This window comes from Chanodichthys erythropterus, chromosome 3 (assembly GCF_024489055.1).
Source record: "Chanodichthys erythropterus isolate Z2021 chromosome 3, ASM2448905v1, whole genome shotgun sequence".
Lineage (NCBI taxonomy): Eukaryota > Metazoa > Chordata > Actinopteri > Cypriniformes > Xenocyprididae > Chanodichthys > Chanodichthys erythropterus.
In genome coordinates this window covers 52,204,140-52,481,854 of record NC_090223.1, presented here as the reverse complement: position 1 = coordinate 52,481,854, position 277,715 = coordinate 52,204,140, and the positions used below count along the sequence as shown (strand labels likewise).

Here is a 277,715-nt window from a genome sequence, read left to right as displayed (position 1 = left end):
GTTAGTCAGTGTAGCCTCGCACGTCAAGTTCTGAGAGAGCTATTCAGTCCATTATAAATTCTGATTTTGGCCGCTTCTGGAATGGATCAAACCATAGATATTAGCCTACCTGATAAGTTCAAGTAAATACGCTGGAAATTTGCATGGACTTCCTCTTCCTCCTCCTGTTCATCTCTATCTCCCTGTGCTTTCCCACTTCCAACCTGCATCCTCACTCTGCACCAGAGCCTCAGTTGCTTCCGAAAACTGATCTCTTTGCTGATGCTGGCCATGTTCTTGTATGGCCTCCTCTGACTCCTCTTCGCCTACCTGCCCTCCTTCCTCCGGTTCTTCCTGCGTGGTGCTGCTGGCTGGTTTTGCAGGGACCACAACCTTAAAATGAACCAAGGGTACTGTTAGGCCTGAACCCTCACCAACCCACAGCTGTCATAGTTCATGTTCTTGATGGGACTGATCCACTCTTTCCGCTGATTTTGATTTTGATAGGTTTTAGTGCTTGTTTCAAGTACAGGGATAGCCCAAATGCATTAGAAGTAAGACTCCCTTCATTAACTCTTTCGCACACAAGTTTAAAATATTCTGGCTGACCCCCGCAGGATGAGTTTTTTAAGGCGACCGTTATTTAGAACGTATCACTTTATGGTTTCCTTAGTGACGCGTCATTGCTTGTTACGTGACACACCGCAGCACTGTATGAATGATGATCTGCTTTCATTTAATTTTTCCTTTTTTATTCAAAATATTAAAAAAAAATGTTGACTATAGCATGAAATATCTCATATTCCGATTGCCAAAAATGTGCAAGTGGATGCATTTTGCTGTTTAAACACCTTAATAACAATCATGTTAGATGAGCCATATGCGCGATGGGCGCCGCCATGTTAGTTTGCGCCGCACAGAGAATTGGTCTGTTGGATTTACAACACGTTAACTTATCCACTTCTCACGAAATACATGAAAGTAAGTGAGTCGGTGAACTGGGGAAGAATAGAGTAAGCTTTAAAATTACTTTCATAAAGTGTATCTGATATGAATAAAACCTCTCCTGTTTTTCTGGTCCAATGGACACAGCCAAGAGCAGCAAACCAGCTTAAAGTGGGTACGGAAAGTATTCAGACCCCCTTAAAGTTTTCACTCTTTGTTATATTGCAGCCATTTGCTAAAATCATTTAAGTTCATTTTTTTTTCCTCATTAATGTACACACAGCACCCCATATTGACAGAAAAACACAGAATTGTTGACATTTTTGCAGATTTATTAAAAAAGAAAAACTGAAATATCACATGGTCCTAAGTGTTCAGACCCTTTGCTCAGAATTTAGTAGAAGCACCCTTTTGATCTAATACAGCCATGATTCTTCTTGGGAAAGATGCAACAAGTTTTTCACACCTGGATTTGGGGATCCTCTGCCATTCCTCCTTGCAGATCCTCTCCAGTTCTGTCAGGTTGGATGGTAAACGTTGGTGGACAGCCATTTTAGTTCTCTCCAAAGATGCTCAATTGGGTTTAAGTCAGGGCTCTGGCTGGGCCATTCAAGAACAGTCACAGAGTTGTTGTGAAGCCCTTTGTTATTTTAGCGGTGTGCTTAGTGTCATTGTCTTGTTGGAAGGTAAACCTTCGGCCCAGTCTGAGGTCCTGAGCACTCTGGAGAAGGTTTTTGTCCAGGATATCCCTGTACTTGGCCGCATTCATCTTTCCCTCGATTGCAACCAGTCGTCCTGTCCCTGCAGCTGAAAAACACCCCCACAGCATGATGCTGCCACCACCATGCTTCACTGTTGGGACTGTATTGGACAGGTGATGAGCAGTGCCTGGTTTTGTATTTATTGTCTTGAAAAGTGTTTTTCTGTATGTTAAAGCAATCTCTGGCCTCTGTTAGTTCCTGGAGAGTCACAGGGTTGTTCTTCTTTAGATGAATTTGTGGACTAAAGATGTACAGAGCGCCCTCCGGATGCAAGTATGAATTGAAAACACAGTATCCAGCACTCATAGTGATGACAATAAATATTGAATAAATTCCTAATGTTTTTGAAGGAATAACGTTTATGTGTGGTTATTGAAAAAACTAAAATCTTAAGTCACTGAAATAAAGCAAATATATATATATATATATATTAAATCTATGTTCACAAGACTTATTGGAGGTTGTAGATTAGAGTTTTTGCTTCAGAATGATGTAAACAATTATGCTGCCTGCTCCTTCATATAAAACAATAGAGAGATTTAAAAACCCTGGTTGTATGTACACATTTAGTATGATTTATAAACTGTTTTCCTCATGGGACCAAAAAAATGTCCTCATAAGGTCAAAAATGACTGGTATTACTATTCTTATGAGGACATTTTTACCCCACAATGTAGGCTTTATCGGGACCACACAGACACACACACTTTATATAAAGAGCACAGTAGTATTAGTATGGTTTGTCACCCTGAATAGTTGAAATGACTTACAATATAAAAGTCTGTCCACTATAGTGCACACCATGTGTCAGTAGTTCAAGGCACCCATGGGAATGAAAAGTAATTAGACATCGAGTGAACTTTATAGGGATTTGATGAGACATTTGCATGGTTGTGATGTGAAGCTACTGATAAATGTCTTGCCTTTGACAGGTGATTAATTACAGAGCCATTGTTTGGTGAGGAGCGCTGACATTTGGCTCTGGTTATGGAACATTGGTCAGTGACGGTGTGTGAGAAGCTCGTGGAGCATCTGCAAAAATAATTAGACTGAACAAAATGGAAAGGACCAGGCCGGGGCTCTGCTAATGTCTGTAATAGAAAATTTCCCCATCTGTGCATTTTAAGTAAATGTTGTGGCGCATTAATTTGTATGATTCACCTGCTTCAGCACTAAAAAACATAATTTGTCATTGTATAGTATCATTTATACAACATAAAGCAGTCAGTCACTGTCAAAACATCTAATATAATATAATGAAATATTTGTTTTTGCAACAGATAAATAAATCATTACAATATATGGCTACTTTTGAATCATCATGAACTGAGAAAGTTGTTTCTTTTTTTTTGGAGCCAGATCGTGTAGATATAGTCTCGCTTAGCCAGACCTTCAGACTGACAGCAAAAGGTCTGCACTTTAATTGCAGCTTTCATTGGCCAAGGATCACCTAAGTGGATGTTTGACTGACATGTAACACAACCAATCACAGTTTGTTTTGATCCACGTCATGTTTAGGGGCGTGAAAATGTAAAGTCAATGTCCCTACAATAATAGACCAGTGTGCACCTAATAAAATATTAATTCAAGAACGTAGTGCAAGTTTACTGCAACAATGGAGCCACAAACTTCATATACTTTTGAAAATCCAGCATTTAGTTGATCCTGGTAAGCGTTCGTTGTCACAATTGTAAACACGACACTGTTCTTCTTCCTCGAGGGGATTTGGCATCACAGCATTTGTTTCCAGGCAGATCGTTAAAGAACGTGACACACATGTCTCCTGAACATCATAATTCAACCAGATGACGACTTCTAAACTCCTGAAGTGTTTCCAGTTAAGTGTGCCATACTCATAAGACATTCAGCCAACGGTCTGTGGGCATAGCGTCTAAGGGTGAGACTAGTGTAGAACCAGTTTTGTCCAGCAAGGGCAAACCTTGATTCCTTGTATGACACAAAAAATCTTGCAGTGATCTTCAACAGAAACATTGTGCTTTACAAAAATCCAGATCTTAGGATCTTTTTTAAGAGTTCAAGTTATTAAAATTTGTATGCTGTACTGCTGCAGTGGGTGGCAGAAGTCAAATGTATGCCATTCCCATTATCAGGAAGTGCTGCCCTTGTCCTTTTTATGCAGATGAAAGACAGTGATGTGCATCGAGGCAGGTTGACAGCCCCTCACAAACACTAACCCGCATGACAGTGCTGATTGTGGAGCTGTAAGGAGCAGTGGAGTGTGTGATGGAGTCATCCGCTGTCTGTCTCACAGCCTGCATACTGATGACCACAAATTATAAAGATTTATCCTGAAAGATTCATTCATTTCTTTTCTTTTCCTCCCTTGTCCATCTCAGTGGTGTTTTCCCCTCTTCCCTTATCACTAAAGCACTAGAACATTTTCACTAGCTGGGTTATCTTTAAGAAGGAAGGAATCAATCAATCAATCAATCAATCAATCAATCAATAAAAATAATAATAAACTCTAGCAAATGTGCATTGTTTTTAAAATAAGACTGAGTGGATGCTTCCCAACCTCACTTCATATGTGTTAGCCTACTTATCTTACTTTTTTGCATTCGGATGCTGGTGTTTGGGAAAGCAATTGTGTGAGACACTTCTGGGAGGAAATTAAACAAAATCATTGTGATGACAGACTTTGGCTCAAGCATTTCAGAATGATAAAACCAACATTTGAGATGCTTTGCAATGTGATTGGTCAGCTAGCTAGTCCAGATATCCAATCACATACAATGTTGAGGCAAAATCATGTAAGTTTTTAGTAGGGCATCAAAGGATTTTTCTAAATGTGTTTTCATCGTAGTTTATGTGTATGTCCTCTTATTGGATAAAAAAAAAATATATGATCCACCTCAATTGAGCACATATACATTTTTTTTTAGAATTTATGCACATCTTGGGTTTCTATCCAGCATTTTTTTTATGCAATATCCCAAAATGCACATAAAATGGGTGGATAGAAACATGCATTTGTGTTCAAATCTAGTGTAAATCAAGCACATTCACATGCCCTTCACTCAGTTTTGAACCATGACATTACCTTCATTAGTGCCATGACATTTGACAAATCTAAAGTTTGACATTTATAAAGCCTAAAACAGCCTAACTATTTTTTGAAGTTCTAAGTTTGAGTATTTTTTTCAATAGTTTTTCAGTCCTAGTTCAAAATTTCATGTTTAATGTGTTACTTGCCATTCTTTTTGTAACCCGGTTGAAATATATTCTTTAGTATAAGATATACAAGTTTGAATAAATAATTTCATAGTTTAATAAATAGAATTTAAGGTTAAAAAAGGTTATGATTCATTGACCAGCAAAGAAGTTATGATTTTGCTCAATGAGAGAAATGTCTTTTGAGTAATGTTCATGGTTTACTGTATACAGCATTTAAAATGTTAAATATTTGTTGGGTAATAATATATGTGAAAACGCTTTAAAGATGCCTGTAAGAATAGGAAGGAAGAGTTACACAAATGTTTTGTGAATTATTTTATTTCTGAAAGTTTTGTGTATGAGCCAATCACAGTCGGGGTCAAAGTACAAGGAAGTGAGAGACGAACGCGGGTGGTTCGCGGAGAGAAAAATACGGTTGCTGTTAATGTAATGCACCAGATAAGAAAAGTGTTAAACAAGGACTCTTATACAAGACTTTAATGGTGATAATTCTTTCTGTGTGAGTGGTAAACTCATAACAGTTAGGAAACGTAAGACCAACGATAATCAAAGACCCTGACGGAGCCGGATAGCGTTATCGAGTGGTGGACTTTGCTGGAGATCGTCAAACATGGGAATCTTCTCTTCAACCGTCTTCTCTTCGGCGCAAATAATCTCGTCTTGTCTTCTGCTGCTGACGCCTTTGATCCTGTGCGTGTGAGGTTACATTCACATTGAGTAAAGGTACCATTTTTTGTTTGGCCTGTGTGGTGAAGCAGCCATTTAGTAAGGCTACAACTAGTGATGTCCAAATGAAGCAACGAATCGGTATTGAACCACTTCATCAATTGTTTTGAAAATGGGTTCATTCATTCAAAGCTTCGTTTCAGTGACATCTAGTGGCGAAATTGTAGATAGCAATATAATGTCTGTATAAGTATAACTAGGGTTTGTGTGAATGATGTAAATAAACCAGCCACAAAATAAATAAGCGAGGTGCAGTAGGATAACCAAGGTATAATAAAGCACCTTATTAGGACTGATCAGATAAAAATGTTCCCACATTGGGGAACAGGTTCTCTTCCTAGCTGGCTCCATGATGATGATCACACAATGCCATGATAATAACAACTATGCAAACTCCTTATATAACAAACCCACATCTTGTGCATCATTTTGGGTGTCTATATAGTCCTATTATGCACCTAAAAAGCTGCTGAAGCGTGCGCACAGCAAAGTCTCGCGTCATGAAGCCTCTCGCGATGCGAAGCAGTATCAACTGGTCTGAACCACTCACGTGATTCACTTAGAGAACTGAAGCAGTTGCTGCTTCGGACGTCATCGGTCACGTGTGTTTTTCCACACCAAAGCAAGCTCCGAAGCAGTAGTTCAAGAAAAATGCTGCTCCGAGTTCGAAGCTTGTGTCGGAGCATCGGTGTCAGACGGTCATCACTAGCTACAATGTAACGTTTCCCGAGCTACATTCAGGCCTGCATCATTTGAACATTTGAAGGGTATTTCACATTAAGCTAGGGTTTTGCCGGCTATTTTATTTTCTTGGGCCCTTTTGTGTCAAAGGTGAATTGGAATGCATTTGTGATCTGAAACATGAGTTTGACAGACATATTTAATTTCTGACCTTCCTTTTCTAAGTAAATTACGTTAATTAAGGAAAAGAGTAACGTGTTTTAAATGTAAAAGTGTTTATAGGATAAAAGTAATTCCAAGACACTTCATTACCTGTTAAAAGGCAAATATTAGTGCTTAAATAGTGATTTAAAGGGGAAAAGTATTTAATTTAATATGTTTTAAATTACACTCACCCATACAAGTTAAACACTGATAAGTTTATTAGTGAAACACTCACTTATTTGATAGATATTTAAAGAACTCAGGATAGCCACCTCTCATTATAGTCAAGCACGCTAGAGAGGCGCTACATAAAATGGAGGCACCGCTGGGATAATTAGTGTGGGTTTTTTTTTTTTTTTCCACTTTAAATTGAAAATCTGCATTTTGACTATCCGCATATAGTATTAATTGATAAGCTAATATGGAACGTATGAAAGAGCTAGTAGCAGAATTAAAAGGATGGTGCCGTGGCGAGGCATTAGACGAGGCTCATGCAGTCCTGGTGCTCATTCAAGAAGATGTAGACACAAGTACAATAGAAGAGACAATGCAAACTGTGAAGTGTTTGGGACGTGTGCGATTTAGAGGCCGAACTTTCAACAGTCAGCTAAACCGATACTTGGTTTTGTGTGAATTTAAGGAAGTAGTAAAAGGGGAACTTGTTCCAGCTGAAGTGTTTCCTATTGATGGTGGAGGGCCGTGGCTTGTTATCATAGCAGATGCAGCTACCCGAGCCAGTACCAAGTTAATACGTCCCTGAAGATGAAGCTGCTGCCAAGTCAACAGAGGCCATCCTGCGAGCTGTGAGTGATTTACTTGACAAGACGTCCAAGTCCTCCAGTGAGCATGGAAGTTATCGCCGCCTACGAACTTTCTTTGGGTTGTTGCCCACCCCAGCTGGAGAAGAGCAGTTCGACCATTGGTTGGGTCAAGCACGGCTCATGGTGGAAGAGTGTGACTGCTCTCACAGAGAAAAGAGGCGGAGACTGATGGAAAGTCTTAGAGGCCCAGCGCTTGACATTGTGAAAGCAGCATGAGCCAGTGATCCTGATGTGGGCCCCGAAGACTGCTTAGAGGCCCTGGAGCATGCTTTTGGGACAGCAGAGTCAGGAGAGGAGTTGTATTTTGCATTTCGTTTACTGCAGCAACAACCAGGTGAGAAGCTGTCTGACTTTCTCCGACGTCTAGAACAGTCGTTGAATAGGGTGGTGCAGAGAGATGGACTCCCCCCTGGATGTACAGATAGAGCAAGACTCGATCAATTGTTGCGTGGTGCGATAGCCTCTGATCTGATGTTAGTTAACCTTCGTTTGAGAGAGAGAAGAGCAAAGCCCCCAACCTTTCTCCAGCTGTTGAAGGAAATACGCACAGAAGAGGAATATGAGGCCTCACAAAAGAAGATTACTCCTGTCATGCAAGGTGGAAATGTACGGCAGAATGCTGATGTGAAACAGACGGAAATTAAAAACTTGAAGTCTGAGATTAAAGAACTTAAGGCCTTGGTTGCTGCTATTGTGTTTAAGCCAGCCCACGACATTTCAGTTAGCAGTGAGAAAAGTCCCCCAAATGTAGTGTACAATGAGTGTAGTTCAGACAGTGAGATAACAGCATTGAAAAAACAAATGAAGCGCTTGCAACAGAAAGTGACAAATAAAGTAGCTGAACCGCAAGCTACCGTTTCAGCTGTGAATACCGCAAAACCAGTAGCCAGCTCCCCACAACGATCATTTAAAGTATCAGAGAAACACTTCTGTTATCGATGTGGTGAGAATGGGCATTTCGCAAGGAAGTGCCAAAACTTTAGCCTGGTTTTCTGGGTTATCAAGAGATTTATCCAAGCTCTGAAGCTGTCCAAGAACAACCAGCCGTCAAGTGATGCCACCGCTAATGCAGTTAGTTGTTCGGTTGAGAAAAGTACAGCTGACATGCCTGAGGGTGTGCCTATTCCTGATGGGTTAGTTGGGCCACCTAGCCTGGTGCCACTGAAGGTTAATGGGCAACCTTGCACTGCTCTGTTAGATAGTGGCTCTCAGGTGACAATCATTTTTGAACCCTGGTACCTGAAACACTTGTCTGATATCCCCATTCAGCCAGTATCTGGTCTTTCCCTGTGGGGTTTAAGTGAGTCTGGAGCTAGATACCCTTACCGTGGCTACGTGGTAGTTGATGTGGAGTATCCAGCTGAGTATCAGACTGTAACTGTTCTAGCTCTCATATGTCCTAACCCTAGGACTGAAGATAAGACGTCTGTCATTGTGGGCACCAATGCAAGCCATGTTAGACGTTTGGTGAATCAATGCAAGGATAATGGCATTGATGTCTCCAGAACACTAGGCCTTTGTGTTCATGTTGAGGAAGATCAACCTGCTTTAAAGGGTGTTGTGCTCCCAGTCCCAGAGGAGGAGGCTGGCCGTGTCCGATGAATGGGTCCAGGCCCTTTGGTCTTACCCCCAGCTGGTGACATTCAGGTTGTGTGCAAAGTCGAGCTGAAAAAACCCATTGCTCAAGAAATCCTGATGATAGACTCCTCACCAGCAGCTTCTTTACCTGCTGATGTGATTTTTTCATCCCATGGTTGTGCTCAGTGGGGCATTGGATGTCAACAGTTTGAGAATACTGTTAAAAAATGACTCTTCAAGAGAAACTTCCATACCTGTGAGAACAGTGATTGGATGTGTGTACCACATTGATTCAGTTGCGACCATTCCCCCTAAGGAGACTGCTTCCTCTGACTTTGATGAGAGCATGAACAACTTTGGGGACTCTCCTATCTCAGAACAATGGAAGAACAGATTACGTAAGAAACTGGCTCAGAAGTCTCATGTATTCTCAATGCACGAGTGGGACGTGGGATTAGCAAGAGGAGTAGAGCACAGAATCCGTCTTTGATTCCCGGCCTTTCCGTCAACGATCACGCCGGCTAGCCCCTGCAGATATTGAAGATGTGAGAGAGCATTTACAAGAACTGCTGCAGGCAGGGATCATAACAGAGTCACGAAGCCCCTATGCATCCCCAATAGTTGTAGTTAGAAAGAAGACTGGGGCTATTAGGATGTGTATAGATTACCGACTGTTGAATAGCCGCACCATACCTGACCAGTACACAACACCATGCATCGAAGATGCACTGAATGCACTTACAGGGATTCAGTGGTTCTCTGTTCTGGATTTGCGCTCAGGCTACTACCAGATAGCTATGTCCGAAGAGGACAAAGAGAAGACGGCATTCATTTGCCCGTTTTTTCAGTTTGAGCGAATGCCTTAAGGCATTACTGGGGCACCAGCAACCTTTCAAAGGTTAATGGAAAAGGCTGTCTGTGACATGAACCTCTTACAAGTGCTGGTGTACCTGGACAATGTGATAGTGTTTGGAAAAACTCTCGAGGAACACGAAGAGAGACTGCTCAAGGTCTTAGATCGTCTCGGGGAAGTTGGTCTAAAACTCACAGTGGATAAGTGTCAGATCTGTCTGCCAAGGGTCAAGTTCCTGGGGCACATCGTGTCTGCAGATGGAGTTGCTCCAGATCCTAGCAAGATTGAGGCCGTCGCTACATGGCCCATGCCAACAAACCTGAAGACGTTACAATCTTTCCTAGGATTTTGCGGTTATTATCGCCGATTCATTCAGAATTATTCTGAAATTGTTAGACCGCTGACTGAACTCACAAAGGGATATGCTCCAACTCAGAAGAAAAAGAAGTATGCCCAAGATGTGAACAAAGTCTACTTGAAAGAATCGGAGCCATTCAGGGAAAGATGGGACCAATCCTGTACAGATGCGTTTCACCACATAATTCACTGTCAGACACATGCGCCTGTATTGGCATTTGCCAATGCACAACATCCATACATCCTGCATGTGGATGCCAGCTTGAAGGGGCTTGGTGTTGTTCTTTACCAAGAACATTCTGAAGGCCTGAGACCAGTTGCCTTTGCAAGCAGAAAAAATCAGCTCTGCAGAGGGAAACTACCCCATACATCAGCTGGAATTCTTGTCACTCAAGTGGGCAGTAGTCGACAAATTCCACGACTATTTGTATGGGGCGAGATTCACCGTACGTACTGACAACAACCCACTTACGTACGTGCTGTCCACAGCCAAGCTCAATGCGGTGGGGCATCGTTGGCTAGCTGCCCTATCAACGTACGAGTTTGATGTGCAGTATCGCCCAGGCCGACAGAACATTGATGCCGACCTGTTGTCAAGGAACATGCCAGAGGAGGATGACAATGGCTGGGTGACTATACCTCAGTCCGGAGTGAAAACTATCTGCCAGCGAATCTGCCTCTCAGAGTCTGCGCACAGTACGCTAATCTGTGCTGCTCAGCTTGGAGCATCTCCCCACTGTGTTCCTGACCTGTATGCATGTCCCACACATATGGAGTTAAAGTCTCTGGAACTCATGTCCAAACTGAGTCTCAGGAAGGCTCAGGAAGAGGATGAAGCCATTGGACCGGCCATCCAAGCCATCAAGCATGGGCGCTGGCAAGAGGAAGGGACTATGAGTCCTGAGTTGAGGGGAGGGTGTAACCCGGTTGAAATATATTGTTTAGTATAAGATATACAAGTTTGAATAAATAATTTCATAGTTTTATAAATGGAATTTAAGGTTAAAAAAGGTTATGATTCATTGACCAGCAAAGAAGTTATGATTTTGCTCAATGAGAGAAATGTCTGAGTAATGTTCATGGTTTACTGTATACAGCATTTAAAATGTTAAATATTTGTTGGGTAATAATAGGGCTGGACAATAATTCAATATCAATATATATCGCGATATAATTTTTTTCGATAACAGTGATATGATTTTTATGATATATACATTACAGCATTTCTCACTGACTTGAGGTGCAGCGGTTAGAAAGAGCAGAACGCGATTGGCTATTTGCGTGATGACGTACACCACAGAGACACGCTGCCATCAGCATATCTATTGGTTAATATGGTTTGTTTCGCAAAACGTTACAACAACGATAATCAGAAAACGTGGACAAAAGTCACTCTTTGTAAACTGTTAACAGCTAGTGCCTTATGCTGTAATGCCCAGTCATTTACGCCGTCATCACCTGGGTGTTGATAGCGCGCGAGCGCAGGTGAGACCTGAACAGCACACGTTGCTATCTGTGTTTAAACTAACTCATTTAAGCTTTAAACCTTCAAGAACAAGACGCGAAAGAGAACTCGCACGCGCTGTGAGAAGATTTGTGTGCGCTCATCTGAAGCGCGCACACGCTTATTTCAGTCAGCGCGCAAATACTGAGTTCTCTTTCAAGTCTTGCACTTCGGCGGCCACATTCATACAAAAATTATGTCAACATGCCCGTCTTAGCGAGTATCCTAGCAAACATAGTCGGTTATGTCTTAAGTGAATGTATATTAGTAGAGAAAGACAGCGCATGTGTAATATGTAGGCCTACTGGATTGTGCATGTCTTAAAGGGACTTTAATGCTAAATCAAACAACAAATAACAAAGAAATCACTCACTGCTCTTGACTAAATAGTTTTTGTAACTTCAATAATGATTCATCTTTATTTATTTTATACAGTAAAGATAATATGCAGTGTTATTTTATATTTGATTACTTTATCCATTTTCTGTACGTGAAAACTACTGTTAGATACCTGGAAAACCTGAAAAGCACTTTATTTTATTTTAATATTTGCTTTATTGTACTTATTTGTGATGTTGCTTGTAGTTTGATTGTTTGTTCTTATTTTCTTTATTTTTATTTGACAGCAGTCCTATTTTTATGGTCACGGTTCGGTATGTGCTAATATCACGTACTGAAACCGTGACCCTAAAACCGTGATACGAACCGAACCGTGAGCATCAACACTCAACAACGTCCCTGCCCCAGCAATGTGTTTTTGTTGTTTCTCACTGTTTTTTTCTGTTTTTACTGTTCACAATCTTTATCTTGGCTGAAGCACTTTTGTTTTAATCTATATTAAGGATAATAATTTCAGCCTACATTATAGTTTAATGTTAAATATATTATTATAAAAGTGAGTGAGTCTTATGTTTATTTTTTATGTTTGTATGAAGGCTAAATACAAATAAAAGCTGAACATAAATTTATTTGTACTGTTTTTATTTCTAAAATATCATATAGTTTTATAGGAAGGGATTTCATAGATTTGGCAAATTAATTTTTCAGACGTTTGTGGGTACAGACATCCATTGTGGCCATTCTTGGCAGTTTTTCTGAGGGTATTATATAGTTCATATCAATATCGGAATTATATCGTATCGACCGAAATTAAGAATTATATCGTGATATAAATTTTGGCCATATCGTCCAGCCCTAGGTAATAATATATGTGAAAATGCTTTAAAGATGCCTGTAAGAATAGGAAGAAAGAGTTACACTAATGTTTTGTGAATTATTTAATTTCTGAAAGTTTTGTGTATGAGCCAATCACAGTCGGGGTCAAAGTACAAGGAAGTGAGAGACGAACGCGGGTGGTTCGCGGAGAGAAAAATACGGTCGGATAGCGTTATCGAGTGGTGGACTTTGCTGGAGATCGTCAAACATGGGAATCTTCTCTTCAACCGTCTTCTCTTCGGCACAAATCCTCTCGTCTTGTCTTCTGCTGCTGACGCCTTTGATCCTGTGCGTGTGAGGTTACATTCACATTGAGTAAAGGTACCATTTTTTGTTTGGCCTGTGTGGTGAAGCAGCCAATTGGTTTAAGGCTACAACGTACCCGAGCTACATTCAGGCCTGCATCATTTGAACATTTGAAGGGTATTTCACATTAAGCTAGGGTTTTGCCGGCTATTTTATTTTCTTGGGCCCTTTTGTGTTAAAGGTGAATTGGAATGCATTTGTGATCTGAAAAGTGAGTTTGACAGACATATTTAATTTCTGACCTTCCTTTTCTAAGTAAATCTGGTATATTTTTTATATAAAACTATTGTGGTTACCGAACAGTATTTATATAATTTTTTACCTCTAATACACCACTATGTCCAACTTCGTTCAGCTTCCGGCTAGTGAGGTCTGATCGCGCATTGACAGCGGAAGTGATGTCTCGCGCTCATTGAAGTATATGGGCGAGACATCACTTCCGTCATCACAACGCGTTTTTTGACTTCACTAACAGGAAGCTGAACGAAGTTGGACATAGTGGTGTATTAGAGGTAAAAATGATATAAATAATGTTCGGTTTCTCGCACAAACCGATCGTTTCGTGTCTTAAGACATCAATGTGTCGTCACGAGCCGCAGGGTTTAATTTGGACTTGTCTATGGAAGTTTTTTCGACTCTTATTGTCCAAGTTCCCATCTACTGCTATTATTTGACTGACAGACGGCAGCGGTTGCAGTTAAAAATCATAATTTGCATTCGACTGAAGAAAAAAAAGTCACCTACATCTTGGATGCACTGGGGGTAAGCGGATAAACATCAAATTTTCATTTTTGGGTGAACTATCCCTTTAAATGTAAAAGTGTTTATAGGATAAAAGTAATTCCAAGACAATTCATTACCTGTTAAAAGGCAAATATTAGTGCTTAAATAGTGATTTAAAGGGGAAAAGTATTTAATTTAATGTTTTAAATTACACTCACCCATACAAGTTAAACACTGATACGTTTATTAGTGAAATATTCACTTATTTGATAGATATTTAAAGAACTCAGGATAGCCACGTCTCATTATAGTCAAGCACGCTAGAGAGGCGCTACATTTTAAACAATTATAACTAGAAATTTCACAAAGTAAATCTTACACCATAGCGTATATAGGGAAGGGAAGAAATAGTGTACACAACATTCCATTTTCTCTTGTCTTTATCCACCTTTTTTGACTTTGACATTTTTCATAAGTCCTGCTGTTTAACAAGAAGCTGCATCCATCCATCCGTATTCCAAACCATTTGTCCAATGAAGGGTTGCGGGGAGAAATTAGCAACATGCTGTGTTAAATTGTTCAAACTGGAGTACAGTGCGTCACACAAAAGGTCAACATTATTTACTGATTTAGAATATCAAACAGATATTATATCAGCACAGCTGAATGCAACACTGACTCCTTCACCAACCTAGAAACAATTGCAGTACACGTCATCCTCAATGAAAAACATTAAACCAAAATTAAACTTCACTAATTACTCTGAAAGCAAATCTCTTTGACAGAAACCTATAAAATGAGCAATCTAAGGACTATCTACCAAAATGGCTGGTCATGAGTTTAAAATTCAGCTTTAGTCTTGTGGAGAGACTCACAAAATCTAATTTGGAAATCTCTTTCTTAAAAATGTTGCTCATCAGGACCCCACCAGGAAGTAAATAAGATTTTCTAGCATGCAAGTTTTTGGAGGGTTTACCTCCTACTATTAATTAAGTTTATAATGTTCATGTGGAACTACATTGGTGTTCATTAATTCAGTCCCACAGTAGGACTCCTCCATAATAGAAAGAGATTAACAATCATAAAGTAGGTTAAAGCTTTACTTATTTGTGTGGATGTGAGTCTTGCCTGCTGAAATGCACAGCCTAAACTAGCCAGAGGTGATTTTCTTGTCTTATCTGTTCTAGTCCAAACCCCTTCTAAAGCCAGTAAACCAGACCAGCCAAAACCACTTTGGCCAGGGAGGCCATCTAAGTAATCTAGGCTGGTTTAAGCCTGCGTACAGAAATTTAGACAAGTAACTGCATCATTGCACTATACATTTTATCCAAATGTGTACATTTTAACCAAAATCTTAGAGTGTAAGTAAAATGTCATTGTGTCAGCTAATCATTTACAAAGTGCAATACCAACTCCTCATCACAACAGTGATCAAAACTCTTGTATGATTGACCAAAATGTGTTTCAAGTGTACTGATAGTTAGAATTACAGTACTAGGACATTTCACTGTTTGTATCACTCTTGTCTGTGTTCACAATATTCCAGACCAGAGTATGTGAACAGTGCCTTTTTTTTTTTTTTTTTTTTTAAGTTCTCATCAGGAAAGGAAATTGTTATTTTCACTAGAACATTATAAGTAAATCTTATTCTTCATGTGCCACCACAAGGTGGACATCGACATTATTGATTTTTTTCAAGACTTAGGAAGCATATCACAAAACTTACTTTCCCCCCAACAGTGATTGGAACCTCTGGGATAATTTGAACACTAAATAAATTTACTACTGTCATCCAGTCAACCAACTCAGAGGCCAACTGTTCCAAACAAGAATTTGTTTTGCCAGAGTGAAATGAAGCGAAGCTCCGACTAGGGCTTTAGGCTAGTAGTCCCAGGCTTTCTGAAAATGGAAAAGGCCTGTCAATGCTGCTTCTTTGCATAAGTGTATGCATACTGCACAGACTTGCTGAGTTAAAGTGTTACTACATTACTGGAGGCCACTTTTCTTTTTCCCTGAGCTGTCAGAAGTCATGAGAGCCAGATGAGATGCTGAAGAGATGTGACAGAGGTTGTCTGCTCTAATAGATTTTACCCCATGAGAGCAGCTCTATTTAAATTAGACTCTGTGTAAATGTGTTAATGAATCTACCGGTAGAGCTCCAGGGGGAGAGGGTAATGTGGACGGGTAAAGTTTTCATCAGGCTAACTGCTAACAGGGGCAGGAGACACATTCTTAGTGTCTGCAGTGGTCAGCACAGGATGTGTTATTTAGTGGGTTTTTTTTTTTTTTTTTTTTTTAGCTTGTAGCACCAACCCCATCTATGTCACTGAAGCTACTTTTGTAAACTAGTCCTAGGTTTTTCACCCGATCGGAACCAAACCAGTGCAGAAAGATTCTCTGGAGTCTGTTTTTCAGTAATTATCAAATTAAATTCCTGCCAATGATGGGATGCTAAAACATGCCATGGCCACTTTTACTAAAATGGCTATTACGCTTGAACGGAATGAGATAATTTCACCAAACTTGGTACACCTATGTAAGGGCACAGTCTGTGCTTACATGAAAAAGGCTGCAGCGACTGGCCACTTGGTGGTGCTATAAAATGGGAAAAAAAAAAAAAAAAAAAAAAAAAAAACATGAAAACGACTATAGCTATACAACAGTCTGTCCGATTGACTTGAAAACTGGCATGCAATGTCTTTGTCCATGGTGCCATGATTTTATATCAGGACACTTGCGTCTCTCGAAAAACATGGCCGCTGTCAGCCAATGACATTTGAGCACCTATCGGACAAAGTTAACAGATGAAGACTGAAACGAAACTCACTGGGCCTGTTTGACTCATGGCCTTAGAGGCCTGTGAGAACTTCAAAAGAAATCAGCCTCCAGGGGGCACCATCGCATTTTTCAGGTGGGTAAAGCCGGATTTACAATGCACACGTCTGCGGTGCGTTGCGGCTCTGATGGAGTCGTTCACGGCCACTCTAGTCGATCAAGGCCACTCTAGTCAATGCTAAATATAGGTGACAAGTCTATTTTTGACGGATGCCGTGTCCAAGCCGCACAGCTGAATTAGAAAACAAAGTCAAAATAATCACCTGACTCCGGATCATATTTCACATCACCAGGAGGCCAGAGATTGATGATCCTGGTTTGAGTTCAAGGATTACAAGGATTACATATCACTTAATTTTTCATGCATGCACAGGATATTCATAACCTATGTTACCCTATTCCTACCCGGTCAGTCGGATCATTTGTTAAATATTGTAGATTATTTGAAAAACATTATACCTTTTTACACGTTTAAAGATCTTAAAGCACTTGAACCCCCATAATTGCAGCTTGCAGCTATATAGATAGAGATCAGTAGAAGAGACAATCAAAATTTTAATATAGGCTAATTGGAAAAACGTGCTTCTACCAACATTTTTGCTCCCGAAACTTAAAAAATGAACCTATACATACAATTCACTGCAGTTTCAAGCCGAAATGAACACTAGTGGCAGTAAAACACCAACAATGTTTATTCCTTTTTCACACAAATTTTTGATTGCAGGGGAAGACTATCAATTAATAAATAATTATTTTCATGTGATTATTTGCATAATACATCAAATACCTCGTATGACCTCAAAACACTTTTACCATAGTGCAAATTTGGAAACTAATGTATTTTGACATTTGCATCACATAACCAGCTCTAAATGAGTGATAAAATTGAATGTGCTTTTAGTGCCACTCATAAGACATTTCACTTTGAAAGTGTCGTACATGTAGAAATGTAATATCATTTTGCAGAAATGACGCCACAGGCACGTTTTTTTCAAATGAGCCTGGGTTGGAAAATTTAAATGTTTTCCTTCATTGCTAGTCATTTTTAATTAATCTCATACTGTTTCTGACATATTTTTTCTAGACGTGGATAAAAGAAATCAGCTTGATTTAATTTAAAAAGACTTGGAGAACTCATTAAGTTAGCTGTGTGAAACTGAAAATTCCCAAGATGCATTGAAATTGTTGCTCACACATGTCAGAAAGATGCATCATTGCTTTTTACTAATTGTGTTGTACTTAGTGTAAATAGGTGGATTAGATTTGAAAGCCAAGGAGGGGAAATAATGACTTAAGTATTTAACTTCACATCACACAAAGCTGTGAAAACAAACATTCTGCAAAATATCTTAAATGTTCCACCGAAGTTAAGCAGGCAACAAAGTTAACAAGTTTAATGCAAGTTTGGAACAACATGAAGGTGAATAAAAACAATATAAATTCAAAGAGATTGTATATCTGTACATCAAAAGACACTCACAGAATTAAGCAGACAGTGTTTGTTTCTTTCAGCGGTTTTGTTCAGAAGCCTTTAAGCTCTCAAGCATATTAATATGTCAAACCACAGCTATTGATCACAGTTGTAACGTCCTCCATTAATGCTCGAGAGCTCACAGTCAGCAGCAAATCTTTCCCTATCAGCATACACTGAGTCATGCTGCCTGCAGAGGATGTGAGGGAATAAGTCTTTGTAGAAGTGTGCTGAAGGATAAGGCACAAACAGTTTTGAAGGTGGAAGTTACTCTGATGAATGTTTATTAAAAGTACAAGTTAAAGGAAGGACATGTGGGTCCAAGGTGCCATAACAAATCTAGAGTTTGTGTCTTTCATTGCAGGCAGGATTTGGAATGCATTCAAGGATCTGCTTCTGAGGTGCATAATGCCAGCTCCCAAGTTCAGTAGTCAGGGCACTGATCAGGGAGTCGGACATTTTAAGGGCTGTCTCAATCGCAAAATCCTACCAGTGCACTGAAACATTTGCTCCCTAAGAAGTCTCACAATGCACCATGAAAACCAGGGAGCATTGATGCTCATATTCTCTTAATGGAAGTTCTGAAGCATGAAACATAAATCACATGAGCCAATTCACTACACATAATAACAGATGTTGTGTGTATATATATATATATATATATATATATATATATATATATATATATATATATATATATATATATATATATATATATATATATATATATATATATATATATATATATATATATATATATATATATATATATATATATATATACAAACCATTATTTAATTGTATTTCAGCATACATCACTAGACAGGTAATGAATATAATCTAGCTAAAATGTATAAATTATTTACGGCTAAAATGTTGCACATATACATAACAAGCAAAGTATTTATCATAATGTACTTTGAATAACACTAACCAAAATAAGATCAGAAAGATATCAGTTTTACTGTTGTTCATAAATACCAGTAGTGATGTAGTACAATGAGGATGTCAGTTTGCCAGAGATAAAATCATTATGCCACAATGTGTGATTTTTATAAAATAATTTTTAAAAATAACAATTGTAACGTTTGTATATACGGGAAGAAGGAGGCGGGAACCGGCGAACATTAAACACTTTAGTACAAAATAAACAAATACAAAACAAAAGTAAAATGCTGCCAGTTCCTCGCGGACAACTGCCGACCACACAGACATAACAAAACATAAAATAAAGTCCAGGCCCTCTCTCGTCCTTCACTGTCCTCGCTCCTCCTTTTATGCTTCCGGAGCTCCTCCATGCGAGCTTCGAGGCCGGTGCGACTCACAGCTGATGCTCATTATCACTCGCGTCACCGGCCTCGTGCCGTTCCCTCACGGCTCTCGCCCATCCTACTCGTCACAAAAATAAATAATTTTAAGAAAATAAACCTTGGACTTGTTTGGTGTGCAGATTCCTTTTTCTTTTTTTCCAATGTGTAGTGAGCCAGGGTCCTTACTCTCCTTGCCAGTTCCCAAATTTGTGTACACAATATTTGGATTCACGACCTAGGAGGCTAGGGAGCTGATTGAGCTGTACTCGTGGTCTGGTGTTGTTTGTTTTTCATGCACACTGTTACATTGCCTTTGCTTGTTTGGATAATCTTTGTGTTGGATTATTACTTTTTTTTTTTTTTTTTTTGGTTTAATACTCTCACCTTATCTTCATTGTGTAGTAATATTTAGCTCTATTTAGTCACTACCTACTATCTGCCTATATCAAGCTCACCCCATTGAGTTACCACTTTTGTCCTCTCCTATTTATCCCTAAAGCTGAACAAATGTTTGCCCACATGAGCGCCCTATGATCTTTATGTACTAATGGCTCCTGGTTGATGCACAGACACTGTACAATATGTCAACAGAGGTTCCACAGTAGTCATTTTAGTTGGCACCCGAGCATATGCACATGCTGATATTATAGGCATGCCAATCCGAGACACCATATAGACATTCATGCAGTGTCCATGATGTGTGATCTAACAAAACCTTTTGCACATTTTTTGTTTGTGTAATGACAGTTGGTTGACTAACGATTATGAATTTAACACCAAATGTTGACCTTTCTACAACCCAAATGTTGACCTTTCTACAACCCAAATTCTGGAAAAGCTGAATAAAATGAAAACTAAAAGACTTTCAAATCACATGAGCCAATATTTTATTCACAGTAGAACATAGATAACATAAATGTTTAAACAGAGAAATTTTACACTTTTATCCACTAAATGAGCTCATTTAAAATTTGATGCCTGCTACAGGTCTCAAAAAAGTTGGCACGGGGGCAACAAATGACTGAAAAAAAAAAATCAAGAAATTTTGAAAATATTCAACTGAGAGAACATCTAGCAACTAATTAAGTTAACTTATATCAGGTCTGTAACATGATTAGCTATGAAAGGGATGTCTTAGAGAGGCAGAGTCTCTCAGAAGTAAAGACGGGCAGAGCTGTGAAAGAGTGCGTAAAAAGATTGTGGAATACTTGAAAAACAATGTTCCTCAACGTCAAATTACAAAGGCTTTGCTAATCTCATCATCTACAGTACATAACATCATCAAAAGATTCAGAGAAACTGGAGAAATCTCTGTGCGTAAGGGACAAAGCCAAAGACCTTTATTGCATGCCTGTGGTCTTCGGGCCCTCAGACGACACTGCATCACTCATCGGCATGTTTGAGTCAATGATATTACTAAATGGGAATGGGAATACTTCAACTGTTTGAAACCACTGTCGGTAAACACAATCCGGCGTGCCATCTGCAGATGCCAACTAAAGCTCTATCATGCAAAAAAGAAGCCATATGTGAACATGGTCCAAAAGCCTTGTTGTGTCCCGTGGGCCAAGGCTCATTTAAAATGGACTGTTTCAAGGTGGAAAAGTGTTCTATGGTCAGACGAGTCCAAATTTGACATTCTTGCTGGAAATCACAGACGCCATGTCCTCCGGGCTAAAGAGGAGGGAGACCTTCCAGCGTGTTATCAGCGTTCAGTTCAAAAGCAAGCATTTCTGATGGTATGGGGGAGCATAAGTGCATGTTGCAAGGGCAGCTTGCATGTTTTGAAAGGCACTATGAATGCTGAAAGGTATATAAAGGTTTTAGAGCAACATATGCTCCCCTCCAGACGACGTCTATTTCAGGGAAGGCCTTGTGTATTTCAGCTGGACAATGCAAAACCATATACTGCAGCTATTAAAACAGCATGGCTTCGTTGTAGAAGAGTCCGGGTGCTGAATTGGCCTGCCTGCAGTCCAGATTTTTCACCTATAGAGAACATTTGGTGCATCATTAAACAAAAAATATGTCAAAGACGACCACAAACTCTTCAGCAGGCAAGAATGGGACCAAATTCCAACACCAAAACTCCAGAAACTCATGACCTCGCTGCCAAGACATCTACAAACTGTTTTGAAAAGAAGAGGAGATGCTACACCATGGTAAATATGCCATAACTTTGAAATGTTATCTATGCTCTATTGTGAATAAAATATTGGCTCATGTGATTTGAAAATCTTTTAGTTTTCAATTTATTAAAATTAAAAAAACGTCCCAACTTTTCCGGAATTCAGGTTGTAAGATGGAGGTGCTGATGATCAACCAAATGAAGAACCAGGTATTTCATATCACTAACAGATGCTTGAACAAATGACAGAAAGTTGAACAAATGATAACTCTGGCTTACTGCCTACAAAATTAATAATGATATTAAAAATTAAGTTAGTCGGCATTTAACATGTTGTGATAGTATTTTCTTCCTTATTGTGACATATCCAAGTGAAACTGCTTCTGGAATGAGAAAAAATGACTGGATCACAGGAAGTTTTGTTAAATGGGTCTAGCCTATGGAGGACTGCTCTTGTTGCTTAGCATTTATGTACTAATAAGTATAAAACATCCATAAAATCACTCGTGGCAAGATATGTCAACATTTTTTTTTTTTTTTTTTTTTTCTGTATCATTTGTATTGTTAGGTATTTGGAGGAAGGAATGATCCACTTATTCTATCTCTCTTGGACCAGAGAAACAAGTATGCATTTGTGTACATTTGCATGAATTCAAGGTGTGATGAATAGGTTATTAATATTTTATTACTTTTTACTTGATGGTTACACAAAATGGAATTTATTGAAGCTTCTGTAATTTTTAAAAACCACATGAAACCAACATCAGTGCATATTAACAGTTTCCTTATACATGTTTATGGTTTTTATGGTAGCGTGACACCGTGTTAATATCTGTGTTGAATGATTTGGACAGTGCTGGGTTTCATCAACAGGGTGTGACTAATTTGCTTGAGTGGTGTGAGAACAATGATCTTGTCATTAACACAAGTAAAACAGAAGAGATTATATTTGGGTTTACATCGGATACTCATATAATGCCTGTTTTTAAAGTAAAATCAGGCAAGTTAAAACTTTTAAGTATTTAGGTGTAATGATCGATGATATGTTAACATGGAAAGATCACATTGATGCTCTCTGTAAAAGAACAAAGCAGATAATCTATTTTCTTCATCATCTTAGGTCTTTCGGAGTAAGCAAACAGATTCTTCTTTTGTTCTTTATGTTTGTAATAATGAGTGTACTGCAATATTGCAACTCTATTTGGTATAAAAGTCTGTTAAGTTAAAAACACAGTTGTTTAATCAATTAAAAATCTGCTCAAGGATTGTTGGCCAGCCTTTAGAGAAGTTAGATGATACAACTTATTATAACAGTTTGTTAAGACTGGCTAATAATATAATTTCTGATCCTAATCATGTCCTGCATAATGAGTGTGAATTATTACTATCAAATAGGAGGTACATAATTCCAAGATTCAAAAAACTGAAACTGAAACACTCATTTGTGCATCAGCACTCCTTGAGCTAAATAAAACTCTTAATCGTAAATCAAGAGTATTGTAAATGTGCTGTGTTGTGTAGTGGGATGTAGTAAGGTTTTTTTTTTTTTTTCATATATCATATATCATATCATATCATATCAATCATATATCAATCATATATCATATCATCATATCATATCATATATCATATCATATCATATCATCACATTTTAATTACATCTACATCCAAGTTCAAATTTAGACAACCAAACCTTTTTATCAATCAGCAATCATTTGGTGTACCATGACCAGGATCCTGTTTGTGGGCACAGCTGCAAGTTGGCATAATAAATCTACTTTTGCAGCATACAGTAAACACTTATAGCTTAACACATGGAGGATGTTCGGCAAGCTAATAAATACTACATGAGGCTGAGACACACAGCTCAACAGGGTGTTTGATTTGCTCTAGTAGGTGTATGGGTTGAGAGTAGGGTCAATTTAGGAATTTAACACAGACATCCATTGTGATTCAGAATGTTTTGATGTGACTCAGACAAGCTTTGGTTATGGCTCAGTGAGCACAGTCTTATTAGTGCAGAGAGAATAGGCCAGTATTCCCTGAGGGGGCATGAAAAAGCTTCTCGTTGTGCTTTAAAATAGCAAAGCTGTCATTCAGTACTGATCTCAAGCATCAGTCTTGGTGCATGAATAAGGGGATCTGGCATTTCACTCACTTAGCACATACATATTTAAAGTGTGTTGAGCTCAGTGTCCTTAATACAGTACATGATGCTGGAGAAGATTCATACATTGATGCAGATGAATGACTGAAGTGGGACAGAATGAGCTGATGGTCTCTATGATCAGTGTCTAAAAGCTTTCCATCAGCACATGAATGAATCCTGAGATGGCACATTTACAGACCACCCACACTGACTTAGGTCACACTGAGACCATGTTAATTGTTCTGTGTGATATGAACTATCTTCTTCTGCTCATCTGTACATTAGCAGAAAAACATACCGAGAGCATACTGAGCTGCCAGGATCTCCCCACTGATCACACAGAAGTATAACATTTCATGTAATTAGCTTCATTGTTTTGTGACTAGTAAGGGGAGGAGGCAAAATAGCTTGCCACAGCTGCAGTTTTCTGTTAATTTGAATAGAGTTTGCATAATTTATTTAAAAGTCCCTTAAATTGCGACTGAGATGAAATTAAGGATGGTGAAGCCCCACTAAATAGGGTTTAGCACAGGGGTGGGCAGCTCTGGCCCTTGAGATCCACCTTCCTGCAGAGTTTTTCTCCAACCCTAATCAAACACACCTGAACATGCTAATCAAGGTCTTCAAGATTGCACAGGCTACAGGCAGGTGAGTTTGATTAGGGTTGGAGCTATTTTTATGATTTAATAGTTTTATTTTTATTTAATATTTTTATATATTTATTTTTTAAAATCCAACTTTCATCTGTATCAGCCAACAATCTGTATCAGCTGACAATAGAAACTTGTAAAATAGATATGTTTGCTCATTTTGGCAATGTCCATGACTAAAGAGTATATTTACAACATGCATGGAAGTGTCAGTGGTAAGCAATGAGGAAAATACTTGAATTAGTCTTTAATATATCACTCATGAATTGGGATCACTAGAGATACAAAACTCAGGAACACAGGATATAAATACACCACACAGTACATAAAGATGTGAAACTGACAACTGAAATTAGGACTCAAGGGACAAAGAAAGGCAACTAAACTAGACGTGTGAAACTAATTATTAACTAGGGCAGCAAACAAGGGTCAATCAGGACCTAGACAGAAAGGAAACACAAGAAACAGAAACACAAAAATGAAATGAGAACTAAACTAAAACTAATTCTTACATTAAGTACTGCCTAGGCATTCAAATGAATATACTTATAGATGAATAATAATATTGGAATATTATTTGTACCTTAATACTGTCATGGTTGGGGTTGCAGGATGCAAATGCATGACGAAGGAGATATATTCAAGAACTTTTAATGGCGAAATCTTAACAAGGAACAGGGAAATCCCCTTTCCTTGGTAACCTCTTTACACAAAGTAGCTGTGCTTATAACAACGCAGTCTAATAGCTCAAAATATTTTTTACTTCCGTTATGGAAAATTAATCATGGTTTTACTACAAATATAACAAAAAAAAAAAAAAACATGCTTATTTTACTTAACCATGGCAACCACAAATTAACCATGGTTTTGCTACACTACAGTTTATGGTATTTGTACTAAAACTATTGTTATAAAATTGTATCAGTGTGACAAAAAAATCATAGTTACCACACTTTTTCTATAATAAAAATTTTCTATAAAATAAAATTTTCATAAGTGTTCACAAAAGTTTGCAATGCAAGCTAGTTGCAATGCGTTATTAAGCTAACTTTTTATAAATGCACATATAACTCACGAATAATACAAATTTACAAAACAATTCAATAGGTTTTATACAATTTAGTATAACATTTAACAGGTAGAAAAGTGTGTGCATGTGACGTCACATTATGGCGGGGCAATTCACTTCCTTCTAAATCTGTTTCATCTGATGCCTTTTTGTCCGAGTCCATTTTGTCTGATGCCTTTTTATCCGAGTCTGTATTGTCCGATGCATAATTGTAGTTTTTCCTGAGACCTTTTTCCTGAAGACTTTCAGTGTGAGGCGCGATGCCGTTTTGTCCAATGACTGAAGCCTTTAAGTCTGACGCATGAATGCTAAGTCAAGACAACTCATGAGGCAAAGGGCTATATATTCACAAGTAAACAAGAACCTAAACTAGTGCAAATTCCAGTCGAGAATGCGATATGCCCTACTCACTGTGAAAAAAACAAAAAAAACAAACAAAAAAACAACTTGAATTCTGTTTATACGATAACTCATTGAAGTGACCATTGCATGTACCCTTCGCTAATGGAAGGTCCTTTCTTGAGGGAATTCAGTTGTTTACTATCATTTTGCCCCTACAAATGGTGTGCCCTTCCCAAAGTGCCTTTCTAGTTTGGAGTTTGCCCTTAGACATAAGACATAAGAATCCTTGGGGATTATATTATTATATTATCAATTATTTAAATAAGTGAATCAGCATTTAATTAACAGTAAAGCAAAAAAAAAAAAAAAAAAAAAAAGAACTGAAAAACAGGGCATGTGTCAGTTCTTTTTGCATGGTGTGGTGATAGAGCTGTCTAGTAAGCTAAATGTTAGTGATTTGTAGGAATAATGCATAAAATGAAAAGTCTGATATCCCTTATCACTCTGGTGTCCTTGAGAAAGTCACTTTACCCAAGTTGCTCTAAGAAGATACCCCTGTGTAAATGTCCTATAAGTTATAAATATTTTTAAGAAAGCATCTGCTAAAAGATTATAACTATCTGTCAGATCTCTGCAGACTGTGTATGTTAATGTGCAAGATGTGTAATCGAGGACAACTAAACATCTTTAGATTATTTATCTGTATGATTCATACCTGCAGTTTTGTCCTCCTCTACAGAGGAAATTCATCACATTAAATCAGTTTAAGGGCATAATGTATTACATAAGTGACTCTCAGTACGTTTACATGCACAACAATATTCCGATATTAGCCTGATTAAGACAATACTCCGATTAAGAAACCACCATATAAACAGCAATTTATGATTACCTTAATCGGGCTAAAGTTATGCTCAAAGTAAACACAAATCGTATTAAGAAGTGGAGTATTTTAGTGCATTATTGTACACACCTCAATCACACTGTGTGAGAGTGTAGTAGGAACAAAGTTCGTTTGGAAGGAAGAGGACAGAGTCTGCGTTTAACTGCTGACTGAGCTTTATTCAATAATTCAAAACAGAAAGTCTGTGCAACGCACAACAATATAAATAAATATTCCACAAAATTCCACTCCAGTCTTGGTATACACGATCCACAAAGGGCTTGACTTCATTATTGCTTTCGTGACCAGCGTCTCAGTCAGCAGGTTCCCTCTCTCTCCCACACTCCTGCTTCTCACGGCATTTTATCCTGTCTCCGCGCCAATTACTGGAATGAGAAACAGGTGTTTGTGATTTAAATTTAACCCGCCCACTCCCCAAGCATCTCCTGATGCTCTCTCCCGTTGCAAACCTCACAGAACCACGCCCCCCCCCCCTAGCCACAGAGAGTTTTTGACGCAATTTGCAACAGAACAAATACACACATGGCAGTGGTCAACCATTTGACAGCAAACAATAGTTAGTTACATAGATAATTAGATAGTTAGATACTTTATTTATCTCAGTGGGAAATTCACAATTTCCAGCAGTATACACAACTGATACAACATACAGTAATACTAGAATATATATATATATATATATATATATATATATATATATATATATATATATATATATATATATAAACATCAGTGAGGCCGCTGAAAAAGCCTCAAGGTGGTGGAGAGGTATGGAGTAGCGCGCTGCTTGGACACAAACCGGGGCCTGATCAACCCCAGTTGGGTCGCCCAGGTGAGGGTGTCTGAAGATCAAAGACCCGAAATACCCTATGACCCTGGGTCCTTCACTGAAGATATGTCCAAGCTGCACCTTTAAGGTGTTTCAAAATCTATTATTAAAGTCCTGTGCAAATCAAATTTTATGCTACTTCATGTAAAATGTATAATTCAGTTCAGTTCAGATCAGTGACAAATGTCCGCCTTGAGTAGAGTTAAAAAGCCGCATGGCCTGATGAAGAAACGACCTTCTCAGTCTGTCTGTGGAGCAGGATAATGACAGCAACTTGTCACTAAAGCTGCTCCTCTGCCTTGAGATGATACTGTGCAAGTGGATGCAATGGATTGTCCATGATTGACAGCAATTTACTCAACGCCCTTCACTCTGTCCAGCTCTGTGCCCATGACAGAGCCCGCCTTCCTCACCAGCGTGTCCAAACGTAATGCGTCCTTTTTCTTGATGTTGCCTCCCCAGCACACCACCAAATAGAAAAGGACACTCGCCACCACAGACTGATAGAACATCTGCAACAGCTTTTTACCGATGTTAAAGGACGCCAGACTTCTGAGGAAGTACAAGCAGCTCTGTCCTTTCCAGCACAGAGCATCTGTGTTAGCAGTCCAGTCCAGTTTCTCATCTAACTGCACCACCAAGTATTTGTACATTTTTATCAGCTCCACACAGTCGCCGTTGATGATCACAGGCTCCAGTTGAAGCCTGTGCCTTCTGAAATCCATCACCATCTCCCTGGTCTTGGTGGTGTTAAGGTGCAGGTGATTGAGGTCACACCACATAACAAAATCCTGGATCAGTCTCCTGTACTCCTCCTGTGGCAGGACTCAGAGTTATATTGAAAGTCTGATGTGTACAGGGTGAAGAGGACCGGAGATAGCACAGTCCCTTGTCGCGCTCCAGTTCTGCTCACCACCGTATCAGACCTGTAGTCCCCTAGTCATACTTACTGAGGTTTGCCTGTCAGGTAGTCCGTAATCCACGCCACCAGCTATAAGCCTACTCCCATCGCTGTCAGTTTATCTCTGAAGAGCAGCAGTTGAATGGTGTTGAAGGCACTGGAGAAATCCAAGAAAGTAATTCTCACAGCCCTGCTGCCCCTGTCCAGATGGGTGAGGGATCGGTGTAACATGTAGACAATAGCGTCTTCCACTCCCACCTTCTCCTGATATGCAAACTGCAGAGGGTCGAGGGCGTGGCAGACCTGTGGCCTCATGTGGTGTAACAGTACCCGGTCCATAGTCCTCATTACATGTGACGTCAGGGCGACTGGCCTGAAATCATTCAGTACTCCAGGGTGTGGTTTCTTTGGGACTGGGTCAATACAACATGTTTTCCATAGCTGAAGGACCCTCTCCTGTTCCAGGCTCATGTTGAAGATGCGATGTAGAGGGTCTCCCAGCTCCAATGCGCAGGCCTTCAGCAGTCTTGGAGATACTCCATCTGGACCCGCTGCTTTACAGTGACAAAGCCTCCTTAGCTCTCTGCACATCTGAGCTGCCGTGATCATGGGAAGGTGATTATTCTCCTCTATGCTAAGGTTGGTGCCTGGGGGGACAGAAAGAGCAGAAAGGGGTGGGGTATGGGTGCAGCGTTATGAGGTGTGAATGAGTTGGGATGGTCAAACCTATTGAAGAAGCTGTTCAGCTGGTTCGCTCTCTCCACATCTCCTTCAATGGTACCACCCCTCTTTGAGCTGCATCCGGTGATTATTTTCATACCGTCCCATACCTCCTTCATGCTGTTGTTCTTCAGTTTCTGCTCCAGATTCCTTCTGTACTGCTTCTTTGCTTCCCTGATCTGGACTCTGAGTTCCTTCTGCACATGTTTGCGCCCCTGCTGATCAATGTCTCTGAAGGCCCTCTTCTTCTGGTTCAGAAGACCCTTGATGTGACTCATAATCCAGGGCTTGTTGTTAGCATAGCAGCGTACAGTTCTAACTGGAGCAACAGCATCCATACAGAAGTTGATGTCATCAGTAGTGCAGTCAACAACCTCCTCAATGTCCCCACTGTACGACCCCTGCAGTACATCCCAGTCTGTAGTTTTGAAGCAGTCTCTCAGAGCTTGCTCTGCCTCTGGAGACCATTTCCTAAAAGAGCATGTGGTTGTGGGTAACCTCCTCACTCTTGGTTTGTAGTGAGGCTGAAGCAGAATAAGGTTGTGATCTGCTTTCCTCAGTGCAGGCAAAGGAGTGGCACTGTATGCATCCTTCACGTTTGCATACAGTAGGTCAATAATCCTTTTCCCCCTTGTGTAACAGTCCACATACTGTATGAAAGCAGGTAATATTGCGTCCATAGTCACGTGAAAAATCCCCAGAGATTAACACAAGCGCTCTGGGGTGCTGTGTCTGTAACTTAGCAACAGCGGAATGGATGACGTCACACTCTACCTCCGCGTCAGCGCGCGGGGGGATGTAAACAATGACCACAATTACGAGTCCAAACTCTCTGGGCAAGTAATAGGGACGCAAACTTACAGCCAAAAGTTCAATGTCCCTGTAGCAACTGGAGATTTTAATGCTCACATGCCCAGGATTACACCATCTTGTGTTCACGTATAAGGCGATTCCACCTCCTTTCCATTTCCCACTGGCTTTAGTGTCTCTATCCGCCCTGACTGTTCTGAAACCAGGTAGCTCCACGTTAGCATTTGGGATGTTAATCGTGAGCCACGTTTCACAGAAGCACAACAAACTGCACTCTCTATAGATCTTAATATTTTTCAGCCAGTTTGTCAATCTTTTTCGGTAGTGAGTTCACATTTCCCATGATCACAGAAGGTACCGACGGCTTATATCTCCACTTCTTCGCTATCCGCTTAGCGCCGACTCTGCAGCTGTGATACGGCCTCCTCATCTCGTCAGGTAAATGGGGAATCATACCGGCGTGGGATTTTGTTTTCAGAGCAAGTAATTCATTTCCAAATAAACGAGTTTGCAAATCCATATCCATAGGATAGATAGTCCTTATAAAAACCTTATAAAACAAACACTAAAACACGAAAAAGGTAAAGACAACACGGAGCTGCTGGAAAGGCTGCCACTCCGGCGGCGCACGCTTACACTGTCAAGAGAGCATAGCTTTAAGCTAGAAGGCACAAATCAAATTCCTCTCACCTCATCTCATTTCTCATCCAGTACCTCAGAGTTTGTCGTGGTGGCATGAATGAAATGTTGGCGAATGAAAGTAGAGAGGAGGCCTGTTGCTGAAGAATTTGTATTCGCTTTTGTCTATTTACGCATATAGCATGACAAATAATTAACTGCAATGTAAGCTTTCGTAAAATTAAAATAAATCACACAAAACTGTATATGGTACTATAACAAAGATTAACTGTTTGTTGTTACATACAATTCTGGAGGGAATATTGGACAGCGTGGCATGGGGATGTAATGACGTGCAATTAATCTAACTATAGAACATATCAAGTGGGAACATGAAAGGAATATTATAAAAGAAACTCATGTAAACACCTTAATCAAAATACTGTCTTATTCAGAATAAGGTCAATAATTATTAGATTACTTATTGCTGTCCATGTAAATGTAGTCAGTGTAGAAAGTCTTTACACAACCAATGTAAAGATTTTGCTGTGGTTCAAGTTGACCTATGGAACTTTCCCTCTCTATCACCATCTGTGGTACAAGCACAACAATACATGTCACTTGCAGAGTAGTTTTTTGCCTGGTCCCAAATGGCAGCCTCACGGTCTTCCTCTGAGTCCGCACTTGCATGACGTAATGCCACTTTGACTGCTGGGTAAAGTCCTCAGCATAGCTCAGAGACTTGTGGGCTCAGCTGAAGTGTACATCAAGGGCACTCGCGGGCACTCAATGGCGGGGAAGCATTGTCTCATAAATGGCGGGGAAAGAGTTAAAATATTCTTTACACTAAAGTTTAATAGTTCTTTTAAGAAATGTTCACTGAAAGGTTCTTTGGGGAATCAGAATGGTTCTTTTATTGCATTGCTACAAAACCCTCCTTTTGGAACCTTTATATTTAAGAGTTTATATTTAAGAGTTAAAAAATATATAATCTGAGCAAGTATCATATCTGCCGCTGTGGGTCTAATTTTGTTCTTGCACGGACTTTGTTTATCATTTTCTTTGGTTAATGAGGGTTGTTGTTAATAACTTAATTTTAAATGCTAGATAAATGCTAGCTAGTTGAAGTTTGAATTCTACATAACAAAATAAAATCAGTTCAGTCTTCTAAAGTGGTAGTGTTGTATATGAAACAAACTGAAATGTATGTTATCAACAGAAAAAAAAAAAATATATAGCTGCAAGCAGCAATTCGGGGCCAAGCCCCAGAAGGGGCAGTAGCGCAATACGGAGCAGGAAGAGCAAAAACAGCAGAAATTGAGTGTACATGCAAAACAGCTGGTTCAGAAGGACAGGTGGAAATGAAATGAAAATCAATAGAAGTTCAGAGAATGAACAGGGAATGAACTAAAAACACTTGTATCTCATTCAAGAGGAATAAAGATTAGTACAATGCTTATTTGGATAAAAAAGGTATCAAAATGACTCATTACACACAATTGTATAAAGGAACCCCACACGAGATTCGAACTCACGACCTCCGAGTCCAGTGTCCATTTCTCATCTCATTGCACCACTGTGCAGGTGAATGTTGGCACACCTGCCGAAGTTCATTAGTTCATGTGAAAATGAACTCAAAATGAAGAATTTTTATAAAACTGCACTGAATGTTATATTTAATAACTACTTTAGATCATTCTGCAGCTCATCATGCTGTAGCGCAATACAGAGCAGGAAGAGGAAAAACAGCAGAAAATGAACAAACATGAAACAGCTGGTTCAGAATTACGGGCGAAAATGAACTCAGAATGTACATAAGCTTAGATGAAAATGAACACAGCATGAAACAAACAGCATTTATTTCTAATCCAAGAGGCAGTAAAGGAATCAAAACACACTATTTCATAAAACCGCTCCACCTGGGATTCGAACCCACTATCTTGGGGTGCAGAGCTCATCAGGCAACTGGCTTTACACATTGAGCTACTTGAGGATGCACATTCAACAATCTGTGGAAGAGAACTTTTAGTGTAAGAAAGAATTTACAAAAAAGCATTACTTAGCATGCTAACCATATTAGCATGCTAAGCTAACTTAATGCTAATGAAGCTCATAAATGCTAAGCAATTAGCATGCTAAGCTAACTAGCATAAGACAACAAACACACGCAAGGTCACATTCAGAGATGAATATCTTGGGAATGGTAGCAAATATCAAAAATCCATTCAGTCATTTCTGTGCGGCTCGGTCCAAAGATCACCTGAGCTGATTTTGGACAAAATTGGACAAAAATTGTAGGAGGAGTAGTGAAAAAATGGAATACTGTACTTTTCAAAATGGCCACTACTGTACTGGGTGGAGTCTTAATGTAAGATATTGAATGTGATCAGTATGAAGAGAGGAATCAGTTGTATTGACATTAATTTTTCTGGAACAAAGGGTTCAAAAGTTATAACCTTTACAAAAGTGAATATTTGAACTGGTGGTGGCGCTATAGACTTAGTCCTAGATACTCCAAAGTTGGTCAAATTACTTTTAATTACTATCACTACAAGCATGCCAAATTTGATAATTTTCCTTCTTATGGTTCATTGATTACCATACAGGGGGAAGAAGAATAACTACGAATTTGGACATAAAGGAATTGCATGTGATAGCTTCAGATTAGACCAGTTTTAGGCAGAATGCCTAGAACAGACACAAGTTCTGCATCTTTTCCTGCCACAGTACCTCATGCGGTCTGGGCATGTGTCACACTGAGTTTCGAACCCACGATGCAGAGCATTCGGGATCCGTGGCGTAACACATTGAGCTAATCAGCCATGCAAGTTCATCGGTATGCTAAGCAGAGGTTTCAGTGTGAGAAAGAGTTCACAAAAAAAAAGCTTCATAGCATGTTAACCTTATTAGTATGCAAAGTTATTTAATGCCAACTAAGTTTTGGTTAACCTGTTGACTGAAGACCACATTAGAAAGAATAGCAATAGTTTAGCATGCTAAGCAATTACTGTGCTAAGCTAACTAGTATAAGACAACAAACACAAGCAAGGTCACATTCAGAGATGAATATCTTGGGAATGGTAGCGAATATCAAAAATCCGTTCAGTCATTTCTGTGCGGCTCGGTCCAAAGATCATCTGAGCTGATTTTGGACAAAATTGACCAAAATTTGTGGGAGGAGTAGCGAAAAAACTGTTTTTGATTTAATTCAATATGGCAGACAGGTACATTTAAGGAAAATGACAAATGACACATTGTCGGAATCGGCATAAGCCAGGGATTAAAATGACATAAAGCAGACAAATTTTGGAAAGTGTTTTCAAAAGTTATAAGCGTTTTTGAAATAATCATTACATCTGTGGAACAGTAGGTGGCGCTGTGCTGAAACTTCTCAGGTACCTTCACGACCTTCTAAAGGTCATACATACCAATTTTTGTGAAGATATGTCATATTGTTTAAAATATATAGCAATTTATGACAAAATTCAAAATGGCGGACACGTGATTCATCCAATATTGACAGAATCGGTATCGTCGGATTCGGCATGATCCAAGGAATCCATAGACACCAAGACACCTTGATTTTCTGACAAACTGTTCAAAAGTTATTGGCCAAAATAGCCATTTTTCATATCTCATGACCTGTAGGTGGCGCTGTTCCCAAATTCGGCATGGAACCTTAGATCATGGTCTTGATCAAGGGTACCAATTTTTGTTTCGATTGCCCAAAGTTTGGCCGAGATACAGCCTCTATAGCAATTTCGGGTCAACCTCGTTAACTTCGTGACATCATAACTTATGAACAAAGATGAATAAAAAAAATCTGTTCAGTCATTTCTGTGCGGCTCAGACCAAAGATCACCTGATCAAAGTCTGGACAAAATTGGACAAATTTTGAAGGAGGAGAAGCGAAAAAAACAAATACTGTACTTTTCAAAATGGCCGTTACTGTAATGGGTGGAGACTTAATGTAAGAAGTTGAATAGCATCAGCATGAAGAGACGAATCAGATGAACTAAATTTAATTTTTCTATGACAAAGAGTTCAAATGTTAAAACCGTTAGAATGTTGAAATTTTGAACTGGTGGTGGCGCTATAGAGTTGGTTCTAGAGACTGCAAATTTGGTCCAATCACTATTCATGAGCATCTCTACAACTGTGCCAAATTTCATCATTTTCTCATGTTCCGTTGATAGGGCTGCCATAGACTCCCATTCGGGAGGAAGAATAATAATAATAAAAGGGAAAACGTACAATTACAATAGGGGCTACAGCCCCTTCGGGGCTTGGCCCCTAAAAAAAAAAAAAAAAATCCCCTCCACCACAGTTCTCGAGTGTCATTTTCCATTTGGCATATTCATGTTTGCTTACGTGAAATACATCCATGACAGCAAACCTGATGCAAAACAAAGGCTTTTTAAGGTGAATGTGAGCATACAGGATGTTTCAATAGGAAAAAGGGAAAATTACAGCAAAGGCATGGCAGGAGAGCTGTGCCCCTAATGATGTGTTTGGCCTTGAGCTCAGTGGAGATGAGGAACAAGAGAAACATCCAATTAGTCTCAATCAGTGCATTAGCGCTAATCAAGGGGAAGAACATGACTGTGAATACTGTGGAGAAAAAGGTCAGGATGAAAATGTTCTATGAATTAAGCATGTCTATATCTGACATTTAAATGAGACTCTCTATATATTATTTTATCTTGACAAAGTTAACATACTGTTATTGAATAAACTTGATGGAAACACATTTCACTAAAGACTTCCAGTTGGTCCATTGTTTTAAAAGTGGCATTGATTGTTAAAAGACAATGAGACAATGAATTGAAGACAGTGAGACAATGTAAACACTGAGATGTGATGACAGTATCTATTTGCATCTACCACTTAGAAAATAATAACCACCCAGAGTGTCCTAGTGTAACTGGCCCTACTCATTCTAACTAGCCTCACTGGCATGGGAGGCAGCCATGCTAACAATGATGCTAAAGACTGCAACCTTCTAACGTCAGTTGCCATTGCACCTTTTGAGACCAGGGGAGTGAGGTTTACCTGTATAGTTCTTTACTAGCGGGCCTCCATTAGACTCATGCTCCTAAACTTTGAACCAGCTTCACGGCCATGGGAGGCAGGTGCACTAACAAGGACGCTAAAGACTGCAGCCTCTAGCATCAGTCGCTAATGCACCTCTTGAGGCCAGGGGAGTGAGCACAGCTCTGACTAGCTGACCTCCATTACACTCACCTCCCTAAACTTCACTCCCATCCGGGTCATGGCACCAATGTGACTGGTCCTACTCACACCGCTCCAAGCGGGATTTGAACCAGCATCACCAGCATAGGAGGGAAGTGTTCTAAAAAGGATGCAGCCTCTACGCCAGTTCCTAGTCTATCTCTTGAGGCCAGGGGAGTGAGGTTTACCTACACAGCTCTTTATCAGCTAGCCTCCATTACACTAGCAACTGCCTATTCTAAACCTGTTCAAATCTCATGCCAATTTGAAACCATTTTCCTTTTTGGTGACTAATTCATATGAATCTATAAAGCCTCATTCATACGTTTTTGTATGATCTGCTTACGCCCAAGTGGCAATTGTTTAGGAATATACCTTCATGCTAAATTTATTTTCTAAAAGTCATGCATTTTCATATGATTCACATCGTACTAGTTTATAAGAAATTGCCACCTGGAAAAATACCTACATTCCCATGAGATCAGTTTTTTTCAAACTTTAATCTCTCTTTAACTTAAATATCTTAATGACATACAAGTCAAATAACCTTTAGACTTCATACTAAAACATCCAAAGTTTATCTTGACAGACTTTCTTGTTCTAGTTTATAAGTGAAAACCTTAAATGAACTATGCTCTTTAAGTCTGAAGTAAAGGTTTGAGCCAACCTTCACAGTCTGAAAAGAGCTACTTCTAACAGTGATGAAAATATTTAAGATTTTTATATTTTTTAGAATCTTTCAGAAAATACTTTACACAAAGTGTTGTACAAATGATGTTATGGAACTAGTTGTGTAAACTTTGTGACCCATGTACAGGAGGCCAGATGGTGCTGCATTTCCAACACCAGCTGTTCCTTCGATAGCCATAGAAACTGCTTCTTCTAATGAGAGGATATCCACACATACTGATGCTCTGCTGCTAGTACATTGAGAAACCTTTGCTTTCATTAACACTTGCACAGTATGAATATAAAAATTACAACCACCACTAAGCAGGTTTATGCTTCTCAAGGCCAGTGACAGTATCTAGTCCAATTCATTTGAACTCAGCCTTGGTCTTAAAAGATTCCTGCCTTAGGCAATACGTCCACTGCCTTGTTGCTATATTTAGTGGCTAAGCCCCATATTGAATTATTTATTTTTTTTTTTTTGAATAATAGAGTTGGGAACAAAGACCTTTTCCATTTTACAATACTAGAATCAAATTATGTTTGTGTGGATTTTCATTGGATTTTTAGACTGATGGAGAATTTCCTGCAATCTTTTCCTGGTGAGAGTACTAATGAGCATTTAAATGACTGAAAGACTGCAAGGAAAGTTCAGTGTCACTGTTACTCTCTGCATATGGTTAAACTGCTAGTGTTGGCCCCAGTAGAACACTACTGTCTCTCCATATCAATCCAGTTAGTGGCTCGCTGGGTTTGTTGTCACGCTCAGTGGATGCTGGTTGGCTGCTGCAATGGCTCCTTTCATCTCTAGGTTATCACCAATACACATTGCATTCAGCACGATGAGCTTGAAAGCACATTTTCTAGGAATATGCAGCTCTCTGTGGCATCTATGCAACATGCCATAAGCCTCACAGACCCAGATCAGTTCTTAAATGAATTTCAATAAAGAGCTTCTAAAGGAAAGTGAATAACTGAAGTCTTTTCAGAGACATATAATTGGATTATTGGACACTGGTAAAGGTTCAGAACAGTGTGTCTCAAGGATGATAACTTGGATGTTAATTTGTTTCAGCGAACCCAAAATGGTTCTTCTTTGGCATCACTGTGAAAACCCCATTTTAGATCCTTCATTTTTAAGACTTTATGTATAAATTTACAAGTAATAAGTTGATGAGATGATGATTGAGTTACCACTCATGCTATTTTTTCCTGTTCTGAGTGGTTTCACACATTTATATTATTGCTCTCTTGGTTTTGTGCAGGAGTTGATTTTTTGGATGTATTTTATGGATTGTATTTTATGATTGCTGTAATACCAGATTACAAATTTTCTCTATGGAATCACTGTCCATGGATTCCAGCACACATTTCGGTCTGCCTCATTACAAGCTTTTATTCAGATGAAATCCAATTAGTTACAACATGGTCCATGCTATTTCACTTTCACAAGAGGGACAAAAAGCAAATGGCTTGAACATTTCTGGCCTTCCTGAATAGTATTATTCCAAAATGCTATATACTGAATGAAACTGGAATTTTTTTTTCAACAATGAAAATTGACTTTAAAAAAAAAAAAAAACCTTCAATATGTCCCAACCCTAATTGTATTTATTTTTTCAACAGGAAATTAAAATGTCTTTTACATGTGCTGATTTTGGACCCTTCACATGAACTGAAGCAGAGTGATCTGTCACAGCCCTATCAACATCATTTTAAATAACATTTTCTCTTATTGCTCTGAGAGCAATCCTGATGAATTCAATTATACATTGCACTTTTATTAGAGCCTCTGAAGGATGCCCGATGGTTCAGCTTTATTTGTCTGTTTTAAAGAGTCGTTGTTTAGCATTGCTTTCTCTCTGAGAGGAGGAACACACACAGTTCAGACAACAATCTAATAAATCTTACATAAACCTTGACGGTGCCTATTGCCACTATCTTTGCACTCAGCGACAGATCCATTTGCTTTATTGATGTTTTAGCACTAACATGTAGACAGATCTTTATTCTGAGAGGGCTGAAAACATTAGCCCCACTTTCAGAATTATGAGAGTGTAGGAGGACAGAAAGACAGAATTGTTGAGTTAATGTGATTATGCATTCATAGTGGAACAAATGAAAGGAATAGTTCTGTCATCATTTACTCACCCTAATGTCGTTCCAAAACCGTATGGCTTTCTTTCTTCTGTGGAACACAAAAGGAGAATATCTGAAGACTGTGCCGGTTGCTCTATTGGACACGAAAATAATGAACAGGGACTGAAGCTTTCAAGCTTCAAAAAAGGACCATGAAAGTACTGCACTATAATCCAAGTCTTCTGAGGCCATACTATAGCTTTTTGTAAAAAAAAAAAAAAAAAAAAAAAAAAACCTATATATTTCAGAGAAACAAGTATTCCAGTTCATTAATTAATCATTCTGACCAGATCAAGCGATTCAAACAAAGCAAATGACTAATTTGTTCACTAAATGTACTTCTGTATTTTCAGATATATATTTTTTAAAATGCATTGCAAAATATACAAGGGAAAAAATAAAAATAAAATAAAAATCTTGGTCCCGAGTGCAAGAATTTAAATAGTAAAGGCTTAGTGGCAGGGAGTTACTTTCTGTTTCCAGTGAAGAATCTAGCGCATTGTAGGCAAGTTGATAAAGGCTGCAAATAGAGAAAATGGTGCAACGTAAAATTAGAAAAACTTCAGTGTTTGTAGTCAACATTTCAATCTGGATGACCATGAACACAGTGTTTTATGGCCAAACTAAGCTGTTCTGTCTGTTTCGCCTGAAGCATACGCTGTTGCATACAGATAAGAAAGCTGTTGCCATTGTGTTCTGTTTTTACCATAATTCTGATTAAAGAGTAGACAATGTGCGATACAATTTTCAGTGATAAACCCACTCTTACAATAACTGTTCTGTTAATAACCCTCTGTCTATTCAGCTGTCATGTGGGCGGGATACAGAAATGCGGAAGTATCTGTAGTATTCACAAAAGCCCTAGCTGACAAAAGTCAGTCTTTTGCTGACAAATAAACATGAATTTCTCTGTCCAAGTAACACAGACAATGAGTAAACATTGTTCATTTACATGCACTACTGACATTGTAACAATATGAAAATGGGTTGAACACTTTAAAATATATTTATACTTCTATTTGTACTTCCATTTGTATATATATATATATATATATATATATATATATATATCAGAGTTTCCGCTAGAAAAAAATGGTGCCGGTCAAAGTGACCGGCAGAGGTTTCGTTTTCCGGACATTTTGATGATATGCCGGTCAAATATCGCCTCTTAATTAGTCAAGTTGAGGAAAACTGAAAGCAGTTTATGTAACTTAAAAAATGACATAATCAGGCCGTATATGCAACATGTTTATTAGCCTAACTTTCAAATAGACGGAAAAAACATAAACATCCGATTGGCGTCAATCAACCAATTGTTTTTTACTATGGTTTCACATTTCATAGTTTAACAAACCAACCCCCCTTCTCCCCACATAAAATATCCGAATATAGCATTGTTTTTACTCAATCTATGTTTAATGAGAGCAGACATTCTCAAATTATTCAACCCTCTTGTGAATCCGTTGCGTCGTCCTGCCTTTTCGCAGCGCGAACAGAACATTTTTTCGTTACCATCAACTACCTCACATCTTAGCCATGGGAACTTGTCACTCCATTCCGACCGATACGCCCTACACTTCGGCTTTTTCTCCGGTGGTGGCGGAGCTGTCTGGCTCTGGACATCTGAGGCTTCAGGCGTTCCTGATTCAGTATCCTCCTTCGCGTCTGGCCTCTGAAAAAAACTTTTAAGGCTAGTCTGCCTGGGCCTGGCCATATTTGAAATGTCTCTCAATAGTTCGTGGTTTAGGTCTATATTATAGCCGTTAGGCGTGCGCTTTATTTGAAATGCAACATGCGATGTTGTTTAAAAACTTTCAAACGGTCGATTCTGATTGTGTTGGGGGGCGGGGCCGGGATTAGGCAGTTTTAATCTGACAATTTGACCGGAGAGATTTAATTTTGTCGGACATTTAATTTTTTTCCCGGCCAATGTCCGGTAATTACCGGACAACGGAAACCCTGATATATATATATATATATATATGTCCAAACTATGTTTTAAAAGCTACACACTCTAAAACATGACTGTAAATGACTGTGACTAATGATATTACCCAGAATGCATTGTTTTATGGTATATTACTGTTTCAATGGAAAATGGTATTTTACTGTGTACATTTTTTTTTTTTTTTTTTTAGAGTGCATTTTGCAGTTACCTAAAATGTATTTTAAGATTTCTAATTACTTTTCTTGACTCTTAAAGTACATTTTCAAATATATTTTGGCATTTGAAAGTATATAAAAAAATATATATTTATGCATGAAAAATATATTTTTACTGCAAGCTACAGTTTTTTTTAATTGGTTTCAGTAGGACAAACTTAAATTAAACAAATTAGTTCAGTCAAATTAACTTCTACAAGTATTTATAACTTTGTTTTTCTTTCAAGTTCACAGAACTGATATATATTTTATGTAAACTGAACTGTTTCATTGTTTTATGAACTTATTTCTTTTCATTTAGACTTTGACTTAAGTTTAATTATTTCTATTTCTATTTTTTTTGTGCAAGATTAATGTTAAGTGGTAGATTATTAATCGTGATTAATATTTGGTTAGGCTCATTTAGAACAGCAAGTGCTATACAGGGGTGGATCTACCGGGGTGGCAACTGCCACCCTAAGAAAAAACTTTGCCACCCCATCTGCCACCCCAAAATATAAATATAAAATATAAATGTTAGCAGTGTTTCAAGAAGCCTACTACTGCTTTTCAGCAGCGGCGCTTCAATGTGATGACATAAAAAAATACAGCGTATTGCAAAATAATGGCAAGAAAACACGTCTTTCAATAAGCTCCATGATGGTTGCACGTGAACGCAGCGCACCTAATGTAGTCAGCTTCATTAACAAATGACTCTTATGAACCGATTCTTTGGGAGTCAAAAACACAGCGCAGCCAAGTTCACTTACAAATTGTTTTCCATTTGTTTGTGAATCGGAAAATTACTGCTCAGAACTCAGAAGTCCTTGAATTTTCGTAATTTTTTGCGAGCTGATTCACTGACTGCCCGCTCCACTTTTATCATGGATAAAGGTCTTTTTGCCATCCGACGAAATGGTAACATGAAATCAATACGAAGATCTGTATTTGTTATTTGTTTTTTTATTATTATTATTTCCTGGTTGTACTACATTTATTTTGAAGCCTGATAGACACCGGAGTAGAGCTTATTTATATCATGAGGTGGGGAATTATGAGTACTTAGTGTCGAGTGTATTATATAGATGGATTGATTCACAGTTGCACAGTTGCAGTGATTATCTGACTTCTGGGGTGTTTTGTAACTTTTTTTTTGTGTGTTTGTTTGTTTGTGTGTGGGTGGGTTTGAGTACTTTATTTCCTACTCCAGAAGCTTTTGTCCAGGCTGATGGCTAAATGTAGTCAAGGTATTGGGGGGAAATAGTTTTTTTTTTTTTTTTTTTGCTGCATAAATCATAAAGTGTATAAATCTTTCTTTTAGGATTTTTTTATTAATATTTTTCTTTTGCTTTAGACCAACTCTTAAGAAATATCTTTGATCAATTTTTAATTTTGTCTTTTATAATTCATTGTGAAATAAAGAGAATTGTGATTAAGTGTGGCTCGGTGGCATGATTGAAGAAATTGGTTTGCTCCCCAGAGTAAAAAAAGAACGCAAGATTGTATGTATATTATTAATATTGACCTGTGACACCTTTTGACGTAGTCGACGGGATATTTTGATTTTTTTTTGGGTTGAGCAACCAAGACTTCAATTATGCCGGGGGATGACCCACAAGCCCCAAGGGCTCTGGTTATGATGATGCCATTTTTTATGGGAGGACCATGGGTTCAGACGTTTAGTGGGGCTGACTCAGAAGTGACTTTTGGTGCTTGGAAAAAACAAATATAGAATATGTTGACTCTCCAAGGACTAAGTGTTGGACAACAATTACATTTTATTTTGGGAGTTTTGGAGGGAGAGGCAAAAAGGGAGGTTTTAGCTGTTACTGCAGAAGAACGGGACACTCCTGAGAAAGTGTTTACATTACTGATGGACTTGTATGGGGACAATACTCCAGTTGCTGCATTGAGGGCACAATTTTTTAATTATAGACAGGAAGTTAGGAAGTCTATTATTGCTTTTTCTCTCTGATTGCGTGAGTTGTTTTCCAGGTTGGAGCAACGTGAGAACACCGGCTTGGAGGGCGGAGATATGTTGCTGAGAGACCAGTTCGTGATGGGGTAACGAGAAAGTCCTATTCAGCAAGAGTTGTGGGCCCAGGTTTGGAGGAATCGGCAGTTGACATTCGAGGAGTTGAGGAAAGAGGCACTGGCACTGGAGAGTGAGAGGCAAGACCTGTGGGCTCCTGCGACGCCAGTGTTCACTCAGAATGTTGCAGTGGAGCCTACAACTGATTGGAAACAGACATTTCGTCATGAGCTGATGCAAGACGTAAAAGAACAGTTTAATGAAATGTCAAAGACTTTTTTTGAAGAGCTACGTCAAAATCTATCATCATTAACTAATTATACTCATGATGATTATAATATTATTATTATTATATTATAATTATAATCATATGAGTATAATATCCAGCTCAAGTGAATAGAAATCAGAGGCTCCCTGGTCGCCCTTCGAGTGATAGATTTAAGTGGGATGCACAAGGTAGACCAGTGTGTAATGGATGTGGAGAAGTGGGTCATATTTGCGACAATGTCCTGCCCGTCAAAATTCTCAGAGGGATTTTTAATTGAGCCTGCTACTGTGGGCCAAGTAGCTGGACTTCCTTTTTGTGGCCCTAGTAAACCCCTTAGAGAGACTATCGCAGGAGCATGCCCCTTATTAGAGATAAAAGTCTATGGCATACCTATTCAGTGTCTGGTAGACACTGGTTCACAAGTCACGATTTTTACTGAGAGCCTTTGTCGAGAATTATTTCAGAGTAAGCAAGTTGGGTATGTAGGAGATGTTCCCTGGCTAACCTTGCAGGCCGTAAATGGATTGGACATTCCATATGTAGGATATATTTTAGCAGATTTTGAAGTCGAGGGAGCATCAGTGCCAGCACGAGGGATTGTCATCGTTAGGGATGGGTGCCTGGGGACTAACCAAGCTTTATTGGGCATGAACGTGATCTCTGCCTGCTGGGAAGAAGTGTGTCAAAGCCATCAACGAACTGTGTCACAAGCTAAGTGTCAACAGCAAGACTGGGGGAATGTGTTTGCATATTGTCATGTGCGAGAAATGTGCGAGTAGCTTGTCGTTATGCAGTGACTGTTCCAGCCCAGAGTGAAGCACTGGTATGGGCTAAAATCTCAAATCAACCCATGTATCAAAAGGAAGAAGTGTTAGTTGAACCACACACTGAACTTTTGGGTATAAAAGTTGCTCGATCTCTTTCAGTAGTTCAACATGGGCGACTCCCAGTGTGAGTACGAAACTTGAAATCCACCCCAGTAACTTTATACCGGAATCAAAAGCTGGCTGAAGTGCTTATTATAGACTCACAGCAGGTTAGAGGGCAACGGGATCTTACTTTGGTAGAGACAGGGGGTGGGGTGGTAGAGTTGAGACTCGTACAGACTGCACATAGCCTAAATGAGTTAACGGAAGGGTTTCCAGAGCACTTGAAGGCCCCATCGTTAGAAGGGGAAGGGTTAGATGGAGTGCAGCGAGATAAGTTGGGGCACTTTTTGTGTAGATGGCAGCATGTGTTAGCTACCCATGATGAAGACTATGGGAGTACGTCTGTGGTAAAACATCAGATTGCCACAGCAGATTCAGCACCCATTCGTGAGCGGTGTAGGTTGGTCCCCCCCGTCCCTGTAAAAAGAGATTCGGGGGTTATTGCAGGGTATGTTGGAAGGAGGGATTGTTAGGGAGAGTTGTAGCCCTTGGGCTGCACTTAGAGTGTTAGTGCAAAAGAAGAAAGGGGCTTGGCGATTCTGTGTAGATTATCGTAAATTGAATAGTGTGACTAAGAAGGATGCATTCCCCCTCCCAAGAATAGAAGATTCTTTCACCAGCTTGACTTGGGCAGAGTGGTATTCCACTCTAGATCTTGCTAGTGGGTATTGGCAAGTACAGGTAGATGAACGGGATAGGGAGAAGACTGCATTGTCTACACCTTTTGGGCTATTTGAATGGGAGCGTATGCCTATGGGGCTCTGCAATGGGCCGGCGACTTTCCAAAGGTTAATGCAGCGGTGTTTAAGTGGCCCAATTGCAGAGTCCACTTTGGTGTATTTGGATGATGTTATTGTGTTTTTGAAGGATTTTGGAACCCATCTGGAACACCTAGGTGCAGTATTTCAGGCTTTGGAGCAGTACGGGCTGAAACTGCGACCCGAGAAGTGCCAGTTATTCCATAGGCAGGTTAAATTCTTGGGACATTGTGTCAGTGGAGAGGGTGTTGCCCCCGACCCAGATAAGATAGCAGTCGTAATAGAATGGCCCACCCCGGAGACTGTTAAGCAGGTACAATCTTTTTTGGGGTTTGCAGGCTATTATAGACGGTTCATTAAGTGCTTTTCTCAGATTGCTAAGCCATTGAATGGACTGTTGGTAGGCAGATGTCGAGGAAAGCATCGTAATTTGCAGAGTATTGAATGGACATCTAAGTGTGAAGCTGCTTTTGAGCAGTTAAAAAAAGAACTTGTACAAGCACCTACTTTAGCATATGCTGATTTTGCACTGCCATTTTTTGTTTACACTGATGCTAGTAATCAAGGTTTGGGAGCCGTATTGGCACAACAGCAAGGAGGGTTAGAGCATGTGGTTGCTTATGTGAGTAGAAGCCTTCATCCAGCTGAAAGGAACGATGCAAATTATAGATCCTTCAAATTAGAACTTTTAGCAATGACTTGGGCTGTCACTGAAAAATTTAAAGATTACCTGTGGGGCACTAAAGTGATAGTAATAATGGACAATAATCCCTTAGTACATCTTCACACTGTGAAACTGGGGGTGGTAGAGCAGAGATGGGTGGCCCAATTGGCGAATTATGATTATGAGATCAGATATCGGTCTGGGAAGGTTCATACTAATGCTGATGTCTTGTCAAGGCTACCTGTTTTACAGACTTCCCAGAAACCAGTCCCCCAGGTTGCTGTTGGACAGCTGAATGTGGCAATGGTGGAAGCCCCGGGTGGACACATTAGTGAGGCCCCCTCTGGATGGGGGTGGAATCCAACCTATTGGCGAGGTTTGCAAGGACAAGATGCAGCGTTAAGGAGAGTTTTGACTTGTATCAAGGTGGGGAGTTTGCCACTGAGAGTGGAGCGACAGGCTAAGTCTAAGGATGTGCAGAAGCTGTTAAACTGGTGGGATCGTCTGTGTTTGAAGGATGGTGTCCTTTGCTGTTCCAGACAAGACACAGTAACCCAAGAGATTAGACAACAGATAATAGTTCCTCAGACTCAGATTCCGAGCTTGTTAGAGGCCTACCATAGTCAGATGGGCCATCAAGGAGTGGAAAAGACACTTTCCTTATTACAAAGACATTTTTGCTGGCCCCCGAATGGAAGCAGCCGTTCGTGATTACCTGGCAAGTTGCCCACATTGTGTTCTGCGAAAGGCCAAACCAGATAGTAAAGCTCCATTGACTGTGTTTGTTCCCCAGGCACCCCTGCAAATTGTGGCAATAGACTTTTTATCATTGAGTCGACCTTTGGACCAGTATCAGAACATTCTGGTCATGACGGATTTATTTACCAAGTTTGTATGGGCTGTACCTACGGCGGATCAGACAGCAGTAACGACAGCCCGAGTACTGTGGAACTGTGTAATTCAGCCTTTTGGTTGCCCTGAAAGATTTCATTCAGACCAAGGCCCAGGGTTTGAGTCCAAATTAATACAAGAACTGTGTGAGATGTATGGATGCCAAAAAAACCACACTTCGGCCTATCACCCTCAAGGGAATGGGACTTGTGAAAGTTTTAACCAGACTCTTTTGAATTTGTTGGGTACATTAGACGCTGAAGGACAGGACCAGTGGGTGAGTCGACTTGGTTTTCTGACCCATGCATATAATAACTCTGTTCACAGTTCGACTGGGTATGCCCCTTCTTATCCGATGTTTGGCCGACATGTTCGTCTGCCAATAGACTTGGCATTGGGGACTTTCAATCACAATGGGCTGGAGAGCGCCCAAGAGTGGGTGCACGAGCATCATAAATCCCTAACCCAAGCTTATAAGAAGGTTAGGCAAAATTTACAAAGAGTTGGAGAGAAGAACAAACGATTGTATGATCGGACTGCACGTGATTGCCCCCTGTTGCCAGGAGAACGAGTACTGGTGAGAGATCAACTGGGGTGTCACGGGGTGACTAAATTAGTAAGTAATGATTAGTAGATTGAATGGGGAATGTAGAATATTAAGAAAGCAAATGCCATTGGCTCTGGGAAGTTGGGGGCGGGGATGGGTTGTTTGTTTCTGTCTTTTTAAGGTGGAGGTTTGAGAAGGAAGAGGGACCCCCCGGCTATCAGACAGTGAGATGCGAATCGAGTGACGAATTGAGACGGTGGATAGTGAGCGGAAGTGTGAGAAGGGAACTACTTCCTTGGACCTGTGAGGCGGCGGGACGGAAGACGGAGAGACACCGCGGAAGTGGGCGTGAGAGACGAGGGCCTCGTGTGGTGAACGTCGCGGCTAGATCGGATATAGAGAAACCGTGAACGCCATTACTGTTACACGGAGGGGTGAGTTACTCGCTCCCCGGCCAGTTAAGTGATCTCTCTCTTTCTCTTTTGTCGAAGTCACGAGTGGTGATAAGGAATTGACTGCGTTGTTTGTTGTAATTAGAGTGAAAGAGCCGGCTGTCTCTAGAGGAATCCCCGAAGGCAAAGAGAGTAAAGGACTGACACTTATTCGTCTCAACTGCGGAAGTCAAGGATGGCATTTTGAACTGAGCCAAATGTTTTAAATCCCTCTGAAGTGAGTTTTTACATAATCAAAGGAGTTAGTTAGGCTGTGGTCATTGTATTTTTGTTATTTATTTTTTTTTTTTTATTATTATTTCCTGATTGTTCTACATTTATTTTGAAGCCTGATAGACACCAGTGTAGAGCTTATTTATATCATGAGGTGGGGAATTATGAGTACTTAGTTTCGAGTGTATGATATAGATGGATTGATTCACAGTTACACTTGCAGTGATTATCTGACTTTTGGGGTGTTTTGTAACTTTTTTTGTTTGTTTGTTTTTTTTTTTGTTTGTGTGTGGGTTTGAGTACTTTATTTCCTACTCCAGAAGCATTTGTCGAAGCTGATGGCTAAATGTAGTCAAGGTATTGGGGGGAAATAGTTTTTTTTTTTTTTTTTTTTGCTGCATAAATCATAAAGTGTATAAATCTTTCTTTTAGGATTTTTTTTTATTATTTTTCTTTTGCTTTAGACCAACTCTTAAGAAATATCTTTGATCAATTTTTAACTTTGTCTTTTATAATTCATTGTGAAATAAAGAGAATTGTGATTAAGTGTGGCTCGGTGGCATGATTGAAGAAATTGGTTTGCTCCCCAGAGTAAAATATTTAACACAAGATTGTATGTATATTATTAATATTGACCTGTGACACTAACACATAAGTGATTCAGTTGGCCCAGTTTCCCAAACCATTCGCTCAGTTCTCAAAACAAAGACACATTTCTCAAAACGTTTAACAATGACTACATTAGGTAGCAAAACCGATGACACACACCAGTCAAAATCTGTGAGAGCTGAATGAATAATTATAGGGGTTTTAAACTTACACATTACCAGTACTTTAGATGAGGGAAATTTCACTATGCACAGTAAACTGTAGCATGCTGTACACCCTCAAACTTGTGATTGTCAACTTTAGCAATACTGTATTTTGCAGAACTGAGAAATGACTGTCTTGTGTCAGAAGACCAATACCAGGCATGAAAATCCCTCACCTTTCGGCGAAATTCGCCGTTTTGACACCAAAATAGGTGACCTACGTGAATCGTGTAGATTCGATGAGAAAATTTTTTGGGGGGAGGGAGGGAGAGGGGGGGGGGTATTCATATTCAGTGAACTGCGAACAGGTGCGCGTGCCAGAAGGGAGCGCGAGATTCGGTGAACTGCGAACAGGTGCGCGTGCCAGAAGGGAGCGCGAGTGTCGAGTGTCATGGAAATATTAACGCGAAGGGCCTTGCATCACCAGTGCAGACCACCATCAGAAGCTGAAAGCACGCTTGGCCTTGGCGATTTACCTGACTGAATTTGGTGAGTGATGGCAGGGCTCGACAATAAGGACTGCCCGATGGCAGTAGAGTAGGCAGCTAGAGTAGTGTGTGCGCATATTAAAGTGTACGCTTTCACTGCGTGATTTAGTCTATTAAAATGCCCCCAAAATTCAAGATAGGCAAAAATGCCCCTGTATATATTTCATATATAATTTAATAAAGTTAATCAATATTACACAAAGAACGCCGTTTTTCTCCAAATATTAGCATGATTACAAATGTGATATTGATTTTATTCAGCGTACAGTTTAATGAACAAGAACTTAATATCAAGTGACTTACATTTTAGACATCAAATCGTCTGTTTCGCTGTATTTCGCCAACGAAAATAGTTCCAAAGTCCACAGAATTGTTTTGCGTCTTTGAGCAACACTTCCTGAGTGAATCAGCCGCTTGAATGAATCGGTTGAATCTCAATGATTCGCTCATTAACAGTGATTCTCTGCCACCTACTGGCGGGTTTGATTTCACATTTAAAGTGTCTTCATTTTTTTTCAAATTTCAAATAACAGTATTTAACGTTTTATATTTTGAACATTAAACACATTTTTATGCATCTGTAACAGCTCTTGATTAACTTTAAAAAAGTTATCTATTCTATAGTTATACATTAGATTACAATTTCTGTACCTCTACCAAATCTTATGTTTAAACCTACATGAAAAACTTGAAAATCACCATTTATTTAATTTATATGTTTGTTCTGTTGTATTTATTTGTGCTATTACTTGTACTTTAATTATTTGTCACTGTTTTACTACTTACTATTTATTTGTCTAACAATATTTAAAATATTTAATCTAGTAGCTTTTGGTGTCATAACCTTATTTATTGAGGTTAAATGTCTTTTACCTTTATTATTTTTTTTGTCTTTTACTTTTATTATTTTTTTTTATTGTGGGGCCTGGAAAATTTCGGCGGGGCAAATAAAAATTTGAACCACTGGCCCAACTGGGCCAGCAGAAAAAATCCTTAGCATTGCGCCCTGGATGATTCAATCATTTTAATATTTTCTGATTATTAGCTAACGCTACCGTTTTTGAGGAGGTAGATTTGAGGTGAGGGGACTGACAAGGCAGAAGGTAAAGTGGTCAACTGTTCTATCAATAAGTAGACCTGCCAACCTGTAGCGGATACGCATTTTGACTTCAAAGTACGCTGGTACGATTCGTCACTCTAAACTACGCAAAAACCTGGTGACGCCTCTGTGCACGCGCAGTCCTCAAAACAAGCAACAGCAAAAGAAAAAGAGTTCGACCAATCATAGTGCTAGGTTCTTCCCCCAAATATACTGTAAATGTTAGACCCAGTGACTGGCTGGCATGAAATGGCTTGCATAATACTTAGTAAGGAGGCCATAATAATTTTTGACTCATGGCTGAAGTTGGCAAAAAAAAGCATCTCAAAATGCATCAGATTGATGCTTTAAAATATGGAATATTTAAATTTTCCCCCCTAGAGGCACAATATCCTTCTCACCTTTTTCACCCCTCACCCGTTTTCATGCCTGCAATGCGCTGCTATAGTACCTTATATACTGTAATAAAATTTGGCCAAATGTGCAGAGGATGCTGCATTTAGTTTTATTGTAATTGACAGTATACTGTATTGTGGTGCATACCAAGTTCATACATATCTCTGCCAGATCAATTTACAATAGTAAAATGTATTTTACTGTATCTGTAAATTTATTTTTGTGTAGTGTAGTAGACAGTAAGCTGCAAAATAATTCCTGAATCCCAGTAAGCTGCATTTTTGTTACAGTGTTTTGAATTGATCTCACTAGTGTTCACTGGGCAGTGCAGTAGTGTGTATTTGTTAAGTTTTGTGTGTCATCTGAGGACAAAGATTGATTTTGTCAGACAAGAATAAGTTTTTGACTAAAACATTTTATTTTGACCTGGAAGTTTGAGGTTTGTACAAGTTGATGCATAGTTTTGAGATTGTGTTTATAGCTGTGAGAAAATGTTGAATTGTTTCATTTCAACAAGATTAAAATTTTTGAAAGACAAATTTATGTTGGCTTGTCATAAAGCCAACTTAAAGTCATTTAAAAAACATAAATAGTTTGGTCAGTTAGGCCAGAATATAGAATGATTGCTAAAGTGTTGCTAGGTGGTTGTTAGGAGATTCTGGGTGGTTTCTAGGCTCTTGCTGCATTTGCTGGGGTGTTGATAGAGTATGTAGTTAATAGGGTGTTCTGGGTGAACACACACAGACATTCCAACCTCTGTTAATAACAGAAACTCAAAAATTGTTTGCAAAAAAACATGTTTTTGATGTTCTTTAACTTGCACTAAAACATGTGATTTAAGCCACTGAAGTAACCTGTGTAATATTAATAAAACTGCTCATCTCCTTTAGTGATACAAGTTCAGACTCATATTAAATCTGTTGATGTTTTTCATATAGTGCCTTTAATGGTGCCATGATAGGTATTTAAATCTTGTTAATTATTTTGGTAATGCAATGTTTGTGAACACAATTGTGTATGGCAGGCCATAAATCTCCAAAAACAATGCATGGGCGCTTGCTTTGGTGTTGCTACCCCTCATAGACCTCATGCCACCCCTTTGCCACCCTATAAATAATTTTCTAGATCCGCCCCTGGTGCTATACCATGCTATTGTTAACATAAATTAGCAAGTTAGCTTTTTTTTTTTTTTTTTAAATTAGCTTGTAATAGCTAGTTCATTTTACACTAATATGTTTACACTGGGGTTACATGATAATTTTAAGTTAAATGTATGAGTGTACTCAAACATTTAAAGTTAAGAACAATACAAATCTGCCAGTTCTGCTTACTTAATCTTTGAATTTCTTGTTCATTTGTCCTCAATTTTTGAGTTTTTTATTTAGGTTTAGTGTGTATATTTTGGCCAGAAAAAAAACAATTTTGCTGTATGAGATAGACTCAAAAGTTTTATAAATTACTTTTATAACACTTTTATGATGCTTTTGCACCCTTTTTAAAGTTTGAAAGCTTCAGTCCGCATGAAAAAGAGCGGCCAGCACAATCCTAAGAATTTCTCATTTTGTTTGTCAGCAGTGATAACAATTTTATTTTAGGGTGAACTATCTCTTTAAAATGATTTAAACAAAATATTACAAGAAAACTAATGGCTCCATACTCACACTAAACACACAACACTGGCACATATAAGCTTAATTATATCTGGGAACATATGAACGCTACTGATTCAAGAAAACAGATGTAAATGTCAGCTCATAGTGTCATTTAGTCATTATTTTAAGGCCTGGTCCTGTGTGTGAGGCATACTGATGGAGATTACTTAGCAGTAATAAGAAAGAAAAAAGTAGCAAATTCCCTCCTGCCATATTGAACACATCAATCATCATGATGAATATGTTACTGATTAGAAATTCTAATGAAACAGAGATGGGGCTTGCATTGACCCATAGTGTGAATCTACCAGTGTAAAAATGAACACCAGACGGAAGCCAGGTTTCATTATGACATAATAACTGAGAATGAATGATCACAGGGTGCTGGGAAAATAAATTAGCTTTGACCTTTTGCGTGGTCTAGAGGTTTGAATCGGTAGTTTTCCTCATCTACAGTCAAACCAAGAATGCTCATTCCCAAAAGGCCTGAGGCAGATTGCAAAAGGAATTATAATATCTCTGTAAAATACAATTATTTTTGTTTTTTTGTTTTTCCATAGGTTGGACTAGTCTTATTAGCCCTGTTGGTTGATGCTGAAACAATAACATTCAAAAGTCCTGTGAAATTTAGCTCCAACACTAATCAAACTCACCCGCCTGTAATCCTGAAGACCTTAAATAACTTGTTCTGATGTGTTTGATTAGGGTTAGAGCAAAACTCTGCAGGAACTCAAAGGCCAGGTTTGAGAAACTCCGTCCTAATCAAACACCCAATTCAACTCATAAGCTCTTGGGGAGCCACTGTCCTGTAGAGTTTAGGTCTAACCCCAATTAAGCAACCTGAAACAGCTAATCAAGGCTGTTCTTTTAACAACTGTAATTTTTATTTAAGGCCTGGGACACACTAGACGATTTTCAAATCTTAACCAATTTTAAAACTGTTGGAGACGACAGACATAATGACAGTTTCAACTGATTTTTTGCATTATAATTCTCTGAATGCACACACTAGATGAATCGACCAAACTGCGAGACCACACACCTGTTGATTGCAGGAACAATATGACAGTGAGACAAGCTCTCATGGAGACTCACAAGATCAAACGTGACTTGAGAAGAAAAACAAATGGAGGACAATCGAGTTTGTCAGCTGGCTCTCCTGCCACTCATTCTGCTTTACAATGAAAAACAAAATGGGTGATCTTTTTTCTCTATACTTTTGTGGCATGATTGTGGCTGCCAAGTTTCAGCTAAAGAAGCTTGCAATATCCGGTAGGTGACGCTTGCTTGCTTTTATTTGGCTATTGCACAACAGAGGCAGCCCGATCAAGAGTTGTAAATATCAAACATGTTTGATATTTATAATTTGAGATCGGGGACACTCTCAAATAATGTTAAATAAATGTAATGACAGCACACAATAGAAGATTTTTTGGACAAAAAAAATCTTCTATTGTGGATTAACAATAGATACCTACTGCTGTATATGCTGTTAATTTGAACCAAACAACAAAAGAAAAAATAGAAAATCACTCACTGCTTTTGAATGAATAACTTTAGTAGCTTTAATAAGAATAAACATGGCGGACTGTGTACAGCTCATCAGGGAAGGAGCTAAGCTAACAGGGCAGAGTCAAGAGTCGTGGGCGGGGCCTGTTCCAAGACGTCACATTGTAGTACATTCCTGAACAGTTCATTTTGAGACACTGTTTCAGATTTATAGGGAAAATAAATGGATTGGATACATTTTTACTACAATAGGTGGTTACACACACTGTGAACACCTATATTGTTTTTGAACATAATTATAAGTCAATTGTGCAAAATAGGTCCAATTTAAGCCCTTTGCTGAGGGTCCCATCAAGCATGGGTGAAATTTGACTCTCGGCAATATATATATATATATATATATATATATATATATATATAGATAGATAGATAGATATATAGATAGATAGATAGATAGATAGATAGATAGATAGATAGATAGATAGATAGATAGATAGATAGATAGATAGATAGATAGAGAGAGATATATATAGAATTTTTTTTTTTTTTTTTTGCAGGTACAAAAGGTTTTTTGTATCTGCATCATTTGCTTGTTGTTTATTTACTCATTTATTTAATAATTCCCTTAATTTTATTATCACAGGAAATGACTTGGACGATGAATCAGTGTCCATCATTTTGCGAGCAACTGGCGATAAAGAAAAATGCCACGTTGCAATATTGAAAATATTTCCATTTTAAACCATGAATGCAACCAGTTGATATTACACAAACAATGTGCAAACTTTGCGCGAGTTATGCGGGTGAAGAAATAGTGGACTGGAGCTGACAGATCACATCGGGAAAAATATGGGGCGGCATTACACCACTGTATCCAACACTTTGCATTGCACTTGATGTAAGGCTTGGATGCAGCTGCTCGGCCATGGAAACCCATTCCATGAAGCTCTCTGCACACTGTTCTTGAGCTAATCTGAAGGCCACACGAAGTTTGGAGGTCTGTAGCTATTGACTCTGCAGAAAGTTGATGACTTCTGTGCACTGTGCACCTCAGCATGAGCTGACCCCATCTGTGATTTTACGTGGCCTACCACTTTGTGGCGGAGTTGCTGTTGTTCCCAATTGCTTCCACTTTGCTATGATACCACTAACAATTGACCGTGGAATATTTAGTAGTGATGAAATTTCATTAATGGACTTATTGCACAGGTGGAAACCTATCACAGTACCATGCTTGAATTCACTGAGCTCCTGAGGGCAACCCATTCTTTTACATATGTTTGTAGATGTAGTCTGCATGCCTAGTGCTTGATTTTATACACCTGTGGCCATGGAAGTGATTGGAACACCTGAATTCAATGATTTGGAGGGGTGTCCCAATACTTTTGGCAATATAGTGTACATTGCATAGTTGTAACACTTGAAACAGCATTATTTTTGCACTTCTGTTTGGAGAACTTCTGAGAAAATTACCTTTTTTTTTTAAAAAAAAAATAGTTGTTTGTTTATTTATTGAATGAGTAAACCTACAAACATTTACAGCTAAACAATAGTCAGCAAGAAATTAAATCTATCAAATAACATGAGTAGGTTAGTATTATAAGGCAATCAGCAGTAAGTCACAGAGACACATAAGGCCCTATTTTCTGATGTCTCTTCACTGTATTGTCTTCTTTTCTCAGATGTGCCAAAGTAAGATATATCTCTAGGGGGTTTTACTGCAGTGGTGGCTTTTATGAGAAAGACTTTCTCAGAATGAAGATCAATAAATAAATGACCTTCAATGTCTTCAGAGCCACCCTAAAAATAGCACATGCTCTATTTGAACTTGTGTGACAAATGGTAGTGTCTGTTTGCTTGAAACTATTAAACCAGAGGAAAACCAGCAATGGGGATTCAGAGAGACAGAATCAATAATTATAATCCACTCTCAAACTTTAAATCTATCCTGCAGTAAATTAATCCTGTCACTCTGATTTCTCAGCCTCATCTTGGATGGAGGGGTAGAACAAACAGAGTGACACCAGAGAAACAGCAATGTGTCTTATCAGTATGAACAAGCAAAACACACACCCTCTTTGAGAAAAGGTCTGAATGACAGATGAGAAGAGCCCATCGTGATGCAGAGCTGCTGATGGATAATTTTCTTCTCATTCTGATTTAAGATCTGTTAAGTCTTTTCAATTGCTTTGAATGGCCATTAAACTATTTTATTTTAAACTAAAGAGAACAAAGAAGGCTTGTTGACCTAAATTCTGTTCTTATTCATTAATTTCGACACCATCACTCAACCATTGGAGAAAAGTGCCTGTGCCGACATTTCTGCAAAATTTCTGCAAATGCATGTTTCGCAACACTTTCAAAAACGTAAAATGTCCAGTGAGTTGTGATGAAAGTGCATTCATTTTTATCTAAAACAGATGAACAATATAATAAAGATTTGTTATGTTGATTGCAGTATCGTGACGGTTTGGAAATGAAATGCGAGTGGTGCTAAAAGGTTAAAAGCCCTGATGACTGCGAACAAAATCAAAGAACGAACTAGTGTGTTCAAAACCAGATCAAAACAATGTTCATTTAGGGAGTTGAGCACAAAATCCAGCTCCAGCTAATAAACAACTCTGAACAACCACTGGTCTGTGGCGATTACATAATTGGTAGGTTCCGCCTTCTTTGACATGAAAATCTCAGTCTTTTCCTTTGCCTTTTTCATTCTTTTCCTTTTCTTCTGTACAGTCCGTTAAGGTCAGACATTTGCCAGTAAAAACATGAACACACTGGAGAGCTGCTTTATAGTAGAAAGTGAAACTGAAATTCTAATTCTAATTGAAAGACCCTGACACTGTTTTTTCATGTTTAATACTGTAAAGATTCTTGCTTTGAAACAATCTATTGAATAAAGTGTTATATAAATAAACATGACACCCCCTAAAACTAACCGACAATGTTAACAAAAGCAAATGTGAGATAAAAAAATTATTTTATCGTTACTCACGGGACTCGTACCCGAACACTTCACATTCCAAATAAAGTGCTATACCAGGTGTGCTACTGAGTAAGTATACTACATCAGAAAAGCCATATACAGCCCGAATTCCGGAAATGTTGGGATGTTTTTTAAATTTTAATAAAATGAAAATTAAAAGACTGTCAAATCACATGAGCCAATATTTTATTCATAATAGAACATAAATAACATAACAAATGTTTAAACAGAGAAATTTTAAACTTTTATTCACTAAATGAGCTTGTTTCAAATTTGATGCCTGCTACAGGTCTCAAAAAAGTTGGCACGGGGCAACAAATGGCTGAAAAAGCAAGACATTTTTAAAAGATTCAGCTGGGAGAACATTAGCAACTAATTAAGTTAACTGATATCAGGTCTGTAACATGATTAGCTAAAGGCATGTCTTAGAGAGTCTCTCAGAAGTAAAGACGGGCAGAGCTGTGAAAGAGTGCGTAAAAAGATTGTGGAACACTTTAAAAACAATGTTCCTCAAGTCAAATTGCAAAGGCTTTGCAAATCGTATCATCTACATTGCATAACATCATCTAAAGATTAAGAGAATCTGGAGAAATCTCTGTGCTTAAGGGACAAGGCCAAAGACCTGTATTGGATGCCGTGGTCTTTGGGCCCTCAGATGACACTACATCACTCATCGGCATGATTGTGTCAATGACATTACTAAATGGGCCCAGGAATACTTCCAGAAACCACTGTCAGTAAACACAATCTGCTGTGCCATCTGCAGATGCCAACTAAAGCTCTATAATGCAAAAAAAGAAGGTATATGTGAACATGGTCCAGAAGCGCTGTCGTGTCCTGTGGGCCAAGGCTCATTTAAAATGGACTGGTGCAAAGTGGAAAAGTGTATATGGTCAGATGTCCAAAATTGACATTCTTGTTAGAAATCGCTGTGTCCTCTGGGCTAAAGACCTTCCAGCATGTTATCAGCATTCAGTTCAAAAGCCAGCATTTCTGATGGTATGGTGGTGCATAAGTGCATACGGTATGGGCAACTTGCATGTTTTGGAAGGCACTATCAATGCTGAAAGGTATATAAAGGTATTGGAGCAACATATGCTCCCCTCCAGACGACATCTATTTCACGGAGGGCCTTGTGTATTTCAGCAGGACAATGCAAAACCACATACTGCAGCTATTACAACAACATGGCCTCATCGTAGAAGAGTCTGGGTGCTGAATTGGCCTGCAGTCCAGATCTTTCACCTATAGAGAAAAATACGTCAAAGATGACCACAAACTCTTCAGGAAACCTATCAGGCAAGAATGATACCAAATTTCAACACCAAAACTTTGTTTTGAAAAGAAGAGGAGATGCCCCCGTCCCAACTATTTTGAGACCTGTAGCAGGCATCAAATTTGATATGAGCTCATTTTGTGCATAAAATTGTAACACTTCTTAGTTGAAACATTTATTATCTATTTTCTATTGTGAATAAAATATTGGCTCATGTGATTTGAAAGTCTTTTAGTTTTCATTTTATTCAAATTTAAAAACGTCCCAACATTTCCGGAATTTAGGTTGTATGTGGAGCTGGTTATATGGTGCATTGTGCATTAGTTTACAAATCCCACTCCACAGTAACAGTGTCACATAACATAGTAATGTGTAAAGAATCATGTGAAAATAAGTCATTATTAATAGTTATTATAGTTACTAAACTAAATATAGCTGCAAACAGTGATTAAAAGGCCAAGCATAAAGAAGGTTTGCATTCGCTGCCCTGAAGATTTTGGACTACCACCAGGGCATGGTGCCGAAGATACATACCGAGTTTCATAACTATATGCCAATGTGTTTGTAAAATATAGCATTTGACAACAAAATTCAAAATGACTTATATGGGAAAATTGGATATCGTTTGACTTGGAATGCTGCACCAAATCTAAAGAGAACAGTTTTGTGATTTTTGGCTAACACGTTCAGAGCCATTTTTCATAACTTCTGACCACTAGGTGACGTGTATGCCTAAGCATTGTGTAGATATAGCCCCATGTCCACTTTGGCTTGCTTTTCGTCAAATTTGTTCATGCTTTATTCGAGAACGGTTTGACGAATCAACTTGAATTCCAGAAGTTTTTGTCAGCACAGTCTGAAGATTATCTAGTTGAATTTTCACGAAAATTGGAGCAATGACCTATGATGAGTTTGAAAAAGTAATTTTTTTGGGGAAAAAAAAAAAATCAATATGGCAGGTGCCTATTGAATCATCTTAAGCCAATCAGAGGAAAAAAGAGTTTTGTTTCTAAAGTTATTCAAAAGTTATTAATATAAACGTGAGTCCAACTTTGGACAGTTGGTGGCACTAGAGCAATTAAGTTAGAGACTCCAAATTTGCTATTGTGACAGTTCAGACTGTCGTCGATTTGTATGCCAAATTTTATAACTTTCCCGCAAGCAGTTCAATGGGCTGCCATAGACTCACAAGCAGAATAAGAAGAAGAAGAAGAATGACACCTAAAACAATAATTGCCTACGTACCTTCGGTCTGCTCCTGTAATCATAATTTATGTGAAAAGGAATAAAAGTTAACGTTATTTTTATTTATTTATTGACATTTTACTTCCACTACTTGTTCGTTTAAGCTGGAAACTGCAGTAAATTGTATGTATTGGTGCAATTTTGATGTTTTGAAAAAAAGAAAAGAAAAAAAAAAGAGCCATAGCTACCATTGTATCATTTGCAAAAACACTTTAAAAACTGGAGGGCTGTATTACATGTAGAGCTAGTGCTCAGATTTGATGAACAAACAAACGTGAAGGTTGAGTACTGCTCGAACATAAACAGCTGTAATGAAAAAACACATTGGTTACAGAATCATCATGGATGACAATTGGCGTCTGTAGCATCTGTAATAAGTGCCTTTGCAGAGTTTGGTCCAGGTCACATTTGTTGGGTTGTGGACAATACTACTTGTAAATATGGCTGATCTCTGCCAAGCTGTGCATGAAAATTGTGGAAATTGTACAAGTGGAAAAATTGAAAGTGGCACAGTAGCTTTAGCATGCAGCACAGAGCACACACACCAGCTGACCTTTGCTATAGCCCTTTATTCCTCACAAATGGGTTTGAGGTTGTGATGAATATTTGCTCCCTTGAGTAGAAGTATAGTACTAAACTTGGTGAGAATGTTGAAATTAGGTCATGTTGTTGTGACTTTGAGCCGTGCAGGAGCATTTAGGCAGCTGCGGTTTGGAAGGCACCCAACTTTACTGATGTTTGTGCCAAAAAGAAGCATCATGAAGCATCATCCAGAGCATGTTCATTATAACTGGTGGAGAATACTTCACATACACACAGTCTCATTGTGCCAGTTGCGCTGGCTCTTTGCCTTTATCCGGCTGGGAGTGTATCTGAGCAATCATAATTGGTACATGGAGAATTCAGTCACACTCTAAGCAGTGATAAGAAACACTGTTAGTGCCAAATACAGAAAACATAAACAGGCTTTCTTTAGAAATTTGGGGTTTGTCTCTGTGGAAAACATCAGACTGTGGTGGAAATGCAACATCAGCTCTGTTTTTCCTCATCTAGATTGTTTCTCATTGATTGACTGAGTGCATGCTTACACTAATAAAAAGTATCAAGGATTGACCCTCATGTTCTATTTGGGGTACTTCAATTGATTGAAGGTCCTTTTAATAGATTGGACACATGGAATCATGTTTAACATTGACCTTACTAACAGGCAACATTCTCAGAACTTTAGCTAATATTCTGTAAAGGTTCTATACACTAATGTCAGTTGTTTGTAATTTTTACAGTGTGTTTTTGCTGAAATACTAGATCAGTTTTTTGAAAAGTGGATGCCAACTTTGTGATAGAACAGGTGGTTAAAGCTTCAGTAATATCTGGCAGCTGTAATTTGTTTATATCAGATAAACATTTTAAAACAATTTGAAGGGAAAATAGCTACTGTTATTTTTACACAAAATCATTGAGTTCTCTGAAAACCCCCAAATAAAGTAACATCAATCTCATCATAACATGAGCGTTAAGATGTAACCATGCAAAAGCAATTCTCATAAATTATATGGTTAACAGTCTGCATACTGCAGATAAAGTATTGTACATGCGCACATGTTTTTATGCAGTCACCAAAAGGAATCATAAAATATGGATTTTAATGGTACTTGGCATTACACTAAAACCCCTTTAAAGAGAGCAAGAGGAAAGTCACTCATCACTCATTGATGCAAATTAATGCTAATCAGACTTCTGTAAAGCTACAACCTTTGCTGACCCATTTAACAATTTCACTAGGGAAGGATCTCTAGTGCACATGTATGTATGTATGTACGTATGTATGCATGTATAGTCATTTTATGGATGTGTGAAGAATGATCCCCGCAGGGAGTGTCATTATGACCTTAAAGGAATGTGTTCAATTCAGGTTGAGCTCTATTGACAACATATGTGGTGTATTGTTAATGATTAGTCAATTGTCCCTCAGTTTGTAAAACTGCACATAGTTTTTCCCCCCTCATTAGTTAAGTATTTAGCTTTTCCCAGTGTCCAGTACATGTTTTCAGAAGTCTTCAGACAGTCAGCTTTTTAATTGCTATAATACAAAATGTACTTAATGACCAAAGTCTACAACATTTAGGAAATTTTTTTTTTTTTTTTTTTACACATTCAACCATTGGCAAAACATATCTACAGCCATTTCACACACATCTATATATTGTTTTATGCTTAAATTTAACTTAATGTTCAAAACAGAATGAGAAAGAGCTTTATTGTCAGGTATGTTGTTTACACATACTAGGAATTTGTTTTAGTGACAGAAGCTCCACAGTGCAACAGAGTGACAGCGACAAGACAAGACACATAATAGAAAGAATAAAATAATAATATACAAATTTACAAGATAGACAAAGTGCAAAAAAAGCAAAAAACAATATTTAATGTAGACAATTGTATGTACAGTTATGTGTGCAAATTGAGATATAAATAAGTGTTTTAAGTAAATAATGTATAATAGTGTTGTGTGTTCCGTGTTTGTCAAGTGTTCATGAGATGGATTGCTTGAGGGAAGAAACTGTTCCTGTGTCTGGTCGTTCTGGTGCTCAGGGCTCTGTAGCGTCGACCGGATGGCAACAGTTCAAAGAGGGAGTGTGCTGGATGTGAGGGGTCCAGAGTGATCTTCTTTGCCCTTTTTCTCACTCTGAATAAGTACAGTTCTTGGAGTGTGGGGAGGGTTGTGCCAATGATTCGCTCAGCAGACCGGACTACCCTCTGTAGTCTTCTGAGGTCAGATTTGGTAACTGAGCTGAACCAGATGGTAATTGAAGTGCAGAGGATGGATTTGATGATGGCAGAGTAGAACTGTTTCAGCAGCTCCTGTGGTAGGTTGAACTTCCTCAGCTGACGAAGGAAGTACAACCTCTGCTGGGCCTTTTTCACAATGGACTCGATGTGGTTGTACCACTTCAGGTCCTGGGAGATGGTGGTGCCCAGGAACCTGAATGACTCCACTGCTGCCACAGTGCTGTTCATGATGGTGAGTGGGGGGAGAGCAGGGGAGTTTCTCCTGAAGTCCACGATCATCTCCACTGTCTTGAGCGTGTTGAGCTCCAGGTTGTTAAGACTGCACCAGACAGCCAGCTGTTCAACCCCCAGTCTGTAAGCAGACTTGTCACCGTCCCGGATGAGGCCGATCAGTGTGGTGTCATCCGCAAACTTCAGGAGCTTGACAGAGGGGTCTTTTGAGGTGCAGTCGTTGGTGTGCAGTGGGGAGAGAACGCAGCCCTGAGGGGCACCGGTGCTGATGGTGAGGGTGCTGGATGAGAATTTTCTCAGCCTCACTAGCTGCTGCCTGTCTGTCAGGAAGCTGGTGATCCACTAACAGACAGAGGTGGGCATGGAGAGCTGAGTTAATTTGGGCTGGAGGAGTGATGGGATGATGGTGTTTAAAGCAGAGCTGAAGTCCACAAACAGGATCCTCACATAAGTCCCTGGTCTGTCCAGATGCTGGAGAACATAATGCAGTCCCATATTGACTTCATCATCCACAGACCTGTTTGCTTGGTAAGCAAACTGCAGGGGGTCCGGTAAGGGTCCAGTGATGTCCTTCAGATAAGCCAGAACCAGTCTTTCAAATGACTTCATGGCCACAGATGTTAGGGCCACAGGTCTGTAGTCATTTAGTCCAGTAATTTTGGGTTTCTTTAGGACGGGGATGATGGTGGAGCGTTTGAAGCATGAGGGGACTTCGCACAGCTCCAGTGATCTGTTGAAGATCTGTGTGAAGATGGGGGCCAGCTGGTCAGCGCAGGTTTTCAGACAGGCTGGTGAAACGCTGTCTGGGCATGGTGCTTTTCTTCTCTTGTTCTTTCTGAAGACCTGGCGCACGTCATCATCACTGAACTGAATTGCAAGTGTGGGGGAGAGGGGGGTTGTTGGAGGTGTGAATGGTGATTTTTCAAACCTGCAATAAAACTTCAGATCGTCTGCCAGTCGTTGATTCTCCACACAGCTGGGGGATGGTGTCTTGTAGTTGGTGATGTCTTTCAGACCTTTCCACACTGAAGCTGTGTCATTAGAAGAGAACTGATTCCGAAGTTTATCAGAAAAATTCCTCTTTGCCACTCTGATCTCCTTTTCCAGTGTGTATTTGGCCTGTTTGTACAAGACTCTGTCCCCTTTTCTGCGAGCATCTTCTTTGGCCTGACGCAGCTGGCTGAGTTTTGCAGTGAACCAGGGTTTGTCATTGTTGTAAGATAAATGAGTCTTTGTAGGAATGCACAGATCCTTACAGAAACTGATATATGAAGTTACAGTCTCTGTGAGCTCGTCCAGATCGCTGGCAGCAGCTTCAAAAACACTCCAATCAGTCCATTCGAAACAGGCTTGTAAAGCACGCTCTGTTTCGGTGGTCCATCTCTTTACATCATCAATGTCTATAGGACTGTGTACAGGACACTGAAAATATGTCATCGTGAAAAATTTATGTTTACCTAGTTGTCCAGACAAAAAAGTCTTCAAATATGAAGCAAAAAAAAAAAAGATGTCAACCATATTTTTATAGGTGTTAAACATTGTGTGGGGTCACATAGACCCCAAAGATAATACGAGGGCTAGGCAGCGACGTTCTTAATCCGCGCTGTCTGAGCTTCACGAGGGCGCCGGCACGCTTCCCCCGTCTGCGCGTCCTGAAGCGTCTAAACAGTGCTGCCGCTCCACCAACTACAACGTTCAACTAAACGTCTGAATAATCGAAATCTGGTAAAAGATTTTGTGGTGTGTACTGCCGAATGTTCAGCATTTCATCCCTGGTTTGAAAAACAGAAAACAGGAAAAACTAACAAAAACAGAACAAACACTGAAGAGCTAAGCACTGTGGCTGCCATGCGCCATCTTGATCGTAAATCGTTGATTTACACAATCGTCGATTAAATGCAATCTTTTCATTTTGAAGGATATCTGGATTTTTAGATTTACAACAATTTAAGGATGATAAAGGTTAGTCAGGTCTTTTTTATTTTATCTTTGTTTTCTACTGGATTTGCTGGTGTATAAATTAAAATGTCTAAAATACAAAGCACTTAAAAGTTATCTTCACAGGTTTTTGTCACGATTTTCTAGTGTAATCTAATGCTATAATTTGTCTAGGTAGAACCTAAATTGATGTGTGTGTGTAATGGCGTGTGACATTTTATGACATTAAAATTCATTTATTTTTTACAACACTGACAATGAAGTCATATGACAGTGAGCTAAAATTAAAATGACTGAATCACAAAAGCATCTGAGCACTTAATTCAGTCAAGCAGGGACTATCTTTCTTATACACATACTGCAGCCTACACTGTATAACTCAATAAGTTCAGAATACTCAAAACATTTGAGGAAACTTATTACCTCAAAACATTTAAGTTAACTAACTTATTTTTTTTTAAGTTAGTAGAACTTAATTTTTTTGTGACAAGTGGGGCGGGGCCGGGAGCCATGGAAGTGGAGCAATGCTAGTGTGGTGCACAGGTGTCTCTCATTAACAATCACATCACTGGCATTCCTTCGCTCCCACAGTAACTTATGTCTCCCTATGTTAATCTTATGCAAAAAAACACAAAATAACACTTTATTTCAACATTTAGACAGTCTGATGCAAAGCATGCTGGGAATTAGAAATCTGCTGCAACTAAAACAGTTTAGTTTACTTGAAATATGTCAGTGCTGTGAAAGTTTTAAATACTCATAACTGTTAATTTAACTGAACTAATTTGTTTAATTTAAGTTTGTCCTACTCAAACGAATTAAGTATTTTGAGCATTAGGGTTTACAGTGATATAGAATTTTAGTTTTATATGTGGTAAGTTGTCACCTACTAATAATTCATTTATATCTCGGATGACATACAGTATGTGGACTGACAAAATGGATGCTCCCTTAATTTTCTAGAAAGAAACAGAATTTTTCTATGTGCTGAAGTCAGTAATGTCTCAACATTTTCCACCAAAATGTGTTTTTCCTCAGACATGCTCAGTAAATCATAAGAACGAGTGGGCAGACAGAAAGAACTCTACAGCATACTTTGATTCTCACCAAAACGTTCCCCCAAAGGAATCATGTCACAGATTGTGTAGTATACATTTTGGTGTGTTTTGCTCTAGGCCATCTGGCACTGTTTAACACTGAACTTTGCTCTTTTGTTCAAGCTAAAGTGAAAAGCTTCTAGTGTTTTTGAAGGCATTGGGCTATGGGGAGCCATGTCACATTACAAAAGACATCAAAGCTCGGCATGGATCTGAAAAGACAGTGGCTGAAATCTCTACACTAGATACAAGAATATCTACCTACAGATATTGCTGTGAGCAGACTTCAGAATGAACTGTTTCTTAAACCTAATGGTGTGAAATGGCATTTTGCATTATTTCTTTTATTTAAATTATGATAACACTTTACAATAAAGTCCCCTTAGTTAACATTTATTGGGTAGTAACTGATTATAAATAATCTGGATTACATAGTTGTCATGGCATGTGGCTGAGGATGAAGCAAACGATAAAGGAAATCTTTTAATTTAATAAACAACACAAACAAGTGAATAACCAGGAGAAAATAGCAACCAAAAACACCATAATAAAACATCAATGCAAGACAAAGAACAGACTGAAACTATGAGCTTATATACACACATGCAAATAGAGGAGCAAATGAGACTAATTAACCAGACTGAACTGAGGACACTAATTAATCAGTAACCAAGGAGACAGGCAAATGAGGAGAACTTAACTCATTAACCTAGAAAAACAGACATAACCATCAGAAGATAAACTCAAAATGTGACTGTACACCCCCTCCTAAAAAGTTGCGTCCTTGTGGTGTAAGGAAACAGTCCAACAGAGGAGGGAGGGTGGGGACTCTGGAGGAGGGCGTGGAGTAAACAAAATCCCAATGGGTGGGAAAGTGTGCGTTGTGAAAGTGGGCGGGTGGGCACCCTGGAGGCTGAACAGAGGCAGCTTCAGGCGAATAGGAAGCCTCCAGGGCGGAGCCGGCAGCTCGTGTGACCAGGGCGGAGCTGGCAGGTCGGGACACCAGGAAATTCTCTCTTGGGGACAGGCTAAAGCATGGCAGCCATGATGGGATGAGACTCTGGAAGGGCGGCCATGACGAGATGAAACTCTGGAAGGGCGGCCATGACAGGACAAGACTCTGGAATGGCCTCGGAGACCCACCCACCAAAATGGACTCATCCGCTATGCAAACCATGAAACGAGATCCACAGCTGGCCAGCACCCACTCAATATAGTCTGCAAAGGTCCCCCGAGGATCATAATTGGGCAGGCATGTCCTCGTCTGCTCATTAAGGCTGGTATGGAAAAATACCTTCAGTGAGCAATCAGAAAACGATGGCAGGCACGCCAGTTGGTCCTGGAGGTTTCTGCCTTGTAGGTCTAAGCAGAGGAGTTGAACAGCTGGCAAATCCATTATTTTCTGTTTTCACCTTAGCTGTTCTGAATTTTGCTTGGTCTTGCATTCTGTCACGGTGTGTGGCTGAGGACGAAGTGCAGGATGAAGGAAATCTTCTAAGAGATCTTTTAACCATAATACAACATCAATGCAAGACAAAGAACAGACTGAAATTAAGGGCTTATACACATGTAAACAGATGAGCAAATGAGACTAATTAACCAGACATACCTGAACTGAGGACACTAATTAATCAGTAACCAAGGAGACAGACAGACGGGCAAAAGAGGAGAACTTAACTAATGAACACCCTAGAAAAACAGACATGAACAGATCAGAAGACAAACTCAAAACATGACAGTAGTAAGATTCCAAATATTAAGGACTTGTAAAAAGATTTTATGTTTTAAAATGTCCATAATCCGATTAATTACTCTCTTTTATTATTATTATTATTATTATTATTATTATTATTATTATTATTGGTTACATATTAATTACACAGTAGCAGTTTATTTATTTTAATTTGACATTTTTATGATTTCATTAATTACAATTTCTGTCATGTATTTTGAAATCAGTAACTGACTACAGTTTGTACTACTGCTAGTTACTTCATGTCAAAGGATGAAGAACATTTCATTTTAATGATCTAATTGTTACAGATCCCTTGTTTCCCTGGACTCCATTTCCCATGATCCTCCTGTTTCGTCACCTGCACTCACTTCCCTCGTCAGCTCCTCATCATCACAGATCACCTGCACCTGGACTCTATCATCTGCACTCCCCTTATAATGCACTCACTCCCTGCACTCCTTGTCCGTTCTCTGTTTTGTTAAGATGTATGTTTGGTGTTCCCTGCTTTCTGTTGAATAAACATATCATTCGTATTGTGGAAATCCGTATCAGCCTCATCTCTACCAGCATCCGTAACAGAAGAACGGACCTTAAACGACCGGATTTTCCACAAAAAAAAATGGAGACTTCCACCAGCTCCCTGGCTCCTGCTCCTCCAACGCCTCTCACTCTTCTGACAACCGGCGATCGCCTCATCGGGCTCCTACAGGTGGGTCGTTCGCTGGAGAGGTATGTGGAGGAGTTCGTGGAGCTTGCTTTCTTGTCTGACTGGCCTGATGCTCAGTTGATCTCCTTGTTTTTGGATGGATTGGATGACGACACTATCCGTTTTGATGAACCTGTTTTTTGTTTCTCCTTAAGCGATACTATCAATTTAATTTTGTGGTTGAATGGCTCCAAATTCTTAGTAGAAGAGGTTCAGGATCAGTGTTGTCGTCCGGTCCATCCAGAAACACGGTTGGCCGGGCCAGTCAGTCAACCTCCGGCTTCCTCCGCACACCTTTCCAGCGAACTCCCTGCCTGCCCCACACGGGACCCACAATCCTCAACTGGGTCCCGTAAGCGGAGGAGGAGGAAGCAAGCCGCTTCAGTGTCTCCAGAGCCCGTTCCAGTATCTCCAGAGCCCGCTCCAGTATCTCCAGAGCCCGCTCCAGTATCTCCAGAGCCCGCTCCAGTATCTCCAGAGCCCGCTCCAGTGTCTCCAGAGCCCGCTCCAGTGTCTCCAGAGCCCGCTCCAGTGTCTCCAGAGCCCGCTCCAGTATCTCCAGAGCCCGCTCCAGTATCTCCAGAGCCAGCTCCAGTATCTCCAGAGCCAGCTCCAGTCCCCACAGAGCCAGCTCCAGTGCCTGTGGGGATTTTAATTGTATTTGAGGGGATGAAATGGCCCTCAACCCCAGTCTCCTCCGAGCCAAGTTCTCCAGTCTCCTCCGAGCCAAGTTCTCCAGTCTCCTCCGAGCCAAGTTCTCCAGTCTCCGCCGAGCAAGCAGCGCCAGTCTCCGCCGAGCAAGCAGCGCCAGTCTCCGCCGAGCAAGCAGCGCCAGTCTCCGCCGAGCAAGCAGCGCCAGTCTCCGCCGAGCAAGCAGCGCCAGTCTCCGCCGAGCAAGCAGCGCCAGTCTCCGCCGCCGAGCAAAGTTCTCCAGTCTCCGCCGCCGAGCAAAGTTCTCCAGCCTCCGCCGCCGAGCAAAGTTCTCCAGCCTCCGCCGCCGAGCAAAGTTCTCCAGCCTCCGCCGCCGAGCAAAGTTCTCCAGTCGCCGCCGCCGCCGAGCCCTCAGCTCCAGCCGCCGCCGCCGCCGAGCCAGCCGCTCCAGCCGCCGCCGCCGAGCCAGCCGCTCCAGCCGCCGCCGCCGAGCCAGCCGCTCCAGCCGCCGCCGCCGAGCCAGCCGCTCCAGCCGCCGCCGCCGAGCCAGCCGCTCCAGCCGCCGCCGCCGCCGAACCAACTGCTCCTATGAACTGTGTTTTTGAAACCTCCAGCCCAAAGACTGTTTCCCCTCCCTGCCTCCCTCTCCCGCCTCCGTCCATATGTCTCAGCACTGAACCTTCACCTCAAGCCCCCTCGCCCAGATCTCCACCTCGGACCTCTGGGCGATTACCTTCACCCCGGCTCCAACCTCCCTCTGCTCCACCGTTGTCCATCAGTCCACCAGCTTCACCAGTATCCATCCTGCCTCCACTCACACCTTGTTCACTCGTCGGCCTGCCCTCCCCTCTGGACTACACTCCTCCGTCTCCGCTCCGTCACTCCGTCCCTCAGTTCCAGTTGGCCTCCTCACTCCCCCCGGTGTTCGTTTTGTTGGCTGTCCTCCTGCTTCCACTGCGGCCTTCTGGAGCCCCGGCTGCGCTTCGGTCGGCGGAGCCTTCGGTTCCGCCATCACCCGCCAGTCCTTCAGCGACGCCTGGGCTCAACGCCTCGAAGGCTTCGGCTCCTGACCCGCCATGGCTGCCCGCTGCACCTGACCCGCCATGGCTGCCCGCTGCACCTGACCCGCCATGTATGCCCGCTGCATGTCTGCCCACTGCACCTGACCCGCCATGGCTGCCCGCTGCACCTGACCCGCCATGGCTGCCTTCGGCTCCTGACCCGCCATGGCTGCCTTCGGCTCCTGACCCGCCATGGCTGCCTTCGGCTCCTGACCCGCCATGGCTTTGAGCCCGCCCTGGAGACCTCCACTCCAGTCTACTCATCCCCCTGCTCCGGTTTGAGGTCTCCAGGGCGCCCGCCCCTCCCGGTTGTTACACCCTACGGCGCGAGGACGCGCCTACCGGGAGGGGGAGGTACTGTTACAGATCCCTTGTTTCCCTGGACTCCATTTCCCATGATCCTCCTGTTTCGTCACCTGCACTCACTTCCCTCGTCAGCTCCTCATCATCACAGATCACCTGCACCTGGACTCTATCATCTGCACTCCCCTTATAATGCACTCACTCCCTGCACTCCTTGTCCGTTCTCTGTTTTGTTAAGATGTATGTTTGGTGTTCCCTGCTTTCTGTTGAATAAACATATCATTCGTATTGTGGAAATCCGTATCAGCCTCATCTCTACCAGCATCCGTAACACTAATAATGCATTGGTAAATATTGTAATGAATATTAAGATTAATGAATGCTTTAGAAGTATTTTTATTGTTAGTTCACATTAACTATTGCAGTTCTACTGTTAACAAATGGAGTATTGGAAGTATTATCAAATGGAAGTATTATCAAAAATATATATATTTGTCCTTATGACAAAGGAATCATTGGTAACTTTCTATGAAGCCTGTAAAGGGTATTCTTAATGTGTTATAATACATACATAATGCGTTATAAACAACATTACAAGATGTTGTATCATCTTATGATTTTTTTCATAGAAAGTGCTACCGAATCATTTGGCTGAATGATTCCACTAAATTTTGGTGATAAATGGTCATTGAGTTGTGCACAGTTAGTCATTGGCACCTGTCACAAAAATGAATCATGATCTTGTTCTCCTTATTTTGTTTTTGCTGACTTTATGTGAGGAATATTCCAACATTTGTGCTACGAGTTTTAGGCTTTACTTCTGTACATTTTCTGTTCAAGGTTATTTACTGTCCAAAGCCATTTTTTTTTTACTCACAATTGGCATGAAATGAAAGTAATTTCAGACCCTGTTTGTGAGACATATAGATCTTAGTATAACTAATCTCATCCATCTGCCTTCATAAAATGTATTCTGTCAATCCAGGCAGTTACTTTAAACCCGTCCATCTCCTTTTTCACTTTCCTGCTCTTTTGTTACTCTGAAAGTTGTCAGAATGAATAGCCATCAGCTAGACTGCAGTGTCAGGCCGAGTGACAGTCTGTGGATAATAATGTTTCATCTCTGCATGCCTTTCTTGCTTTGTTTTATTCACAGACACACAGTTATCTCCACCATCTCCAACAACTAGGGAAGTCAAAATGCTCATCTTTGTGAGATATCCATCTAAATACTTTATGCCTTAAGAGAATGTAAACACACAAGACCAAATTCAGCAGTCAAACAAAGTTAGGCATAAAGTAAAATAAAAGAAACTTTTTAGAGGATATGGCTGCTTCTCAGTCTAATTTAACAACTAAGTTTTGTGTTTAATTTCCAGTTTCTGAATGTTTAACTGAATATTTGTTCTTCATTTTATTTGCTAACTAGTCATGAATAATTTACTTGGAAAATCTTGAGAAATTTTAGTGTTTTTATAATTGTTTCAATAAAAAAATGTTAATATTGATTTTGATATTTACCTTTTTTTTAATTAAGGCTTGCATTAATAGGTTTTGCTGTGGTAATGATAAATCAGAATTGTGAAATTTCACTTGTATGGCCCTTCTGAAAAAAAAAAAAAAAAAAAAAAAAAAGTAATGTTTTCAGCAACTTAATTGCATATTATTTACAATAAAAATATATATTATAGTTTAAATTTATATTAAATGCAGTTATCTGAACTTTATAGTGATTTTATTACATAAACATCTTTATAATTTCATAATTACTTCTACTGTCTTAAAATATAGTTAAAGAATATATTGACAAGCATATGTCATAATTATATAATACAATATAATTTCTATTCAAACTTGTATTTCATGTTTTTAAAAATATGTGTAATTGCATATGTGTATTAACTTTAAATGTAATATTGAAAATACACTAAATTATAATCAAGTACTTTACGTGTTTTTGCATGTTAGTCAACACACAAAAAAAGTGTAGGCCTACTTAATGATTTATAATGAATGTATACTGATTTTAAATATACATTAAGAAACTTTTAATTTTACATTATTACAAAGGACACTTTTTAATAAGTGCACTTAAGTGTGTTATGAACCATAGTAATGGAAGTGTGCTCTCTTTAAGTGCACTTAAGTGGCTTTTTATTTCATTATATTATATTATCTGCAAGTACAGTTTTTTTTTATTTATTTTTTTGCACATACAATACAATTAAGCACACTTTTCCACAAGGTAGTGTTGACTGTAATTGTGGTATTGTGACAGTCGTACTTACATCAAAATCACAAGTACTGTACACAATGTCAAAGAATTTAAAAGAAAAATGTTTTGTCACTGATAAAATTTAAAATAACAATAATATGACCCAGAAATTACTTATAAAACACAAGCCATGACCTTCATGGCTCTGAATCAAATCCAGACTATCATTAATGTTGTTTAATGGTAGTTTGACACCCATCAGAGCGGCAGTTGAGAGCCATTCACAACCCATTAAATTTCCAGCAGCTGCAAGGTCAAGGTCCTTGGCCACGATCCTGAACACAGTCAAGCATGGTGGAAAGTGTAGTGGAGAAATTAATTAGCTCATATAAAATGAAAAAAGAATCCATTCCCCTCATTTTGTGATGATGGGTTGAATGACAGAGAGTCATGATGTGGATACGCTGGATGAATAAATACAACGAAGAAGATCCATGCAGAGTTTATTGATAGCAAAGAACCGTCTGATAACAAATACATCATAATTCAATCCTGGATGACCTTGACCAAGGTCCTATTCTTGAAATGTGGCTTACTCTCATTAGTAGGATTAGTAGTGTAGTGTAGTATAGTATAGTATTAGTATACATGGACTTATACTTGAAAAGTTACTTATAGTCAGTATAATGTCTGTTGTCAGATATATATGTGCAACATTAATTACAGACAACAGAATGTCTAAAGTGGACCATCAAATAAAGTGTTACTGCAATTTCTGAGTGATAATTGTTTCTAAACCATTTTTTTTATGTGAGTAATCACAACATACACTTTCTCGCTACTGAGGTTTAAACCAAACTATTCTGAAATGTACCTCCCAAAGTTATTTGACATGTAGGTACACCATTAATTATAGTCAACAGAATGTCTAAAAGGGGCCATCAAAATAAAGTTTAACTAAAATTGAAAATAGAAAATTTGCGATGAAAGTTAAATTTTTAATGTTATGTGCCTATGTAGTGTTTTTAATAGGCTTAATAAGACAAACCATTTGCAAATTTATCAGTCAACACCATTCCTGACTCCTGAGTATTTTCTCCTTAAAACGTCTAGTGTACCAAAGACGGTGTCAAAAACACATTTTGAAATCACCCCTTATTTCTACAATTACAAATATGTAGCCAATGCCGTCAACTTGCAGGGTGGGGATTTTCCTCTCATTATTTCTAAGGATGGTGATTTTTATATGGCAAATGGGAACAGGGTTTGTGTAACATTAGCATCACATTATTAGCTGTTTGATAGTGTAGTCAAGTCAAAGGCTAATCTTATCAATTACTGTTATGTCAACTTTTATTCAAATTCTGAATGGATTATACAGTATCTAGCCTAGAAAGCGCACAAAGAGCTCCCTTTATAATCACTAAAAAGCTGTCAATCATCTTTGCGATCATTGCGATCTCACAAAGTTCTGTTTTAATCAATGAAGTCATCTACATTGCACAATGAATCTTTTATTTACATCATGTCAGCACTTTGGATTGAGGGGATTCACGAGCTTGCAGAACACAGCACTGCACAAAATTCACTCTTCCTCTTCTTCTTCTGAATCAGTTTCTGGTTCAAACAGGCATAACTGAATTATATCAATATTTCCACTTGCCATTGTGTGGCTTTTACTACAGTTGACCGAGTGGATCAGGTGGTCCGAGCTGGTGTGATTGAATGGTTGACTAATTTGCATATTCATGGATCTGTGTAGACTAAATGAAGCAAGGGTGTAGAGTTATATTCAAGCTATTTTAAGGCATGAAGAAATTACTTTCAGAGTTTTAAGGGATACAATTATTGACTGCAGGGGGACTTTAAAGGTGCCCTAGAACCCTTTTTCACAAGATGTAATATGTCTAAGGTGTCCCCTGAATGTGTCTGTGAAGTTTCAGCTCAAAATACCCAATAGATTTTTTATCATTTATTTTTTTAACTGCTTATTTTGGGGCATCATTAAATATGCGCCGATTCAGAACGCGTCCCCTTTAAATCCTTGCGCTCCCCGCCCCCGGAGCTTGCAACTCTATAATACATTGCATAAACAAAGTTCACACAGCTAATATAACCCTAAAAATTGATCTTTACAAAGTGTTCGTCATGCAGCATATCAGCTCATGTAAGTATGGTAATTATTTGGATGTTTACATTTGATTCTGAATGAGTTTGATAGTAACCTATGCTCGGGCTAACAGAGCTAATGCTAACATAACACACTGTTGAGAGATTTATAAAGAATGAAGTTGTGTTTATGAATTATACAGAGTGCAACTGTTTAATAATGAAAATAAAGAAAGCTCTGTGAATACAATAAGAAACAATGGTAACTTTAACCACATTTAACAGTACATTAGTAACATGCTAAGGAAACATTTAGAAAGACAATTTACCGAGGTAAATTCAATTTTCAATTCTAGGGCACCTTTAACAATGAAATGGCAAGTAACATATTGAATTAAACATAACATTTTGATGTAGAAACACTGAAATAGGATTTTCTTGTAAAACAAAATCAAATAATCTGTTTTATTTACAACATTGAAAGTGTCAAATGGATTCCCTTTTGCCCAGCCGATCAACGACCGACCAAATCTCAAAACCTTTGATGGGCATAAATGGTCCACAACTAAGCCAGAATATTTTTTTTCAACTTGCACACCATCTGTTCTTTAGTCATATTCAAGTATGAATATTCATATTCATTGAACATATGGAAAGGTAACGCCCACAGTCTGTTCACTGGCCATCTGATCCACATTGGCTTCGCCAGTTCTAATCTTATTGGCTGGTGGCGTTGCAAACTGATTTTCTGATAGTCAAAACTATGTGACAATCACTTCTAATCAATAAAATGTATTGTAATTGGCTATTACACCCATTAGCTGTATAAAGTCATATATGGAGTGTAACATTCAGTGTGGTACTGTCATATGTTGCTACCACTTGAATGGTAAACAGAGTTTGGTGTGGAAAAGCAGGACTGTGTTGGAAAAAATGCCAAGTATTGGCATGTAAGTTTGACTACATGGTGTACTTTACCAATGAATCCCTCACCTAAATCTTGCTGTTACAACTAAATGCGTAGGGTGGCGCTGTGTATACTGACACTGAGGTGAAGAGAGATTATTCTGTGTTTTCAGCTGCATCCAAGAGTAGAAACATTTTGTTTCTATTTATTATATGTGGTTCTTATTAGAGTCATGCATCCCACTAGATAAGGATGTGCTTTTATGTAGGAAAGAGCAAGCAAAATTTTAAATTCTGCTGTTTATCAGACCTGTATCTGTGTGTCCCTGCAACCTCTGTGATGATTTTCTAAACAGCAGGACATGTTTTGTTTTTCTGAATACGAAATTATGTGATAGCCTTTATAGTGTGTGTGTGTGTGTGTGTGTGTGTGTGTGTGTGTGTGTGTGTGTGTGTGTGTGTGTGTGTGCTTTTGTTTATATTACATTGTGGGGACCAAATGTCCCCATGATGTAATATAAACCTGAGTTCACCTACATCGTGGGGACCAGCCAGCGGTCCCCACAATGTAAATGGGTTTATAAATCATATAGAATGAGTTTTTGTGAAAAAGTAAAAGTTTGCACAGTTTCCTGTGAGGGTTAGGTTTAGGGGTAGGGGCAGGGTAGGGGGATAGAATGTACAGTTTGTTCAGTGTAAAATGCATTGAAGTCTATGGAAAGTCCCCACAATTCACAAAAACAAACATGTGTGTGTGTGTGTGTGTGTGTGTGTGTGTGTGTGTGTGTGTGTGTGTGTGTACTTAATCATATTTTGTGGATAAATTTGTACCCAGAAGTGAGGGAAACCTGACAAAATCTAGCAAGCACTTCTTTTGGGGACATCCTTGTTTGTAAAAACAGCATAAAAATAAAGTAAATGCAGAAATTCCTCTGCTGTTACAGTTAGGTTGCAACATTTAAAACTTATAGATATAACCGAGTAAACATGTATGTCTGTGTGTTACTCAAATGGTTTACTTTGCAAATTGGTCTCCATGTAAGCTGAGAACAAATGTTTTGATGAGTCTAAGTGGTCATAAAAAGTCACATCTTGGCTTTTCATAACCGTGGAAATGAATGTGGAAGACCCTAATATGGTATTTTTTTTTTTAATGCAACTAACAGTGATTGGTCGTTTTTCCTGTCTTTAGACAGCAGGTGGTTCTTGGCCAGAATAAGATAAAAATTGGTGCAGACTTCAGGCCGATACTCAACATTCAGTCTTTGTCTGACTAGTGTAAACACATCGACTGCTACCAATTTTTTCACCCAGCTAGAAAGTATGATCTTTTTTTGCAGACCAGTCCAGCTATTGAAAGTAAATTCTACACAACACACTCCTGAATGGTGGCTGAAATAATTCAGTGTGACGTCTCAGTGTGATGGAAAAGAATCATTTATCCTGCAATGTTTGTACACAGTGTGAGTGTCGGAGTCGTATGCTATTATAGAAAGCTCCAGCCCTAACAGCCCAATTACACTCCCTCCATGCACAATTTACTCTGCAGAGAGTCGCCCAGTCAGCCTCCACTGAGAGAGGACTGTGAACGAGCCAATTTCACTCCAGACCTTTAACCAATTAGGGGTGAAAACACACATTCACTGTCACACAGGGGAGGGAACGCGAGAGAGAGAACTAGATAAATGGAAAATATAGAGAGTCAAAAGAGAGCATGGTTTGTGCATGCAGGCTGTTTTGCCAACACCACGTCTTTTGTAAGATGAGGTAAAATGAAGATATTTCAGGAAAAATAAACAGACACACCACTGACATCTGAAAATATTTCTCCAGGTTTCTGAATATTGTATAACATTGTCACCTTAAATTATCTTACTGCAGATAAAATATTATGTAGCTCAACATGCTTTATTGCATCAATAGACATTTGTCAGCTTGTTCAATAGGCATATTAAATGAGGCAGAGAGAATATTTAGCCATTTAAAATTACAAATCATATTACAATATTAGTGATTTTTTTTTTTTTTTTCACTCGCCTTCTGTACTTCTCCTGCCTCATGAATTTAGCATTCATCTTATGCTACCAATGACAGGAGGACCTTCATCTTTTGCCTTATGCTGAAATTTGTGCAGGACCTGAGCATAATGTTAGCTTGAGGTCATCTGGCTTGAGCAGATTTACCGTCACCCAGCTGAGATAGTGGCACAAGATGAAAGCAAATCACAGACTTGACTGGCGGATTTTTTTCTGGTCATCCTAGTTTCTCTGTGCCTTGGCATTTCTCTGAGTAAAATGGAAATTTCAAACCAAAGTGATTTTCTTTTGATAGATGCCACTTGTTGTGTAGGGGAGAGTTGGGAAACCTGTGGCACATTTACTTTATGTCCTCAAGAAAAGGTGAAAAGAGATAAATGAGGTAAAAAAAAAAAAAATGTTTTTGCCTAGTTCTGTGTAATTATATGCTGTCAGCAGAAATAAGAAAGCATTTCATTATTTCAGTGTGTGAGTTTGTAACAGACTTAATTCATACTGGCTTCTACTCCTACAGTATAAATAATTTTAAATGTCATCACGACACATCACCCTGCATAAGACAAGCGGTTTGGAAAATAGATGGATTGATCACAAAATATCAAGTCAAATAGTAAAAGAAGCAAGTCAATGGAGCAATCAATGGCATATCTCCACTGGCGGTGCACATAGGGTATATGACTTTCTTCTTTCTGATGAACACAATCTGAGAAATATTAATAAATATCCTGACGCATCCGAGCTTTATAATGGCAGTGAGCGAGGATCAACAAGTATGAGCTGAAGAAAGTGCTTCTATCCACATCCATCCATCATAAACATATTACATACAGATTAGGGGGGTTGAGTGTAATGGAGACCAGTTTGAAAAGAGCTGTGTAGGTAAACCTCACTCCCCTGCCCTAAAAAGACACACCAACAACTTATGCTGGAGGCTGCGGTCTTTAACGTCCTTGTTAGTGCCCTGCCTCCCATTCTGGCGACGCTGATTCCAATCCTGCTCAGAGCGGTGCGAGTAGTCACATTAGTGCTGTAACTCGGATGGGAGAGAGGTTTAGAGGGGTGAGTGTAATGGAGGCCAGCTAGTAAAGAGCTATGCAAGTAAACCTCACTGCTCTAGACTCGCAATAGCAACTGATGTAAGAGGATGAGGTCCTACAGTCTTTAGCATCCTTGTTAGCATACCGGCCTCCCAAGCCAGTGACATTGGTTTGAATCCCACTCAGAGCAGTGTGTATGGGAGTGAGGTGAAGTTTAGGGGGTGAGTGTAATGAAGACCAGCTAGTAAAAAGTTGTGCAGGTAAACCCCACTCCCCTGATCTTAAGAGGCACAATAGCAACTGACGTTAGAGGTTGCGGTCTTTAGCATTCTTGTTAGCGCATGCCTCACATGCAGGTGATGCTGGTTTGAATACCACTCAGGGTAGTGCTAGTAGGACCTGTCACATTGATGCTGTAATCCGGATGGGAGTGTGGTTTAAGGGGGTGAGTGTAATGGAGGTTAGCTAGTAAAGAGCTCTAAACCTCACACCCCTGGCCTCAAGAGGCGCAATAGTGACTGATGTTAAAGGCTGCGGTCTTTAGTGTCTTTGTTAGCGCCATGCTGGTGAAGCTGGCTCAAATCCTGCTCGGTGCAAGTTGGACCAGTCATATTCAATGTATAATTGCAATACAAAATATTTTTTAAAATGTGTTGAATAGTAGATTTTTATTTAAAATTAAAAACTGTTACACTTAAAAAAGTAGACTTTAAAATATACGTATTAAAGCTTAAAATGGTCAATGTAGTTCCAAGAGTGTTCAAATAGTACACTTACAAGTATACCAATAGACCGTAGATTTTATTATATTACTTACTGTACTTACTGTTAGTGTATTTTGTTGATTCTTTAATTCTAATTTCCACCAAATAAATCAATCACCTTTAAGAACAGATTGGATTCAAATTTCTTACAGTACTTCCGTTTCAAGTGGTGTTCTGTGCAGGTTTTGCTGATAGAACCAAAGAGATAAATATTTGTGTGAAACCCGTATAATTATCTAGCTACAGTGATAAACATCTGCAGCCTAGTACACAAGTTAAGTTTGCTAGATGAAAAAGATTGCATTCAGTTCAAAGTCAAAATTGAAATTCTTCTGGCCATAAAGTCTTTCCATTGCCTGATGCTCAGATGCATAAGGACACAAAATGGCAATGCTATCATTTGGCATTTGTCAACATGGATGTCTTCCAGTAAATGAATTTGGTTAAATTGAAATGGTTTTGTGCACTGCTAGCGTTTGTTCTGCAGGTGTACGATTGTCAGCAGAGGGATCATTTGCTAAACAGGTTTAATTATCATTGAATGTAGGAACACTGATTTAGTGATGCATTTTATTTGCTTTAATTGAATTTTCATGTGGCATCACACATCTTGGCACAATCAGAGTTGTCCCATTTCAAGTGGGATTTTATGGCATTTTATTCTATTAGAAGAAACTTTAACTCTTCCAAGTTGAAACTGAATGGAACCTAGAATTAATGATGCAGTTATCACAACTGTAGTAAAAAAGCTGTTTAAAGGGTTAGTTCACCCAAAAATGAAAATAATCGGTCTTACAGGTGTGGAACGGCATGAGGGTGAGTAGTAAATTACATTGTTTCCATTTTTGGGTGAACTAACCCTTTAAGGCCCCAGTAAATACTATATACAAGTATGTGAACACAAATGCGTCAGCTAGCTACAAAAGCTTAATTTCATGAGTGGTGCAATAGCAGTCTTTATCATAAACTATCTTCTTATACAGCAAGTTTTGCCTTTCAGGTCGACTGTCATGATTGAGCAAAATTTTGAAGAGAATATTGCTTAAGAAATTCAATAGTCAAAATGTTTATAGCTTGTGACCTGAATAATAACACATCCTGTTTAATGATATAGGAACTCTATCACCCTCCTTGAGTTCTGATTTTTGTTACCACAAAGCAAGAACAGGTTTAGTCTGTTTGAGATTGAATATTTCAAACATATAAGCCATAAATTCACATCAGTACTTGTGTATTTGTAGTCTCAGCCTCAGATGCCACGCCCATGGACGGATGCATGTGACACACTTATCTGGAAACCCCTCAGGAATTTCAAAGTCGTTATCTGGTTGGTTGAATTTTACAGGATGTCCGGGAAATGTGCGTGTTGCATTCTTTAACGGTCCTCCTGGAAACAAATACCATAACGCCAATCCGCCTTGAGGAAGACAAATGCAGTGACGATGAGCACTTTCCAGAATAAACTAAACTCTGGATTTTCATAAGTATGCGAAGTTTGCGGCTTCACTGTTGCAGTAAACTTGTTAAATGATTTTAATTTATTAGATGCATGCTGGTCTGTTATTGTAGGGACATTGACTTTACATTTTCACAGCCCTAAACATGATGTGGGACTAAACGAACTGTGATTGGTTGTGTTACATGTCAGTCAAACATCCTCTTGGGCGGTCCTTGGCCAATGAAAACTGCGATAGAGTCCAGACCTTCTGCCGTCAGTCTGAAGGTCTGACTATGTGAGACTGGTGTATATGTGTCAGTTATGTTTCTGGTCTAATGCATTACACACTCAACCACTTATGCTGATTTGAGATTGTTGTGCAAGGAAAGTTGGATTTGACCCAATTTGGGCTGATAACAACTCTGCTCTGGGTTCATCCATTTTTCACCCAATGCTGGGTTGCAAAAATAACCCAAATTGGCATATTTTAGAGTGTATAGTTCCACAACAATCATGTTACTTTCCATCTAAGTGATTTATTATGACTATACATGACAGTGTACTTTAAAATGTAGCTCAGTCTACTGACAACCATTGATTTATTCACCACTTTAACTCCTCCTTATACCAGCGGACTGCTAAAACGTGAAGATGGGACCATGTGTCACTCTCAGTCAGTGGCCTTTCAAGGTATCTTTTAAGGTTATGTCAGACCATATTAGGACCCAGTGTCACATCACAACATCAAAGCCTTCAAATTATTGAGAGGCACAGCCCATTTCCTTCAGATGGGACCCTATGCCTCTATTGAGACTGCTGTGAGTTTATATTCTGAGATGACCTGTGTGCGGACACTCAATCTTGAGCACAGTATATTTGATTTGGGATTTAGTGAATGCCTTTCTTTTGATTTGTGTTTCATTTACTAAATGAATTTCCTGCTCTTGGAATGATGCCAGCTGGAGTTTGATTCAATTGTAAGAAAATGGAGGGAACAATATATAACTCAACAGTAATTTGTGTGCTTAAAAGTAAACATTGTATTTCAGTTTTGAATTTTAAATTAATGCATATTCAACATAGACATGTAATATTCATAATCTTGAAATTATAAAAAAAAAAAATAAATAAATAAAAAAATAGCGACTGGGATTGTTGAGCTTTGATGCTCTGCCTCTGATAACACTATATTAAAAATTTAAAACTTAACCTTCTTTTCTTAAGTCTGTGAAATGTGTGTTTTTAATAGGCATTATTACTATCTGGCAGAGCTGTATGTTTTTTTAATGGTCTTCAGAGTATTTGTCTGTCTAAAAGCGCTCTGCAAAGTGCTTTGAAATCTACAGTTGTCTGTGAGGATGAAGATCATAAAGTGTGCAGTAATAATCATTTTGAAGTTGGTTCTATATATACAATGCTTCTTTGTCTTTCAGGTTTTAAAGGGATCATATCGGAGAAAAAAATGCTCTTGATCTTTTGAGATAAAAGAGCTTCATGTACAATGAAAACATACCGTAACATTCAAAACTCAAAACTTTTCCACTTCTGCTACTCTGATTAATGCATCATTATGACCACCACATTTGCTATAGCATGACGTTACAGACCTATTTTCTGTGGAAAATCCCTGTTTTAGTGGCTTGTCTTTGGTTGGAACTGTCCCCAGAAATGTTTACTGTACTTTCAAAGTGAAAAATTATGTAATGTGGCAACTGGCAAGAAAGACCAAGCAACAGCCTACATCCGCTTAATCACATGGTGTTTGCTTTGAGCAACAGAGAGCACTGCTCATTTTAGCAGATTCAAACTGTTTTATCATTGGTTATCCTCTACTGCAGTACTACTGCATTACTTTGCTCATGTTAGTTTTAACATCCATGAGAGCATTATCAGCTTTTGAAGTTGTTTTTTGTATTTGGCCCAGGTGTTCAAGTGGGCACAAAGAACACAAGTGTGCATAGAACTTTTGATTTCCTGGTGTGATACTTTTACAACATTGTAAAAATGCAAGAAAGTTTTTTTTTTTTTTTTTTTTTTTTTTTTACACAGAGCTTTATTTTGTACACCTTTTGATTTTCAATACATTAACTTCCAACCCCTGGTTTCACAGACAAGGCTTAAGCCTAGTTTCAGACTAAATTGCATGTTTGAGCTGTTTTAAATTAAAGCAACTTGCACTGACATCTTAAAATATTTCAGTGCTATTGTTTGTCTCAAGATGCACACTAGTAACACCTTTTTTCTAAGGCATTAAAAGCTACTTAAATGTCAAAATTGAACTGAAGCTTAATCCTGGCTTAATCTGTGGTGATAAAAAGCAGATGCAAAACTTTAACAAAAAATACCTACTCATCCTTCCCAATAAAATGTAAAACACTTCGGCCTGGTTTCATGGACAGGGCTTAGACTAAGCCAGGATTAGGCCTTAGATCAATTAGGACATATAATATTATATATATATATATATATATATATATATATATATACACACTCACCTAAAGGATTATTAGGAACACCATACTAATACTGTGTTTGACCCCTTTTCGCCTTCAGAACTGCCTTAATTCTACGTAGCATTGATTCAACAAGGTGCTGAAAGCATTCTTTAGAAATGTTGGCCCATATTGATAGGATAGCATCTTGCAGTTGATGGAGATTTGTGGGATGCACATCCAGGACACGAAGCTCCCGTTCCACCAAGTCCCAAAGATGCTCTATTGGGTTGAGATCTGGTGACTGTAGGGGCCATTTTAGTACAATGAACTCATTGTCATGTTCAAGAAACTAATTTGAAATGATTCGAGCTTTGTGACATGGTGCATTATCCTGCAGGAAGTAGCTATCAGAGGATGGGTACATGGTGGTCATAAAGGGATGGACATGGTCAGAAACAATGCTCAGGTAGGCCGTAGCATTTAAACGATGCCCAATTGGCACTAAGGGGCCTAAAGTGTGCCAAGAAAACATCGCCCAAACCATTACACCACCAGCCTGCACAGTGGTAACAAGGCATGATGGATCCATGTTCTCATTCTGTTTACGCCAAATTCTGACTCCACCATCTGAATGTCTCAACAGAAATCGACACTCATCAGACCAGGCAACATTTTTCCAGTCTTCAACTGTCCAATTTTGGTGAGCTTGTGCAAATTGTAGCCTCTTTTTCCTATTTGCAGTGGAGATGAGTGGTACCCGGTGGGGTCTTCTGCTGTTGTAGCCCATCCGCCTCAAGGTTGTGCGTGTTGTGGCTTCACAAATGCTTTGCTGCATACCTCGGTTGTAACGAGTGGTTATTTCAGTCAAAGTTGCTCTTCTATCATCTTGAATCAGTCGGCCCATTCTCCTCTAACCTCTAGCATCAACAAGGCATTTTCGCCCACAGGTCTGCCGCATACTGGATGTTTTTCCCTTTTCACACCATTCTTTGTAAACCCTAGAAATGGTTGTGCGTGAAAATCCCAGTAACTGAGCAGATTGTGAAATACTCAGACCGGCCCGTCTGGCACTAACAACCATGCCACGCTCAAAATTGCTTAAATCACCTTTCTTTCCCATTCTGACATTCAGTTTGGAGTTCAGGAGAATGTCTTGACCAGGACCACACCCCTACATGCATTGAAGCAACTGCCATGTGATTGGTTGATTAGATAATTGCATTAATTGAACAGGTGTTCCTAATAATCCTTTAGGTGAGTGTATATATATATATTAGGGCTGGGCAAGTTAAAGCGTTTTTATCGTGTTAACGCATTAATTAATTAACGCCGACAATTAGTTTATCGCACATTAATGTACTTTTTATTTTGAAAGTCCTTTGCTCACTGCGTTTGAATACACATAGATAGACTACAACCGAATACAACATAAACCATGGGTCACAGGAGGGGCGGGATGTTTATCAGTAGGCTACTGGCTGCTTGGGATGAGCGTCATCACGCGTCTCAACCAATGAAAGCATTTGTTGTGTGCCTAAGAGAGCTACAGCGCGAAAAAGAAAATATCTGGTGCGGACAGAAAAATGGAAAAAGGTACCCACTGCTTATCACTCAATAAAAGAATCACATTGCTAAGTGTTTTTGAACGTTTTGATTTCGTTTGGTTTAATAATTAACATTACCTTTGCGAGTCTGACTCTCACTGCGCTCGTGAATAAGCAGAACTTGACGGGGACATTCAAATGCTTAACAAAACGCTTCATGTGACCAACAATTCTGTACATGTTTATTAAAGCATACTGTGTGGAGATACGCAAATGAGCCCAAAATATGAATGCAACACATTTATATCTTAAACGGTTTCCTCTCATGTCATCTCAAGAAAACGCTTAATGCACTTAGACTGATATTAAAGAGACCAAATTCTATTTACAAATAAAGCACATGCAGAAAAACGTATGACACAAAAATATAAACTTTCAGCATCACTTAAAATGTAACCATTTTATAAATTTTCTTCATAAGGGTTTTATAAAGGTAGGAAATTGCTAAGTATGGTTGTCATTTGTTAAAATAAATATAAAAATACAGTGTGTTCGTGTCCGTCTGTCCGCTGAATTTGACCCATAATCTCTGATTCTCCTCATCTGTGATCATGGAAAAGGGGAATTACAATGACAAGTAGGCCTACTCAATATGCTCGGTTAAGCATCATTTAAACGTTTCCAACAAATAAATGAATTGACTTTTCTCAGTGTGTTAATTACATAGATTTATTTGCATATTCATTCGATAATATTCATACGATGATATTCATACGATGGCTGAAGCAGCAGTGAGCTGCACTGTAAACGAAATTCTACAAAACTTCAGTGAAAAAAATAAAAATGAATAAAATGATCATGCGATGCGATAAAATAGCTTCTATTCCCTGCAAACGATACCATTAAAAATGTTAACGTTCCACTTAATGGCAGAAACAAAACAAAAGGTAAGCAAGAATCCGTATTAATTTCAGTACGAGTAATAGAGGTCGATCCTGTCAAAATGGCGGCGCCGCCCCGGCATGCAACGAGGTGTGACGTCGGTTCATATTTTCTATTGCGCTTTTGTTCGTACAGCAGTACTTTGAAAGAATAAAATTACGCAATACATTACTCTTGATTTCATTATTGAATTTTGCGCATACTGCGATTAATCGCGATTAAAATATTTAATCGTTGCCCAGCACTCATATATATATATATATATAATTTTTATTATACTGGAATGTGTGATTTTGTAAGTTCCTGAACATGATGAATTATGGGATACACTTGTTAAGGGCACTGAACTTTGGCATTTTTCAGACCTGGGAAAGACTTGAACTCATGTCAGATGTACATGCCCTTAAAGTGAATGTTTCTTAAAGTTTCACTTAAAGACTAAGCAGTGACTTTTTCGGCTGTCGAATTTGCTCTTTTATTTAGATAGTTCTTTACTAGAGCTGCCATATTGGATGTTCCAGTTCTGCCATATATTGTAATACCAGTGGTCCATCTCAGCTATTTACAGTTGTAGATTCCCCCAGCCCACCCTATTAACAATTAAGCTATATTGTTTGGGAAATGGTCATCTGGTTCAAAACTAATAAATTAATTTAATTTGATTTCAGGATGAAAATGCATGATTGTACTTTTTTTTTTTTTTTTTTTTTTTTTTTTTTTTTCCACCAGTAGTAATAAAATCACAAAGTAAGCCGGCCTCACAGTTTGCCCTGATTAAAAATCCTGCATTGCTGGTCACCAGCATGGGAAGCAGGAGTGCTGCTGGTCCTGCTACACCAGCTTAGTTTTGCTAGAGAACAGCATCACTATCCTGTTCACCAGCTAGATCAGCACAACCAAACCAGCCCAGACCAATATAAAATTCGTTTTATGCTGGAATTTTCAGCAGGGTTGTCATTATGCTGTGGACTGAACCACCTCTTTTTCAACACAGTGTTTAATAAGGTAACTGTTCAATACTATTAATGGTTTGGGTCTTTGAGTGTTTCAGCAGCCTGGACAGTTTTACACGTCACATGCTGAGGGAGCAGGACACAGCATTATTCAGTGTGCCTACACGTGTCTGTCTGAGAGATCGCTCATATTGATCAAGACAACAGTCAGCAGCTCACCAGCACATGAGCAGAAACCAATGAGCTGTTTTAAAGTGGGCTGTCTAAAGAAATTTTAAAGCACAATGCATGGTGGTATTTCTTATACTGCCTGTGTTGTGCTACAATCATATTGGTAATATTTCATCACATTTGTATGTGTATATTGTAGTGGAGAGCTGTTTAAATATTGTGTGAGGACTTTTAAAATATATATTTTTTTTTAAAGAAAAAAAAGATTGTCAATGTCAAATGATCAGAAATTGTCCTTTTAGCAGAACCTGATTTCACCAAGTATAACATCTTCGTTGATCCTAGAACAACATTGCATTTAACCAAACAGATCTGAAGGACCAGTTTACAGTTTATGTCAAGTTTAGGCTACATCAGTTTAATTAACCAATAATTTCCCTCTGATTTTAGGGATAACTTATGGGTAGGGTTAGATTTAGGATTAAAACTTCGTACAGGAATGTTGTCTCAGGATCAAAAAAAAAAAAAATGTTGACCAGGAACGTGTCTAACTCAGCGAAATCAGGACATTTGCCATTTTACATCCAGCTATAAAAGCAAAAAATAAAAAGTCCATTTGTTTAAGCAGGCCAGAAACTGCAGCGTTCATTAGCTGACTTGGCTTCACTGGTGGTGTTTGCTGATTACGGCACTAGATGCAGGCTGATCTGACAATAGCAACAAACAGAAGTATTAGAGAAGCACTAAAGCTGCCCCCACTGGTGATTCAGGAAAGGATGTCCTCTAAATGTCTTTTAGTTCAGAGATTTGCTACCCAGACTCACCAGTCTGCTAACTGTAGCTTTCCATTCAATCCAACATCGAGAAGCAAGAGTGGTTCTAGAGTCTTTGAATTTTCAGGGCTTAGACTATGGGGTCATCTTTTGATGAAAACAGTGGAATATGATACACTTTAAAATAAATCATACACCAGATCATATCATACACCCTGTGCAATGCGACACCAGGCGTGACGCAAGTGTTTTTTGCTAGTTTCAGCCTGACACAGTTATCATTTTCAAGTCCTGCACCACGTTTCAGAAGTACATTTATTCCTTCAAGTGAACTACATTAGTGGACTAATATAGATAATAGTGAATGGGGTATAGGGGGTAATTTCAAACACAGCTCTGATTTCAGGAAGCAAATGCATTTGTGCCCATGGGCGTGCTGGTCTGAAAACGAGATGTGTTCAGACTCATTGTTGGTGAGTTGCTATTTTGAGGAAACTGAAATAGACTGCCATTGACCAACTGAAACCTGGTGTAAAGTTATTTAAAGAGCATGTTAAACACCCATTACTCATTAAGAGAATAGGGATAACCCTATTAGACCATGCACAGGGTGCGCTGACCATTTTTCCCATCTTTAAACTAGCAAAAGTGGATTCGTACATGCCCTAAGTGCACTTGCACCGTGCACTTAGATCGTTAAAATAGGGCCCTGAGTGTGCCGGAAGGGCTGCCACTTTTGCATAGTTTGTGCTTTAATAATCCTTTGAAACTTTGCAAACTGCAAGTTCCAGTAGTAATGAAAAGATTTATCTTGAACTCTGTCATGGAAACTAGTATTTATAAACCTTAATAAAACTTAAAAATCTATTTATACCTGTATGATATTATGCTGCAGCCACATTGGACCAGCGGTTTGAAAAACGGATGGATGGGTCACCTGCAGGCTCCATCTTCTGGTCAGACGTGGGAGCTGACCCAGACTTCTGCGTAGAATGAATCACCCGGCTGCTCTCTAATCCCACTTGTCACATGGCAATGGTGCCGTCTCATGCTGTGTTCATGTCATGCCGTAATTACTGTAATTTTGAGATGACAACATGTGACATTTTACTCTGAGCTGTTTACGTCCCCAGACTGGGAATTATTAATAATACAATGACTAAATGAATCTGCAGTGGTCAGTAGATACAGAGGTCATGTGGTACAAGTAGGACCTCTCTGAACATTCCCCGCTTGCAAGTTGTAATTATGAGCTCTACAAGGACGTGAACTCGTAAGTTGAAATCTCGTAATTACGACATGGTGAGAACGCACCTCCAAGGTGGACTACATCAAACATGCCCCAAAAGTCTTGTTTTTTCATTTCCGTATGTAGGGGTGGGTGATATGACCAACATACCACGATATGAGTAATTTTATTTCACAATGGCAATATATTTTATGATATGAAGACTTCAGATGCAAAAGCCTCTGAGTGCCATTTGAAATTTTCTTCTAAAATTATAATTTTTATCAAGCTTGTATGTTTATTTTCAGTTATGAAAATATTGAAAAGAACATATTAATTGCCATTAAAGTGAAATTACTGAACCTAAACATACAAGCTTGATAAAAATGCTCTTTTTAGAAGAAATGTTTTGATGGCACTTAAGAGGCTTTTGCATCTTAAGTCTTCATATAGTTATTTTTGCCAAAAAGTTTTTAAATCAAAATTTGATACCATTGAAATAATTTTTCTTGTCACAATTTCAATATCACAAAAACTATAAGCCTAAGAAAATAACCCTAACTTAATCTTACTGAAGACAAGTAAACAGTCAGTGATAAATTAAGAACACAGAAACTGATTACAAGCAAAAGGACAAAAAAACTACAATAGAACAGGCAAATACATGAATTGTATAAACTAATCAAATGTACAAAAAAAAAAACTACACTACGCCTTCACTGTGTAAATGAAATCTACATTTGAAGACTTCAGATGCAAAAGCCTCTAAGTGCCGTTTGAAATTTTCTTCTAAAATTAGCATTTTTAACAAGCTCATATGTTTAGGTTCAGTAACTTCACTTTAATGTTAATTAATAGGTCCTTTTCATTGCCATTAAAGTGAAACAATTGAACATAAACATACAAGCTTGATAAAAATGCTAATTTTAGAAGAAAATTTCAGATGGCACTTAGAGGCTTTTGCATCTGAACTCTTCATTTAATCTTATAAAGTTCCAAAAGTGATTCATTCAAGAGCAGTTTTTCTCAGAATTTCTCTCTTTTGTTGTTTGATTAACATTATTGACACAGACAGCAGCAGGTTTATTAGGCTGTTGTCACTTTAAGATTAAATGCACAGGTACAATATACTGTTACACATGCATTTTCTTCCTCAATCATTTACGTTTACTTAAGACATAAATGACTATGTTTAAAAAGATAATTGCTAACTATGATAGAGGATAGGGACGATAGTCCAAAATCTCTACCAGTTGACAAATTTAAATTGGTTAATCGTTTCTATCAGTATATCTCCCACCCCTGGCTGTATGTATTTTAAAACGCTCAAATATAAGCCTATATAACCCACAAAATTACCCAGAAGCCCAACCCTGCACCATGCTGGGAAGCTTTTGCATTAAAAATGACCTATGCTGGTGGGCAGTCTCCAGAAATTCTCAACAAATCTTGCAAAATTTTGGGTAATAAACCAGCATGCAGCTGAGCTTTTACCATACGCAACTGATTCAACCTTACGACCCTGCATCCAGAGTCAAAACACTGCTGCGCTTCAGCTCACTGCTTGATTTGCATCTTTTATCTTGTGCAGGGTAATTATGCACATTATGCATATTCTTGCCTGGTGCTCTGATAAGAAAACCATTTATCTAGAAAATAAATATAAATGTAAATGTGGGGGCACCTCCTAAAGCAATAACTGGTGTGGACCTGTTTAGTGTAAATCTCTCCATTTCAATAAATACAACCATTTGGTAGTATCCCTCAAAAATGTTCATGGAAATACTTGTATATATTAAACTATTTCTGTAAAATATATATATATATATATATATATATATATATATATATATATATATATATATATATATATATATATATATATATATATATATATATATATATATATATATATATATATATATAACAACTAAACAAAAATTAAAAAATATTATTATTCAGCAGCATGGCAAACATCTTGATTAGAGAATTGCATTAAACATTATGAATGTACTTGGAATAGAAAAACACCTTTTTAGAGCAAAAATTAACATATATATTAAATGTCATTGAAAGTCTGAAAAATATTAAGATATTTCTTTAGCTATATTGCCCAGATCTAATATCTTGTAGTAGATGAAGCATCACTATAAAAGCAAAATAATGTATTCATAAGAATTAAATAGTTCCAGAGAGTTTAGATTGTTTGGTAAATGGACTGTGCAAACGATTTTAAACACTGACATGATTTAAATGGTTTTCATCACAAAATATGCTGATCATTTGAAAAAAAATCATAGCCTAAAAGATAGCTTTGTTTCAGTTATTTTGGTAACTTTGATGAAAGGCCACTGCTTAAAACTCACAGGTCAGTAGTAAAGGCCTTAGTGGGCCCATCAGACAACGGCTTGGATTAATGTATTGTAATATGACAGTGATATTAGTGAAATTACTAAGGTTGAAAAGTACTGACAGTGGAAGAGTAGAGCAAATGCTTATTTTTTTATGACAAACCAGAGAACTTTAAAGTAGAAGTTTACTGCGACTGCCTGTAAAACTATAATTGCAAAAGGGCATTTACTTCTAAACGCAGTCCAGCATAAGACATTTGAACCTTCTGCAGGGGTTTGTTTGTGACTCTGAAGGCTCTCAAAGCTTTCCTGGAATCTTTTGAAGTTTTGAGACCATGTCTGGAATTGCTCTCTGTTTTCTGCAGCCATGTGCTTCTCATTCTCCTTTACATATGCCTGTTTTCTGAGCACAAAACTGTACCTGCTGAGAATTCCTAAATTGTCGACAAAAACCTTTCTGAAAAATAATGGCAAGAAATATGATCAAAAGTACAGAGCCCTGCATATTCTTACAAAAGGTATTTGATTGGCATCCCAATGCAATGCAGACAGGGTTAAAGACACTGCTTAAATTTAAATTTACTGCTTAAAATAAGCAGCTACAATTCCAGGGTTTAACTACTCTTTTGAAAAATAGCATTTCTCTCAAAGGTTTCTTACATTCATAAAGACTTTATTTCGCTCACTGGGGTTTTGGCCTGACGCCCTGTTAAGAAGCCTTGTTAAGAACATTATTTAAAGCTGAACTGAACAGAAATTGACATGTGGACTCAAGAACGAGAGATGGATAGAGACAGAAGTGTTGAGGGGGAGGCTGATGAATTTATGTGCTTAATTTAGTCTGTATCTCATCGATAAACTGTGAGTTGCAGAGGATCCTATGAATCATGGTGAAGCATTTTTTTAAGCTTAAGCAAGCTGAACTTTTCAATATTAGCTTTTTAGTATCATGCTACTTTTAGCAATATAGTTTTACAATTACTGAAAAAAATCTATATGGTAAAAACATGGCTTTTAAATAAAACACTATGGTTTCAACTCAGTTTTGTAAATTAGTGTGTTTCCAACTATTTTACCTTTATTTAGTGTAATCTTTTAAAATTTATTGCTGATCATCATTGTTTTTGTAATGTAGTAGTGTCTTAGAAAGTGTGCAATGAAGAAAATGGTGATAAACATACAGTTTTAATGAATGATGGACACAGAAGAGCATGATACATCCATAACAACAATAACGAAAATGAGCAGGAAACAGGTAGGGACTACAGAGATGATGACTAAAGACAAACAGATGTGATGTTTAGTTTCCATGGTGACTGATCAGTGGCAGGAACAAAGACAAAGAGACATACGTGATGAAGATAAACAAACTGAAAGTCCATGAAAACTTGACTAAGAAAGTTCAGGATGAGGAAAGAGGGTGACAGACAGAAGCCTGGAGGAGTTGGCCACAGGCGCCATGGTAGCGCTGAACATGGGAGGATCCAGGGTGCAGTCCTGAGAGGGTGGATGGAACCCTGGGACCGATCGGCAGAGGCGGAACCATGGTGCGTGTAGGGACCGGCGGAACATCGCAGGTCTGGAAGCCTGACGATGAGCTTCTGGCTAGTGGGACTGAGGCGGAGACGAGGACTGGGGAGGCAATGGAGTGAGCAAGGATGATGGGGAGGTTGGAGGAAGGAAGGAACTCGATGACGCCATAGGGGTGCAAGGTGTAGGTGCAGCCAGAAGGCCGGAAGTCTATGGCAAAAGCTGGGTGTCGACTGCCGGAAACCGACCTGGAGTTATGAGGGAGCCCAGCTGAGTCTCTGGGCAAATGGGCTGAGGTGGTGATGAAGGAGCGGTGAGCCAAGGCCATGGTAATGGGCTGGTAGGCAGAGGTGAAGCCGGGGATTCGGTGAATCCCAAGGAGAGAAAGATGAGCCACAAAAAGAGAGCGACGGGGACAGAGCCGAGGAGCTCGACGACAAATAACCAAATAACCGGACGGGACCGGCAAAGAAGATGAAGATTTGAGGCTGGGGACTTGGGTGGGGATTGGGTCTGTGGACCATAGATCTATCAGCTATAGATCCGCTCCTGGCTCTGAGGGGGACTGACCCGCTTGGGTCAACTCCAGGGCTATTTCCATTATTCAATACGTCTATTTAAAGGGGTGGTTCATTGCGATTTCACTTTTTTAACTTTAGTTAGTGTGTAATGTTGCTGCTTAAGCATAAACAGTATCTGCAAAGTTACAGCGCTGAGAGTTCAATGCAAACGGAGATATTGTCTTTTAAAATTATGGCAGTTTAATGCCTACAAAAACAACCGGTTTGGACTACAACAAGCTTCTTCCCGGGTTGGTGACATCATAAACCCTGCAATTAACATAAACACTGCATACAAAGTGGGTGAGGCCATGTCATGTGCATACAAGTCTTCTTCCTAGGGATGCTGGACTTTGGGAACAATGTTTAAAATTAGTTTAATTCTGTTCCTGACAATTATAATGCTAATTTAGCGGTCTGTGATGCACATTTTACAGAAGACACCTTTCAGAATCTACACAAGTTCAATGCTGGATTTACACCAAGGCTATTACTGAAAGATGAAGCAGTTCCCATTTTAAAAGCAGAAGCTGCTGTTTATGGGCCTCGGGGAGGTAAACAAAGACCAACGCGGTTTTTCATACTTCTCCTACAAACGCCTACAAACACCAACAAACTTCTATGTAATCACAGCAGCGAACTTCTGTTGATGTTTGTTGGCGTTTCTGTTATCACTGTACAGCATTGTTTCATCACGGCTTTTATGTTGTGTTTACCCACATGCTCATTCATGCTATAAATTAAACAATACATTTACAAAAATGCTAGTACTCGGTCATGTATTCAGCTACAGTAAAGCTTTAATAAGGATAAAACCGTATATTGAAAGCTAACAAACAGCAGTAACATTTACAAGTGACAGCATATCTAAACACTTTGGCACAAATACAAACAAAAATACTTAACATTCATAAACTAAACGTCCATTAAAATGAAAATCCGTGCTTACAGAGGTTCAGCTTGACCCTCTTCATCATTACTGCTATTTGGGTCTGATTCGGGCTCCAATTTATACTGCAATATTGACGCCATTATTTACATTTCCACCGAAGCAAAGACTGGACTTTGACCGGAGCACATGCGATGTTTGCCCGTAATGGTAAGGGCCGTGGCGTTTCCGGACAGCGAAGGGAGGGCTTCATAGAACCAGAAACCCAACAGAGTGTTTTTAGGAGAAGGCAAACAGCGGTGTAGAATAAAGGTAAAATATATATTAAAAAACTGCATTTTTTTTAAAAAACGAAGCAGCATGACTAGTTAAACTGCGCCCCATAAACACATTCAAGCCTAGAAAAAAACAGTGAACCACACCTTTAAATATTTTAAACCTTGTACGATATGCTACATGAATGAATGTAAACTTTCTGAATGAAATAAGTACATCGGGTTCGCAAATTAAATTGAAAATTTAATTAAATGTGCATCTCAGAAATCAGAGCTTTGACAAGAGTGATATCAACTAACTGCTACATTTCACACATTTTCTACTACTTGATATTCCTTGCCCTAGTCTTTTCCTAGTCTCATGTGTAATGTTCTGATTGGTTCCCTCATTTTGTGTGTCATGTTCTCATTGGTTGTTTTTGTCATGTGATCCCTATAGTCCTGTATTTAAGCCCTTTTGTTTGCCATGCTACTTTGTTGTGTATTGAAGTGAGGTTGACATAACCTGACATAACTGGGGGGTATTCCAGAAAGCAGGGTTAACTTACTGTCACATATACCCTGAACTCTTGGTTGATTAACCCAAACCTTGCTTACTCGAGGTATGCTGGTTCCAAAAATGCGTCCGAGAGTAAGTTCAGCCAACCCAGAGTATGTTCCCGGTTAACACACAAGACATTCTCAACAGAGCGACGAATCGATGATTCACCATGGAAACAGACGCTAAGAAAATGCGCGCCATTCTACTTTATTCTTCTTCTTTTGTTTAATGGCGATTTACATAACCTACTTGGTGCACATCATTTTTATCTTAATATTGTTTGTTTGATGCTAATTATTTAATATATATCACATATATGATATGTATTTTATTATAGAAATTATAGCATAGAAAATGTCCTGTTATAAAGGATAAAAAGCAGATCCATGTGTGAGATGACAATAAAATAAATTAATATATTAGAATTGAATAAACATTTATATATTGTATAATATAACATTGTGTATATAACTGTAACTATATAACACATTTAGATACATTAATATAACCATATTGATCATATAACATGCATCTGATATCCTCTTAAGCTAACTAACCCTTGAACATAACCTGCTCCGGAGCAGGTTATGTTCAGAGAGCAAGTTGCTATGGCTACTTATATACCCTAAAAGTTACCTCCGTTTTTGGAACCGAAAGTTGAGGTTATCCGCTTACTTACTCTTAAACATACCCAGGTATGTCACATAACCTGCTTTCTGGAATACCCCCCTGGACAATCATCCAAATAAATGTATATTTATTTAGTATTATTGTTGTAATTAGAAGATATTTCCATACATTTTATAATTATAATAATACATTATTTAATGAGTTATACAAGGCATTGTTTAGTTAAAACTATGAAGGGAACAGAATTACATTTTAAAACAGACTTCTCATGTAATTTCATGAACTTCTAGTTAAAGCCCCACATATTTTTGGATTTATCTGACTACAGTTAGAAATAATTTTGAGATTGTTAGAGATATTAGCTCCACTGCACACCCAAAAAAGTGAAACATCTACACAGAGGACCTGAGTTACACTCCAAGGATCTACTGCACTGCCAGTATTATTTATTTATTTATTTTTTTAAAGAAAAGCTTTGAAGAAGAAAGTGTCTCAAAGCTGCATGAGTTTCTATTCTCAGCAGGTTTCTCAGATGATGCCGCTGATGGCAAAGCTGCATCATCACTGTCAGATTTCCCAGAATTCCTCCTGCTTTGAGACCGTCAGCTCTGCATGATACAGGACGAACAATGAATATCACACATGTATGAGTCAACAGCTTTACAAAGACACACATACACACGCACACAAACACACACACACAAACGCCCACACACACTTGTGTATCTCTACAGTCAATAATCCCAATGCTTTTTGAAGTTGTACACTTATGAAACATCCCACATTAATTTTCATCCCAGCTACAGCTGCTAAAAATGTAAATACGCCCATTTTAAAAGTATATTTTATTTTGTACAAACAATAGTGCATATGAAATATGTAAAATGCACATATTTACACAATGACTTTGAGTAACTCCATAAATAATTCACATCTGTTCTTTGCAAGCAGTGTTTCCTCCCCCACCCCCACAGTAGGAATTTAATTTGATATGAACTTAGAAGTCAACATGAAACCAAAACTGTCCCTAATTATGTAATATGTATTGCTGGTCTTAGAAAATGTCCAATGAAAGTCTTTGCAATCTTTTATCAACACACAATAACTTTCTCCGCCTCTGAAATAACTTTTCAGTCAATGTCACAGAGGCTGTGAAGGCTACTGGTTAACCTTTCAGCGTCAGACACACAAATTCTTGAGCCTTCAATTTTATTGTCAAGAACAAAGCCAATGCGGTGTCAGATTTTGTATGTGTGGGGTCAAAAGTGTCTTAGGTGATTTCTGCAGCACATTATGGCCTATAGATTTTTATTTATTTATTAGCTGTGTTTGAAAGCATTCAAGGATAAGAATGGTCACTGGATCTGGTAACACTTCCACATCTTACATGTATTTACTATAGTAAGTACATGTACTACAGTATATTACAAGCAACTAACCCTAAACCAAATCCTGACCTTTTATTAATATTACTCAGTATTTGTGCAGTTACAATGTAACAATGCTACCTTAAAATAAAGTGTAACCCTGGATCTTTATTCCACTGCCATATGTTTTACTTCAAATCCAACTGTATTTTTTTCTATGTGACTATCTATTTTGCATGTATGCATAGTAGTTATTGTGCAAAATGACCATATTTCACCTTAAACAATATACAGTAGATATATATACACACACTCACAACTGGTTCTCGAATCTGAAGGCTGGGAACCGTGTGATATTCTAGTGATAACAGCACTCCTCCTTTTCACCATTTGTATCACTCTGCTTGAAGTGACTGTCATGGCGGCCGAACAAATGCATTGTATTTTTTTACAAATACTACACTTGTTGTACCACAAACTGCAGTTTTAAGAGTTTTTAGGTGAGAATTTGGTAGTTTAGACCTGAAATATGTGACTCATATGTAATCATAGCCTATTTTACAATTTGTTTAGACGTTTTTGGAGATGCGAGCTCCAGGGCATCAGCGGCCATTCAGTACTCGTGTACCCGCCGAGAACAGCTTCATCTCGGCCAGTACTTCAGGGATTTGCTGCTGGCTCTTATAGTGGTAAAACTTGAGATATTATTAATTTTGGGTACATGAAACAGGCAATCTTTGGTCTTATTAAACTTTTACTTGTTTCTGAGCAAATCAAATTGGAATATGTTAAATTTACTAATTTAATATTAAGGCTATACTTAGCTTACATTCTGTAGAGCGCTGCTTTTGTACGTTAGACTAAATTGTACAATTGGGTTTATTTCCTATTGTCATTTACAATGGTTATTGTTAATTGTAATATTGTTCAATAAATATTATTTTATGTAAATAATATGTTATATTTGCTATTGAGAAAGGGTCTATTAGTGAAGTTACATTAAAACACCATTAGATGGTGGCAAACTTTATGAGTGAATGAGTCCATTGTCTGTTGAAATGGAATTTGTAAACAAAGGATTTTGTTTTAGTGCTGTTATGGAAAATTCCCTTAACTGTACAAAGGACAAATGAGATTGCTTTCCTCAGAGGACATTCAAACTGATTTTTATAATAGATATAATATTATCGACCTAAAGAATGAATGTTATATCAGACAGGTAATGCTCTCTCTCTCTCTCTCTCTCTCTCTCTCTCTCTCTCTCTCTCTCTCTTTTTCTTTCTCTCTCTCAATAATACTGTACAAAATACAATGAGTTTCAATGGAGGGACTCAACATTCCTTCATTCTAATGTGATGTTTTAGAATCAGCTTGAATTTGAATCCATGGCGGAATATAGTAGAAGTGTCTTTCAAAAAAGAGGGTTTTAAAGACACTTTGTCTTATTTCTTATTTATTTATTTAAACTGTTGTATAAATGCAATATCACACTCGTAGCCATGCGATATGGCTGTATATCAGTATGCTGTGATTACCTACGATCAGCTGTGCTGATATTCAGCCATATTGCATGGCTACGAATGTGATATTGCTCATATATACATGCATATGCTCATATATTTTATATGTATATATGTGTATATATATGATAATGAAACTAAAACTGCCAGTATGTGGCTGTAAATGTCTAAATGAGTAAGTCGCTGATTCATTCAGGAATGAAGTAAATGCCTCTCTTTATGTATGAGCCATTATATCATTGGTTCACGCAATTGATTTTCTCAAAACGCTGATTCATTCAGAAACGAAACATTGCTGTGTGTTGCTTGGAGACACACAACAGTTCTGCTCTTTCTTTACAGGTAATATTCAGCAAAATTGAGCAAAAGCAGACAATATTTTGTCTAAAATATAACAGTATTAACTTCTTATTGAACTGTTGTATAAAATCAGTATCACATTCGCACATGCTATTCGGGACAAAACAGCACTCGTGTGATATTGCTTAACTATATCATGATATAATTATAAGGGGAAAAAAAAAAAAAAAAAAAAACTCATACAGGGATATTTTTTCCCTGATATCTTGAGTTTAAGGGGTATATAACTGCATTCTAAAGGCTCCATCACACAGTGAGCTGTTGCCCTGCTTCAAATTTGTCACCATCAACTGTATGAAATGGTGGGTACATTAAATGTGTTAATAATTTTAACACCTTATTTCTATATCTTATATTATAGAAAAAAAAAAAAATGTCTACAAAAATGTGTAAAAAACAAACAAAAAAAAAACAAGATTGAGGTGTAAGCCAGCAGCAACCATGTGGATCCAAGGAAACTACAGCAAATTGGAAAGGTTCTAACTTGAATCTCTTATGCACCATACCAATGTGCCTAAAAGGTTTAATGTAAACCAACAGCCAAATAGATATTAAGCATGGCTTCAGGCTATACTGTTGTTGGTAATGCAAGGTGAACTGGTCTAAAAGTCTCCTAAAAAGAGGATGATGGAAGTGTTTCAGTAGGAGAGTTGTTCTCCAAAAAACACTGTGAAATCACATTCAGCTCTGACTCCATTGCATAATTTTTTCCCCATCCAAACCAGTTTAGTGCAAACCCGCCCCAAAGTTGATTCTAAAGATTTCACTGGTCATGTCAATCATAGTGCTGACTGCATACACAACATGGTAACAAATACTAACCCAAATATAAATCTAAACCCTGTTGGTATAGCAGTAGTAACACATACTGTTTGGATCCATCCATCCATCCATCCATCCATCCATCCATCCATCCATCCATCCATCCATCCATCCATCCATCCATCCATCCATCCATCCATCCATCCATCCATCCATCCATCCATCCATCCATCCATCCATCCATCCATCCATCCATCCATCCATCCATCCATCCATCCATCCACTTTTCACAATCAGATCCAGACTGAAGGAACTACGTCTTACCCTACACTTTGAATGTACTATTTGAGTCCAAAATATAACATTAAAATGGGTTGTGTGCTGCAGTGATGATATATATTTTTGTAGGCCGACCAGTAAGTTAAGCGTCACGCTGGTTCCCTAGACAAAAACCCAATAGGATTTTTCTAGTGAGTAGATGAGTTTTTCTGTTCGGCTGATGATGTTTAATGTCCTTGACAACCTCTACAGTCACATTAGACACTAGCAGCCGCCTTTTTCAAGATAAGAAATCCTTGAAAAAGGGGGTATTAATGATGTATTTCATGTTGTAGAATAAAACATGAACATATTTTGAGTTCATGTTAATCACAGACCTTATTTCAGACATTTAACCAAACACCGATTCAAGAGTTTAGGACGAACAAGCCAGAAGTGGTAAAATACTAACTAATTTCCCAGTTTTGGCCTTCAAAAATATGCCATCCCCTGAAACACTCTATAATGTTTCATGTTGACTTTAAAATTCATGTTTATTCTGGCACTTTCAGCATTCATAAAACTTCAGCTACTCGAGTCTGACCTGCATCACAAAGGAGCTCCAAACTCAAAACTGTATTTTGCATTTATTTTCGCATCCAACCTTGTAACCACCATTTTTTTTTTCTTTTTTTTTTTTTTCAGATACAGTAGACTCTAAAGATGGTGAACATCAGGGCTCCATCTCGCTTACCATCAGTAGCTCATCTGGAGGCAAAGTTTTGCTTTGGATCAAAGTAACCAAGAGTGAGGACACTTCTTCGGATGCATCTTCAAGCTTGACGTCAATGACCTCAGTCCAGCAATTCCCATGAAGCTGTAGATACCAGCATTCTGGGGATTCTGACATGTTTGACTGCCCAGGGCTGGCCTCAGTTTACCACAGACATCTTTAAAGGTCTATGGGGAAAGCTCAAAGGCAGTCCCTACACAGCGCCACCTGGCCATGGAGGTAGTCTCTGCATGGGCAAAGCCGCTGGTGTTTGGCACTAACTCCAGCGCAACTGAACAGCAGAGGCTCCTTTTGCTGAAAACACTCTCTCCTCTCCACTTGTACAGCTGGAAACACATGGTTCTTCTCCGCTTCCAAAGACTCACACTGAGCATTAAGCCTGAAATGCACACATTCACACACAATATACTTGTTACAAAGAACCTCAGACAAGAACGGGGGGAAATGCAGTGAATAGAGAACAATGACTGCTCATGTCTTGGTTGCATAAATACATTTCTCATACATTTTCTTCAGAGGGATTTAAGATCTGTCAGCTTTAAACCAAACCATCCAGCTGCGAGATGAATAAAACATTACAAATTTTTATTGAAACAAAATATTACATGAAAATGAGGGGGAAAATCAAAGTTAAAAGATTATACACAACATTTTTTATTTATTTATTTTTTAAATACAACTGCTTATCCCATGAAGCTACACCACAGTAGCATTTAGATTTAGTAGATTTCATTGATTATAAGTATAGAAAATATACATTTCATGTTTTTATTCAAGACTAAAAAATGTATATGTTATTGCTAAAAAAGCTATTTTTATTTGAAGAAAGTAACTGGGACATTTGCTTCAGGAAAGTTCCACTTTATCATGTTTCAATGGAAACATGCTATGTAATTTTGAAACAAATGATAATACATTCTATGAAGCATATAACGCATTATACTCTTTAAAGTGAAAATATGAATGCATAATTATATTATACAGTAGTTAAAATGAATATCATAACTTCGTATTAACTGCAATAATGGCTGTCAATGAACAAATAAAAAAATAAACAAAATGCATTTAAGCAAAAATGCAAAGAATCCAGAAATGATGTGCATCTCTCACCCATTGAAGGCCTCCATATTGTTGATGAAAGGAAAGAAAGCTGGCTCACAGATTAGACCGGCATCCTGGCAGGTTTTCACACAGGACGAGGCTTCTGGAGACAGGAAGAGCCGGAGGGCACTGAGAGGGGGCCAGCAGGCCGGAGCAGTGATGTTGGGAGCCCAGATCAAAGCTGTGGAGTTGGGCAGATGAAGGAAAGGACTGGGTGGATTCCCAGGCCATGATCTGGATTCATTGGCTTTAGGGAATGGACCGATGCGATGACAAAAATCCTAAAAAAAAAAACAAAAAAAAAAACAAGAATTTGACTGAAAAGATCCTTGGAAGAGTAGCCTGACGTGGTCATACTCAATTCTAGTCAGAATATGAGTCTGATACTGCTCCATTGGGCTTTGATTATGGGGGCGTATTTCAACCGATCCAGGAAAGACCTCAACTGGATAGACCTACAACCAATCAGAGCTACAGAGTAAGTGACGTATGTTGAGCGACGCATAGTTGTCAACAGAACTCTTCTTAGCGACCATCAGGGCCAGCTGATAAATCAAACTTTTGCCGAATCCCGTAGGAACGAAGGCAAAGACATCTTTCCCATCGACAAATGCCTTGATCGCGGTCCTCTGTTCCTCTTTTAAAATTAATGCGCTGTCGATATCTTCTATAACGGACGCGATGGCGGAATCTACACATCTCAGTTCTTCAACAGCCATCATTGTTGTAAACTAATTGACCTTTTGCAAAGACTCGTCCCCCTTAGTTAATGTTGCTTTGTCCGACAAGCCGTGGCGCTGTCACGCCACACAGAGTGGAAAATACATCACGGAGCAAAGAAGAAACTGACAACACATCGACAGACGAGACAGAGCAGGTTACTTATGATATTAAACAAAGTCCCAGCTTTCAAACTGTGTAGTTATTAAAAAATTCAAACAATAAAAAACATTTTGTGGCTCTTTAATGGGTTGTGACCATGATCGTGACAGATTGCTGTAGCGCCTCAGCTCAAGAGGCTCGTGAACCGATCATCTCTTCCTACTAGTCCATTTATAGCATCAAATAAACATGAATGAACATGAGAATGAATGTTGTTTCAAACGCGGAAAGACGTCAATATGCACAATTTTTCAAGTTTAACTCCACCGATGTTAATCTTCTAACTCCTGACTGCTTTGTTGGACAAAATGGCGGATGCGGCATTCTGATTGGTTAGATCGCTTGTCAATCAAACTCCCCAAGCGCTCTTTGATGACGTGGGTAGTTACGTAACCGCAGATAGCCTGCCCATCATCGATTAAAGCCCACCCTGGCAATTTGATTGGCTCGGCCTTCTGGGAGCCGAGCATAATTACTCCACAATGGATCGAGTCCAGACCGAACTTCCCGTCCAAAAAATGTTGTGGGCGGGGTTCGGGCTGGCACCCAGGCTATTGGAAGAGAGCCTTATGATACATTCTGATACAACAAAAAATAGCAGTTTCAACAGTTTTCAACTAAAAACGGAAACTTTTTTTATGTGTTTTGGCTGCTATTTACATGACAGCGGCATTTTGAAAGCACTTTTGAAAACAATATCATTATCATCTCCAAACGCAAATATGCTGTTGAACGTCTCGGTTACGTATGTAACCCTCGTTCCCTGAAGGAGGGAACGGAGACGTACGTCAGTAGTGACCGACGAATTGGGATATCGCTTAGAGAGCCCTATCATCTTCGTGTAAACTAAAACAAGCCAATGGAATTGGCGTGCGATATTTGCATAATGCGCACCGCCCCCGACAGGTGTATATAAATAGGAAGCAGATGCAATCGCACTCTGTTTTTCGCTGAGGAGACAACTGGTGTCCGCACTACAGCGAGGGTACAGAAACTGTGGCGACGGGACGTACGTCTCCGTTCCCTCCTTCAGGGAACGAGGGTTACATACGTAACCGAGACGTTCCCTTTCAGTCGGTCACGTTCGACGTACGTCAGTAGTGACCGACGAATTGGGATCCCAACTAAAGCGCCACAGTTACGAAACCCCTTCCAGTGCCCAGCACAAGCTCAGCCGCCCATAGCACCGGCTGGCGGTTAAGGGGGCGAGCTTACACCGAGAGAGTCTACTGCTGTCTAACCACTACCCACTAAGTAAACTAGACACACTGGGGAAGCAAACCCGTAAGGGACGCTGCGGAGACCACTACCTACCCAATGGGGGAGGAGTTTACGTGGGAAATACACACATGGACTGGCCCGGGGGGCAGTGCGCATATGGAGTCCCTGGGATGGCTCCACCTGGTAGGGGGAGACTCATCTGACAGGTGACAGCAGAGCTGGCTCTGCTAAGGGAAAGACACGGACTCGGCCCGTAGGGAGTTTTAAACCGTGGAAAATACACATATGGGACCGCTCACGTAGAGGGGTCACGACATATGGGCCCCAGCCAACAGACAGCGTCAGCGACGGATGTAGGCCTGGCATCAGACACTCCACAATGTCCGAGCCGAAGGGGGAGGCGGAGGAACTCAACAGGGTTCGCCAAGCGGGGAACACGACTGGAGTGAAAGTATGCACGTATCCGGCCAGTGGCGGGAATGGCATTGCAAGCCGACACTTAGAGTGGGTACAACACATCTACCGACTAGTGGATGCGAGTACACGTGAGGATACCGGCTCTACACGTAGGCTATAAAACCTAGCGAACATGTTTGGTGTCGCCCAGCCCGCAGCTCTACAGATATCTGTCAGCGAGGCGCCATGAGCCAGCGCCCAGGAAGAGGCCACCCCTCTGGTGGAGTGGGCTCTCAACCCGAGCGGGCAAGGCACGCCCTGGGATTCGTACGCCAAGGCGATGGCATCCACTATCCAGTGGGCCATCCTCTGCTTGGAGACAGCCTTTCCCTTCTGCTGGCCTCCGTAACAGATGAAGAGCTGATCTGAGGTCCTGAAGCTTCGCGTTCTATCCACGTAAACGCGCAGAGCGCGGACGGGACAGAGCAAAGCTAGGGCTGGGTCTGCCTCCTCCGAGGGCAGCGCTTGCAGGTTCACTACCTGATCTCTGAAGGGAGTGGTAGGAACCTTGGGCACGTATCCAGGCCGGGGTCTCAGGATGACGTGAGAATCACCGGGCCAGAATTCTAGGCACGTTTCGTCGACCGAAAATGCATGCAGATCCCCTACCCTCTTCAGGGAAGCCAATGCAACCAGAAGAACCGTCTTAAGAGACATTAGTTTCAGGTCGACTGATTGCAAAGGTTCAAAGGGATGACCCCGGAGAGCTGTGAGAACCAGGGTCAGATCCCAAGAGGGTACGGAGGAAGGGCGAGGAGGATTCAGTCTTCTGGCCCCCCTCAGGAATCTGACGATCAGATCGTGTTTCCCCAGGGACTTACCCTCAACTGCATGGTGATGTGCGGCAATAGCGGCAACATACACCTTGAGGGTGGAGGGAGACAGCCTTCGCTCCAACCCATCTTGCAGAAAGGAAAGCACGGATCCGACCGAACATGATCGGGGGTCCTCTCGGCGAGAGGCGCACCATTCGACGAACAGGTTCCACTTCAACGCATAGAGATTCCTAGTGGAAGGAGCTCTAGCGGAATTGATGGTGTCTATGACCGCTTGCGGGAGATCACTCAGAACCTCCGCATCCCGTCCAGGGACCACACGTGGAGGTTCCTCAGATCGGGACGCGGGTGCCACAGGGTGCCCCAACTCTGAGTCAGGGGGTCCTTCCTCAGAGGAATCGGCCAGGGGGGTGCTGTCGCGAGGAGAATGAGGTCTGAGAACCAGGTCCGAGTGGGCCAGTACGGAGCCACTAACAGAACCTGCTCCCCGTCCTCCCTGACCTTGCACATGAGTTGTGCGAGAAGGCTCACTGGGGGAAACGCATATTTGCGCAGACCCGGGGGCCAGCTGTGTGCCAGGGCATCCGTGCCGAGCGTGCCGCCGGTCAGGGAATAAAACCACTGGCAGAGGGCAGTTTCCGGGGAGGCAAACAGGACTACCTGGGCCTCGCCGAAATGCTGCCAAATCAGCTGGACCGCCTGGGGGTGGAGCTGCCACTCGCCCGCAAGTAGAATGGGGAGGGAGCTGTCGAATGGGGAGGGAGCTGTCAGCGGCGAGGCGGAGCCTGGCACACTGGCAGACACCCCTTGTTGTGACCTGGAGTTTGAGGAAACTGCTCTTTTTGTGGCAAAGTGGGTACCGCTGGACTCCGGAGAGCCAGTGGCGGTAGATGGACAGCCGCCACAAAATCCCCCCCGGCCCGGGGTGGGAGAGCAGATGGAATACTCTCCCAAAGGGCAGGAACCTTCCGCTCCAGGTCGCCCGTCTCACGTCCGCGACCGGCACCCTGCTGTTTGGCTGGTGTAGGCTGCTGCTTTGCCGACTTAGCAGGGGCGGAGGAAGACGCAGGCGGGCGCCCTCGGCGACGAGCGGGCTGAGGCTGAGCCACGGGCGGCTGGGTGGAGGCAGCAGCGGACCGCCGTGGCATGACATGTCTGATAGCCTCAGCCTGCTTCTGTGCAGCGGAGAACTGTTGGGCACAGCTCTCCACCGCGTCGCCGAAAAGGCCGACCGGAGACACGGGGGAATCCAGGAACCGATGTTTGTCAGTCTCCCTCATGTCTGCCAAGGTCAGCCAGAGGTGGCGTTGCTGGACTACCAGAGTAGACATCGCCTGGCCAACAGAACGCGCTGTCACCTTCGTTGCCCGGAGGGCAAGGTCAGTGGCAGCGCACAGCTCCCCAAGCAGCTGTTGGTCAGGACCTTCCTGGGGCATCTGCGACAGCGCTTTTGCCTGATAGACCTGCAAAAGGGCCATCGCGTGCAGGGCAGAGGCAGCCTGCCCACAGGCACTGTAAGCTTTCTCAGTCAGACCGGCTGAGAATTCACAGGCCTGGGACGGGAGACGCGGCTCACCGCGTCAGCCAGCGGCCGTTGTACACAACTGCGTCGCAACAGACCGCTCGACTGGCGGGATCCTCGCGTACCCCCTGGCTAGCCCGCCGTCCAGGGAGGTGAAGGCGGACGAGGGACCAGGCCCTGTACGAGCCCCATGCGGAGCTTGCCAAGACCTGGTCACCTCATCGTGTACCTCCGGGAAGAAAGGCATTGGGGCGGGACGCTGGATTTGACCAGTGCGACCCCCCCCCCCCAAGTACCAATCGTCCAACCGAGATGGGCCGGGACAGGGTGGAGGGTTCCACTCAAGCCCGACGCACAAGGCGGCCCGGGAGAGCACAGCCGTGAGCTCGGGATCCGACTCGGGCAACGCTACCGTCCCGGGCGGCAGCGCGTCTGAATCTTCCCCCGAGGACTCAGGCTCACCTTCCGATGCAGCGATCGACATCCGATCCGCCGCCGGCACACCAAAGGTAACGGCTGGACAGTCCGTAGAGGGCCCAGCGGAAACCAACGGTGGCACGATGGGTTGCGGTGCTGATGAGGCGGCAGGGGCCCGAGGAGCGTTTCCGCTCGGCGGGGGAGCCCTGACCGTTATCCCCAGGTCGCCCTCCCTATACAGCGCCGTACCGTCATTCCGGTTGCCGGGGCCGGAAAAAACGGTCGTACGCGGCATAGGAGAGGGGACTCCCGCTTCCTGAGACTTCAGGAAGGAGAGCCTCGACCTCAGCACTGCGATGGTCATGTTCCCGCAATGGGAACATGAACCATCCACAAAAGCTGCTTCAGCGTGCAGAATGCCCAAACACGAGATGCAGCGATTGTGCCCATCAGCAGGGACCAGGGAACGACCGCACCCAGTAACGCACAGACGAAATGACATACTGTCAGGGTTCGTCTGTAAAGCTCTTTTAGAAGGGGAAGTCAACTCACTCGTGCTGAAGCACCCAGGGAGCGACGCGATGTGTCAGGTACACCACTCCCTGACACACCGAGGAACCGGCCCAAATCGCTGTAAATCCTCTTCTGAGGCAATGTTTTAGAATAAAACAAACGAAGAAAGGAGTCTTCTAAAACAGGACACCAGTGAATGGCTCCGAAGCGAAAGACAGAGTGCGATTGCATCTGCTTCCTATTTATATACACCTGTCGGGGGCGGTGCGCATTATGCAAATATCGCACGCCAATTCCATTGGCTTGTTTTAGTTTACACGAAGATGATAGGGCTCTCTAAGCGATATCCCAATTCGTCGGTCACTACTGACGTACGTCGAACGTGACCGACTGAAAGGGAACCATTATGCGTATGTGTATTACGTGTTAGATTATAGACACATAGTGCTTCTTTACAAACTGACATCGCTGTCTACTCGAGTTTTCTCAGATCCATGTGAATGGGGATCATTTTGACAACATTATCGTCTATACATGAAAAACGCAAAGGAAAAACCTCTCCGTTTTAGTCGTGTAGACTTACTCAGAATTGATCCGATTTTAACAAACTTAAGCATTTAAAGCTACAAATGACAGAACTGCAGCACAAGCTTATAATAAACAGAGTTACCGACTATATTCAAGTCCTTTTTCACATGTACATACTATATACTTACTGTAATAATACAATAAATAGGTATTAGTCCTGAACCAACCCTAAGCCTAACCTTAACCTATGTAGTTACCTTATATTATTTAGTACTTTCTTGGTAAGTATACTGTAAGAACATTGAAAGTGCATTTACTGTAAAATAAAGTTCAATTATGCATTATAGTTATCATTCTTGGTGTGAATGGGCCAATAGTCTGTTTATTAGAAAAAAAAAAAAAAAATGTATTGTGTACTTTTGTAGTGTCATATGCCAATACACATCACATTTTTACAATATTATTGCTTTTTAACTACTATTTTACTTTTTTTTTATTTTTATTAATTACCTATTTGTAATGATTTTTCTTTTAAAGAAATTAATACTCCTAGGAGTTTTATAAATAAGAGACCACAATTATGCCTGCAGTACAAAGGAGTCATTTTATTTTGTGTGTGTTATTTTCAGGTTTGAGCTGAAAAAAAAAAAAAAAGGCACTGAGTATTGAAGGCGCTGAACAAAGCATTCAGAGTAGTTCAGGTTTTCAAAAGCGTGTGTTTCAGTGTATGTGCTCACATCAAATCCCAAAGGCGAATGACTAGCAAGCTCAGCATATACGTAGTTCACATCATAGGCAAAAATATGCTTACACTTATTCTCTTACATTTTTGTCTACGTGGGCATGTGTAAGCGCAACACAGACCGTAGACTTGCACTGCTCCCAATTGTTACACAGGCTGTCCCAAACATTATGCAACATAAACAGAAGTGTGTCCCAAATCATAATATTAAAAGTTACTGGATAATAAACTTTTTCTAGAGGATTTTAAAAGTGGCTTGTGTGATTGACTAATATTTCAGATCTGGGAATCTACAAGCAAAGGTGACTCAAATTGTGTATTTGAATTCAAAGTCTGTATTTTCGAGGGTTCTTAAAAAAAATGGTGTACATACAGAAATGGGAACACTAATGTATCATTTTCTCAATTTTTTTTAGAATAATAATGAAATATCTATATTTGATTTCAATAGTTTTAACCTTGAAATGCCTAAGTACCTGATGTTGAATGTAAGCATTCACTCTCTCCAGCATGCCTTCACAAGTATACTCATATGGTATAAAAGGTTCCACCTGTGCAAAGAGACAAATGCAAAAAGTCACAGACAGAAACATAAGTATATGCAAGAATAATACCTGTCCATGCATGTCATTATTGTGAAGCCTGAACAAACTGTTTTTCTTCATTCATATTTAAAAGTACTGGGTCTCATTCATGAAACACGAGCAGAACGATTTTTTGTGTAAATCGTGTGTAAAGTGGTTCTGGCGTAAATTTTCGGATTCATTAAAATGTTCGTATTTTCCAAATGTTAGTTGGTACGAAAGAAATCTACACCTGCTCCCAGCCATGCGTAAATAGTGCGTTTAACATCCGAACGTTTTGGTCATTAATAAGGCTGCATTTTAATTCACCTTAATAAGGTACATATTTACACAGCATTTTGAAAAAATATTATATATAGTAATAACATACGTTTTTTTCTTTTTACTTTTATTGTGAGAGCCAGTAATAGCATCTGCAATCGGAGCACTTTAATCAAATAATGGATAGATTTCAATATGGTTGGGCAAACTAATGGCCCCTTATTTGTTATGGAAATTGTTTCCTATAAAATGGCCAAAATCCTTCGTTTGGTGTCTTAATATGATGCCCATATATAGTTGTCAGTTGGATTTAATGGGTGGGATTTATGGTAATTGAGAATGAACGTGCACGCGCGTCCCATTTACGAATGATTGGAATTCATTATCACACACACACATTTCACTATCACTTCTGACGTTTACGAAGTATTTGTGAATCAGGAGAAGAGTTTTCAGGAAAGTCTCTTTACGCGCAAATCACTCGCATATTTACTCGTATATTTACGAATGTTTCATGAATGAGACCCAATGTGTGCAATCTTTTCCATGTTATATTCTCAAACCAATCATAGCTGAACCATTCATAGGTTTGTGGTACTATTGAAACAATCTTTGTTGTGGTCTGATTTGTCAATCTCTGCTTCGGCTAATGAGTTGGGCGGGGCCTCTATGTGTCTGACAAATGGCAGATAGTCATTCATTTTCATTCGCTACTGGCTAGACAAGCACCAAACCAGCATTAAGTCTTTTCAGCAGGGAAAGGCAAACATTGCTAAAAACGCTAATATTACACTGTGTTGAAACAAAGTTCAAATAATTGACCTTTTTAGAAGCGCCGACAAAGATTGCAATTTGGATGTCGTATCATTATGTGGGCGATGGTAAAACTCAAACCAGTTGTGGAAGGATTGTTCTTGTGTGCATCTATAGAATTGCAAACATTTGTTCTCTATGCTCAGAAACATGCTATTTCTTTTGTTTGCTTTCCCTATTTTTTGCACTGTGGATGAAAAAAACAACAACTTCATAGTGCTTTCAAACTTTTGAAAGACACTGTGTGTGTTTCCATAACAACAGGAAGTTTGTGCTTTGCGAAAGCAACTGAGTCAGAACTAAAGTCTTAGATGACTGAAAAAGACTGCATGGCACTCCAGTGTTTAATTGGTTCCATGAAAGACTTATATAAAAAAAAGGATGACAGCATCTCCAAATATTCCTCTTCCAACTAACTAGACTTGCATAAGAGTATATAAATTGTATGGCAAAAAATGTGGACATCCCTTTTCTATATTTCTATATAAAGTCATGCAGAAACCAATGTTACACTAAACTAAATTTACCTTGTCTCTGAGTATGTCTTGAACAGCTGTCTCAAATTCTTGAGAGTTGTTGAAGTCTACTGTTATGACATGAGGTTTGCCGATGTACTGTTCAGTGTACGGATGCTGAGATGACACCTGATGGGGAGATAAACAAATGAGTGTTATCTTTGATGTCACGTTGTGTGGTTGCAGCAAGGGATGAGTTGAGGTAGGATCTAAATGCAGTAGTCAAATTAACAAATACCCAGGAGAACAAGATAACGCCCGGGAGAAAAACAAACACTAAACAAAGACATACACTACGCTCTCTCTACTCTAAGGAAGTGCCGCAGATGATCTGTAAATACTTACAAACAAGTAAGCTGAAGTTCAGCGATTTACATTTAGAGATTCTGATGTTGATTCAACATCATAATTCAACATCATTTAGAGATTCTGCTTAATTAAAAATATCATTCAGCCAGTCTGTGTTCCTTCACAAGCCGCATGCACTGTTTGCTGCAACTAAATCTACCCTTCTCAGTGATGAACTGTAATAAATCCAAACATGGATCTCAACTATATTGTTTGCGATTGTGGTTGCTGATTAAATGCACTTACGCAACCTTTATGTGGCTATACAAAGGAATTACTTATTGGAATTACTATTTGGAATTTCACCATTTCAATTTTTGAGAGACAGTGAGAGTGTTAATTAAGGCTACATGATAATAGCTTATAATAAATAAAAAAAAAAAATCTAGATGAGGTAAAATAAAGCAGGCGTATGAGTTAACATTCTCTTGATTTCTGCTTATCAATGAAAGTGGAATAATTCAGATGAAATGTAAAAAAATAATTTTCTCAAATGACAACAACCATTGTGTTCCCTTTCGAGGGAACTCGCGCTCTGTCTGATAGGATCACTTTTGTTCCCCCCAAAGCGATCCTATCAGATGCAGCGTCTTGTTACCTTTCTCAGGGAACTATAGTTACATACATAACCTGAGACTATTTTAATTTTGAGCAAAATAATTGTGTTTATCGATTAAACCATTATGAAAATTTGACTAGTTTCTAAAACTAGACTAAAATGCCCAGATATTTAGTTGACTAAAACTTGACTAAACAAAAGCATGACAAGGTTGACTAAATATGATAAAAACTAAAAAGTGCATTTGACACAGGACTAAGACTTAATTTAAAAATAGCTGACAAAATTAACACTACTAACAGGCACATACTAGGAAACTAGGTCAACTAAGGCAGGCAGGAAATAAACACAGGAACTGGGAACACATAAATCAACACCAAAACAGAACATAAACCTGACACATGAGTGCACTACAAAGATTATGTGAACAGCAGAACTGTGTGCCATTCACAGAAAAATAAATAAATAAATAAAAATAAACAAATAAACAAACAAATAAATAAATAAATGAGAATTAATCCACAGAATATGGTTACTGGCATATAGTGCACAGACTGCACTTACCTCTCTGGAAGTTGGCTTGCCTCTGAAGAACTCATGGTTGAGGGAGCTACGAGGGGGGTTGAACTTTGGCTGCAGGAATATACAGCCATTGGCTATGGCCTCTAAAGGGGCAGGGCCTTCGTAGGGAAAGCCAAATCCCATGAAGAGCTAGGAGAAAATGTAATGGTATAAATTGGTATAAACTTACAAGTTAGGGTTGTCAACAAATTAAAAGTTTAATAAAATTTTAACACATGATCATTAATCAAAACACAATTAATAAGGTCAGTCAGGTGGGAAAAAGTAATGCAAAAGCAATGTAACATTATTTTACATAAAAAGTAACCACAAGTTACTAATAGTAAACGCTAATAGTTACTTTTTATGTAGTAACACAATATTGTAACAAATTACTTTTAAAAGTAACTTTCTCCAACACTTGTACATCATGCTAACAGTACCTTAGCCTTTCTCAGAAGCTGCTGTAACTCCTGTTGGGGCAGTAAGCCGTGGTTCCTGACGAATGCTGGCACCTCTGGGGGGCGCTGTGTCTCATAGTACACTGTCCCATGGATGTCCATGTAACGGTGTAAGATGGTCAGCAACTTCTCCTTACCCTGCATAAGCATAGGACATGAGAAGATGAGAATAAACTGTACACTGTACATTTCAATTTGTTAACTTTGCTTAAATAAATCTTGTAAACTTATTGTCTCAGAAAATATTTGTAATCTATATATTCAAGTTTTAATAACGTTGCTTTTTGACTAATTATTTTCTCAAGTCAGTATTAGCCCAATAAGAATAGCAAATAAAATTGTTTTGTGATGGCCAGAGTCTTAATAAAAAAACAAACAAAAAAAAAAAAACAAAAAAACAAAAAACAAAAACAAAACATTGTTTTATTATGCATGCAAAATGTTGATGTCTATGTGTGACTAAAGCAAGGTCGACTGCAAGATAGAGGGATCAACCCCCTTAAATGTTTGATGTTTGACAATAGTAGTTTCAAGTTCCCAACCAAATGCAACACTAATCACCATAATGGTGACAACACCATTTTAGGAAATCAATTTATGAAGACAACCTATATTATGTTCTTTCAAAATGTTCAGTTGTATTGACAATTCAACATTCAAGATGACTTTGGAAAATGAGCGAAGGCAACTAAGGAGAAAGATAACTGCAGAAGTTGAGGAAATTAGTGAAAAGTATATTAAGAATTGACCCACCTCAAAAACTCTTTTGCTTGACAAATGATACTCAAACCAATCAAGTAATCTTAACTTGGGTTTTCTGAGTAACAAAGGCATAGTATGTGAATAGTGCTGATTTTACTTACTTTTTACAGTAGTAGTTTTTTACAGTTGGACGCAAATTGTTGGACATTAAGTAAAGATAACTGAAATGGGTTAGTTAGAACAACTGGTAGGTTTTACAGTGATAGAAAAACTATCGTGTCTCTTGATGACATCAAGCCCTCCTAGAAAGTCCATACTTATGAGTTCTGAAAGTGTAATTACTATGTCATAAATACAGTTCAAGTGATTTTGGAATAAATTATACATCTGACAATTTCTGAAAAACGCATAATGAAGTGCATATTATGTGCACTGCATTTAATTGTTGCTTTGTTTCTATTTTTTAATTGTATTTCCACGGAAAACAATGGGAAATAAAGTGCAATCATTACCTTTTCTCTGTTTTCTGGCATGCTTTATAACTGTTCTTCATCAACAGTACACAAAATACATACAAATTGTACATTTAAAAAGCGGACAGCTTCACAACCGACTTGAGATCAGCACCATGGACAGCGCACAAACAGAAGCACATGGGTACAGAGTGGAGCAGCTGCTTACAGTTACAACATCACAGCAGAACCACAACATCTCAAGAAAACTGTGTAACACATTTGCCTCTGACAAAAACAAAGAGCCTGATCTGATGTAGCCAGCATTTCAACAGAAATAAATTACTCTCCTGTTGTTGTTCCACAAGGGGCTCAGCAGGGCAAATCACTTCCTTCTGTTTGTATATGCACTTTTTTCATTTGTGTTTGTGCATATTTGACCTCAATCACTGCACAATTTATGATTACAAAAACTAAATGGTATTTACACACGCACAGGACGATTGAAGAAAAATATTTAAATAAATAATGCCAAAACACATCAGCATCCATTTATTATGCTAGCAAGATATATTGAAAATTTTACATCTTATAAATCACATCTTTAATTACTTATGACTAAAGTCAATTTCACCATCAGCTCCACTGGGAGATTATTGGATTCATACATCAATACAGATTTGATGCTGTCAGAGTTTGACTTAGAATCATGCAATTAAAATGAGACACAGGCTCAGTTTTTTTAAAAAGTTTATTTTATTTTATTTATATATTTCAGGTGGCTTATTATCAAGTTATATATCAAAGACTAGTGATTGGATTTCTCTTTTCTTCATGTTGTTTAGTTTATACTGCCTAACTATCAGTTCCTTATGTACAGGTATATGCAATCTAAAGGTCAGATTTAATTTGATTTTACTCAATATTGGATATTAAAGCAGCATAAAATTGATTCTGGGCATTGTATTCAGTCTGCATGAATGCAACATTTATATATATATATATATATATATATATATATATATATATATATATATATATATATATATATATATATATATATATATATATATATATATATATATATATATATATATATATATATATATATATATTTTTTTTTTTTTTTTTTTTTTTTTTTTAAGCCAATCCGCCCCTTGACCAGAGGTTTGACATCCCTACTTTTGATGTTGCTATTTTAACTTCAGAACAAAGAAAATGACTATGTTCTCTGGACAATAATGTTCTCTTAGATGCACAGTTAAAGAGGAGAATGAATTATTTACTTATTTAAATCATTACTGCATTAATAATTCATACATCTCCTCAGGCAAGTGTTACACCTAATTTCTTATATCAAACCATTAAGAGTTTTGGAGGCAAACACCTTCTCTTGAGAATTAAAACACATTTGGCCCTTTTCCTTGTGCAGCAAAAGAGCCTTGACTCTGCTTTTACAGCATAGTTCTTAAACAAAGTGTCTACAAGAGTTCAAAGTTTAGCTTCTGGACATTTATGACCAAATCATTCTTGTGTGATCCAAAATTGCTTTTCCTCTAAGCAGTGCGATTGGACAATAAGCATAACAGATGATGTGCTATTTCAAACAACGGTGTGACATTCAGAAAGTCAATGTAGGGCCTCGTTAAGGTTCACATTAAAGATTTCTGTCTGTCTTTGGAAAAGTGTTGGTACGTTAATGACATCTCTGTATTGATCTCTGTATGAAAACGTTAGTTAAACAGCACTGAGGATAAATCATTGTTATATAAATCTTTAACAATCAATCAATTTAAATTAAACAAATGAAAGCTTATTTGTGAGTTAGCAAGTTGACTTACAAGATTCATTCCAATGGCATTTTCAGAATCTAAACTGAATCTTCTCTTTTATAAAACATTTTAATGCATTTGATTATGCAGGCAAACTATGTGGTGCTTGGTAGGGCCACCATTTGGATCATGGGTCCCTTCACTGATGAACCAAACTGGAACATCAAAGGAAAAGGAACAACCTCAGGGCTCTGTGGAGTCTGAAGGATGGTCCGTAACCTCAGGGTTGGACTCCCCTGCTGATATTAACCAGGAAACTGGTGACATCTTAAAGGGATGCCATGGGGGAAGGGTGGCAACATGACAAATAACACATGCCACAGTAAAGAGATAGAGCACATAAAACTTACTTTTCTCCCTTTAAACAATGTACAACCCCCTAGCATAACAATACACATTTACAGGGCACTTTTTTTCTTCTATTATCACTGTTTCGTTTGTTGTATTTTATCTTGTATAATGTTATATGTATGCCGCATAAGCCACCACTGTTTAATGTAACCCAGTATGCATTGTGTCTCGTATTAAAGGAGGCCTTTTTGCAATATGTAATATAAGTCACTGGTGTTTCCAGAATGTGTCTGTGAAGTTTCAGCTCAAAATACCTCACAGATCATTTATAATAGCTTGTCAAATTTGCCCCTATTTGGGCATGAACAAAAACATGCCATTTTTGTGTGTGTGTGTGTCTTTAAATGCAAATGAGCTGCTGCTCCCGACCCACTTTCAAGAAGAGGGCGGAGCTTTAACAGCTCATGCTTCGGTTGCTCAACAACAACAAAGCTGGAGAATCTCACACAGCCAAAATGAGGATTGTCAGTAACTGTGTTTAGCCTTACATTGATCAAACTGGAGAATCGGACACTGAAGGAGAGACTCAGGAAGAAGTCACGACTTTTAGAATGCAATTTCTGAATGGTTAGTGGATAAATGTATGTAGTTGTTGTGGAGTTGATTCAACTCATCGACTAGCATGTGCCATCATGTTAATCTTTTGTGCAAATCCAGTGTTGAATTGACCCTTGTTTGTGAATCAGTTTGGGGTAAAATGAGGGTATTGTAACAACACTCTACTACAACAACTCTTCCTCTTCTCTAAAGCAGCCCAACATGAGCTCACTCCCTTTGTTGTCTGTACTTGGGGGCATGGTTTATCTAAATTTTAAGGTTAGTGATGTCACTAGAAGCTTATTGTAGTTCCTACCAGCCATTTGTTGTAGTCATAAACAGTGAAAATATCTCCCTTTGCATTGAAAAAAAAAAAAAAAATAATAAATATATAAATAAATATATAAATATATATATATATATATATATATATATATATATATATATATATATGAAATCATAATAAACCTCTTTAAAATTATCCTCTTTTAATTTTCCTGGGCATTAGTGTAGACCAGGGATGGGCAACTTTGGTCCTGGAGGGCAACTGTCCCTCAGAGATTAGCTCCATCCTTGATAAAAAATCACTTGCCTGTAGCTTTCTAGTAATCCTGAAGACCATGATTAGCTTGTTCAGTTGTGTTTGATTAGGCTTGGAGAAAAATTCAAATCTTCATAACTTGCGATTTTATTCCGGTTACAATAATCAAAATTTAATAGCACTCAAATCCACTCTGATTATGTAAATAAGCTATAGCTCAAGACAAAAAATGATTCATGCTCAAATTTACACCCGGTCCACCTTCAGAAGGTATGACCTCTGTGGAATTTAAAGGCCACTATCTCAGTCAGTCCTGAAGAAGATAAGAAAGTCAGCCTCAACACCGCAGGACTTTGTCCAAGAGACCACACCCATTTTTTAGAGTCAAAATAACACTGCTGAAGTTTGTATTTCTTCGTTTCACCCTGGGAGAATCTGACGTAACATTCAACTCTACCTTCTTCAATCAAGCATCATTGAACATTGAAAGACTTATCTAGGACTGCATCCAGACATTTGTTACAAGACACAGGGCAGTGCGAGCATCCACTGAGGTCTTAAGATAAGCTGTCAACCCCTTTAAATTAAAAAGTGATGCTTTTGCCCAGGAAGTGACTCTTTCACTTTTATACTTCCATACTTCAGTTTCCATTGTTTCCTTTCTAAGTTCATTCATAAATTTCCACTCTGTTTACCTGTATTAGTGTGTTTGTGTTTCAATTAGCTTTTAACTTTATTAGCTTTGTTCCATACAATAGTTAAGTAAATTTTGTGTACATTCACCTGAGTTTACTGCTTACAGACAAAGTCACTAAACAATCTGATCTCGCTACATTCTCTAATACATTAGTACTGTAAGAAAGCTATTTTCCATGGCCGGAAAAATAACATTACCTAAGAGTAGATGATTACATGATTCACTTTTAGCTAACTGTTGCAACTACAAAGTTCGCATTGTAAAACTACCACCCCAATCTATCAATTTATTGAACATGAGCTGTAAAACAGCTTATTAGTGGTGTTTCTAGTCATACTTATTAAAATTCAGTGTGTAACACTGTTGATTCCTCAAATCCTGCAACTTCAGTGATCAGATTTAGGATTTTCACCTGGTGTACAATAAACTTGGTGAACAAAATCCCATAGATTTGTGCTGAAGATCCCAGCCCAGAATATAATGAAGTCAAACATTCTGACTCTTTTTTTTTTTTTTTTTTCAGAATCAGGATTGCCAACTTCAGCAGAAGAAAACATGAGACACTCACTTTCTTTTTAGGAAAATAAAGGACGCAAATGTAATTTGGGATTAAAGTAAACCAGTAAACAAAACCTCAAGTGCTATAATTAAATATTGTCATATAACTTCACTGTTGTAATGTCACATTTCGTAAAAAAAAAAAAAAAAAATTAAAAAATGAATTTTAATGTCATACTAAAGTGTCACACGTGACTTCTAACTCGATAAATTATACCACTGGCGAACCACAATTTAAAAGTTTAGGGCCAATATATATATATATATATATATATATATATATATATATATATATATATATATATATATATATATATATATATATATATATATATATATAATGTCTTTTTTGGTCAATTTAATGTGTCTAAAAGTATTAATTTCTTAAAATTAGGGCCTAATATATATATATATATATATATATATATATATATATATATATATATATATATATATATATATATATATATATATATATATATATATATATATATATATAATTTTAAGAAATTAATACTTTTAGACACATTAAATTGACCAAAAATGACAGTAAAGGCATTTGTAATGTTAAAAAAAGATTTCAGTTTCAAATAAATGCTGTTATTTGTAAATCTATAGTCGTTAATCTTGAAAAATTCAGAAGTAGCACAACATTTTGTTTTCAACGTTGATAATCAGAAATGTTTGTTGAGCATCAAATCATCATATAATTTCTGAAGGATCATGTGACACTGAAGACTGGAGCTGAAAATTCAGCTTTGATCACAGGAATAAATTACATTTTAAAATATATTCAAATAGAAAACAGTTCTATTAAACTGTAATAACATATTAATTAACATATATAACATTTTTATAACAATATTTTTACTGTATTTTTGATCAAATAAATTCAGCTGGCAGAGGAGACTTCTTTCAAAAACATTAATGAATTTTACTGACCCCAAACTTTTCAAGTTCCTGGCCAGAAACTAACAACAACTCCACGACCGTGGGAACCTTTTTCATCCATAAATTGATGAGACGATTGTCACACTCTGAGTTAGAGCTGTAAGTGATCCAAGACGGTCGTCAAGAGACCGAAAAATAAATTAGAAGGGGGGGGCGGAGCACAAGAGGAGATGATTGTCTTTCCATTCTCTAAGCATACAGTTGTGGTTCTGGGCTGAGTGACACATGCACAATGAGAGCGAGTGGTCTGCCATTTGGCCTGGAGGGAACTGTCAGTGTTTAGGGACTCCACAGTGCAGATAGCTTTTAAATGGCAACCTGTCAAACAAACAGAAATGACAATGCACACCTCAAGCAGCACAGAGGCAGAGAAACACAATAACATGGCGCTGAAGAACGCAGCATTAAAAACGGCAGGAAAAACGTTCAGGTTAAATGTGGAGACTTCATTTCTCAAAGACTCTGAGCTTTTCACGGCTCCTGGGGTGCATTTTGCTCTCATCAAAACCAATCTCTGCTCCCAAACGCCCAGCGGTTCGAACACGCTTTCTGATTAAAGTCTGCTACTTGTCAAGTTTTTATTTATTTATTTATTTATTTATTTTATTGGTGGATGGGTGGGCGCTGTTACCTCTGGCAATGTTCACAGCCTGTCTCTCTTGATGCTGCAGAATGTTTGCTTTCATCCTGCTTTGAAGCGTGTTAAAGCAGCCTGATGTTATTTGCTGTCAGCACATCCAAACACCACTTTAGCGCAATCACTGTGCCCAACAAGCCATGATAGGAGCCAAGCAATCAATCTCTGTATGTTCTGACAGTTACACAGACTGAAAGCAAGTCTACAGTAGTGTTTTCAAATGCTGAGCAAGGCTGGCGGTCTGATGCTATACTGTGTGATGGTAGAAATGTGACAGAATTCCTGCTAATTCTGAGGTTTCTGTTGACCATCTGCAAAACCTTTGCTTTGATTTGCTATTGTTGGATGCACACATTCTTACCTTCCACATATTGGCTTCTTTGCCGTAAACCACAGCCATGTTGTTGACTTTGTCTCTTTGTATGTTGAATCTTTCAGTCTGGTTTAGTTCCTCAGTCACAAAACCCATGAAGGAGTTATCAGGAGTGTGTGCTGGGGGAGAAAACCAGAAACAGTAGTTATAATTTCATAAATACAATTGTGTGCAATGCAATTTTTCCAGACTAGTACATTCTTTTTGACTCAAAACTTAAGAGAAGCAGCAAACATAATTGTTTAGAGAGTGCCCATAAATTTTCAGTTGTTTTCCTAAATGTGAGGTCGTAAGCAGAATAGAGTGCAACAGTCGGGTTCTGGAAGTAAAACTCCATTTATTTTTTCTCTATAGGAAAATTATTATTTTTTTTTAAATAATAACTTTTAAACCTTTAAAGACAACCTTACTATGAGCTACGAGGTTGTTAATCGATGGTATTCAGCCTGCATTATTTTAAATAATCGTGTTTAACAGTGGAATTTGTGGTGAAAAAACTACATTACCCATAATTCTGTACAGAAAATTACACCAATCAGAAAGTCGAAACAAGCAAAATACACTAAAAGATCTATTTAGCTCCGCCCAGTCTCTTACGTCACTGCGAATGACGTAATCGAGTTGATCTCTCTACGCTTATGCATATTTTGCAATAAACTTTTTTTTTTTTTTTTTTTTTTTTTTTAATATAATCAACATTTGTAAATGAGTAGCTTTATATTTCTCCATCTTTTAAATTTGATTTTGCTGCTTGTAATGCTTTATGGGATTGTAGTTCTTTCTATCACTAAAGCTGTTAATTACAGTCATGTACCTTTATATTTTTGTCTGATTTTCAAATACTTTTTTTGCACTAAATAAAAGTTGCATTGTAGCTAGCGGACTTTTTTTTTTTTTTTTCCTATGGGAGAAATAAATGGAAAAAAATAAATAAAAAATACTTCTGGAACCAATGCCACTGAAAAAGTGGGTGGGCACTAATGCATGCATATAGTAGTTAAAGACACTTAATATAAAGTGGTACACTACCAAAATTTTTTTTATTTTATTTTTATTTATTTTTCTTTTTTTCTTTTTGAATTTAATTGCTCATGCACATATGGACTATTTATAGAAACATTAGATTATATTAATAATAAAATGTTTTAAATGACACTGTTTAGTTTACTTATATTTTTTATTACATTTAATACATGTAATTTTATGGACCATTTTCTCACAATAATTATTTTTGTTTTTGTATATACATAACCAAAGTGGAGAAAATGTTGTTTTTCATGACATAATTAAAATCAGCATGATGACTGCAAATTGTTTTGACTGCACTGAACTTTCAGTTCAGGAAAAAAACTGCCACATCAGAAAGAGAAAAAAAAAAAAAAAAAAAAAAAATCCCTCTACAGTAAAGATATATTTACAGAAAATTCATCTTTGTTATGTGAAATTCTGTCATTCCCATACAAATTCCAATTTATCATCCTGTGGGGAATCTGGCCAATTCAATTCAAATTCACACTCACGAACTGAAAGGGAACAAATAGTTAAATTCGGAATTTCTGACAATCCTGTGTTCTGTTAATATATTTAAATGAGGAGCAGTGACTCAGACTGACTAGATGCAGATTTGTGCATATGCTGCACAGACACAAACCCTCTCCAGCTCTGAGAACATCTGCTGCTCTTCTCCTGCATACAGATGCTCTGTGCCTATAGCATCTGTTGCCCAAGACACAAAACACTCATCCAAACATCACTGTTCACTGTTCTTATTTTATCACTTATCACTGTTCTTATTTTCTGCACTGTAATTACTAAACGTCTTTTATAATACAGCTTGATAAATATATTAGAGAAGCTACTCACCATTTTGATGAACAAGTACATAAAATATAACACAAAAACTTAATGTACATAACTGATAACAATAAATAAACAGTTATTTAAAGGAAAAATAATCAAATGTGAAGTGACACAGGGAATTCTGGGTATGTCAATTTGCAGTTTTTCAATGTAAATTATAAGATGACATTCTTTTTCACTTCAAAAATTGTAAATGTAACAGTATATTACTGTAAAATTACATGAAACAAAAAAAAAAGTTCCATTAGATTAAAAGCCCATTAAAAGTCCCAACACTGTGTATAGTAAAGAAACTTACTGTTAACCAAATTAACAGGTTTTTACCATGGCATATTTACAGTCTTTTACCATTAAAATTATGATAATTTTTAGTAACACTTTATTTTATAAGTCTGTAACCCATATTTACGGAAGAGGATTAGGGCCCAAATAAAATCATCTGGAAATTAAAGTTGTTAAATTTCGAGAAAAAACTTGTTAAATTTCGAGAAAAAAGTCGAGATAAAATGTTCTGAATAAACTCGTTAAATGTCTCGTAATTTAATGAGTTTATTCTCAACATTTTATTTCGACTTTTTTCTCGAAATTTAACAACATTTTTTCTCATAATTTAACGAATTTGTTCTCGTAATTTAACGACTTTTTTCTCGTAATTTAATGACTTTATTCTCAACATTTTATCTCGACTTTTTTCTTGAAATTCAACGACTTTTTTCTCAATTTAACGAATTTGTTCTCGTAATTTAACGACTTTTTTCTCGTAATTTAATTACTTTATTCTCAACATTTTATCTCGACTTTTTTCTTGAAATTTAACAAGTTTTTTCTTGTAATTTAATGAGTTTATTCTCAACATTTTATTTCGACTTTTTTCTCAAAATTTAACGAATTTTTTCTCATAATTTAATGAATTTGTTTTCGTAATTTAACATCTTTTTTTCTCATAATTTAATGACTTTATTCTCAACATTTTATCTCAACTTTTTTCTTGAAATTTAGCGAGTTTTTTTCTCGAAATTTAACTTTAATCTTGAGATGGTTTTATTTTTTTTATTATTGCCTGGCCCTAATCCTCTTCCGTTCATATTACATGTAGTTAATAACTATAAATTATGCATAATTACATACAACTAACCCTAAACCAAACCCTAATCTTAATTCTAATCCTATAGTAAGTACATGTAGTTACTTGTTATTACTCAGCACTTAAATATATGATTACACTGTAACATGGACACCTTAAAATAAAGTGTAACCTCAAAATAGACTTTCAACACTGAACTGCAAAATGACATTATTGTCTTTTTTAGAGCTGCCTTACAGCAGAATTGAATTTGTTTGCATCATTGATCATTATTTTCTTGTTTATCACGTCAAAACTGCTTTGAAACCATCTGCATTGTATAAAGCGCTTTTAAAATAAAAGTCACTTGACTTGACTTGACTGCTTTATCCATTGGGAATTAATAGTACAGCAAGTAGCTAGTATGTTCTAGGCTGTTTTTATTTATATATATATATATATATATATATATATATATATATATATATATATATATATATATATATATATATATATATATGTTTTGTCTAAGTCCATCTTTGGATACACCTGCACTCTGAATAATAAGCAGTCATAGACTCACGGAACATGGTCATGTACTGCTTGCAATTGAGGTTCCAGTAGCCCCAGTTGGTCCTGTAGCCATGTAATGTGGCGTACTCCTCATTATTATACGCTGGCTCTGTGCCGAAGGTGTCGATCACACGGATGTGGCACCTAGACAGAAAAGGAAAAGTGTATTTTCACTTCAACCTCAACCTGTTATTTTTGCCATCTGGTGATGCACAAACCAGCTAATATGCTCACACATCCCATTCCATCAAACAAAACACTGTGCATCTTGTAAATGTGATTAAACACATTAGCAGAAAGGTTTCCACATTACCATATTTGTTTCCCCCTAAAAGAAAATTGCCTCATTCCCAAACCAGAGAAAGTTTTTTTTTTCCTTGCAACACAATAAAAAGTAACCAAGGGCAGACAAGCTCCAAAATTAAAAGCACCACAGCAGTAGATCATTTGACTGTAATGCGCAAATCAAATGGACTAGCGCTGTAAAGCTTTTAATTTCCAAGTCTTCTGAGGCCATAGCTTTGTGAGGAGCACAGTGAAATTGAAGCCATTAAATCTTTCCATCCATTCTAGCTATCAAATATCATTAATGGGATTTAAATAATCAATGATATATGACTGAATATATACATATATTAGATATCAGATGTAATCAGACTAAATGACTCCTAAAATCTGAACAGATTTTAAAATACTAGCCATTACACATTTCTGTAATTTGTTACAGAAAAAAAAAAAAAAAAAAAAAAAAAAATGGGCAAAGTTGTTGCGAACACAGCAAAATAATTTTTTAAAGAAAAAAGTACATGTTAAAGAGCTAGTTCACCTAAAAATGAAGATTCTGTCATCATGTTGCAAACCTGTATGAGTTTTGTTCATCTTCAGAAACAAACAAACAAAAACAAAACAAAAGAAAAAACTATGAAATTCTGATAACACTTTACAATAAAGTTCATTAGTTAACATTAGTTAACATTACCTAATAATGAACTGCACTTCTACAGCATTTATTAATCTTTGTTCATGTTAATTTCAACAATTACTAATACATTATTAAAATCAACAGCTGTATTAGTTAACATTAGTTAATGCACTGTGAACTAACATGAACAAACTAACGTTAACAAAAAATAAACAATTAAAGCTGCAAGCAGCGATGAAAGGGCCCTCGAACCCGTGACACCACAATCTGGAGGCTTTAGGAAAACAAGGCACGGTGGGTAATATGCATTTAAGTATATAAATATAGGAGGATTACGTCTCTTCCTGCTACCAACTGGTGGCGATATGACTAGAATTAAATTTTGCCATGTATATGTTTTCAGGCCAGGTCACTTATCAAACGTGAAGTTTGAGGAAGATTGGACATTGTTTGCTTGAGTTACAACAACTTCCTGTTTCATGACAATAATAGCATGCTTTAGCACTCAGCTAAGTGTTGCTAGCATGTGTTAGAATTTTTGTAGCATGTTTAGTACTCAATTGCAAATTTTAGTATTAAAAACACGTCACTTCCTGTTGCTATTACTATAACTGAATATTGTCATATTGATGTCTTCAGGCTAAGACTATCAAACATGTGAAGTTTAAAGCAGATCGGACATTGTATGAGTTACAACAACTTTCTCTTTCATGGTGTTAATCGCATACATTAGCACTTAGCTAAGTGTTGCATGATTTAATGTGTTTCTATTATGTTTGGTACTTCATGGCATATTTGAATCTGTTTCAGGGAGTGAATTACAGTGTAAAACATGCCATTTTCAATTTAACATCGCTAAGGCCTTAAGATTAGACTGACCAAATATGATGTTGTTCTGGTTAAATCTCAATGAGGAGTTAATCACAGTGTAAAACGTCATTTCCTGTAACTGAATATTGGCATGTAGATGTCTTCAGGCCAGCACTCTAATAAAACACGTGAAGTTTGGGGCAGATCAGACATTGTTTTCCATAGTTACAACAACTTCCTGTTTCATGGCGAAACATCTGATTTTGTCAGACCACCACGGACACGCCCTTCAGTGAAAACTCTAGATCTTCACAATTTAACATCACAAAGGCCTTTAGATTAGACTGACCAAATATGATGTTAATTTGATAAAATCTCTAGGAAGAGTCTGTTAATGTGATGATACACGGGGCAACTTTTTGAGCAACGTTGCTTGGGCACTTTCCCACTGAGAATGAGAAACAAATATATATCTGGATACGTTAGATCGGTCGTGGGCAATTTTTTGAGATCCTCCAATCAGAATGTTAGCAGCCGATCACGTGACCGGTTCGGAGATTTCAGAAAAAATTCAAACAAGATGGCGGCCTCTCAGCGGCAGTGGAGTGGAGAAAAGGAGTGTGAACTTATATATTTTTACGCTAGTAAGTTGTCATGCGTCAACCCAAAACAGGGAATTTACCTCATTGCTTAAAATACCAACAACTGTCCGAATGTAATGTGTTTATGCTGTAATGAAGCTATTGAATGATTTCAGTTAAATACTAAAAAGACGGAATTTTTTTTCAACATCTGTAGTAGCGTAGGCTGTAGGGCGTTTGACATTTAAATAGCTTTTGATGCGATCGACGCGGGTTCGAATCCGCCTTTTGCCGAACTCGCTCTTCTCCCTTTTCCTGTCACAAATCAGATCGGAAAGGCATTTATTTTTAATAAAAATGAAGAAAATATTTCAAAAGTTGAAATAAAGTGCCTAACAAGTGTTTATAATAAAGTATTTATTGAGTTGGCAAAAGATTTGCTCCTCTCTGATTGGTTGCTGCCAACTGTCTGTTGCCCTAATTAGTTGCCCTGTGTCTCATCAGGTTGCCCGTTGACGGCAACATTGCCCAGCAACATTGCTCAAAAAGTTGCCCCGTGTATCATCACCTTTAGAGTACAATGTCTGGAAATGGCAAGAACTGCAAAAATGGGTTTTCGAAGTTTGCTCCAAGGCAGTTTTTTTGTACGTATTGGGCTGTCACATGTGTCTACTGAACTTCATACTTGTACGTGAAACATAGCGCGAAGGGCACTTAATTGAAATTTTGTAGGGAGCGCTATCGATCCAATTCTGAAACCCATATCAGAAGTAACTTCTGACATGTATACAACGTTCCTGAGATTTCAAGCATGTTTAGGCCCTCAAAAATGCGATTCATTTCGGAGAAGAAGAAGAATTGACAAAGCAATTACAATACGGTCCTCACACCATCTGTGTTTATATTGCTCATGGTTAGTTTTTGTTAGATAAAACTAATGTTAATAAATGAAACCTTATTTTAAAGTGTTACCAACATTTCTGTTCCTCCATTGTTAATTTCCCAAAAACTTCAAAAAGTTCATAAAGAACTTGTAAAAGTAATCCATATGAATCATGCAGTTTAATCTATGTCTTTTGAAGAGACACAATCACTTTATATGATGAACAGATTTCAATTCTAATGTGTTTGGTGAATGTTGTGAGGGTTAGTAATTGATGACAGAACATTATCTGTTTAAATGTTTTTCACATGTTTTAGAATGTCCTCCCAAGGGATGCCGAGAAAATGGATCTTTCTAATGCAATAATCTAATGTGTTGAGCTACAGAAGATCATACACTACAAAATGTGCTTTATAAATTCAGCTCAAAATATCAAACATGTCTGATTATCCTTTGACTACATGTAATCATAATGTGAGGAGGAAAAAACAGTCTGTATCAATACTACACTAAGAGATCTTCTGTAACATCTATCTAGTGTTGAGTCGCCCCAATTGCAGTTGGAGATAAATTGATGTGGTGTATTCCTTTAAAAATCAGTCTGTTCCTCAAACAAAGTTACTGTATGACAAGCAGACTTTAGTCATTTATGATAAATTCATAGTTCTTTTTGGAATCTTTAAAGCTTGAAAGTCCCAAGTCATCATTTACTCTCATTGTATGGAAAGTGCAGCTTAAACATTCGCTAAACACTTCTTTTTCCATTCCAATGAAGAAAGAAAACTGGTTTGAAACTGTGAACGATTGCTTTAAGGGTGGAATTATATGGGTTGTAGCTACCTGATTGTACATGCTTTCAGGCAGCAGTTATAAAAGTGCTGCAGTGGGAATACACAGCCCTGTAAAGGGATTCTGCTGCATCCCAACAAAGTGTCACTCTGATTTTTGTGAGGTAAACAAGTTTAGGGCTTAAGATCACAACAAAATCACTTCACAAAAGGCAGCATGAGGGAGCCTGGTGCAACAGTGACCACACACTTTTTCAGTGGCCTTTGTTCCCATTCATGCTGTCCATGAATTTCAAAGACTTATTCAATAAAGAAGCCAACCAGCTCCAAGATGAATCACAATACAATCTCATAGAAAAAAACTAGACCGTGTAAATTGTGTTATGAGCTCATCATATGAGAATGAACTTCTCATACAATGAAGCATCACAAATACCATAATAAAATCAGTAATGGTAGTGATGGTAACCATTGTACAGGGGGAAAAAAATGAATTTGAGGTTTATTGCAACATATTATGATGTAGAAAAATATATACGACAGTGTATTGAATTGATTATGTCATGTGTTTACCATAAATGTTTGTCAGTATTTTCTTAAACCATAACCAAATTCAATAGAAGCAATTATGAAATTACGTATAAGTTGGTCAAAAAAATCACTTTAAGATGAAGCTAACTGCATTTAATATAAATTTTAACTATAATACATTTTCATTTAATTTCAATTAACATGCATTTAAGTGTCTGACAGAATTACATTCAGTTTGCACAAGTATATTCTTTTAAAATATAAAAGTATCCTAAAAGTATGCTAAAGTGTAATCCTTTTTCAAATGAGTTTACACTATTTTTATGAAGAATTTATGGGGTTTTGTCACTTCTGGAGTTGCAGGTACATGCAATTGTACAAAATGAGCTGTGTGACGTATACTAAATTATTTCTCTTTTTGTGACATTTGGGAAGAAAACCAGCATTCAGGTTTGGACCGACTTTAAACTCTGCATTGCAATAAACAATCCTACAGGCTACATTGATTTATTACACAAAAACAAATCAGTCTCTTTCTCTCTCAGAGTGAAATATAGAGACATACTTATTTTACAGCTGACAAATGAGAAATAGCCTCTAATTGATCTTCCAATAATTGTAATACATTATTCATGTGGCGGTCTTGGTGTGAGCGATGAGAGACAAATATTATACATAATTTATGAGGTAACTTTCTAAAGAATTATGCTGTAATCATGAGTGTTTTATATACCTGAGTGCATCTCTATTCATTATTAACCCACCAACTGACAGACAACTCTTCATGCAACAGTACATAGAGTGAGATTGTTGTCCTGACCAAGTCAATAAAGAGTAAATAAAATTATAAGCCAAAAAGAAATTTACACTGACTAAGGAGAGACAACAATATGCAATTCATTTTAAAGATTTAAAGTTTGATGAGCTTGAGACAATCTTGCAATGAATGACAGGAGGATGAGAACATAAAGACCCCATGAAGTCAAAATTGATCCTTAAATAACTCTTACGTCTTTATCGACCTGGGACATCATTCACTACTCTCCACCTTTTTCATTTTTTTTTTTTTTTTTTTAAGTTAGACATCAACCTTCTTAGTATTTCTCAATTTATTCATTATAAACAATATAACAGGAAAATACAATTATAAAATAATGTCTGTTTTCTATTTGTATTTGTTTTTATTTATTTATTTTTTGTAAAAACTAATAGGGTCGCTAGCGACCCATGGTATGTAATTGTGTAAGTAACTTTTTTTTTTTTTCTGTGCAACAATGATTGCATCTCTGATGACTGAATAAGTGCAATTCACCTTTATTCCTCAATGTGGCAATGTCTGATACACAATTATAAAGTTACATTTCACTCACACATAGTTAATGCAGGCAGAAAACAAAAGAAAAGAATGAATCGTCAGCAAAACTTGAAATGTATCAGCAATTTATTGCAGAGCTAGTACTGAACATAATCAATGTCACTTGATGGATCTGGTGTATTGATTTTGAAGACGTTGAAAACGTTAGTATGTAGAGAATATGGTTGAGATGGCGAATATGAGCCCGATCCGGAATGTACTGGGAAATGAGCTCTGACGAGGACAGTGATAATGGTAAAAAGCATCTGCTCAATCTGAACCCTTCCAAGTTCTTAAAGGCAACAAAACATGCTTTATTTTATTCTTTTGTAGTTGCTATTAAAATATCAGGAGAGTTTTATACTACTGCAGCAGCTAGAGAGCCATCTGTGTTAGATATAGACCCAAATATGTAATAATGATTGGCAAAACATTTATGCATTTAAAGGTTCAAAGTTTGAGGCTTGTATTGCCTGTAGCTTTTGTAAAATGTGTTTCTCCTTCTAGAAAAGACAAAAAAGATAAAAGATAATAAAAGCTGTTTGCAGACACAGGAGTTTAAAACATTGTAAATGTGCTTTTCTGTTGATAGTTTTATACCTGCAAAACAAATGCTACCACAGTGCAGCATCATTAATCTCTGCTCAGCCAGAGGTTCAGAAGACAGAAAGGCAGCTCAGTTTTTGAAACAATGCCTCAAACTGACCTGTGCTGTCTAAAGGAAAGACCCATGTGCTGTTTCATCTGCTGCAGGCCGTGGTAGTCTGTATAAATAAGGTCAAAGGGCAACGGGCCAATCAGAGGACAGCTTCCTCTTCCTGGAGGCACGCCAAGTGACCTAAAAGTGAAGAAAGAACAAGTTTTGACACACTGAAGCAGTGGTGTAAGTTTTAATTTGAAAGTTTGAGGGCAGTCATCAACACTGATAGAACTTTCAGTCTTCTGCATTTCATGCGTAACAAGGCAACTCATATTTCTTGCTGTGATACAATATAGATATTTGAGTGACACTTTCATTTACATTCTCTGCATTAATGTCAGGATTTCTTGCACATGTCCAATACAGTAATAGCCTTTGCTATATGTTTCACCTGCTTCACTTGATATGGGCCTTGCGACAGAAGAGGCCTCGGCCTCCAGCCATCATGCCACTCACGCTAGGGTGAGAAATGAATGGGGGCGTGGGGCAAAAATGACACCAAAATTAATAAAAATGCCAGCAAAATCCAAGATATGGTGCAAAAATGTCTCTGTATAAGTTCTTGTTTTTATTATTCATAAGCCATACCACATAAGCAAGAGTTAACTGCATGATTCAATGGCTTACTTGTTAAGACTTGTTCATGAGAGATTCAAACGCATACGGAGCCATCAACTCTCGTGGAACTTTGATGGCATACACCGATTGGTCTGTGCAGCTCTGCATAAAGTCGAACAAGCCTATAAATTTGCCGCTACCTACTGACGGTTTTACTATCATTTAATTTTAGCTGAGGGGCTGAGAAAGTGAAAAATAAAATAAAATTAAATTAAATTTAAGTAAAGAAAACCTTCTGGGTTTTTACTTTTTCAAAAAAAAACATCACTTAGTATGATTTATAAGCTGTTTTTGTCATGGGGACCAACAAATGTCCCCACAAGGAAAAGGATTTCGGATAAAGCCATCTTTGTAACCATAACCTAGGGTATTCCTGAAACCCATACATGCGTGCAGGAGGTAAGCGTGAGGATTTCACCTCCTCCTTTCTGATACCATTTGTCAGTTGGGAGAGTTTCCCTGGGATGGTCCTCCAGGGATACTGGAGCTGCCAAATCCAAAGCCTCTGGTGTTTCTCAGCAGATGCTTCAGCAGAGAATGTGTAAAATGCCACAGACCTGCTGCTAAACTGGCTTCTGATATTTCATTATGAATTCTGGAATGGTCTCACCCACCCACATCTTTCATCTACAGAAAATGGGAAAAGAGCAATAAACGCATGACAATCTTATGCAGGTTGGGCTCCGTTAAAATTAATTTTCCGAATACCAAAGGTTTTTGATCTTATTTTGATCTGAAATGTCAAAATGTGAGCGCCTTTAACCATAACACCCGGGGTCTAATAGACAATACTGGAAATACCTTTTTCCTTAACCAATGCTCAGTTCATTTATGCAAATCCTCAGGCATAGGTAAAGCTTTTTAGATCCTGGTCTGCAAATGTTTGTTCTATAAATGTCACCTCTGTAAGTGAGGTGGTCGATTGCATAAACTAGGTACCTGGGTCCAAAGCAACTCGATTAACCTTTTGTTTAACTCATATGCTCATAGATGAACATCAAAACATACTGAGGATGTTTCCTGAACTAATGTGCTTGTATATGTTTGGGATTTTCCAGTATTTTCATTCAAATGGCTATTTTCTTTTAAAGTCTGCGTGAACCGGAAGTTGCAAACGACTTTTCTCCAGTATGTGATGTACAGAGGGCAGAGTTTTACAGAGTTTTAGCTTTTATTTATTTATTTATTTTTTTTATTTTAGGGCAGAGTTTTACTTTTTACTCCATCTCTCGCGCTCCTCCTCTCCATCTCTCGCTCACAGCAGACTAACAGTTTCAGAGGAGAGGCTTACGCGATTTCAACCCAAGCCTTCAAACTGACGTCATCAGAGAAGGGGCACCATTGCAGAGGAGCATTTTCAGATTTGAATTAAATATTATGAAGCCAAACAATTTTTGTGTGTGGATTGACTTGCACGGATGAATTGTTCACCACAAAACTAGCAATTTTAGCTAAAAAAATAAATAAGGTCAATTTTGATTTCATGTGTACTTTAAAGCTATCACATAATACAAGTTTGTTTTAGCACAGAGATTAATACACAGGTGGGCTGCCAGACTTTCACTGTTGTCTAGCTCTTGTAAAAAAAAAAAAAAAAAAAAAAAATGCTTATAATTTAGCATGCTTTTAAAAGATACAGAAATAACGTACTTTAAAAGTGTGAACCAAACAAAGTTTTCATACACTTAACTGCATGTTATTTACAATTAATTGAAAATGCGTTGCAGTTTAAATTAATTTTAAATGCAATTAGTTCATCAAACTTTTAACCCACTTAAGTAGGATTTAAGCACATTTATATGTAATTTCATAATTCTATTGTCTATGAAATATGGTCTATGATTGTACTGACAAGCATTTATGATATACTTGTATAATGTAATTCTACTGTAATTTCCATTGAAACTTGTATGCCAAAATGCCAAAACCACATTCGTTATATTGGAGTGGCAATTTAGTATATATACACAATATATTACTTTATATGTAATATCAAATGACACACAATCTACTTTACTATAAAAAATAAAAAGATTACTTTATAGTGAATATTTTCATTTGACATTATTTCAAAGTGCAGTTTTAAGAACAGTACACTACAATAGCACATTCAACACAACAAGCACACTTATTTTTCACAAGGGTGAGGCACACAGTATCAGGACACAGTACACTGCAAATATAATGTGATCACATGTGATTTCTGACCTTTAATTGCGGTTTAGGTGATCACAAACCCTTTTTACATATGTATTTAGCACTGACATGTTAATCCAAGGCATAACCAAAGCCCGTGTTTGCACAAAATGTCTGCTTCCCTCATGAATCAGTGATGGATGCAGTATAGAAAAGAACAAAGAGCAGTGCAGACAGCAGGGGCAAACACACAGGCATACTGCAGAAACGGAGAACACAACAGCTATACAGAGCACAACAGTGACCACCCACTTTCTCAGCAGCCTTGGTTCTGGCAGTATTTTTGACATTCATTTTCTCTGTAGGTATTAAAAAAGAATAAATAAATCAATAGTTCTGAGCCATGAACCAAACAATCTTCCAGATGAATCACATTAAACATTACAAACGTTGTTTTAAAGTAAAAAAGTATGAGCATTTCAGGGGAAGATTAACTGAAACAGAAGAACAGGTGTTAACTAATTAAGAACCATGGGAACTAAATGTGGAAACTAAAATGTTGTTTTTATCAATTTTATTCTTTATTAAAAAATATAATTACATTATTCTCCCTTTCTATAAAAACACTGTGAAGACGGGAAGAAACACAAAAGAAATGTTGGTTGGGACTTGAAGTTAATGAAGTTATTTTGGTTTGGTTTTAATTTCCCTGTATGAGTAGCTTTTTATCTTGTCAAGACACAGTTTGAAAATAGTTTCCCACAAACTTTGAACACTTTGTCAAGTAAATATAAAAGAGTTACCACCAATGCCTGCCAACCAGTATTGGGAGTAACACATTGTAATTCAAGTCACGTAATCAGATTACTCTTTCAAGTAACTTTTAAAGTAACACATTACTTTTACATTTACAACAAAATATCTGAGTTACTTTTTCAAATAAGTAATACAAGTTACTTTGTTTTTCCCATTTAATGACTGATAGATCTCCTGTCCCCATGCTAAGAGAAATCGGGAGTAAGTGCAGAGGTGTTATGTGCACTGTGTGTGAACGTGATGGTTAATGTAGTTGTAGACTAAATAGGGTTTTTCACACTGCGCTTAACCCCAGGTTATCCTTTTTCAAAACACCGCTTTTAACCCCAGGTAAAGGAATGTTAGCACTGCTTTTACCCGGGGTTATGAAACCCTGCTCCAGAGCAGGGTTAGCACCGCTTATGCTGGGTTAACCCTGCATTGCAGTGCCAAACATGCACAGTGTGAAACAATGTTACCATGTTGCAGCTAGACGCTAGCAATAGACAACCAATTACATACTCATATTTCAGTCACAGAAATGCTGCGCATTGTACCTATATAAACAGTAAATTCAGTGTTTGAGAGAAATAATGTGAAATGCTGACAGAAAACGTAACAATTTGAGTGAAGAAGAGAGTTTCATTCTTACCTTTATAGTTCGACATTCAGTAAACTTGATAGTACAGTCGGCAATATGAGGATGCTCATTATAGACCTAGCCTATGTAAACAGGTCGCGTGCTGCGTTTATCCAATCAATGACACTGATGCCGCAAATAAGAACGTTAACCCAGGGTTTAGGAATTTACAATGTCAGTTTATGAATTACCCAGGATTAATATTTAACCCCGGGTAAATTATGAGCAGTGTGAAACGTGAAACATGCTAACACAAGATTCTGTTTATCTTGGGTTTAGAATGACCCAGGGTTAACTATTTCTGATTCAGTATTCCTCAAAATGAATTAAAACAGTGAAATGCAAAACCAGAATATTATGCAAACCTGCAATAATTAAATGTGTTAAATTACACAAATATACTTCACGTAAATATACTTCATGTAATTTTATCAACCCAGTCTCATTAGAAAAACGTACATTTTCACGAGTCACAAAATATGTACCAATACATATATATATCACTGCAGTTTCGATGTGAAATATCCACTGAGTGGCGCTAAAAGCCTGTTCATTTTATTTATTTATTTATTTTTTGCCAGAACAGATAAACATGAATATGGTATGTTTTTATGACACTGGTTTTTATACGAATTCCTGTAGTTCTGATTTGAAATTTGCACTCCATTGCATTGTAAAATAATGTACCACCAACATTACACCTAAATCTACCCGATAGTGTTAACAAAAGCAAATGTGACATAAAAAGCATCCGTGATCGTGCCGTTTTAGCTTGTTTATATTTCACTTTGAGCTCTTTTACCGTGACGCCTTTTACTGGATTCGTACCCTCGAAAATATCCCAAATAAGTCCAAAATATATTTGTTTACAAATCGTGCACTCTGGTAAAAAAAAAAAAAAGCGTTTTGAAGTCATAACATAATATTGTGCAAGGAGACATGAAAACAAGTCTTTATTAATCTATAATCTGACCCTGTAATCGTAATGGTGTATGAAAACGATTAAAATCGCTTGCTGTTTTACTGCCTCTAGTGTTCATTTCTGTTAGAAACTGCAGTGATATGTACACAGTGGTATGTATTTTTGCGTCTTGTGAAAATGTTTTCAGGTATGAGACCAATAAACCAATAAGGAACTTGTTGTTTGTCAGTAACATGAAAGGGAAAAAACAACAACAACAACAAAAAAAACAGGCCACAAATAAACAATAAAGTAAAAAATAAATTGCATTAATAAATACATATGGTTTGAAAGTTCTCAATTTTCTTCCAGTTTCCTCACACAGCTGGTCAGAGCACACTCGAGCAGTCTGAGCGGAGAACCAGAGCTCTGAGCTATAGAATTTTATAAATGTAGATGGTCCTTAAGGAGTCTTACGATTATTCATCCAAAGCAATATCGGTTTTCTTGGTCGTAAGAGAGCAGCTATGGCTGAATCATTCATCAGATCTGCTTTAACATTATTCAGCACCTGCAATCATTACATCTCTTTAATATCTCTCGCTTGCAGACTGTCAAACAGAAAGCAGATGGATCATAGAATGCACAGGTGAATGTATACAGGATACAACTAGCTGCATATTCTTCTTTATATCATTAGTTTTTTAGACAATGAAAATAATGATTTAGATGTGTATGCATGTGTGTAGAAGTTTTATGCCTTTCTATAATGTTTTAATTAAAAATGCCAAAACGTTTTTGTGTGGATTATGTTCAGGGACTATAAAATATCATTAGCTCAGTAGAATAACAATGTGTGTGTGTTTGTTTACAGGTTTAACCCACATGATGTAGCATCTTCTAAAAGATAGCTGGCTGTTTATTTTCTAATTACATATAAATCTGAGGATGAACATGATATTTAACATATTCAATGCATATGGAAACTATATGGGAATTCCATTTTGACATAAAATACAGAAAACTAAATGTGGAATTGGTTTGCAAGATCAAACAACCTTAACTAAGAAATGTGTGCATAGCCAGATTAAAATGTATCTTCATATGGAAAATACCATATGATGCCTATATATAAAGGTATTTATAGATACAAGAAGTGCTGAATGTGTCTGCAAATGGGAGTGGATTTTATTGATATAATTGTGGGTTGAGATCTATAGTAGTTATTTCCACCATTATTTGATGAAAAGAATAATATTTGTAAAATGTACCAGCTGAAGTGTTAAAAAACTTAATTCACAGCTGAGGCTAAAAAATGATATTTTCCCCACTTAAAGCTGTCATGGGTTTCCACATTGTCTTTGTGAACTGAGTGAACTAATGTCCCCTCTCTCTCTAAAAAGAGAAATGACTGTGAGCCAAGTGTGAGCTGTGTTTCTACAGGTCACTGGAGCTCAACAATTGTGACGACTGACAGACGCACAAGCTGTCACAGTGAGCGGCACACAGAAATACAACACAAAACATCACATCAATGCAGCATTTACAACAAATGTGCAAATGTGACATCTACACCACAGTGGAAAACACCACATTCAACACTAACTCACACAAACCCACAGGAATGAAAAATCATCTAAAAAACAGCAATGAAATGGAGAGTATATGAAGTCAACATGAAACTTCATTCATAACTAATTTTACTTTCCTCATCCAACATTTTTTCAAGTCAATCAGGATATTAAAGGTGTAGCTGTAGATCGTGTTTTCAAACAATGTAATATAAGTCTAAGGTGTCCCCTGAATGTGTCTGTGAAGTTTCAGCTCAAAATACCCCTATATTTTTTTTTATTCATTTTTTTTAACTGCCTATTTTGGGGCATCATTAAATATGCGCCGATTCAGGCTGCGACCCCTTTAAATCTGGTGCTCCCCGCCCCCGGAGCTCACGCTTGCCTTAACCAGCATAAACAAAGTTCACACAGCTAATATAACCATCAAAATGGATCTTTACAAAGTGTTCGTCATGCAACATGTCTAATCGTGTAAGTATTGTATTTATTTGGATGTTTACATTTGATTCTGAATGAGTTTGATGGTGCTCTGTGGCTAAAGCTAACGTTACACACTGTTGGAGAGATTTATAAAGAATGAAGTTGTGTTTATGATTATACAGACTGCAAGTGTTTAAAAATGAAAATAGCGACGGCTCTCGTCTCCGTGAATACAGTAAGAAACGATGGTAACTTTAACCACATTTAACAGTACATTAGCAACATGCTAACGAAACATTTAGAAAGACAGTTTACAAATATCAGTAAAAATATCATGATATCATGGATCATGTCAGTTATTATCGCTCCATCTGCCATTTTTCGCTGTTGTTCTTGCTTGCTTACCTTGTCTGATTATTCAGCTGTGCACAGATCCAGACGTTCTGCTATTGTCTAATGCCTTGAACATGAGCTGGCATATGCAAATATTGGGGCGTACATATTAATGATCCCAACTGTTACTTAACAGTCGGTGTAATGTTGAGATTCGCCTGTTCTTCAGAGGTCTTTTAAACAAATGAGATTTATATAAGAAGGAGAAAACAACGGAGTTTGAGACTCACTGTCTGTCTTTTCCATGTACTGAACTCTTGTTATTCAACTATGCCAAGGTAAATTACATTTTTAATTCTAGGGCAACTTTAAACAGTTTCTCAAACTGAGGTCAGATTTGTCAAAATATCATAAGTCTGAAATTTTTTTCTTCATTTTTTAGGTAACCAAATGATCTGAATTAGTGATGTCTGGTTCATGAAAAAATATTTTTTTGAACCGGTTCTTTTTGGTAAATTGGATGAATATCTGGGGTTACGTATAACCCGATGCTGTGTCATGGTATTGGCGCTATGGGAATGTCTTTAGCGTGCACCGGTGTTTGAAGCATGTGTGAAATCATGCCAATTCTATTTGCCAGCTGAAGTCATGTGACAAAGCATAGCATGTCAGCAAGAGCATAAAAGAGCACTTACATCACAGAATTCTAATTGTCTGAAGAAGCCATGCAAATATGCGTGAAGAATGGCAAAAAGACGCTGCACTTCATCACTATCTTCATCATATATATATATTATATATATATATATATATATATGTATATATGTATATATATATATATATATATATATATATATATATATATATATATATATATATATATATATGAAGAGTTTGGTTCCAAAACGCAATAACTCCATTTTGATTAATTTGAGTAAAAAGGTGTTTTCTTTATCAAGAAAGTGGCAAGATGAAAACCACTATTTTCTGTTTCAAGCTTTCACATAGCATCTTTTGGTTATAAAAAAACATTAAAAATTCAAATCTACATTTTCATTTTAAAAGGTTTTTTTTTTTTTTTTTTTTTTTTTAATTTGCAATAAATACAAGACACGTTTTTTTTTTTTTTTTTTCAAAATGCAATTAATCCATCAATATAAAAGTTATTTTTCAAATTGAAAATACACAACAAAGTTAGTTGATTCACATATATGACAGTGTCTGAACTTTGCCAATACTAATCTTATATACAGGCATTTTACTAAAAATACATTCAGTCGTCGCTCCCAAAATGAATTTAATGGGTCATCTTGTTAATGATATAAATGAGTTATTTGTCATTACCAATTAAAGACTATCTGGCGCCACTGCACTGCAATGTTCTGAGTACATTGGTATTAAAAATGTTTTTTGAAAACTGTCCATGATTCAGTTTTGTGGACCGTGACAGAAGTTTGACGCTGTTGTGGAACAAGCAACAGCTTGACCGAATGCCTCATCTTCTTAATCTCCTCACGTAAATGACGTACATTTCGATGACTTGCGTTTCTTCCCCACGGCAGAAACCACCGCAGGTTCATCAATGTTGTCAAAAGTATTCATTTTTCTGTTTTTGTTGATCACAAAGTACAAAGCAGATAAGGAAAACTAGGATGCTGGCTGCATTCAACCCGCCACCATTACTGTTTAGTGCGTGAAATGGTGCGCTGTGATTGGCTAAGTGGATATTTCGTGTTCTGCAGAAAAAGGAGACTGGTGTTTGTTGTGTGTATTTATATATATATATATATATATATATATATATATATATATATATATATATATATATATATATATATATATATATATATTCAGTTGAAAATAAATATTTCAGAATTATAATATTTCAAAATATTACATTTCAGTAAAAATAAAAATGCATTGTTTATCCTTTTGATCTTTAATTCATAAAAAGTAGCAAAATATAACCTTTCATTGAAGGGTGGGGGGTGGGGGGGGGGGTCACATTATGAAATAAACGTTTTTCTCCAAAAGCTGAATAAATGACTCCAATAAATGAGTCACCTGATATGGAAGAACATCATCTGCGTATGTGTTTCTTCCACACACACACAAAAACAAAACAATAAAAAAAGTCTTTACAAAGCAAATGTCCTCACGCAGTTAAACTCAGATACACCCTGCTGTTCCAGATTTATCCTTCAGATTTATTTCAGGGAAGAACAATGTCTCCTTGCTAAACAGCACCTAAATAATGAAATCTGTAATACAGCTTGTTCAACAGACTACTAACTAAGCCATAACAAAAGCTCTAGTTATAAAACACACAGTTCCTGCTCTAAAAACTGATAGGATGAGCTACATTTGAAAATGTTCTAAAATACTCCTCTTCCTCTGCTGGGACAACTATATGAACGTGAAGGAGAACAAAAGCATATTGATGCAATTCAATCAGCTATTTTAATCCAACCAAAATATTTAGTTTAGTCACGTTTTAATTAAGTTTAATGGTGCAAGGCCAAAATATTTAGTAGTGCATAAGTTGTAACTTAGTGCCTCTAAGTTGTGTCAAAACTAGGGAAAGTTTTAACTTAATCACAGCCGGTGCAACCGGTCCCTGCTGATTAAAGGCACTGAGCAAAAATGATGAAATAAGTTAGTGAAGAGAAAAGATCCTGCAGCATTTGAGAGCAGACGACTCTTGCACTGCAGTGACATTCAGACATTTTTAATTGTGAGTTAATTGTCCAAAAAATTAAATCAGAGAATTTGTTTTTATGGAAATGGAAATCGTATCAAAACAGCTGAGCAGTGACTGTCCACTCCCATGAAACATTGCACATAAATCAAATTGGTCTCCCTACACACTCAGAGTATTATGGTGTTTGTTTATATTTGGATACTTGGCAATACACTTGGGAGATTCTTCTTCAAAAAGGGCTGTTGTACCTACCTGGTATATTGTAAGCACGACTTTGTTTCCCAGTGGACTGCTGCTTTTCCCCAACTCCCAGAAGTTACATATATTCTACCAGTCAGTCTGGAACTACACATTTCAACCAGCTCTTCCATGCAGCCAGTTTTTGTGTACAATATGCATCAGGTGATCAGTGAATGGACCGTGAACATCCTGTCTGAAACTGAAACCATTGCATTAATAAATTCTTTTCTTTCTCCATTGTCTGTTACATACCATGAAGCAGAAACACTTTTGATGCCCCCTAAATTAGCCACATCTGAGCATCTCTGCCAGTTGCCACACAGTTTATGTTCAGCTGTCACAGAAGTGGACCCATTAAAAATTAAAATACCCACATTTCTGTCCATTCATTTCAAGCTTCACTGCTTCAAAAGGGTTTTTCTGCTGCCAGCTTAGCCCAATTATAAATAAACTCTACTCAAAGCTGTTGCAACTCTAAACTCTTAAAACAATGTGAAAAACCCACAATCTCTTTCATTCAGGATTTTTCTTCTTTCCAAAAAGACAAAGGTAAACACCCCTGGTGCTGGTCACACTTTCTCAAAAACTCTAAGTGCGTACGACTCATTTCCTATACCGCAGTATAGGATTTTCTAGCACAATCACAGCAGGACAGGTCTTTAATACATCTCAAATGTGTTTTTGTAACAAATGCAACAGATTACACAGATTAGAAGGCGGAGCATTTATGAATAGGCGAACAATTGTGACGGGCTGAAAATCAAGAGAAGTGGTAGTGTATCACACAGCGAGAATGAATATGCTGTAATGGAAGAGCACAAGGCTGTAATAAGCAGACTGCCGTTTCATTAACTCAGCACTGCTAGAGGCTTTAATTAGATGTATGCAAATTCCAATATGAGCTCATCAGCAAGCTATCTATGCAGTTATGTAGCATAAAGTGTGATCAGTGGTAAAAATGAATACTACATACACATAAACACGTCAGGAATTTAATGATTCTGGTTCCGATCATGATTCCTCGAAGCCATTTCAGTTCCTTAACGAATTCTTTAATTATTCCTTTAGTAATTCTGAGGAAGAAATGGAATGGAATATTGCATTTTAGACTTTTACAGAACAACAATAAAAAGAAAAATTATTGAGGCTGATTAGAGAACAAGGTTGTACTGCAGTTGTTGCAATTGCTCTGGTTTTGACATAATTCTCTATTATTTAACTTACAAACAGGTTAGGATAACAGATGAATTGCATTATTTTTTATCACATTATTCCTTGCATAATTATTATTTTATCTCATAATTAATTGCACAGAATTATCATGTTAAGTTTCCTTTTTACATTTAGGCACACTGTTGGAAACTCTGATCATCATTGCTCAGATATACTTTTAGTATAAATAGCATTTTACTTTTATACTGTACACATTTTGTATGAATTGGATCTGAATGTGCATTTTAGTAAGTGCAAAGTGTGTGTTAAATATATTCACCCCCCTTATGAGACTTGTGTCTCCAGGAACAAATTCAATATCAGTTTCTAGGGAGTGCTGCAAGGTTCGATGTTAGGCCCCTTAATCTTTTTCAGATGCATGTGGTGGAATCAGACTCACTCTGGGAGAAAGACTGACCAAACTGGATGCGGACACACATTTACAGGGAGCAGTTCATGTTTTCTGAATACACACTTCTAAATACACAGCCCTTGCACACGGTTCCAATTCAATAGAGCCACACTAATCTCTCTCCTGATATCAAAGAAAGCCTGAGGAGAGATGCTATAGTGAATTTACCACTTCATTTTGACCCTGGGTCTACAAATATAGCCAAAGACTTCCATTCTAGTTAGATCTTAGGGCTTCACATGAGGCCACTGGGGTTCAGATTGAAAAACTGCAGGAAAGTAATGAAGCATTCTGTGTGACCAGCGATTTATGTCATATGGAAGAGATTTGTCTGTTAGAGTTGCCTCACTGCACTCAAATGAATCAGACACCTAGAGACGTGAGACGGACGCAGACAGAAATCCCAATCACCACTCACTTTCTTTCTTCAATAAAATCTCAAAGCAAATGAATGCTGCTTTAGAAATAAGCCCCCAAGGACACACAGGAAATATTTGTAATCTTATAACAGTATAAATCCTTTTCCAAGATACAATATTTGTTTTGCTTAAAAAGGTATTCAGAAGTTTCCTACAGCACTGATGTGGAGCAAGTCTGGATCACTACAGATCTAAAGCTTCAGGATTCAGAGTAGCAGAAAAATTAACAGGTGGACACATTGTTGAAAAGAGACCATAATTTTATCTCAAGAGGCTGACCAAGCCTCCTATCTCCAGTAGAACAACAAAAATGTGTAAGCACCTAATGGTGGTGAATGAACATTAGCAAAATAAAAGAATTAGTTCACTTTCAAATGAAAGCTTTACTCACCTTCAAGCCATCCTAAGTGTATATAACTTTGTTCTTTCTGATGAACACAATCGGAGAAACATTAATAAATATCCTGAGCTTTGTAATGGCAGTGAGCGGGATCAATGAGTATGAGCTGAACAAAGAGCCTGCATCCACATCCAATAGGGGTGTAACGGTACATGTATTTGTCTCGAACCGTCACAGTACGGACGTCACGGTTCGGTTCATGAAGTTAGACGAATACAGTCAGTCACATGCGATCCACACTCCAATCCAGAAAGGGGCGCATAACCACTTTAAACCAGCATTAACCACCAACAATCTTACTTTCGATAAGAAACAAAGTGCCATCTTTCAGAATATTTTCAAATTTTCAAAGTTATGTGTTTGTGTAAGAAATAATATCCATATTTAACAAGTTACGAAGTAAAATATCTAGCTTCTGCCAGACCACCTTCCATTCAACTTACAAAAAACAAACAAACAAAAAAAAAACGAACTGGTGTTGTGTCAGTTAAGCTTGAATACTCACCCATAAGTTGAATAGGGAAGGCGTAGAATGTAGCATAAGCTTTTTGAACAACAAGAGTTTTATACTTTCTTCTTAAAGGTGCTAAAGAAGATCTTTTCGTCGACTGAGAAACCAAAGACTGTTAGTGAGTTTTTTAAATGAGCGCATGTGTAAGAACAACCCCCCTCCTTCACAGCTCATTTTGAGGGAACGCCTCCCAAAACTAGCACCTTTAAGTTGAATACAGAAGGCGGTTTTGGCGGAAGCTAGATATTTTAATTCATAACTTGTTAAATATGGATATTTTTTTTAAACAAACGCATCACTTCGCTATATATGTATGTATGTAAGTATATATATATATATATATATATATATATATATATATATATATATGGTTGTGTAATACATATAAGATGGTTGTGATTATATTCTTGTTTAAGAATATAATTAATTATTTAAAAATAAGTAGTTATAAAGAAATCAGAAACTTTTTACAGTTAATTTCCACCATTTATGTCACTAATAATGTCACTGGGGCAAATGAAAAAGTGATTGGAATCCATTGTTTTGTTTTTTTTTTGTTTGTTTGTTTTTTTTAACCTTATTGTTGACCCCTGAACATTAACACAAGTTTCAGAAGTTGTCAAGTGGTTAAAATGATTCCCCTAGTGATGTATAGGATTCATATCCAATGCTGCTTGAATTTTACATGACTTGCTTCCTTTACAGTTGAAGAATGAATCTGCTATTATGTACTTTGGTATTAATGCATTAATGGTCCTTGAAATGTGATCTGATCTTATATGAAGACTTATAAAGGAAATTCAATCTCTTTTCTAAGCTAAGGTCACATAGCACTGGAATAGGTATTTTTAACAAGCATGGCAGACCAAACCCTCACCTGAATGGATGGCACTCTAATTATCTTCCTTTCAATAACTCAATATCCTTGTTTACTTTGATTAGTCCATTGAACAGTAATCTCTTGTATGTGATTAAATACGACTGATTTGATTCATTTTAATTTGTTGAAGATCAGAGCACATATCTGGAGCTATTGACCAAAATAATTAGAAATATGTCCACAAAACCTTTTCTTTTTATTTTAAATTAGTGAATAAAATACTTTAAAACTGAAAACTGCCTACAATGTTTGAAGGACCACTAAAGGGGTCACAACATGAGAAATCAAATTTTACTTCTTTTGAGAAGAGATAATAATAATAACACACACTGATGTCACTAGCTATATTTACATGCAACAAAATAGTTGGTTTATAACCACATTGATGGCATTCAGATTGAAAAAGCCTTGTTAACACCCAGGAACAGGTCCTGTACATGTACATGTCAAACCCTGTTTCTGACTTAATGTGTAGCACCTTCAACTCTAACTTTAATTTGTTTAAAAAAAAAAAAAAAAAAAAAACTCTTAAGATGGTTGCAAAAATAAAACTGCAACCATCCTAACCCCTTTAAAGCCTAACATTGTAAATTGAACCAGGCCTGTAAGCAATAAGACTGTTATTGTTTCAGTAATAACTGACATCTTCAGAGCAGTATACATAAACTGTTCATTTGCTGAACATTTCTCTACCGAGCAGCTTCAGTAATGGAAATCCATTCTTTGTACCACAGGGCACAAATTTGTCTTCCAAGTCCCATAATATATTATATTATAATTCACAGAATATATAATTCTGTGATAGGACAGCGTTCATACCCTTACAGGCAGTTGATAATATAACAACATGCTTTGTGCCCATAAAAGGTCTCATGTGTCTTAGTGAATTTGTGCAGTGTATCATATCACTGTTATCTTGATTAGGCACCTAACGCTGCTTTCAACCGGAGCGCTGCTGCTCTAGATAGAGCTTCAAAGCATCGGAACAAAAGTGCAGTGATGGAGGGAAGCAGAAAGAGAGTAAGTTCCCTGTGGCACTAAAAATACAGCTAATGCAAGAAAAAAAAATCCTCTTTAGCGTTTCAAGGGCGCATTCAAAGAAAATCTGTGCAACATAGGCTAGCACCTTTACTACTGACTGTAGGGTACAATAATAAGAGCCCTGAACGTTACGAAGGACAAACTCCACAGGTCTGATCTGAGACCTGTGGAGAAACTCTGAAGGCCTTGTGTTCACTGCAGATCACTATTAAAGTCAGCAACATATAAATGAGAAATGATGCTTATGGGCTTCTTTGATATAGTACATACAGTACTGCAGATGGAATAAGGTAAATCCTAATCTTAAAAGGGACAGTGCGCCTAGAAATCAAAATTCTTTCATCATTTTACACCCACATGGCTTTCTGCATGATCACAAGGGAGACTTTCTTGGCAGCTCTTTTTCATATAATGAAAGTGAATGAAGAGTGGGGATATCAAGCTCTGGAAAAAATAATAATAATAATAATAATAATAGTCAAACTTGTGCTATATGCTATAACAAAACAACATGATGTCACATTAAAGGGTTAGTTCACTTTCAAATAAAATGTTCCTGATAATTTACTCACCCCCATGTCATCCAAGATGTTCATGTCTTTCTTTCTTCAGTCGAAAAGAAATTAAGGTTTTTGATGAAAACATTCCAGGATTATTCACCTTATAGTGGACTTCAATGGCCTCCAAACGTTGAAGGTCAAAATTATAGTTTCATTGCAGCTTCAAAGGGCTTTAAACGATACCAGATGAGGAATAAGGGTCTTATCGAGTGAAATGATCAGTCATTTTCGAAAAAAAAAAAAAAAAATATATATATATATTATATATATATATATATATATATATATATATATATATATATATATATATATATATATATATATATATATATATATATATATATATATATATGCTTTATGTAAACAAATGATCGCCTTCAAAGTGCTTCCGCCAAAACCGCACTTTCGTATTCTTCAAAAAGCTTACGCTGTATGTCCTACGCCTTCCCTATTCTACTTACAGAATGAACGCAGCACCAGTTCCATTTTTTCTGTAAGTAGAAATGGGAAGGCGTAACATGAAGTCACTGAAAAGGTTCACCCTAAAATGAAAATTCTGTCATTAATTACTCACCCTCCTGTTGTTCCAAACCCATATGACTTTTGTTCATCTTCGGAACATAATATCAAAACTATTGTGTTCTGCTGTGTTCTGAAGATGAACAAAGGTCTTGCAGGTGTGGAACGACGTGCGGGTGAGCAATTGATGACAGAATTTTCATTTCTTGGGTGAACTAACCCTTTAACTAACAATTGAAGAAAATTTGCCATTACAGGAAATTACATTTTAACATATATTAAAATACAATAATTTTTTAATTGAAATATATAACAATATTACTCTTTTTAATGTAATTTTGATAAAATAAATGTAGCTTTGGTGAGTATAAGAGATTTCTTTAAAAAACATGGGGAAAAAAAGATGTTAAAGTGCCCCATTATGGATTTTTGAAAATTAACTTTCATGTAGTGTGTAACATAGCTCTAAGCAAATGAAAACATCCTGAAAAGTTTTAAAGGTCCCCTAGAATCAAAAATTGAATTTACCTTGGCATAATTGAATAACAAGAGTTCAGTACATGGAAAAGACATGGAAAAGAGTTTCATATTCCATTGCTTCCTCCTTCTTATGTAAATCTCATTTGTTTAAGGGTGCGTTCACACTTGTAGTTCGGTTTGTTTGGTTCATTTGGTCCGGACCAAAGAAGAAAAAAAAAACATTTAGTCCTGGTCCGGTTAGCGTTCAGATTCAGCAATTTTATCACCGAACCAAACGATACCGAACCTTCAGGCATAAGGATACATTCACAACATGATTGGTCGGATTTTATGACGTATAGCCTATTTTGAGACGGAACTTACCGAACATCCAAAACAATGCTGTTTGCTGAGGTAAATGCGCTCATTGTGTGTGCGTAGCGGTGTGTAGCCTGCATGTGATGGTGTTTTGGCCAGCTGGAAACTCGTGAAGAGCTTATAAAATGTGTAAAGTAGTCAAAACACCGGCGAGAATCCATCCGTCACACACACAAATTATCTGCTGCATGGAGACGCGTGTCTGATGTCTGTGATGGGCAAACTCGCGTCTATGACGAGAAAAACCAACATGCGTGATGATTCTGTCCTTTTTAGGGTCTCGTCTTCCTGTTTTTGGTTCAGTTACATGTCTTTGGTCCGTGTTGCGTTCAAATATCATTCGAACCGCACCAGAGTTCGTTTGGAAGCGGACCGAGACCCATCTTTTCAGCGGTCTCGGTCCGCTTGTTTAGTGCGCACCAGGGTTCGAATGGCAGCGTTCACATATGTTCAAATGAACCGCACTAACTGAGCAATCGCACCAGGGTTCGTTTTAATCAAACCAAACATGACAAGTGTGAACGCACTCTAAAAGACCTCCGAAAAACAGGCGAATCTCAACATAACACTGACTGTTACGTAACAGTCAGGATCCTTAATATGTACGCCCCCAATATTTGCATATGCCAGCCCATGTTCAAGGCATTAGACGAGGGCAGTCAGTAATAACGTCTGGATCTGTGCACAGCTGAATCATCACACTAGGTAAGCAAGCAAGAACATTATTAAAATGGCAGATGGAGCAATAATAACTGACGTGATCCATGATATCATGATATTTTTACTGATATTTGTAAATTGTCTTTCTCAATATTTTGTTAGCATGTTGCTAATGTACTGTTAAATGTGGTTAAAGTTACCATCGTTTCTTACTGTATTCACGGAGACAAGAGAGCTGTTGCTATTTTCATTTTTAAACACGTGCAGTCTGTATAATTCATAAACACAACTTCAGTCTTTATAAATCTCTCCAACAGTGTGTAATGTTAGCTTTAGCCACAAAGCACCATCAAACTCATTCAGAATCAAATGTAAACATCCAAATAAATACTATACTTACATGATCCGACGCATACATGCAGCATGCATGACGAACATCTTGTAAAGATCCATTTGAGGGTTATATTAGCTGTGTAAACTTTGTAAACACACTGTATTGTTGTCGAGAGCTCAGGGGGAGCATGATTTAAAGGGGCCATGCACTGAATCGGTGCATAGTTAATGATGCCCCAAAATAGGCAGTTAAAAAAATAATTTAAAAAAAAATCTATGGGGTATTTTGAGCTGAAACTTCACAGACACATTCAGGGTACACCTTAGACTTATATTACATCTTATAAAAACTGGTTCTAGGGCACCTTTAAATCTGAAAGTGCACCATATATAAAGTTATTGTCTCTCAAAAGTAAGAGTCGACTCTGAGTCAATTAAACGAGTCGTTTGTAAAATGAATCTCAATCCGTTTCGTTGTGACATCAAAACAAAATATTAGCATATTGCCCACCCAATTATTGTGCGCACAGATTCCAGGGAAAACTTGAAACCCCTCAAACACTGCCAATACGTGAAGAATCAATGGAATCAGTACGCTTCGTGCAGCTTGTAGGTCTCCATTTAATCAGCTATAGGCAATATGTGTTTACTCACAATTGTCTAGAAATGTGTCAAATGTTTTTCATTGTTATTACTTGGAGTTATGATAAAGAATAGAGCAATACGTTGGTGTACAACTGCGGTGCTTTATCAATATGTTTCTGTGTTGGGCTAACACATACCGAGCTGTGGGCTAGGTTCGCTAACATAAACACAAAACTACTTATTTCCTCTCTGAGTCTTTATTTTTAGAACAGAGGAGCACCATCATTATTATAATACAATGTAAATGATGCAAGCACTGTATACTGTACTCCGTGTTAACCAGCAGAAGTGACCAATCACCGCAGATTAGAGTCACGCAAACGAGGGGTTTGGAAAAATTAATCATTAAGCAAATCGTTTGGGAGTCGTTGAGCAAATAAGATAAAAATAAATGCATATTATAAGACAATGAAAGTGTTTTTTGACCATGCTTTTAAACATGTTGTTGGGGACTCCCAAAACAAAAAATAGAATGCCATAATAGGGGCACTTTAAACCTTTGAATGGTATATCTGCATTTTTTTTTTTTTTTTCTGCCTTTTAGGTTCCACAGAAAAAAGAAAGTAATGCCGGCTCAGAGCGGCATGAGGGTGAGTAAATGATGACAGAATTTTTATTTCTCGCTGAACTATTACTTTAAATTATGTACATCATTAACATTCCTCACAGTGAAAGACAGTGGTGATTTGAAATGCACAACTGATGATGCCGCAGTGCTGCGGTGCAGACATATGCTCCTCTAATTCAAAGTGCAGTGCATGACAGTTTTTAAACTGCTGTCCCCTCACGGTAGGAGAGACCCCATTTATGCCTGCCACCGGCTCATTTTCCCTTGAGTATGACAGGAGAAAGGGTGCTAACAGGAATAAAAATCAGATAGACACTGGTGTGAGTCTGCTTCACTTTCTAAGGCAAAATGAAATGTAATAGATGACATTACCACTGCGTTAATCTTAATTTCATTTCTCTCTAGCTAATACTGATGCTGAATAATTACCAGTCTGTTGTACAAGAGATCCCCGATGGGACGTGACAGCTGTCTTTGTCTCTTTTCTCACCTCTGGCATCTTGTAAGACACGGCATTATGGCTTGGTGACAAACTGTGTCTGCAAGCTGTGCTCTGCCCTCCCTCTAACTGAACCTGATATCTGCAGATGCCTGGGAATCCATGTCATTCACATAATGATGTCTATAATACAGTCCCTTACTGCCATTAAACCTCTCATGGGGTGTTCACATATATAGCCACTGTATCGTTGGAGGTTAGCAAGTGGCTGTATTGTTGATGCCATGGTGTTATACTTATGGATATGGCCTAATGTTATTAGTTAAACTACGTAACTAGCCAGTGATTTTGATCAACTGGGGTGCATTTCAGGGGTTTCTGGTCTTCTGTGTTTGAAATGAGCACTGAATCAACATCACAGAATGTATACAGTATGTGCTTGTCTATGTCATTGGTGTCTCATAATTATTCATGAGGCTGCACTGCCTTGTCCTGTGCAAAGGCACTGTCTTATAATTATTCATGATGTCACATGACCTTTTCATTCGACAGGTACTTCAAATACTTTATAACACACATAGGTCACATGTGTTTGCATGCATGGTGGAAAAAAATATGGTGCTCTCCCTCGATGCTGACAGAGCTACAAGCTTTCAGTCAATCTCTGACACCTTTGAAATGTTTGTGTGCAACGGTCATTTATTACGGGAGGATTTCTAGATTTATGGAGAGGTGGACTGATGCTCATGTGAAACACAACACAGTCTGACGCTGATAAACTCAACATCACAAACACAATCCATCCTTACTGTCAGTGTGTTAACAGATTAGGATGATTATATCTGTGAATCATGTAATTAAAGGAACATGCTCATTTTCCAACTCCCAGTTGAGTTTTACCGTTTTCAAATCCATTCAGCTCATCTCCGGGTCTGGCGGTACCACTTTTAGCAAAGCTTAGCATAGTCCATTGAATCTGATTAGACCATTAGCATCTCGCTTAAAAAAATGACCAAAGAGTTTCGATATTTTTTCCTATTTAAAATTTGACTCTTCTGTAGTTACATCGTGTACTAAGACTGACAGAAAATGAAAAGTTGTGATTTTCCAGGCCGATACGGCTAGGAAGTATTCTCTCATTCCGGCATTTTAAAACTAATCTAATTTAAAACTAATTAAACTAATCTCCTTCCTCATTCCACAGGTTTCCATGCATGCCTTTTTTTTTTTTTTACAATGTTATAACTGCGGTGAGAACTGACCTGTGCTGAAACGGGGAGTTTCATGACATTTTAAAACATAAAAGGGTGACAAGCTTCTGCCTTGTAGCGTGTGCTGGGCTTTTGACAGGAAGCTTTAGAGTTTCATGTATTTGCTGTGAATCTGTGCTCTGCTTTGACACTGACAGCACACAGCCAGCAGGAATAAAGATGAGAATAGAGGGACAGCAGCTGCTGTGGAGGAGAGAGTATCATAAACCTCTGCAACAGCTGGAGAACAGACATCTGTCTATTCCCTACAGAGAAGAGACATGAAGTAAGCAGTCAAGAGGGGAAGCCAATCAGAGCATGTTGCCTTAGTGAGATTCATCAGAGAGGTTGAGTGTGTGTCTGATAATTTCAGAGAGTCAAGACATGGAGCTAGAATCAAGACACACCAGACTTTTCTGAAATATTCCACTGAGAGAAATAGAGAAGTGATGTTAGCGTGTCATGGATGGTTGCTATGTCGTTACTATGCAGTTGCTAAGGTGTTCTGGATGGTTGCTATGTGGTTTCTAGGGCACTCTGGATGGTTGTTATGTAGTTTCTTACTGGCCCAAGTCAAATGAGGCTGTCCCAATGTGGCTGTGTTCATAAACCTACTGAGCTGCCTACATAGACTGCCTTGTAAAGCATTATAGACACATTTCCAGTGTAAATTAGAATGTCTTCTACCATGTACCATCTTCTATTCAGAATTTCGCCAGAAATAGATAAACACTTTACTATCCCATGAAGATTTGTCAGTGGCAGATTTGTGAATGGCAGTGAAGTGACGCGACTGATGCTGGTAGGTAACATGATACTGACAACATGGCAAATATACATTCACATTACATTCATACTACCCACATTCATACTATATAGAACATACTTTTTTAGTGCTGAAGTAATTACTTATTCAAAATAAGTACCTACTAAAGAGAGTATGCAATGCAGCCTAAATATATCGAAATGGTTCACTTATACTACAACGAAGGGGATGCAATATGTAGGGCTTCCCGCCCTCTAAATAAAAGAGTCAACTGCCTATTGATAAAGTCATCAACTGTGGATAGAAGCTCATAGAAACAATCAGTGTCCTGAGATGCATGCGTGTGACTGCACGTACATTGGCAAGATTAACTTTTTTATTGTTTTTTGAGCATAAGAAATATTATAATAAAAATATGATAATTATATATTTAAATATTAGTTTTGCAACAAGTTTTGCATATTGTGCCATTAAAGTAGATAGGAATATTTTTGCATGTCCAAAATAGTCATCGCAAATATGGCTGTCGAGTGAACTGACATTCGCTGAAACGGTATTTAGCATTACATAGTTCGCTTAGCAACATGGCAATATCAAACTCTTTTGAAATCACTTGTGTTGAGACTTATGAAGTTCTATTTTAGTTTGGATGCTGCTTTAGAAGGCTTACTGGGTTTTGGAACACAGCCTGAGATATTTTGGTCCCTAGATATGGCTCTGGTCCCTGCTAAGCTTAGGGGTTTTTCTGTTGGCAAATGCAAGAGATGAGGAACCATTTATTTGAAAAAATAAATAAATAAATCACTCAAGTGATTCTGAGCAGTGTCTTGAGCAAAAGAGAAATACAGATGATTTCCAATGACTCTACTAGAACACAAAGACTTTGTAAAGTGTTAGTGTTTTGGCTCTCACATAGACGTTTCGTTATTTCACTGCCCAAATTATCAGATCATAATAAAAGCATTCATTTTTCCTCCTTATGAAAAGACTATAGAAACTGCATTTCATCTAACTTCAAAGCAGCATTTTGAAGTCTGACAGAGATATGGATCAGCAAGAGCATTAATTCCAGCCGCCTCACATGTTCTGACAAAACAGATTAAAGAAGAATGTCTTCAAGTTAAACACAAAAACTGTAACTGAAGGCAATTTTCACACATTTCAGGTTTGACAGATAACGAGATTGGCAAAAGTCAAAAGCTGAACTTTAGAGAGTGAGAATGGCATAATCTTTCAGTGTATTGAAGCATTAATCAGAGAAGGGCTGATGGAACTGTCCTGGTTTAGAGACTGGCTGACACTTGTGTAAAGGCCTTTCACATGACTCGCATCTAGATGGCTCAGTGCATTAAACTGTTGAGCAAACCATCAATTACAACATTACCTCCAGTGCCATGTTGTCAGTCAAGCATTGTAATGTGGCATTCAGACAATTCCAACTTTGACTCCATCTGCTGCCCTTCGAAGCACAGCCAATGATTACTAGAAAATGTGCATGTCTTTCTAATGACAATTTTACACTTTGTGATTGGAATGTTTTTTTTTGTGTATGTGTGTACAACAAGAAAGAAAATGAATAATAATATTAACATTGAGGTAGTAATTTGAATAGAAAACTTCCTAAACTGTAAAATTGAAACAAGCATTTTCTGTAAAGCTACTTCAAAACGAAATGTATTGTGAAAACAGTGGTGGACAGTAACAAAGTATTTCTACTTTTCTACTGTACTCAAGTACATTTTTCAAGTATCTATACTTTATCTGAGTAGTTTCATTTTGGGAAAAAGTTACTTTACTACATTCCAAAGAATAATCTAGTACATTTTATTCCTCTACATCCCATAAAAACATGTCGTTCCTCATTATTCTGAGCTGAAGAAATTGCCACCCTATTCTTAGATAGAATAGAGATGCACTGTAAAAAGTAATACAATATATATATATATATAAATTTTGGCAAAAGATTACAAGCAATATTATTAATTAAATTAAACAACTGAGTTAGAATTAATCATATTAATTCCTTAAATGTCAACCATTTAAAACGAGTAAAATTTAAGTAAAATTTAAACAAAAATATTTGTCATTTAGTTGGTCAGTTTGACTCTTTGCTTTTTATGTCAGTTTGTGGTTGTTGTTGACTGACAAATTGTTGACTTTTAAGGACTTAATTTGCTTAATTCTAACTCAATTCTTATATGTTGAATTTAATTAATAATATTGCTTGTAATCTGTTGCCACAATTTTATTGAGTAGATATTACTAGTTACAGTGTGTCCAGTGTGTGAACCTGCTGATTTGGTTCACATATAACACTGAATGATTCATTTACAAATTGGACTGATACAATTGCAACTGTTCTTGACTCACCAAGTAACTGATTCAGTGATAAAAAGAACAGGAATATCCACAGAGCTTGAATGTGCATGCAACTGATTAAGTTAATATTGAGTTTTTGTACTGGTTATTGTCATTGAATTCATATTTAGCTCAGTTATTTGTGAAGTAAATGTGCTGTAAAATGTGGAAAACATCTGCATTTGTGTCACCATCTGTATGGCGATCTTGGGTAACAACACAAATCAATGTCCATGCATCTTCCCGCTGTTCAAATGACATCGCTAGTATGTTTGCATAGCATTTCTCTTAAAATGTTAATGCATTTTGCCCCATGTGATATCTGTACATTGTATTTTTATACTATTTGTCACCACATATTTACACAAATTTGGTTGTGTATATGCTATATTGACACTTGAATTATCAGTAACTTAAAGGGATAGTTCACCTAAAAATGAAAATTTTATGTTTATCTGCTTACTCCCAGGGCATCCAAGATGTAGGTGACTTTGTTTCTTCAGTAGAAAACAAATGATGATTTTTAGCTCCAACCGTTGCCGTCTTATAATGCGAGTCAATGGTAACACAATTTATGAGTCAAAAAATATGCATAGACAAATCCAAATTAAACCCTGCGGCTCGTGACGACACATTGATGTCCTAAGACACGAAACGATCGGTTTGTGCAAGAAACCGAACATTATTTATATCATTTTTTACCTCTAATACACCACTATGTCAAACTGTGTTCAGCATTCGCTTAGTGAGGTCTGATCGCGCTCTGACAACGGAAGTGATGTCTAGCACTCATTGAAGTATATGCGCGAGACATCACTTCCGTTGTCAGAGCGCGATCAGACCTCACTAACCGAATACTGAACGCAGTTGGACATTGTGGTGTATTAGAGGTAAAAAATTATATAAATATTGTTTGTTTTCTTGCACAAACCGATCGTTTCGTGTCTTAGGACATCAATGCGCCGCCATGAGCCATAGGGTTTAATTTGGATTTGTCTATGCATATTTTTTGACTCTTATAAATTGTGTTACCATTCACTCGCATTATAAGACTGACAGACGGCAACGGTTGGAGTTAAAAATCATCATTTGTGTTCTACTGAAGAAACAAAGGCACCTACATCTTGGATGCCCTGGGGGTAAGCAGATCAACATCCAATTTTCATTTTTGGGTGAACTATCCCTTTAAACTGATATTTTAAAGTTTAATATTTTGATAGTGGATAATAAGTGTTGGTAATAAAATAAAAAGCTAAGGGGTATGCATTCTATTTAAAGTTTCACATCTGTATGTTACATCAGAATAAGAAGACAAAGAAAAATGTACAGCTTTGCACAGGAGAAGGTAAAACTAGTTGTTATCCAGCCTGAAGCTACATAGAAACCTGTTGTCATGGTGCTTCAGTTTTTCAACCAATTTAAATTCACTAGGAGCATCCAGAGACAGTAAAGTTCAATGTTCGACATTGCCTCTTTTTTCTCCCTGCAATTTATCAAAGCAATCACCAGCGCATATATATATATATATATATATATATATATATATATATATATATATATATATATATATATATATATATATATTTATTTATTTATTTATTTTTATTATTTATTTATTTTTTTTCTATTGTGAGCTCATCTACATGTTTACACGGTTTACACGGTTTACACGGTCTGACTGATTGCATGCACGCATTCAAATTCTGGCTCACTTGATACCTAAGATGAGGTATTTATTAAAATACAATTAAAAAAAGTAGTATTATAAAATTTGGCAACAGTTTTTATTTGTAATCAAATAAATGCAGCCTTGCTGAGCATAAGAGCCTTTCCAAAACATTAAAAAATAAAAATAAAATAATTATTCCAAACTTTTGTCCCTCTGAATCCGTAGGGTTCACTCATGAAACTCTTCCGAGCATCTCATTGGTTCTTTTAAAGCTAACAGCTTTGGCCAATTGATCTGTTTGTTCTATCTACTTAACTTATTTATTTCTGCCTGAACCAGCTCAACTCAGTGCAATGCACTATGGGAATTTTCCTAGTCCTCTACCTTCCCCAGCACCACCAGCCTAGATCTGCAAGGGGGTTTTCCCATACTTCCTTGCAGCAGCTCACATTCTATTCACAGTATTTATATACATTTTTTGGCAGTTTGGCAGCCTTTACTCATTCAGCAGCAGTGTAGCAGATCTAGTCCACCAAAACTGAGCAGATCTCAATGTCACCATCAAAACATTGCAGCTGAAGTGCATCTGCACAGGTCATCAAATAATAAATAGTACCAAGGGAGTTGGCCTATGGATATTAATTATGGTAACATGACTGGAGACTGAGCAGCATTATCACAAGACTCACCCCTGCAGTTCTTTTACTGAGAGTGAAATCTTGAGGTTATGTCCCAGCACATGAAGGGTGGTAAGGATGTCTGCCCATTGGACCATCTCTCCAAGTGGCCCACCTTTCAGCACTTTTGGACTGAACACATCACCAGATTCCTCTGTCAGAAAGCCAACATGCACCAGGATCTGAAAAAGGGAAAAGAGGCTATGTTCAGAACTTGCATTACCATAACATATTACCATATTACTCACATACATACCAATATTTCTGCAGAATAGTATGTCTACTGTGCACATCATGCAAATTGTCTGTAAGCAGAGGATACCAGGATAACCTACTAGAATTGCCAATACAAGCAATTTGTTTCCAGTGGAATAAATGAATCGTAATATAATGAATGTCAATTTTACTGCCAAAAAAGCTATATATCAAGATTAAGTCAATATGTCTGAAATAAAAGGGATGAAAATCTGAACTTCCATAAAGCTGAAGTTAACAACAGAAATTGCATGCAGCGGTTCTGACAATCCACAGCTTTAATGTAACTACCAACTAGATAAGGATAGATACTGTAACTAAACTAGCTAATTCCACCAAGCTGAGTAATAGTTTACATCTCTCACACTTCAGCTTGTAATTCGGTCAGATTGGTTTGGTATGTCACTATTAAGGACACATATCTATGTATTATAAAATAAAAAAAACTAAAAAAAAAAACATTTGTACATTAACATTAACACAATTACATTAACATTAACACAATTCATACTACATAATGCATACACATTTCATATATAAATATTTCAGGAATTTCATTACACTCGAGATATGTACCAAACTGTGGTTTCATTTATCTTATCTGCTTGTTTGTTATTTTTTAAGGGATCAATTTCACTCACAGACTCTGAAGAAAAATCTGATATAGGAGATACAAGGTGGTCTGAAGGCAAACACATCAGGGCTTTTAAACTAAAAGCAAGCTTCCAGCAAGCTCATTGCTCAGTGTCTAAACAAATCAGTTGCTGCACTAGGAGGCTTGCCCCTCCGAGGCGGGTTATAGAGCCATGTCTTCAGTTGTTCCCTGCCAGCCATCCGCTTCAGGGCTTCGGGCATACTACTCAGGATGCACCAGACGTCAGTCTCAAAACACTGATTCGCTTAGTAGACTTTTTGTTCTTTTTGAAACTTCAAACGTCTCGATGGGTCTTGCAGAATATTGAAAGGGGGTACAGAATTCAGTTTGACTCTTGTCCAGGTAGTCAGCCCTAAGCAGGCTCAGGTGCTGTAACAGGAGGTTCAGTTTCTCTTGGTGAAAGTTCCTTTTCCTCGTCCTGTAAGAGACTCTGGGTTTTATAGCCAGTACATCATAGTTACCAAGAAGGATGGGGGGTTGCATCCCATCTTGGATCTTCAGCAGTTAGACTGTACTCAAGGATGTACAGGTTCAAGATATTAATCATGAGTCTTGTCTTGACTCAAGTCAGATCAAAGGACTGTTTTTTCACAATAGGACACATACTTCCATATACATCTTTTCTTAACACAGGAAGTTTCTCAGGTTCACTTTTGGGGGTGAAGCATATCAGGTTCTTGCTTCAGGCTCTGTTGTGACTCCAGGATGTCCGTGTTCTCAATTACATCGATGACTGGTTGATTCTAGCACAGTCAGAGGAGATGGTGATTTGGCATCAAGATGTCATCCTCGCCCACATAAAGTGCTTGGGATTAGGATTTAACTCTAAACATAAATCACCAGGGGCGTCTGTGGTTGTGCCCTCTTTGCAAACTGGCACTCCAGATCCTTCTGTGGGCTCAGGGCAAGCTGCTCTCCCTGAGAACAGTCTAGATCACTAGGTACCTGAATCAGGGAGCGGACATCCTGACGATGCAAGGGCTGAGGCCTGAGGAATGGAGACTCCACCCTGAGATGGTGAAGCTGATTTGGAAGTTTGGCAAGGCAGAAGTGGACCTTTTTGCATTAGAGGAGATGATCTCTATCACTATCTCTACGGCCTATGAGGTGTGTGACCTTCCTTCATCTCTGGCTGCGAGGGCCCACTCTACTAGAAGTATGGTGGTATGTAAGACTTTACTGTGAGGAGTTTCCTTCCAAGAGGTGTGTGATGCAGTGGGCTGGGCCTCTCCAAACACATTCATCAGAATTTACAGCCTAGATTTGGACTCTACACCAGGGTCTCAAGTGCTTTCGACCTAAGCTGTGCTCAGGTGATTCACACTAGGACAGGCATTTCATCAGTATGGCAAAGTGGGTATTCCGATCCCATAGCATCATCAATTTAGAAGCAGAGTAGAGTTCTCTCAAAAGGAAATGGTTTGGTTATGATTGTAACCATGTTTCCCTGAATGAGATGCTGGGTCATCTTGCCATACTTCTGGAATGCATGTGAGCAACTTATTTCAGCCAATCAGAAGCTGACCCTGTTGGTATCCTTTATTGCTTCCATGGTACACTGACACACATCATGGGGTGACATTGCACCAATGACATTCTAATTTGTTGAACATGTGCTTCAGACACAATCACACAAAGGCGTTCCCAAAGCGTCATCAATTCATATGCAGCATTGTGTTCCCTTCCCTTCTCAGCAAACTACGGTTACAGTCACAATTAAGATGTTTTTTTTTGTTTGTTTGTTTGTTTGTTTTTGTTTTTTAAACAGTTCAACAATTTGCTTCAGTACAATGACAATATAATTTTTTTTTTTTTTTAATTTTGGAAACATGTAACATTATAATGTTATGTTTTATATACATTTTTGGTAACACTTTAGGATCAAATACTAATAATTAATAACTAGCTGATTATTAGCATGCATATTTCTAGGATATTGACTATTTATTAGTACTTATAAAGCACATATTAATGCCTTGTTCTGCATGCCTTTACTCTACATCACTTAATCCTATCCAATTCCTACCCAATACCTAAACTTAACAACTAATTAGGAGTTTAGAAGTTATAACCACACACACACACACACACACACACACACACACAAACACATCTTCTACAATCATTTGTGAAAGAATGGGTCGCTCACAGGAGCTCAGTGAATTTAAGTGTGGTACCAGGTTGCCACCTGTGCAATAAGTCCATATGTGAAATTTCCTCACTATTAAATATTCCACGGTCAACTGTTAGTGGTATAATAACAAAGTGGAAGCAATTGGGAACAACAGCAACTTAGCCACAAAGTGGTAAGCCACGTAAAATAACAGAGCGGGGTCAGGCGCACAGTGAGGCGCACAGTGCACAGAAGTCACCAACTTTCTGCAGAGTCAATAGCTACAGACCTCCAAACTTCATGTGGCCTTCAGATTAGCTCAAGAACAGTGTGTAGAGAGCTTCATGAAATGTTCCATGGTCGAGCAGCTGCATCCAAGCTTTACATCACCAAGTGCAATACAAAGTGTCGGATGCAGTGGTGTAAAGTACGTTGCCACTGGACTCTAGAGCAGTGGAGACATGTTCTCTGGAGTGACAAACCATGCTTCTCTGTCTGACAATCCAATGGTCGAGTCTGGGTTTGGTGGTTGCCAGGAGAGCGGTACTTGCCTGACTGCACTGCGCCAAGTGTATGGTGTGGGGTTGTTTTTCAGGGGTTGGGCTTGGCCCCTTAGTTCCAATGAAAGGAACTCTTAATGCTTCAGCATATCAAAACATTTTGAACGATTTCATGCTCCCAACTTTGTGGGAACAGTTTGGGGATGGCCCCTTCCTTGTCCAAAATGACTGCGTTCCAGAGCACAAAGCAAGGTCCATAAAGACATTGATGAGTGAGTTTGGTGTGGAGGAACCTGACTGGCCTGCACAGAGTCCTGACCTCAACCTGATAGAACACATTTGAGATGAATTAGAGCGGAGACTGTGAGCCAGGCCTTCTTGTCAACATCACTGCCTGACCTCACAAATGTGCTTCTAGAAGAATGGTCAAAAATTCCCCTAAACACACTCATAAACCTTGTAGAAAGCCTTCCCAGAAGAGTTGAAGCTGTGCAAAGGGTGAGCCAACTCCATATCCCTACAGATTAAGAACGGGATGTCATTAAAGTTCATGTGCATGTAAAGGCAGGTGCCCCAAAACTTTAGGCAATATATATATATATATATATATATATATATATATATATATATATATATATATATATATATATATATATATATATATATATATATATATATATATATATACATAATTCAAGTGCACTATTGGCATGTCCAGTCAAAACATTAATATTTATTCATTTATCAAACACATCATGTCAAAATTACTTACTTACTTGCTAAAAAAACAAGAAAAGAAAAGTATAACATCAGATCTGTAGAAGCCACATTAAACCTACTATATCATATTTTATACATATATTTCTGAGGCTTATAATTATCAACATATTCAAAACTTGTCATCAAAACTACTGAAAGTTTTCTGTCATCTGATTGATAGTTTATACCCATTTAGCGAGTAAAAGGTCTTTAAGTATAGCAAGGTACATGTCATGGTTCACAAGTCTTTTTGCAGTGAAATCTTTACTGATTTTTTTTTTTTTTTTTTTAATCAAGCAAACATAAGAAAAAATTATATTGTTATATTTCAAGATGAACACTTGCTGGATTGGAACAATGTAGGTTTACTTAATTATCCATTATTTGTGAGTATGATCAAATCCATAGGATTTTGAGGAATATTTATTTAATAATCTCTCAATCATCATTGTATTGCATTGCATTTTAGGTCCCCCCGATTGTAAGCCTAAACTTGACATAAACTGTGAAATTTTCCCTCAAATCTGATTGAATGGAATGTTGTTCCAGGATCAACAAAGATGTTGATCCTGGAACATGTTACATTATAGTACATCAGACTTCACTTATGACATGAAGAGAGATAACTGACAAGATAATGTCGGATCCTGAGCGTCACTGACAAACATATTATCTTGTGAAACGATAGGTCAGTACCATCGTTCAGAGTACACATGATCGTAAATTGGAAAGTGAAAGTAAAAAGGTGAGCTTGCATTCAAAAGCAATTTTAATAGCTTCCATATTAATAGCATCTCCTTGATGCCCGCAATTTATATACAACATAATAATCCAATTATATAATTTCAAGAGAATACAAAAGCATTGTATTTTTCCTCCCATCTCATATTTTTTAAATCATCAAGTCCCTTTAAGTGCTTCATAGATTGCATCATTTTCTTTCTGAACTATTGGGTTTTGGGCACATCCCTAATATGAGGCATAAAAGCTCAATTTGATACAGCCAAATATGATGTATCAAATATTATCCTCAACACAAAAATTATTTTATATTTTATCTAAACATTTAAAATTATAACGTGTATGTTATGTTTTAGTTTTATTTACACTCTGTTTGCTCTGTTCCCGTTCTCCTTATCACCTAGTTAGCTTCCCTGTTTGTTAATTAGTTTCCATAGTTCCTAATTCCACGCACCTGTTCTGTTTCTCTCTTGATTACTTTCTCAAAGTATATAAGCCCTGAGTTTCCTTAGTTCATTTGCCCGATATTATTTGTGTTCAAGCCTGGTTGTATTCTGCTCCGTGTTATTCCTGAGTTCTCTGTGTACCTGTTGGATTTTGAATACTATTAAAGACTGTTTCATTTGATCCCTCGATTTTGCGTACATCATTAAAGTCTGTGCTTACTATTTGTACTATTGTTGACAAGTCATTTTTGTTTGGCCACATCAGCAGGTATGAATATTCCCAACACACAAGACATCTCACTGAATGTGAATAAATGCAAAAGTTTTTTCCCTTAATGTTTAATTGAGGGGAAGTAACATACAGGTTTAATGGATCAGCACTAATTGGCAGCAGCCTGTAGCTACATTTTGCTGTTTGTTTTCTTTCTCTTGAATTATTCTTATTTCTACCTGTCATCCACCCGTCTATATGCTAGTCTTGGTATAAGTAAACATGTGCTATGTCAGAGACTATGCTGAAGGATTCAGATGCCTGTATTAATCAGGACATCCTTTCCCTGTGGTTAGTTAGTATTCAGTCACATGGTATGTCTTTACTGCTCAGATGATTGATAATTTAGTGTCTATAAACAAAGATGACAAAGTCATTTTCTTTTTTTCTTTTTTCTTTTATTCCATGTTCCAGCTTATTAGCTGCTATTGAGATGAATGGAAATGCTAAAAGACAGCTCTTTCCAGCATTTTATACTCCCCACAGATGCTCATATGTTCCCGTTTTGTATGTAGAAAGACATTGATAGTTTTGTTGTTGTGTTTTTTTTTTTTTTTTTTTTTTTGGAAACAGTTAATTTAAGGATATTAAGGATGGACTACCATCTTCGTCTGGATGGCTTATTGAACGAATGTCACTGGATGTACTGTAGATGAGTAATGCAGCGCTCAAATATTTCAAGGTATTTCAGAATGATTAATGAAGCTTTTATCCTAGACTTTTTTTTTTTTTTTTTTGTCCATTTCAGAAGCATGGAGCAAAAGTATGAAACAGTTGCATGGCTTCTTTTAAGATGATGACAGACTGACACCTCTGAAATATTTGCATGTACTGCATTTGTTAGAATGGTGAAATACTACAAATTATACTTTTTGAAACAAGAAATTGCCTGATACTGTCTCAGCATCACAAACTCAAAAGTCTATAATTTTCTACTATTGCTTCAGAATATGTATTTAACATTTACTTGTGCATCAAATTACAGACACAAAAGACCTGTGAATAGTTGGCTTGACAAAGCATACTGATTTACCACTTAAGTTTCTTATGAAGTACAGGACAAGTTCCTAACAGTATATCATTCTAGCGCTTGAGTCAGAGCTTCAGGATGACTCATTTTGCTATTTTTCATAAACTAGATGATCAAAACAAAAATAGATTACCCAAGATTTTTATCACTAGCAAAGCATAACAGCGTTGGACATAGGACAAGCTAACAACATGTTAAAATATGCTAGAGAGCATGCTAAATCATGTTAGCCAAATGCTAAAACATGTCAGCCATGTGTTAAACCATGCTAGCAATATGCTAAACATTATATATACTTAAAAATGGTAGTTAACATCTTAAAACATAGTAGCAACCTGTTAAAACATGCTAGCAACAAGCTAAAACATGCTAACAAATTAAAATTAAACCTGTTAACATGCTAAATCACGTTAACAACATGTTAAAACATGCTGAATAATGCTAGCAATATGCTACATCGTGCTAGAAATATGTTAAAATATTTTAGTGTCATTTTAAACACAAAAATTAACCATGGTTTTATTGGTTTTATTATAATAAAAGTGTAGTAGTGTTTTTTTTTTCTTTTTTTTTTTCGTTTGTTTTTTTCCGACAGATTTATTACTATGTGTAACCACAGTTTTTTTGGTTGCAATACCTTGGTTAAAGGTTAGTGTAGTAAAACCATGGTTAATTTTTGTGAGGGCACACAGCTTTGTCAAGCCAACATCAAAGATTGTCATCAAACTTTACTTATCTATTTGAAGATTAAGAGCTCACAGAACAGCATACCTTTTTGTTTTTTTTTTCTCTCTAAATACTGAAACCAAATATTGGAATAAGCTACAATGCTCTACCCGCTCACAGACATGCACTCCATTTCTCTGTTTGTCATTTTCCAATGAGACCACTCTCAATGAAAAGGAATTGCTGATAATGTGATAGATGACCAAGGAGTCGAGATCAAGCGCACAATCGATTCACGTTTAGATGTGCGGCACAGCTACTTCAGCTGCTTTATTTTCACTGTCTTTCTGAAATAAAATGTTTTCATCCATAAATTCCATGTATCAATTTTTTACATTAATTTTATTTCTTAAGTTGCTTGTGAATGTGATTTATCTAGTTCCTCACATTCTAATCCAAATAATCTTTAAATCTCTAACCATTTAACTATTATATAATATATATATATATATATATATATATATATATATATATATATATATATATATATATATATATATATATATATATATATATATATTTTTTTTTTTTATTATTTATTTATTTATTTATTTATTTATTTATTTATTTATTTATTTTATTTTATTTTATTTTATTTTATTTTATTTTATTTTATTTTTATTATTATTTTTTTTATTTATGTCATTAACACTAAATTATACATAACTACAAGCAACTAACCCAAAACCAAACCCTAACCTTATAGAAAGGATGTGTACTTAAATATAACTGTAATTACACTGTAACTACATCAGAAATATAATTGTATGTTATCTAGTTTACAGTTATTACTTGGGCTTTCTTAAAGTACTCTCTCTCTCTCTCTCTCTCTCTCTCTCTCTCTATATATATATATATATATATATATATATATATATATATATATATATATATATATATATATATATATATGTTAATGGAGTCGTTAACGAACCAAGATCATTAATTGAAATCAATTCTGAGCCAAAATAATTAAACTTCCTACACACATGGTAAACACAGGCAGCTGGCAATCCATAACAATTAATAGCAGTAGGCAGATTCAGCCAAGACTGTTGAAAGGATGTTAAATAACTCAATAGGGCACATCAAAAGTGCACCAATCAAAAGGAAACGGAATGTTGAGAAAGCACACGTGAAGACAAATAGACAAAGAGGCCATAATTAAAAACGAGCTCATGGGAAATGTGTGCAACCAGCCATCACAAACAATTCACAAGCACCTGCAATTATCATTTACTTACCAGACAAACTCATAGCAGCATTCTTCACCTACAGCAAAAAGCTTTGTCATGGTCACAGTCAATCTCTTTACAGAAAACCACTTTTCTGTGACAGAATTGAAAGTGTGTATCAAGACTGTATCTCTCAGTGAGATTGATTTAATTTAATCTACAATTTGTTTTTGTTTTTTTATTCAGGCTCGGCTTCAGGACAGGAAATGAAAATAATCAGTCTGTATAGGCTTATTTGTAACTGATTTTCTAGAAAGGAAATGGTACAAACATTACTGCTAATAATCTTTAATGTTCCTATTCAGACAAAACTAAAGATAAATTTGTATTTTGCAGACATATTTTCTGATTTTAATCATCCAAATCAAACACGGCTTGTGTTTTTCTCAAACAACCTCTATAGAAACTGTGGAGAAAATTTCCTAATCTTTTTCTTGAACTCTGAGAAATCTAATCCCTTTCAGATAGGAACATCTGTGATTGGTCTATAATTCTCATTTATTTTGACCTTCATCAAATACCATAGCTACAGCTAAATGTCTGGTTTGAAATCCCAGTTGCATCCAAATCAATGCATGATCCTCTGTTAATAATCAAAACTCAAATGTCACTTCAAAAACAAATCTCATCCTAATAGTGCCAATGAAGTCATTGTTTTACAAGGAAACCTCATTATAGCGCTTTTAATTCACCTTCTTTAGACAGTGTGTGACAGCTCACCCTCTTCTGCTCTCTGTATTGACCGCGCAGGTGCTCCTCAAGTCTGCGTGCAGCTGCAGCCCACTGCGCAGCCAGTCTGCGCATACGCCTCCTCATGAAGCTTAAGGATTCTTTGCCCGAGCCGACCCGTTCCAACAGTAGAGACAGATCGGAGCGGAAAAATGCCTAAAGAAAGAGAAAAAGTGAGATTAACAGGCAAAGAAGTGTAAAAATGAAATTTGTGTCCACACAAAAGTACTGGTTATTTCACAAACCAGTCATAAGGGTCCATTTTTTTGGAATTGAGATTGAAACATTATCTGAAAGCTGAATAAATATGTTTCCTTTGATGCATGTTTGTTAGGATAGGACAATATTTGGCCAATATACAACTATTTGAAAATCTGGAATCTGAGGGTGAAAAAAAAAAATGTGAAAAATTGAAATATTGAGAAAATCGCCTTTAAAGATGTACAAATGAAGTCTTAAGCAATGCATATCCACTCACAAAAATATTTTTTATATATATTTACGGTAGGAAATTTATGGATACTACACTCATACTACACTCGTACTGCATCGTCTGTCATTTAGGCAAGACACAACGGGGGAAACTCCTGTTTTCACCGATTTCTGAAGCCTTTTTCAATCACGCAGTGAAACTGCATGGCCATTGGTTCATGGAGTTCAAGTAAATGAGCCGCGCAAGCCAATGGTGAGCGAGCCTGCATGAGCCCGCCAGAATGGGTGGGATATCGAGCTATATAAGCAGCCGTCTCACCTTGGCAAACTTGATTCATTCTCCTTCAGCGACACAGATCGCATCTCTTCGCTTGATCTGAGATTTGAAGCCGCCTTCATCTGCAAGCAGCTGAAATTCGCCACTGATCAGCTCACCTCTCCTCTACTCGACTCTCTCTATTACAGCTAGCCGCTCTCAAGCAGCTCGCCGCTCATGAGCAGCCTGCAGCTTTGTTAAGCTTGCCGCTCTGCCAGCTCGTCGCTCTGTCCGCCGCTCTCGTGCAGCTCTGATCAGCGTGCCACTTCGTCAGCAGCCAGATCAGTTCGCCGCTCTCAAGCAGCCTGGTCCACGCATCGTGCCCGAGCTGCCTGCAGTGCATCCTGGTGTTTTGCAGCAGCCAGACTATATTTCTCCAGGGTTTGTTGCAAAATGCCAAAATGCTGACAGCGCTCAGCTGAATATGACATGACGTCCTCCCCTGACTCAGGTGAGACTCATGATATATATTCAGTCTGAAAGAGCATATTTCTCCAACATTTGTTGTAAAATGCGAAACTCTTAGCGTGTAGCTTGCCGGCCATGCCCCCGCAAGCCATTGAGAAAGAGCACTCTCACTACAAGAGAACGGGCGAGAACACGCTCAATGCTTACAGCGCTCAGTTGAATATGACATGATGCTCTCCCCTGTCTCAGGTGAGACTCATGGAATATATTAACTCTGCAAACATATTTCTCTGGTGTTTGTGAAAGCCGAACCTCTGAGCATTTCTCTTGCTGGCCCTGCCCCGCCCCCGCAAGCCACGTTCATTGAGAACAAGCGCTCTCACAATAAGCCAAGCCTCTCCTTGCTGCATTCACAGACTGCTTTTTCTACAAAGCAGCTCCTTCCCTCGTTTTCCACTCTTCTCTTCTCTCAAGCTGAAATGAGAAACAAAAAGTTACAGGGTTACAGTGTCTCCCTCTTCCTACAGCAGGGGATTTCCCGGTGCTGTGCATGCTGTTTAGGGTTCAGCTGAGTGCAGTACTGACAGCATTATGTCATGACATTCTCCCCTGTAACTATCAGGTGAGACTCATGGAATATATTTCTTCTAAACTAACATTTTCATTGGTGTTTGTGGTAAAATGCAGAATTCCTGAGTGCATCACTTGCCAGTCACGGCCCCGCAAGCCACCTCCATTGAAGAAGGACACTCTCACCGTGAGAGCACGAGTCTTGCCTCGCGGCATTTACAGACCGCTTCACTGAAGACGGCTCTTCCACTTGATCTCCACTGTTCTTTTTATCTCTGGCTTGAGACAAAAAAACAATGCAATCACAAAACTGATTGAATGGGGCTAGGTGAGCTCACACTGGTCTATTCCCGCGTGTCTCATCCTCCCAGCAGCAAGGGGATTCCCCAGCTATGCACGCTGTGAGAGCAAGCATAGCACTGACAGCACTCAGTTGAATGCAGTGCTAACAGCTTGTTAATGTATGACGTTCTCCCTTATAACTAAATGGAGACTCATATAACTATTTTGTCTAAAGAGCTTTCTTCATTCATTTTTATGCCACCTAAAACCCCGTTCTGTTCCAGGTGCAGGAGACAATGTGTTTGTTAGCACTGGGCCTGCTCAAGTTCCCGCACCCATGCAATTAATTGCTGTCATAGCAACCAGATTACAAGTGTCGGGTCCCCTCGCTCTAATCGATTTAACCCCTTGCCACATGGGCCGAGGCCTGGCTGGCCATCCCTGGAGTGTCAAAATGGGTAATGGGTGCAAAAAAATTGAGGTTATGTACCAGTTCGCTCAAAGGGACCAGTTATTCGACAGAGTGGTCCAAACCTCTGTAGAGAGCAAGGACGTGCATGTCCTGCGCTCCGAGGTAAACACTATGCTGGCAAAAGGAGTCACAGAAGTGCTTCCCCCGGCATTGAGCGAGTCAGGCTTCTACAGCTGATACTTCCTTGTTCCCAAAAAGGATGGCGGTCTCAGACCCATCCTCGACCTCAGATGCTTGAATCGGGACATAATAAAGTGCTCATTCAAAATGAATTCACTGGTTCTTTTCCCTGCAGTGTCCTATAGGTGTTAAGGCACACTCCACAAGAGGCATGGTCTACTAGCGTGTCCATCGTGGAAATCTGTGAGGCAGCCAGCTGGGCCTCGCAGTCTATGTTCGTCAGGTTTTATAACCTAGACATTCCTGTGTTGCAAACACAGGTTCTCTCTGCATAAGCCTCACCAATGTGACCAGCTTTTGAACCTCGTCTACGGCCCTGACCAAGTCCGGGTAATTATGTATTTTTCTGTTCCCTATATATGCTTTAGGCTCCATGGGGTTCCTAGGCTGTATGGGAATGGGAGGATGACTACAGTGTCCCCTTTTTTCCCGGGGTGCATTATACTATGTGCATCCGCTGCAAGACCTTCTTAGTGCTCCGCTCGAATGCTCTGTCGTCCCCCTTCATAGCACGGCGTGATTTTATTATCCCCGTTGCGTCTTGCCTACACGGCAGACGATGCAGTAAAAGTGTAGTATTGAAAGGGAACGTACTCGGTTACTAACGTAACCTCGGTTCCCTTAGATACGGATTGAGTACTGCATACGTTGCTGTGCTATTCGAAGGTTGTCTCATGTTGTCCCTTCAGTCGAATTAAATCAGTGTGCCAAGGTGAGACGGCCACTTATATAGCCTGATACCCCGCCCATTCTGGCGGGCTCATACAGGCTCGCTCACCATTGGCTTGCACGGCTCCACCACACCGTCATTGGTTCATTTACTTGTACTCCACAAACCAATGGCCATGCAGTTTTACTATCAGAAATCAGTGAAAACAGGAGTTTCCCCCGTTGTGTCTTGCCTAAATGGCAGACGACGCGGTAATCGTTCTGTATCTAGTACGATTTTTGGCATAAAATAAAAATCAATAATTTTACTACAAATATACCAGTGCGACTTAGGACTAGTTTTGTGGTCCATTGGTCACATATACAACTGCATATACCCTTACACTTAGAAGTACACTTTAGTAATATTTATTAATGAAATAATATACTTTAAATGATTACTCAAGTTTGAACTGAATGTAAGATTGTCTGACACTATATTTTGCATGTAACTGCAATTAATTGTGAAAATGTGAAAATGTATTAGAATTATAATTAAAATTTATATTAAATACTGAACTTTGAAGAGCTTTGGATGCACTTAAGCAGAGATTTAAGTACATCTTTATATGTAATTTAATAATTACTACTTTTATCTGAAATATGGTTAAAGTTACTGCTGAATGTGCTGACAAGCTTTTATGGTAACCTAAAATACACTTTAATGTCATTTCTATTGAAGCGTGTATGTCATGTATCTAAATAGATTTGTAATTACACATTTATAATGAAGTTACTATTATAATATATAAAAATTAAATGTACTGAAATACACACTACATTTAAAATTACATGTGCTTTACAGAACAATAAATGATTATTATAACAATGATTTAAATTGTCATGAAAGTGTGCTCTCTTTACCTGCACTTAAGTGGACTTTTATATCATTATTATTATTCTTTGTACAAGTACACTTTTATAAAATATACTTTTAATATTTTGAGTACACTAAAAGTGCACATTTAATACAATCATGTGCAATCACATTAACCCTTAAATGCATGACTGTTTCACCAATAGTTCTTACATATTCGGGTCTTTATTGACCCGGATCTATATCTGTCACGGAAGGATCTCTACCTGTCGTGATAATATAAAACTCCTGTGATATTTGAATAAAATAAAGCATATTTTGTCACCTTTTGGAGCTTGAAAGGGCTCCGATTGAGCAGATGTTTTATGCCATCACCACTGTCCTCGTCAGAGCTCATTTCCCAGTAAATTCAGCAAATAATAGGCTAGTTTTATGTTCGAGGTCACAAATATGAGCCCATTCGCGATCTCAAACATATTCTCAAAACTATATAATTTTCAACATCTTCAAAATCAATATTTCGATCGCTAACAGCTTCACCAGATCCATCCAGTAACAATTACAGTCATATTTGATTGCGTTCAGTACTTACTCTGCAGTAAATCGCTGAGCCACTTCATGTTTTTCTTATTATTTCGTTTTCTGTCTGAATGAGTCGTCACTTCAGAATTGTGTATCAGACATTGCCACCTTGAATTGGTGGATTGCACTTATTCTGTCATCTAAGATTCAATTATTGTTGTGAAGAAAAAAATATGCATACACTCATACACAGCTCGGGTCGTTAGCGACCCTATACAATTTTTACAAAAAATGAATACAAAAATAGCCAATCATTTATAATTTTATGATTTTTTTTCTTGTTGTATTCTTTATAATGAATTGAGGAATACCAAGAAGGTTGATGTCTAACTTTAAAAAATTAATGAGGAGGAGGGTAGTGAATGATGTCCCGGGTCATTAAAAACCAGAGGTATGCATTTAAGGGTTAAATCTTTTTTTTTTTTTTTTTAAAACAAGGGTATACAGAAATTTTGAGACCTTCTCTTGGATATTCACTATTTACATTTACTACAAAATGACTCTGAATATATTTCAAAGATTTGATGCCACTAACCTGGAAAATCCAGTGATTAGGCTTCAAAAGCAATCAACCCAATACTTAAACTGCATGAGGCTTAGGTTAATCAGGGTTTTAGAAAGGAAAGAACTGTCATTTTCAGTTCAAACATATACTGGTAATAGCTATGTGGAATTTACAGACGTAATTTTGCAAGACATGAAAATGCTACAGTATTTTAAGCTCTTGGGGGGGGACTTGAATAAAAACAATATCTAATTTCAGTCTTAGCAGGGTTCAGTGATGTTGTGAATAAGTGTCAAACAGCTGGAATTCTTTCACTTGAAATGACACGCTGTGAGAGTAACTACTAACCAGGTGATATCACACATGCTGCACACTTACTGAGCTGCATTGCTTTCTACTGCCAACTAAGGCAGCATCCTAACTGAAATGAAACTTCATGCATGACTGATTTGGAATTCTGTACAGGTAGCAGCTTGTGTGTCATACAAACACATGCATGGGAAATGTGCTTTAGCCATTGTCAACACACAATAGCTAAAAAAAAAAAAAAGCTCTGTGTTAGCATATTGCTATAAACTAACAAAGTGTTATTTTATTAGGATGCCAAAAATGCAGTGATATTTTTATTTTTATTTAACTTATCAGTACTTCTCATTTAATTATACACTACAGTTCAATATTTGGGGGCTGGTAAGATAATGCTTTTAAAAGAAGACATTTATTTGATTAAAAATACTGTACAATTTTTATTAAGTAATAATAACAGTCATATTGTGAAATATTATTACTATTTAAAATAACTGTTTTCTATTGTAATATATTTTAAAAATGTAATTTATTTTTTTCTGGATTTCTTTTTTTTTTTTTTTTTTTCCTTTATAAAAGTTACCTGTGATGCTGCCTATGTAGGCAACTCATCAGGTTTAGGAAAAGAGCCTTATAAGCTTCAGGTTAGCCACAATAACAGCTCACAATCTTCTAACCTTCTCTGTTTCAGTGAACTCAGTGTTATAATTATTGACTGTTTCAGGCACTCACCTGTCTTCTTGGGAGGCTGCTGGTTGTGGGGTGGCTGCTTTGATTCCTCCAGGCCAGCGGGGGGCAGAACCACTCTACTTCACTAAGGTAGATAAGGAAAGAGCAGTCGGAGCCGTCTACTCCATAAAAGGAGTAGCAAGGGTCAGATGTCCACCTGGCTCTCATCCACTTGAACATTAAGAGAAGATTAACAGTTAGGTTGTCACTATTTTGATATTTAACAGTGAGAGGACAGAGGTGTGATATGCAAACAAGCACGACAGGACCCATCAAATGATTGTTTTTTTATGAATAACTTGGTTTTTTTCTATGTTCAGGTTTGTGATTAAATTTACATTGTATTCTGCAGACAATCTATCCAAAGAAACTTACACTGTAAAAAAAAAAAAAATCATTTCAATTAGTTAAATGGTTAATAGAAAGTTTCCGTCCTATATATGGTGAATAACTGTAATAGATCTAACCATACATTTAATGTAATTTTACAGTAAAATACCATTACATTTACAGTTTTTGAAAGTGAAAAAAAAAAAACAAGTCATTGTATAAATTACAGTGACAAACCGTAAATGGACATTTCCAGAATTCCCTGTGTGACACTTCAAATTTGATGTATTTTTAGATTGAAGTAACGTATTGTTCTTAGTTATTCTTAGTTTTTTTTTTTTTTTTTTCTAATCAGTTATGCTCATTAGGGTTTTATGTTACATATAATGTTGTTAAATTAATGTTTATTGCATTTGTTAATGTCGTGTGTCACCATGATGGTGTTTAGTGTTTGTGAGAATGACACTGTGTGCACCATCTATATATTAGTAATGTCCTTCTCAGCTGGTGGAAAAGCTGCTTGAGATGAACTTTGATTCATCATGTGACTCGCATCACCACTGTGTTTGGTGGTTGTCAGTGTATTACAAAGGTACAAAACAGATATTAGTACTTCAGTAGGTTGGTTAATTAACATTATATCAGTTAATGAGATACGATTTTTACTGTAAATTTGAGTTAAATCTGTAAAACCTAAAATGCTGCTACCATATTTTTGACAGTAAATTTCTGGCAACCACAGCTGCCATTTTGTTACTGAAAAATTTAAAGTGTAGAGTGCATTCAAATTATATATTTTATCAGTGTTGGATATCCCTGCTGTCACAGACACGTCAGGCTCCATCGCCCTCCAGTCACAGTGCACCGTGTCACCAGAATACTTATCACCGACACCTGCACCTCATCAGCACCTCATCACTCACAGTATAAAGAGCACTCACACACACCACCTCATTGTCCGGTCTCGTTCGCATCTAACTTACCTGTATGCTTACCTTAAGGACTCCCCGTTACTGCCTAACCTGTCTCCAGTGTTCTCCTTGTGTGCTATCTCCTCTCTGTGTGAGTGCTCCCTCGTCTCCAGCGTCTCCAAGATCTCCAGCGTCTCCAAATTCTCCAGCGTCTCCATCTCCACCTGCAACCACATCGAATACCATCATCACCTGGACATCAAGTATCTGCACCGACTTTCATCATACTCACCTGCACTCCCTCACGAACTCATACTGGTTGTTCAATAAAGATCCATCTCCTGTGAAAGACTGTCTCTGTCCCTTCTGTATTGTAACAGAAGACCAGACCCATACAGTTCAAGACCAGTATGAGTTCCCCGGATCCGTTTCAAGAGCTCGTGGATGCCCTTCGACGAGCTCTCACCTCCAGTGCACCTCCACCGTCACCAGCCTTCCCTTCCATCAAAACCGCCACCTCTCCTTTACCGCCTGCACCCGCCAGTCCCATGGCCAGACCAGCGCCCTACTCAGGATCGGCGGAGGATTGCGGCGGATTTCTCCTACAGTGTTCACTGGTCCTGGAGATGCAACCGCACCTCTACCCAACGGACACCTCAAAGGTAGCTTTCTTAATCTCCCAGTTGCAAGGCAAAGCACTACAATCGGCTGAATCCATCTGGTCTCAAAGGGGTACCGTAACACGCTCATATTCCTCCTACATCTCCCACTTCCGGGAAGTGTTCAGCAAGCCATCTTATGACTCTTCAGTTGGTGAGAAATTGTGTAGTCACAAACAAGGTTCTATGTTAATTAATGATTATGCTTTGCAATTTAGAGCTCTAGCTGCTGCAAGTGGTTGGAATGAGCAGGCGCTCATAACCACATACCAACAGGGGTTGAATCCGCGGGTACGGTTGCATCTCGCTGCATACGAGGATTCCATCGGCTTAGAGAAGTTGATCCAGCTATCCATCCGCTTCGCCTCTCGTATGCAGCTGTGTATTGAAGAACACCAGGACCAGTCACTCTTCCATCATCTCCTCCGCCGACCTGAGCCCATCAGCCCTCTAGAACCAGCCAGCCGACCTATGAACTTAGATAACTCAAGACTCACACCCTCAGAGCGACAAAGACGGCTGACCCTGAATCTCTGTTTGTATTGTGGATTACCTGGGCACATCATCTCCGCGTGCCCCACTCGTCCGCCTCGTCCCATGGTGAGTGCCATTATTCCTTCTCTCAGCAAAATGAAACCACTCACCACTGTTGTAAACCTTACTGCTGCTGATGTCTCCCTTCCAGTTTTGGCGCTCCTCGATTCAGGGTAAGCCGGCAACTTCATCTCTGGCACCCTCTGCCGGCAACTCAAGCTCAGGACCTCTCCGTCTATCTACCAGATCCACTCAATAACTGGAAAACCTCTGAGCCAAAGATGTGTGCGCCGCTGTGTGGGTCCCATCCAACTATGCATCGGAGTATTACATCAAGAGGAAATCCACCTCTGACGTGGTCCTAGGGCGACCCTGGTTGGAGCAGCACAACCCGACCATCTCCTGGAGAACCGGCGAAATCCTGAAGTGGGGCGAAACATGTTTCTCCAATTGTCTCGCCGAGCTTCCTGTTCCCCAAGTGTCTTCCTCTCACGATCTCTCCATCAACGCCACTTCCATTTAGAGCCCCATGGAGAACCACTCTACTGAGATCCCAGAATGTTACGCCCCCTTCAGCGATGTCTTCTGCCCGCAAAGAGCCTCCAAGCTGCCTCCACACCGGCCATGGGACTGCGCCATCGATCTGCTTCCGGGTGAGCCAGTACCTAAGGGAAAGATTTACCCCCTTTCCCTTCCGGAGGAGAAGGCCATGGAGGAATACATCAAAGAGGCCCTTGCTCAAGGATACATCCGCCCGTCTACTTCCCCTGCTACTTCGAGCTTTTTCTTCGTGGCGAAGAAGGACGGAGGCTTACGGCCCTGCATTGACTACCGCTCACTAAACAAGATTGCACTGAAATTCCCTGAATACTGAAATTATCCCCTTCCTTTCGTCCCAGCGGCTCTAGAACATCTCCGTGGTGCCACTGTGTTCACGAAGTTGGACCTCCGCAGCGCGTATAACCTCATCCGGATACGTGAGGGGGACGAGTAGAAGACCGCCTTTGTCACGCCAACCGGTCACTATGAATATCTTGTAATGCCGTATGGCCTGGTCAACGCCCCCTCTGTATTCCAGGACTTTATACATGAGGTGCTCCGGGAGTTTCTCTACAAGTCTGTGCTCGTATACATCGATGATATCCTTATTTACTCCCGGAGCCTGGCCGAACATCGCCACCACGTTGCGGTGGTCCTGCAAAGACTTTGTGAGTTCCACCTCTTCCTAAAAGCAAAAAAAATGCTCATTCCATCAGTCATCAGTCCAGTTCCTGGGTTACATCATCGACCGCAGTGGCATCCGGATGGACGAGGGGAAGGTGGAAGCCATCAAGACCTGGCCCACTCCCACATCCGTTAAAGAACTCCAACGCTTCCTAGGCTTCGCAAACTTTTACCGCAGATTCATCAAGAACTACAGCTCCATAACCAGCCCTCTAACCAACATGCTCCGTAACCAGCCTAAGTCTCTGTCCTGGACTCCAGCCGCCACCAACGCCTTTGACAGCCTCAAGGAAGCCTTCACCACCACTCCCCTCCTTGTCCACCCCGACCCAGAGTTCCCATTCATCGTAGAGGTGGACGCCTCCACCACAGGAGTGGGAGCCGTATTGTCTCAGCAGCAGGGGACACCAAGTAGGCTCCATCCATGCGCCTTCTTCTCCCGCAAGCTAAACCCGGCGGAGGTCAACTTTGGGAATAGAGAACTCCTAGCCGTGAAGTTGGCTCTAGAAGAGTGGAGGCATTGGCTGGAGGGAGCCAAACATCAGTTCCTCATGCTGACTGACCACAAGAACCTAGAATACCTACAAGCCGCTAAGAGACTTAACCCCAGGCAATCACATTGGGCCCTATTCTTCTCACGCTTTGATTTCACCATCTCCTATTGCCCCGGGTCCAAGAACGTCAAGGCTGACGCCCTCTCTCGGCTTCACTCCCCCGAGGAGACAGCCACCGAACCTGAGTCAATCCTTCCAAGTTCTATCATCGTGAGCCCCATCTCCTGGTCAGAAGAGACCATCCCCTCCTCCAATGCCTCCACTAACCCTCCGCTGGGTTGTCTACCTGGCTTAACCTATATCCCTCGAGCACGTCGCACTCCACTGGTCCACTCAGCGCACTCTTCACTTGGTACTGGCCACCCGCTAGTCAATGAGACACTCTCGTTGCTCAAAGAATGCTTCTGGTGGCCGAGTATGGCATCCTATGTCAGAAGGAACGTGCAGGGCTGCAGGGAGTGCGCCATCTCCAAGAGCCCATGCCATTTTCCATCCGGCAAGCTCCATCCTCTGCCCGTTCCCAACCGGCCCTGGTCAAACCTAGGAGTGGATTTTGACGTGGCAGCCGAGGAACCCCCCCTTCCACTCCTCGTGGAAGACGGAGCTGCTTACGAGGTTAATGACATCTTGGACTCCTGGCGCCATGGTGGCCGGCTAGAGTACCTGGTGGACTGGGAGGCCCAAGAACGACATCCTAGATCCCAATCTACTACTCACCTTCCATGCCAACCACCCTGACAGACCTGCAAGAGGACGGCCACCTCGACGCCAGGGTCCTCGGCCCTCGGGAGCGGGCCGTGGAGGGGGGTGGGGGGTGGGTCACTGTCACAGACACCTCAGGCTCCACCGCCCTCCAGTCACAGCGCACCATGTCACCAGAATACTTATCACCGACACCTGCACTTCATCAGCACCTCATCACTCACAGTATAAAGAGCACTCACACACACCACCTCATTGTCCGGTCTCGTTCGCATCTAACTTACCTGTATGCTTACCTTAAGGACTCCCCGTTACTGCCTAACCTGTCTCCAGTGTTCTCCTCATCTGCTATCTCCTCTCCGTGTGAGTGCTCCTTCGTCTCCAGCGTCTCCAAGATCTCCAGCGTCTCCAAGATCTCCAGCATCTCCAAGATCTCCAGCATCTCCAAATTCTCTAGCATCTCCATCTCAACCTGCAACCGCATCAAATACCATCATCACCTGGACATCAAGTATCTGCACTGACTTTCACCATACTCACCTGCACTCCCTCACGAACTCATACTGGTTTTTCAATAAACATCCATCTCCTGTGAAAGACTGTCTCTGTCCCTTCTGTATTGTAACACCTGCATGGTGACCTTGGCATTGTCCACCTCATGTTTTACCAATTGAGCTACAGGAACTGATAGAGCATGGTGATCTTTAATAGAAAAGGTCAGATCAGGTCAGTTCAGGTCAGGGTCTTATTTACGTGTTGGGTTCAGTCTTCATCTTAATGCCTCTGCTAACCTTTAAAAGAGCACAGCAAACTGAACTGCGAGTTATCATTTTCCTATTTATCACTGTAAATCAGCTTTGAAACAATCTGCATTGTATAAAGCTCTATATAAATAAAGGGTGACTTGACTTTTACACAAGCTTTTTCTTCTTCTTCTTCTTCTTTTAATTTCCCAAATGTATACTGTTTGGTTTGGTTTGATTTGGCTGCTTTCAGGATTTTTTTGGGAGGGGAGTGGGAGTATTGAACAAAAATTTAACCTCAAAGAAACTCTTATAAATAAAACAGCCACTTCACATGGATGATGACGGTGCCACGCTTAAAAAAATCAGTCCAGACCTGAGTGACTCATTGAACAGAGTGGACAAGTCTAATGGCCCTTTCACACCAAATGTGAAGTAAAAAAAAACTGAATCAGATCACTGGAAATGTCTATTCACACCAAAAACAGAACAAATATCCATCCAACTAAATGAAAGGAAAATATATTGGTACAAAAGATGATGTCAGGCCTCTTTTAGCTGGTCAGTTGTCTGAATATCAGAAGCATAGGACAATCAAATTCAACACCCTAATTTAAGCGCCAAAAAAGCTGTTTAAAATTATTTTGCCTTTTTCTATGGTAGAAATTCAAAAAATTCCTTGACCCCTAGAATATTTTGTTGTATGAATATCTAAACATGCAATATATCAAATCTAAGAATAGAATCTATGATTTAAAAAAAAAGCATTCTTTTCTAACACTTGAATGTTAGTAAACTTAATAAAAAAAAAGCTAATTTTGAAAAGCTGCAAAAAAGTTTTTTTTTTTTCAAAGACTACAACCTGAACAAGCAATGCTTTTAACACTTGTTTCTGCTCCTTCTTCATTTATGTTTTGATCCAGAGATTGGCTACTCTTTCAGAAGATGTGTAATAGCCAGGGGTTAAATTGGGATTTGTTATGTGTGTATGTGTGTGTGTGTGTGTGTGTGTGTGTGTGTGTGTGTGTGTGTGTGTGTGTGTGTGTGTGTGTGTGTGTGTGTGTGTGTGTGTGGTTTCAGGCTTTTGAGGAGGGCACGTGTATGCAAATCCTACAAAATCTTATCAATTGACAAACTGTAAAAAAAATAAGTTGACAGAGCCCTCTGCTATGAACACTAAAATACATATCAAAATCATTCTAGATGCTGGCAGTGTGCAAACCTAAATCTGATGACAATAAAATCTTTCTGTAGGCCTAAAGGAGAGCAAATCAATACAAAATACAGGGTTTGACATTAAGCCTTGTCATGTGCTTGTCCTTTGGACAAGTAAATTGGTCACTTGTCAGAGCAAAAAAGTTACTTGTCTGGAAAAAAAGTTGATTTTCTTTTTGGTGTAAATATAATTTATTCCGATATATGAGATATATTCTCAACAGTGTTCCATCAGCTTTTGTATATTTATATCTGCATATTTGTGATATTTACCAAAAGGGCATTTTTTCCTCTAATCTTATTACATGCTTCATCTTTTTTTGTTCATTTGATCAGTAAATTCAATAAGAAAAATAAAGCAGGACTATTATGAATCAAATTGATTATTTTACTCTGAAAAATTACAACTGCATTAAATAATGTTATGATATTCTTTAAATATTTTTGAATATACAAATAAGAAATGTTGGTAAAATATAAACATGAAACTGAACCACCAGTAGGTGGCGACAAGTGACTGTCCTAATCATTCATTCAAACGATTAATTCAAATGGCTGATTCAGTCAAGAATGAGGCAGGTGTTTAGGAATGGGCCATTGAATCTTTGACTCAACTGATTCTTTCAAAACGCTGAATCATTCAGTAATAAAACACAGCCATGTGTTGCTGTGAAAGATGCTCTATGGTTCTGCTGTGATGTTTGTTTGGAACTATTTTCGCTGCTGAAATAGAACAAAAACATTCAGTAATGTGTCTAAAATGTAAGTGACTTAATTAACTTGTATTGAATTGAATACAAGAATTTAATTTATTTATCAAGAACTTATTCTTGAATGTATAAAAGTAGTGTCACTTTTTCAATCATGATTCCAATAACACGGAAAACAGCACTCTTGGTTGTGTGATGTTACGTAACTGTATCATATGTTATAAATATAAAAAACCTCCACATTTTGAATTTTTACAGCAGCATGTTTTCTTGTGCTGCACTCATTTGTTCCGATTTCTCCTCGAGAGGCTTGCGAGCCTCAACAACGCAACCTTGTTACTGTCAGCACATTATACATTATATTATTACTATCCATTATCAATCACCACTTACACTAAATGTAATAGAATCATGCTTGCATTTTGGTGATTCCGTAGCTATTTTTGTTATTGATGTTTTAATCAGGACAAGTAAAATGTCTGGTTCCCTGAATAGGGAACGAGACGCATTGGGATCACCTCTGAAGCACTTGTGAAATCGAACCAATGGCCTGACGGAATGTTAGAGGCGGGTGACGTCACAGACCAGGAAACTATAAAGCATACCCACAACAAAGAACGCCAGCTTCTGATTGGCTGAAGCAAGACGCTTAGAGGCATGAAGGGAGTATGGCAAGGTGACGCAGCGTCTCGTTTCCTATTCAGGGAACCATTCCCTTTCATGGGAACTTCGAGCTGTGTCGAGATGCATTGGGAACCCTATCCTAACTACACCATAATGCCAAGTGCCTGTCTAAAGCCCTAACCGGGCAAAGTAGATTAAGTCTTTCCTGATCTGAACTGGAAAATAGTCCTGATGGGAATCTCCATAGGAGAGCCATGAAGAAGAGACACAAGGTCCGTGAACCAAACTCGGGTCAGCCAGAATGGGGCTATCAATATGAGATAGACCCTGTCCAGAAGAACCCTCTCCAGAACTCCTGGCAGCAGAGGAGGAATTGGAGGAAATCCATATAAACGTAGCCTCGGCCACGTCTGTACCATTGCATCCAAACCCAGAGGGGCTGGATGAGTCAGAGAAAACCACAATGGGCAGTGAGTTGTTTCTTTCGAAGCAAATTCCAACTTCCACACGACCAAAGTTTTTCCATATGAGCTCCAACGCCTCGGGGTGGAGTCTCCATTCCCCGGGCCTCGACCCCTGCCTCAAAAGGATGTCTGCCCCCACATTTAGATGCCCCGGGATGTAAGCCGCTCTCAGGGAGAGGAGCTTCCCCTGGGCCCACAGGAGGATCCGATAGGCTAAATTGCACAAATGGCGAGACATCAGACCCCCCTGATGGTTGATATAGGAGACCACTGACATGTTGTCCGCGCAGACCAACACATGATAGCCCCTAAGGTCTGGGAGGAAGTATTTGAGAGCTTGAAATACCGCCATCAATTCCAGCTGATTTGTGTGCCAGGAAAGAAAATGGTCCTCCCACAGACCCTGAGCTGAGTGACCACTCATGATCGCCCCCCAACCTGTGAAGGAAAGCATCCATCATTAGCATTATGCGATAACAAGGAGCCCCCAACACAGGTCCTTGGGACAGGAACCAAGGTTTTTTCTACATGACTAAGGCACGAAGGCATCGCAACGTGACCTTGATCATGCAAAAAGGATTTCCCCTTGGAGAAAACCCCTTGGTCCTGAGCCACAACTTTAAGGGTCTTATGTGCAGCAGGCCAAAAGGTATCACGTTGGAAGCAGCTGCCATCGGACCCAACAGTCTCTGAAAAACAGTGAGTGACTGACCTAGTTTCACCCCATTCATGGCTGAGAGAATGGAATTCACATGAGCAGGAGACAGGCATGCCTGCATTGTAGTGGAATCCCAGACTACCCCCAGATAGTTGGTAGTTTTAGCTGGAAGAAGCACACTCTTCTTGGCATTGAGTCTCAGCCCTAACCTTCTTATGTGAGACAGAATAACATCTCAATGTTGGAAGAGATCGAAGAGATCGTTTTCTGTATGTGTAACTCACAGACAACACCAAACAAGACACACGATAACACAGAGCGCTTGCTGAAGACACAGAAGCTGGCATTCTTTGTTCTAGGTTTCTTGGTAGTTTCCATTGTTTCCTGGTCTGTGACGTCACCCGCCTCTGACGTTCCATCACGCCTTTGGTTCGATTTCACAAGTGCTTCAAGACGTAATCATGCAGCGGTGATCCCAATGCATTTCAGCGCAGCTTGAAGTTCCCATGAAAGGGAACTCTCTCTCATGCCCCTTCAAAAAATTAAGTGTTAATGTCGAGCCCTGACAGCCCTGGCCCAATTTAACCCCTGGTAATAGCGTCCCCTACCATATAACAGTGAAAACGCAGAAAACCGGAAAATTCCACCAATGGTGGTGTAAGAGTTAATTATTGACAGTCAGCAGCAAAAACATTTGTAAGATCAAGTCCATAAAGTCTATTTGATGTATTATTTAATTATTGCAGGTCTCATAAAGCTCAAAAGTTTGGGGTCAGTAAGATTTTTGGTAACACTTCATTTAGATGGTCCACTTTAGACATTCTACTCACTATTAGTAACTTTGCAACTGCACATCAACTTACTCTTCTTAGAGTATCAGTAAGCTGTCTGCTTAATATATAATAACACTTTATTTTGATGGTCAATAGGCATTTTATAAGTAAATAACTTATAAAAGTTAGCTCCAACTTTGGAATTACATGCCATCTTATTCTACAACCGAATTAACACTCTGAGGTCTGACGGTATCGCCGGCGATACCACCGTGGTTTTTTTCTTATCAGTGTGAAAGAGACTCAAAATACTCCGTCAATGTTGCACATACAATTAAGAGTTATACACCATTTTAATCTGTGGAATATATTCTTTCATTTGTGTACACTCAGAGTAAAAACAGAATTTTGTGCTTTTTGTAAAATAAAGAAAACTAACATGATGCGTGATTTCTCCTCTCCCTCTGAACGAACTCCAATCTGATAGTTCTCAGAAAATGAACTGTAACTTAGTGAATACTAATGACAAAAAAATTACACTTATGTCTAAAAAAACGTTAAGATGTCAGGTTTTAAATCATGTAAGTCAAATCGAAAACAAACCTTCTTTGTTTATGTAATCTGTATGAAAAGAGAGCCATGTCAGAAATCCGTGATTCAGCTCATTATCTGCTAATGCGGCCACGCACACGGAGCCAGCGCTATTCAGACGCTAATTCAGTCAATACATGCATTTATTATCTCAATCGTGTATTTATTGTCTTGAAAAGTGTTTATCTGGATGTAAAAGTCATGGTTAGCGATCTCTAGAAGACATGCAGTTACTTCCTGTTTACTTGTCTTCTACAGATGAAGTTTAGATGAGTTTTTGTTTCTTTAGCGCCCTCCTGCTGCTGTATGTATTGGAAACTCCATTCATGGAATAGCCTCTTCTTCTTTTAGATGAATTTGTGGACTAAAATGCACAGAGCGCCCTCCGACTTCAAGGATGAATTGAAAACACCAGCGCTCATAGTAATGACAGTGAATATTAAATAAAAATAACTCCTCTGTATAGAAAATTGACATAAGCATATGAGAATCCAATATTTCTCCAAATGTGCATGCTTTTAAACTAAAAGCCTATATTCAGACTCTTTGCATCACAGAAATACATTATATTTTAAAGTATAATATAAAACCATTACTTTATATTGTAATAATATTTTTCTGTATGTTTCATATATCATAATGAGCTTGAGACATCACAGAAGGTTTTCTTTCACAGCCTACCTGACTGAAATGCCTCATTAATATGCAAGTCATTTCAGCTCATTACTATCCAATTCTTTTGTCTTCTCAGGTGAGAATGGCCCATTTTCAGTGGTGATTCACGCCTCCTTGCATACTGTGTTTCTTGGCAAAAAGTGTCTTACAAAAACTAAATCAATATATTGTTAAATATGAAGGAGTAGGCAGCATAATTTTTACATAATTTTGAAGCAAAAACTCTAGTCTACAACCTCCAATACCCTAAAGTCTTATGAACACAGATTTATTATACTTTTTTTGGCCTTATTTCAGTGACTTAAGTTTTTTGTTTTTTCAACAACCACGCATAAATGTTATTCCTTCAAAAACACAAACATGTACATACATGTTCCTCACATATTATTGTAGCCTAGTTTGTGCTGAATACAGTGTAATGACACTTTTTCCATTAATATGTTTATGAACAACTGAAAAAAGCACAAATGTCAGGGCATGTCAAAAGTTCTCCAGGCCCCAAATCAGCCTCAGACTCCAGAGGGTTAACTCAGGTAGTGACCGAATTAAAATACAGGTAGTGACAACCACATTTACAGAAATTTTGTACTGAACCGTACTGAACAACTAGTTGTTAATGATGTTTTTTCAGCGTTCATCAGAGATGTGTCTCTCTTCTGTATGCGCGGTGAATCACATGGAAAGCACAAGCCTTGACTCAATTGAGTTATCAGATGTTGCTAGGCAAATCAGTGAACAAGAACAAGCACAAGCACATAATAAACCAAAAAATCAATCCAAATGCTTTATGCTGAAAATAAGACCAAAATATAGCAATGCAATGTGGCCACAGAGTGTCTAAAGTGGACTATCGAAATAAAGTGTATCCAGATTGATATAGTGTAGTTTAAATATCAGTATTTCAAGTCATTGTTATTCTTATCAGTTCAAACACACAATTAGGCTCATTACAATTTGTGCTTTATTCACAATACTCCATGCTTGTGAAATATATCAGGTCATGATAATCTGATGTGGTCTCCACAATACAGCACTCTGAACTGCTCCTGAGATCTGAACCGCACTGTGCAAACTGAGTTCAGCGCAGATTTTATGTGTGTGTTTGTGCCGTTGCCTGATCTGCATAATTAATTTAGTGGATCAGGGGCTAAAGCAGCGCAGACAGAACATGCAAATAAACTGCTTTCAGTGGGAACAATTCATTCTTAATAAATTCCCCCGTGTGCAGTACCTACAATGCAAGTCATCATAATTATTTTAAACTTTTGACAGCTCTATATTTCATAAAAAAAATATTTTTAATGAAAAGTGGAAAAGATGCAAATGTAAAATATGAGGTGAAAGAATGTTGATGTAGGTAAGTGTAAATATGTGCAGGATAGAAGCAGAAAAATATTTATGAGGATGTGTCATGAAGGGGAAAAGTGTAAATTCTTGCTGAATAGTTTATATGGGCAACTTGGTTATTACATGTTATGCATGTATTTCATGAAAAATAAAGAGTTCATGACCTGCAAATGTTTTATTATTAAGTAATGTTCAGGCTTATGCTCAAATGTGTGGAGTACAAAGACAATCAGCAGCTCCATGCGATTTTGGCTTCAATGCCAGTTTCAGTCCTTTAGTGCCACCAGATGCCCTGATATAGGATGTTCACCACAAACAATGTGCATTCATATTTGCATTGGTGTGAAAGGACCAAGGGAACAGTTAGCTGATGTGTCCAGTATTCACAATATATTTGTTATTATTCTGCTAGCAATATAAATTTAAGCAAGACAGAGAAGATCCCAATGTTTAATGAACTTAAACATTGAGAACGTATTATCACAAGTGTGATATTGCGTTTATACAACAGTTTGATGGCGCAAGTGAGTAAACAAATAGGAAACAACAATGTATTTTCTTTAAAAACCCTCTTTTGTGCAGAATTACTTCCTTCCTCCATGGATTCATATCAGAAGTTGACAGTTTAACAGTTGAGCCCAAGCCTCTGTTACTAATTCTGAGAAGTCGCTTTAGAACTAGTAATGAAGGAACGTTGATTCGCTTAATTGAAGCTTATTGGATTATGTAGAGTATTAAGGTATTATGAGAGAGATTGACTAAACAACTGTATTACCTGCATCTGATATAGCATTTATTCTTTAAAGTTGAAATCCATAATAGTATATCCATTATAAAAAAAAAATCAGTTTGAATGTCTGCTGAGGAAAGCGATATCTTTGTCTTTGTCCTTTTAAAAGTTAAGGGGATTTCCCATTACAGCGCTAAAACAACATCCTTGTTTACAACCAGTCCAACGCCATATTATTTATATGAAATAATATTTATTGAATAATAATATTTAAATTAACAACAATAGCCATTATAAAGGGATAAATATATAGATATAATAGGAAATAAACAGCAAGCAAACAATTGTAGTCAAACAGGATAAAGTTATGAAACTTAATTTTCCCCTTAACCCAAATCTTTTTGCTCTGGAACAAGTAATAGATTAAGAAAACCAAAGATCACCAATTTGATATACCCCAAATGAATGATATCTCATGTTTAACCCCTATCTACATAAGAGTCAGTGGCAAATTCCCAAAGGACTGGCCGAGATTAAGCTGTTCTTGATGGATACATGAGCACTGAAAGGCTGCTGATGGCCTGGAGCTCACATCTGTGAAAGTGTCTAAACAAATTGTAAAATAGGTACTAGTTTTTGTTTTTGTAAATGCGCTCTAGATTTCTTGTGGCCAATTACTGATAGGGAGACTTGTTTTACACAGTCTGGGATGGTCAGACTTTCTAAAAAACAACATCATCAATCAATGAAACAGGTGTGAAAACACTCTGCAAAGAAATCCATTTGTTGGGTACCAGTGTTTGCTTGCAAAAACATATTTTTCTCTAAGGCAACCATGGAAGAAAACAGACAGACATAAAGGAGTGTGAGAGTTTTTCAAAAAATCTCTGTCAACTTACATCCACTTTACTGGCGCAATCCGGGTACCCAGGATCCTTTGGGACTTCGCACTGGCCTATAACTCCATCTCGGCCTGTAGATGAAAAGGACAGGCAGTCACAGTCTGATAACACTCTTCCACAGTACAGTAACTTCAGTGTGGAACACCAGTGGGATACAAATGCTTTAGGCTTTAATGAGTCTTTGGGAGAGTCCTCCATATCTTCTTCCATCACCTCAATTTTCTTTAAGCTTGCTTTATTAGGTATTATGAAAGTGGCCTCTTGGCCTCATATCTCGTACTTGTCTGAGTAAGGCTTGCTCAGGGCTTTGTTAGGAGCTCTGTACTGCTTTCTGTTCACTAGGGTAGACGAAAGGAACAGAAAATTGCAAACATCCCCTCTCCTTGATTAATAAACTCCCACCTCTCACTGGTAGCCGGTCCCAGTCAACCTAATTAATGTAGAAAGAGGTTGTTCTTTGTACAACAGGCTACTTTAGATCCATAAAAAGCCACAGAGAAAGGAATTATTTGCTATTCTGCTTGATTATGAAAAGACAGTAAGCAGCAGAAAAACATCCTTGAACCCTTAAATCAGAGGATGTCCACTGACTCTTATATTCTGTACAAATGGAACATTAATTTAAGAGATTCACTCCCATGTCCTGCGGTTGTCACTCCCCAAACTTTGCAGAGATCCCTATTAAAATCTTTTTGATTGCAGACTCTGATATTTTGGAAAACAACAGGAAAAACAACAGCCTAAGAAATTGCTGAAATCTTTTGAAAGGAGATGTGACCATCTTGGAGAAACAACTGAAGTATTAAAGAGATCTGATAAATGATTTTACTTTTGTATGGGTAGGTTTATAATCTTAATATAATACAATCTGCTGATATGGATGATCAATTATTAATAATAATCATTCTTATCAATGTTGAAAATGATTTTTGCTGTTTAATTTTTAAATTGTAATAACATTTCACAATATTACTGTTTTACAGTATTTTTGATCAAATAAATGCAGCATTGCTGAACATAAGAGACCTCAAAAACATTAATGAATCTGGTAACACTTTTTTTTTGTTTTTTGATAGTCCATTTTAGACATTCTACTAACTAAAAGTAACTTTGCAACTACATGTCAATTAACTCTCATTAGAGTAATCCAATAATGAAGATATATGGAACATTGACAAACACTAATCGACAAGGACTGAACAGAACAGGGAGTATAAATACACATGGTAAATGAGGACACTAAACAGGTACAGCTGGACAAAGATGAACTAATCAGAACCCATAAACCATTTTTGGGGCAGACCTGACCTTTTGAAAATAGATGGTATTCATCCCTATTGGGATGGTGCCGCTCTTCTCTTTAGTAATATGGCACATAGTCTTAGAAAAACATGACAAACTGGGGCCCAGGTCAGGAAGCAGCAGACATACTGGCTAAACCAACCATCTGCTAGCTGTCTCATGTCACAGAAGTCAGATAAATCCCAACACATAGAAACTCTTTCACCTAGATATTATCACATAGAGACTGTGTCTGCAGCCCGAATAGGTAAATGCAAAAAAACTTCCAAACCCATTTAAGGGTAAACATTTAATTGATGTTCAACAAATAAAAAAACAGAGATAATACTGATAAACAAATGATAAAGCTTGGGTTGCTGAATATTAGATCCCTTTCTTCAAAAGCAGTTATTGTAAATTATATTATCACAGACAATCTAGATGTGTTGTGTTTGACAGAAATCTGGCTAAAACCAGACAATTACATTACTTTAAATGAGTCCAGCCCTCAAGTTTATTATTATCATCAACACAAACCACATCGGAAAGACAAAGGGGGAGGTGTTGTTGTAATTTATAGGAATCTCTTTAGAATTACTCAAATATAATTCCTTTGAAGTGATGGTGCTTTATGTAACGTTATGCAAGTTAACATTTGTGCTGGCTACTGTATACAGGCCACCATACAGACTTTATCAAATAATTTGTTGATTTTCTATCGGAGTAAGTACTACCTGCGGATAAAGTCCTTGTTGTTGGTGATTTTAATATCCATGTAGATAATGATAAAGACACATTGGGATTGGCATTTACAGACATCCTAAACTGGTTTAGAGTTAGCTGGGACTCAGTTGCCAGGGTGACACTGAAGTGGACGAGGACCATGGGGAGGTCAGAGGAAGGGAGGAGCCCGATGATGTCATGGGGTGGAGGGTATAGGCACTGGCCGAATCCCGGAATTCTGTGGCGGAAGCTGAGCAACGTCTGCCGAAAGCCGACCTATAGTGATGAAGGAACTCAGCAGACTTTAAGGGCAGACGGGCCATAGAGTCAACGAGGAAGTGTCGAGCCGAAGCAATGCTGATGGGCTGACATGTTGAGGTGGAGACATGGGCCTGGAGGCCCGAGGTGCAGACTTGGGCGGGAACTGGATCCACGGACCACAGATCTATCAGGTATATATCCGCTCCTGTGTCTGAGATGGACTGGTCAGTGTGCATAGACTCTGGGGCTTTGTTGGTATCCGGCTCTGATTCCAGGGCGACCTCGGTGACTGCCTCGGACTAGCAGGCTGTGAGGGAGAGACCGCCATGTCCGAGCATCCAGCCCAAATACTCCCGCAACCTTCAGTTCTCTGGGTTAAGGAGGAGACGCAGTGCTGGTGAGTCCATAGTTAGTTTGTTTTAACACTCATTTTTGAGGGTTGGTTATTTTGTCATGGTATGGTTGCTTAAAAAGTGCACAATGAAGGAGATGATGATTAGTCTTTAATCCAATATCGAAGACAGAAGATACACGACATGTTGAAAAACAGTAACCGACAAGGACTAAGCAGAACAGGGAGTATAAATACACATAGTAAATGAGGACACTAAACAGGAACAGCTGGACAAAGATGAACTAATCAGCAACCATAGCAACTAATGAGAACTCATACAGACTCAACAGGAACAACTAGAACATAATTGTGACAGTCTGCTTAATATCTGCTAACACTTTATTTTTACGGTTCTGAAACAGATGTTCTACTAACTATAAGTATATTTTGTAAGTATGTAACTCACACATGTAACACTAATCTAACAGTCTACTAATACTCTGATACATGCATTTTCACATGTATGACATTAGAGCAAAAGATTTTTTGTAATGTCAAGCCTGAAATATTACAATTAGAAATGTTCAAAAAATCATTAAAAATACAATTTCAATAGCACACTGAGGTGCTACTTTTCGAAATTAAAGTTCTCTTAAAGTAAATGGAGTTTCAGCAGAATCCTTGTACTTTCTGTCCAAATGGCAGATCAGAAGTAAGAATTATGTTTGTCTTACATTAATAAAACCTCCCACACAGCTTGCACATATGCTCGCTAAAAAATCCTGCTGGAATTTTACCAAACTCTGTTGGCAAACTTTAGAGATATCTAACCCTACAGAGTGCCTCGCTGTACAAATAACGGCAAGAGATGACTGGCATTATTGCGATGAAGTCCAATCAAGTTGCATTAAATAATAAAGAGCGAATGTGTTGTCCTGCAAAATGGCATTGAGCCCAGACCTCTTCATGTCTAATTTTAAACAGCGCTTTTTAATATGACTTCGGCTCACTATAAAGAGACTAAGATCAGAGTTTTTGGCGAGTTAATCAATCTTGTGTGCTGTTATATGTAATCAGACAAAAAAAAAAAAAAAAAAGTACTTAATGGACCTAATTTATACTCAAGTGTAGACACAATGAGACCATTTTTGATGTATAGTGAATTATAAAGTATGGAAGGGTATGGAAATATAAAATACATGTCCCTATCATAGCTCAGATCATTAGATCTTTTTGATCGCAGATTTAGGTATCTTTGCAAATCTATGCATAGCTTTAGATATTAATCAATCTCTTTTGAAATGCAAGAAAAGACTAATATGAGATTATTGGGACTTTTTTGTCTGTATATGCATTGTCAAAGTTGATATTGTGGCTTTATATATGGTCAGACACTTGCATGTGTCATTATACCAAATATACATACCAAAAATCAAGCTCAAATGGAGTTACAAGTTTTTTGACCAGCAAATCAAGTAAAGAAAATACTATATTTATTCAAACAACCAGTTCTTTATTTTCCTTTGCATTGCAAACAAACAGAGATGGAAGCACTTCATCCAGAGGCGGGTGGAGTCGTGAGGTTTGACAGTGAAAAAATGGAACCTTATTGTAAAGTGTTACCAATGTTTTGACATTAAAATTTTGTGATTTTTCCTTCCTACAACAACCCTTACAATAAGAAAGTTTGGTTTGTGCCACCTAAACATAAGTGAGAGATTCACCTCTGCCTGGGATGTTAGTATTCTTGAGAATCTGCTCCATACGTATAGCCATGTCAGAAACGTTCTGGGCGATGGCCTGGATTCGCTCCACCAGACCTACCGGCTGGAATCTGGAAAAATGAACAGAAGTGAGAGAGAGAGAGAGAGAGAGAAAGAAATTATGTCCAGCTATTAAAGAAATAGTTCACCCAAAATGAGGCTACTGTACTAGTTTGATAATCCCTTCTGGTGTTTTTTGAGCATGGCAGTATAAATCACAGTCCACTTTCTCTTGTTTTGTGTTCCACAGAAGAAAATAATAAGACTTTAGACCGACATGAGGGTGAGAAAAGATGAGTTTAAATATGCATTATGGAAATGAGGCACACCTTACAGTGTCTGTGACTAATAAATGAGAGAAATGAGAAGACACAATGTCTTAAGATGTATCCTCTAGCCACTACTGAAGCAGAAGTGTCTTTATTATTGTGGAACTGAATTGCAGCATCCTTGAATGGTGCGGTTACCTATTGGACATGCTAATTGCTTGAAATATGCTTGGAGCATGAAATAGCGATGCTTCTGCACTGACACCATTTACATAGATAGATAATGAAAATGACATGCAGCATGTTTAGGCCTGGCCCTGAGAGAAAAACATGTTACAGCAATTAAGTAAGTAACTTAATTCCATTGTTGCTGACAGTCTAGAAATGATTTGAGAGATTAAAACACCTGGGTTAAAATGAAAGGGAAACATTGCTTCATTTAATTGTTCCAGGGTGGATTTTTATTAAATCTAAGATTTAATAACCATTTTTGTTAAATAAAGCTAACATTAAAACAGCTTAGGAAAGTTTTAACTATGCGTTTATTATTTTCAAGCTCATTTTATGTGTAATTATATTGATCATTAAAGTTATTTTATTAGATTTTTAATTAATGATAACCGACAAAAGAGTAAAATAATCACTTAACACTTTACAATAAGGTTTCTTGACAACATTAGTCAATAAATACTGTATCATATGTAATGTATTGCTCATTGTTAGTCAACGTATTACCATATGTTAACTAATGGGACCATACTGTGGACCTTAAGTGTTACCAACTTTCCATTTTTGTAGGTAAAGTAAAGTAATGTGTATGTTCATTTTTACACAAAGTTACAAATGGGACTGTTAGTGATGGGATACAAAGTTGAAGAATCACCTATTTCTGAATTTGAACTCAGTTACAAGCTCAGATCTTTAACTATTATGCTCCCTTGTTTTCCCATTATAAACTTCAATTCCCATTACCCATTGCCTGGACTCATTATGTTTGATTACTTGCACCTGTGTCTAATTATCTTGTTAATGCCTGCCTATTTAAGCCCTGTGTTTTCACTCACTCTTTGAGAAGTCTTGTTTGTGTTACCACTGCATTTTTGAGTGCTTTTCTGGTTTTATTGTCATGGTTTTTGATCTTTTGCCTGTCTTTTGGATTACAATTCTGGATTGCCCCCCCAAAACAACTGCATTTGGATCCTCAACCTGTGTGTCTCTAAGCAGTTCCTGACAACAATATTTACTTAAAATTCATTACAAATATTTGAATGTGAAAATGTGCAAGAATGTTGACTTAAAATAGAAAATAATATAAACTGAATGGCAAATAACAAAATAATAGAATTGTTTGTATTTTTGACCATATAAAATATCAAAATATTAACCCAAAATCTGGAAAGACACAATACGATGTTTAAAAGTGTTTGTCTCATGGGTGTATGCAGGCCATCAATTACAAATTGATTAAATTGTTAGATTGTGCTGATATCTTGCAGATAACGGCAAATTGTTAAATTGGATGGATATCCACTTCAGAAATATCAGACATAGTAATCCGACCCAAATCACTTCCGGAAGATATCAGTCTTCTATTAGACTTAGAGTCTGACTCAGAAATCCAGGGAAGAGTTTATTGAATAATCTTAGCTGTGTATGTTTCAGTGGTTAGTCTGAATCTCTCGATGCTCTGACTTTGTCTGTGTTATTATACCACAGCAAAAACAAAATCCTAAACTTTTTTTTTTTTTTTGTCAGGTTGTCAATGTTGTTTCTGTACCCACTGTAATTCTCCTCGAGCTTTGTGACATTCTAGTTATTTTTGACTTTTTTTTTCCTCTTGTATCTGAGACTATTTTAATGAAACCTCAATAGGTTTTATTTCAGTTATCTCAAGAGACTTAAAGATTCTCTCTCAGAGACAGGAAAATGTCTTTTAGCAAGCTCAGGGAATGCATTGTCATCTTTGTTTCACACCAAGAGTTTGATTTCTTCATAATACAGCTCGCATGAAACCTTGTGCCCTGCAGCTACATCAGCAACACGCTGAAGCAAACAGCACCCCCTCTGTGAGCAACTCTGTCACCCCCAATAAATGTCACCTTTGCACAGCACAGGGCTGAACGCTCACAAAACCACGGCATCTGAACCCTGACCTTTCTGACTTCACACTCAAAGACAATAAAGCGCTTAGGCGGAGCTGTCACATGCATGTTTGACTCTACATTCACTGCACTTCTGAGATTTCTTTTTTTAGATACTGTCAGAGCTTTTTACCTTCTGTAGTCTTGGATCCACACAAATCAAATCAGCTTTATAAAGAACTTCAGTGGTGATTTTTCAGTTCAACAGACACATTTCGAAAACACAAGGTAAAGGCTCTAAGGCTTTGCTTATGCTGCATTCAATTCAATCTGCACTGTATTTTCAATTATTAGGACTGACTTTCACATTTTGTGAATGATGACTTTGTTCAGCCAGTGTAGTCAATATACCTTATTTCTACATTGGTTGTTGCAATAGTTACTTTAGCTACAATAAGGTGATCTAAGACTTTTTTTCTACAGCAACAAAGTGTACAGTTGTATGGAAAGTGAGCTCATCAGATAATATAAGCATCAGAGGCATGACAGTATTTTAAACAATGTTCACTCGTTCACTATTTACTATATAGCAAATGTAATTGCATAGTTACAAAGAGTAGTAGTTACAAAGACTGAACAAAAAACGAGTTCTGGCATGACTGTGGACTGCATTATGTATCCAATGCTGCAAATTTAACTTGTGTGCAAAATTTGAATATCGCATAAAACATTTGTGATTAAATCAGCATTTCCATCCCATGTGTTAGAGAGAGAAAAAAAAAAAAGAAAAAAAAACACTCGTTAAGCAATTTACTTTCATTTTTATTTAAAATAAATGCCTTTCTGATGTGATGGGAAAAGGAAGAAGAGCGAGCTCGACATAAGGCAGATTCGGCAATCACATCACAAGGAAATTCTCAGCACCCAACACTCTTCTTCTTACACCACTGAAGCCGTAAATTACATGCATTGTTTTTAACCTTGTGTGACATTATTGGGCGGGGCTACTGTAAATTTGATGTAATAGACACTCCGAATAATCTTGTTTTGCGTTTGCATTAAGATTATTTTTATTACCACATTGGTAGATATTGATAATTTTACTCAAATAAAATGCACTTAATTTAGAACTCCCGAAGAAACATGACTAAATATCTTATATGATTTCCTTATATAGAAAATTCATCTTGATTTAATAATTTTTAGATATTTGTACTTGAAATAGGACAAAAAAACAAAACAAAAAAAAATCAGAAAAGCATCTTTGCAGCATGAACGAATGAATGAACTATTTGAACATCACTTGCACTTTAAAAAGGGGGAGGAGACCAAAATAAACTGGGTTTACCAAAGAAAACCTGCTCCCGATCAGGTTAGGTTCACAGAGTAAGTTACCAGGGTAACTGACTGAGTAAAAGTTACCACTCTTTTAGAAACAGGCTTGCCTTAACCTGCTTTCTTGGGTTTGACATGCCTTCCCATTCTGAAACGGAAAACGTACTCTGTTACGTACATAACCTCGGTTCCCTGAGATACGGGAACGGGTGCTGCGTATGGGGAAAAGCTCATTTTTCCTCCTCACTGAAGCCTTTTTCAATAGCGCAGTGTAACTGCACGTCGATTGGTTCAAAGAAGAAAACTTTTTGAACCAATGACGGCGCGGCGTAGCTGCACGAGCCTATGGTGATACAGCGCGCCAACGAGCCCACCAAAGGCTTGTTCCTGGCGGATGCTGCAAGCTTCTGAATTGCCAGGGCGCGCTCTGGCGAGACTACAGCTCTCATGTGGACTGAGTCGAAAACTGCGCCCAAGAACGTGAGACGTTGGCTGGGGAGTAGTGAGCTCTTGGCAAATTTGACCCTGAGTCCCAGGCACTGTAAGTGGCTGAGGAGCACGGATCTGTGGTGTTCTAGCTCGGTTCGAGATTGGGCCAGTATGAGCCAAATCGCCAAGATAATTCAGAACCCGGATTCCCATTTGTCTCAGAGGGGAAAGTGCTGCGTTCATGTACTTCGTAAAAGTGCGGGGAGCTTGTGACAGCCCGAAGGGAAGGCCGTGTATTGATAAGCCACTCCCTCAAAGGTGAATCTCAAGAATCGCCTGTGATGGGAAGCTATGTGGATGTGAAAGTAAGCATCTTTCAGATCCAGCGAAAGGAACCAGTCCTCGGGACAAATCTGGGCGAGGATCTGCTTCAACGTTAACATTCTGAACTTCCGTCTCATGATGGAGTGGTTCAGAAGTCTGAGGTCTAAGATGGTTCTGAGATCACCATCTTTCTTGGGGACGAGGAAGTAACGGCTGTAGAAACCCGACTCGCTCTCTGGAAGGGGAACGATTTCTATGGCTCCCTTATTTAAAAGAGATATAATTTCGGCATGGAGGACGTGAGCGTCGTCCGGTTTTACTGAAGTGGGAACCACACCACTGAAGCACGGGGGTCTTCGGGCGAACTGCAGTGAGTAGCCGTGATTTATTATCCCCAACTTCCAGTTGACACTCCGGGGATGGCCTGCCAGCTTCAGCCCGCGTGCAAGGGACTGGATTGTGTCGGATGCCAGACCGCAATGTTGGGGCCTGTGCACTGACACAGAGAGCATATATAATGCTTAGCTGAGCATAATGAGCACTGAGTGTGCTCTCATAGAGAGCATACGTCCTCAATGAACGTGGCTTGCAGGGGCTGGGCCGGCAAGACACACGCCGAGAGATTTGGCATTTATAAAAACACCAGGAAATGCTCATGCATCCTCGGCTTGCAGGGTGAACCAGCAAGGAACACGCTGAGAAACTCAGTAAACAGAAATTATGCTGCTTAGAAAGAGGGGTCATGTCATATTCAGGAGAGCGGTGTGTGAGACTGCTCCTCCTCAATGAACACGGCTTGCGGGGCAGAGCCAGCCAGTAACGTGAACAGAGGTCCAGCACAATAAGCATATGATAGTTCCGAGCGTTAGTGAGCATAGAGCTCACTTTTCATTGAGCGCATATGTTCTCAATGCAGCTTGCGGAGGCGGGGCCGGCAAGTGACCAAGAGGAAAATATGCTATATCAACTGAATATATATAACATAGGTCTCACCTGAGACGGGGGAGAACTTTATGTTATATTTCTCAATAAACGCAGCTTGCGGGACGACAGCAGCAAGCAACGCGCTGAGAAAAAACAAACTTTGGCAGAAATCTGCTATATCAGCTGAATATATATAAATATAACAGGTCTCACTCGAGAAGAGGGAGAACATCATGTCATATTTCCCAATGAACGCGGCTTGCGGGCGGAACCATCAAGCAACGCGTAGACAACTCAGCAAACAGCAGAAATATGCTCCGTTAAATGAGTATAACATGTTTCTTGCCTGAGTCGGGGAAGAATGTCATGTCACAATTCTCAATGGGCGCGGCTTGCGGGGGCGGGACCGGCAAGGGACGCGCACAGAGATATGGAGAATACACTCAATCAAATTAAAAATGTATCATGAGTCTCGCCTAAGTCAGGGGAGAGCATCATGTCAAATTCAGCTGAGTGAGAGCTCGCTCTCATGCTCCCGTAGTGAGAGCACGTGTCCTCGATGAAAGCAGTTTGCGTGGGCGGACCCGGCAAATGACGTGTTTGAGGAAATGGCATTTAAAGCAAACACCAGCGAGAAATAGAAAAATAAGCTCTGTAACGTTACTCCCCACGGAAGACGGCAGGGGATGAGCTGCTCTCAGATGCTGAAGGCGGCACGAGGGCGGCGGTGAACAGCTGCTAGAGAGCGAAGATCCACAGAGCGAGAGAACGCCGTGAAAACGGCGGAGAAATTGCTCTTTTATGTGGCTAAAACCGCTGGATATAGCTCTTTAAATTGTTTGCCGGATGGCGGCAGGAGACTCGCTGAGAGGCGGCCGGTAGCGGGAAGCGGCGGCTCGAGAGCGGTAGTCTGCGAGGGCGCTGCTGCAGTCGGCGGTCTCAGCTGGTCCTCTGCGGTGCCTCTTCGATGGCGGAGAGAGCTCGTTCCAGGCGGCGAAGGCATTCAGCGAAATACAGCGAATATATGTGTAGTCGTTGCTGAAGGAGAGAAAACTGAAATCCTATGGTGAAACGCTTTGGCGGGCTCGTTGGCGCGCTGTATCGCCATAGGCTCGTGCAGCTATGCTGCGCCGTCATTGTTTTGTTTTGTTTTTTGTTTTTTTTTTGGTGTTTTTTTTTTTGGTGTTTTTGAGAGAGAGAGAGAGATCATCACATGAGTTGACTTAGTAAATTTAACTTAAAAAAATAAATAAAAATGTTGATTTCCTAAAATGGTTTTATCACTATTATGGTGATTAGTGTTCCTTTTGGTTGGGCCTTAGAACTTGACTGATATTGCTACAATTATCTTTCTATTGATACAGCGGTTCAACAAGAAATCACAGCTATTTGTGGTTTCAAAGGAAGAGAAGTAATAAATATTCTATGAACGTGTGATGGCGCATGCATGCACGTCAAATAAACAAAGCGGATTAGAAATGGGAACGCAATAATTCTATCCTTATTCTAAAATATTTTGCAAACATATTTTATCCAGGAGTGTTCAAATCTCTTCCCCAAATACAACAACATCATAATCTGCAGTTTAAAAACAGGCACAGTTTGTTCAATAAACCACTATTTAAAAATGTTATTTCCCCCTTCTGGACCAAAAAAACAAACCAAACCATGGCTTTAAAACCGAGGTATGCACTGAAATGTCATTTTTGTGTACTGTTACACCCCTAATATTATTGTCACTAATTTTTAAAAGCAAAAACATCTTCTGTGTGAACATACCTTTATGCCTGTCACAACATTTTTTGGATGACGGCACAGCTTTTAAAAGGTAATTTCTGTTGATTAACATCACAGAGTTTAGGGTATTTTGGTTTCGATGTGTGAATGGTATCTCATTGGTAAATAGACCGAACACTGCTGCTTGAGTTAACATTTGTGTATATACCAAAAATATCAATCAGGTAATTTGTGAAAGCACAGAGTTTGAAAATATTGATTATTTTTGCAGTTCCACTGGTGACACTAGAGGTGCAGAAATGATGCACTTCAGCTTTAAATTATCACTTCACTGATTACTTTTCAGTGACACAGAAGAAACAGAAAGTTTACGACTTTGATGCTCATCAAAGATTGTATACCTGGGGTATGTGGGTGTTTTTATCCTCTAAGATAAGATGATGTCTGAAGATATCACAAGGAAAGCCAAGGCACCAGTAACTGTTTGAACTTCTGATGTGACAGGCATCTGTTTCCATGGAGACAGGTGAAAACTCTGGGAAGTGTCTTGACTAACTCATCAGCAAGTAGTTGACTTTCTGAAACATTCAGACTACTGCTGCCTTCAAGACCTGTTGGGAACTTCCTACTTATGAACTATGGTGTGATGTGTGTTCAAGCAGGGATGTACTAAAATGGATGAGTTGAGCTTCACTCCTCAGACAGCATTTTTTTGTGAGGGCCAAGGGTTGCACAAGTGTATTTTCTGTGTTCTCTATTTATTTTTTGCACTCTTAGAAGAAAAAGTTCTATAAAGTACCTTCAATTAAGGATTCTTTCAGGCGCTTCATATATAAAAGGTTATGAATTTAGTTTAAATTAATTCATTTTGTTTTAATTTATTAAATTTTAGGAATTAAACAGCTCATAAACAATTTATCACTAGAAATTTTGCAATCATTTAAGACATTTTTTCCATACATAGAACCTTTTTGGCATAAACTGCATCACGAAACCTAGGGTTTTATATAGAACCCCATTGATTTTTATTTATTTATTTTTTTTCTGAGTGTATATTATTTTTTTATTCTCATGCAGCCACAGAAAATGATGGCAGATGTGTTTTGATTATGCTGGCCAGTTGCCTCATTAACCAGAAGCTACGAGTGTTTTCTGGCAAGCTTTTTTCAAGCTATTCCTCATCATATACACAAAATGTATGTAAACCAGTGTTCACATTCTCTTGGAAGTGGACAACGGTTTAAAAATTAACATGTAAGAAAGCAAATCGTTGTGTTTCAGCATAGTGAAACAAATACAATTCTTCAATTTAAAAATTCTTTAGTCAAATCTCATTTGGTTCCTTTTTAGTTGGTAATTTCAGTAACTTAATTAACTTGTGCTCAAGCCATGTTGAACTGCATTTTCAGTTGAACCATGCACTAACTGCTACTGTTCACTTCACACAGCAAAAAGATAAACAAGGAGATAACTGGCAATTACAACATTGTGATGCCGTTCATGTACGCTCATCTCGTAAATACAGTTATCCCTACATGACTTGAAGGCAGCAAGTGACATCTGAATTCAAGAATGTCGCTGAGAATATTATTGCTGCGTGGTAATCATGAATGTGAAGTTGCACCTGTGGAGAGCGGAGCTCAGCTCCTCCAGTTTGTGGGATTCGCTGTTGTTGCTCATTTTCGATAGGGTGTCGATCCTCTTCATGATTATCTCCAACATATCGCTGATCTTTCTCAGGACCCCACGAGACTCCAGACCGCCCAACACTGTGACACAAAACAATGAGTACATGTAAGTTCGGACAGATACAAAAAGCAGTCATGTACTGCTAAGAGACCCTGCTGGAAAGACCAGAATGTTAAGTCACCCACACAGCAGTAGTGATGGCCGATTTCGAAACATTGCTTCATGAAGCTCCGAAGCTTCATGAATCTTTTTGTTTCGAATCAGTGATTCGGAGCGTGTATCAAACTGCCAAAGTCACGTGATTTTAGTAAACGAGGCTTCATCACGTCATCACTGTTTCGAAACAGTTCGAAATTTCAATGGTTCACCAACAGAGGGCGATGATAAAGTGAGCTTATTGAACTATTGAACAAGTGTCTAGCTTTACCCTATGGTTTTACCTGATCTCCGATCAGTTTTATACAGTTGTACATGTTTTAATTATACATTAGAATAATTAAGATTAATAATGGTAGTTATTAATCTCTTATTGGCCTGTTTAACTTGAGCCATGGAACAGAGAAACAAGCCTTTAAAGTTGATAAAAGAACACAAATTATACGGACACTCTATATTTAATCTTATTAGATGATTAGTTAATTCCATTTAATTTATTTTACTTTAAATAAAACTTTTGCAATACATTTGTTAAAGTGTATTTTTAATGCATGTTTGGCCTGAGTTTTGTTGCATTTGCACTGCTCTGACCACTAGGGGTCACCGTGGAGACGGGTGTCAGATTGTTTCGAAGCCTCGAATCATTACGGCACATTTGATTCAACTGCTTCAGTGTTTCATGAAGCCTCGATCTGCCCATCACTACACAGCAGGAGACTCCTAGGTGGACCTGCATTCAAGTCGCCAAACCCGCGTGACTGACACATTTGTTTTGGCACCGCCCAGAGGATCAGCTCTGCTTCCGGGCGGCACCGTAAATTCTACTTTCAATCAGTGGATCCTGAGCAGACCCATGTCGGATCCGTGGAGGCACACACGCCTTTACTGTAACGGTTGTATTAATTTGCGGGTCCCAAACGGTCCAAAATCCGCCTTCGTTGCGGATCTGTCACTGCGCGCAAGTAGACACTGATACGGGTCCGTTTACGGATATGGTCCAGAGTTCTTTTGCTGTGTGGGTAAGGTTAAATTGATTTATTAAATTAATACATTTTCAGAATTATTAATTATTAAAAGTCTTCAGTGTCACGTCATCCTTCAGAAATCAATCTAATATGCTATGTTAATCAAGAAACATTTCTTATTATTGTCAATGTTGATATATGCATATTTTTCATACATTTTTTTTATTTTATTTCTTTGATGAATATTAAGTTCAAAAGATCAGCTTTTATTTAAAATATATATTTACTTGTACAGTGTGTGGAAACTGTTGCCCATTTAGTTTAAAGTCACCATTATGGTGATATGTGTTTGCTTTAGTTGGGCTTTTGACTAGAGGTCTTCTCAGGTCCTAAAATCTGTACCCAACTTGAATCACTTTTTACCCAGCATGCAACAATATATATATATATATATATATATATATATATATATATATACATATATATATATATATATATATATATATATATATATATATATATATATATATGTTTTTTTTTGTTTTTTGTTTTTTTTTAAGAAAAATCCGACCCAAGACAGACCCAATAAAATTAGACCTGAATCCGGCCTGACCCGACAACATGAACCAAACTGGAACTGAATGTAAATTACATTGATATGTGCACAGCCTGCAGCCCCACAGTCAGGAAAAATCCCAGTGTCCTGCTGACTGATTTGGCTACTGCTACATTAGTTTCATTTAACCCATTTATTTACTTATTACTCTATATCATTGCCTGCCAATGGATACAAGTTATTTCTGAGTTAGCTCAAGGAAAGCCTAATAAATCATTCACTAGTATTGTCTTCAACTATTTACCTCATCTCCAGCAAAGGGCTTCTGCACATAAAAAAGAAAAGCCCTGCATGAACAAGCAGCATAATGAAGCAAGTGGCTTTTCCTGATGGATCTCATAGCTATAAGATGGATTTCTGTGTGCAAGGTTACAAACGTTTGTTCCTTTTCTACGTGCGTTTCTCAAAACTGCACTTGACAGGAACGCGCAAGTACGCACTGAAGTGCTGAAATGTCAATCACCCATCATTGTAACCTAATTACATCCTATATCTTTTGGTGTAATATTACCTGACGATAAGATGATTAAAATTTATTATTCGGGTCTTCTCAAGTCCATTCGGAAAAAGCACTTTTTTTTTTTAAATTACCCAAGACCTGAGGTTACTAATACCGAACCCCACCCATGTCCGAGGCACTCGTCAAAGTTTTGGACCCGAACCCGCTTGGGTTGGACCTCGGGTTTTCAGATCTAAATGGACCTGTGAAGACCTCTACTCTTGATCCTTGATTTTTTTAACGTTAGTTTTTCTCTGGCTGCTGTCTGTCACATTTTAGTTCCAAAGATGATGAAGAAAGTTCTAATAACAACAGTCTTTATTAAATAAACCAAATACAGGTAGATCCAAAGCGTAACAGCACACAAAACAGCGTGTAAACACAACCAATACCGGAAAACTGAATGGAGCACAAGGAGGAACTTAAATACACAGTGAATGATAAACTAATAAAGAACAGCTGTGATGATTGAATGAGTGTCCATGGAAACTAATGACTGTAGAGAAACTAGGAACAAAGGAAACAGAAAACTGGTGAGAAACTAAAAGTCCATGAAAGAGAAACTAATACAAACTAAACTGAATGTATTCATGACACTGTAAATGTGTGTTTGTAAGGTACATTTTCCATGGCAAAGAAAAGCCAAGAAAAAAATTGGGGGATGATCTGTTGGATCTGAACATTGTGTATCCTGATTCACAGATAGAATCCCAAAGTTTATCACTAGATGTTAGACTTTACAAGTTATACCAACACAACTTTCTTTGTAAACCCAACTCAAATATTTTGTGTAGCAGAAACAACCCAATTGACCCTTCGCCAGGGGTTTGATTGACAGGCGAGCTAACCAATCATAATGCCGAATCCACCATTTTGTCTGACAAAGCAGTCGGGGAGTTAGCAGATTAATGTAGGTGGAGTTAAACTTGAAAAATGGTGTGTATTGACGTCTTTCCGCAATTGAAACAACATTCCTTATGATGTTCATTCATGTTTATTTGATGATATAAATGAACTAGTAGGAAGAGATGATCGGAGAGACTTTGTTTCATATCAAAAGTAACCTGCTCTGTCTTGTCTGTCGGCGTGTTGTCAGTGTATTTTTCACTGCATAAGAACTGTCACGGGAAAGCACGGAAACAGGCAAGTAGATCCAAGTGCAGCTCTTTAATAGACAAATCCAAATCATAGTCGTCCAAGCAAAGGTCATAATCCATTAAACAGTCCATAACAAAAACAGGGAAAAACAAACAGAATGTTGTGACCATAAATTAAACCACCATGACAAGAACAGAACAAACACAGACTAAATAGACAAACACTGATTGCAGAACTCAACACAGCTGGATACAATGACAGGATAATGAGTCCAGGAGTGAGTATGGGAAATGAATTACAAGGGGTGAAAACAAGAGTCCGGGTTGAAGTGCCCTCTAGTGGCTGATTAGGGAACTCCCGCTAGTGATCATGACAAGAACATGATGTGTGGCATAGCTTTTCGGACGTAGCAACAGTAACTAAAGGGGGCGGGTCTTTGCGAACGGTCAATTGAATGAAATTGAATACACATCATTGTAACACAGTAAATATATTGTAACATGTTTTTCTATATATGAAAAGCAGCAATTCCTTATGTATTACTAACAATATATTTTTTTCAATACATTTAAACCGTTTAGTATATTGATCATAAATATATGGAAATATATTTTCTTTCTGTAAGGGCAAGTACCAATCCAACATGGAAATTTATGTTGGCCTAAGCTGTTCAACAGAGGAGAAACACAATACAGAGATAAAGATTCTCTAGGGCTACACTCTCTTCTGAGAAAGGCTCAAAAACAAAGTCAAGGCAAAACAAAGAGCCTAAATGGAGACTGAACTCAAATTCGCTGGCATATTAGTTGTATTTACTCATAATACCAACAACAGGCTGAGGGTTTTATTCAACAACATTTCAAAAGCTTCTCATTAGCACAGCCTCTCTCTCTCTCCAGAGCATCAGCAATGAGGCAGCCTACTTCTACTCTCATCACTGAAGAAAGGACACAAACAGCACAATACAGGAAGGGGACCAATTAGGCTGACAGTCGAGTTTAATTTCAGAGCTTTCAGAGCTCCTGCTGTCTGTTTCCTGGGAAGCTGGTGCGAGTGAGTGGATGCCTCTCACCTGGCCAATTAAACAGAACACATCTACAGCTGTGAGGTCAGTAGGCCTCCAGAACACTCCGCTCTGACATTCTCTGTTATAGAGATCATCCTGAATGGAATTAATCTTTTTTAATGATGAAGGCTACAAGAACATTACAGCAGAGTTTCTTCTAAAGTGTCTTTTACCCAGATTAAGGCCTCTGTGGCTGGTCTTCCTCAGAACTAGACTACATTCTTTCAGGGTCAAACAATTCTCACAGTTGGATATTTGTACTTTCATTGTAAGTAGCATGTTCACATTCATAATGATGGTAAACAGGGTTAATTTGTCATAATGAAATTCTGTGATTGTTTACTCACCCTCATGTCATTTTAAACCTGTAGGCATATATGGAACATGTTTTGAAGAATGCTGAAGTCTAAACAACTTTGGATTCCATGGAGAAAAAAAAAAAAAAAAAAAAACTCTGACTAATTGGGAAGGATTGGCCAAGGATCCCCGAGGAAGTTTGACTAACATGTAATGCAACCAATAACAGTTCGTTTTGTACATGTTTAGGGGCATGAAAATGTAAAGTTGATGTCCCTACAATAATAGACAAGCGTGCATCTAATAAATTATTCATTCAAGAATGTTGTGCAAGTTTACTACAACAATGGAGCCACAAACTTCATATACTTTTGAAAATCCAGCATTTAATTGATTTTGGTAAGCGCTCATTGTCACAGTTTTAAATAGGACAGTGTTCTTCTTCCACAAGGGGGTTAGGTGTCATGGCATTTGTTTCCAGGGGGCTCATTAAAGAATGCAACACACACATTCTTTAGGATTTGTCTTTGACTTTGAAAATCTTGAAGCATTTCCAGTGTTTCCAAGTGTGCCCTATGCATCGAACCAATAGGACTTGGTTCTATTGGTTGGTGATTGCCTGAAGGCTGATCTGAATGAAAGGAGGATCAAGATATGCCTGGATGTACTTAAATTTTCTTCACCTCAATGAAAGCAAAACAGAGATTATAGTCTTTGAATCTTCGGAAGCTGCTACCTCCCCTTGTCTAAATTTTGGTAATTTGTCTTCATGTGTGAAACCACTAGTGAAGAACTTGGGTGTGTATTTTGATAACGGTCTAAAATTTGACAGATTAATACGGTAGTCAAAACCATTTTTTTTCCATCTTAGAGTCTTAGCTAAAATAAAACCATTCTTTATTTTAAGGACTTTGAAAGGGTCATCCATGCTTTTATTTCAACAAGGCTTGATTACTGTAATTCCCTTTATATGGGTATTAACCAAGCATCTCTTAACTGTCTCCAAATGGTACAAAATGTGCTGCTAGGCTCCTTACTGGTGTGCGCAAATGGGAGCATATTACCCCGGTACTGATATCTTTGCATTTGCTCCCAATTCGTTGCAGAATTGATTTTAAAGTTTTGTTGCTGGTTTTTAAAGCTCTGAACGGTCTAGCTCTGGTATATATTACTGATTTACTATCTGTTCATAATCCTGGAAGGTCTCTTAGGTCTTCCAACCAGAGACAGTGAAACGTTCCTCGGGCTAGACTGAAATCAAGAGGAGACTGAGCCTTTGCTGTTGCCGCACCAAAACTCTGGAATAGTTTACCTGTTTTTATTAGAACTGCCTCTACACTACATGAGTTTAAAACAAAACTCAAATCTTTTTTCTCTGGTTTTTAATTGTCGTTGATGTGTGCTGTGTCTGGTTTGTTTTGCGCTGTAATTTATGGTGTACATGGTGTTAGTTTGTTATACTGTACAGCACAACAATTGGTCAACAATTGTTGTTTTTATTGGTGCTATATAAATAAAGCTGAGTTGAGTTGAAAGTTGAGTTTATTTGGACCAGCTTGCTCCTCTGAATCTCAACCTGTAAGTATAATTAATAATTGATGTTTATATTTTCTAGTGATCGTTCAAAATTCGTAGTTTTGTATATTATGTTTTGTAACATACACCCTAGTCTGTGTATCTCCAGCTAACCTGCTAACTCACGTTTCTGTAGTTCTGCTATTTAGATGTGGGTCCAATATTGTCTAAAAATATGTTGATTAATGCAGCTTGTCCGTCTTATTACTTGGAGCAATAATCAAGGATGGAACACGACTTTTGTTTACAAAGTGTAATGCATTATCAGCTATTCACGTTTGTGCTCAGCTAATGTGGGAGTTTACAACATAGCTGTGGGCCCGGTTTGCTTACACAACTGTAAAACAAACAGTTTTTTTCCTCTGCGTTTTTATTATTAGAGTAGTATGGAGCTCTATCTGTATTGTAATAGGATGTTAAGATGCTAGTCCGAGCTAACTAGTTGAAGTATTCTCTCTGTAAAGAGTAAACACCCATTGTAATGTCAAACAATGATATAGCCATTTTCTACTTTGTTAATAGTTATGACGAAAAAGTCTGTGTACACATCTGGCCTAAATGTTTATCTTATGTTAGAGGTTTTCAGCTTCGTTTGGCATTCTGATACAGCACATAAAGTATAACAGTGATGCTGCTATCACATCTTATAAATAAGCAAACTAAGGTGAACCATACCATAGAGAAATATCACCTATTCCTATTGAGCTCCTTAATTAACTCCCATAACAATATTTGGAACCTTTAAAAAGGCATAATAGGGGCACTTTAAAAATGAAACACTCTTTAAAATCTCCTGGAGGACTTACCTATTGTGACCTACCATTAGTTAATGTTCACAATTTTCTTGAGAAGGTCTGGCTCGAAAGCAAATATGACTTAATATCAAACTTCAAATATGTGAGCCAAATAAGTAATATCTAGGAGAGTAATATCTAATGCTCAGATGCACACTTAGATCCACTGAAATACACCATCTTGTCATACTATTTTCAGCATAGGTATAATATTATTTGGAATGCAAATTTTAATCATGCATACAATTCAGGACAGATTGTATGCAAATTAGGATGCAGTGAGTGATTATAGTTGCATAGCGTCACGTTTATTTCCCTTGCCAAAAAAAGGGAGGGGGGGGGGTGGGTGGAGTAAACAACCACCAATCATATGCTAACATGCAATCGTACACTTATCTTATACATTTCCCATTCATTTGTTTACTGAAGTGTGAGTAGAAATTTCTGTCAGAGTTTACTGACAGCTAGTCAAAGACACTGGGTTAAAAATAACCTGGAACATATCTTTAAGAGAATCCTAATTTTATTCAAATTGACTCAAAACTTTTCCTATTGTGCTCATTAATCAACCCTATTATGCAGGCAGAACAGTACAGATAGCAAAACCAGCAGCACAGTTCAGTCATTACTGTCCATGAGAAAGTCAACATCATTTGCTTATTTAAAATATACATGATTTTATTGGGTTTTTAATCTGATGAGATTAATTTCTGTTTTGAAAATTGGAGATGAACTCCATAGTGTTTGAAGTATGGAATACTAATGTCTTTGAGAATCCCTGCTAAAACTAATAGCATAGCTAGAAATGTTCACTGTCTCGGTTAACTATAGACCCGATATGACCCAGCTATGAGTAACTAATTTCTAGCCAAAATAACCTTGAATTTGGTTACATGTCATTTTTGCTAAATAACTTACAAAATGTATGATATTCCATCATATAAGCAAAGTCTACAGTGATTTGGTTTCATTTATATAACTAGTCCATTCTTTGATGTCTAGTCTATTCTTGGGCTATGGTTAGATGTCTATTAAATTTTCACTGACAGCTCAAATTTTGCCTTGTTTAAGATGTCAGGGCTGTGTTTGGACAGCTATTAGACATCTTTTAAATGCAAATTGCTTGCTGGGTCTTCTTGACTATCTTATCCAACAAGACAGCCAGTCTTGTAATATTTAAGACCAGATTTGGCCTTGAGTCTCCCTTAAGTCCAAGGCCATATTTTCACGGTCTTGGTCTTTTCACGGTTTCTTAGGTCTCAGGAGCATTTGGACTCAGTCTTGACTAGTACTCTAAACTGGACATAACTACTACAACACCATAACTACGGTTTGTGCAGGCTTGCTAATATTATCTACTCTGTGCTACTATGTCTCTGGACCACTGTGTGTGAGCTGTGGAGATTTTTGTGATTGTTCACCCCAAAGGAAAGCATGATTACACAGCCTGAATTGTTCAGATCTCTTTAGGTATCTGTCCTGACTTAAACTCTGATTTGACCCTATTCTGGTTTTGGTCTTGTCTCAAAGACAACTTAAAGACCATGCCAGTGTTGGTCCACCAGCAAGGCCAGCATCAACCAAGCACTTTAACAAGCCTAGACAAGCTTGCTAATTCATTCTGATCTTGTGCCAGGTATATTTTTATTGGACAAGACCTAACAGTCTCTAGATTAGCAAAAGGTCTCTATAGGAATTAGTACATGTTTCAAAACTATGTTCACCATACCACAGTCAAATCCCAGCTGAGATGTAAAATCATTATCCCTGATTCCCTAAACCCTCTTGAACCTTAAGCTATACATTTGATCTTTGTGATGTTCTAAGGTTGACTTTAATGCGGACACCATTTTCAAAGCTCTGGATCAGTGAATGATGCGAGCAGTGTGTGCCTGCTAATCCTACTAACGTATGCTGCCTCAGCTTCCTGATGTATTTATTAGCTTGCTGAAAATCCCCCATTTGTTAAACAGCGAGGGCTGATAGAGTGATTCAGGACTCCCACATGCAGCTGTATATTGCTGACTGGAGCCGGATCTTGGATGGAAATGCTTGTGTGTGCATGTATGCAGGTGTCTGTGTTAGAGATCCTTAAGGCCATTATATGTGTGTTATGTGTGGGTGAAGGGGTTTGGGCAATACAGTAATACTGTATCTAGCATTCTCTATAATACATTTATTTACTACATTTTGCTTTGCAGATCAAAGCTGAAAAGGGTCTCTAAAGAGTCTTGCTTGGGGATTTGGGAGTCAGTTTCAGTCCATCAGGGGACATCTTTAATATGTATTATTTTCTAATTATTTTCCCTTAAGTCCACATATTATTTTTTGCAACAAATTACCAATTTTTCACCCTCACTCTGACAATTAGAACTGAAAAAAAACAAAAAAACAATGTGCCTGTATCTAAATACCTGATCTCACCTATTTTAGACACTAGTGGAGACCCTTGGGATTGTGTGTAACCGGTCCTACTCAACTTACTCCAAGCGGGATTCGAACTACTGTCTCCGGCATGGGAAGCAGGCGCACCTACAAGGACGCTAAAGACTGCAGCCTTTGGTGTCAGTCGCCAGCGTGCCTTGAGGCAAAGGGAGTGAGATTTACACGCACATCTCTTACTAGCTTGCTTCCGTTACACTCAGCCCCCATACCTCACTCTCATCTGGGTCACGGCACCAAATGCAACCAGTTCCGAGTAGGAATCAAATGGGCATCTCCGGCATGGGAGGCTGGCACGCTGACGAGGAGGCTAAAGACTGCAGCCTCTTGCGTCAGTTGCCAGTGTTCCTCTTGTGGCCAGGGGAGTGAAGTTTACCCGCACAGTTTTTATTAGCTTGTTTCCATTACATGTGCTATACGTTGGGTCTACTATCAGAAGTATTTCTATCCTTTCATTAGTAATGGGGCAAGGCTACCCATCAAAAAAGAGAAAAAAAAAAAAAAAAAGGAAAAAGTGTCCTCATATTGTGATACTGTTATAGAAATATGAATATAAATTGTCTTTACATGCAGTACAGAGTCGTTCTCAAACTGCATGTGCAATAAACAGCTTAATCACTAACAGACTGAACAGAATTTGGAAGATCTGTTTCATACAATAGTAAATATCCAGCACCTCCTTTTTGTTTTCTGACTTACAAATGATCCAGTTATGCTGTGAGAAACCAGTACATGAGTAAACTGTAAACTGATTAGCTTGTTTGAGTGATTAGATCAAAAGAGGGATTCATTCCCAATCTGACATCACTAATTCTGATGCAGACATGACATGGTTGCTGAAATCTCAGAGAAAATGAATCTCAGGTCATCATATCTCCACCATCAGACAAGTATTTAACAGTAATAATTTAAGGGTGCACAGCAGTATTTTAAAGATGCCCAAAGATGCCCATGTCTAATACCCAACAGCCTATGCAACAATTTGTCACCAAATTGTGTAATCTAAAGAGTACCACAAGGGTTGAGGACGACATTTGGAATGGAGCCTTAGTTCATATCGGACCAGGTCAAGTGGCTGGATACTGAATAGGTGTTGATTTGCTGAAAATTACAGCATTTACTAGCTCTGTTTTGCTTGTGAACAACGTAAAAATGCAGGTACACCTTGACAAGTACTGACCAGCATAAACCAGGCTGGATCAACAAGGAATTTGTGCTTGATTTTTCAGCAGAGATGTGCTCATGGTTCTGATGACAATACGATTTTTAAATCTGAATGAGGTTTTCACAGCATAGATTTAGTAAGTGAACCCAATCACGTGCCTCATATCCTCGTACTTTGGACAGTCATTAAAATGCTTTGTATAAAGAATAGCTTCAGCACTTGAGGGTGAAAAAAGGTCAAATAGTGATAGAAAACATGTCAGTTGGAGTTAAAGGTGCTAAAGAGGATTTTTTTCGTCGACTGAGAAACCAAAGACTGTTTGTGAGTTTTTGAAATGAGCGCATTCGTAAGAACAACCCCCCTCCTTCACAGCTCATTTCATGCACGAGTATTGGAACACGAGTGTTTACCACCGGCATTCGCTGTGTCGTGTTATTGGATTCATTATGTCGGCCTCACCACAGGTAACTCATAATCTGCAGTTGTTACTCCTGTCTCCTGACAAAAACATTGCATGCGGCGCCTGTGGAGTGTGGAAAGTTACTGGAGCGCGCAGCCGCGCACGTCTCTCACAAGGAACGTCATGACATTGATTGACAAGCCAGAAGGCCAATCCGTGCTCGTCTCTCTCAAGGAACGTCATGGCAGTGAATGACAAGCCAATTCATCATTGGATGATGTTTTTAAGGCCCTACCTCATGCACAGATGATGTATATTAATATTATTCCTTTCAGTGCACCTAATAAATAGTCTTTTATCAGTTAGTAAAGACAGTTTCAAGTAATATTGCAAAAATGTATAAAACAAAACATCCTATTTAGTACCTTTAAAGAGTTTTATGCATAACATATATAGCCATACAGTATATGTTGGGATGCGGAATGCTAGCACATTTATATAAACAGATTGCGTGCGTTGTTCGTCCAATCCATTACAGTGAAACCGCAAATAAAAATGTTAACAGAAGAATTAGGAATATACAGTGTGAAATGGTTATGCTTAAGCTTATGAATACCCAGGAATAAATAACCCTGGGTGAATTAATGAGAAGTGTGAAATACGGGGTTAACTATTTAAAGTGTGAAAAGCCCTAAAGTGTGTCTACATAGACTTTTGCCACGTTACAGGTATGTTTTGTTCATAAACTTTAAAGTACTGTGAGTTACACATGCAGTACTTCATAAGGCAAGCCACTGGCAACACTTAAAACAACTTTCATAGTTTTGATATATATAACACTTAATATAACCTTAATCAAAGTCATACTGTAGTTTATTGCATCTTTTGGAGCATCAAGCAGCTAGCTGATAGGTAAACACTTTGAGTCAGCACAGGCTGTTGGGTAAACATTCACTGCTGGCTGGGAGCTCCTGAATATGGAGAAGTGTACCGCTGTGATTGACTGTGTCTTGGTATTGTAGCATGCTGTAAGCCCTTTTGGCTAAGTGCATAAGACAGGCCATCTAAACCAGGGATTGTGGGTTTTAGTCTCATCTGGGCTAAGTTTAGGTTGAGTGAGACAGGATATGCCTAAAGGTCAAAGGATAAAAACCATCCTCTGCTAAGACTGCTCATTACTCCTGAACTTCCCCTCAGGGATCAATACAGTGCATCTGTCTTCTAAGAGTTGAGAGTCTTCTGTACTGAACAGCTGGAGGAAATGTTTCCAGCAGTGTGAGTGCATAAGATACAGATGTGTTATCACTAATTGGCAGAAGAATAAAGTCACATTGTGCTATATTTGCCCGGGTAAAATGAGTAAAATGTTTGACTCTAGTTTAAAGAGGCAAACAATGTTCATATCATGTAGTTAGCTTTGAAAATAAAACATGGGAATATTGGTTGCTGAATGCTAAACATTCTTTAGTTGCCTTGACAAGAATTTTTAAGTTCACAATACTATCTTACTCATTAGATAAACAAAACTATTAACGTTGACTTTAACTGGAGCAAATTAGTTGAGTCAACTTAGCAAGCTGAGCATGAGAGGATGCCTTTTTTAAGTTCAAGGGTTTTTTGTTTTGTTTTGTTTTGTTTTACAGTGCAGAATGCCGTAATGTGGATTTAGAATTCTGCAGCAGCTCTGATCTAGACATGGAAACTAGATAATTGGGTGAACTATCACTGTTTTGGGTAAAGTACTGTATGTCATTGATAATATCAACAGGGACAATTCCTCTGGGGAGGTAAAGAGGCAAGTGCCTCAAAAAATGGAATGAGGAAATAATCCATATTAGAATAATAAAACAATGCAAACAATACAAAATGTGACATTAAAACAAGTATAAATCACTCATTTGTCCAACAACGACACCCACAGGTGCCTCCTCTGATCCCATGAACTTAAAACAGACACCCTAAAGCAGTGGTCGGCAATAGGCAAAACTGGCCCGCCAGCAATAATATCTGGCCCACGCCCGCAGTCAGATTATTTTGATAGCAGCTGGTTCTGAAATAGATCTGTCTGGAGAGCGCAGTTCATGGTTGCATAGCAACAACTAGATACCACGGGAGCGCAAGCGCTTTGGAAAGGAAAGAGGCGCGGCCACACTTTCCACGCATTTTTAGACGCGACATGTTAATGGCCCCTAATATTATATTCTTTGCAAATAGCGACAACTTCATTGCAGATAAGACTCATTGGCTTTGCATTCACAAAACCAGGTAGGATGAACGCATAGTTGTCTTTCCATTGTTCTTTGTATTCCCTATTTTCGCTGTCAACTTTCCTCTTTTGACTCTTTGAGTATTTCTATCACCAGCTAGCTTAAATGTTAACATCACTCTGCACACAATGTAATAGCGTACCTCCAGCACGCAAAAAAAAAAAAAAAATGGAGTTTAGTACGTGAGGATGCCACGGAATAATTCTGAGTGTAAAAGTAGGCTACGTCAAATAATTATTACAATAAGTTAGGCTTCATTGTGTAACAAGCAAATTAAAATGATACTCATTTATTATTCACAATATGGAAATAAAACATAGTTCGCTATGAGCATGACTCAAACATGCCATTAATGGGCTTATTCAAGTCCTCTTTTAATTTTTTGTTATTTTTATCCATTCCTCATCTCCCACATATGTGTGTTTTAGCAAGGTGGTCAGTGTTGCAAGTTGGTGAATAAAGATACATGCCAGGTTACGTGTCACTACTCTGCTTTATTAATTTATCCAGTGTTAAACCCAGACACTGCCACACAAATGTGGCTTTTTTGTTTGTTTAATGACTGTCCTACTACAGGATTTTGTGGGGGTAATTGAGAATGAATGGGTGGAAGGTCATGTGAGAGGAGGCAATGCCTCCATTACACTATGATTGGATATGATTGTTTATGGTTGAAAACGATAGGTTTGTGCAATAAATCCCGCCTCTTGTTTTCATTTGCATTCTGAGTTCACGAATCAATCGGAATAAACAATGTGATGAGTTTAATGGGAAGACTAATAGGTAAACAATTAAGCCATTTAGAAATTACTGCTTTATGTCATGTCAAAATCAAACTTGAAATTAGCTTGGTGAAATCAAAGGTAGCCTACTACATACTCATCTGTGTCCAGTGTTTACCGAGCCTGATGACTGAAATAAGTTGACTGTTAAAAAGAACAGCTGAACATCAGTTGACAAATAAAATGTATTGTTTCAATTGTTAAATTGTGCTTTTAGTTACTATTTTGCAATAAATATAAATAGGTTTAAAGTAACTGGATGAGATTTATACCTGGTTTTAATGAATAGAAAATTAATTATATAGTTAATGTAAAAAAACCCACAAAATAGAATTGTATTTGGTTTCTCTATTTTATGTAATATTTACAAACCCAATTCCAAAAAATTGTGAATAAAAAAGGAATGCAATAATTTACAAATCTCATAAACTTATATTTTATTGACAATAGAATATACATAACATATCAAATGTTGAAAGTGAGACATTTTGAAATGTCTGGCCAAATATTGGCTAATTGTGGATTTCTTGAGCTACACATTCCAAAAAAGCTGGGACAGGTAGCAATAAGAGGCTGGAAAAGTTAAATGTACATATAAGGAACAGCTGGAGGACCAGTTTGCAACTTATTAGGTCAGTTGGCAACATGATTGGGGATAAAAAGAGCCTCTTAGAGTGGCAGTGTCTCTCAGAAGTCAAGATGGGCAGAGGAACACCAATTCCCCCAGTGCTGCAGCAAAAAAATAGTGGAGCAATATCAGAAAGGAGTTTCTCAGAGAAAAATTGCAAAAAGTCATCTACAGTGCATAATATCATCCAAAGAATCTGGAACAATCTCTGAGCATAAGGGTCAAGGCCGGAAAACCATACTGGATGCCCGTGATCTTCGGGCCCTTAGACGGCACTGCATCACAGACAGGAATGCTACTGTAATGGAAATCACAACATAGGCTCAGGAATACTTCCAGAAAACATTGTTGTGAACACAATCCACCGTGCCATTCGCCGTTGCCGGCTAAAACTCTATAGGTCAAAAAAGAAGCCATATCTAAACATGATCCAGAAGCGCAGGCGTTTTCTCTGGGCCAAGGCTCATTTAAAACTTATTTTTCCCTTAAAATTTTCTCAGTTTAAACATTTGATATGTCATCTATGTTGTATTCTGAATAAAATATTGATATTTGAAACTTCCACATCATTGCATTCTGTTTTTATTCACAATTTGTACAGTGTCCCAACTTTTTTGGAATCGGGTTTGTATTTAACCAGGAAGATGTGACAACATTAAGTTTTTCATATATATATATATATAATTTTTATTTATATATATGTGTGTGTGTGTGTATGTTTGTATGTGTGTGTTATTGATATGCTTATAGTGCATTTTCATTTAATAAATGCAAACAAGTAGCTTGACATAATTGAATCACATACTTTTTCTTTCTCCAAAAATACACAAGCACGAATTTAAATTCTGCACCATACCTCTCCATAAAACGTTACTGATGATTAGTCGCAGTGAATGCCCATTTTATGAGTGCAGGTGTGGATATATTCCACATGTCAAAACAAAAGCTACTAAAGTCTTTCCCTACCAAATGAACTGCCATATCAATGAAATTGAAACTAGCTTTTCATAGTACTGTTGGATGAAGTCACTTGAGAGAAAAAAATGTAATAAGGAGGTACACTAGGGACAGAATAAAAAAAAGTAATAAATTCTAAATTTTCTCCTGAAAATTTAATCCCTTGTCTTCGGCGTTCTGTAATGAGAAATATATATATATATAAATAAATATCAATACCCATCACCTTTTTTTTTCACCTGCTTTTTTCCACACTTCACAATCTAGTAGAGCAGACTTCCTCTGTCCTGTGTTACTGTGGCTCATCTGTGTCTCAGGGATGCAAGAGTGTGTGTGTTTGTGTGTGTGTGTATGTGTGTCTGTACTTCAATTAGCAAACACTCACTCAGGGATCTGAAACTAAACTAAATAGGCTTGCGGGAGGGATTAGAAAGCATGTGACAGAAAAGGGAAAAAAGAGCAGTGGAACGATTAGGAATATTAGAGCCGAGTGCCAGAATATATTTCCACAGAAACAGAGAGAGAGGGAATGACTCAGGCTACAGCTCTTCATCACACACTCCACTGCTCATACACTTTAAACAATGACCACTGCCATCCAGAAGAGCATGAGTGGCCACCACTCAATGTGCCACCATCCCAATATCACTTTCAGCTGTAGGAAAACAAAAGCTAGTGACCTACAATAGCAACATTTTAGTTTTCATAGATGCACTCCTGACAACACAAGTGTAGGTATGACTTTAAAGGATTCGTTGAAAATTCCAAACCCATGATTTTGGAAAATAAAAGAAAATTCTGAAGAATTATCAATGGGGGCAGAAGCTTTTAGGATTCAAGAAGGATGCAAAAGCACCATAAAAGTCTTCCATATGATTTGTGCACTATATTCCAAATCGATGTGAATACTTTGTGTGACAAACAGCAAAATTTAAGGCACTGAGCTGACAATCGATGTGATCATTGAGTCACTGAACTCAAAAACTGGATCAGTTGAATTTGCGAATAAATCATTCAGACCTGTTTCTTTTTTGTTTTTAACTGGACCAGCCAATTAATTGAAAAGATATGACTCAGAAATCAATCTGTTCTTGAATTGGACATCACTAATTATTTGATGAACTCCAAATATTAAAAAGCATATTCACATATTAAAAAGCTGTTTCATTCTTAATAAGCTATTTTTTATTATTTTTTATTATTATTAAACTGGTTTTCCTCTTGAAGTCATTAGAAAATAAAGAAATCATTAAAAAAGGATTTACTGTGCCTTGGCTCCAGAATTCAAACAGCATTTGTTTATTTTCTTGTGACACATCACACATTGGACGAGGGCAATTACACAACCCTCACCCTCTTTGTGAAACAACCACATTAATGTCTCCACTGCTCAGATAATTTTGCTTAGTATGAGTATTTACATAAGTATTTTGTCCATTATCCTTTTTTTTTTTTTTTTTTTACCATAAAGGTTCCAGGGTACTCCTCATGATATGTACAAAAGCAATATTAACAATTTTGAATTATTGAATCCGTTGAATTCACCCACCAAATATACTGAGTCAGCCATTGAATCATTCCCTCAACAGATTTGTTAAAAAAATGTCCATCATTATTACTGGTTCTACTATCTTTAATAAACAAAACTTCTACCTTTGAAAAAAAAAAAAAAAAAAAAAAAAATATATATATATATATATATATATATATATATATATATATATATATATATATATATATATATATATATGATTTATCTATTTTTCTCTATAAATGACAACAAAGCTCATATTGTTTCCTCCATTTTGTCAACTCATGTGGCTGGATGCATAAACTGCTTGAACTGGTTTTACAAATTAGTCATCCATTATTTATTTATTTAAAGACTGGCTATAACTTGTTTAACGTCAGTTACACAAATGTAGATTGGTCTAATTGCAATCTGAAAAGTAAGACTGATTACACCTTAAGGCTGGAATACACTACACAATTTTTAAAATCTGAACATATTTTTAAAACACTAGGCATCACACACCACCAGTAACAGCAATAGTAATAGTGTCTCAACATGATTACTCTTCAAGCGCCGTGATTCGTGAGCTGAATGAGGTAAGTTTTTCCTTATTACCTGATTTTGTACAGTAGTCTAATTTTTTTTCTCAATCTTTGTGACTTCGCACCATTGATTTGCATTGCTTGGGCAGCGTATGTCTGTACCGTGTAACGTTATACTGTATGTATTAGCAACACATATAGTTCACTGATATATGTGTTCTAAAATTGTCTCAAAATATCAAACAGGTTTGATATCCTCCAACTAGATGGAATCGAAATCTGAAGCTAAAAAGTCTGTGACCATCATACACTACACAATTTTCCATGGAATCTCTTGGCTCAAATCTGCAGACTGGCTCTGACTTTTGTCAACTAGCGTCAACTTTTTCAGACTGTAAATCGGGGGGAAAATCGGGGCAAAAATCACGTAGTGTATTCCAGCCTTTAACTGCTAGTTGGTCAGACTAGTATTTATAACACAGTCTTAACAAAGTGACTGTGCTTATGCAACTGGCCCCAAGCTGAATGTACAAACTTTAATCTATAAAACACAATACATCAGTAATAGCCTAAATAAATTAATGCATATATATATATTGTGTGTGTGTGTGTGTGTCTGCATTATAAGGCATAAGCACAGTAATATTGCTCTATAGCCATTAAGATGACCATCAAATAAGTTTAAAAAATGAATAAATAAAAAAGTTTGTTATACTCAGCAAAGTCATCACACCCACTGTGAACTATGTCATTGACAGTCATTGGGTAAAGCTGTATAAATTAATTGCCTGTCAAGAGCCTGTCAGATCATCATTAGTATGTTGCTTCCTGTCAGAGCCGAGCCATTTTATGTCTTATCTTGGTCTAACCACATTCTTGTGAGGCCTAATGGATTTTCTGAATTTTAATGAAGTTGGACCCAAGAAATCAGCTTGTCTAAGAAATCATCTAAAAATGCATCCAGATAACTGAGAATTACCAGCACAGTCTGACCCAAAGGTGAGTTCGTGCAACAGAATATCAGACTATCATAAAGCACATCAATTGTATTAGTCATGAAAGGTCCCATGAGGAATCTGCTCACTTTGTTTTCCATATTTTGTAAAAAATTCTAGAATACCTTTTTACAATTCAAAGCCATGAAGCTTGTAAACTTGGGACAAATTGACCAGGGCTGCATTTCCCAAAACAATCACGTAGATCGTAGAAGCCACCAAAGGTCTCTATGATCTATTTAGGCTTACAATGCTTTTGGGAAACACAGCCTAGAGTAGTTCTGTCAATATTTTGTAAAGTGGGTTTAGTTGACTTCCTCTTTTAAGCCTTTAACATTTTCTCAGTGGTAAACAATTTGGTAACACAGTAAAAGTGCAAAAACACTGTGATCCATTCAATTAGCCTACTGATCACAGCTAATGAAATAGATCCGTAAAGTTAATTTATAGGCTGTAACAAAGCTCACTGAAGCCAAAGTAAGAACCCAAGTGCAGGTTAATTTATAACCATAACCAAAATACAAGACAAACAAAACTTGACTTTTTTATTACAAATTGACAAAACTACCCTGGGCTGTGTTTCCCAAATGCATTGTAAGCCTAAATAGATTGCAGTAACCTTTGGTGGCTTCTACGATCTACATGATGCTTTTGGGAAATGCAGCCCTGGTCAATTTGACCAAGTTTACAAGATTCCTGACTTTGAATTTTTAAAAGCTATACAATAATTTAACCTTGTGGTACCATCACAAAGAGGCACAAAATCACTTTCATGGACCTTTACCTGGACTGTTCCCTGTTGGAGGAATGACCAGCCTAACTCAACCCAAGCTGCTGAGTCTTTAGCCATTTTCAAGGAACTGCTGAAGACATGTCTTTTTTTGGCAACACACACACACACACACACAAAATCAAACAAGAAAAAATGCAAAGACAGAACTGATAATAAGATAACAAGACAATAAACCAATGAGAACATGACACATGAGACAAAGGAACCAATCAGGACATGACACATGAGCTAAAAGAACCAAAAGAAAAGAGGTTTTCAACTTGAAGTGGTACTGCTCAGGTACTGCTCTCTAACCATTTTTGCAGTACTTTGATGTCATACACCGATTGGTCTGTGCAGCACCGCTTCAAGTTGAACACACCTGAAATCGCATGAGAGGAAAGGGAACTCACATGACAAACAGGAAACAGACTGTGACAAATATAAAAAAAAAAAGACATGAAAGCATAAACATGACCAAAACCTAAAGCACACATGACATAGACCTACTATACAGTGTTAGTCAAAAGTTTACATACCCCTTGCAGAATCTGCAAATATGTGAATCATTTTAACAAAATAAGAGGGATCATACAAAATGTGTAATTTTTTTTTATTTAGTACTTTCCTGAGTAAGATATTTTACATAATAGATGTACACATACTCTATAGTCCACAAGATGAGGGACAGCTGAAGACAGCTGAGGGACTCAAACGAAAGTATTAAAAAACACAATGCATTAAGAGCCAGGGGTGAAAACTTTTGAATAGGATTTTTTTTTTTTTTTTTTTTTTACTGTAGTACTGCCGGTTACACTTTATTTTACAGTGCCATAGTTACATTGTAATTACTCAAATAAGTACTGAATTCTATTAATTAACTACATATACTTACTATAGAGTTACAGTTAGGGATTGGTTTAGGGTTAGTTACATTTAATTATGCAGAATTTACTGTTATTACTATAGTAATAGGTAGTAGATAGTTACTATAGTTACTATAGTTACAGGTAGTAATGTGTAACTACAGCACTGTAAAATAAAGCGTTACTGTACTGCCCTTCAGAAGAAACAGAAGATATTTACATGTTTCCCGGAAAACAAATTAAGTACAATTATCCTTGATCTTCAAATTCTAAAGTTTACACCCGCTGGTTCTTAATGCATCGTGTTTCCTTCTGGAGCATCAGTGAATGTTTGAACCTTTTTTAATAATTGTGTTTGAGTCCCTCAATAAAATGATGGATCTCAAAACCATACAGTCATTACTGCAAAGGGTTAAAATATGCAAAAGATGCTGTGAAACTGAAAAATTTGCAGGACCTGGAGGATTTTCCTGAAGAATGTTAGGCTGTTTAACTGTATGTATGTATGTATATATATATATATATATATATATATATATATATATATATATATATATATATATATATATATATATATATATATATATATATATATATATTGTCTTGTGGACTATATGTAAACATCTTTTATGTAAAATATTTTATTCAGGATGGTACTGAATGAAAATAGCATGCATTTTGTATGATCCCTCTTATTTTGTTAAAATTATTCACATTTTCACAGATTCTGCAAGTATGTAAACTTTTGAGCAACACTGTATATTTTATAGAAAATAATCACTAATAGGCGGAAAAATTATATTCAGGTGTGTCAGATAATGATAGCAGGCACATTATGAAGTGTTGGTCTACTCCAAGACAAGGACTGGAAAGATACGGATCAATAATGATTTAGCAGCTCATGGCAGCAGATCTGAGATAAATGTAAGATCTAACACTGTAAGAAACTAACAATGTTTTGTTGCACATCATTATTGGACACAGACTTTTGTCACTCTGTCCATATGAAGGTAATTGGAATAAATTAGAAGTATTTTCTTTTTAAATAAAATTAAATAGGATAATACAGGGTCCATTTACAAGACAATGATGTACTAAAATGGATAAAGTTTTTCCTTTGTGTTTTTCGCATACAGATAGCAACATTGCTATAATGATCCCCGTTCACACAGGTTCGTGAAAACGTCTAAAAATGCTGTATTATTTATGCCAGGTCAGTAGTTGGCGATGTCACTTTGTAATGAAACACTACTCGCCTATAGACTGAACGTCTCGGTTACGTATGTAACCCTCGTTCCCTGAAGGAGGGAACAGAGACGTACGTCAGTAGTGACCGACGAATTGGGATATCGCTTAGAGAGCCCTATCATCTTCGTGTAAACTAAAACAAGCCAATGGAATTGGCGTGTGATATTTGCATAATGCGCACCGCCCCCGTCAGGTGTATATAAATAGGAAGCAGATGCAATCGCACTCTGTTTTTCGCTGAGGAGACAACTGGTGTCCGCGCTACAGCGAGGGTACAGAAACTGTGGCGACGGGACGTACGTCTCCGTTCCCTCCTTCAGGGAACGAGGGTTACATACGTAACCGAGACGTTCCCTTTCAGTCGGTCACGTTCGACGTACGTCAGTAGTGACCGACGAATTGGGATCCCAACTAAAGCGCCACAGTTACGAAACCCCTTCCAGTGCCCAGCGCAAGCTCAGCCGCCCATAGCACCGGCTGGCGGTGAAGGGGGCGAGCTTACACCGAGAGAGTCTACTGCTGTCTAACCACTACCCACTAAGTAAACTAGACACACTGGGGAAGCGAACCCGTAAGGGACGCTGCGGAGACCACTACCTACCCAATGGGGGAGGAGTTTACGTGGGAATACACATATGGACTGGCCCGGGGGGCAGTACGCATATGGAGTCCCTGGGATGGCTCCACCTGGTAGGGGGAGACTCATCTGACAGGTGGAAGCGGGGAACACAACTGGAGTGAAAGTATGCACGTATCCGGCCAGTGGCGGGAATGGCATTGCAAGCCGACACTTAGACTGGGTACAACACGTCTACCGACTAGTGGATGCTAGTAGGCTATAAAACCTAGCGAACGTGTTTGGTGTCGCCCAGCCCGCAGCTCTACAGATATCTGTCAGTGAGGCGCCATGAGCCAGCGCCCAGGAAGAGGCCACCCCTCTGGTGGAGTGGGCTCTCAACCCGAGCGGGCAAGGCACGCCCTGGGATTCGTACGCCAAGGCGATGGCATCCTCTATCCAGTGGGCCATCCGCTGCTTGGAGACAGCCTTTCCCTTCTGCTGGCCTCCGTAACAGATGAAGAGCTGATCTGAGGTCCTGAAGCTTCGCGTTCTGTCCACGTAAATGCGCAGAGCGCGGACGGGACAGAGCAAAGCTAGGGCTGGGTCTGCCTCCTCCGAGGGCAGCGCTTGCAGGTTCACTACCTGATCTCTGAAGGGAGTGGTAGGAACCTTGGGCACGTATCCGGGCCGGGGTCTCAGGATGACGTGAGAATCACCGGGCCCGAATTCTAGGCACGTTTCGTCGACCGAAAATGCATGCAGATCCCCTACCCTCTTCAGGGAAGCCAATGCAACCAGAAGAACCGTCTTAAGAGACATTAGTTTCAGGTCGACTGATTGCAAAGGTTCAAAGGGATGACCCCGGAGAGCTGTGAGAACCAGGGTCAAATCCCAAGAGGGTACGGAGGAAGGGCGAGGAGGATTCAGTCTCCTGGCCCCCCTCAGGAATCTGACGATCAGATCGTGCTTCCCCAGGGACTTACCCTCAACTGCATGGTGATGTGCGGCAATAGCGGCAACATACACCTTGAGGGTGGAGGGAGACAGCCTTCGCTCCAACCCATCTTGCGGAAAGGAAAGCACGGATCCGACCGAACATGATTGGGGGTCCTCTCGGCGAGAGGCGCACCATTCGACGAACAGGTTCCACTTCAACGCATAGAGATTCCTAGTGGAAGGAGCTCTAGCGGAAGTGATGGTGTCTACGACCGCTTGCGGGAGATCACTCAAAACCTCCGCATCCCGTCCAGGGACCACACGTGGAGGTTCCACAGATCGGGACACGGGTGCCACAGGGTGCCCCGTCTCTGAGTCAGGGGGTCCTTCCTCAGAGGAATCGGCCAGGGAGGTGCTGTCGCGAGGAGAATGAGGTCTGAGAACCAGGTCCGAGTGGGCCAGTACGGAGCCACTAACAGAACCTGCTCCCCGTCCTCCCTGACCTTGCACATGAGTTGTACGAGAAGGCTCACTGGGGGAAACGCATATTTGCACAGACCCGGGGGCCAGCTGTGTGCCAGGGCATCCGTGCCGAGCGTGCCGCCGGTCAGGGAATAAAACCACTGGCAGAGGGCAGTTTCCATCCCATGGCAGAGGCATCTGTGGAGACCACAGCGTGCCTGGACACTCGTTCGAGGGGTACTCCGGCCCACAGGAACGAAGGGTCCAACCACCGGACAAGGGTGCGACGGCAGCTCGGTGTCACGGGGACACGGAGCGTGCCGCACTGCCACGCCCATCTCGGGACCCGGCCGCGGAGCCAGTGTTAAGCTGTTTCATATGAAGCAATCCGAGCGGCGTTACCGCGGCTGCAGATGCCATATGCCCAAGGAGCCTCTGAAAATCTTTCAGTGGAGCCGCTGTCCTGCACTTGAGCGAGCTCAGGCAGTTCAAAACCGACTGGACGCGCGCCTCGGTGAGACGCGCAGTCCGTGCGACCGAGTCTAGCTCGAGACCGAGACAAGAGATCCTCTACTCGGGGGCGAGTTTGCTCTTGTCCCAGTTGACCTGAAGACCCAACCGGCTGGGAGCTACAACCATGTCGGGTAGGACTTTGTACTGACATGCCTGACCCTCGAACGCAGACCGACCTAGGAAGGGTCTGTGTCGAGGCAGAATCGAGACATGAAAGTACGCATCCTTCAGGTCTACTGCTGCAAACCAATCCTGGGGACGGTCCAGGATTGGCCGTAGCCCACCGCCCTTTTTCGGTACAATGAAGTAGGGGCTGTAGAACCCCGACTTCATATCGGCTGGAGGGACCGGCTTGATTGTATCCTTCGCCAGGAGGACAGCAATCTCCACCCGGAGAACAGGTGCACTGTCCAACGACACCGGAGTGAAGTGGACAGCCCTGAAGACCGGGGGACGCCGGGCGAACTGAATCGCATAGCCGAGTCTGATAGTACGAATGAGCCAACTGGACAGGCTGGGGAGCGCTATCCACGCTTCCAGACACTGAGCCAGTGGGACCAAAGGCACCACAGACGCACCGGGGGTGGGGCAGCAAGGCAGAGAGGGACCCGACTCGGACGGCTTGGGAGCGGCCCGGAGTGGGGTCGGACTCTGCGAGGCAGCAGTGTGCATGGGAGACAGCGCACGGGACGCGGTCTGTGCCACCACACTGCCGCCTGCTGGCGAATGGGGAGGGAGCTGTCAGCGGCGAGGCGGAGCCTGGCACACTGGCAGACACCCCTTGTTGTGACCTGGAGTTTGAGGAAACTGCTCTTTTTGTGGCAAAGTGGGTACCGCTGGACTCCGGAGAGCCAGCGGCGGTAGATGGACAGCCGCCACAAAATCCCCCCGGCCCTCCTCCGGGGGTGGGAGAGCAGATGGAATACTCTCCCAAAGGGCAGGAACCTTCCGCTCCAGGTCGCCCGTCTCAGGGCCACGTCCGCGACCGGCACCCTGCTGTTTGGCTGGTGTAGGCTGCTGCTTTTCCAACTTAGCAGAGGCGGAGGAAGACGCAGGCGGGCGCCCTCGGCGACGAGCGGGCTGAGGCTGAGCCACGGGCGGCTGGGTGGAGACAGCAGCGTCATGGCATGACATGTCTGATAGCCTCAGCCTGCTTCTGTGCAGCGGAGAACTGTTGGGCACAGCTCTCCACCGCGTCGCCGAAAAGGCCGACCGGAGACACGGGGGAATCCAGGAACCGATGTTTTTCGGTGTCCCTCATGTCTGCCAAGGTCAGCCAGAGGTGGCGTTGCTGGACTACCAGAGTAGACATCGCCTGGCCAACAGAACGCACTGTCACCTTCGTTGCCCGGAGGGCAAGGTCAGTGGCAGCGCGCAGCTCCCCAAGCAGCTGTTGGTCAGGACCTTCCTGGGGCATCTGCGACAGCGCTTTTGCCTGATAGACCTGCAAAAGGGCCATCGCGTGCAGGGCAGAGGCAGCCTGCCCACAGGCACTGTAAGCTTTCTCAGTCAGACCAGCTGAGAACTCACAGGCCTGGGACGGGAGACGCGGCTCACCGCGCCAGCCAGCGGCCGTTGGACACAACTGCATCGCAACAGACCGCTCTACCGGCGGGATCCTCGCGTATCCCCTGGCTTCCCCGCCGTCCAGGGAGGTGAAGGCGGACGAGGGACCAGGCCCTGTACGAGCCCCATACGGAGCTTGCCAAGACCTGGTCACCTCATCGTGTACTTCCGGGAAGAAAGGCATTGGGGCGGGGCGCTGGATTTGACCAGCGCGACCCCCCCCCCCCCAAGTACCAATCGTCCAACCGAGATGGGCCGGGACAGGGTGGAGGGTTCCACTCGAGCCCGACGCACAAGGCGGCCCGGGAGAGCACAGCCGTGAGCTCGGGATCCGACTCGGGCAACGCTACCGTCCCGGGCGGCAGCACGTCCGAATCTTCCTCCCCCGAGGACTCAGGCTCACCTTCCGATGCAGCGATCGACATCCAATTCGTCGGTCACTACTGACGTACGTCGAACATGACCGACTGAAAGGGAACACATAATACGCATACACATGACATCACTGTTTTTACAAATTCACGTGTTTGTAGTTTAAATGGAGATAACTAATCTTTTCAAAAATAAAAACACTTTTTTCATGCCCCCAAAACGCCATTGTTGTGTAAACTAACTGCCAAAATGCATAAAAAAGTTTCCCATTTTTTGATGAAAATGGTGTTGTGTAAACAGCATTATAAACATTATTATAATAAATATACTAAATGAAATGTATGTGATTATATAATAATCACTGTAAATTACTTAATACCATATAATAATATTTATAATTATGCATGCAAACTAGGAGTACAAACAATTCAAGCATTGGAATTTTTAAGTGCAGTCATTTAAAAATTCCACCTATTTTTCCCCCAGGTATGTTTGTGGGAAAATGTGAAGAAAACAAACCCGGATTATGTCTAGTGAGTCGGTGTGAAATTCTGGAGCTCTTTTGCTCGACTCTGTCTGACAGCAGCAGTGGGAGTATGTGATAGAAGACAAGAGATGCTGCCGTGAAACTGCATCAGTTTACTTATGACTCACTAGCTGTAAGAAGACCTGAGGGCTTCTGAAGAGTAGCAGGTCACCAAAATCACTAGCTCCAAATGCTATGCATGCCCACATCTGTCCAAGATATTTAGCATGAGGGGGTTTGATGGCATACATATACAAGTGGTAAATCAACTTGAAATTTAAATTGATCCCATTTACATGATATTGTTCATGTCATTACAAAGAAAATAAACAAGCAATGAAGTCAATACATGTACCTAGTAAGCTACCTGTTTGCATTCATTTCAATAGCCTTTTTCACACATACAGTCTTAACTGGTAAATTACAGTTAAAATGGTGGTTGATTGTGGTTTCACTTTTTCAACTTTAGTTAGTGTGTGATGTTGCTTTTAGAGCATAAACAACATCTGCAAAATTTTGACGCTCAAAGTTCAATGCAAAGGGAGATGTTTCTTTTAAAAAATTCACTGTTTAAAGACTAAAACCAATGGCTGGTAGGGAATACAACAAGCTTCTTCCCGGGATAGTGACATCACTAACCCTAATATTTACATAAACCCTGCCCCCGAGAACACACAACAAAGGAGGCTAGGCCATGTTGGGCTGCTTTAGAGAAGAGGAAGAGTTGTTGTAGTAGAGTGTTGTTAAGATGCCGTCATTTACGCCTGACCGCTTCACAAACAATGGTCAGTTCAGCATTGGATTTGTGCAAAAGATTAACATGACGGCACATGCTAGTCGATTTGTTGAATCAACTCCACAACAACTACATAAATTTATCCACTAACCATTCAGAAACGCCCAGATGCATTCTAAAAGTCGTAACTTCTTCCTGAGTCTCTCCATCAGTGTCTGACTCAGGTTTGAACAATGTTGAACACCGTTACTGACAATCGTCATTTTAGCAGCGTGAGATTCTCCAGTTTTGTTGTTGTTGAGCAACTGAAGCGCAAGCTGTTAAAGCTTCATCCTCTTCTGGAAAGCAGCAGCTCATTTGCATTTAAAGGGACACACAAAAAAAAAATGGTGTGCTTTTTGCTCACACACAAATTGGGGCAAATTTGACAAGCTATAATAAATGAGATATTTTGAGCTGAAACTTCACAGATGCATTCTGGTGACACCAGACACTTCTTGTATTACATCTTGTGAAAGGGGCATATATCCCCATTAGGAGATCGTGTGTGAACAGGATCTTTTAAAAAATACCAGTAAATCAGTTCTGGCAATTTCTCAATATGAGAAGTTGTAACATTACCAGTAAATTAGTGGTATGATGCTGTGTGTGAACAAAGAATGAAGATTACTGCCATGAGCATACGCTGAAGTAAAAAGTTTGCTTTGGGCCAATCATAAAGCTCATAAAGCTTTTAATTGTTTCTCTATGTGAACATGCACTAGACAAACATGTGACCATTATGCCGTGTCTCGCGTTCCAGACCCTGCCTTCTTTTCCATTCATCAGCACTGCAGCTCTGCAGTTATTGCGTAACTGCATTACTATAGTAACTATTGTGCATTGCATGTTTTTAAGAGCATAAACACATTCGCAAATTACAACAGTGCTTCATAAGCTTGTGCTCGGTCTTACTTTTTTCTACCCCTTTCCTCCAACCACCTGATTCCATACTGTTATGTAATACATCTCATGATCCAATCAACTCCTAAAGAAGAAAATCAAGTCCCGCACTACATTTTTATGCTCATTGAATATCCTGTTTCACTCTGAAATACACCAGATTACAGAATTAAAATAGGTTTCATTTCATGTTCACTTTAAGGTCAGCTCCAAAATGTTTGATCTGCAATTATTTTATCATTTTAATTATAGAGAAGTCTTCGAAAATGTGCTGAAGCAAATATTTACAGTGTTAATTCCACCCCAAGAATACAACAGCAGACTCCTTCAGAGTGTGCGTGAAAGAACTCGGCTCCCATTCCCATTAGACCGTCATTTAGCATTATAAATACACAACAGTGCAAGGAGGAAAACATGGATGCGGTGAAACTAGGGCACGTCTCGTGGTGAGAGTACTGGGGATGATTATATTACTGCTGTGTCCTTTCAATTCATTAAATTCCTTGAAAATATAACATTAATAATAACAATAATAAGCAATATGTGATTGATTTTGCAGCAGTCATTTGATTACATTTGATTTGTGACCTAGAAATAGTGTTTCTAATTAGTTTTACATTATACATTTTCATTTTTTCCAAAACTTTACATTTAAATCTTAGATCTGAGACCAGACTTTCAGTGTGGTCTCAGACATTTGGATCCCACTGTATATATGAGAGAAAAAGACCTCAATACAAGAAGATATAGGCTTATAATAGAATCAGTGTTTTCATCTTCTGCTGTGCCTGTGTGCAACAACTGTCAAAGGCCACAGTTTTTGAACCATGCATTGACTGTCTAAAGGGAAGAGAAGCACTGATTTTCATCTTGGAACAGTGCAGATATCTGCCGGATTGTGATGGAGCACAGGGACGACTCCAACTGAAATCTAAAGACCTTCCTAGAGGATGCTGTGTCAAAGCACTGCAATCCACAGATTTATATGTCACTGGCAGCCAAACACAGTACAAAGCACACAGGAGACTTGACTAACCGGGTTGTGCACCATTCAGAATAGAATTGAGCTAGCAAACAAGATTCAGAATTGCTGAATGTAAAAAAGTAGGATTAAAGGGGTCATGACATGAGAAATTAAATTTTCATTGATCTTTCACACTTGCATTTGCTTACTCATGTGCAATAACAAGAGGGCATTGAAACCTTTTCCTATGCAATGACATTAGCCATTCATAACAGTGGCTGTTTACTGACAAGTCTTAAAGTGCACTTAAAATGCTATTTTAAAGGTTCCTAATTTTGTTTTGGAATCTCCTACAATTGCATCCAAGGTCAAAAACACTTTAATTTTCTTATAGTATACATTGCAGAATCACCTCTTATCTCACAGTGTCTGAAATGGTTCGATAAAGGATTCAGTCTCTTTAAACCCCTTCTTTCTGAAAGCCTATACTCTGCTCTGATTGGTCAGATGACCCAGTCTGTTGTGACTGACCTACTCTGGGCTGATTGCCCAGTTTGTTGTGATTGGTCATCCACTTACAGCGCTTGTTGGAAACGAAACACTCATTACCATTTCTGAATTTCAGGTCTGTTGGCTTCCTCAGCACTTGATACACAGTGATACGAACAGCATCAGTTTTGCCGTATAAATTCCAGCCCGAGTCTCAACCTTTTGGAAGTGCATTGAAATGGATTTGCTTTTGCATCTTCTAGACATGTCGACAACACAAACCAAACTCTTCCAGTCTCAGCTACAACTACAGCATTGAGTGTCAAAGTATAGATGTTGTTCGAGGGGAGCCAATGAAGACCACAGACTGGAATTATGCAAATGTGTTACAAACTTATGAACTGTAAGTTTGAGTAGGAAGTAAGACTGGAATTACTGACGACTCGTTTTAGGCAGTTCAGATTCACTTCTTTCGTTAGGGAGAAACTTAATTTATCCTTTGATCTTTGAAACTTTGCAGACCTTTTAACAGTTATATAACACACTACATGAAAGTTAATATCTGAGAAGGAACAAAAAGCAAAATATGGGCACTTCAAAGGAGCCGCCCCTTAAAAAACAAATCATTTCAGATAAAGGGTCAGAATGAGAATTGAAAATGATTGTGTGTGTGTGTGTGTGTGTGTGTGTGTGTGTGTGTGTGTGTGTGTGTGTGTGTGTGTGTAAAAGCATTATTAACATTATAAGTGAACCTCAAGGAACATATTAAAATAATAATAATAAAAAAAACATGTCATGACCAATTGAACAAAGTATTGTTGTAATAAATAGTACTTTAGTAACATTAAAGTGTATTACTAAGGTCTGTGTACCTTCTGATAGTTTGCATTTCAATTTGAAATTAAATAAGCAGAAATTTTATTTTTAGGTTCATGGGTAGAAAATGGATAAAGAGTTGTGAAAGGGCATAAATACTCCTGGCTGACTGGTCAACCAAAGATCAACCCATGCTGTAATGAGTTCTTCAATTCTGTGCTGAACATTGATGAAAAAAAATCTTGCATTTAACGTGACCAGTTGAGATGTGGCAAGTCTGAAAAATATGACATAAAGCTATCGTAGCTATCAGAAGACAAGGAAAATAGTGGACAATTCCTGCTTTTTTTTTTTCTAATTTTGATCTTGGCTATATGAAACATCTACATTCATTGCATGGAAAAGAGAAGATTTTCATCCCTAATAATGCAGCATCTAAAACTACACATTAAAGCAATATTTCAGGCGGCTAGATTAAATCTGGTTATTTTCAATTGGAATAGTAATAAATAAGCGTGTCCAGTGAAGGGATGTATTCTCTAAATGCTTTGAGATTTTGAACCCCAGTTTTTTTTTTTTTTTTTTTGGCTCTAATGCTAGGCATCCTGTATTTCCTGCTTAACTAACACAACTCTGCTATTTAAAACTGACGAAGTGCTCCCTGCATCAACCCACACACAAGCTTTCATTAAAAATGTATAATAACAAACCTCTCTTAGAATCGCCATTAGTATCCATTAGAGGCATAATCCCAGAACATATGCTGGATGGTGTTACTCAAGCTAGAACATGGCCAGAGTGAGGGTGTAAAAACTAGAGGAAATCTTTTGTGGAAGAGGATTAGAGAATCAGCAGGGTTTCTCGTAGGGACCAAAAGAGAGCATTGAGATAACATGTGTACTACTAGAGCTGAACATTAGTGTTAGATCAGCACTCAGTGTTATACAGTAAGTGAATACTGGTAACGCTTTTATGTTGTCGGGATATGAAATACGGTTACTGTATTCTGTTACACATCAAAAAGGTGAAAAAAATAATTATTTAATGAATGTTAAAGAAATTAATGTTTTAAAAAAAAGTAAATTACATAATGCAAAAAAAAAAAGAAAAATCTGATTATGTAAATTGTGAAGTATTTACACATAATGGGTCTCATTCATGAAACACGAGCAGAACGAATTTTTGTGTAAATCGTGTGTAAAGTGGTTCTGGTGTAAATTTTCGGATTCATTAAAATGTTCGTATTTTCCAAATGTTAGTTGGTACGAAAGAAATCTACACCTGCTCCCAGTCACGCGTAAATAGTGCGTTTAACATCCGAACGTTTTGCTCATTAATAAGGATGCATTTTAATTCACCTTAATAAGGTACATATTTACACAGCATTTTGAAAAAAAATATTATATATAGTAATTACATACATTTTTTCTTTTTACTTTTATTGTGAGAGCCAGTAATAGCATCTGCAAACGGAGCACTTTAATCAAATAATTAATTGATTTCAATACGATTGGGCAAACTAATGGCCCCTTATTTGTTATGGAAATTGTTTCCTATAAAATGGCCAAAGTCCTTCATTTGGTGTCATAATATGATGCCCATATATAGTTGTCAGTCGGATTTAATGGGCGGGATTTATGGTAATTGAGAATGAGCGTGCACGCGCGTCCCATTCACGACTGATTGGAATTCATTAACACACACACACATTTCACTATCACTTCTGACGTTTACGAAGTATTTGTGAATCAGGAGAAGAGTTTTCGGGAAGGTCTCTTTACGCACAAATCACTCACATATTTACTCGTATATTTACGAATGTTTCATGAATGAGACCCAATGTTACTATTACATACATAATTGGTATATTTCAGCATTATTTTACTTATACTGTATAAGTAAAATACTGTTAATACTGTAATACATTTTTTTTTTTAAATTACATGAAATATAGAAATTGACATGAAAATAATTACCCGGCATTCAACGTTCTTAAATTTAATATGTCTCTCCCTTGCGGCCACATGGTGATCCACGGACCTCAGTTTGAAAACACCTGATCTAGCAGATATTACTATTCTTGTATCTTTATTTGCATTCCTTGTAGCAATATAAAATGACAAAAAGCCAAGGGCCGTATTCACAAAACATGTCGAACAAGGCGAAAAGTAGCTCCTAACTTGCTGATTTAGGAGAAACTCTTAATAATAATGGGCGTGTCAGTCCTAATTTAAGGACTCCTAAATTTTTGCTCTAAGAGTATTTCACAAAACATTTTAGAACCAGCTCCTAAATCTGTGAAAAGTTAGAAGTAGTCAAGAGGACTCCTAAGTTACCAAGACCAAATCACAAACAATCCTCAAATGACTGTTGTCGGCAGTCCACCCACAGACACAGTACACCATTGAGGTAATAGGCGATAGAGATGGATGCTGAGCCTTTTCTTCATAAATGCATTAAATATTTTGATTTATAGATTTTAATCTGCAATGACATAACATAAAGGTTAATTCATGTACAGGCAAAATGTACTGGACATTGATGGAGAATAAAACATTGCGGTCAAGTTGAAAATAATATCCTATCGTCGGCGCCGATAGCCTTGTAGGCAGCTCATGTGACTCAAATTTGAGTTCTGGTTTTCCCGATCCCATCCCCTCTTTCTCTCTCCTACTGTCACTGACAGAAACCCCTCCCCTTTCAGCCAATCACTGTGTGCATAGTTAGTAAAGCCCAAAGTATACCACACTTTTTACGTGTTCGCGAGGGTCAGAGTACAGTACGCATGACATGACTTTCGTCATCAGAAGAGTACGAACACCACCGGATTTTGCATTTAATTTTTTTGCAGTAATACGTTTAAGAATACAAGAAAGGTCTGCACTCTAAAAAAACTTTAATTGAAGTACACAGGAGATAAGATGACAAACGTTAACCTTTAAATTTAACAGAAACGTTTGTCATCTTATCTCCTGTGTACTTCAATTACATTTTTTTTAGAGTGCATACCTTTCTTGTATTCTTAATTTGAAATATAGGTCTTGGCACCTGATTAGCTGGGAGAGCGTGGTGAATGCTTTAATTGCAGTAATTAGTTTATCCACAAGGTGGCAACCATGCCCTGGGGGCATTGATTCACAAGGTAGTCGAAGAAAAACTGCATAAACAGAAAAGACCAGAACGCATGCGAGCTACAGAGACAAAGGAGGCCTACATAAAAGAGAGATTATGTGAAGAGGTTAGAAAGTGCCCTCAACTCTAGCATGAAAGAATACAAAGATATTTACACGTGTTGTAACTCGTGGCGAGAGATCAAAACTGTGTATGCGTCAAATGCCTGTGTACGCATATACGAGTCAAATGAAGAATACTTTGGAAGGCTGTGCATTCAACTGTGCGTGTACGTACGCGTATGTCTAAAAAACAAAGTATATCCAGGGATGAAGGGTTTTGACATCATCCATAGCAACGAGGTCAACCCTGCTTTTTCTCTTAGCTTAAGACTCTCTCTATACCTTAGTAAAAGTTTATCTCAGCAGCTTTGTGAATAGGTTTTAAAAGAAACTCTTACCCTAAGAACATACTGCTATTTAGGAGAACTCTTAGTGGTAAGTTAAAATGTTTTGTGGATATGGCCCCTTAATTGCAATACGTGTAGTGATATCTGGATTTTGGATACTGATTACATTATAAGTAATTCAGATGTGATTAGTTTAAAATAATTAGTCATTTGTAACTGGAATTCAAAGTAGCCCTCACATCTCACATGTCAGAGCTGGGCTCCAAAAACACAGTGACGTCCATCCCTGGATGATCAGCAGGCAGTGTTTAATGAGCGAGAGCCAGATGCTTTCTCAAGACTTCAGCCTGGGAGTGGTTAATTAATCAGATTGTGCTTTCTCGCTCTCTCGCTTTCTCTCTCTCTCTCTCCATGCGACCTCTCCCACAACATCACAGAACACTAATCCATCATCTTCAGCTTTATACTGGGGTTTGCTGAGCACACCATGAAGCAGTTTTCCAATTTTCCAGCAACTGAGTGGAGCTCTTAAGATGGCTATTTGCCACATTTGGGTACACCATTTCCTGTTGGGCACAGCGGTGTTGAAACTAGAAAGGAACTGAATATTAAACATACTGGCTCTGTTCCAAAACCTCTGTAGTGAGCTCATGTTGGCAGAATTTTAAAGCAGTATAGGTGTGCTTCCAACATGAAAGCTTTCACAAAAGGTAGACAGCATAATTATGCTGCTTTGCTAAATTCTTAGTCAGCATCGCATGCATCTTTTTTGGAGAAGACGTTCCCAACTAGTCCACAAAGAATCTGTGTTGGCAGATTTCATCATATTAGGAGCACACTTCATTTATCAACTTTCACAAATACCCCTGATGAGTAAGTAAAGGATGACAGGGTGAGTTTTTCCTCATGGACAAGTTCTTTTTGGCATTTGCAGTGAGCGAGACCTCTAGCCTCTGGTGTGATTTATTTTAATACACACAAAAGGTGATGACTGAAGACAAATGGGGTCTTCTGCAGCCAGAGATGCTATTCACAGCACACCGACCCCTGGATAATCAAGCCTGTAAAAGGCCAGCACAAAACCCTCCATTGACCCCATTAAAGATCCCATAAAATGACACTTTCCAAATGCCACCGGATGAGTTAGATATGCATATGGTCAGCACAGGTGGACGTGCAGAGCTGCCAGTTATTAATGTACCTTCGGTTCGGATGCTGAATGGGGAATCGCCCAGTCGCTTGGCCGAGAACTGCCCCCCCAGAGAGGTCATTAAGAAGCACAGACTGAAGAAACCGATTCCCGCCACAAATATCCTGCAACAGACAGACAAAGAGAGACAGACATATGTATAAATGTGCTGGGGTGAAAAAATAAGAAAAACTTCCAGCCAGACAATGACGACCAGAAGAATATATTGTTAAAATAAATATATTATCCTTGTGAACATTTTCTTTTAAATGTATAGTTCTCCCAATAAATTAAAGTTCACTTAACTCCTCAATCCTTCTATAATAGATTAATAGAGTGCTGCAGTGATATTATAGTTTTGTAGGCCGACCCATAAGTTAAGCATCTCCCTGGTTCCCTCTAAAAACACCCAACAGTATTTTTCCATTGGCTTTTGGTTTACTGCAGAAAAAAAGCACTGTTGTCAACAAAAGGTCATGAGTCTTTTGTTCATCATGCTAATCTTCACAAATGAACACAACTTTTATAAATTTTGAAGCTTAAATAAAATCATCAGAAGTAAAAACATAGGCTATAAATGGACTGTACCACGGTCACATGACTTCAACATCACCATCATTAAACTCTAAACAACTCTTTCAGTTTTTTGCTTACAAACATCTTCCCTAAAAGTATGAGTTAGAATAGTTTGCAAGAGTGCGATTAAAAACAAAATGAGGCCGTGAAAGCGTCTAGTAAGTAGATTACTTGTTCGGCTGATGGCGTTTAATGTTTGACAAGCTCTGTAGTCCCATTTAGACACTAGTTAGCTTTTAAAGTAAAAGCTTTAAAAAATCACAAGGGGGTATTACTGATGTATTTTAAAACATAAAAATATCTTGAGCTTGTGTGAACCACAGAACTTATTTCAGACATTTAACCAAAAAACCACTGACTTCAAGACGATGGAACCAGAAGTACTAAAATACTCAATTGTTTCTGGGTTTTGGCCTTTAAATATACGTCATCCCTGCAGCGCTCTAAAACTGTTGTGCTGGTGCATCAATAAATGCCAATCACAATGTGGTGGTTCAAATATTTAGAACAAAGATGAGAGTCGCAGCAGTGTGGAAGTCATTATTTTCAGTAATATCAACTTAAAATTAGGTCTGCTCCTCGCACAAAGCTATTATATGATTACAGAAGACTTGGAATATAACACATGAGTCATTTGGCCTGCTGTATGTAATGGTGGGGATATTTTGTTTAGAGCTTCTCAGACATTAGCACTGTATAGTGATCATGTCATTATATGGAAAAGAAGAACAGAACAATAACAGCATATACATTTTATGTAATTGTGTACATATAATGACAGAAATGTATTTTTGTGTGAACTGTTTCTTTAACCTTCATTGGTGCATTTCCATTGACTTCTCTGTTCACATAAAATCCTTTTATTAAACTAAATGAACACTATTTTTTTTTTGGAAACCATGTCATATCAGAGATATCTTTTGTAGGATGGCAGCTTGTGCTAGAGCAGAAATAACCAAAATAACCCAACCAACCCTGCTGTTCAAGCACACTAGTGCTTATTTTATATAATAATAATAATAATAATAATAATAATAATAATTCTTATTCATTCTAACAACTCTTACAACTCACCTCAAGATTGTAACAGCACTCTTTGTACTTGATGTTAATTTATACTGTTTAGAGCAGGGGTTCTCAACTCTGGCCCTTAAGGGCCAGTTTTGCTCCAACCCTAATCAAAGACCTGAAAAAACTAATCAAGGTCTTCAGGATTACATGAAAGTTATAGGCAGATGAGATTGATCAAGGTTTGGACTAAACTCTCCAGGACAGCGGGCCTCGAGGGGAAGAGATGAGAAGCCCAGGTTTAGGGATAAGTAGTGATTAGAGGTTTCTACTTTAGTTAGTAGAAGACACATATTTGGATATTACAGTATATCAAAGTTTGAGAAATGTACTGTGTAGCACAAAAAAAGAAAAAGAAAAAAAAAAGAAAGCTTTGAGTTCAATAGACCTTATTCACAACGGTGCCATCTTTGATTTTAATAGGAATGACAGCGAGGCTGTGAGGGATAGACATAGACTACATCTCTTCAGTGGGTTGTACTGTTATTTAATGTGTTTTTGAATTGTTCTGCTGATGAAAAACTGCAAATATATCTTTCCAGGAAATTTCAGTAGACAAAAAAATGCAAGAAAATATGAGCTGTGGAAAATGATAGTGATCTAAAATGCCACTGAAAACATGGTAAGTCTATCCCTCACAGCCTCGCTTTCATACCTGTCTTTGCTCTGCTCGGAATAAGGTCTATTGAGTACATTCAAACAACACTCCCTAATCTCCCCTACTATATTGTTATCCTTGATGACATCATTCTCCAGAAAGCGAAATCATTTTTGGTGGCTAAACAACTAAAACTACAAAACGTATTATAAAATGGAACTGATACTTTTTTGATGTGGTATTATTTGGTTTGTCTCAGTTGGAAATATTTGATAACAACTTCCACTAAAATATCAATTTCAAAAGAATGTCAAAATAAATATCAATGTTAATGTAACCTAAATGTAATTCCCTAACTAAGCATTAAGTAACTTCCATCCTCTTAGGCATAATTTTCATTTTCTTTCCACTATATAATATGCTAATTAATACAATAATATTTCTGTAATATATCTATGTAATACTCTTTTTTATAAGGGGGAAATTGCTTAAGCGACATCTACAGCATATTCATTTTAAAAATTGCAGAGTTCCTGCGGAACAGAATGACCCACATCCTCGCGCTGCTGGATTCCCGCCACTGTGCAAAACAGCGCGAAGGCTCATCAGAGACTCACTACTTACACCATCCTCACATCATTCCTGAAGCTCCTCTGACAACATCCAATGAAAGCCTCTCAAAAGCCGAGAATAGTACCACAACCTCCATAAAGTCACATCATTTTATTTACAGTAAGCAGTTAGCTTATGTCTTTCTTTGTACTTTCATGTAGTAACAATAGTGGAAAGACGAAGTTTGAGATCGTTGGTCAGCTTTGTTCGAGGGCGCGAACTTGACAAGGTCGATAAATCAAGTTTGTTTCGACAAACTGTGTTTTGGTGGAAACTTACGGTTATGGTGCTTTTTTTTGTAAGAACTTAACCTTGTGGTTGACCACAGACACGAAACGAAGACCTCACTTACAGTGGTCAAACGCTACAGTGCCAATGCGAGGTCTGTCTGAATGGTGTGTCAAATATCTGCAATATCTGAACATTTCAAATAAGTCATAGATTGTCGAGTCTTACCTGAACGGTTTGAACGTCAGCAGGCATCTTCTCATCATAGTTATACACTCGCTATTTACAGCAATCATTTTTCACGCGGGCTGTGCAACAACATACTCAAAGGCATAATTTACTTTATTGTTTTCCCCCGGTTTAGTTACTTAATATGCGAGTTAAATGCAAAAGCCTTTCTTTAAATGAAAGCTCTTTGATGAAGTTGCTCGAAGAAAAACATCCGAAGATTGCTGAGCAAAGTAAGCAGCTGGTCATTCATTTGGTGATGTTGAACTCCTATTCATAATAGTTTCCAAATAGCGTCAGAAGTAATCCAGCACACTGGTCCATCTCTGTACATTTTGGTGAAGTATCAATGAGTAGAAGCTCGTGAGGGGAATAACCGCGTCAGAACTCCCTGCGCAGCGCGAGACGACACTTGATCAATTCAGCGGCACGACTGGCGTTTTCTGTGATGTCAGCCATCACTTTCACCTTCTCTGAGAATAATGTTATCTCTGTGGCTCAAAATAAAGAAGAATATGGTTCAGCTGCTTCGCATGAAGCGTATGAAAGCTTAAACCGCTCCGCTGTAGTTTCAGAGCCGTGGACAGCTCCCTGTGCATCAGCTCCAAGGCATCAAGAGCGCCATCCGATGGATTTCTACCAGTTTACTAGGATAATCCGATCTGAGATATGACGAATTGTTCTTTATTTATGCAAGCGTAACTGTATAAATGTAACATGTAACTGTACTTACACTTACTCTTAAAAATAATGTTATTATTGCCATCTTTGGTTTTATGAAGAACATTTAACATTCATGGAACCTTTCCATTCCGCAAAAGGTTCTTTAAAGTCGAAAATGTATTAATATTTTTTAAAATGTTCTTCACATAAGAAAAATAGTTAACTATTTTAAGAACAGTTCACTGAAAGGTTCTTTGGGGAACCAAAAATGGTTCTTCTATTGCATCACTGTGGAAATTCCCTTCTGGAACTGTTATTTTTAAGAGTGTGCCCTGAATCCCCCTAGATTGCATCATATTTTGCCCATGAATAAATAATAATAATTAAAAAAGGTTATATTTTGCATAAAGAAAATTAAGCGTTCACAACAATTAAGACAACCTAATTTTTATTACTGTAAAGTGTAATATATTATTTGAGATAGTAGGATAAGCTGTGCCATTTTTCCTTTAGTGTCTTTAAGGCAATTCATGCTGCTATCAGAAGAAATCAGAAGCATCATGTAGTCACAGACATCACAAGATGACATCACAAAAAAAGTTGTCCAGTGACACAACTTGTCCCATATTAGAGGTAAGATGTCAGGTAAGATTTGCTAATTGCATGTCTTCTTTTTTCAACATTATTTTCATGTCTATTTAAAAAAATAATAATAATAATGTTTAATACTTGAATGTAGTGAAATACAATGTAGAATTTGTAATAGTTGTAGTATTTCCTAGATTTGGAGACAAAGCTTAATATTGCTATCAGTTGAGCCACTAACACAGCTTAAGCCTACATGTCTGAACAATTTACTGCACTGCTGGCATTAGAAATGCTTCATTTCATGGCTAAAGTTCAGACTAATACTTTGTTTTTATACATTCACTTTGACAGTTATTGTTTTGAATATGACAGACTCTTTCTAAACATATCATGTGACAAAAAATTGTGCACAGTTTGCTAGCTTAAGGGAGCGATACTTTTTTTTTATTCGGTGTACTAGAATAGGTTCATATGGTTTAATGTTCAAAAACACATTGTTTTTCACATAATGAACATTATTGCAGTACCCCTATTCCCAGTCAGTCTAAAATGCTCTAGGGTGCGTATACCAGAAAGCATCCTTAGCCAACCATGGTTGTAAGTCCCATTGAACTCTATTGGTAATAACTTGTGAGTGGTCAAACACCTCAAACATGTGCCAGAAATGTAATGCCCCTTGTTACTATAATCACAAGTTTCAGATTATAAGGCTTCTAAAGCAGTTGTAAACACGCAGTTTATAATCTTGTTGGTATTATCGTTTTATCAGTTCGATTCACAGTCAGATTCTGAATATGCAGATGATCAAGCAGATCAATTGAAACCAAATTTGCAAGCACAACTTGGGCAGAACGTTTTACAGTGGTAAGTTTTTATTATTTTTTTGATTTTATAGCCGGCGTTGTACACTGCAGGTTCAGGAAGCTGTCCTCTGTAAATGCGCTGTACACAAGCAAACCCTAATTTCATCAGTTTTCGGATCGCCAAACAAAGCGATTTTGTTTTCTCGACGAAACACACAGCGTCTCCAGACATCATTCACTGAAGTCTTGCCTTCTTTCTTTGCACATGCCTTTGGGCGGGCATTAATATTTCACATTGTGACGTAGATGTTTGCAGAAGTATTATCTGGACTTCGACTGTGGTGTTTTATAGCATGTCTGGATCAGTGTTCTCTGCTAGATAGAATAAATCCCTATAGACTGAGCTTTGTAACTGTACAGATCTTATATATGCATAAACAGATGCATTACACATTAAAGGGAAATGAAAACATGTCACATGACCCCATTAATGTATGCTGATCTATGCTTTATGCTTACACTATCATTGTGTCTAGACAGGATATATTTCACTACAGTATGAACAATAATGAGAATCTAATGAGAGTCATCATTCAGAATAATGAGGATTATGAACAAACTCAAAGGAAGTCAAGCACTCTCAAACACATTGTCTCTGGTCTAGCTCATGGTTTCTGCTAGTTTCATTCCCATCATTTCTGAGCCCTGAGAACCCAAAGGACTATTAGCAGTGCAGCCCACACCTCTGGGTGACACACTTCATATCCAGCAGTGAGTCTGACAGATCAGCCATTAATGAAAGCTTCTCTCTGTACAGTTTAAAATGCTGAGGATCTGCTTTCAAAAAAAGAAAATCAATAGTTCTCTATTTCCTAGACCCAGAGTCTCAGAGTACATCAGTACAACTACAAAAAAGGACAGTGGTGTACAAAACTTTTTGGCTGAGTAGAATCCATATTGTTACAGGGCTACTTGAAGATAGAGAGATTTTTGACTATAGCCGAGGGAAAAGTGAACAACAAGATGATTGTCTTGTCCAACAAAGTAGACATATGGCATGCACTGATTGATGCTATTTAGTGCTGCCACACTTTCTATATAAATGTATCTTTGAAACAACACCACAGATGCAAGAAAAACAAGGAACATAAAGTTCTCTGCCGTCAGCAGGGTACACAATGTCTGGACTTGTTAACTCGCAGACCTAAATGGCTGCAGTTAATGAAGCTTTTGGACTAGAGACAATTGCATGCAACATAAATCACAAATAGTTCATTATATTTTGCAGGGAAATGAGTGAAACTGACATGTTTTTCTCGGTCTGCTGTGTTTGACGTCATTAGTAAAGAGCTTGTGACTGTTCCTGTGGTGTCATCAAACAATCAGCATTTTTATTTTCCTGCGTCTACATAACAGACTTAGACTAGTGAGAGCTGTGCATGTAAACCTCGCTCGTCTGAACTCAAGAGGTGCTCTAGTGACTGATGCTAGAGACTGCACTCTTTAGCCTCCTTGTTAGAGCGCCCGCCTCCCATGCCGGCGCACCGGGGTTCGAGTCCCACTTAGAGAGGGTGGTTCGAACCAGAGGGGTTACATCTACAAAGAGATTAGTCACATGACATTTACGGCTCAGGCAAAACTGAGGGCCTGTGTGCAAAGATAGCTGCATGCAAGTCATATTTACTTCTAGTCCTGTGTCAGCTGAGCAACTGCCATTGAGATGAATGGGAATGCTAATTTCTCCAATTATTAAACCTCTTTGAGTCAATCAGCATTTACTTTGAACAGTGGTTCCCAACCCTGGTCCTGAAACCCCCGCCACTGCACATTTTAGTGCAGTCCTTTGTCATTGTTTTCAATAAGCGACCTCTATAGGCGAAACTTACATACTGTGCCTTTAACATGAACTAACAATGAGAAATTCTTAAAGCATTTTAATCTTAGTTAATGTTAATTCCAACATGTATTAATACATCATTAAAGTCAAAATTTGTTTCTCTTTATATTATTTAATGAACTGAGCTAGGGCTGGGGGATATATCGCATGTGATTGTCACACGCATTTTGTCAGTAAAGCCGGTTCCCTGATTAACGCTAAATCGTCATCACCTGCTTTCAAATGAGCGGCATTTAATAGACAGAGCCGTAGATCACTGACAAGCCACGCAATATCGTGTTCATTATCGAAGGCGATTCATCTGCGATATGAACACGATATTGCGTAACTTATCAGTGATCTATGGCTCTGTCTATTAAATGCCGCTCCATTTGAAAGCAGGTGATGATGATTTAGCGGTAATCAGGGAACCGGCTTTACTGACGAAATGCGTGTGACAATCACATGCGATATATCCCCCAGCCCTAGCTCAGTTATAACACTGTAATGGACTACTGACTTCAACTCGCACCCCCAATGTTCTGATGCTCTCTTTCTCTCTCTGAACCCAATGCAAATTAACTGTAAAATGCAATTGGTTTATTTTTATGACTGAAAATCCAGCACTGACAAAAAATTAAATAAAAAATTAGAAAATTAGTTTTAATAAGCAGTACGTTTAGTATCATCCCGAACTATTGTGCTCATGAAACTGTGGTGAGGCAACTAGTCAGAACGATAACAGATAGGCTATACTTTCAAGCAGAATAATTATAATCAGTCATTTAACAGTTAAGTTAATCGTTTAAGGCACACAATACTGCACAAAATAAAGTGATCACGAAAACTATCTCTGTCCGAAACTCGTACAATCTGAGCCAATATGAACTAATACAGTGGATATTTACAGCGCATAACTAGTTATATTTGGTAATGTACTGCCATCTGTTGGCACATTTGTGTAATTTACAGAAGAGATTAAAGGTCCCATTCTTTGTGATCCCATGTTTCAAACTTTAGTTAGTGTGTAATGTTGTTGTTAGAGTATAAATAAAATCTGTAAAAAGCTCAAAGTTCAATGCCAAGCAAGATATTTTATCTAACAGAAGTCGCCTACATCGGACGGCCAGTTTGGACTACATCCCTCTACTTCCTTCTTTAATGATGTCACTAAACAGGCGTGGTCTTGTTGCGCTCCCACGGAGAAGAGCAAGAGTTGCGTTTGCAGAGTGTGTTTGTCGCCATGTCGTCGAAACGCTGTTACTTTCGTCCCGCAGTCCAATCACCTTTGTTTGGCCTTCCCAGGGACGCTGTACTTAGAGATCAATGGTTACAATTTATGTTTAACTCGGTTCCCGAAAATTATAACTGTGGTATCCTTACTGCAATAGTTAATGTTGGACTGGAGTGCACATAATGGCCACAAGAGGGGACTATGTTGGCTGTTTTCCGTATGAGGTACTCTTCTGAGTGAGTGCTAGCGTACATTTTCTGTCGCTGCTTGTGGTGATTAAAGAGTTCAGTCTCTCGGGAATTATTGTCTTTTGTGTTCATTCGGCACAACACCACAATAATCCACATGTAAAACTATGTGCAGCACACGTTATGGTAAGAAGCGTGACCTTTCCGGACAAGGAGCGCTAAGCTGCTGTCGAATCACAACACAGGAACCGCTGGCACAATCAGAACTTGTTGCGTATTTCTGAAGGAGGGACTTCATAGAACAAGGAAGTCATCAGCCTGTTTTTATGACAGTGGAAAAAGCGGTATACAGATAAGTAAACTATGTGAAAAATACTTTGTGTTTTTTTACACGCGAAACATGAACACATGTTATATTGCACACTATAAACACAATCAAAGCTTCAAAAAAACATGAAAAACGGGACCTTTAAGTCGTGATCACGAGAAAACAACTTTTGTTTGATCATGAGAAAACAAGACAGAAAAAAATAAATAATCCATGGCCGTTTAGGGCTTCCGTACACACTGAATTAAATATCATCTTATAATTTGTGGTTTATGAAAGCAACACATAGAGATATACATTGCTAGTTTTACATTCTTGGGTTACTCCTGCCTTCCAGAAATCAAATTTATCTCAGTCTGTTCGTCATAAGCCAGCCAGCCACTTGTGTGTTTAGATGCCAATAAAGCACTTCAGGCTCACAACTCATCAAATTCAATTTACTCTCACTGTGCGCTCTGTGCACTCTAAATGCTCTCATTCATTCATGTACATTAAGAGCTATCGGTCCACAGGAACTATTGAAAATCTAATTGATATTTTCATTGAATCCTTTAATATTTGAGGTCAAAACGCTCTTTAATAGCAACATAGTAGTAAGGACAGCTGGACACTGGACCTGCATCCACAGACCTCTTAAGTCTTAACTTGATAATCTTGACTGCAGTCTTCAGAAATGATAGAAATAACAAAATCAAGACTCAAGATGATAGGGCTCAAGACTGATATTTGGGGTTAAGGGTTTGTTCAAATCTATGAGACACCCAGAATTGTGCTGTTGTACTTGACAGATTATAAACAGGTAGGGGGGGGGGGTGCGGGGGGGGGGGGGGGGGGGAGTCCCAGTTAAAGACTGACAGGGACCAGAGGCTTGGGGGTGGACTATTTTCAATTCTCAATTAATTTAAATAAACTATTTATAATGGCTTGTCACTGATAAAACAGCAACATTAACATGTCTTCATTATCCTTCATCTTTCATGGATGAATTTGAGAAATGAACCTATGACACCCAAAACATTGATTTTTCTTTTAAATATTCATGGACTCATAGTGTGTGTGGCTGTTAACAGCTGCTTTATAAAATATTAACATATCCAAGGTTTTTTCTTTTTTTTTTTTTTCTTTTTTTTTTTCAACACATCTCTGATTTTCATACTGGTTCAGCTCCAAGGATAATTTTGCAGATTTTCATCCAGCTTTGTATTATTGTTACAGTGGAGGTAGTAAATTAACAATGTGTACTGTTGCTTAGTGTTACCTGCACCAAGATATATCCATTTATTTGGCAGCAATAAAATGTAAAATGCGTCATCCATCAGACTTTTGACACATACAGGGCTTCTGTGGAAAAATACATAGCATACACACACAAAAAAAAAAAAAAAAAAAAAGATTTTTGATGCTGTTCACTTTATTTAAACAATTTTTGTTGATTCAACACAATTGTATCAGGTTTCTGGTTTAAATGTGATTGATTCATGTTAAATTGACTTGAATCAATTGCTCTTTGACTTAACTTGATGTTTTCATATTGAAATAACATGTTTCAATCAATTAAACCCAACCAGGACTCAATCAATTTTCACTTCCCATCATGCTTTGCAAAGGGGCTGAACTAGGAGTGTAAATGTTAAAATAAAGTGTTATTTTAAGCAGTTTTTAGGAAGATGAGAAAATAGAAAGACTTTTTAATGTTTATTGTTCTATTATGTTTGGTATTTAGAAGTTTCTGTTAATTGATAGTTTTAGGGTTACCATTGTGGTGAATTGTTGCACTTGTGCTTGGGTTGAGTAAGTAATCACTGTGGTAGTGCTCTGGGTTGCATTTCCCAAAAGCATTGTAAGCCTATGTTGATTGTAAAACAATTGCTACCAATGGACTTATGATCAATTTAGGCTTTACAATATTAGGATGAATCCGGTATCACATCTAGATTTCTAACAAAGAACATCACAAGAGTTATGTAAATCACAGAATTTAAAAGGAAGAATTAATTGTAAAAATCAATGTATATGAAAACAAATTTTTATTTATTTATTTATTTATTGCTTTTTATTTATTTTATTTTAAATGAACACAATTGATTCTAGTTAATTTAACATGGTTGATTCTATTGGATTTTACTTGTTTCAATCATGTGGAACCACTGTCCATGATTGAATTGAGTAAGTTGGACATAACTATTTTACATTCTTCCTTAGTCAGTTGTTTTGTCAGGCTGTGCCCAACCATAGTAAATAAGTTGAATCAACCTTAATAAATTAAGTTGACCCAACGTAAGTACATTAAATTGGAATAACAGAATTGATCATGATTTTTTTTTTTAAAAAAATTTATGAGAGAGTTATTCAAAGAGTTATTTTTTTTGAGTGTACTTTAGCATTCACAGTGCAGTGCTTTATGAGTGGATTAAGCTTTCCTGTACCTTTTTCCTGTACCTCTTTTTTTTTCTTTATATATATATATATATATATATATATATATATATATATATATATATATATATCAAGTCAAGTCAAAGTTTATTTATAAAGCACTTTTTTAAAACAACAGGTGTTTATCAAAGTGCTGTACATACAAAAAGAAAACATATTCAATAATACAAACAGTCAGCACCATAAAGAAAAAACACTTAAGACACAATAAAACAGTAAAGAAAGCAGCTCTCACATGGCATTGAAAGCCAGACTATAAAAATAAGTTTTAAGGCCAGATTTGAAGACCTCAAGTGTTTGAGCCTGTCTGATATAGAGAGGCAAGCTGTTCCAGAGCTTCGGGGCCGCCCCTGCAAAGGCCCTGTCCCCCCTGCTCTTCAGTTTTGCCCTAGGAACAGCTAAAAGCAAATGGTCAGCAGACCTTAGTGCTCGTGACGGAGAATACAGATTAATCAAATCTGATAAATAACTTGGCACCGAACCATTAAGAGATTTAAAAACAAGCACCAAAATTTTAAAATTAATCCTATAATGGACAGGTAGCCAGTGAAGAGACGCAAGAACGGGAGTGATATGTTCCCGCTTTCGTGTGCCCGTCAATAGGCGAGCTGCCGCATTCTGGACCACTTGCAGTCTGGAGAGAGAGGCCTGACTAATGCCTAAATAAAGGCTGTTACAATAATCAAGGCGGCTTGAAAATTCAGTCTCTGACAATTATATATATATCTTATAGTACCAATTTAAAAAAAGAAAAAAAGAAAAACTTGCAAGCTGTGATTGACCCATTTAACTTGCTTGCTGTGATAGTCTGTGTAGTTCATGCTCTTTTTAAAGATTTTATAGACTGTTACAGGTACACATACAGCACATAAGCATGATATCAGGCCATGTTCTCTAGATATTGGCATTGGCCATTGAAAAAAATCTACCAGTCTGAACCTTGATAGTATCAACTGATCCTGTCTAAGTCTTTCAGCACCATGGATAGCAAATGCACTGCGGCTAGATCAATCAGGCACACAATTATTTGTTATTTTTGAGGAATAATCCAACAGACCCCTCAAGAATGTAACAAGCAACGGTCCAAGCAGACTCCTAGAAGTCTGCTTCCCATTGATCATTATCTTATATTGCCAATGCTGACACTAGCCAGTCAATTAAGGAACTTCCGAGTCATTCCTAGTGAGGGAAGGAACCACATGCAATAGCACAGGACATAGAAGGCCCATAAAAAGGATTTATTTCCGTTAATTCAGAGGGAAAGTTTTCTATGAATGAGCATGCATATTTCCAGGACATTGTGTGTATTATTATAACTTGTCTTTTGTATTGTATACTGTTTTATTCATGCTTTATGACTGAACCACTAGTTAATGTAAATTCATCTATATCATGATTCCTATCAAAATAATCCTTGCACGGTATGCTTGTTATATTATTCAGCATATAAAGGGACACAAACTGCCAGCTCACTCTGACCATGCAAATGAGTCGGCTTCCGAACAAAGAAACCTTTCCAGCTTGAAAATTAAACCTTTATCATTGGTCAAGCCAAACTGGAGAGGTGTGACCTCTGCAGAAGTTAAAAGGGCACTATCTCAGTGACCCCCCCCCCCACCCCCCCCCCCCCCCTTCTCTTTTTTCTTCTGGTTGCTGTTCGTGTGGAAAAGACTTGAGACATCTGACAACGATGCTGCGGGACCCAGTGCGCAGCTGTGGAGCTGGAGGGGCCTCAAGTTACAACCAGCCCTGTTGTAAATTCTCCGACCATAACCGAGTCAGGCTAACAATGCTGAAGTTCATCATCCCTCAACCCAGAATACCTGTTGCAACTTCACCACCATCGAACTACTGAACCATCAAAACTTTCTACTGAGGCTACATATCCGGAGGCTCGTTCAATGACTAAGGCATTGTACAAGTATTGTACATTTAACCAACTAAATGGAATAAAACTGTTGTCACAGCTTGCAAAACAAAGTCCCTTTAACAATTCAGCTACATGCCCTTGAGTAGCACTGTACCTAGCAAGCAAGAGTTCTTTTTTCTGTGGCCGTGGAAAATAGTTGATAGACAATTAATACTGTATTTTTCAGATTAATACTGTATTCAGTTAATGTGCTGTGTGCTTGACACAAACACTTAAATGTTGTCATGGCTGAGGTGGATTCACTGTTGCAGTGGTTATTTTTTCACTTTGACTATATGTAGACACAGACTGCAACATTTGAATTCACATTATTAATTAATATCATCCAACATTTGAAAAACACTACACTCACTACAACAATGCCACAGGCATACAACACAAATGCAATGCATCTTGAGTGAAAGTCCTAAGATGCACCTGTACTTTGGACCTTTTTATTCTTCCATTCAATCTCCGGGTCACAGAGTGTGCAAGAGACACACACACACGCAATCACCCTTGACACAGTGTTCCTTTGTACATGTGTTTTCATTACAAATTGCCAGAAGGATGGATCTCAGACTGAGTGATGGGCAGTGGAAAGCCTTAAGTGACCAGTTCCATCCTTTTCTGAGTAAAAGCTTTAAAGTCGCCAATCTTTTTCCTATTTCCCTCTTCATAGCCTGTTATCTTCTCATGCATTTTCAGTGAAATGTCAAGCTAAAATGTGAAGGCTTTAAATTAATGGTCAAATCCAGCTCAAAACCAGCTTAAAAAAAGAAAAAAATTCTGTCATTATGTCAAAAGAAAATTCTGTCATTATAGTCACTCTCATGTGGTTCTAAACCTGTATGATTTGATCTTTTCTGTGGAACACAAAAGAGAATTTCTTGAATTTTAACACAGCATTGTTGTTGTGTCAAGAAATGTTTTTTTTTTAGGTGAAAATGTAGTTATTTAGATGTCAAATATGTGACTGTTACGATCACCAGCTGGAGTACCCTTGATAGCCAGAAGAGAGCACTCCGCACCAGACAGTTGTCACTCCATCAAGGACTGCATTACCCATAATCCTTTGCCTGGACTCATCAGCACTCATTGTTTTCAGCTGTGGCTCATTAGCCTTTTTAGCTCACCCTATATAAGCCTGGTTCTTTTTGTTATTCGCTGTGAAGTCTTGTATGTGTCAGCACTGCATTTCTGAAAGCTCTTTTGGTTTTATGTTCCTTGGTTTTGACCCTGGTTTTACTCTGTCTTTCTGTGTTCCTGTTCCCTGTTTATGTTTGGACTGTTAATCCTGTGTTCGACCTTTTACATGGCGTTTGGATTACGATTATGGATTACCCTTTTAAGAAATACTGCATTTGGATCCTGAACCTTCGCGTCTCAGAGCAGTACGTGACAGTGACTCATATATAATAAACATAATACTTATTTTATAATTTGTTAAGACGCTTTTTGCAGTGCTCATGTACCCACAGAGAACAGCCTTATCTTGGCCAGTCCTTCTGGAATTTGCCACTAGATCTTATGCAGATAGTAGTTAAACATGAGATATAATTCATTTGGGGTATAACAAACAGGCAAGCTTTGGTCTTATTAATCTACTAGTTGAGCAAAATGATTTGGGTTGAGGGGGAAATTCATAACGCTGCTTTTGTACATTTGACTAAATTTTTTTGTTTAGGTCTTTTATAATGGCTATTGCTAATTTAAAAACTGTTGTTAAATAAATATTTTCTATAATTAATATGCTGTATTTGGTATTGAGAAAGGGTCCATTGGAGATTATGAAATGGACTTCAGTGAAAGTTATATTATTACGCAATTAGATGGTGGCAAAGGTCTTTATGAGTGAGTCAGAACAAGAAAGTTAATTTAATGCTGTAATGGGATATCCCCTTAACTTTTAAAAGGACAAAGACAAAGATATCGCTTTCCTCAGAAGACATTCAAACTGATTTTTTATAATGTATATCATATTATGGACATTGACCTGAAGAATTAATGCTATCAGATGCAGGTAATACACTTGTTTAGTCGATCTCTCTCATAATAGCATAATATTATAATACGATAAGCTTCAATGAAGCGACTCAATGTTCCTTTGTTAGTAGTTCTGAAGTGACATTTTAGATTATTATTAACAGAGGCTTTAGCTCAACTGTTAAACTGTCAACTTGAGATTTGAATCCATAGTGAAAGGAAGTAGTTCTGCACAAAAGAGTTTTTAAAGACACTCGGTTGTTTTTTATTTTATTTATTTATTTAACCACTTGTGATGTGACTGTATATCAGCACGGCTGTAATTGTGGCCTTGTGCAGTAGGTAATCACAGCGTGCAGCTGTGTGTGATTTATATATATATATATATATATATATATATATATATATATATATATATATATATATATATAAATATATAAATTAACTCTGAAAATTATCCCATCCACAGCTCTGAAATCTCAGTCACATTCGTATTCAAAAATGGTACATTTATGCTCCAAGTGTGTCATCACTGGTTATTGCATGTTATGAGGTTGATTGCATCACAAGTAACCTGAAAGCAAATGATGATTTTTTATTTTTATTTTATAAGAACATTTCCTTTACTGCAGACAACATTGATGTTAATATGTAGTTTAAGGCCATAATCATTTGATAGGTGCGCTACTGTAGTCCACTGATTTCACTAAGGCAACATGCTCTGATTGGCTTCCCCTCTTGACTGCTTACTTCATGTCTCTTCTCTGTAGGGAAAAGACAGATGTCTGTTCTCCAGCTGTTGCAGAGGTTTATGATACTCTCTCCTCCACAGCAGCTGATGTCCCTCTATTCTCATCTTTATTCCTGCTGGCTGGGTGCTGTCAGTGTCAAAGCAGAGCACAGATTCACAGCAAATACAAGAAACTCTGATGTTTCCTGTCATAAATCTGATTTATTATCAATCACTCCTGCTGGAGTTTTTCCATGACGTGTGTTTGTTCGTTTTTTTAAAGGACACAGACAACAGTATATATATTAAACACTGTCATGTTTTATAAAATACAATGTTCCAATCATCCAGTAGCGCCCTGTGAAGCTGACATAGAGGGAGCATCAAAATCATTTTTTTTTTACTTTTTTTTTTTTTTAACCCACTCTGCTTCTGATGATCACACTGAATTTTGCTGAATTGATTTTTCTCAACATATCCCATGCTCACTGTTTAGGGAACAGTGAGCACGATGTAGGCAGCATGTGGATTGGAACTCAGCTGCAGTCATGCACCATCTCGCAGTGCTCTTTCACTGTCTTTAATGCACTGTTCCTGTTGAATGAGGTTCTGTACAGCCGAGGGAGCTTGTGTTTCACTGACATTTCATTACCGGTGACCCTCTCATTTTCATTACCCTCTGGACATGAAGACGAATTACAGGTGTGATGACGCTTGTGCTCAGAGACCTGGAGAGACACAGAAAGAGAGTGAGAGTGCAAGAGTGTGACAGACAGAAATATCCTTACTACAGGCTCTGAAATCAGGAGCTCTAATGCCACACCTTTGTCAATGCTCTGTCCAATACTGATCCTAAAGGATAGCACTTATTCGTATTGTTGCTATGGTTACATCCTCAGCGCTGACCACTAGGTCCCCAGGGCCCCTAGTGTGGATACAGAGCTGATTGCTAGGGCCCAAAAGAGCTTGATTTGACTCTGATGGTTACTGAAATGTTGTTTGAAAATTCATAGGAAATGCATAGAACTGATCTGATTATGTACTCTTCTCTAAGGGTGGGTTCAAATCAGGGGCCAGACTCAACATCTGCCAATATAAGCATTATGTGTTAAAATACAATAATAAAAAATAATTTAATTCCATGGCATTATTCCATCTCGTGTGTTCTGCACATCAAGGGATCTCTCTCAGCTGAACTGTAGAGAGAAAACCGAAGAGAAATTACAGAGCTGCTGAAATCAAAAATGTAGGACACAGTAGGAGGGCATTATGTTGTCATACAGAATTCATAAAGACTTCTCAGCTGCTGCACAGATGCGTACAGTAACATGTTGTGCTAATGAGATTGTAGACGTGAAGGGGTGTGATCCAGATAATCATCTCAATCATACTTCCAAATAAAGAAATAGTACATGCTGTATAAAGCACTGAACATATTGAGTTACATGAATGGAAAATTCACACAATATCAATAAAGCTTGTACTGACGTACGGTTTGAATGCTGCAATCTGGTGTATGTGTGTTCGGTGGTAGTGGTAGAAAATGTATTGATATTTAGAATATGATTTCTTTCATTGCATTATATTATTCATAGTGAATACAATTTATGTATTTATTAATTGTATATAAAAAAATATATACAGATTTATATTTATATAATAAAATTCAGTGTAATTAATGAAGGGTATTACACCTATATTTTTTTATTATTATTTTAATTTAGAACTTGTTCATACATTTTTCATAATTTCCCTTAAAAAAGAAGTGTGCTTAATTGTATTGAATGGACACTTGCAGTTTACTTCAAATAACTAAAAATTAAACCATTCTTGCAGATAATATAATATGAATGAAATAAAAGGCCACTTAAAAAGTGTACTTAAAGAGAGTATACTTTCATGGAAATGTTTCTTAACACACAGTTTCAAACCATTAAATGTGCAGTAAGAGATTTCGGAGAAACACTGTTGAAAGTGGATCACAACGAGAACCACAACACATCTGTAGCTATTATTTTGGTTCGCTTCAGCTATGATAAAGAAACATCCTCTCTTGCATTGTCTGTTCATGCATTTTGGGGGGAGCAATGAAGGGAGGGGTGTGCAAGACTAAATGGAAAATTTTACTAGGAAGACTCAGAATAAATATGAAATTGACATGTTATTTGCATGTTGTGACATTGCTCGCCAACCATAAATCACTAAATAAAGTACAGGAGGAACACATTCATATTCCCTGTCCAATCAGTATGAAAGGAAGCCTATATTTATACATAGCCGACTCACTATATGTTTCTCAACAGTATTCTGCTTCCCTCCACCACCGCGTCTCCTCACAATCGCCTGCTTACTATCCTAACCAGAGATACAGGGGAGTGCTCTGGGTTCAGGCTAAATTTAAGATCGGAGCCCTCCCCTTGGACAGCATGCCAAATATGCATACTTTTTACTCTTTCTGATTATTTGTAAGTGTGAACTTGTGAAACACGGCTTTGCACTGTTCCTAGCAACATCCCTGAATAGTTCTTCCTCACCTTTACTTGTTTGACTTGTGTGACTTGTTCAGTGTCACTGTATTCATTGTCAAAATTGGTGTGATGCATCTTGCTGCTCCATACATGAACACGAATGATATTTGAGACCTACAGAAGAAGGAAGCGTAGATTATGACATAATGTTCCTGTTTGGATGAGCTATTTTCCTCTTTTCCCCCACTCTCTCCCATTTCACACACACTTTATATTTGAAGACCATAAAGACATAAAACAGCTAGCTTTGAGCTCTGCTCATTGGATAATGCTTGGGTCGCTTGTATTGCCTACCCTATTCTGCTTATTTGTTAGTGATGAAAATGGCTAGGCTTTGAGACTGAATTCAGACACGCACACAGACACACACACACACACACACACACACAATGACACATGATTGATAGAGCGAGCAGGGGATGGGAAATTGGTCTCTTATCAGCTCTACTCTGGTGCGCTTTGAACACATTCAGCACAAGGTCATCTGGGCTCAGGTAACTCTGGTCGGCTCTCGGTCGATAATGGACCACAGAGATGGAAAAGCTGCTCTGCCACACCGCTTCAGGCACATTAATACGACTACAAACAATTTCTCCTGAATTTATTAAAAAGCAAGCTGTTCCAACACTTTCATAAGGAAACATTACTCTCGTGACTTTTATTGTTCATCACCAAAATGTCACTTTTGAAACAAATTGTTTACTGCCATATTGCACTCCTTCAGGAGATTCCATCACTTTACCAAAGACTAAATGTTCAAATGTTCAAATTAATGGAAATGCATGTTAGCTTTGGCAGTTAGCATATGCTGTAGCTGCACCACTGCATGTTTCTCTATTGACAGACTGTAGTATCTGTGCATAAAATAATGCATGGTACAATACAATCACAGCCAGAATATACTGGAACAGCAGGATGCTGGAACAGTTAGAATTCATGGCTACTTCCACAAGTGGTTGCTCGTTTTCAAATCCTCATTTTCACTATGGGTGTGTGTAATTTATGTTGTAGAACAAAACATCAAGTATAGTCAAGCTATGTTTACCACAGGCTTTATTTACTTGTCAAAAAAACAACAACAACAACAACAAAATCATTATAAAACCCTATAGGAAAATCTCGAAGTAACCAGGGCAAAATTGTTTTCTGGGTTCTGACGTCATACCTTGAGTCACATACTAACATTAACTGTTTAAAATTATACAAAATCAACATTCAATTTCAATGTCATGACAACATCTCACTGTTAAATCTGGTAGTTTTTGGAAAGGATATTTAAAAGGGACCATTTACAATGCACAAACTCAGTTACAGGAATTATTGGTAATGCATAACCAGAAGTTCATCTGTACTTAAGGCACCATAAAATGCAAATTGACAGATCGTGTAATAAAAACATTAATTCTGAACAATATGAGTACTTAAACAAGAATACAAGTTCCAAGTTATAGCAGCCAAATAAGAGCATGTGAAAAGAGTATGTGCAAATTCAAAGTATTACTACTTCCGATGAGTTTGTGCAGTGAGCATACAATGGATACTTTACTATCCCATGATGAGTTGTAACTGGCCAAAGTCCTTTTCAAGGAAAGTATTTTCACTTGGTGGCCAAATTTACAATGCTTCTGAGCAGCTATTTATTTATTGAAGTCTCTGGAATGGCGGTGAAGCGACACAACTGACACTGTAACATGATAAAGACAACATAAAGGATACAGTACATTCTGATTGCATTAATACTGCACACATTCGCACTATATATAACTTACGTTTTGCAACAGTTGCAAAGTAAGTACTTGTTTAAAAGAAGGACAGAATACCAAAAGTGCCATTTATAATAGCCAATATAATGTTGGTCGAGTTTACCTCCAGTGATACTGCGTTGCTAATGTTTTTATAAGACTAAATTGTTTGCTTTTAAACATGAACACACTGCATCCTCAGGGGGGATGTCTCCAGCATGACTGGCATCTGAAGCATGAGTCTAAACACAACAATTAACCTGACATATGAAACATGTCTAAAAGGCGACTATGGCAAGCGCTAGTGCTAAGACTTTTAGGAGGTGTGTTTATCCATGTCAGTGTTATCTGACACCCGATGACAAACGTGATATGTGTGTTAATTGCCTGTGCGAGGAGCATGCAAGCTCAGTCCTTGAGGGGGCTGTATGAAACTTATGCTCTTGTGTGTCCCTTTTCTCAAGGGAATTGGGACAATCATCTGTGCCTTGTGATTCAGGACCTGCTGAGGCAAGTAGGAGACTGAAATAATGGGGCTCACAGGTAGAGCTTGATGACGAATTCGAGAAAGGTATGAATATTTTTCATTCTTCAGCAACTGACGAGGGCCGAGCTGCTGGATTACTATGATGTGTTATCACACACATCATCTTCCCTTTCTCCCAGATCTCAGAAATGGTTATGTCATCAAGAAGAATGTCAACCTAGTGGAGACCAAATGTCTGTTGGCCAGTGGACAGAGACAAAACTCCCTAGGCAAAATGTGTCAGAGATGTAAAGTCCAAGGATGGATGTAACTTTCCTCATCATGCAAGATTCTGATCTAACTGTTCCAGTTATTCTAGGAGTCGACTTTCTGTTAGAGTCCAAGATGGTATTGGATTTCCACAAAGCCCAGTACAGTATGCCTGCAGTAACAGAACCAAAAACTTTCCCTTTTCAACAACACCATGTTCAACCCTCTACATATTTATATCTCACTGACCTACTTGTGATGAAGAAACTCTCAAGCAGATTCACAGGTTAGCCCAATCATCAGACACAGATCTCACTACATAGAAGACAGTAGAGGATCTTAAATTAGTTAAATTGGCCTACTGTGTGCACTCTGCAGATTAACTAACTGCATCAAGCATCATAACTGTTGATGAAATACCAGTAAGAAAACATGCTTACAATGTCTCAATGGAGAAGAAGCAATTCAGAGTCAAAAAGAGTCACAAGTACTGGAACTCTTAGACAAAGGAATCAACCACCCATCTACTTCACCTTGGCCCTCACCCATTGTTTTGTAGTTCAAAAGAAGGATGGAAGTTCCAGATTATGTGTAGATTATCGAGGCCTTAACACCAAGACACATCTGGATGCTTAACCTAAGCCTCAAATTCAGGATATCTTAGAGTTTCTGCATGGAGCAACAGTATTCAGCACTCTAGACTTAAAAAAGTGCCTACTGGAAGCTGGAAATGGATGCAGATAGCATTCAAAAAACAGCATTTATAACATCTACAGTCACTATACTTATTTATTTGTCTACCTTTTGGCCTGAAAAACTCTGCAGCATCCTTCCAACAGCTGATGGAACAGGTATTACCTGAGGTGAAAGGAAAGGTCTGTATAGTATACATTGATGATCTCGTTGTTTACTCCAAAACCATTTCAGAACGTCTTCATATACAAGCAAGCTTTCGACACCATAAAACAAGACCTTGTACAAGCTCCAGTTTTAGTTACCCTTGATTTCTCCAAGATGTTCAGAGTGCAAACTGATGCAAGTAAAGTTTGTTTTAGAAGCTGTTCTCACACAAGAGGTAGATGGAGAGGAGCATGAAATTCCATATGCATCACATTTGTTGAGAGGAGCAGATGAAACCTACACAGTGTCAGAAAAAGAGTGATTGGCAGTAGTGTGGGCCACTGAGAAGTGGAGGCAGTATCCACTTAGCTTTGACATGGGCATTCCAGCATCTAAAACCTTTCTCACGCCTCAATACAATGGACCATAATATTGCAAGCTACTGCTACCAAAATAATTTCACCGCCGTGCAACTTACCAGTTGACCTCTCACAAATTTTCACAGCTCAAAACAACGACAATGAGATTCAAGAACTAGTCACTAAAGCAGGGAAACAGACAACACTTGACATGGCCAGAGTTCACTATGTTGTTGAAAATGACTTTCTATTTCGCATTGTACCTGATGGTCAAAAAGGTCAAAAACTTCAACTAATCATTCCCTCTGCCCTATGACAATCATTCTTACAGTATGCTCATGACATTCCTCTAAGTGGACATTTGGGAAAACTTCAGGTATGCCATTAATTCTGCCTGGCATGAAGGTACAAGGTTTACGCCAGCAGAAGTAGCCTTGGGACGGAAGTTGAAAGAACCAATGAAAAAAACCCTACAACCGCTGCTTGACCCTAACTGCCAAGTTTACCCTATACTAAAACAACAATGGAACTAATCAGCTTGTTAGGCTCTCTGTGACTTTCCTTGGCCTCTGCTTTAGGTATGGAGTGTTGTTAGGCTCTATCTTGCTATGAGAGTCTTCGAGGCCTCCGTTTTCTATAGCTCCACTAGGATAGCAATTCCGAGGATAGGCTCTCTTTGAGCTTCCTTGGAAATGTCCTGAGTGTGGGGTGAAGTTGGGCCTCCTCCCACTTGGAGAGTCATCATTTTGAGGCATCCGCACTCAGAGCTCAGCCAGGCAGTAGTGCCATGTTGTTAGGCTCCCTTTGACCCTCCTTAGCTACTCCCTTTACAGAGGAGTGTTGTAAGGCTCCCTCTCGCTGTAGAGAGTCTTTCTGCTGGATCTTCCACTCATCAGAGCTCTGCCCGGGGCAGCAGTATCAAGATGTTAGGCACTCTGTGCACCTCCTCGATGGCCATTCCTAGGATGTGGCATATCTCTTCTCAATTTTCAGAACTATCATGTTGAGGCCTCCATCCTTAGAGTTTTACTGGGTAGTAGTGTTAAGTTATTTGGCTCCATATGAGCCTCCTTGGCTGCTGTTTTAATCTAGAGCAGGATCAGAGCTCCAAACTCTGTCCTGGAGGGCCACTGTCCTGCAGAGTTTAGCTCTAAATCCAATTAAACACACCTGAACCAGCTAATCAAGGTTTAAATAAGCATACTAGAAACTTCCAGGCAGGTGTGTTAAGGCAAGTTGGAGCTAAATTCTGCATGGCAGTGGCCCTCCAGGACCGAGTTAGGAGACCCCTGGTCTACAGTGTTGCTAGGCCTTCTCTTTCCTAAGAGAACTTTACAATTAGGCCTCCACTCCCCATGAGCTCTGCTTGAATAGTAGTTCAGAGTTGTAGGCCCTCTTTGAGCCTCCTTGGAAGCTGCCTTAAGTACAGAATGTCTCCTCTTGCTTTAGAGAATCATCATGCTGAGGTCTACATTCTCTGAGCCAGATTATGCAGTATCACTTAGTTTTAGGCTCTCTGTGTGACCCTCCCTTGGTGCCCCTGTGTTGGGAGTATTTTTGTATTTTATTTTATTTTATTTTATTTTATTTTATTTTATTTTATTTTATTTTATTTTATTTTATTTTATTTTATTTTATTTTATTTTAGCTGTTCTTTGGCCATCCACTTCTTGACGAATGTAGGACATACTACAAGGAAATGTGTCATTTGAGTTCAGCTAGGGACCAAGTTGTTAGGCTCTCTGTGAGTCTTATTAAATGAGCTTTTTGGCAGTGTCTTGTTCCCTCAAGGAACCATGGTTATATGTGTAACCGTATTATGCCACAAATGCTATCAATTTACTTCACTGAACACAGAACATTCCTGTAATAAAACTATAACAGCTGGTTAAAGTGTATTTTTTCCCCCATGAATTTATATTTGATGTGACAGCAAAAAGAAATGATTTTCCCAGAATTGACAATTCAGACAGTTCAAAAAAAAAAAAAAAAAAAGCCTTTGCTGTTTTGAGGCACTGACATCCGTAAACACTGTTGTGTCTTTGTGGAAATAATCAGCAGTCTAGCGCAGTGTGATCTGCATTTGGACCTCTCTGCTGAAACAAGCTTTTCTACAATGTGTGTGTGTGTTTAGTCTGACAGAGACAGAGAGAGTAAGATAATAAACAGAGAGCTGCACACTCCAATAGGCGCCCTGCTGCGTGTCAGGCTCTTCCTTTCGGTTAAAAGTCTTATGTGCCAGTATGTGTGTTTCTTATCTTTAATGCATCCAGCAGATGAAGAGAGCAGATACACGCTCCACATACACGCTCATCACTCTACCGTGAGCTGGTCTCGGATGGGGGACGAGAACAGGAAATGAGACAAATGGACAAACAAACACACATGTAATGAATTGATGTAACCACAGTAGCACTCAAAGGCGTAGCAGCCATTATACGTCTGCACTTGTAGAAACTAATAAATTTCTCCGCTTACAGACATACACTTTAAATCTTTATATTTGAATAAGCTTTATCTTGCTTGATCACAGTGCAAAGACTAGCAAAAAAGCTACTCTTCAGCACATTCTGAACGTCATATGACATGCTAGTTATAGACGTTTGTTTATAAAAATTTAAAATATATCAATTATATATATATATATATATATATATATATATATATATAAAATATATATTTTACAAAACATGTTCAACTCTAAAACTTCAAGAAAGTTCTGTGCCGAAATTTAGGTTTATATCTCAAAAAAAAAAAAGAAGTTTCAGTAAGATTTTTTTGTGCGCAGTACCAAACTTTTTTTTACCAAACTAGACTCCAATGGTGACTCTTCGATTTCCATATATGGTTTGACTGATCTGAACTATATTTTTCCATACTTTTCGAAATATTTATGAAGTAGACATCCTATTTAGAAGACGTTTGTGCAGTAATGTTAATATTTGATTTGAATTTGATCCCTAAAATACATATAAAAGAACATACAGAAAGAATCAGAGTGTGTGTTATAGTTTGGCACCACATCACAAATGAAGAATCTATTGCTATTTATCTATTGCTCTGTCATTTCTTTTGAAAATCAGGCTCCAAATATAAAAACTAGTGTCTGTAAGCTTTCAAACGATATATAATTTGTCAAGATTTGTTTAGGTTTATACCAAGGTATTATTTTTATAAATGTATAATGGTAAATGTCCCATAGGTCGGGGGAGGGGCAGTCTTAAAAATAGTGGTTAAAAATATTTTTATAAATCATAAATACAGATATTTATTCTTTGTAATGTCTGAAAACTATTGATATTAAAAGTTAATTATTTAAATCATGATTGTATGTTAGGGTCAGTTTGACCCGGATGGGCAGTTGCCAGAAATTGATCAGTGCATGAGGGTTAACATACTATCATTCTAACTAAAAATGTATTTAGTTACTACTTGTAGTACACTTGAACCCATCTTTCATGTTCAAGTGTACAAGTGGTAACATTTTTTTTTTTTTTTTTTTTAATACAGAGATAGTATGGTAAAAGCACATTTTAGTTCATATTCATGGTGTCTTAAAATAGCATAGTTGAGTACACTTACATGTTCTTAAGAGTATCTCACAAAGTACTAAAGAAGACTTTTTTGTATATTAAGTACAAAATTAGTGCGCAAAAATAGAGCATTTTAAGTACATTATGTACATGTATACAAATCTTATTATTTGGTTGATGCTATTGTTTATATAATCATTGATAACACAATGAATCAAAACATTTGACTCATTTACTTAAAAGGTGCAGCAAGCGATTTCTGAGAAATACACCCCTCCCTTTATTGCTCCACCCACAAAATGCACAAACATGCAATGCAAAAGTGGATGTCTCTTTATGATAGCTGAAGCAAAATTAATATAATGCTTCACTAAAAATAAAGTGAAGACGACTAATGATTGGCGAGGAAAAATAAAACAACGAACATACAATCCATGGAAAACTAGAGTATAAAGCAAGAGTTTGTTGTTAGTCGCCAGCAGGAGCACAACAGCTTCAGACAAAAAAATGACACTCAAATCTTCTTTTTCCAATGATATTCCTCTGAGCTTTTCTCTTTTATAATGTCTTTCAGCCTCTCTTTCTACTGTCTTTCTTCAAATCCACTTTCAACAGCACTTCTCAGAAATCGCTTATAGCACTTTTAATTATTGAATTGGTTTTTGTAACCTCTGGAAACCAGGTTGGTTGAGACAGTCAAATAATGCCTAAAAGTTAAAGGGTTAGTTCACCCAAAATTAAAAAGTCTGTCATTAATTACTCCAATGTCGTTCCAAACCTGTTAGACTTTTGTTAATCTTCAGAACGCAAATGAAGTTCGTTTCGAAGAAATCTGAGCGCATTCTGTCCCTACATAGATAGCCTATGACATTGAAACTTTGATGTTTCAAAAAAGTTCATAAGAGATCATAAAACGAATCCACATGTGTTTAGTGATTTAGTCCAAATTTTCTGAAAAGACATGCTCGCTTTATATGATTAACAGATTGAATTTAGGCTTACATTCAGATATTAACATTCATCAGATCACACATCAGTTGTGGTAAACGGAAGCTCAAGCATGTTTGCTTGAGATGTGAGAACCAATGAGGTTCATTCTCATGTTATGCAGCACGTTTGAGCTTCCGCAAGAGGTTTTTTCTCGCTCGTCAAGCAGGTTCAAGCTTCTGCTTATGTTCTGATGTTTATTCGTGAATATAAAGCCTAAATCAAATCTGTTCATCATAAATGATTGATTCTCTTCAGAAAATTTGGACTAAACCTCTCAATTAATATTGGTGAAGGGACAGAAAGCTCTCAGATTTCATCAAAAAGATATTAATTTGTGTTCCGAAGATGAACGGAAGTCTTAAAGGTTTGGAACAACCTGAGGGTGAGTAATTAATGACAGTTTTTTTTTTTTTTTATTAATTAATTAATTTTTGTTTTTCACAAGTGTCCTGTGTGAACAGCACCTTACTCATTCGGTCTGCTCCTGGTGAGTTATAATGTTTCAATTTTTATTGAAAAAATAATATAACTTTTTCTGTTTGTGACTGTAATCATTTATATTAGCACTCCTTCCATTTTTTTATTTTCAGCATTGTAGTAACAATGTTTTAGACCTACTTACTGAACTCATATTACTGAGATTCTACAGTTACTGACATTTCTGGAAAGTTTACTTTTTAAACTTTCAAATAATATTTCATGTGAATGTATCTAGTCATTTGTAAACTGATGAGATTTATAATGTTTATTTTAGAAAGGCTGATGAGATTTATAATGTGTCCCCCACTTTTCAGATCATTCCTGCTCGCATTACTCATACTATTTTATCAAAATGAAAGGGTTAAAATATAATACAGCACTCTGAAATGAATTTTAACAGCCCTGTATGAGATTGTGATGCATTTATGCCCCTTTTTTCATTCTCTCAAGTCTAGATGAAAGATGTGAGTCGGTGAAACCATCAGAGAATTCATAATGAAATATCAGAAACCAGTTTAGCAGCAGGTCTGTGGCATCTTACACATTCTCTTCTGAAGCATCTGCTCAGAAACACCAGAGGCTTTGGATTTGGCAGCTCCAGTATCTCTGGAGAACCATCCCAGAGAAACTCTCCCAACTGACAAATGATCTCCTGCAGAGGAGGAGGTGCACTCCTCACACCTACCTCCTGCACGTGTGTTTGTGCACCATTTAGAATTTAATTGAGCATGCCTTTTTACTATAAAGCCCAAAGCATACGTGAGTTTTACGGGTGTGCTAGGTTCTGTGTACAGTACACATGATGTGTATTTCATCATCAGCACAGTTGCACATATTGTACATCCACAGCCTGTTTTTTCTAACTGTGTGTATGATGTATGTGCAGGTCGCAAATCGTCGGAATCTGTTGGGCGGAAACCTCCTATTCTGTATTTATTTTTCTTTTTTTCATAAATCATTACTATTGGTCACCCTTTATGTCAGTCTGTGTGGTTTGCAAATATCTAACCAATAAAAAGAATTCAAAAAATCTTGTGACTAAACCTAGTAACTCCATTGGATCCTCAAACTGTCAGCCAAACCTCATAACTTCACCAGCCTCTGTAGTGAATAAAGTGTTGCACACAGTTTGGACTGTCTCTGCTTGTTTGCAATTCAAGGTTAAATAAAGAACTGGTTGTTAGAATAACTGCAGTGTTTTCATTCTCAAGAAATGCACAATTTTTAAATGCTAATGTTTTAGGTATTTGAAGAGCAAAGTTTCTTAGTCTAGCATTTGATGTTGAGTCATTGTCACAGTATCACAGTACTGTCTTAAATAGCCTGTGTGTAGCCCTTAATCTTTAATAACATGAGATTTTAGAGCATGTAGTCAAAATCTGCATGATTAGGGACTCCATTATGAGGGCATGAAACACGGACAACTTTAAATGTGACATGAACAAGACTTTATTAAGTAGACTAAACACTTAAACTACTCTAACATTCACACATGCATAGAGTTTACCAAGGGAAAGAGAGAGCTGAAGCAGAATACAGGAAAGCAATAAGTTATAGCATTGTTTGAAATTCAGCAGATCACAGCCTTGAGCAAACCATCAGTTTAGTTCTAAAAAGCCTGTCTTTAAAAGGGATAAGGATACTTAATGTATCAAATAATGAGACTAAGTTTCACCAATTTGAATTAAACTGTCCTGATGCAATTTGTGGAGGCTCCCGCTGATATTTGCTGATGTTGTCTTGATGAAAGAGAACTAGTTGGATTCAGAGGATCTTTGGTGAATGAACTATAGGCCAGAGCCTGGCACAAGCTTGGGGTTGCTTAGAAGCTTCTAGCTTCTTGGCATCATCTTCACATCAGAGTTTTCTCTGTAAAAAAGGAAGAATACTGTGATCTTGTGATCAGTGATTTTAAAGTGTGAAGATGCCACACCCTCTTAAGGTGACTGAGCCAATAAGGAGCTGTCCCTTCGGAGGGAACTTTTACGAGTCTTTGTTCTGTAGCAAGACATTAGCATAAGACATTGGATTGGATGCATGAGAGAAGAATCTACTAGATTCTTATAATACAAGTGTGTCATAGAGTTAGCAACATGTAACATAAATTAACAAATAGGAAATGAAAGTTGGAGTCCATCGATACCAAACATGCTACCCATGTGATTTTAGTTAACCATAGTATGCAACTCTGAAACAGTAATACCAAAAGAGTTCAAAAGAGAGAATTAAAGGATTAGTCCACTTTTAAATAAAAAATTCCTGATAATTTACTCACCTCCATGTCATCCAAGATGTTCATGTCTTTCTTTCTTCAGTCGAAAAGAAATTAAGGTTTTTGATGAAAACATTCCAGGATTATTCTCCTTATAGTGGACTTCAATGGCCTCCAAATGGTTGAAGGTCAAAATTACAGTTTCAGTGCAGCTTCAAAGGGCTTTAATACCAGAAGAGGAATAAGGGTCTTATCTAGCGAACATGGCGCCAGTTTCATTTTTTTCCGTAAGTAGAAAAGGGAAGGCGTAGGACATACACTGTAAGTGTTTTTAAGAATACAGAAAGCAGAAGCACGTGCAAGGTGATCAGTTGTTTATATAAAGCATATACAGTTGTATTTTTTTCGAAAATGACCAATCGTTTCTCTAGATAAGACCCTTATTCCTCGTCTGGTATTGTTTAAAGCCCTTTGAAGCTGCACTGAAACTGTAATTTTGACCTTCAACCGTCTGGAGGACATTGAAGTCCATTATAAGGAGAATAATTCTGGAATGTTTTCATCAAAAACCTTAATTTCTTTTTCACTGACAAAAGAAAGACATGAACATCTTGGATGACATGAGGGTGAGTAAATTATCAGGGAAATTTTATTTGAAAGTGGACTAATCCTTTAATACCAAACTCTATAAAAGGATAATCATAAGATGGGAAAATTGGATACATGTTTATACATTTCTCAAATAGTTATTTATAGAATATATATGATTAAAAGGGTCACAAGTCTCTGCACAGTCTTTCTGATCATAAAAAAGTTCTTATCACTTTCCCTGTGTCCTGTAACAGGACACCTAGTTCTGCCTGTGTGTTACCTTCGTTTGGGATGCTAGTAGCAGTTTTGGGGGATGTGTTCACAGAAAACTTTGTGGGAGAGTTTTCTGGATTATTCATTAAATATAATGAATTGGTCCAGACACTACATTGACGAAAACGTAATGCGATGCACTTACTGCTTAAAGCCCAGAACACACCAAGCCGATGGTCGGCCGTCTGGCAGTTTTTGTTCATTGGGTGACTAAGTTTTCTCAGTGTGTTCCACTCCGTCGGCTGAAGTTGATCCTCGTCTTTTCCTTCTGGCCAATTCGAAATGTTGAATCAGCGTCGGAGCTCGTTGGTCAGTCCAGCAATCTGATCATTCTGATTGGCTGTTCAGCTACTGCCTCCTGCTGGTATAGAGAGGCATTTCTTCTTATGCAGGTGCAGAACGGACATGTTACTTAGCCATCGGTTGTTGAGCGTTGGTTTGATGTGTGTCAAGCAGTGACGGTGCTACACCAGGGCTAGGGGTGGCTATAGCCCTGTCAGAATTTTGAAGGAGAATTGAAAGAGGAGTCAGAAAGAGAAAGGTTTGAGAGACAAACTCCTGAGCCAAGACATGAGGGAGAGCAGGAGCAGTGGAAGGACGCCCTTTTCTTCAACGCCAGTAACCTCCGCGTCATGTGAGCGCAGTTTCCTGATATGGGGCCATTCACATGTTGAGTTTTTCACATACTCAAGTTCTTTGTTTCAAATCTAGACATGTGGCAAGTGCGCTCATTATAGAAGTTACGCAATCGTTTTTTCCAGGCGCAGTGAAATAAAATCTCTACTTTTCAGAATGCCGCAAGTCCACTGCAGGTCACTTCTATTGAATGTGGTGTGTACCATAGCTGTTTTTATAAAAAAACAAAAACAAAAAACGACAATTTCTTTATGAAGTAACTCTGACGTCATGAATATCATTTATTTTCTTAGCACCCCCACATAATGTTCTAGCCCCCCCTTATCAACGGTAAACAAAATTCTGGCGTTGTGCATGGTGTCAGGGCAACTTTGGAACCAGACGCTGCCAACCCGCAGTCTGCTCTCTTCGCCACTAGTTCATCGGCGTCGGCTTGGTGTGTTCCGGGCTTAAGATGCGGCTGTTCTAATGATGGACAAAACACATCCCGAATTCTACCAAATTCACTGGTAACTCCATTTGAGCTTGATTTTGGTAAATTGTAATAATATGAAAGTGTCTGACCATGTGTAAAGCCACATTATTATCAACTTTGACAATGTGTTTAATTTTTTTTTTTTTTTTAATTTCCTGAAAAGTAGCATTTTTGGAGATAGGAGGTTTTCGCCCAACAGCAATGGAATGCACATTTATTTAATTTGTATATTATTTTATTTGCACTAATTAGTTGGCAACGGTGCCACAGGGCCATTGATTCACATTGTGAACAACAATGGATGGCTACGTGGATTGTGTAAAGAGATTAGAAAGTCCTCAAATTTGCACAACTCTAGCCTAAAAGATTATAAAGATCTTTAAATATCTTCATGACAGATATGTCAGGGCTAAAAAGACTTTAAAGGGAAGGAGTGCAAGTTGTCGTAATTCACGTGTCAACCACCCGTGTACGTGTACATGTCAAATTAAGTAGCTATACTTTGTTTTTTGCCTCTCAAAATATACTTTGGGCTTAAAGCATAATTTTCATTCTTAAAATCACCATATTGTAAATCCCAATTCCAAAGAAAACTGGAAAGAAGGATTACAGCCACCATACTTTGTGTGATGATTTCTCCTATTTGACTTTCATTAGCTCTAACAGTAAACCCTCCTGAGTATCTGAAAACCTAACCGCGTCTCACAGTCCTCGTGACTCCACGAACCTTTCATGAAGAGTTGCTTTTCAATCAGTGGATTCAATAATGAACAGAGATGAACTCAGAGATGCATAAAGCACTGATGATTTCAGCAACATAATCCTGAAATTTACCTCATAAATAATGGAGAATATCAAGATACTGCATGCATAATATATTATAATTAGTGGAGGATCAATTAGAGGCCATTATTCAATTGTCAGTTGTAAAATATGTCTCTATATCCTATTCTGTGAGAGAATGAGGCTGATTTGTCTTTTGTGTAATAAATCACGTAGACTTAAAAATTCAACTTCACTGATGGGTGTTTGCCAAGTCAAGCATCGCTATTATTACTCATAGTTGGGGTTAGTGATTTGAACAAACTTCTAACTCTATTAAATTTAATTCCAAAGACCTCAAATCATGCAGTTTGTTGAGGAGATGTGTTGATACTTTTCTAAGCAGACAGGCTTATGATTTATACTTGGAAGATTATAAAATGGACAAAAATTTTGTTTTGAGGCTAGAGAGCAGAGTATCATTGGTGACTTGGGGTGGGCTTTTTGACTTGGGTCAGTACGCAACCTCCAAAAAAAGGTTCTCTCACATATGCACTGAAACAAATTATCATAATTTTAAAGAAATTTGAACCCCTTAAAGCTGCAATACAGTTCGTAGCTTTTCGTCGCTAGAGGTTGCGTCATTTTCACCTCACAGCCGGTGGAAAGGGACGGGACTCGGGCAGAAATCATGTTCATGGATGGCTGTGGTATGAAGCAGCAGAGGGCAGAGTGCTGGGAGCAGAATGAGGCCACTGGAGCGATTGCTAATGAGAAACGAGCACGATACACGCCTCACAATCAGTGGAGCTCATATTATGCTGTAGTTGCCGCTTCCGCTTCTTCCATTAATGAGTATGAGGTAACACAGCACTGTTTATCATATTAGAGACATTTGACTGTGTTGAAAATGATGCTATAACGTTACTCTGTGTGTTCACTTAGCGGCTGCTGTGAGACACTTGTTGTACACTGCAGTAAACTAGATCGACTTTAAAATATTATATTAATAAATGCTGGACAATCATCAGCTGGAGTGCCCTGGTTGTCCACTAGAGGGCACTCCACCCCAGACTATTGCCACTCAGTATTGGACTTCATTTCCCATCATCCTCTGCCTGGTTTCATTATCACTGATTGTCCACAGCTGTTTCGCATTAGTTCATTAGCTCTGTCTATAAAAGCCTGGAGTATTCTGTCGCTCTTCATTAGGTCTTTCATTTAGAGTTGGTACTGCAACTCTAAACTTTGTGTCCTGGTTTCTCCATGTCTTGTTTTTGATATTATGCCTGGTCTTTTGGATTTCTCAGGTTTACCTCTGCCCTCATCTCAGACATTTTTTGGATTGTTTATTTGTGTATGACCGAATTTTTGGATTTCAATTGTGGATTACCCCTTTCAATGCTGCTCAACATTAACCCTTAAATGCATACCTCGGGTCTTTAGTGACCGGGGACGTCATTCACTACCCTCCTCCTCATTCATTTTTTAAAGTTAGACATCAACTTTCTTGGTATTCCTCAATCAATTCATTATAAATAATATAACAAGAAAAATCATAAAATTATAAAAGAATGCCTATTTTTGTATTCATTTTTTTGTAAAAATTGTATAGGGTCGCTAACGACCCGAGGTGTGTATGAGTGTACGTATATTTTTTCTGCACAACAATAATTGAATCTTAGATGACGGAATAAGTGCAATTCACCTTTATTCCACAAGGGGGCAATGTCTGATACACAATGCTGAAGTGACGACTCATTCAGACAGAAAACGAAATGATAAGAAAAACATGAAATGGCTCAGCGATTTACTACAGAGCAAGAACTGAACGCAATCAAATATGACTAACTGTTACTAGATGGATCTTGTGAAGCATTTAGCGATCAAAATATTGATTTTGAAGATGTTAAAAATTATATAGTTTTGAGAATATGTTTGAGATTCGCGAATGGGCTCATATTCTTGACCTGAAACATAAAACTAGCCGATTATTTGCTGAATTTACTGGGAAATGAGCTCTGACGAGGACAGTGGTGATGGCATAAAACATCTGCTCAGAATGAGCCCTTTCAAGGTCCAAAAGGTAAAAAAAAATAAGCTTTATTTTATTCTTCTGTAATTGTTACTCTAATATCAGAGGAGTTTTATGTTATCGCGACAGGTAGAGATCCTTCCATGTTAGATATAGATCCGGGTCAATAAAGACCCAAATATGTAAGAATGATTGGCGAAAAAGTCATGCATTTAAGGGTTAAAGTCTCTGAGCAGTTTGAAAAAAAAAAATTCCTAATCTTGAAACACATACTGGTCTGACTCAAGGTTCCATATTTGGTGAATGTTTTGTGATATAAGTGATATTGTGACAAATGTATTAAATTGTTGCAAGAGAAAACATCAACAAAAAAAAAAGGAATGTTTGTCACCTGGTGGCTATTTTTGGCATATCGCCTAAACAAAATCTCAAACTTTTTTTTCCTTCTTATTATTTGTTATCATTTATATACATTAGTGTTTTATGTAACATCTTACTGTATGTTTATTGCACTATTTTAGTGTTGTGTCTTACCATGATGGTGTTTTCCATTTGTTTGAATGACACTTACCTCAGCTTGTGGAAAAGCTAATTGTGATTAACTTTGATTCATCATGGCTTTCTTAGTGCCACATTTTTATAGTGGCTGTACAAAGGTACAAAAGGTACAACATTTTAGTATTTTAGTATATTAACATTACTGTAAATTTAAGTTCATTCTGTAAAACGTAAAATGTTCCCACTGCATTTTTTACACAGTACATTTTTACTGTACATTTCATTTTTTTTGTTTGTTTTGTTTTTTTTACACTATGTAATCTAACCACACAAGGATCTGTGCCTGCATTAGAAAAAAAATAAATAAAAAATAAATAAAGTAATGGGATACCAGAGCACACCTTATTTGCTGAAAGTGCCAGCAAACATTAATCTGCTTGGTCTATTATTACTGCTATCACCATGAGGGAAAAACACAATGATGGTAGCTCTTAAAGGTCTGAGCTAATAATCTGAAGGGCACTGGTTCAAATCCCAGAAGGGGAGATTTGTAAAATGAGGTCAAGATGTGTTATCACCAGTGTGCCCTTGAAAAAGCCACTTAACTGCACATTACTCAATGGGAACTGAAGGCCTTGTGAATGCACTTTACTGAAAACAACACAAAAAATATACTTACACTAATGCTGCTTCAAATATATAAGAGCTTCTTTCTTTTGTGAAACAAAAAATTAGATGTTTTTTCAGTATGTCCATGCAATGAAAGTATATAATGACTAGTGGTGGTCAAGCTCTAAAAGGTCAGAAATACCATAAATGCACTATATACCATAAATGCACTATATTCCAATGCTATATTCCAAGTCTTCTGAAACCGTAGGATTACTTTAAATAAAGAGTAAAATGTTAAGTGATTTGTAAAAAAAAAAAAAAAAAAAAAAAAGTTCTGTCATGAAACTCTAGATGGCGCAAGCTGATAGGTCCTTAACTCAATCTTTTTGCAATCACATCAATCTCTATAGGGCATAGCTAATTGGTTCCTGCTGTATCATTAACCAATGAGCTTGCTGCTGAACCTACAAATACTGGTCAGCATTTACTGTAGTTGCAGCGAACTTTCAAGAAACCCTCCACCTTCCCCAGCTCCACCTGTATAGGTCTGCTATGGGTAATTCATGTATGCCATTTTGTACAGTAGCAGCGTGTCTTACTTGCTCACAGCAGTGTGTCGTGTATGTATCGGTCCCGTACTTGCAATGCAGCAGCAGCAATAACCAACAGCAGCAGCAGTGTAGCGGATGTTGTCCGCCAAGACCAAACATATCAACATTGTCATATCCATTACCATGCCAAATACTCCAAGAGTTGTCATGACAGAACTTACACAAAGCTGTCATTTTTAGCTACAGAAAACATTCAAACGTTTTCCATTTTTAAAGCTTATGTCCACTTTTCTTGTATGGAAAATAATAGATTCACAAACTGCAATATATCTCTCTTTTTATGATAGAAAGCAAGTCATTTGGGATTGGAACAACATGAGAGTGAGTAAATGATGACATTTTAATTGTTGACTGATCTATCAGCACACATTTCCCTCTCTCTCAGTGATTTAAAAGGCTGTGTGATGTTTGCGCATATGACAGGCTGTCATGTAGAAACCATCTGTGCAGTGGTGTCCCTAAACTGTTCTGAAGATCTCACGACATCCAGTCAGTGTAATATGTTGCTTTGATCCTGCTTCCATTCCTGTTAGACCATAATCGCTTTTTGTTTGCTGTCAATCTGTTACACAGTTCACATCGTGATGTGAAGCTTCAACACGTTTTCATTTCTGACCTTATCAGTCATGGCACTCGAACGCTTGTAACTCATCTCATTCTGGCAATGACAAATATGATGCATTTTTTACTGTCATTTTAGTGCCAAAATGTCAACAAAATAACTTCAGATGGTGATACATGTGTTTCAGTCACAATGCTTTTGTGAGACATCTGCTTTTCTAATGGGTTCAACACTCTGGCTATATTTAGAATGGAATACTAACACTTACTGAATGCAGTAAAGTTAGGCCCTTGTGAAAAAGAAGTGTGCTTAATTGTGTTAAATATGAAGTTATATATTTGAAGAAAGTACACTTTCATGATTCATAACACTTTGAAATAATGTCAAATTAAAAGCTTAAGATACATTTTAAATATTGTTTTATTAATAGTTTTGTGCTTTAAAGAAGTACACTTATTTTGATGTGTTGAACATAAAGCACATGTACAGTAATTGAGTGTAATTTTAACTTTAGTGTGTTATTCAATATTACATTTAATCTATTTTAAATGTACTAAATTGCAACTTTATTACAAATATATTTAAATGCATGACATACAAGTTTCAATAGTAATGGCATTAAAATATATATCTGAGGGGCCGTTTACACGACACCATTTTTGTTACGTTTGCTGGTAGAGAGATGAGGCAGATGCGGATTTCCACAATCAAAGACGATACTTTAATGAACACGGGTAAACAGAGCCAAACATACACGTAGTATAACATTAAGACGGACAAGGAGTGAAGGGAGTGAGTGCAATATAAAGGGAGTGCTAACAATAGAGTCCAGGTGCAGGTGATCTGTGATGATGAGGAGTAGACGAGGGAAGTGAGTGCAGGTGTGGAGAACAGGAGGATGATGGGAAATGGAGTCCAGGGGAACAAGGGATCCGTGACAGTACCTCCCCCTCCCGGTAGGCGCGTCCTCGCGCCATTGATGTAACAACCGGGAGGGGGGTGGGCGCCCTGGAGACCTCAGGCCGGAGCAGGGGGAGGAGTGGACTGGAGTGGAGGTCTCCAGGGCAGGTTCAAAAGCCATGGTGGGGCAGGTTCAAAAGCCATGGTGGGTCAGGAGCCGTGGGCGGCCATGGCGGGTCAGGGGCCGTGGGCGGCCATGGCGGGTCAGGGGCCGTGGGCGGCCATGGCGGGTCAGGGGCCGTGGGCGGCCATGGCGGGTCAGGGGCCGTGGGCGGCCATGGCGGGTCAGGGGCCGTGGGCGGCCATGGCGGGTCAGGGGCCGTGGGCGGCCATGGCGGGTCAGGGGCCGTGGGCGGCCATGGCGGGTCAGGGGCCGTGGGCGGCCTTGGCGGGTCAGGGGCCGTGGGCGGCCATGGCGGGTCAGGGGCCGTGGGCGGCCATGGCGGGTCAGGGGCCGTGGGCGGCCATGGCGGGTCAGGGGCCGTGGGCGGCCATGGCGGGTCAGGGGCCGTGGGCGGCCATGGCGGGTCAGGGGCCGTGGGCGGCCATGGCGGGTCAGGGGCCGTGGGCGGCCCTGGCGGGTCAGGGGCCGTGGGCGGCCATGGCGGGTCAGGGGCCGTGGGCGGCCATGGCGGGTCAGGGGCCGTGGGCGGCCATGGCGGGTCAGGGGCCGTGGGCGGCCATGGCGGGTCAGGGGCCGTGGGCGGCCATGGCGGGTCAGGGGCCGTGGGCGGCCATGGCGGGTCAGGGGCCGTGGGCGGCCATGGCGGGTCAGGGGCCGTGGGCGGCCATGGCGGGTCAGGGGCCGAGGGCGGCCATGGAGGGTCAGGTACAGCGGGCTGCCATGGAGGGTCAGGAGCCGAAGGCGGCCATGGCGGGTCAGGTGCAGCGGGCTGCCATGCAGAGTCAGGTGCCGTAGCCGAATTGCCGACGAGCCCAGGTGGCGGTGAGGATCCGGCGGGACAGGGCGATGCCGCAGGCTCGGCCGACCGAGGCGCAGGCGGGGCTCCAGAAGGCCGCAGAGGAGCCAGAGCGACAGCCGACCAAAGGGACGCAGGAGGGAGTGAGGAAGCCAACGGAGCGTGAGGGACGAAGGGACGAGGTGAACACCGAGGAGTGCAGTCCTGATGTGAGGGAAGGCCGATGAACGACTGATGCGGAACCGGGGGGAGGATGGAGCCTGGCGGAACTGGTGGACTGATGAGCCACGGTGGAGATGAGGGAGGTTGGAGCCAAAGGGGAGCATCTGGACCAACGGACCGAGGTGGAGTCCTGGGTGAAGTGGCTTGAGGTGGAGGTGCAGTGTGGACATTAGTGGGAGGAGCCGGGAGAGGGAGGCAGGGAGGGAAAACAGTTGTTGGGTTGGATAGTTCAATAGCCCAGCTCATAATAAAAGCGGCTGAGCTGAGGGCTGAGGGCTCGGCGGCGGCGGCTGGAGCTGAGGGCTCGGCGGCGGCGGCTGGAGCTGAGGGCTCGGCGGCGGCGGCTGGAGCTGAGGGCTCGGCGGCGGCGGCTGGAGCTGAGGGCTCGGCGGCGGCGGCTGGAGCTGAGGGCTCGGCGGCGGCGGCTGGAGCTGAGGGCTCGGCGGCGGCGGCTGGAGCTGAGGGCTCGGCGGCGGCGGCTGGAGCTGAGGGCTCGGCGGCGGCGGCTGGAGCTGAGGGCTCGTAGGCGGCGGCTGGAGCTGAGGGCTCGTAGGCGGCGGCTGGAGTTGAGGGCCATTTCATCCCCTCAAATACAATTAAAATCCCCACAGGCACTGGAGCTGGCTCTGTGGGGACTGGAGCTGGCTCTGGAGATACTGGAGCGGGCTCTGGAGATACTGGAGCGGGCTCTGGAGACACTGGAGCGGGCTCTGGAGACACTGGAGCGGGCTCTGGAGACACTGGAGCGGGCTCTGGAGACACTGGAGCGGGCTCTGGAGACACTGGAGCGGACTGTTTCCTCCTCCTCCGCTTTCGGGACCCAGTTGAGGAGAGTGGGTTCCGTGTGGGGCAGGCAGGGAGTTCGCTGGAGGGGCATGCGGAGGAAGACGGAGGTTGACTGACTGGCCCGGCCAACCGTGTTTCTGGATGGACTAGAGACAGACAACCATCCTGAACCCAATCGACGACAAATTTGGAATCATTTAACCACAAAATGGAATTTATGGTTTCGCTTAAGGAGAAGCGATAATCAGGTTCATCAAAACGGATGGTGTCGTCGTCTAGTCCATCCAGAAACAAGGAGATCAAACATGCTTCAGGCCAGTCAGACAAAAAAGCAAGCTCAACGAACCACCTGAAGAAGCCCAATGAGGCGTTCGCCAGCAGTCCAAGGAGAGAGAGGCATTGGAGAAGCTGGAGCCCGGTAGCTGGGGAAAGTCTCCATCTTTCTGTGGAAATCCAGTCAGTTTTAGGGTCCGTCTTTCTGTTACGTTTGCTGGTAGAGAGATGAGGCAGATGCGGATTTCCACAATCAAAGACGATACTTTAATGAACACGGGTAAACAGAGCAAAACATACACGTAGTATAACATTAAGACGGACAAGGAGTGAAGGGAGTGAGTGCAATATAAAGGGAGTGCTAACAATAGAGTCCAGGTGCAGGTGATCTGTGATGATGAGGAGTAGACGAGGGAAGTGAGTGCAGGTGTGGAGAACAGGAGGATGATGGGAAATGGAGTCCAGGGGAACAAGGGATCCGTGACAATTTTCAACTAAAATGGAAATGTTTTGCCGTTTTGGCCATTCATTTATACAACAACAGTGTTTTGGGGGCCTGGTAACACAAACTTTTGAAAACAGGTTTCAAAGTGTAAGTTTTTGAAAGTAATATCAGTTTACAGTGCTCCTGTTCTGTCAACATTTTGTGCCAATGTTAGGTTTTGCTTAGTCTTATGTAACTTTATTTACGGCAATCGGTTTACACAAACCATTCAAGTAACGATATAGTTGTTAAGACTTAGATCATAGGTCTTCAACCCTACTCCTGGGGACCCACTGTCCTGCAGAGTTTAGCTCCAACCCTAATCAAACCTGAACCAGCTAATCAAGCTCTTCAGGATCACTTAAAAATCACAAGCAGGTGTGCTGAAGCAGGTTGGAAATAAATTTTGCAGGACAGTGGGTCCCCAGGAGCAGGGTTGAAAACCTCTGACTTGGATAGATTTGTTACCTGAATTCAAACTGATTAAAAGAATAAATTAAACTTTAAAACTTTAAGTTGAGTTTACTCTAATGATTGACTAAAACAACACTAAAATATAAGTGAATTTAACTGTATATGAGTTTACAATACTCATTGGCTTTAAAGCTTAAATGGTTTACGGCAATCGGTTTCCTCAAATGGTTCGAGTTACCGTAACTTATCGGATGTTTCTTTACAAATTTACATTGCCAACTACTGGCCTGGCATGAAAAATGTAGTGATTTTAGTCGTTTTTACGGATCGGTGTGGACGGGGTTTGTTTTGACAACATTGTCATATGTACGCAGAAAACACAAAGGAAAAACTTTTAATTTTTGGGCATTGTTGTCATCTAAACATAACCTTAGGTTAACATAAATGCTGCAGCACACTTTAAACATATTTCAAAGACATTAGAAGTAATTATGGAATTACTTCTTCAGTCCTACTTGAGTGAATCAAAAAGCTCTCTAATGTTCAGCTAAATGCATTTCATTTAAATTTAGACTATAATACATTTTCATTAAATTTCAATTAACATCAGTTAAGTTTCCGAAAACATTATATTGAGAATATTCATTTAATGTATATTATTTCCATAATAAGTATACTTTTTTGAGAGGGGGTCCACGCTGTTGTTATGAGACGCATCCAAGTGCAGAAGGGTAATTAGAACAATACAAAAAATACAAAGAAATAAATGCTGGAAAACAAGACACAGAAAAACTGAACTTGAACACCAACATAACAGCCATTGAAGGGCAAGGCCTTACCATGAACACATTTATTTATATATACACAGGGTAATAGAGTAACAACAATCACACAATAACACAATCAGGGAACTAATCATCAAAAAAAAAAAAAAAAAAAAAAAAAAAAACACAGGAAAAGAACAGGTAGAATGCAACCTTTAAGTCCAAGTGACAAAAACACAAGGTACCCCATATTGACAGAAAAACACAGAATTGTTGACATTTTTGCAGATTTATTAAAAAAGAAAAACTGAAATATCACATGGTCCTAAGTATTCAGACCCTTTGCTGTGACACTCATATATTTAACTCAGGTGCTGTCCATTTCTTCTGATCATCCCTGATATGGATCTACACCTTCATTCGAGTCCAGCTGCTTTTGATTATACTGATTGGACTTGATTAGGAAAGCCACACACCTGTCTATATAAGACCTTACAGCTCACAGTGCATGTCAGAGCAAATGAGAATCATGTGGTCAAAGGAACTGCCTGAAGAGCTCAGACAGAGAGACAATTTTATGAAGACCACCAAAAATGCTGGCACTGGCTGGCAACTTATAAAAAAATATGCTGGTGGGGAAAAAGTTACAAATAATAAGTGAAACAATAAGTCGTATAGCTACATAATAGCTCATAATATGGTCATCAAAATGGAAATGTGTGAATGGCTACAACATATCCCATGCTCAGTTTTGATGTACATGCCACCCACTCATACAGAAAAATAAGTGCAGTGCATACTGTACAGAGTATACATAATATATACTGCAGAAATTTTAAGAGTATTGTGGCAGTATGGTATTCTGAACAGAGCCATTTTCTGTGTTTCTAGTCTCCATCACTATTGTTATTTCAAATCGATCCTCTGCTGCCACAGACATAAAGGCAGCCTTCGAAACAGGACAGAAATCTTAAGCGCTTTACTAAAGGGCCTTTCCATTGATTTCCCAAATGTCATTTTGCTTGTAATGACAGTTCATTCTTCCTGAAGCCCCTTTACCACTGAAAAAGGGCAATCAGTGTTGTAATTCTTCTACAAGACGGTCTACTAACATCATGCCCATTGACCCTTACCCTGTTTTATGCAAGTTGTTTTGAGCCATTTTGTTTGATTTTAAAATTAAAATTGTCACAATTTATGTTATCATGCCAAGGCATGTGTGAAAAAGGAATGAGGCTGCATTGTTATTTTGCTGGTGTTGTCCTTCACAAATCTTCCTGTGGTATCCTGTGGTAAAAAAACATTAACATTACAAAAAAGAAGGGAAAGAGGACAAAATGTCAATGTCCAGAGCAGGGAATTATATTTCCAAATAATGTTTGAATTTCAGTTATCAACAGTGGATGTCTCATGTCTGTGATTTCATGTACTGATTAGACCTTATTTGTCATATCCATGAATGTGTAGTGGACAATCTGTGCACCATGAGGAAATTTGAGTTTCTCAGCAACATAGCAA

The 277,715-nt window shown here is 38.6% G+C and overlaps 1 protein-coding gene across 2 annotated transcripts; it reads right to left on the bottom strand.

Annotated features, from left to right (window-relative positions):
• Positions 1-100,062: 100,062 nt before the first annotated feature.
• Positions 100,063-238,226, bottom strand: LOC137017955 (alpha-1,6-mannosylglycoprotein 6-beta-N-acetylglucosaminyltransferase B-like). Of its 2 annotated transcripts, XM_067382761.1 has the most exons (18): positions 238,159-238,226; positions 234,861-234,973; positions 199,551-199,695; positions 190,807-190,898; positions 186,463-186,557; positions 172,123-172,290; positions 165,804-165,968; positions 156,365-156,534; positions 129,845-129,976; positions 123,280-123,413; positions 119,762-119,892; positions 118,009-118,014; positions 112,125-112,280; positions 111,685-111,831; positions 110,226-110,342; positions 108,517-108,591; positions 100,993-101,264; positions 100,063-100,261 (listed from the first exon to the last, which is right to left on the bottom strand). In XM_067382761.1, the coding sequence occupies exons 1-18, from the start codon at positions 238,224-238,226 to the stop codon at positions 100,063-100,065; spliced, it is 2,385 nt and encodes a 794-aa protein (XP_067238862.1). The 2 variants fall into 2 exon arrangements, with proteins under 2 accessions (XP_067238862.1, XP_067238861.1); XM_067382760.1 differs by lacking the exon at positions 118,009-118,014.
• Positions 238,227-277,715: the final 39,489 nt, after the last annotated feature.

Coding starts and splice junctions, on each gene's coding strand:
- LOC137017955 (XM_067382761.1), bottom strand. CDS start 238,226: ATGATTGCTGTAAATAGCGAGTGTATAACTATGATGAGAAGATGCCTG. Junction 156,535..165,803: donor AATACAGAGAGCAGAAGAGG/GTGAGCTGTCAC, acceptor TCCCTTTTTCAG/ATCCTGGTGCATGTTGGCTT. Junction 101,265..108,516: donor ATGCTTACATTCAACATCAG/GTACTTAGGCAT, acceptor TTTTTTTTTTAG/GATTTTTGTCATCGCATCGG.